General features: G+C 41.4%; 8 protein-coding genes across 9 annotated transcripts; 4 read left to right on the top strand and 4 right to left on the bottom strand.

The window, feature by feature from the left end:
- Positions 1-56,029: 56,029 nt before the first annotated feature.
- On the bottom strand, positions 56,030-155,087 carry uvrag (UV radiation resistance associated gene). The gene is made up of 15 exons (XM_083926634.1): positions 154,850-155,087; positions 149,759-149,876; positions 149,109-149,143; positions 146,878-147,039; positions 142,421-142,495; positions 142,213-142,298; positions 132,738-132,843; positions 129,530-129,656; positions 119,049-119,133; positions 115,376-115,463; positions 114,066-114,126; positions 109,650-109,815; positions 97,228-97,303; positions 68,954-69,045; positions 56,030-58,416 (listed from the first exon to the last, which is right to left on the bottom strand). Exons 1-15 carry the CDS (start codon positions 154,952-154,954, stop codon positions 57,621-57,623), a joined length of 2,178 nt encoding a protein of 725 aa, XP_083782760.1. The 5' UTR covers positions 154,955-155,087; the 3' UTR covers positions 56,030-57,620.
- A 3,797-nt stretch (positions 155,088-158,884) lies between these two features.
- LOC310956340 (diacylglycerol O-acyltransferase 2-like) lies at positions 158,885-190,089 on the bottom strand. Its single transcript, XM_083926537.1, has 14 exons — positions 189,222-190,089; positions 188,012-188,190; positions 180,748-180,952; positions 179,842-180,016; positions 179,342-179,541; positions 178,250-178,398; positions 170,169-170,217; positions 168,169-168,297; positions 167,806-167,913; positions 167,233-167,303; positions 163,479-163,683; positions 162,844-163,018; positions 159,442-159,644; positions 158,885-159,219 (listed from the first exon to the last, which is right to left on the bottom strand). Exons 1-14 carry the CDS (start codon positions 189,313-189,315, stop codon positions 159,065-159,067), a joined length of 2,097 nt encoding a protein of 698 aa, XP_083782663.1. The 5' UTR covers positions 189,316-190,089; the 3' UTR covers positions 158,885-159,064.
- A 2,249-nt stretch (positions 190,090-192,338) lies between these two features.
- map6a (microtubule-associated protein 6a) lies at positions 192,339-213,304 on the top strand (the record flags this gene model as incomplete). Its single annotated transcript, XM_083927445.1, has 5 exons — positions 192,339-193,024; positions 206,905-207,118; positions 207,232-207,443; positions 210,568-210,678; positions 213,160-213,304. The coding sequence occupies 5 exons, from the start codon at positions 192,339-192,341 to the stop codon at positions 213,302-213,304; spliced, it is 1,368 nt and encodes a 455-aa protein (XP_083783571.1).
- A 6,089-nt stretch (positions 213,305-219,393) lies between these two features.
- Positions 219,394-230,730, bottom strand: umodl1 (uromodulin-like 1; the record flags this gene model as incomplete). Its single annotated transcript, XM_083926536.1, has 17 exons — positions 230,640-230,730; positions 230,145-230,387; positions 229,717-229,872; positions 229,242-229,369; positions 228,908-229,091; positions 227,870-228,010; positions 226,253-226,525; positions 225,571-225,828; positions 225,200-225,312; positions 224,821-225,040; positions 223,886-224,023; positions 222,684-223,786; positions 222,373-222,533; positions 221,686-221,922; positions 220,328-220,484; positions 220,143-220,227; positions 219,394-219,581 (listed from the first exon to the last, which is right to left on the bottom strand). Exons 1-17 carry the CDS (start codon positions 230,713-230,715, stop codon positions 219,394-219,396), a joined length of 3,861 nt encoding a protein of 1,286 aa, XP_083782662.1. The 5' UTR covers positions 230,716-230,730.
- Positions 230,731-232,922: 2,192 nt separating this feature from the next.
- zbtb21 (zinc finger and BTB domain containing 21) lies at positions 232,923-242,954 on the top strand. The gene is made up of 2 exons (XM_083926933.1): positions 232,923-233,023; positions 236,936-242,954. Exon 2 carries the CDS (start codon positions 236,938-236,940, stop codon positions 239,986-239,988), a length of 3,051 nt encoding a protein of 1,016 aa, XP_083783059.1. The 5' UTR covers positions 232,923-233,023; positions 236,936-236,937; the 3' UTR covers positions 239,989-242,954.
- Positions 242,955-244,447: 1,493 nt separating this feature from the next.
- On the bottom strand, positions 244,448-245,802 carry atg101 (autophagy related 101). The gene is made up of 2 exons (XM_083927390.1): positions 245,294-245,802; positions 244,448-245,205 (listed from the first exon to the last, which is right to left on the bottom strand). The coding sequence occupies exons 1-2, from the start codon at positions 245,543-245,545 to the stop codon at positions 244,801-244,803; spliced, it is 657 nt and encodes a 218-aa protein (XP_083783516.1). The 5' UTR covers positions 245,546-245,802; the 3' UTR covers positions 244,448-244,800.
- Positions 245,803-246,125: 323 nt separating this feature from the next.
- c2cd2 (C2 calcium dependent domain containing 2) lies at positions 246,126-265,529 on the top strand. Of its 2 annotated transcripts, none has more exons than XM_083927088.1 (13): positions 246,126-246,954; positions 247,278-247,373; positions 249,287-249,406; positions 251,978-252,079; positions 252,316-252,432; positions 255,178-255,286; positions 257,887-257,995; positions 258,111-258,175; positions 258,274-258,389; positions 258,503-258,665; positions 259,665-259,906; positions 260,841-261,108; positions 263,231-265,529. In XM_083927088.1, exons 1-13 carry the CDS (start codon positions 246,673-246,675, stop codon positions 263,446-263,448), a joined length of 2,007 nt encoding a protein of 668 aa, XP_083783214.1. In that variant the 5' UTR covers positions 246,126-246,672; the 3' UTR covers positions 263,449-265,529. The 2 variants fall into 2 exon arrangements, with proteins under 2 accessions (XP_083783214.1, XP_083783215.1); XM_083927089.1 differs by having other exon boundaries at positions 260,841-261,184; positions 263,231-263,320.
- Positions 265,530-266,574: 1,045 nt separating this feature from the next.
- Positions 266,575-285,894, top strand: prdm15 (PR domain containing 15; the record flags this gene model as incomplete). Its single annotated transcript, XM_083926535.1, has 24 exons — positions 266,575-266,673; positions 267,572-267,611; positions 267,703-267,796; positions 268,194-268,347; positions 268,436-268,588; positions 268,700-268,805; positions 268,901-268,957; positions 270,245-270,448; positions 272,147-272,347; positions 272,487-272,581; positions 272,680-272,767; positions 272,865-273,032; positions 273,847-273,941; positions 274,079-274,210; positions 277,333-277,473; positions 277,720-277,883; positions 278,792-278,871; positions 280,846-280,965; positions 281,067-281,198; positions 281,392-281,475; positions 283,498-283,673; positions 283,959-284,039; positions 284,362-284,583; positions 285,376-285,894. The coding sequence occupies 24 exons, from the start codon at positions 266,575-266,577 to the stop codon at positions 285,892-285,894; spliced, it is 3,405 nt and encodes a 1,134-aa protein (XP_083782661.1).
- Positions 285,895-288,358: the final 2,464 nt, after the last annotated feature.

Raw genomic sequence — 288,358 nt, 5'->3', positions numbered from 1 at the left:
TCCAGTAAGTGAGAACGCATCTGACACGTTCTATCTCTTGTTGTGCGTGTGAAAGGATAACTCGTCCGAACCTGATTTTCCTGTTGTCATCGCGAGTTCATACAGCTTCAAACGAATTTAGAGTCGGTAAAGTTCGAACTCAACTGTCCTCCTTTACTCTTTCAGCGGTTGCTCTGTCAGTGGGCATTTGTAAAACTCTGATTCAAACATCTGCGCCTGAATACTTGGCAAAGGAAATCATTCTCCTTCAGCTGCAAGTTAGTGTTCTCTGACGAAGGTAAATAGATCATGAGAAGGATGAGGTCGGAAATCTTCCCTGGGCTTTCTTTCGTTAAAGTGCCAAGCCCTCAATTGTTCTCAGACTCAGTCCTTCTCTCTGCCAAACAGTACCAGGGTTACTGAGGTATGTTAGTTGGGCAGCACAGAGACAAATTATTTGCAGTGGCAATTTTAGTCCCAAGCTGAACTGTTGGTCCGGGGTGTAGAGGAAGGAATTATATGCCTGTGACGCAGCCAGTCAGAGGAAAGAGATGTTTCGGCCTTGAAGCTTAGAGGGGCAGAGGAGATGGTCCCCACATGAAAGACCCTGCCCGGCTTTTTCCTTTAATCACTTCTGGCCCTGGCTGGGAGGAACAATTTCATGTCTGTACTTTTGGAATCTCAAACGGCATCTTTGTTTATTTATCTTCAGCTTTTGTTTTGATAGATGATAGTACGCCTGCCTGCGGCTGTTTTCAGCTCTGCTCTCTTTACATCTGACGTGGTGGACGTGCTCATACGGGAGAGTTGAAACTGAACCGACTGAGTGGAAGATAACTGATGGTATTGCAGTGGCACTGACCCTTTTTACGGCCGACAGAGCTGTGGCCGCTGCCAATAAAAGCTCAATGAGTCGGAATACACCTTGGTTCTACATGAAGTGACGTGCCGGGGAATCAAACTAGCGTACTTCCTCCTCCTCCACATGCCTGAGCAATGTGTCTGAGGGGCAGCCATTGCAGGCACATATGATTTATGAGCACCTATGCACTGATCTCCCCTGCCTAACCATGTGAAGCCAAGAGGACAAGGTTACTTAACAAATTGAATTTAGTCACCGTGACACTCTTGTGTGTTTCAGCAGGTTTTGTGTTTTTGCATTGGTGTTTTTCTTTTTTTCACTTCTTTCCTCTCTCCTCTCTGACTGTTTCTTTTGTGGCTCTTTGTGCTCAGCCTCTCTCTACTGACCTTGCACTTTCCTTGTTTCCCTCAGTACTGGGTTTCAGCAGCTGGACCGGCGGCACTGGCCTCTGACTTGCCTCCATGGGGCCATGATCATTTCCTGTGCGCCCCTCTGCCCTTTCTCTTGCTGACAGTGGCTCTAATCCTCCTGGCTGCAGTCGACCTGCTTGTTGCCTGCCAACAGTGGGAAACATTACTTTTAAAATGGAAATTATTATTATTATTATTATTATTATTATTATTAATGATAATAATAATATTTTTTTCACCACAAATTAAATAAAAACCTTGCAAAATGAGGAGGTTGTTTTGGCCCACGTTCTGTAAAATGAAATGCAATGAAGTAAAATTATGAAGTGAATAAAATTGACAAACACAGTGAAATAACAGCAGTCTAAATCATTTGTTTGAGTTTCTTGGCTTTAAAACATGCAGAAACTGGCATAAAACAAGTGGTTACATAATGCCCAGTAGAGAGTGATTTGGAAATCTTATGACAAAGGATGAGAAGGTGAAATACAATAGAAATACAAATACAATACTATAGTCATGGAATAGAATACTATTCTCGTACTGAGGAGGGAGATACTGTACTTTTCACCTCATTACATTAGCATAATTGGCAAATTAGGGTTTTACATACAAATCAGAGAAATGATTGTCCAACATTTGATATATTTATAAGTAGGGTAGGGTATAAGTTTCATCACAATACGATATTAAATTGATTATCTGGAGAATGATACAGTGTTGATATCCCAAAGTCTGCCACAATACAATATTTTGATTCAGTAAAATTCAGGGGCCTGTGGTTGCTATGAAACGATATCATATGTCTGTTTAACACAATCAGTGATATTTGTATCAACTCATAAAAAGTAACTCAATATGACAATGTTATTACTGAACTCTTCTATTCTTCTGAATAAAAAGAAGAAATATAAAGTGGGAATGTGAAAATTAAAAAAACTATTGACTGTTACTGTATGTAGTGAAGACTTTGAGGGAATTTAATTTAACCGTATGAAATCTATTTTTTGGCAAAACGTAGATGATTCACACACATCTTCAACCCAGCAGGACAAAAGAGCTAAGATCTGTTTCAAGATAGCGTCACCACTTTAGTATCGGACAGCAGGTCTCCCCTTCTGTTCCTGAGTTAGGGTGTTAAATGATGAAAAGAAACATTATGATGTCACAGTGGAGTTGACTTTTGACCTTTTGAATAGAAATATCTCATCACTTTATCATTTTATACTATGAGACATTTGTGCAAAATGTCTAAATGTCCAAAAATGTGTTGACCTTGATTTTTGAACTCTAAAACCCGTCAACATCCTTGAGTCCAAGTGGACGCTTGATGAAAATCCCTCAAGGTGTTCCTGAGATATCGCGTTCACAATAATGGGACCGATGTGAGGTCACAGTGACATCTGACCTCCATAATGGAACCAGTTCATCCTTGAGCCCAGGTAGACATTTGGGCCAAATTTGAATAAATCCCTCCAGGGGTTGTTGAGATATTATGTTCTCAAGAATGGGACAGATGGACATCCTCAAAACAAAATGCCTCTAGCCATGGCTGAGTACACTACACTTTGCTGACAATGTATTATTAGTATTCTTTAAATTGCAGGGTTCTTGCTTGGTAAACCAGAGTACTTGTATTAAGTGTGTCCCAGTGAGCCATGCCACACTGGGACATTTCCAACAAAATCAATACAGTAATATAATATAAAATGACTTGTAATATTGTATTTCTATACTTTATATCAGTTTAGTTCATGTTATAGTAACAAACATGGAAAGCATTTTTTGGATTCAGCAGGTGTGTAGGGCGTCAGGAAAGGCATGCTGTCTCGCACACTCATCTCTATACCAATTAGAATACATTAGCTCGTCCACTTTTTACTGTTAGCCTGAAAAGCTAGCTTGTTATGTCGCATCTGAGGAGTTAAACTGTGTGACTGTTTGTTCGAGACACAATATGTCACTTTAATTTAATTCAAAATTAATTCAGTTACTCATTTCATCACAAAGGGACTGTAACTAGCTCGCTCAAACACCAGGGATGCTAGCTAATGTTAGGCTGAAGAAAGCAGGCTAACTGAGGGACGATAGAAACAGTGTTTGCTACTAACCTATAGGCTTCTTAAAATAGACTAATAGCATTCACACTCCTCTCACTCAGCGTACACACGGCTGGTAAGGCAAAATAAACAGCTCAGCATGGAGCAGCAGCTTCCCTGTACAACTGCTCTGCCCAAAATGTGGAAATCAGGAGTAAATGGATCAGTCTTCACCTGGGGCAGCCTGGACCGTAGGGTGGTTGGTTGTTTGAAATAATGATTGGTTACAATATGTTACTTTTTATACAACATAGAGTCCGGGTCAGTAAAAATACAGTGATAAAAAAATACAACATGGAAGTTTTGATCATATTTATAAGACATTTGAACTGTGCAGCATGATTCTACAGAAAAGCTGTTTTCAAAGCCTGAGACCGGGCCTCCCCCTCAGACAAAGCTCATTTCTTGGATGCTTATGGGAACATGCTTATGTTATTATATTATGCTATTTAGACATTCAACAACTGACTCAAGATAGCCTCATAGTGTTGTTTCAGACTATGCCAAATCCCTTAAAAAAAAATAAATAATAATAATAAAGTCTTTTTTATAGCATTTATTAGCCCATGACTTTTGGAAAAGTGGGAAAACAGTATAAAAAAATCCCCAACATTTTTTATTTGCATTTTAAAGAAATTATACTAGTAATCCTGGAGTATATCGAAAAATTAAAGTAAAAGAACATAAACAGTAAATAAAATAGCTTATTACATACATAGATAGGCCATTCTATGTGACCTTCTTTAGACTGAAAACCCCTGCTGTAGAGGTAAGGCCATCTCTCAATTATGAGCTGGAATCTGATAATTAAAAACTCATACGGCAGGAATAATCTGTCTGCACATATATTCAGACAACCATGGCAATTTATAACACAAGTTGTTTCTTTCATGCCGTTTTTTACCCTGTAATATTAAAACACGTAAGAAATTAAGACGTTATTACTGTCAGTAATCGGAGCACTTTTGTGGCTGCTTGCATCCCCATATGCTCATGGAAATAACTCCACACTTCTGGGAACATAAAACCTTGGTGGATGCCAGAAACTGCAAATGCATATGCAAAGAGGATGCTTGGGATAAATCTGGCTGTAGTGTCAGTGTGTGATTGTGTGGGAAAAGAGGCCAGCCTAGGACACAACTCTAAGCGTGTTCACCTCTATCAGCTGTAATTCAGTTTTACATATGTGTTGTGAAATAACACGTCAAACATGAGGAAACAGCCTTCAGTGTGTCCATGCAGTACGTCCTCACTGATCAGACTTACAGGGTATTTAGATATAGACAGCACACACAATTTTTATACTACTTTCTAACTAACGGAGGACAAAAGCCCCCTTCCACAATAGTTACAGGCCTGCTTCAGACATGGAACTAGTCTACATAACTCTAAAGCCAATTTATAACTGGAGCATTCACTAATCTGGCATGAGATTGTAGGAAAATATGTCTATCTGGTCTTTTTTGTTTGCTGCGTAAAAGCTTGATAGCAGTCATTCTGAATCAATGATTTGTGCAAAGTATTTGCTCCATCATACAGACCGCTGCTCTGTATTTCTTTGTTTGGCCTTGTTGAACTGTTCTTTACTCAGCTTTTATTGGTGCCCATGCATGTTTTAATTGTTGCTCGTGTCTGTGCTTTACATCATGACTATTGTTACAATATATAGTAAACATTTCTTGATTTTAGTCCTCCAACTTCACATCTGGCCAGGGACTACAGATGAAAACCAGCCTCCTGGCTAATTCTGGCATATTTACAGTAAGGTTTATTAATATGCTGTCCCAGAGAAAATAAAGGGCCTGAACAAAAAGATTGAATGTGATCAGAACAAAACCGTCTTTTTAACATTCTGGTGAATCTGTTGTGTGATTTTATTTCTTGCATTAAGTGTTTTAAGTAACATGTTCTAGTTTTTGTATTTGTGCCATTTAGCTGTAAAATGGGAAAGTCAAGCCAAAACCAAGAGCCGCCCGGTCAAACGTTGTTATTTCTCAGCTAAACGGTACACTGAAATATGTCTCTGAAAACACTTTGTGTGAGAAATGGGCAATACAGTAACAGAATATGGATTCATAATTGAACTGTGCTACCTACTTTCACAGTTTGATCAGAGTTCATGAGCAGTCATCGACACTGTCAGAGACTGCTCGGCTCTGATTGGTTGTCAGTAAGGGACTTTTTCACACATCGTCTGTCTCATTGTGTCAAGACATGGTGACAGTTTCAGCAAATATGAAAGAAGTATTTTGACAGAAAGTAACCAACTTCAGCTTTAAGGGTATCACCAATAGCAGACAGATAGGGTCAAACATTACAGTGAATTAATAGGAAAAATACCTTTTCAGTGAAGGGGAACTTTATATTTGGAAAAGGTTTCATAAGCAAATGCAGAACAATTATTCCAAATCAGAGGCGCATGAGCAGTGAGCTTTATTAGAGGTGATTAAAAGATTGGAATATTTAGATTCATGCATATACACTAAGTAGAAAAGAGGGGATTATTTTGGATACCGGGTATTTTGTTCATTCAGTTTTGGTGCAAACCTTTAGTGACCATCTTGGATTCTGTAATTGTGCTTCATTTGAATGGAAACTGGCCTGAATAATGAGAAGTGGATGTTAAGACACTCCTCACTGACAGACAACCATTCAAATAGATGTGTTTGTTTGCTTGAAAAATGCAACAATGAAAATTTGGTCATCAACTCGGATAAACATTATTAGCAGTCCCTGATATCAGCCACTGCTATATACAGAGTTTCAGTCGTGGCTTTGATATTTCTTCTACTGTTGTAAACATTTGGACTTCAATTAAAATCATAGTTCATTCCTCACACAAGCTGTTTATGAGTCATTATACTCTCGAGCCACGCAATCGTTTGCATCTCACCCTCTATTTGTAATGACAGCTAGACGGAGCAGAGAAGAAAGATGGATCAAATATTTACTCTCCCCATTGTTCTCTCGATGGCCTGTCCTCTCTCACATGCTGAGGTATCCAATAGACGTAAACATATTCATGTGAAGAATCATTAACAAATGGGGTTTGGCAGTGTGCGAGACTGTTTTCACTGCGTTCAGTCCTCCCTGTCATAATAGGGCGAAGAGAGCCGTCACTCTGAAATAAGTTTCCATGGAAATGATACAGATGCAATGGTTCTTTCACAGCTGATTTAGAGGTCTGACATCCATAGGATCATTACAGGATAGCACGCAGTACTTAGCAGCAGAACAAATATTATCATAATTCATGGTGTCAAATCAAATTCCTCTTGGGCTTTTAACGTGTTTCCAAAAGGCGGAAGTGCTAATTAGAAGGGCATGCCGTCTCAAATTACTAAACCACAAAACTACTATTAATCTATAAAGACTTTCTTTTTTATGTCCCTAGCAACAGGAACAAACAAACATCACTTGAAAATCACCCGTCAGACAGAGAAGTCACGTTTCTCTATAATCACACACTGCCTGCATATAGTGTGATGATAGCGTGTCATTAACTGCGAAGAATTATTTCTAAATAGCTGTGCAAAATTCGCCTAGTATCGACCATGAGTCAGAATAAGCAGCAGAGACTTGTTTTACAGCTTTAGTCAAATTTCACTTGCATGAGAAGTATTACATCAGCAAATATGCATCTCTTTGTATGACCTCTGAGTCAGGGTCAGTCATAATGACCCTTGACTTTTCCTAACTCTAACCAAGTTGTACCATTGCCTAAATCTAACCACATAGTTTTCTTTGAGTTTACAACATTAATAACACGTTCCCTGTGTTTCGTCATAGTTTGATGTGCAAGGCTACCCACCGTGTTGACAAGGTGTCCATATTTGACAAGCTGGGATCATTCAAATCTGAACTTTTTAGGACATGTACACTTTTTGTAGTCCTTGACATTTTTATAGAAAAATGTAAACCTTGAGGGAATACTTCTCCCTCAAAATGTGCTGCCTTGAACTCACAAATATAACATTGTTATTGCCACGGTAAACAGAGAATCCAAACAAGGAGTAAACCTTGATGCAACTGTATTAAAGTATCTATTTACAAACTCACACACCTCTTGCAGCCAGTAATCTGATTATGTTACATTGGGCTCTGGGAACAACTAATCGATTAATAAAGAAAAGGTAGATTAATTGATAATTAAAACGATTGGTTGCATCCCTAAGTTCCTTAGAGTGCAAAATAACTATTATATGGCAAACACAAGCACAGCAACAAGCAAAAAAATCATTATAATCATAATAAGGTAATAAACTAAGTGTGAAAAGACAATCCCTCAGCTCTGCTTTAATAAACTCACTCACAGCTCTGTAAGCAGCCTAATAAATCTGCTAGTCTCACTCGTCCACTAACAAAGAGTGTGAAGTGAAAGCAGCCACAGGGTATTTTGTTTCTCTTGAAACCCCAAACCGCAGCATTGATGAGGACCTGAGATGTAGCACTCACTGGGGAACAAAGAGATTTTATTGGACTCGGACCCTGCAGGGAGTTTCTGGCCTTTACAGAGGCTGAGCTGCCTGAGCTGTCCCTTTTGCTCCCTGTTGTGGTGGGATTACGGGGTGAAGGCCCATCTGCCCTACTGGAGTGATCGGTGGAGGTCAGGCAGACCCAGGCTTTCGGCCCCTGCCCCCCATGACATTCCTCTGCAACAGTGTGTCTTTCAGATGATTGGGTCTCTTCAAGCAACACTGTCACTGAAAGATACCCAGCCACGCATGTCACAGGTGTGATTCCTAGACAAACTGGCATGCTTGACTTCCTGAACCTCTATGTCAATGAATTCTTTTTTTATCACTAAGGCCATTTAGAGCTGATTCAACCTGCATCCTGTGCATGAAACCTTTTACACTTGCTCTGTTGAACATGCCTGAACAGTCTTCCCTGGGAAAAGTCCTGTGGTTCACAGGAAGTGATGTGTTTTTACTTTTCCAGTAACAGCTGCAACAGTGGTTTCTTTGTAATAAATCTGAGAGGAAATGTGCAGTTAGCATGAGCAGTAATAACCACGGCTGAAAGGACAAAGAAAAGAGCACCACCTGTAGAAAACAGAAACTCCCTAAGATTTCATTTTGTCACCTTCAGTGGGTGGAGTGTCCATTCCTGACAGCATTATATCATGTATCCGGTCTGCAGCATCCCACTGCATGAAGCTGTTTCATTCTTATAGACAGACGTGTTTCTTCAGTGAAATATTTTGTCTGTGCAGCTTTAAAACCTCACTGATTGGCTTTTACTTTAAGCCTTCGTGTCTCTCCATCTGTTGCATGATTTATTAGCAGAGAACTGTTGGTCCTTGTGAGCCAGAACACCCAGAACTGACATAGAGAAGATTTGTTTAGCTTGCTGTGATCAGAAGAAAGGGTCACATGCCGGCGATCCTTCACTCACAGACGCAGCAAAACTGTAATCATCTGCCACAGGACTGAATCCAGCAGGTGTTTAACTACGTCAGAGAGAATGCTCAAACATTTCACTGATCACTAATCTTCTATTGTTCCTAGTGTGTGTGTGTGTGTGTCTGTGTGTGTGTGTGTGTGTGTGTGTGTGTGTGTGTGTGTGTGTGTGTGTGTCTGTGTGTGCGTGTGTGCGTGTGTGTGTGTGTGTGTGTGTGTGTGTGTGTGTGTGTGTGTGTGTGTGTGTGTGTGTGTGTGTGTGTGTGTGTGTGTGTGTGTTTGTGTGTGTGTGTGTGTGTCAGTGTGTGTTTCTTTTCTCTTGAACACAGTCCAAAGCTGTGAGTTAGCCAAACTGGCAAGTCAAAATCCACCCGATCCAATCTGGACCCAGCCTGTGTGTCTGTGTTTGTAAGCTACGGCTCAGCTCTGCTATCTGTACAAGATTAGATCAATCCCTTGTTTCTTTGTCTTCTTCCTCTCCTTTATTTCTCCCTAAATAAGGTCTGAGAAGAACAGACGAAGAGGCCTTGCTGGTCAGGAGAGGCCACTAAAATTTAGCTTCTATAAACTGAGGGAGTTTTTACAAAGAGCTTTACTGGTCCCTTGTGAAGGAATGTGAAGGAACATCAACCAACATAAACTCAAATCATAAAATCCAACATGGTTACGTATGAGTGAATGGTTTCCCATGATTACAAAATCCAAAATGTGCGAGTTCCGCTTGTTTGGCGTACTCTGCCCACCGTGGCAGACATTCCCTCCATCTCCAAGTGTGACTCCCCGGAGCTGTTGATGCTCCTGATAGGCAAGGCAGGAGGTCGTTGTGCTGTTGTGGTGTGTGTTGTGTACTATCCAGTGTCTCTGTGGGGGAGCTGCTGCTGTCAGTATTTAGATCCACCGCCTGAGGGTCACTGTGTGCCGCTGAACAGTGCAGACATACAAGCATTGAAGCAAATTTACGGGTCCTAATTGTACGCTCTAAATGAAGTGTCATAAATCACGTGGCAGGGGAATGTTGGTCTGTGCATGATACAGCAGTCTGTCAGAGCAGGAGGCTGTGAGAGGACCCCAGGCTCCCTGGCATCATTCGCCTGTGAACATTTAAAGAACTGGGTTTTTTCCTCTGTTTATTTTTCAGAGCAATACTATATTATAATTTCATTGTGTTATTGCCATGTAGCCACAGTGTTGATGGAGAAATAGTTTTTTTCTTCTGTGAATTGAAAAGCTGGCTGCATACCAAACTGAGAGCAATTAGAATATAGAATGCCTCTGTCTTCATGTTTTGTGTTTTATTTTGCAGAACAAAATTCCAAGATTTACTATAATAATGTAATGTACAGCACTAAACACAAAGTTCAGCTGGGGCTGATGGGAGTGTCTTCAGCTTTGTATGTATTTGGTCATAAAAGAAAGAATTTTGACCTGATGATGGCCCTAGATGAAAAGTCAGAGGATCACCAAAGTCATTACAATTCAAGCTCAGGTTAACATGAATGGCAGTACAAATATCCATTTCAATCCCTCAGATAGCTTTTGATAAAAGGCAAAAATGTCAGCCTCATGATGGCGCTAGAGGGAAAGTCAGGGGATCAACAAATTCATTATAATGCATCATCTGGGAACCATAAATGTGTGTATTACCTTTGGTGCCAATCCATTTGGTAGATGTGGAGATATTTGCTGACTAAGTAAAAGGTTTGGTCTGTTGCTGGTGTTCGGTGAAAAGTCAAGGGATCAACAAAGTCTAAAAAATGTATCCACAAGGGAACTTCTGTAGCAAATGTCAATTCAATCCATCCAATTGTTGTTGAGATAATTGACTATCTACTTGTATTTATCTACCACTATCTGGACAGAAGTAGCAGGCTAACAGGCAGACTGACCAACGTTGCCATCCTCAGAACCAAGCTGCAACCAAAAAGAAAAAATCTTGGATCTGCAAAACCAAGTTTAATCATGAGTACATTAGCCCATGGCCCTTTCACACATACACTAAAATATATCTAGACATTATCTGAAGGAGCTGTATGTGAGAACGCAAAATCAGTTTGACCCGACATTTATCGGCCTTTACCCTGCCAGTTACCTTATATAAAGTCTCACCCATATGTGAGTAGAGCAGCTCATTGTGCGGAGAATTCAAAGTGAGTGAGTGGGTGCGTTAATGACAGTTCTATCATGCAGCTCACAGGAAACTGGAGGGAAACAAAGATCTGTGGGTGAAGAAGAATGGTGATTTACACGAAGACGTCAATGAAAATATTGGAGAGACGCTGAGATTCAGGAACTTCTGTCGATAAGGACTGATGCCGAAAAATTAAAGGAATGGCAAGATACGTGTTTTATTGTGACCAGATGGTGGACTGGCTACGTGACCGCAATGTAATCCGTACCATGTCCTGCCTCCTGCTCGCTCTATCAGACGCCATCCCTCGCCTAAATCAAACATAAGTTTGCATGGCAGCTCACCGCGAGCTGCACTTCGCTGCTAGGCGTGTTTTCAGCATTATACCTTTATTTTGCCTAAGGGGACAGTACGTGTTACATACTAAAAACCACATCTGTTATTTTTCATGTAAGTCTTCAGTGTTGACTTTACAAAGAGCAAAATGATTCACCTAGTTACGTTTTTTTTTTATGTAAAGACAATGCTGACTTTTCCCGTCTACCATGGAACCCATCTAACATCCTGAAGGATCACTGCCACTTCATCAGTTTATGGTATTTCCTCTCTGGTTGGTCAAAGTCATAAACTGAACACTTTTGTTGTCTCTCAGATGCCCTCCCTTCCCTCTGTAAAAATCAAGTGTTTACTTTGTTTCACAGGAGAAAGGTGCTAAAGGAGAGCTGTATGTCATGTCCTGAGTGGAGTCAGAGATGAGGAGGTGCCTGATGAAGACCTTAGGCCACTGCAGGACTTCGGTTTCAGGTCAGGCTGTGGACACATGCTGCCAGGAGCTGAATGGCACCCCGCCCTCCTCTAGAGACATGAGGTCAGGGGGCAGCTACATCAATACAGCCTCCTGACCTCCCTTCTTGACCCCTGGAGCGGCTCATGTCTCCTCTGTGCCTTGGCCATCAGGGCTACAACACTTGGCTGAGCTGCATACGTTACAGGTGTCATTTACAGAGAAATAGATAGATGACCAGACAAACAGGCAGTCAAATGTCTTCCAAGGTTTGCAACTATGTTTCATCTCAGTGGCAGTGACCCTCAGCAGGGTTTGCCTAGCTTAGGCTGACTCTTTCTTTGAAGCCTCAGGGGACTGGGCTGTAAGTTAGGCTTTATTGCTGGGAAATAGATGGGTCAGGTACCTGCTGTGGCCTGTCGTTAGCCCTAAGACAGTTTTATCAGCTTAGACTAAATCTGGGCTCTCTGCTACTGAGGATTACATTTGCAGCCACTCCTGTCTGCCTCTGTGCTCCTGCTACAGCAAAACGTCCCCTGCTGTGGGATGCCAGAGTGCAAAGAAGCATCTTCACAATGGATCCCAGTCAAGCAAAGTGAGAGAGCTGCATGGGATTATCTGGTCCTATTCAGGAGTTGTTTGTAAGCTCTAAATAAGACATGCCTCCCTTAAGTGTTATTCATCCCCATTCTTTAGCCTGACTTTACAGGAAGCAGATTGCTGCGGTAATTGAGGCTTTGATTCTATGTTCTGTGAAAGTGGGCAAAGCAAAGCACTCTTACTGCTTCTCATCGTGCGCTTTGAAGATACCGAGACACATTGAAATGTGTAACTCATATCATTGGAAAACTGATGAGTCTGACTCATGCACTGAGTCGTCACAGGAGTATACAAATCTGCTAACAAGCCCACTCCATCCCATCTGAATTCTGCTTTTATAACGTCTACAAAGCTGCTTTGAAGAGCTACATCTCAGTTTCTCAAAGGTTCAAAGTACTAAAACAGAGCAAAACTTTTTTTTAAAAACGGGGTAAAATAATGAAGACTGAATTATTTTGGAGGGGTGTTGGTGGACTCTATTGTCCTGCAATGCAATGCACAACCGAAATGAAGAGGCCACTCACAGCTGGAAAACATTGAAACAAACGGCGGACAATGGTGGGACAGCTCCAGGAACATCTCATAGTTTTGCATTCTGCTTTCTCTTTGCTATGTTTCCAAATTTAAAACTGTTGCGGTTTGATTGATTGGCACGCCTCACGTATCATTTCCTGTAAGTATAAAACAGTAAAGTAAATGTCACAGCATGAATAATTCTTATATATTAACAGCTAGAATAGTAGACTATGAACATTAGCACATGCTTCATACTTTACAGCATTAGTACAAAAGTGTACAATTGGATCATGGCTCTGGCGTTTCACCCAAAATGGCTGCCAGCACATGGTGAACATGCAGCTTCTCTCTGGCCTTGATTCTGACAGGTCTGCTGTCCACACACATACTTTTTTCTGACAGCTTCTTTGGGGCCCGAAAGAACTAAAACAGAATCTGTTAATCATTTACAGAATGAAATACACTACTAATGACAATAAAACACTATCCTAAGAATTTAAAATCACAGAAGCGTGGAACTGGGGTGCCTGCTCTTTGAATGATGACTAAGTATCAAACATTTATTTTTGCCTTTGAAGACATTTAACAGCTCCAAAAATTCCATTTGGTGTCAACTTTCAACCAGTTCCCATGGAACAAAGACAAATTGGACAAACACAATAGTGAACCATGTCTACTAAAAAATGGTGCTCCAATGCAACAAAACGGCATTCTCAATTACATTTGGAGGGAAAATGTTTTCTCCCGGATTACACATCTTTAAAAGATTACTTGGTTAGGTTTAGGAAAAGATCATGATTTGGATTAAATTAAGTTAAAGACCGTCGACTCCGTATGTCGAAGTGTCCTGGGGCAAGACACTGGACCTTGCTCCTGAAGGCTGTGCCACTGGTGTGTGTGTGTGTGTGTGTGTGTGTGTGTGTGTGTGTGTGTGTGTGTGTGTGTGTGTGTGTGTGTGTGTGTGTGTGTGTGTGTGTGTGTGTGTGTGTGTGTGTGTATGAATGGGTGAATGTGACACTGGGTGCAAAGTGCCTGGAGTGGTCAGAAGACTAGAATGACGCTATGTAAATGCACATCAATTTACCATTTGAGCATTTAGCAGCTAAAGGTGGCGCCAGCCTCCATTTTAGCTCTGCATGATCTCTCTCTCTCTCTCTCTCTCTCTCTCTCTCACTCACTCTCCCTCTCCAACTCAACTCATCACTACTGACTCATGTATTGTAATGGGACATTAAAGGAAAATTACATTTGTTATGTAACTTAAGTTACGTACATAAGTTAAGTACGTAAATTGTGTTACACATGCGACACTAACAGCAGTCTATTGGGTGACAGTTCCATGTTTATTTGAACCATCCATCCACTCCAACGTCCTCTCTACACAGACTTTTAACACAGACTTTTATTAGAAACTGATGGATGATACGTCCAAAACAATATAATCCGAGACATTATCTGTTTCCCGCGAAACATTATTGAGAATGCAGTTTAGTCAACCTGTTCTCATCCCAACTCATCAGGAGCCTTTGGCGTTAGGTTAGCAAAAGGTTGTGGGTGGAGTTAAAATAAGTGGGTTTGTAACATAACTACAGTGATGCACGAGACATGGCTGAAAGGGGAGTATGTGTTTGACCCATCCACCACCCCAACCTGCCTCCTTACGCAGAGTTTGGCACTCTTAATCCTTGCTCAGAGCATCATCAGACCAGGGACAGGTTTATGGTTGAAAGCCCGGTGCGCTTGGTCAAAACTAGTGTCAGCAATTTCTGGTGTGACCTTGTGTTGTCCAATCAACCTGCAGCCCAAATCAAAAGAAGAGAACTGATATTTTCTCAACAGTTGTTCCCGTTTATTTGGAGAAGCTTTGGCTGTTTTCCATTTTTCTTCTCTTTTTCCACGGTTGTAATTTTCACATAAAGCGGAGGTGCATTCCTCTGACTAACATTGGGTAAACAGCCTGTCAGTGACCGGTGTTGAGCTGTTGGCTAATAGCCACTGGGGTTATGTATTTCTTGTCTGCTCATCATCTTTTCCTCCCAACTATTCGTCTGAGCAGCCAAACTGCTGAAGACAACAGTGAGCGGATGAAGACAAAACTCAAGTAGAAGAAAGACTGAATAATAGAAAACAACAGGCATACACAATAAACATACATAATAAGAAATGAGACACAGTTATTGGATCATTAGGACAAAAATGGCCAGCTTTGTTTATACAGTGTGTTCTTGGTCTCAAAGGTTTTGAGTTGTCTCAGTGCAGCCTGTTATGGTTATTTAGAAAAGGCAATTTCTGAGAATGTTTTATTAGATCTTGAAGAATGATGATCCATGAATGAAATTTATTGCTCAAACACACAGAATGAAAACAATTCCAAAATCTTGTATTCATTTACAAGCAATTAAGCTGCCAACTCTACTCGCATCGGCCCCACATGCCCGGGCTGTCAGCACACTGATGGATAGCTGTTTAAACGCCATCTTCCATAATGAGCGCAATCCAACCCACAAAAGAATTGCTGTGAAACACACTTCACACTCAGCTGAAAACTGATCTTCTCATTTGGTTACAGTTTGCATGCTGTAAACAGCTGTCAATCAATTGTGCAACAAAAGGCATTTGAGATAGTCCGTGCTAAACATTTTCAGCTCATCTCACTCGGGACATAAACAGAAAAATAGCAGTCCAAGTACTGATTGCTTGACTTCACAGGAATGTGGACATCATTTAAGCGTGTGGTTCAGGCTGTCCCAAACAATCTTTCCTCCCCTATCACAGACTGATTATTGTCACACACATCAAAGACAGAAAGACAGAGATACAGTAGGAATCAGCGGATCATTGACACTGCTTGAACAAATCAAGACATCAAACAACAAAAAAATGCCAGTGTGAACAACACTGCAAGGCACTTCATCTATTTACATTCAGCCAGTAGGGGGACAAAATCCCACTAGCTCCCAGAATGCTTTAGTGCTTTAAAAGAATTGTATTGAAATGACAGTCCCCATCCGAAACAAGACACTTCAAAGTACCAGTATCAAACAAATGAGTGAATTAAATAAAAACCCTTGAATTAACTTGGGCTAATTTAAAAAAGAAATGTCTTATGACTCAATTAAAACAGCTGTTTTCAGTGAAAATGCACTAGAAAACCACTTCTCAAAAAATACTTAGTGAGTGGGTTGTCCACTAATCAGAAGATTGGGTGGTTCAATCCTCGACCCCTCCACTCAGCATGTCAAAGTGTCCTCGGGCAAGACACTGAACCTCAAATTGCTCCTGAAGGCTGTGCATTTGACTAGTTAGATCCTGATGAGCAGGTCAGGTGTCACCAGCCTCTGTCATCAGTGTATGTGTGTGTGTGTGTGTGTGTGTGTGTGTGTGTGTGTGTGTGTGTGTGTGTGTGTGTGTGTGTGTGTGTGAATGGGTGAATGTGACACTGAGTGTAAAGTGCCTGGAGTGGTCGTAAGACTAGAATGACACCCATTTACCATTTGAGCATTTAGCAGCTAAAGGTGGCGCCAGCCTCCATTTTAGCTCTCCATGCTCTCTTTACCTCTCTCTCTCACTCCCTCTCTCTCTCTCCCCCTCTTTCTCTCTCTCCCTCTCCAACTCAACTCGTCACAACCGACTCACAGGACATAATGTTCTTTAATGGGACATTAAAGGAAATATTGTGGACATTATCATGAGCACTCTGCAGTAACCATGCACTCTTAAACTTTGACATTAACCATCTCAGACCTGACACTATACAATTATATATTCATTCATCATCCACATACTAGTAACCTCTTGTGGGCATTATTTATATGTAATATATCATTAGATCACACCTTATTTGCACCTTCTGTTATATTATCATAGTTTTTTGTATATTTGGATTCTTTGTAACCGCAGTCTCCAGACTTTTTTTCACCCTGAGGCACAGTAATTTCCATCAGAATAAATAAAGTTTTATCTCGTCTTATCTTATCTTAAAGAGACAGGTATTTCCCTCAGGAGTTAGAGAATATGTACTTAAATTACACAGTTGTTCAGAAACGTCTAAATGACTGATAATGCTGCTCTGTGTCTGCTGGGCGTGTGAATAAGCAACTGTTTGCAAACAAGTTCACCATCAAGGATATTCATATTTATATTTTATATTTTACTTAAGTAAATTGCCCCGCATGGTGAATTCAGCTGTCAGCGAGCAAGATGGCACAAGGATGACTTTGTGCAGGTGTTTCATCTTCTCTCCTCCCGAGCATGAATCATCCCACCACACACACATGCAAGCAGACGGGTGACTGAGCCGTGCGTCTCTTCTGTTAAATGCTCCCACTGTCCTGCTCTGGAAGGAGTGAGGCAGTGTGGCTGAGGATTAAAATAAAAGTCACCTCTTTCTCCCCTGACTGCCGGTCAAACCGCAGGCCCTTTTGCATGCTGTATAAATGTTTTGACAAGGGGAGGCCAACAGGCTTTCTCTTCTTACGCTTATTAAAATTGTAATCTCCCGTCACTAAATATGTATAACGATGAGCACCTTGAGGCAAAAAGGATGACTTGATGACTTGATTTGACTCATAGCTCCGAATGTGCAGCGGAAAGCCCCATTACAGCACAGGGGCTGTTAAAATGGAGGTTGGAGATTGAAAATATACTGACCTCATATTTGACTTGTGCTGACCATAAGCAGGCATACAAATCATGGCCTGGAGTAAGTCAACAAACAGATATCTGGGTTTATTTACATCTCGCTGTGCAGTGCACTCAGAGCTGATACCTTTGTTGCTCTATGGATATATTAACCTCACATTTATCAATACTTTTTTTGTGAAAATGAATGACAGCTAGGATGGAGAAAGCTAAGATGGATATAAAGAGGAGGTGATTTGTATAGGTGAAATGTGGTCCGAACTCAGATATGCTCTGGCCCCTGGGTGCCCTGAGGGCATCTTGGCTCTTTGATGTCCCACATGCCTTCTGTTTGCCTTGGTGGGTGGGAAAAACAAAACCAGAGCGAGCCCAGGGGTGGCTTGGAGCAACAACACTAAGACGTTGTTTGTGTTCAAATTTCATGGTAGTTTTTTTCTGAAGCATACCTTTAAAATCACAGGATTCTGTATTATCACAGTGGCTGCCCCCAAATTCCAGCTAGAAATTCAAAACAAGCAAGTCCTTCATTAATGTATAATAACCTTTAAATGGTGTGGTTAGATATATTTGACCTAATATGCTACAGTAGGAGAGCTGTATCTGTTGTACTCTGTCACCCCGTCTGAGAAAACGAAGGTTTTGAATTCAATAAAAAGTTCAGTATAAAAAGACTTCAATATGAGTAGTGCAATATATTTTTGAAAATAATATGTCCCCATTCTCTGGTGTAAGAATTTTGGATCTGGTTTTGAACATAGTGAAGAAATCACAGGTTCAATTCCAGGGTAAAATGCTACGTTTAACGTCTCTTATTCTCAACATTCTTCACTGATTATAGTCGAAGCAGGAATCATCAAATACTGTAGTAAAATCCTTATAATCCACATTTCTTAGAGTTCACCACGTACCCTCTAGTCCCCCCAAAACCCTGCCTGTTTTTCTGGTTAAAATCTGTCTGTCAGTCGATGGTTATTTATGGCGCCGCCGACCTGTGTGCTGGATAATTAATAATAGTCTGATTCATCCCCGTCCAAATGTACACGGTCTGCTCTGAAGGAGGACACAGCACAGCTCTGCACAGAACCCCCCCTTGAGATTTGGAGCTCCCTGACTCTCAGTGCAGCCTGCAGGAACACAGCAGCCTACAGTGCTCCTCCTGGAGTAATTACCCCCTCGCATTTCTGTCAAAGGCAGTCAGAGCGGGTCACAGGACATATGTGACATGTTTCTGTCGTTATTTGTGATAATAGAAGGCTGAAGGTATCATGTGCAGAGTAATTTCTTTGATATAGCCATACTGTATTTCTGGACCAATACAATTTCAAAGCTACAAATATATGTGTCTATTTTCAATGACAGGACAGTGGTGACAGGAATCCTTCCATGTCTTTAATCCACTGTGCAATCAAGAAGGGGTTTGATGTCACTCCTAAATGTCTGGACTGGAACCAACTCATAGGACATGAGGACAGACTTCATTGCCATCCTGAAAAAGACCAAAACTGCTTCTCCCTGACCAGAAGTCACTAGAGGGTTGAGGGAGGGACACCACATCCCTCTTTGAGTACTCAATGGCAGATCTGGTCTATATCTCCAGCACTGCTGCAGGTCATATCCAGACATGACCTCTTCTCTTTCCTGTTGCTGGTCCCCCAAACGCCATGCCAGGCGTTAGGCGATACCCCTTTCTGTTGAAGAGAAAAAATACAAATGGAAGAAAAGAATCTCAGAGAACAGCTTCAGAGGGACCGTATTAAAAAGGAGAGATGCTGAAGAGTGGAAAATGTCTGGCTCTGAGGTAGGCTAGAGGTGAAGTGTTTTTACAGATTGTAAAAGTTTTGCTCCCCATAATGTTTTTTTAGAGGGGTGCTCATGTATCTCAGTTATTAGGACTAATAATGCTGCAGCCTGTGTCGAACTCTCAACAATGGTGTTGGGGGATGGTTTTGTATATTCTTTGGACTCCTCACTGTTTTCCTAAAAGATTGATCATGATGATTTTAACCTTTTTTTCTCCCGGTTGCTATTTTCTCAGCACTGTACTGCATCAGCTTCACACAGCTGCACATGGTCACACAGTAGTTGGAGGACATAAACTACTGTATATTCAGTTCTTGCTGTGGAAGGAAAGACTTCCTCAGACTGACTAAGACATTTGAGGGCTCTGAACCCTTCCTGTCAAAACCCACTTGTCCAACCCTAAACTAATACCTTCATAGGAACTGGGTTTTTTTCAATAAAAAATTGCCACAATTCATCACAAAATCTGAGCTCCCACCATAAAATCTAATATTTTGAAATGACTATCACCCTTAAACTGACTGCAGCTCCAAAAAACGCATATGGTACCAATAGCTATCATTTTTCTGGTTCCAACTCCAATCTGAGTTGGCTGTATTTCTAGGTGAGAAAAAAAAAGGCCAGAATTGTGCCTAAAATATCCCCAAAGGTTTCCAAGACATTCAGTGCTCATGATCCCTTGGAATTGCAGTGCAAATCTGATGTTAACACTGACTGAGCGGACAATTTGACAAAAATTTGAGATGTGGTTGAATCAGAGTTCACACTTAAAAAACCCTTCAAACTTTTTTTAAGATGTATATAAAAAATAGTCTGTTTGGAACGGATATGTTTTTTCTGCAAGAAAGTAGATTTTCCACATTAAAGTCTTTAAAAAAAGGCATTTACATTATTTTTTATATTTTTAAGGTTTTCCTTTTTAGACACAAAATGTCTACTACTTCACTGCAAGGCAAGCCCACTCTCAGTATATGTGCCCTGGTGGCTTCAAGTTTTTACATCCCACTTTTACAAGTTGCAAATTGGACCAGGATGTAACTGGTTGTGAGGTCACAAATCATGCTCTTAGTCCCGCCCCATCAAATGGGATTATCAATCCAAGCACATGCACATAAAAGTTCCACTTTCAGCAGCTAAATGTGAAACATGTCAAACTACATACATCATTCTGCAGAGTGAAGCTCAAAAATCCAACTATAGGAACAAGAAAGAAAACATATCTTTTGATTAGAGGGAGACATTAAATATATTTGAATACCTTTCTCCATAAAAGCAGTCAATTACTTAGAAATTGCTCTTAAAATGCAGACACGTTTTAAGGCTGCTGCTCTCCGTAAAACACAGAGGCATCATGAATCTCTAAAAACCAGATGTATGCAACGTACCCAGCTCCACAAACAGAGTAGACAGTCAAAGGCCACGTTTCCATCAAACACTTTTATGGACATGTACCTAAAATAGATCTGTTTTGTGTCTCCTGCACAGACAGTATTCTTTGATATAGGTGGGGTTCTTACCAGATGGTTTACCACAAGAGTAGCATGTTGTTTTTAGTTTTTACATTTCCTCCTAGAGGTGCGATGGAAGCTGTGGACAGCCATGCACTGTGAAATGAGCTGAATAACCTTTTTTATTCCAAGCGGCTCCTCTTCACTGACGAAGCACTGGAACGTCTGCACCAATCAATGGACTGCAATGTTTAGAATAGAATAGAATAGAATATAAATACTTGATTGATCCCAAGCTGGGAAATTGCAGTAACCCCGCCTTTTAGCATGGGTCAGTGGTACCTCAAAAGAGGGGTAATGAAAAGACGGAAAGGAAAGAAATGGTTCCATTCACAGCTTTTGACAAACAAAACGGCAACATAACCGTTCTAATGTGTAACAAACTGAACTGAACTAAACTGAACCTAACTGCTTGGGGGAAACGAGGCTAAAGTTAGCTAGTGAGTGAACATGGAGCATCTAAGCAGTTGGTGGAGAACAAAAACAGAGCTAAACAGAAAGTGAATATTGAATTTACATTGACCAGGCAGCAAGAGACACTCCCAAAAGGAATGCTAATGTTCCTCTGTGTGTATCTTGGTGCTAGCAAGTTAGCCATATTAGCTTTATGAGGCAATAATTTGTCAGTGCTGTGTTCACAGCTTGTTTCCACTGCCCCCAAGTGACCAAAAAATCTGTTAATAAAGGTTTACAATATGTCAAGTCTTTAATATTACATTTTGAAAGCTTAATTTGCAACCAGTGGCCAGTCATGGCGAGTCCAGTTTCACACAGATGGCTGGATATTCTCTTTGGAACAATACAATTTTTTCTCACTTACACATAAAAGTATCTATATATTGCTAATCTTAGCATAGGACATAAATGCTGCACAGGCCTCGTTTTCTCACTGTAAGGCTTAATACAAGGGAGCACAATGGGGGAGTAATGAAGCTGACAGGAATTGGCTGTGAAAATGTGAAACAGGAAGAAGACTATAAAACGTAGTGCCAATGGATGACCTGTTGAAAAGGCATTCACATTTTACAGGCTTTGACACTCCACTTAGAAGGCCATTGTTTGTCTGTGAGAGAAATTTATACTTTAATGGGTTGCAAAAACTGTTGCTTCTGCTTAGAGACCAGATGTGATTAATGTTTATTCACTTCAAGCTTTAAATAACCAAACGGCCGTGTCTGTTAGAGGTGATTTCTATAGGTAGAATGTCCTGAGTTTGAACCCAGACAGGGTGCTAAAACTAACTACAAGATAGCCATCAGGGCATTTTCTCCCCCCCCCCCCACTTTGCCCTTTCATGCAAGGGAGCAAATGAAGCTAGATTGTTGACAAGAGATTTTACAGCTTACCACACTTGTTTCACTGAAGATCCTGTTATGATCCATTCGTTATGGCGTGAGCTGCTTACTGACTTTCAGCATTCTCCACATTCAGAGAGCAATGGCTGCTTTATGTAGGATCAATCTTCTCTATAGCGGCAGCCCTGTGGTATGCCCGGTGCCAGTTGTCAATCACTGGAATGACCTCTAATTATCACTGAGCTGCAGGCTTTAATGTGCTTTTGAGTGGGTGTGTGTTTATGTGTGTGTTCCAACTCTCTCCATAACCAAATAAATACCCTCCAGCACGTAGTAGCGATTCTGATCAAGGAACACTGCTGTTGGCTGCTTGTCTGTGTTTGTATGTGTGTGGGAATGCCTATGTGTATACATTATTTGCATGCCTTTGTGCCTGTTTGTGTGTACGTGGGGCACATAAAAGTAAAAGGCTGCTTTATTGGTGTTTACAACAGTGCGGAAAGTAAAAAAAGGTGCAACATTTTCCCACCTGTAACCAAGGAGGCGATGCTGTTTTAATTAAGGATGGGATGTTCCGCCCTCCCACACACTGGCTGTAGGCGGACAAACATACACACACACACACACACACACACACACACACACACACACACACACGCACACACTCCCACACATGCCTTCCACTTGTTGACCTGCGGTGCCAGCCTGATCTCGTCTTTCTAGCAGCCCATAAAGGCAGCCTGCAGTGTGGACAGCCCCTTCACACTCAAGGGTCCTTCTCAGATCTCATTACACTGTATTATAGCTCGACCCACCATGTGTTCCAACAGTGGAAAATCCTACTGTTCTCAAGGTATGGCTGAAAACTATTAATTCCACCTCCAACATCTTAACTTCATACAATCTCCCTTTTCCTGCTCATAAAACCTGTGAGAGGGATGGTGAGATACCAGCTGCATAGATGGTGTTTCTTCAATCAATGAGGGGTGCCACAGGCCTGGAGGGCCTCATCTCTTTGCTCACAGCGGGAGCAGCTCAGCTCTTAATGTTGAGACATGGTAGGAGAAAAAAAGAATGTGAGATATTCTCTGAATGAAATCTCACAGGATGTAAAAACTGCCAGCACTAAATCAAGACAGAGGAGGCTTCATTAATTAGCTTTTTTTGTTTTTCTGCTTGAGTCAACACTGATATTTTTAGAGCAAACAGTTCATTCAACAGCTGCGACCCACCTAGAAGGAGTGTGCGCATGTATGTTTGTACTGTGTGAGGATGAATGTTGTTATAAGTTCATGGTCACCTTCCCGGCTTAGCAACCAGTGGCGGCCGGGTGGGGTGTGAAAGTGAGCCAGGCCACACACACACCTCACACGTGGCTTCAATGTTTATGTGCCACAGTTTCATCCTCAGCTGTATGGATTACAGTCACAGAAACCTCCTGCTTGAGATAGAGTGTTAGCAGTCAGATATATTGGCGTGTACGACACCACCTGGGAGAGCTAAAGAGCTCAGATTGCTGATCCTCCTCATGCTGTTACTGATGTATGATCAGACACTGTGTTCTTTCACTCTCTGAGTGATTCGACACTGAGGTGCATGAGGAAAAAACGTTTCAAAATATTGTGTGTACAACATTAACCCGCTGCACAGAGGGATCTGGGATGGGGAGGCCCCAAACTCTGTGTCTACAAAAATAATAATAACATGCTTGGTTGTAGCTCCCTCCTTGTCAAACTCCCATCCTGCTGCGATCACAGGGGCAAGAATGAATTCCTGTCTGGAGATGCCAGAAGCTGTTAGTCTGAGCAGCGGTGTTCACTCCTGATCAAACAGGAGGGAGGGAAGATTAAGGTTCTTCTATACAAGGAACCACACGAACACACAGAGGGGAGATGGACGCGTTTGCAGGTTTTTATTCCAACTGTAGGCGAATAAATCAGTGAAGGTAAATTCAGCTCGGGTTCATAATGCAACAATATATGCACACGGAAAGGGTATTTTCTTCCCCTTTTTTGCCTCCCACTTTTTTCCTCCCTTTGTTTCTCATACCTTTTTTCCCTCTCATTCTTTCTTTTTTTCATTTGTCCAGCTTCTTTTACCTTCTCCACCTCTTTCCTCTATATTATGCTTCTTGCTTACTTTTTCCAATTTTCGTGCAATATTCCCCAATTCCTTCCCACCTTTCCCCCCATTTTAACCCTTTCTCTAATCGCTTTTCTGTCCTCTCATTCCTTCTCTGTGCCATTTTCCCCTTATTTCTTCTCTTCTCCCCCATCTGTTCCCATCTCTATCTTACTACCACCACTTTTCCTCTGGCCACCCTTCGCTTCCTTCCAACTCTTCTTTTTTCTCTTGGTATCTATGTAGCCCCTTTTTTGCATGCACGACAAACCTGAACCTGCAGAGCTGTATATGAGAAAGCAAATGTTAGAATCAGTTGGATCAGACATCAGTTTACCCTGCAGGCTCTAGCACAAAATGTAATGTTTGATTGAGCCCATGTGTGAATAGAGCAGCTCATTCACAGTGAGTGAGGGGGTGTGTTGATGTTTCTATCATGCGGCTCACACGAAATCAGAGGAAAACAAACATCTGAGCGTAAGAAGACAGATAATTTACACGAAGACTTCAACAAAAATGTCTAATTAGAGAGACGACCAGATTCAGGAACATCAGACAAACTCAAGAAACGGAGACTTGGTGATTTCTGACTAAATACAGTGTAATCCACATCATGTCCTGCATCCTGAACACTTCGCCCAGGCAACACCCGTAACCTAAACCAACCAGAGTATTTCCAGTAAGTGAGAATGTGTCTGACACGGAGAATCTCCTGTGGTGTGCTACATGTGTGAAAGGGAAACTTCAGTCAATGGCCGGACCTGATTCATTAGACATTGTCTGGAATTTGAATGAGAAAACAGCCAAAAATCCATTTATACTTTCTTTCTTTCCCCTTTCTCATCATTTTTCCTTATCTACCTATAAAAATCTTTCCTTTCCCCCTCACACCTTCCTCTCTTCTGGCTTCATCCACTCATTCTTCCCTTCTACTTTTGTTTATCCCTTTAGACCTTGCACCTTCTGCCCTATCTTGCTTTATTCCCTGCTTGCCTTTATTGCAGAGCACCACAGACATTTGAACTCCAGCTGTATACTTGTACCTGTCTGATAAAGTGACAGGCAGACCCTGAGTGGAGGCCGTTACAGTTGCACATTGAGCTCCATGTGTACATTGTGACAGCTCTTACTGCCTCTGTAGTGACAGGCTGCTGAGCGCTGTGGTTGATGGGACACAGTTAAAGTTACAGCAGCAGATGGAAAAGTATTACAGAGAGGCATTCAGAGCTACTTCACATGCCCTCTGCCTTTGTGCAGCAACATATATATGGTGAGGTATTAAATGCAGAGGGTCACATATATCTTCTGCTCAAACACATCCTGGGCAACCAGGAAAGGGAGGCTCATAGCTTTCCCACATTGCACCTGGGTGAATTTTGAACCATCCACACTCTCTTACTCCCTTTCCTTCTTCATTTGTCTTTTACTTTTGTTTTTTCTTTCACAGCCCATATCTGACACCTCTGTGCCGCCACCCTGACAGCTAATTTATTTCCCTTAGTTGCAAAAAGGAAGTCCCATCTTGAAGGATGTGCGGCACTGGAGGGGTGGCAGGTAGCTTGGTGTTACACCGCAGGCGCTTGCGGTTTGCATTGTTGTCCTGCTGCGCTGACGTCATTTGACATTCATACCTGGTTCATACCCTGCAAACCGACTGATCTCATTACCATTCAGCAGGCGGAATTCAAGAAGAATAAATCCTCGGCTGTGTAAGAGTTTATAGGGCTCCCTGGATGTTATTTATCCCTGTAGCCAGAGGGAGATCCCATGTGAGTACAAGGCATTCAGGGGTTAATGTGAAATCCTCCTTATTCCCCTCATACAGCATGATTTATTCTTCCGACTTAAGTTGTAGCACATGTGTCTCACATGGACAGAGCAGCACATCGGATATGACTGTTGCCCCTGATGCCTTGGGAGTCATTTGTAAAGGGTCCAAAGGGGTCAGAAATATTTTTGACCCTACAATCAGCCAAGTCTGTCGGCCATGGCGTACGTATCAGTTGTTGTACATGTTGAAGCTTAAAGGTTCTTTGTGTTGCTTAACAAGCAGAAGGCTTCAACTCAAGTACCAACAGCTGGTGAGCTGTCACGCTAACAACCATCCCAATATACACACAGGCAGAATACCAGTGCCAACAACTGACAAACTGTTACCTTAACACTGAGAACAGGCAGCAACGAGCCATTGTTCAGTCATCAGATCTGTTATATATCCACGAGAGAGCCTGAATGTGACTGGAGGCTACAAACTTGTAAGAGTCATTAAGGTGAACAGCAAAGGTTAGCAATCAGGATGTCAAAGCCTTGTCGAGACTTAAAATACACCATTGTCCATATTGAAGGTGTATTTTCACCGTTGTTCATCCCCATCTCTAGTTTCCACTTGGCATCTATTTTTAGCTCTATTGTAGCTGGGATTATGGTGACATGTTGTCTATTGTGGCTCTTACAGCAGCTACAGCATCCGCCGCCGCAGGACAGCCACAGGTCAGTCAGTGCAAGTTACAGGTGTCTTTACACGCACTGAAGCACCAGGATCCTGTTACATGTTGGTTTGATGAAGCTTGCTCACAATGGTGGATTGTGTTTGAAGGGAAGTTACTTTAATCAGCTAGGAAGACACTTTCAAATAAAGGACGGGCCTTTTTACTTTAGAAGTTTATAAGTTCACTTAGAATCATGGTTAAAACATAGTTATTAATAACATTAATAACATTTTGGAAAATATGCGTATTACTTTCATGGTGAGAGTTAGATGAGAAGATAGATACCACTTTCATGTTTGTCCATTAAATAAGGAGCTACAGCCAGCAGCTGGTAAGCTTAGCGTAGCATAGCATAAAAACTTGAAACAGCTAGCCTGGCTCTGTCTGAAGGTTAAAAAAATCCCACCTACCAGCACCTACCGCAAAAAAGGGACAGATTAAACAAACAAGACGTAATAAGTGAGCTTCCTTTGCAGAGACAGTTTCCAGTCCTTATGTTAAACTCTGGCTCAAGTAAGCTAATAGCCTGCTGGTTGTAGCTTCATATTTAGCACACAGATATGAGATCTATTTTATCATCCAACTCTGCAAATAATTTTCCCAAAATGTCAAACTATTTCTTCAAATGCATTATATCTTTATGTATTTAACTTTACAATTAGCCATGAGTCTGTTGTTAGTTGGTAAGTAATAGGTATTTTGGCCTCAGATGTTCTGCAGATGGTTTCAGGTCAAACAGTCAGTCAGGCTGTTTCTTGTTAAATTAAACAGCTTTTTAAAACAAGTCATATTTGGATCCCTCAGTTGAATATAAGCTGGCTTTATTTGTGCATTGTAATAGTGTAGCAATGCTTTTCAAAGAATAATAACTTATATATATGCTGTTAGGTGATTCAAGTAGCCATCCAAAAGTCATATCAGTGACATATCGCCAAATCTTGAGAACACAGCTGCAAAAAGCGATGTGGCTGCTTGTTTTAGGAAGAGCCTACAACGTTTTAGTACTGATTCAATATCTTGTTAAGGATGGACACATGCACGGCTGATTGAACCAGTGACATGTATGCCTACATTGTAAGCTTAGAGAAAACAACACTAAGAATTAAATATTGGTGTATGTACATAATTTTTTTTCAATTGTAGAAAGAATGTATACAGAAGAAATCAGGAGAAACGTGAACACTGAATGTGCGATTAACCTGTCTTTAAGACGGAAAGTTACAATTTCCCACTGTGCAAACCTTATCAGAGGAAAAATCCTTTGCTGATTCTTTGCTAATTTTCTTTTCCATGTGTATTTATTAAATTGCACTATACCTTCTCTAAAACAAGCTAAATTAAACTAAACTATCAGGAGCCAAAGATGACATCAGTCAGTCAAACAACGTTGCCTCACTGCAGTAATTCTCACAGGGGTGATCAGGTGGAATATGTACAGACTGCAGAGTTGACCCCTTGTCCCCTACTGCACACCATCTGGACTGTCTGTGTATTTGTTCACCTGTAATATAATACTGCCCTGTAACAAACAATTGAGGCATTCCTCATCCTGTTTTGGTTAAAGATCGATCGACTGTGCAATAAGTCAGGCATGCACAACAAAGCATAGTAACTCCGGTTACTATGTGCAGGTTTTTGAGTAATTCTTTAAAGAAGTGTAAATCTGTTAAAACACATCAAAAGAAGACAGATACCATGGAGAAAAATGCTTCCTGACATTCTCTATTGTCACTTGCCATTGTCTTGCTTGACAAAAGTATGATTTTAAAGCTAAAGGCTATAGACTTATAACCTGACGCACCAGGTGGTTTGTTACACAGAACCATCTGAGAACCCAATTGGAAACTGTTTGGAAAAGAGCAGACACTTTCATAACATACCTCCTCACAGGACACCGTTTGGCTGGGCCATGGTAACTCAGACACAAATGCATTACTTGAAGCTCAGGGCGCACTTACACTGTCCTTCCGCATTGCGCCAAAACCGTTTTTTCGGGTCAAGCCTAGTGCGTTTGACCAGTGTGAGTGCAACCGCTCCGCGCATAACTGCGGCCAGCGGGCCATCCACGGCCCGCCTCAGAGAGGTGGGCTTTTGTAGAGTGCGTTTGCACATGTACGAGCACAAGCGTGCGCACGTGTACGAGCACAAGTAGGATGCCTACGGCGTTTCTGATGTCATTTATGTGCGCCTGTTCGGACATAGAAAATAGAAGGACGGACCATGCGCAGACATTTAACAACAACAACAATGGGAAAGGTTCACGTTGGTGTGATGCGGAGGTGGAGTGTTTACTGCAGATTTGGTCGATGAAAATATTCAAAAACAGTCGGCAAGACGCACAAAAACTCTGAGGTCTATGGAAAGATAAAACAAAGCGACGCATCGCGATGACGTCAATCAATACGTGTGACATGTTACGGCGTGATGACGTATGGACAGCAAGAAGCATTTGCGCGAGGCCAAGGCAGTGTGAGTACAAACTGGCCTGGGGCACGGGGGGAGAGGGAGGGGGGACAAGTACCCTAAAGACCGGGGCGCGGTGCGGAAGGACAGTGTGAGTGCGCCCTCAGTCTTGAAACCCACTGGCAATCTATCTGACAACAATAGCCCCTGGCATCAAAGGCTAATATTTCAAGCTTTCCGGTGTAGCCAGCGTATACCTGTGCAAAGCCATGGTCACTATCATTTTTTACGGTCCAGTGAGCAACTTCAGATGCAATAATGGAGTTGTAGTTGAGAAACGGAGTCTCTATAAACAGATATTTGCATATGAATGCAGATAAATCAAAACAAAAATCTAATGACAAACTTAATTCTCATCAGACATTAGCCGATGGGTTCTGTGATTACATGACAGTCAAAACTTTCCCCCCCGTTTCTTCTCCACGTTGACTGTTTACCTGCATGCAACCAAAGCATGCTCAAACGTGATTGGTGAATACTACTTAGACTACAAACAGTAACCAGATCACTTCCTTTTCACAAAGCTTGTCCTGTTGCTTGTGTTTATAGAGATTAATTGAAGCTTGACAAGATGGGTTTTCATGTGATATGTGATCCCCTGACTCTCACATGATTTCATGAGAATCCAACTGCCATTCAAGGTAAATAATCTTCCATAAAAATGACTGTTAAAATGTGACCATGTATTTTATATTCCTGTGCATCACATGGTCACTAAGTTTTTAAAATATGCTAATTTCATGTGGAGTACAGTTTTGTTGTTTTTTTTTTGTTTTTTTTTGCTTTTATATTGCGCTGACATTGTAATGTATGTAATGGTCTGTCCATCCACTCCACCACCCCTGTGTAACGAATTATGTCTACTCAGATGTGGCTTATGTTGTGGCTACATGATAAACATGCAGGTAAAAAAATTGCCCCATTTGACAGCCATCTTGAACAATGTCCTGATGCTAATCCAGTTAGCCTTGAACTAGCAAAGAATCTGCATTGTTTCCTATGAGGAAGGACAACCAATTTTGATAATGTAGCCACATATGCCTCCAATAAAAAGCGTCGGGAAATGGGGTCAAAGTTGACATTGCTAAGGCCGACAACATCAGAAGATGGAGATATAAATCTGGCAAAGTCAATATTAGCCAGATAGGAGATATGCAGGCTTTGAAGGAGATGTCTCTAGATCCATGCACAGGCCCTTGGGACTTTTAAAGTGGACCCCTTCATTGTGCCCCACCCTCATGCGTCCCCTCTTTAACTCTACCTGCACTCCAGCCTCTATCTCATCCATCTCATCTGCACCAGTGCTGTTGGGCTGCTCCTGCTCGCCCAGCTGCCTGCTCAGGAATCCACATTCCACGTTTTCTCTATGCTCCCCCACCTCCGCCGAGCCCCATTCAGTCAACAAACAACAAATAACTTACCTCATCTGATGGATGAGTCACTGTGAAACCTGAGATGGAAGCTTTCATCTTGTCTGCAGAGCTACTGACAGCTTAACATCACTGAAGGTACAACAAAGTTTGGATCATGATGGAAAAAAATGGCACAGTTGATTCAGGACAATATGAATATGTTTTCAGTGCTGCAGATACTGGCTGACAATACAGGCGTTCTTCATAAAATCTACATTACATAACACTTTGGATTTGGAATGCACACGCATATTGATCCTGTTTAAGATATTGGTTATAAGAGCATGTCTGTATCATTATAAATGAATCAGACAGCTGATTTTCACAGTATGGTCTTCTTATTTCTTTGAAGTCTGAAAATATTTCCTTTAGTTATTAGTCCAACTCTCAGCGTTCCAAGCTCCCCATGAGCCCTAAGTTTGATAGCTAAGTTTACAGACAGAGCGTGCCTGTATTCAGACCTCAGATACATCTTGGATAAAGTACATCCCCAAAAGTTCCACAGAAGGAAGATCTTCCATAGAGAGATACAGCACACAGCAGTTATTTGTCCTGAATGGCTGATTAAGACCAGAAATTACATTTATATTGCACAGTATACCACATGATTTAGAAAATACATTAGTTCATTTAAATATAAGCATTTGAAGTATCTTCTGTTACATTTTTCAAACCAAAAGGGACAAGTCTTTCTCTCTCTTGAGAGAATCAAGATACAAGGAGGTCCACCTGACAGTGTTCCCTAATTAGCTTTACCATGATCATCTGCTAAAATGTTCGTTCAACTGCATCCCTGCCTGTATTTGATAGCAACAGTAGAGAGGTGAAAAGAAATAAAGGGATAGAGGGCGCATGACATGTACCAAAGGTCAGACTCAAACTGAGGACACTGCAGTTACATGGTCCACATCGTAGACATCTTTTTGGGCAATAACAGCATTCACAGGACAGTTTTGTAGCTGAGAATACGATATCCAGTCTTTGGAACCCATTAAAACCACAGTCTCACCAACACCAAATTCACTGACAGAGACATTGCTGTCCTGCCACCTCACAGTGCTTACAACTGTCAGAAGGAATCATGTGTGAGGTGTGTATTGCACAAGTTTCTGCTTGACTGACAAAACAATTAGACCTGCCTGTACGGTGGTGTGGTGGTTAGCACTGTCACCTCACAGCAAGGTTCTCCGGCTTCCTCCCACAGGCCAAAGACGTGCACATGTTAATTGAGGATTCTATATTGCCCGTAGGTGTGACTGTGAGTGTGAATGGTTGTCTGTCTCTGTAGTTCTCTATGTGCCCTGTGAAAGACTGGCGTCCCCACGTCACGCCCGATGTCAGCTGGAATCGGCTCCAGTGACAAACTATCGATACTAATGAAACTGACTGAGCCAACTCAAAGGGTGTTTTTTTTATTATTTACTTTTGTCAGTTGCTGAAAATAGTACAATGATCATTGATATAATCTGCTTAAATATAATAACCAGTTTGTGACATTGTATGATGACAAGTTTATTCTTAAAAAGACAAAAAGTTTTTGTTAGTCTCCCCCTAATTGAACAATGGGGAGGCATTCGCTCTAGCAGGTACACAAGTGATCATGTCACCAATCTTAACACCAGCAAATGACTCATGACATATAACACTTTGACGTTGAAACATGTGTCATGAGAGGTACAGTGACAAAACTATATTCTCCAATGACACAGCTGGTATGTTTCTCATCTTAACAACAGTATCAGGCCTCCATTGTCCCTAAGCATGCACTCATAATCCTTCTGTTCTGATGAGGGAAGCCAGACCAGCCCTCCTCATACATACTTTGAGCTTATCAGCTAGTATAGAAAAAGAGTAAAGGATGTGTATTATCTTCTCCAGGGGCCGTATTCACAGAAAATCTTAAGGCTAAAAGTAGGTCCTAACTTGTAAAAAAATAAGGCACATTTCACTCCTAATTTTGTGTGTAGTGTAATTCACATAGCATTTTAGCACTAAAAGTAGTTTCTAAATCTATAAAAAACAAAGGAGTTTTCAGGAACGATCTTATGTGGCTGCTGCAGTCAACATTTTGGAGAGATTTAATGACAGTGAGCTTTAATCGAGATGAACATGGTATCACATCACCAACGAATAAAAACCACCCACTATCACCGGAAATTAAAGCCGTTACAGCTCTCCGCTATTTGGCCACTGGAAAAATGCATCTGTGCAACACAGACGATCCTGGCGTCTCTCTGCTGTTGGTCAGGAGGATTAGGCACCAGGTGATCAATGCCAAATCAAGACCCCACATAGTGCAGCAGTTCATTCACTTCCCCATTGAAGTGTTTCTATCATAAATTCACACTTAGAGACTCATTCCCTCTCAGCCAATCACTGTGGGTATAGAAGGTACGATCATGATGTCATCCATAGCAACAAGGTCAACCTCGCCCTCTAGTCTTAGCACAGGAGTCCCTCCCACTCCTTAAGAAAAGTTGGTCTCAGAGGCTTTGGGAATAGGTTTGAAGAAATGACTCTTAACTAAGAACTTTTAGTGCTCCTTAGGAGAACTCTTAGTGCTTAGATAAAAAGTTCTGTGAACATGGCCCCTGGTTAGGAAGCAGTCAGCTCCTGCTGGCTCAGTCTTTATCGTTCTACATTGCTGCTGCACAGTCAGAGCAGCAACCTGAGCCTCTTTGATGCATTTCCTAGTAGCTCATACAAGTGCATTAAAGTTAAGTACATTTACTCTAATTACTCTGCCATCCACTGATGTAAGAATATGTCAGTGGACGTTGGAAGTGAACCAGTCACAGCTGGCAACAGCGATACAGAGAACATGATACGTCTCTACTGTATCCTTGACATATGGAAATAGAGTTGAAAATGAGCAAAGCGTTGCTTTAATCTAAAATGAGTTACCTTCTGCAGCATGAAAATAAGCACATTTGCCGATGTTTCTGCAGCCTGGGTCTACAGTTCATTTGTCATGCAGCTACTAAAGCATGAACACTCAGTGTACTGTGCAGTAGACTAATGGACAAGCAATCTGCACTCGGACCACTTGAATCGCTCTCCTCATTAGACTCTAATCAGACTTTAATATGGCTCAGTGTTGTTTTACAGTGCATGTGTGACTTATGTGTGACTAGTCAGTTACTCAGTGTACACTTACTTTAATTTACTCTTGATAGATTGAAACGATTTCGCCCCTTGCTCCACCGCTTGCCATCGCAACATCATTAGATATTATTGTTATGATAACCAGGACAAAATTTTTGGAATGGCAAAGGCCGAGGGAACATTTGATTAAATGCATCAATCTCTATTAGGAGTCCATACATGTAGTCTATGCTTAATACATACAGACGATGAAACCTGCTGCACTGCTGGTACAAATTAAAGTGACGTTTATCCAACTTATCACTGAAACAGTCCTCCTTGTCACTGAAATAAGAAGCTAAGAATATTTATGCGGAATACGAGTAAATTTCAAGCTTTAAAAAATGTTATTCCTCTGCCAGGTACGTGTTACATGAACTTTGGTTTATCATGCCTGAATAAGAGCTTTGTGGCACACTGTGCACTATTTCTGATTCGGCCATTTATAACTGAAAAGTATACCTTTGGGTTGGCCACAGGCAACCCATGTTTTCTCTGTGCACTTTTTGACGTTGCATGCTGTCTGTTATATGTACCACTCACTGACATATGTGTGCTTTTCATCCTCACTCTTCTGGTTAAAGCGTGGCTTCATCCAGCCTGCTTTTCTTTGGCTAAACCTAATATTATGTAGGAAATTCCTGATACAGTATTCAGCCCACCCATTGTTATACACAGTGTGTAATATCTTGACTGTTGGAGTAGCCTTACAAAGCTTATCTCATCCCTCCCCTCCCTGCTGCTGGTGATAGGCAACTTACCAGTCTATGTTGGGCCCTGTCCAGTTGGACAACAGCAAAGCAGGAAGCAATCCTATTTTCTGAAAGTACACAATACGTAAGTCACATTTGTTCACATCTGTAGATGGTTCTGCATCATTTTTTTTCTGTAAGATATGTCATCCTATCCTGTCTTACAGTTGCCAGAGAATAATTGTTGTACGCTTAAAGAAGCATGCATGCTAGGCAGATTGATCTAGCCCTATGGACACTCCAGGCTCCAAATCCAAGTTTACACATTACATTCAAGCACACTTTTGAATTTCTTTTTATTCTTTTGTCTTTTTTACTGTGAACATTTGCACGTTCTTTAGTCTATATTTCACACATTCAATCCTCTTCATTTTAAACACTGTAAAGCTGTTTATGTCTTTGACTTGACTTGTACTTTTTTTTTCTTTTTTTACTTCGTTTATTTTGAAAGATATCAATGTCTGAGGCCGTATAGGTTTTAAGGTGTAAAGCAGCAGTAGGCTAGGCTGTAGGTGATTTCAACAGACTGACCCGTGGAAACATACATTGAACATTGAACGGGACAGTCTCCGTTTTCAGTGACCTTTCTGTGGCTATAGTTGCGCACCCTATGACTTGCACATGCTAAAGCCAGCCAGAACAAGCACCTCCAGCCCAGAGCTTAGAGCATAATGCCCATATTTGTGGTATTTTGATTGGTGAAATAGCTGCGTGGTAGAATATTATTTTCTCTTCGCAATAGGCAGCTACAGGTAAGAGATTCTTTCATGGAATTCCTGCATCCATTCAGCCAGCTATAGTACACATAGCAGAAATATCATTGATTGGATAGGCGAACCAAAGGTGTTACCGTTTATCATATATGGTATATGTTTTTTAACGTTTGATTTATATGTGTATTTAATATGTACAATGCATGTGATAAAATAGATCTGATTGTCTGTCAGCCACAGCTATTGCTAATATTATTAGCAGTGATGCAACTAACAACTGTTTAGCGCTACTCTACAGCACAGTTGGTAACTTCTTATTAAATAAAACCACCAGAAACTATTCAGCAGGAACTTATGGCAGCCTGTCAGTGTCAGTGACGACCAGTAATGCCACTAACACGTTAGCCTACTTACGCTAGTAACGCTACCCTAATCTGACTACTTTGTTGCAGTAACCAGTGGGCCAGTCTCATGTGTAACTATTTCCAAATCAGTAGTCAGATAAAAGTTACTTATCTAAGTCACTGTGCGTTACTGTGTGACAGACCCACATCTTCATTGTGTATATTCTTGAGCTCAGTTGTATCTGCTCTGACAAGACGTCTTCCCCCAGTCGCATTAGCATGGTTCAAATGCTTTGACCTAGGGACCATTCACAATAAGACATTAATATTGCACAACAAGAGGAGATATACAGTATCATGTCAGGTTTTAGCTGTTTGCTATTTTCCACCCACAATAGGAAAACTGATTCAACCACCTTAAAACCATATCTTTTCTAAAACCATATACCCCAGGTTGTTATTCAACATTAACTGTGACATTTTCCATTTTGAACTCCTCCCCAAATCTTGTGAAAATAATCTGGTGTAAGGAGGAGGCCTTGGTTTGGGTGGAGTGTCTGGCTGAGACCTGTTTATCACAGCTCATTTTAAGGATGTTCTTGAGCTCAGCTACTTTGATCAGAGCAAAAAAATCATTGTTAGTCAATTCCTTTGCAATTTTGGAGAAATAGGGTGAGGGAAACTGCTTTATGAATGGTAGGGGCAGTGTACCCGTTTTAGTTTCTCAAAGACAAAAACACTACATGTTTTGGAGGTTTTTATGCCTCTGAACCAAAAATGGCCCCGGACTTTGTCTTAGAAATCTGGTCACCTTACCCTGGGAACATAGATGTGCTCCCTCAGCATGCTAACATACTACCAGAATGTTAACATGCTGATGTTTAGCTTGAAATGTTCACCACGTTTCCCATGCTAACATTGGCACACAACACAAGGTGGATGGGAATGTCAATGAAAAAAAACTTCATAAATCCAAGTACTGGACCGAACTTGATGATTGCATTAGACAAAAAGTTAGGGGATCACCAAAGGAGGATTCATCCTCTGGAGACCATTAATGTCTACCGTACAAAAGTTCATGGCAAGCCATTTGTAGTTCCCTAGAGCCGCCAGCATGACTCAAAACGTGATGAGGATTATGTCGTAGAATATGAACATAATATGAATAAGTGTCCCAACAGACTCCTGAAAACAGGGAGTATCAAAGATTGGATGTGCTGCATACTTTATGTTGTCAAGTAAATTTACACATGGACAGAGCCAACCATAACAAACACCAAAGGGCAAAATATTTCCAGAGAGCAAAGCAATCTCCAAAAAATACAGTCATTTTCTCCTCGAGGGTTGTATCATTACACAGATTGGAGCAACGGTATCAGACATCTTTAACGAGAACTGCAATAACATAATAATACCTTAAAAGGACTTGTTGTGTGCTTTCTTAAGCCTAGTCAATATGATATTGAAAATATGTCATTCTTCAAATTACAAAGACTTTGATACTGTGTCTGATTTCAGTGTTAAACCGGTAATAAGAATAAAGTTAATGGCGTAATACCACCATTTTATGATAGAGGGGCTGAGTATCCATTTCAAGGGCCACTAATGGACTACTGGTGTGACAGAAGAAGCTGAGGAATGTTCCGGGTCTCCTTTTACAAACATGAGACTGAAATATGCAACCACTGAACAATAGATACGCTGACAGCTGTGGTCTTTATGGTTGTGGAAAATAAAAACACGATATAAAAGAATACACATCCCAAAATGATCCTGTCAGAATCGACAATGGTTTGAAAGCAGCTGCTGTCTGTTATTTTGCTGTCAGGAACAGAGGTTTGCACTTCATTCTGTCCTGTTCGAATCTCACATTCAGCTGTACCTTATTTTTATAACACAGTTATAACACTTACAGCCTGTATGGGCAGACTTGTATGTAGCATGCCTCAGAAATGTTTCAAATGTCATATTACATTTGGCTCACCAAGAGCAACTTATGAAAGTTCTTTGGCAATCTCTAAGGCTACAGCCACACTACATTTCCTTTAAGAAAATGCATATATTTTGCTACATGTATGCCTACTCCCCACTGCTCTGGTGTTTCCTAACCAAAAAACAGAAATGTTGACTTTGCAGAGCCCATTTTAGTTTGGAAACTTTGGGGTTGCACTTTAGCCTGGACGGGGAAAACAGAGACGTTTGGAAACGAGGACGCAGACACCCACATCAGACAGTCTTATCAGTTAGGTAGGCTGACATACCTTTGACATTTCATCCTTTCTGTGTGGGTGCTCCTTTCTCTTTGCTATGGCTTCCTATGGTGATGGGTAAAGCTCCTTCTATGCAAATATGTTGCCGTATTTGTTTTGCTTTGCTTTGCAATGACTCCAAAACTATGTTTTCCACCACCTTATACCCATGTGTTCTTTTCAGGACCAGATCCACCTCATCATCGGTCCAAGCTAAGAATCCCCTTGTCTTTCTGTACTGTTCTACATGTCCAGTATACGTTAATTGTCATGTGATATGTCCATTAATATGGACGCAGATTATTTCTGATATGGATCTTGACTTGTGCAAACTGAAATTGTTCTCATTTTGGAAGAAAAAAGGACAGGCTGCCAAAAATTAGGTAAGTATTGGGATTCTTGTCTCGATTAAATGTATTTTTGGACACAGGGTATAATATACATGGTGTATGCAGTATTTATTGCGTTTTTAAATTGTCATTTCTAGGACAAAAAATGAGGGAAGCTTTGAAATAGCACGTAGGCATTCATCTTGGAATAAAACAATTTACAAGGCTGCAATTCCTTGATGATTGAAATTTACTGGAAAAAAGCTCTGGTATGGTAGTGTATAGGGGACATGGAGACAAAGCTCTGTTACAGTTAAAATTAATTGACTTAATGCCTTCAAAGAAATGTTTAATGTAAATATAACTAGCAAAAACAGCTTTCACTTTTTCCGGTTTAGACGATAGACTGTATAAAAAATTAATGTAGCATACCCGTCAAGGTCCGTTCTCTCAATTTGATCCAATCGTACTCACCTCTGGGAGTCGCCATATTGTCAGACTTTGACTCCTCCTCATTTCCTCTTACCAAAAAAGGGCATGTATGTGACGTTGGGGGGAGGGAAATACGTCCATCTGGCTGACGTTTACCTCCGAGGAGAAGTGAGGGCCAGAGGCTAGCTGTCACTCAAGAGACCACGCCCCTAATTATTCATAAACTTTAACCTCCAATAAAATAAAAACTAGCCTGGTACAAGAAAATTAAGCCCTCTCAGTGTTGTCATGGAGATATGATCTAAATATACAGACTAGAATGTTTTTTTGTACCAGGCCTTAAACAGGTGTAATTATGCTTTGAAAACGGCCTGTTTAAAATGGGGGTCAATGAGAAACTGCTTTATAATGCAAACTACTCCAGTGTGTGGAGTGGCCACTCGAAGAACTGCAGTTTTTGGCACTTCCTTATTGAATCAACCAGGAAGTTGCTGTGGTGGGGGCTTGGTTTAGACCTGATTCTTGTTTCAACCAGTTGAGAAATAACTTTAAAGATACAGTAGCAGTCTATCTCTGTCTTTCATGTTAGCTGGTGCTCACAAAAACCTTCGGAGCCCTGTCATACCAGACCTGCTTCTCCCTATTTACCCCGGATTATTATTAGACGTTTTATAACTACATTTGTTTGGCTTCCTCTGCAGAGGAAGTTGGTTAAGGAAGGTAGAGGTGGTTATGGCTGCCTGTCAGTGCTGCTGCAGAGACCTGGAACAGATTTCTGGAAGAGTCTTCAAAACAGAGGCCTGCCATGTTTCTTCCCCCTGCTGAAAAACTAGACCATGAGGCCCTCTAGAATAACACGGAATGCCTGGAGCAAAAATAATCCTTCCCATATCACACAATAGGGGAGTATGTGGATTTTGTCTCCAGCGCAGCTCTGAAAAATGTGCAGATTGATAAGACCACTGCCCTCTTTATCATAAAAAACAAGGATACAGGCTTTACTGAGCAGGCTTACCAAGCTATCCATCTGATTTCCTGGCAGTCAGGTCTCCTGTTGCATTCATCATACACATGAGGTAACTGAAACCATACAACTGTGATTATACACACAGAGCACGAGAGACATGTTGTCCTGGCAGCTAATAATTCTAATTGTAACAATGTATAACAATGTATAGCAGTAAAATGATACCAATGTGTTAGTATCATAAAAACATGTGTTCAGTTGCACAAGACTGATTCTGATGGTTATTTTATATCAAAATGACCATTTGTTTATTAATTATTGATTGAGTGTTGCCTTGAACTCTTGAAGGAAACTTTATTTTTGTTGCATGTGTTGACGGTGAACGGAGACTCAAAAATTGGAGAAAAGTTTTGATGCATTGAAGAGATAGCACTTCGGCATTAACAGCGTCAAGCTTCCCAGACAGTAGTGGATGAGCAGCCTGTCCTCATTCATGGTAAGTGCATGTAATATGTGGGGGTGTAGAACTAATCAAGATATAACATGTTATTTAGAGAGCTTCAGATGATCTTGCAGGTGCATTTTTATCTTTGAGACAGGCTTACTGTATCCTCTGCTTACGTAGATCTGTAATTTCATACAGGTTTTATTTTATTTGTTGAAGGTTATGCAACAGTGATTCAAATAACGATGGAGCACAGTAAGTCAGTAGACGTCTCATGACCAGCTGTCTTAATAACACCGAGCAGACAAACCACAAAGCTGCAGCGGCTGTCTTATTTTTAGGAAAAGGACACTTGAAACACTGTAACCAAATTTCAATGGCGTCCTGTCCAGGGTGTACCCCGCCTCACGCCCGATGTCAGCTGGGATCGGCTCCAGCCCGCCGCGACAAGCGGTTGAAGATGAATGAATGAATGAATGTTAAAAGTGTAATTGATCCAATTTGTCCTGTATCTCGTCTTCCTCGAAGTTATTTAAACAATTTAGACCATAAGCGACAGCTCGCTCCGTCTCAATCTGTGTCCCTCAGGTGCTTGTGGTTCCTCAGTGATGATCAAATCCACTGAATGTGAATGTGGATCAAACTCTCCAAAAGCTGCCAACTAAAGAAAAACTAGAACTACACCACTGACAATGGGAGAACAGCATCGTGATAAGGGGATTTTACAGATACAGGGGCACATATTGGACTTCATTAATAGGACAACACTTTATAAAGTATCATGATACAGGCACACAAATGAAAGTGTAAAATGACAAAAGCAATTGAGGAAAAGTAGCTGCATAATTTTGGAAGGTCCTCAAACTCTGGATTCTTTTTTTCAAGACTTTCATGAAAGTCAGCCCAGAGAGAAAATTGACAGTCCCAGCAGCTCTGACTTCAGTAAGACTGCTGCTAAATGAGAAAAGAGTATTTCATTGATACAAAATGTATGAGGAGTGTTAGAGGTATTAACCTGACTCATCTGAGAAGGTGCCATTAGAAACTGATTAGATAGGGCAGACGCTTTCAACACATACCTGAGAGGTGATTGGATGAACAATCTGTCAATCAGTGTTCTGCCATGTTAGTACATCCTCACAGAGGTGCTACCATGCCTGTAGACTCTCATGTTTACCTCTTTAGGTCTCTAAAAATGGTTTAAATAATAAAGAAAGAGACGTAGGTTTTGGTGATGCCGTGCACAATAGACACCTACAAACTCCTGATGAGGGGTTACAAGCAGACATCAGTGTGTGGCATAGACCTGCTCTTTATGATAATAAGTGTCCTGAGATAACTTCTGTCATGATTTGACACTAAAAATGTTTTAATTGAAATGTAATTGGTTTTAGGCTAACAGAATGTGTTGCTGTCTCTGAAAGTACAACAAATGTTTCATTTCAGTGTCGTTTTCTTTTTCTTTATTATTTTTTATTACCTCACCCACCTAAAGCAACATATCTGTTCTATGTAGCCTCTGGGGAAGACGCTAAGTTAGCAACATACATTAATGACTGATGCAGATGGAGAGAGAGAGGAAAAGAAGCTCAGAGTGTCACAGGAAGTCCCCTGGCAGACTAGGCCTACAAAAGCATAAGTAAGGTCTGATCCAAGGCTAACCTGAGCAAGTTTCATGAGAGGAAAGTTTCAGGTCCACTCTTAAATGTGGAGACAGTGGCTTCAGCCTGAACCCAAACTGGGAGCAGCTTCTACAGGAAGCTTTGCAGCTGAAGACTGGTATTTCTGTTCCTGACAGTGCATTTGAGCTTGACTGAAGCCTCTGCTCAGCGAAACAAAGATAGAAACTATTAGTCTCTAATTATTCACTTTTGCTGCTGCTGATTTAGCCTACTGGATATTTAGCTATTAAACAAAGTCCAAATCCACATGTTTATTTCAACTGATTCTCTCCGTGTGTATTACAACGTGTATTCTTGTGTGAGGAGAAGGGTCCTGTTTCATTTTAACATGCCCTATAGTAATATACAACACATGTGGGTAGGTGACCACTTAGAGCGCAGAACATTTGGACACAGCTTAACGCCAAAGTCACGGAATTATGAAAAGTATTGATCAAAATCCCATTAGTTTAATATCTGGAAAACACATATGTTAGGTGAACATGCATTTCACTGGAGTTTTTTTTAACTCCTGACTCTGGGAAAATACCAGTACAGATGTGTTCTTGAAGTCAACAGATGTAGGGTTGATTTCCAAAATCTCATTGAACAACACTTGGCAGCAGATAGAGCACATTTTAATTCACTGGAACTGATGGAGTCATAAAAGTGTGAAAAAAAGGAGTGATTTTTGTTTGGGATAAACTGATGTGAAAGCAATGAGAGAGTAATGACAGATATCCCTGTTCGACTAAGTAGACCTGAGCGGTCATGAAACATGGCATCCTGTTTTGCAAATCCACCTTGTGATTTATTGTTATGAATTTTCATTCAAAGCCAAGTGATTCATCTGGCAGGGTGTGTGTGACATCCTCCTGTATCTGTATCCTCTTCTCTACATGTTTAAATGGATAGTCTTTGGAGAGTTAAGTGGCATTTTTATAGAATCCAAAATGGTTCCAAGATTTTTATGTATTCATTAAAAGTGAAGCTAAATGTTTAAAGGGAGAAAACAAGGAGTCCATCTCTGAAATGAAAAATGGGGAGGGAGGACAGGAAAGAAGAGGCTGTGCACAACAGGAGTCGTCAACATGTTTCTCTGAGCCGGACAAAGTGTTGTTGCTGGAGAAGGTTGCATGTTAGGAATTATGGTATTAACAGATATCTCTCTCCTTAAAACTAGGGTTTGAGTCAAAAAAGGTCACGATGGTTTAATAAGAGCTGGGAAATTCGTAAAGGTTTAAGCAATGTTTTTCCCTTGTTCCTATTTGTAATAATAGTATAATATAAAGTTAGCAGCCAGACAAACCTTCAGGTTAGTCAGACATATCTGTTAGGGCGCACTCACACTGTCCGTCCGTACCATGCCCCGTGCTTTAGGGTACTTGCCCCCCCTCCCGCGGCCCAGGCCCGCACTCACACTACCTGGGCCTCGGCGAATGCTTCTTGCTGCCTATACGTCATCACGCCGTAACACGTCACACGCATTGACTGACTTCATCGCGATGCGTCTCTTTTTTTACAAATCTTTCCATAGACCTCAGAGTTTTTGTGCGTCTTGTCGACTGTTTTTGAATCTTTTCATCGACCAAATCTGCAGTAAACACTCGACTTCCGCATCACACCAATGTGAACCTTTGTTTAAAATGTCCATGCATGGTTTGTCATTCTTTTTTTCTATGTCCGAACAGGCGCAGATAAAATGACGTCAGAACCGCTGTAGGCCTCGTGCTTGTAAACGTGCGCACACTCGTGCTCGTACATGTGCAAACGTGCTTTACAAAAGTCCACATCTCCCAAACGGGTCGTGGTCGGCAAGCGTACTGCTCCTAGGTGCAGTACGGTTGCACTCACACCTGTCAAAGGAACTAGACTTTAGCCGTGAAACGTCCTGGGGCACGGTACGGATGGACAGTGGGAGTGCACAATAAGTAGTGGCAGTTCAATTCTCAATTCATTTATTTGTGTGTTGTTGACAGAACTCATCACTGTTGGCTGCCTTGTGCTACAAAAGCACCGTTGCTGATATCATTAGCTAATGCCATTAGCTACACTGGAAAACTCTAGCTGATGTTAACTTTCTATTGTTTGTTGTGAGGCCATGGTATGACTGCAGTGATTTTTGCCCATAATAATGGCCACAAATGATAGAATGTGTCATTTAATTTCATTACAAATGATATTTATATTTCTTTTAGATAGAGAAGATTGAGGTTCTGTCCACAGAAACAGAAACTGAAAGTGTTTAGAGTGTTAAATATCTATCTAGAGATCTGCACAGGCCTAAAGGTTTGACAGACTTCGCGTTCACCATCTGTGGATGTCTGTAAACTCCCACATGTGCATTCCCTGATCCACACTAGTGCTGTGTCCCAAATCGCGCACTTCCACCCTCTAACCGACTTTTTTGAGGGTGAAGGTGGTTTTCGCCGGAAGTCGGTAAAATGCAGTGTACTGGTAGGGGAAGAGGCAGGTCTTTATTCAAACTGGAAAATGGTGGAACAACAGATTCACGTTATAAATGTAAAAAAAGAGGATATTTGGCGTTGCTGAGTCAGAAGAGTTGCTGGAAAAGTTTTTTGAAAAATAAACAGATGAAGAAATACAATATTCATTTCCGGTAAGTGCTCGGCGGCAGTGTGTGATTTCAGACAGAACTTACTGGGGAAATTGAGTGTACTGATCGTGTCAGTACACAGGACACACAGTACACTCACTGCAGTGCGCAATTTGGGACACAGCGTACAGGTGTATTCCAGTTGGTGACGTTGGTGCTCTTGTATTCCTTTAAAGACGAATTATATAAATGTGGTAAATATTTATATTTATATATTTTTTTTATATTTTTATATTTATGAGAAGCCTCATACAACCTCTCTCAAAGCAAGCATCCATTTTGTCTTCTTCTTCTTCTTCTTCTACTACTACTTCTTTCCCCGCATACCGGTGTGTACAGCACCAACAGGCTATCTTCTTCAAGGATAAAGATATATGCTTGATTATAAAAAAGGCTTAATCAAATAAGAAATAAAAAAACATAGTTACGCATTAGCCATTGTATCTATGAGGTAATGAACAATGAAGCTCTTGAATGTGTTTATTCCGTGTAGCACTCTCAAAATGTCAATGAGGGTGTTAAGCGTTCAGCCCTGTTGATAAAGTTTCATCAGCAGCACGTTTTAGTGGTCCCCACTGGCCCCCTGAACTCTTGGAGGAGTTTTCAGGCCGAGGTGAAATACTGGGAGCTCTCCCAGAATCGCTGAAAGGTGTTTCCACACAGAGCTTTGTTTGAGAGACAGACGAGAGACAATGTGTCAGAAATTAACTTGACATGTTGATGAATGGTTTTGCTGAAAATTTGACCGCCAGATACATATCTTAAACCAGCTCTCAGTTTTGGGAAGTGAAGGCGGTCGGATAACAATAATAATATTTGAGAGGTGAGAATGTGGGCAGGTTAGCGTAGAGCAGGCTGGAAGAGAAGATTTCCGAGGCTGTGTTCGGGGCGAATCGGTCACTGTTTCCAGGCGTATCAAAGCTGTCTGTGCAGCCAGGAGGACATTCTTCCTTTTTCACACAAGAGGCTTTTATTCTGCAATGCAGCCAGAAGGCTTTAGTAAATCTTCAGGCAAGAGTGTCCCACCTGCTTGGTGGATTTCTAGAAAAGGGTGCTTGGCCCCTCCCTGGAAATCTCACCTCCACTACATAGCCCTCAAGTGGCTCTCCTTCACACACACATGCACACCACACTTTAAATCCCTCTCCCCTCTTTTCACTTCCTCTCGCTCCTTTGTGTAACGGGTCTTTCTGAGAGACAATGAGCATCAGATGTGTGTAATTGCTGCTGGGATCTAAAGGCCTGGAAACACCTGTGATGTGCGAGATGAGACAATTACACACATGACAAGGTAATTAGCAAAGAGGGCATCAAGTCAATTTAACAACCTTGAAGATTTCCTCATTAAATGCTGGTGTTTCAGCGATTATCAGTGACAGTGGCCATGTGTGTCCCATTATCAGATGACTGAGTTTGCCCAGCTAAGATGTGGCTTTGTTCTGAGTCCAAACAGAATCTTCTTTCCCATGCCAGACGTTTCAGAAGAGCACACTTTGAACAGGACAAACTCAAATAAAGGTTAATTTCCTTAATAAGTTAGTAAATACAAAAGCTCTAACTTAAACCTGTATAATTGTACACAAAAGTATATCTTACAATTACATTCTGAATACTTCAGATTGTTCTAATATGTTTTTCATTTAAAAATCTGTGAAATTCTTACTTGTTTGATCCAGTGTCATGAAGAAGCTCATCTAACACAACAGTATTGTCCTTAGAAGTACAACGATATATCTTTATTTGTGGCAGACAACACATTTATGTTACTTTTCAACAACATATGTTACTCGTACATTTCCACACGACATATGTTGTTAATACAGCTTCTATTGAAAAGTAGCACAAATGTTGACTATCCCGAAGAAGACACACAGATGTGGTAAAAAAGAAATGACACTGTGACCTGTGTGTAACTTGTGTTTGTGATGGAAGTTAAATAAGTGTCTGTCCTGTAATAGCTGACCTTTAGTGGTCCATTTTGGGTTTGACAATAAACCAAACATTAATAAACCAAAACAACCTATACCTAAAATTCAAAGTGTCACTGCCTATTAGTAAAAGTAAACATTGTACACCCTAGAGTAGTGGCTGCCAACTTTTTTTTTTTTGCTTGTGACTTTTTAAACTGAGCTGATCACTTTCAATTACGCTTTGTTTATAGTCTCAAATCCTAACATAAGTTATCTCAGGATACCTATTATCATAAAGAGCAGGTCTATACCACACACTGATGTCTGCTTGTTACCCCTCATCAGGAGTCTATTATTTATCTATCATGTAGGTGTCTATTGTGGGCAGCATCAACATAAAATTCCGTCTCTTTTTCTATCATTTAAACTATTGTAAGAGGCCTAAAGAGGTAAAAGCAAAGAGAAATTGGCTATTAGCAAGAGACTCTACAGTCATGTTAGCTCTGCGAGGCTGTACTTACACAGGGGGGGTTGAACTTAATGTTTATTTTTACATGCTCACAGTGACAGTGCTTACTGCTAAGCATGGTATAATGTTTACCATGTTTGCCATCTTAGTTTAGCATGTTAGCATGCTAGTATTTGCTAATTAGCACCAAACATAAGTACAGCTGGGTTGTATTTAAAATTTGACCTGATGATGGAGTGAAATGTGATTGCGAAACGAAAAGGCTGAGGATCACCAAAGTGGTTAAAGTTCATTCTGAGGAGAACTTGAATGTGTGTAACACATTTAATGGCAATGCATCCAATAGTTATTGAGACATTATGCTCAACCTCACTGGGGCTGTAGGGAAAGTCAGAGGATCACCAAAGTCAATCTAGTGCTGCAGGAATAAGTCCTAAAAGCTGGAAATGAGTCTTCATTTTTGGACTTCTGGTTCCCCCTCTAGAAGGTTTTTTGAATGTGTTTTTGTTTATATGCCTTAAATAAGTCTGTGGTTAACGCAAGCAACATAAAATACATCAGTTAATACCCCACTTGTGAATTTAGAAGCTTGTACGTGTCTTTTAAAAAGGTAAGTAACTAACTACGTGGCTAAATGGACCACAAACCCCATCCCATCAAATCAGTTGGAAGCTACTGGGTGGTCAAGTTCATTTATAGCCTAGCATTAGCGTCTTACTTCTGGTGATTGCGGTTTAAAAATCATAAAAGTGGTGTTAATTTGCTATGATTAGATTATCTCATCTATCATTTTTTGTATTACCCTTTATTTAACCAGGAATATTCCCATTGAGATATAAAATCTCTTTTCCAAGGGAGTCCTGGCCAAAACAGCAGCATAAACACACACGTTTCACATTTTAAACCAAAACAACACACAACTAAACACGACACACAACCAAACATGATAAATCAACAAAATAAAACAGCATTACAAATACGAAATCCTGCTTTTGAATTGTCCATGCTGATGAGGGATTCCAGTTTGAAATGATCCTGTAGTTTATTCCAAGATAGGGGTAAGGGCTAAATATTTAAAAGCATCATAAACTTTTATTTGCCACCAAACCTATTTTCCACGATAATCCAAAAACCAACGTAAAAAAAAAATCCCATTGGCATTTCGTCGAGGGAACCAGGGCGATCCTAACTTCCAGGTGGAGCTACAAAAATAGGCCAGGCACTCAATAGGCTTCATCCTCTGGGGACCACAAGTGTCTCTACAAAATTTCATGGCAACCCATCAATAGTATTTCACTCTGGTTCACCACAATATTTTTTATTGTGCAGCAAACATGGCCAGCAATTTGGTCAACTCTGGTTTTTAAACATGATATATAAATAAACTTGACTTCAATGTAACACTCTGCTAAAACATGAGAGGCACAAACTGGGGCTACAGTCAGTGGTGGTCCAAAGTGGTGGACCGACAAACTAACAGATTGGGATAAAGTCATGCTACTAGCATGGCTACAATGCAAGGATTAGAAAAAGATAAGAAATTTTTTTTTTGTCAGAAATATGTTTTGTCTCCATTATATCCTTTCTTTTTGATCGTCTCATGACCCCAACGATTAATCAGGGAATCACTGCCTTCAAATATGTTCTATTCACAACCTGTATAACCCTAATTGTGTTTCATTAAAATAAATGAATGAATTGACATCATCACCAAAACTTCGCAAATAAAATTTGATTCTGAGGCTGCTCTCTATGTACAAGCACGAGCATAGAAGGCAGTCCTGATGTCATTTATATGTGACTGTTTGTCCTGTCCAGGGTGTACCCCGCCTCACGCCCAAGTCAGCTGGGATCGGCTCCAGCCCCCTGTGTGAGAAACTAGTGATGTCCTGTGGGTGCAGATGTGCTGAAGTCATTCAAAGCTGTGGCCTCTACACTTCCTGTTCATTTTTCAATCCTATAGAAGAAAACTTGGTTGAAATCTTCTCTCCTGACACAAAAAACATTAAAGGTTTTTGTTGAAGTGTTGGTTTGTTATTTTAAAAAAACAACATGCTAGTAGAGCAGTGGTATAGACACAGTGGATATTCTTTCAAATTCTGAACAGTAAAAAAGTATTTTAGAATAAATAAAGGATTAATACTTTGTTTTGATCTCCAGTGTGTGTGTGTGTGTGTGTGTGTGTGTGTGATATGCTGTATCTATCTATCTATATATATATGTATATATATACACATATATATTAATGGGTGTGGTGGGACTTGGAGAAAAATCATGTTGAAACGATCTACCAATAATGGTTCAATATGTGCAAATAACAAGCAGACCCCAGTGGTATGTCTCTTTAATCTCCTCAGTTTCTTCTCATCAGCTGCCATACAGTGGTATGTAATCCAAGCAGCTCAGCAGGACACCGTTGCTGTTTGTGAAGACTGATGCCCAGCCCGTGTTTCAGACACGAGATCAGGACCATGAATGTTAGTGCACGGCTGTACCAAAGGCACACCGGGCAACAGAATCATTCCCAGAAATAAGAGAAGAGAAAACATGATGTTATCCACAAAAGTACATCTACTTCAAAACATGTGGACCACGTACAGCACAATGGCTACTGCACAAAAGAAAAAATGATCATCCGGCAAAAATCTAATCTTTCCCACTGTGCCGTGATATGCCGTTTCATATTGTTTCCCATTGTTAGCAGTGGGGGGGCTGTTGTTAAGGCCCTTTGTGTGTTTGGGGAGTATGTCAGGTGTCAATTACATCATTCAAACTTTCTAAAGGTAATTATAGAAAGCCACGATGTCTTCAAGCAAAAATTTACCCTGAAATCATCGTATGAGCATGATGACATCAGTCCTCAGCAATTGGTTTTAATTTCACAAGGTCCATAATAAAACCGTCACGGTCATTGTGATGTTATTTTTTTTACCCAGAATTGTGCGCTCACAGCACTCAAAGCCCAATATTGATATTACTGCTATGAAATCAGCTGGACACCATTGTATTTCATTAGGCTGTGCAACTGGAGCATGTGGGGAGAATAAGCCCCATAAAAGTCTGAGCTCGCTGAATGGGCTGAGAAGTATTTAAAAAAAGAAAACACTGGGAGTGAGAGAGAGGAGTGAGGTTTTACTGCTTAAAAATTGGAGAGGTGACTGGGATTTCATCCAGGCAGATAGTCTGGTTTCAGAGATGGTTTAAACAGCTGAGGCAGGTCGCAGCACAATGCTGACCAGCCAAGTCCAGGACCAGGACAGGTCAAGGTGAGCAGATCCACCAGGGCCTGGTCTGAGGCTGTCAGACAGGACACCAGAGCTGCTGCATCGCCCTCTGCACTTGTAACATAGTCCCCCGCTCCCTGTATTATGACTATAATCCAGCTATAAAGAGTTATAGTCATAGTATGAGGTCTCAACTCGCTAATGAATGAAAAAGTACTTGACGTCTTTGTGTTGACTTTAAACCACAGAGCTGAACGCCTGCCAAGACTGATACCTGACTCCTGAACTCCTCGTGTCCTGTGGTGAGATGTAAAAGTGGGACATTCACATAGGAACCAGGGTGTGTAGTGATACATGCAACCCAAAGTCAACTCATATCCCGTATACTGTATGCAAAGTCAGATTAGTTTAGAATAGTTTAAGAAATCTGGATGAGAAGATTGATACCACTCTCATTTCAGTGCATCAAATATGAGGCTATAGCAAGGAGATGCTTAGCTTAGCTTAGCATAGAGAGTGGAAACAGGGGAAAGCAGTTTGCCTGGGTCTGTCCAAAGGTGAAACATGTCTTTTTTTAATCCGTAACAAAACCCACAGTGAATACGACAACTGGCAACATCACGGTAAGAGCAAGACTCCAGGAAATCACTGTGCCCTGTGAAGAAATAGTCCATAACCTCCAGTAAAACCACAAATTTAGTTTTTACTCTTTGGTTTTTGTAAGGGTTATACAAGTTAATTAGTGAGCTTAAGAAGTGCTGGGAGGCACTTTTGGACAGGGCCAGGCTGTTCCTCTGCTTCCAGCCTTTGTGCTAAGCTGAACTAACTGTCTCCTGGCTCCAGCTTTATATTTAAAGCAAGCCTACTGTATGTTACTTTTGCTCTGGCCACAAGTGACAATTAGAGTGCAATGGTTCATGCTATAACTTAAGCCACTTTAATACATGCACAGCAACCCTAAAATTATCTAGACATTACCCAGAAGAGCTGTATGTAAGAACACAAATGTCTGAATCAGTTGAAACAGATGTTTAACCTGCCAGCTCCATAGTACAGAGGCCATTTAATCTCTGAGCGAGCCCATGTGTGAACTGAGCAGTTCATTGTGCGAAGAATTCACAGCTAGTAAGTTGGCGTGTTGATGCCGTTTCTATCACGGGCTCACTGATACCGAACGAAAACAAACCTCAAGGGTGAAGAAGAATGGGGATTTAAACAAAGACTCCCACGAAAATATCTAAGTGGAGAAACGAGAAGATCCGGTAACTGACGAGGACGGACGGCAAAATCATCAGACAAATTCAAAGAACCACAAGAAACTGTTGTTTATGACCAAATTCCAAACCAGCTCCGTCACCGTGATGTAATCTGTGTCATGTCCTGGCTCCTGCCACTCTACCCAGGCACCACTCCTCGCCTAAACCAAACAGAGTGTTTCTAGTGAAGTGAAGTGAAGTGAGAACGCGTCTGACACAGAGAATCTCCTGTTGTGTGCTACATGTGTGAAAGGGAAACCCTGGACAATGTCTGGACCTGGTTCTCCTGGCACTGTCCGAAGTTCATATGTGAAAAGGGCAATAGTGTAACAGTAGCACAAGTAGAGAAGGGTCATAACTCAGTCTCCTACAGCAACATCAGCGTTACCTATCATTAGTCAGCATAAGCTACTTGTCATACTAGACAAGTCAGACTGTATACTGGTAAACCCCCTGTGTGTTTTAAACTGAGCAAGGGTACGTTTTATTGCCCATGAATTTGCGATTTCATTTGTAGGATGAGGAATGTGTTATTTTTTCTTCCAAACGTTACATGGTCTCACCCCCATAGTGGTGTGGATCTCATCTTTGTTGCAAAATAACCAGGTTAAAACTGACTTAAAGGAAAGATTTGCACTCTGGTGTTTTGCCCAACAGAAGCATGACGGTGGTAATTAATTCACACAATATACTGTAATGCAGACATCAGATGCTCTTGACCTTTTTCTCTCCCATTTGATCACATATTTCCAAAAATAAATGTACAGTGCCTGACGTGTAGCAATGACAGGATTACAGTTCATGAGTGACACCCACAGTAATAATGACAAGGGATCTACTATGTGACGGAGAGCAGGTAATGACAAGGGTATCGAGTTTCACTGAGACCTAAGAATGACAGAGGTACGGTGAATGACTTTGACCTGGGACTGATGGTGTCAGACGATATGGCTGCTGTATAAATGAGGTGCTGATGGATTCTCCTCCCTGAGCTCACTGTTAATCCTACTTATGATACATGCTGACATGGATTCTACTCTATCAAAGGGCAGCCATCACAATCAGATGGATTGTACAATTCGGTGAATATAACAATCAATAATCAGAGGAGGACACTGCTAAGGAGGTAAAGACAGAGAGAAAGGGTTCATTTATTACTGTCGCACACATACACATACACATATACATACATCCATCGTGGTGTAAAGCCCCGAGACCCGGGCTTAGACAGCCAGCAGTGCTGGTTTGGCCAGTGTGTATTTTGTGAGGTGCCTGTGATGATGAACAGTACAGCAGACTATACAGTACATCGCAGCAGTGCTGAACTCTAAACGGAGTACTCAAAAATACGAAGATGGCTTTGAGTAAGGAAACAAGGCCTGCTTACTCTCACTCTCAATGCACAGTTCTTGTTCTCATAAATTTTAAACTGCAATAATAACCTGCAAGCAATCAACGTTTTAAGCCGTGCACCTGTGAAAAGCACAAGCACTCACATGCTACGCTGAGAGCAGGCCTGCCTTCCACGATGGCACAAATGTCCTGTCTCCTGGCTCGGATGAAATGTGATTCCCAGAAGGCTGAGAGTTGAGGCCTTCAGACACCTGTAGGGGCTTAGCTGTGAGCGCAGACAGTCTCCAGAGTGACACAAGGAGCTTATGGGAGCAGGAAACTGCTTTATGTGAATCTGGAAACAGAGAGCGCTAAAGGACAGAGTCAGCAATCATCTGCATTATTGAAATTCCTAATGGGGAGGACTGAAAAGTCCAACAGGTGATTCTTTAAGAGGAAGCTTTATAGCCATGAGGAATGGGCTAAAATACATTGATAGAAGCAAACCATGAAGTGCCTGAAACAACCAGGGGCAGATTTAAATTACAAGCACACTGTATACTTCAAATGCTTTAAGTTACTGTTTTCCGGTGCTTAATGTGAACAAATTGATACATTACCTGGAGCCCTGACAACACAGTGACACGGTAATACCACCATAAAGGTTGGATTTTACTCCGACAAGTGCGTAATGAGGTAAAGGAATGCAGAGGGCTTATTTCATTAGAAGAGGGCTTACTTGAACTGAAGGCACTGTAAGGTTTGTCACATGTACAACCACATGTGTACAGTCTATCGCGGGGTGGGAACCGGGGGGGCTCAGTGACATTTGTCCAACTTTACAGGGGAGTCAAAACAAAAAGTGACCATAGTTTGTAGTCTGTGATTATTAAATTCAATCTTTAATATTATAAGCTCATAAACATGTGGTTTACGATAGACGGAATAAACACCATTTTGAAGTGCACTTTGGACCCAAATAGTTCAGTGTGTTCGGGGTCAGGTCTTTTGGTGTTTGCTTAATAACTCTGTATTGGTTCAGAATTCACATTAACCAGTTTTGGCAGTAGAAATTTGATATAAAGGACTCATTTTCGTCCATCTCACTTACACCCCTCGTTATATAAGGTCTGTGGTGCGAACCAGGGAAAAAGCTATAACACCTCAGCTGACTGCCTCACTCAATGTTGTGAATCTGAAATAGTGAGGCTCATTAAAGTTTCATCTAGTAAAGTGAATAAAACTAATATGATATAACTCGCCACAATCCAGAAAACACTACAGTTACTCCTCTTTGATGCTGGCTGCAGTACACATAATTACTTACAGACAGAAGTGCTTTGTCTGAAATCAGTACAATATTTCACAACTTTTCCATTTTACTCCCCACAATAATAATAATAATATACGAGGTGCAGCATGTCTCTGAAAGCTAAATATACCAAAATTAACCTGAGCTACATGTGAAATATTTCAGATGGGACAAATAAACACATATAAATGTGGTAAAGATTAAAAGCTGTACCGGCCTGATTATTGGGCTTCAGGCAGTTCTCAGTGGGATGCACCTGGAGTCCATGACTGATGAAATAGTGTTGTAATAACCCATAAAGATATCAGCTGTGGCAAAGATGGACATCTGCTGTGTATATACCATCACAAGAACATGAAATGCAGAAGGCCCTTGTTCTAACCACGCAGGTGTTTGCACTAATAACAGACCTTTTGTCAGAACTGTGCGGTGTTCAGGACGACTTACACGTTTAAAGGCATTTTAAACTAACAGGAAAATCACAGGTGCAATCAATGAGAAATTCATTAACAAACATGCATAGTGGCTGCTTTGGATTCAGGTGTGCAGGGTCCAGGGCCCATGTATTATAGTTACTGCGACACCAACATGGAATAGAGCAATCAACAGTTGTTAGTTACACCTGCTGTTCCTGCTATGACGCGTCAGTTTGACTGCCATGAAAAAGCTTTGTTTTTATTAGTAAAGCTGAAAGATTTGGTATAAATTGAATAGCCGGTTGACAGGAAATTAATCTATTGTGATATTTTAATAATTGTTTAATTTATTTAAAGCAAAAATACCATATCAGCTTGTTTTCTTGATTCTCTGCTACCTTTTGGCTAATGTAATAGTAAAATGGATATCCTTCGGTTTTGGAGTGCCGATCAGAGAAAACAAGATATGACATCTCTAGGTGGATTTTAAGAATAATATGAATAATTGTTTGAGAAACAGCCATATTAATCTATAATCTAATCTCTATATTTCCTGTTGCAGTGAATGTGAATGACAGGAGGTTAGCAAGGACCTAGGTTGTTACCTAGTATTGGAATTCCATTGAAAAGCTCCATAATCAACATTTTTAATTACAAAACTAACATGGTTCTGAAACACACCTGTACTGAACCTGAGCACAGGTGTAATCACGATACCGCACACACCTGTGTGGGTGCGCACAGGTGGCATCTCATTACTTCTATTATTAGGTGATACAAAAGACGAGCCACATTTAGTTCATCCCTCCTGCAATGTTACCCATTTGGTAATGCCGCAACTTGTATTATGATGTCCATGGTGATCAGGTGCCTCGCACAGCAGTTGAAGAAATGGAAATTAATCTGAAAAGAAGTGAATCTGATAACTCTTTTTTAAAATATCGTTATTGTTGTCTTCCTTTATGTCATTATGATGTTCTTCAATGAATCTGTAAGTATATATGTACTATATGGATGTACAGTATATGCATTTTTAGCCATGCTAGTGGCATAGCTCTTTGGATAGCTTTAAGTTGGTCAGGATTGAAATAAAAAAAACCTTAACTATGAGGTGTTTCAACAAGTATTAGTTCGACTGCCATGAAATTTGTTTTTAAAAACTTTGGTGACCTCTGACTTCGTCTAGCACCATGACAAAATACCTGCAAAACCTGCCATCAGCCTTAGCTACACTTTGTGTTTAGTGCTAAATAGCAATGGTTAGCAGGGTAACACACTGCACTACGATGCAGAACATGGTAAACATAACTTCTTAGCATTAGCATGTTAGCATTGTAGTTGTGAGCAGGAACGTACCTATGTTCCCCACTTTGTATGTGACTGGGGAAAAGTGGACCCTTTTAAAAAAAACAAAACAAGGTCAGATGTTCCCTGCTGTCCACACACGGTCTGTTATTTTTTTTTCAACATTCAGTGCTGATTTGCCCGGCAAATAGGCCTCCGTAGACCCTGACTCTCACCCTGACCCTAACCGTTGTCTCTAGCCCTCACAAAATGATGAATTAATTCCGCAAAGGCAGAGGTTTATGTGACCGGGGAACATAGAACCCTTTTGGGGAAAAAAGTCTGATGCTCCCCTAGCGGGGGACATAGGGATGACCCCTTGTGAGCATGTTAGCATGGTAATGTTAGAATTGAGCTCAAAGCACAGCCTCAGAATGTTGCAAGCGTGGCTGTATTCTTTTCTAGGAGATATTGGAATTTTGTCCATTTTGAAACCATCATATCCACGTTTCATACAGTTATTTCATTGCTGTGAAAACCTCACGCCTGAGCACACGATACAAATGTAGGCCGAGCACTCTTAAAGGGAGCTACGTACATCCATGCTATAGGACTGCAAGTCTTTAATAACAAAAACAAACCCTCCATACAAAAGTATCTGTACATGGTATCTTACTGAACTGTATAGCATTTTATGGAAATGATTTAACATGGTTCATTTTTTAGTTTTAAATACAATATTTCTCAACAGTCAGCAACCACAGTACTGGGATCTGAAACACAAAGTGGGCTGCCAGTGGAGAGTCCATCTTTGACATCTTGTCCTGGCGGGCAATGCCAAGCAGCGGTCCACGTCAGGACTCAGACACTGGTTATATCAGTCTAACATTTGAAAATATTAATGACATCCCATGTGATTGGGCAACGGGAAACTAAATATTGATTTCCTTTGAAACAAAGCACATACAATTTGTCAAGAGACATAAATAATGCAATAATTGAATACCAGTGCAAGAAAGCATTTAGAACATGGAGACACGAGACAAAATAAGTCACAGGATCGAGACACTTCCTATTAAAACGTACAGTAGAGCCTGAGTGAGACATTCCAACAGAACACAGACACAGAATTTAAATTTTGGTCTACTGAAAGTGAGAATCAGTGGATGTAACATTAACATTCATGTTAACATAGATGGATACATTAAAACTGAAAAAGGAAAAGAGAAAAATAGAAGACATGGAGATGGACAGAAAAACAATTGCACTGTATCCCTGCCATGTGCTGTCAGCTCCAACCTGCCACCTGATCCTCATCGAAAGACCTGAAGGAGAAACTCGACACTGTGACGACGGGTGGTTTGAGCTGTCCTGGGGGATGCCACATGTCACAGTCTCTAATTGGGCTACTGGTTCCAGCTCCCACCTTACTCTGTGGAGGCAAGATCCTGCCCTGTTCAAAGGTCATTGGTAGAATAACTTGGAACCTAACTGTGATTGTGTGACTGTGGATGGATGCTAAGGTGCAGCCCAGACACACGCATATACATCACAACATCCCTCCTGCACACACCCACTGTCATGCACCCTGAATGAAGGCTCGGGAAGGGTCTAAACATTTGCCTGTACAGTCAAAAGTGAAAGAACTGGGGCAGCAGGCTTAGCCAAGATGATTCACTTTGATAAAACTTGTATAACTGAAAAAATTACAAAATCTGCTGCATTGAATTATCTCTATACACTCAGTGATGCACTGAGGCTCCACCGAGTGTGGGTGAGTGTGGATGTGAATCTTAAATGCTGTTTTGTAGAATATAGAAGAAATAGTTTTTGCAGTAAAGAAAACAAAATGCATGTGATGCACATCATCATTTCACATTAACGGTCCTGTCATGGAACAACAGGTCACAATAACAGACTAGTTAATGAGGGAGGCCAAATTATTTTGTGAATAAAATAGTCTACATAATGATTCATTTTTCCATCCATTGTTAAAACATATTAATGCTGGCATCAAAAAAAGTAAAGCTTACTGTCCCAAAACTTGCACTTTTAACTGCATTTCATTTAATAGATTAGAATGTAAATGTTTATAAGTGCAAATTGGTCGTTATTTCCAGAATAGCTCATATGATTTTTGATGCTGCAATAAGGGAGTGGGGACCCCACCCTTGTCCTCATGTCCCTGCCTTGCATTTGTCCAGACTCCCTGTGCAAGTTTTTTCATACCTCCCTCTCTCCTTAGGGCCTCCGTCTCACTTATCAGAGTTCTTGCGTGGTCTGCGGAAGCTGGACATGTTCTCATTTAGTGCATAGATGCGCCTGGAGAACTCCTCAAAGCCAGCGACGTCCAGCTCTCCCAGCACCTGTTCATCGCACTCCACAGCTACTGCGTGGTCCACAGGAATGCAGCGGTAGTCTTCCATCCGTGCCTCATCTGCTAGCCCTAACCCCAACCCCAGGCCTAAGCCAGTGGCCTCTGTGCCCATGATCTCCTCAGCTTGCTCCACAGAGCAGTGCAGCTCTGGGACCAGGCTAATGGGTGCCTGTCCTGGTACCAAAGAGCCGTTCATGGCACCTGTGTGCTGACTAGTTGAAATTGTTTCCTCACCAGTGTCATGCACTGTAGAAGAGTTGGGTGCAACAGTGCTACTGGGCAGCTCCTGAGCCTCTTCTTTATCTATTTCAATCGCTCTGTCAATGCTTCCGCGACTCACCACATCCTCCTCTTTCTCTTCCTTCTGCTCCCCCTCCTCATTAGACTCCGTAGTCTTGGCCAGGTTGAGTGTGGCCATGCCAGCATCAAGGGAGGAGGATAGTTGTTTGGGTGAAGGCGGTGCCAGGCCAGCCAGGGTCTGCTCTTCACCCATGGCTGTGTTGTAGCTGGGTGGAGGAGTTGGCTTGTACTTATCCGCCTCCGAGCTCGCCCTTTTTCTCAGGCCTCGGTCTGGGGAGCTGGTGTGGCAGGGGTAGCCTATCTCTGAGGCAGCAGACACACCAAGCTGAGACTTGGTCGGCACAGGGATGGAGCTAGAGACCTGGTGTCTGTCACTGTGAGGAACGAAGAGAAAAAGAAAGGCAATAAACAACTTAACAACAACATAAATGAAAGCACTGAGTTATTACTTCTATGCGTGCTATCCAATTCAAGATAAGACTTGGACAGTATTGGATTTAATTACAGCCAACATTAGAGCCTGGTTAATCCTGAGGGGTCAGTAAGACACACAGGCTCTATTTGGACCTTGTTCTCCACTGATCTCATTCCCACCCCTCCACCTAAAGTACCCTGGTCCAGGAGAAAGACAGCTGCAGTTCTTTGTAAATCACTCTAACTTACAACATTCAGAAAACATTTGCACATCCTGTGAGACTACATTCTGCTGAGTGGACGTGCACAGTAGGCGTCCACCCAAATATGTCAGACATTTTCCTTTGTAACAGATAACAGACTCAGGATCTGGGGACACCTCGCCTGGCCCCAGTACTGGAGTCTTAAATTTACTTGAATTGGGGCCCTACTGCCTCTTCTGATAGCCAAGGCCAAAACCACTGGACTGCTAAGTGCTCTGCCTAACGTGACCATACCGCTACGGTACTGTACCGTTGGGATCAAAGGTGAAGCAGGGCCTCCCGCTGCTATCTAGGGATTCACATATGGTGGTTAAAGAGCTGAGGAGAAATCTCTGCTTTTCAGTTGGACATGTATTCAAAATAATATCCTTGTAAATTTTCTCCTGTTGCTTTGTACTTAACAAGCAAGTTTTCTTTATAACAGTGGCACCTGAAGTACAGGTTTATTGTGTACTCGCTGAGCTCGCTGTCTGATGGACAGTTCCAACACCAAACACATGACAGCTTATAAATAGGGGCCTGACCTTGACCCATGCCAGCACCCTGTCGAGGTGGTCATGACAGGGTTCACAGGCAGGTCACTCGGCTGGGAAGAGTGGAGAAGCCTGTGTAGTTTTAAGAGAAACTTGTCAAACTTCAAAGCGTCAGTGATACAGTAAATGACAACCATCCGCGGTCTGAAGGTACAGTGTGTAAACGCGTATGGGAAAAACCTGCAAATACTGGAAGGATAGCATTTAAGCTGATTGTAGGCATGCAGATGTAAATGCTGGATGGTTAATGAAATAGGGTAATGGCCTGATCATGTGAGGGGGTTCCTATTAAATGGGAAGAACAGGAGATAGACTGTTTTGGTTGGCAGCGCCTAATGAACATATGGTTCATTATGCAGCAAAGCATTTTGGGGCAAAATGGAAACAATGTGCACTTTAACACCTAATCTTCCTGGGAGATGAATGAAAAAGAATGATTTGCCATCTCAAACACTTATCTGTGACTTTCCAAATGAAACCATCATGGGCTCTTTGGAAGCCAGTCCAAAAATTCAAAACTTGGTTCGGTAGAAAAGAAGAAAGACAGATGTCATGAGAAGTCAATTATCATTTAAGTAAGTGGAAAATGTGATTCAGACTCTTTGAAACACAATACAGGTTCGGAAACCGGAGACAACCGGTACTGAGCAAAAAGTTCAAGTTTCCATGCATCATTTATAAGAAGCTAATAAGTGACTACTAGGCTTTCTTAGCTTGACCGACTGATGTCCTTACGGCAATGGCTGATTGGATGGCTTTAATTTGAAACATTATCAGCCAATTTTTTCCACTCCCCCCTCCAGCTGGCTCTCTAATATAAGCCGTTCGGTAGGATTTTAGCTGGCCATCTACGCCACAAGCAAATGTATTATTGACACTGGCATAAAATCACATGGTCATCACACCAAGTCTTTTATATAATGAGGAATTTTGTATTTGGACCGTGTTATTTTGTTCCACTCAGTTTATATGTTTGGCCTACATTTGTCCTATTATTTGTGTCAAATTGTGCAGTGGTGTATGAGTAACAGAGGAGACTGGGTGTGTCTATGAGGACTTCAGCCAAGCAGACCTCTGGGCAGTCATAACAGTTTTTCTCAAAACATTTTAACTATTATATCGATGACATGTTTTTTTAATGTGGGCAATTAGACTACACATGTATGGCCACTGTGAGCATGTGTGCCGATTAAGGTTGCTGGGAAGACAGAACTGCTGAAACACACTTCCTAAAGTTGTTTGGGAAAGCTGGAACTCATAAAGCCAAATACTTAAATTGCATGAGCTAGCTGTCTCTTGGTGACATTCTAGGTACACTGCGTGAGATTTTTCGTATTCTTAATAAACATTTATTCTGTTCCCATTCGGAAATTTCGTTCTCATGCATAAATCATTCTTACAAGTCGTTCTTGAAAAGAGGTGGAAGGAAATTCTAGGGATGACTTTGTCTTTATGTTGGCCCACCAATTTGGTCCAGACTGAAATATCTCAACAACTATTGGATAGACTGTGATTAGATTTAGTATATCCATGGTCCTCACAGGATGAACCTTGCTTCTTTAGTGATGCCCTGACTTTTCCTCTTGCGCCACCAGCCGATCAAAGTTTTCACTTATCCAGTTACACCTGAACATCTACTAGACAGATTGGAGGAGACTTTTTTGATCCCTTGACTTTGCCTTGAGGGGCCACCATGAGGTTAACATTTAAGTGCTGCCCAATATGATTGTGATAAGTTTAAAGTAATACAAACGGCTCAGTAATTTTTCACCTTATACATCAACGATAACTGGGGCAGCCAGACCATACTGAAGCACTGGAGTATGGTCTGGCAATGCGAGACTTTGACTTTGGTGATCCCTTAACTTTTCATCTAGTGCCACTATCACTTAGCATGTAAAAAAAAAAGTCCAATACTTGGCTTCATACCTTCAAAACCAATAATATCCCCATCTACCTCAGCTGTACATAGTAAAATGCTACACTAAGGCAGTGAACATAGTAAACATTATACCTGCTTAGCACATTAACATTGTTATCTTGATCATTTTGTTAGATTTTAGCTCCACTTTGCCAAAGTACAGCCTTACTGCGTCAGAGTGATATGACACATACATAAATTTATGTCTGTCATACGCTGCAGCCCACTAGAAGTTATTATCGTACATTTAATGATGTTATTGTGTACGTCTTTAGCATTCCTCATCTAATGATTATGTTTACTTTAATGTTTTAAACTTTCTGCTGCAATGGCTTGACCTTTGGCATTCATATACTACCTATAGCATCACCAACTGCAATAACTTTATCAATAACAATAATAATGAAGAAAATAACCTATTCTATCCATATTAGGAAATGTCCCCTCGGATGCACACGATTAATAAGGATGGCACTTTACAATAAAGAGCTCAGATTTAAAACTTTCTGTGCAGCTTGGACTTTATCTCAGGATTCATGATGAGCAAAGTGAATTCATGACAGCAACTTGATATACCATACTGACGGGAAAAAGATCTGTTGCTCACCCCAAATGTATGACACGCAGCTGTATAGTGATATGTTCCCTCCACTGGCAGCTACCACCTACAATAAGTCTGTAAATGTCACTGGACCCCAATCTGCTACATCACCCTGACAACTACTTCACTGCACACTGTATGCTGCTAAGAGGTTCTGCCTAAATCATCAAGGAGCAAACTTGACATGCCAAGCCAGAAATAGCCCTAACTCCTTTTTGTGCACGCTCTTCCTTTCCACTGCTGATGTCAAACCTGGCATATTTCAGACTGACTCAGGAATTCAGTAAGTCAGACCTTTCCACTGTCCATTCCCCCCGACAGGTTTCACAACATGCCCCGCTCATGTCCAGATCCTGCTAAGGAGCCACGATTTTGGGCCAAAACCAACAATGGCAGATAAGATTTGGCCGTTTGATGTGGTTTAGGGAAATCCCTGTGAAACTACAAGCAAACATTACTAAGAATTTGATATGCGCTGTGGTGGAAGCTAAGTTTTCTTTTTGCTTTAACAGACCAGGACTTATTGACTGTCCGGCCTTTGAAGACAGGGATTCACCACAGCGCAGCATGTGCGACACCATCAACAAGCTGACAATGTCAACACCCCATAATACTCAATGGTGCATTAGCTGACATATTACATCTTTTGCAAAGCTAATGCTGTTTTAACAACACAAATACAACACTGATATGAAAAGTAAATGTTAATTGTTTAGAACTTTAATGTGAATTTAGTTATTTAATCCTATATCCTTTTTAAGTATGGCTTTGTAACACTGTCCACTACAGATGGAAAACAGCATTTTGGCTGCTTTGGTGCTTTTATTAATGTGTATTAAAACGAAATACATGTGTGTGCACTGTACATGAAAATATAGCTCTACAGTTAGTTGAAAGAGAATGGAAACAAAAGAGAAAGCCTGGCTCTGTCCAAAGGTAACGGAATGTCTCTATCAGCACCTCACTGATTAACACATCATATCTTGTTTGTTTAATATGTAAAAAAGAAAACAATTTATAGATTTTCTGTGCACAGTGACTTGCTGTCAGTGTGTATGCTAAGCTGTCCTAAACACCGAGTTAGGATTTTGTCTGAACAAACTTGGTTCACCCTAACCCTTTGAAAAGAAAACAACTAGTGATTATTATTTTACACATTTTAGAGAATTTTAAAGCTGAATTTCAAGAATAAAAATCTATCATGCTATAGTAACTTCCTCTAAAAAACGAAACGTATGGAAATGGCATTATGGATGTTCCCATTGGATAATGAGGAAGTACTGTTTGGAGAACCAGTGCACTTTTACAGAATATCACATAAACATGGAAAATGTCCTAGATTTATCCTCCCAAATAATCATCCACTACCATAAATACAGTAAATCCATTGGGCACCTGTCAGACTTAATCTACCTTGCAAATGCTTATTTATGGTATATAAATTGTAGATTATATCCTTTTATCTTTCATTGACCAGACTGCAGCTGTCTCAATATATTTGTGTACACCATGTAAAACCGGGGGACTACTGTGGCTTTGCTAACTTTTCACTCACTATGGGGTCTTTGGAGGGTTCACGTCCCCCCCCAGCTACAGCGTTGAATCTGTCTGGCCGGGAGCTCCGTCACACCTTGCCTCCCCCCATGTGTATAGCCCTGCTCCCAGGCACCGGAGCGGGATTAGGGCCCTGTGAACTTCTGCCAGGCCCTCAGCGGATGTGGAGCGGCAAATGGCAGCATGTTGAATGTGTTTGCTTTGATCTCTGCAGACTGTACAGTTTACAAAGAGTTGGTTTCTGGTACTGTCTCTGTCTGCCTCTGGGTAATAGATTCACCATTTTCCACTGTTTCTTATCCTTCAGCAAGATTTAAAAAAAACAAAACAACCTATACTGCCCATTTTTCCCCAGAGTTGGACTGTATATATTATGACATGTTATGATGTGTTTCTGAGACAGTACTGTTTAGAAATGTATAAAGATATGATCAGCAGCTCATCAGACAAGCATCATATAGCCCAATGTACAAAAATTACATACTTTTATTCCTACATGCACTCAGCTCTTTCTCAGCTTTTCTTTCAGGTCTGTATAAAAAGTTTCAGATGAACCAGCTATACTCCCGTGGTGTGGGTCGTGGTGCTTTGGGGAAAGGCTCTCCCGGCAGAATGGATGCATGCTGAATTAGTTCTATATGTAGGGAGGAACCATTTCCAAATGTGTTCTGGAAACCTTGCCCTTGGTCATATCCTTCATCACATCATCCTCGTTTGGATGCGTGGAAGGAAGAAAGAGGTGGCAAGGAGGGATAGAGGAAGCAGATTAGTCTTTCTCTCACAGTCTATAAGATAATTATCTGCAGCTGCCATGCAGCATTTTCTATACATCCATATTTCATGAGCTGGGTCCCAGAGCATGAAATTGTATCTGAATGTAGGCTTTTTCAAAGTAAACTGGAACTGATATAGGAAGGAAACAATGCAACAATGTGTAAAGAAAAATCCATGCATACCTTCCTTAATACAGGGCATTGTGAAACATTCACCTCCTCAACCTCACTGGAGGCATTAAGTTAGGCTGAAGGTGCAACATGTATGGTCTTGTAATGACAGGAAGGCAAATTTAAAGCTTACATTTACATAGATATCTTTATCTTTATCTTTTATCTTACAAAGTTTAACATTATTATCCCATCATGCTTTGTTTGGGTCTAAATTATACCATTTTGCAAATAGATCCTGATTTTGATCTGATCTATTGCTTCATTATGTAGCTACTTAAGGTACAGCATCTCTTGCTTGTCGAGTGTGGGGGGACTATTGATCGCTCTGAGGAATTCTGTGTGAATGCATACAACTTACTTATATCACGTGTTGTACTGCCCAGTATTGAGCGGTGGCAAGATAGTTCAAAGCAGTTAAATAGCTATTTGTTAATAACATGTCATTTTTCACATTAACAAAAGTTTAGGTCACATTTTGTACCTTTGAGCCAGTAATGTCCTCTACTCGACTGCAGGCAGATACATCACCAGTCCCCTCAACTGAGGATTCCAAAGTCATATGCTAATCGTGCTAACCTTCCAAACTCGGGCCTTCTCGGATCAATGCTCGCTTCCATGAAAGTTGATATTTGTGCAGAATTGATTCACTGGCTTCTGACCTTTGCTTGGGGATTACTTTGATAAAGAAAGAACTGGAATCACTACGACAGCGGCTCAACTCCCATGACCAGAGCATACATGAGCTGGAGTGTGTGCACTGACAACTGCAGCCAGCTGTTGGAGTTGGACTCACTGAGCTACTGAGTGACAAATGTGAGGACTGTAAAGCTTTGGAGCTTCGGTACTGATCAGGAGCAAATATTCGGATATTTGTTGGCAGCGGCAGCAAGCGGGGACCAATCAGCCAGCGCCACACCAGAGCACATTGGAATTACACTCGGCCGGTCACTTTGTTCATCTTCGTTGAATTGCCTGAAAACGACAGCTGGCTTCTACAGTATAACCACAGACCTCTACACGCGTTAGAGTCCTAGCTATTCTGCTTTTCTTTTTTATTATTTTTTTTTTTTTCCTGGCTTTTTATGCTTTTATTTCGACTGTACAGTTGAAGATTGACAGGAAATTGGGGAGAGAGGAGAATGTGCAGCAAAGGCAAAACGTGAACCCGGCCTGCTGCAGTGACTCAGCCGTGGAATATGGAGTGCCCGCTCTACCGGGTGAGCTAGTGGGCGCCCCACTACTCTGTGACCGGTTGCCAGGGCTCATTGTAACATAACTCAACAAGACATTTCTCCGTTCTCAGCTGAGATGGATGGCACAGCTCTGCAGTATATTGGTGTTTATACTGTATAACCCAACAAACGAATATCTGACTTCAGATATAACCAGGCAAACTGTTTCCCCTGCTTACAGTATTTCTGGTAACCTGCCTGTGAATGTTCTTATTTGTCCAGGTCATCGTTATCCCCAAAGCAATTTCAGTCAAAAGCAGCTGGACTTGGTTATTTGTCTAGGAAGACGTTTCACCTCTCATCCAAGAGGCTTCATCAGTTCTGGTCAGCTGCATACATGAACTGATGAAGCCTCTTGGATGAGAGGTGAAACGTCTTCCTAGACAAATAACCAAGTCCAGTTGCTTTTGACTGAAATTGCTTTGATGATATTTCTGGTAACATAAGCTAATTGACTGCTGGCTGCTTCATATTTACCATACAGGAATGAGAAGGCTATCAATCTTCTAATCTAACTCTCAGCAATAAAGCAAATACACATTATACCTATATTGTACTTTTCCTATAGCGTTTTGCTATCTCTGTCCTCTTATTAGCAGAGCTGTATATTTTATGACAGTGTAAATGACTGATCTCAGTGCTGCTAAAGCTGATAAGAAAGACAGTTTCTTGATTCTCAGCTGATGACTTCTGAGTCATTACAGGACTGCTTTTGTTCCTGTCCCTGTGGTCTCGTTGTCATACAAGCAGTGTGGTTGTGGCAAGCCACTGTAGAACACTTCTACCTCCACGTCTCTGAAAACACACACACACACACACACACACACGCGCGCGCGCACACACGCACACACGCACACACACGCACACACGCCTTCAGGCTTAGCAGGCATGCTTTCATCTCATCTATCTTTGGGCCCTTCCACTTCTCATTAAGGAGGGGGGCGGTGCAGGGCTGATTTGAGAGCTCAGGCTTTTCATGACTTCTTTCCTTTCAAAACAAAAGATTATTCAATTAATGTGTGTAATACACATTTTCCCCTTTGCTGACCCTGGGAGAGGATTGGAGATCAAAGACAGCTTTCTCTTTTATAGGGCAGTGGAGCTGCGGTCTCAGACCAACTCAAGTTTTAGTGAAGGGTTACTTACAGGCCATACGCCTGTAGGAGAGAGTCAGAGATCTGAGCATTCCACTTCATGGGGACAAAGTGGCTGCTGCAAATCTCATCAAGCACTGCTTTTTTTATGCACAGGTACTGGTGGTGTGCAGAGGTGCTACATCATTACAAAGGTGAAGCATTCTTAACATTTATCCAAGACATTCATATGATTTCAGATGATACTGTGCTGTGTCAGACCAAACTTCTTCTTTTTTTTTTTTTAACTAAATTTGAGTGTCAACTCTGGTAGTTATGGGAAACCTCAAGGAATCTGTTGAGGACCATTATTATTTACAATACATTACAATTCAACCACATATACTGTACATACACTACTGTGCAAAAGTTTTAGACTAGTGTGGAAAAAATGCTGTAAACTAAGTATGCATTCAAAAATGGAAAGCGTTCATAGTTTATTTTCATCAGTCATCAAAATGCAGTGAATGAACAGAAGAGAAATCTAAATCAACTCAATATTTGGTGTGACCACCCTTTGCCTTCTAAACAGCAACAATCATTCTCGGCTGGTAGGTTGTTCCAAACATCTCAGACAACTAACCCCAGATCTTCTGTGGATGTAGGCTTCCTCAAATCTTTCTGTCTCTTCATGGAATCCCAGACAGACTGGATGATGTTGAGGTCAGGGCTCTGTTATGGACGGACCAGTTTTAAGCCTCCTACTCAGTTGTTTCTGTTTCATTTAATGACTGTTTAAACCTACATGTGAAATTGATGATCATTAGCACCTGTATAACTGGTTGATCATACACCTGAATTTGTGCAGGTTTAGCTATAAGAATTGATGCTGGTTTGAAGGCAAAGGTAGTATCACCAAATATCGATTTGATTTAGATTTTTTTTCTTTTGTTCGCTCATTTTGCATTTTGTAAACTGGTAAAAAAAAGAAACTTTTATTATTTCGATTTTTGAAAGCTATTTTAGTTTACAGCATTTTTTCACACCTGCCTAAAACTTTTGCACAGTAGTGAATATATACCATATATATATAAACACACACATATAGCAAAATAGGTGTTTTTAGCCGTGATATTGCTAGGCTGGTGAGTTTTTTCAAGTCGGTTTATATTGAGTCTAGAGTAACTTAATCACAGTTGAAGAAAGAGGAGTTTCCAACAGCATGTGTAAAGTTGGAGTTTAATGTGTCTCCCAACACCTTTACCGCAGAAACAGACTAAGGACAGAATCATCTGTCAAACTTCCAAGAAAGAGAAAATCATTCTAACTGCTTCCAAGAACCTGACAGGAGAATGTGTGAGGATATGACTGATAGGCAATGTAGATAAATGTGGGATTTATGTTATGCTTTAAGAAGTATTTCATGTCTCGGATTACAACAGAAAAAAGCTACAAGATGTGGACTCTTTTCTTCTTGGACTAACAGTATCTTGGGGGAAAACTGCAAATAAGTCTGAAAGTGGATCGTTTTATAATCAGGCAAATACACACAGTTCCCACACATTTTGATGGACAAGATCTCCAAACTTTTGCATAACTTTTTAAGGACATTCATAACATTTAACACAAACAGAACTGTATAGTATACTTTACTCCAGGTGTTAATTATTATATAAATAAACCTAAATCAGTCTGGCACTGGCTTTCCTCCATGAGGGGAAACGGAACTGATTGTTCTGTCAGCAACACAGCAACATAAGTATGTCGCCTACATACTACATAATATGTGCATATATGTGCACTTGCCTGACATTATTCAAGCATCAGATTTAGGTTCTATTCAAGCATAATTTCAGCTAGCTGACCAACATGGAGGGAGAGATTGAACGCAAGGAGAAAATCAAGAAACGAATGTGGTAGCAAACAAAACGGACCAACAGCTACAGAAAATTGAATTTGGTGTTACATCACACTACGTGGAAGGTTATCCATGGAGATAACTGAAACAATTAAAACAACAAAATTCAACTTTTCAAAACTTTCAAGGATTTTACTATTGTTTTTCCATGACTGTGGGAACCCTGAATGCAGTACAGTGCCAAAACTCCAAACAAGTGCAATGAAAAATACTATAATGTATAGAGCCATGGTTTAAGCTATTTGGATGAAGGTGATGTGGATCGTAATAAATGATGCAATGTAAGAAAAATGGTTGATTGGTAAAAAAAAATGAAACTATTCCGAATATTTTAAAGAGTGCGTGATCCTTATGTTCGATTGAAGCAGACTCACTTTCACTTCACTCTCACTTTTATGAAACATTCTTCTGGCTTCAGTGACCTGACATGTTTGAGGTGTCTTTCTGATTCTTACCATCGGACCAGCAGACCATGCTCCAGAAAGTTCTTCAGGTTGGGTAGAGTCTGCTGCAGGTCTGGGGTGGTCAGGCCATGTTGATATCTCAGCTGCAAGAAAAGGGAGCACACACTGTATCATTAACCTTGAGAGACCTACCACATTGTCCATTCTACATGCGTGCAAAACGTGTATGGCCAGCTAGCACTACTGCAAATCACTTAGACACGTATGCACATTCTCCATGTTTGGATGTCATTAGGAGAAGAAATACCACCTACAGGAGAGGTCTGAAGTCTACATTCTTTCACCATGACACATTCTTCTCTTCCCATCAGACCATTAATTATCTGGACACACAATGGGCATCCTTCCCTGATAACAGGCATGTGCGGTAATATGTAAGGTGTGTGGAAAGACAGGGGGGTGAGATGTGGGTGGCAGGAAAAAACAAACTTGCTGTTAAAACATCTGGACGAAATGGGGCAAAGAGAGCACATCAGAAGCCCTGTTACATTCTCCCATGATCTCTCCCTCTCTCTTCGGTAGATCCACTTCTAAATTTGGCCTTGAATGTTCCCTCCCTTGTACCACAGTGCTTAATTTCATGATGATAGAATCAAATCCAATGGAAAAAAAAAAATCAACAAGGCCACCTTGAAACTTCAGCTCTGGTGCCAGAAATATCTCCTCTAACAGTTGAGCGATGTCACAGCGAGCCAACTCCTGTCCCAGAGAGTTTATTTAACCTATATGACTGAACAGCAGAGGAGCATCATGCCGCACGTCCTGCGTATATCTCTGAGGCCCCTCTGTCACACACACTGCGTGCACCAGCTGACATCTGTTTTGTTTCCACTTGGGTGCCGCGGCAACCACTCTGCTTCTCTCTCACACACCACACACACACACACACACACACACACACACACACACACACACACACACACACACACACACACACACACACACACACACACACACACACACACACACACACACACACACACACACACACACACACACACACACACACACACACACACACACACACACACACACACACACACACACACACTCACACACACCCACACTCACACAACCAGGGTAATTGTTTCTTTATGAGCACATAATTGATGAGTGACATGACAATAAAGGAATTACAGAGAAGTACATCTTTGAACCTCACAGGGCAAAGATCAGAATTCCTTGTTTTTCATCGAGACAAGTGGTTTTCAGGGTATCAGCAGCCCCCACAGCATATAAATACCTGTTACAATGAGGTAATTGGTGTAAGATTTGTTCAGAAAGCTGCTTTATTACATAGCGGCCCTTTTAAAACTAAACCAATGTAAAGAGGAGTGGCATAGAAGTATGCACAGGCCACATGTGCTTGTGTGTCAAATTTCCCCTCAACATAAAACTGCCATTCTGTCTGAACAGAATAATGTGAGAACTGTTTATCAACGGCACAGTATTTGTTGGACACATACTAAAGTCTGTATCAAGGTTCCAGTATGTTTGTGCATTTGTGTTCTGCCTAAGACGGTCTGTGTCTGTTAGGGGAGCCATAGAAACAACAGTCATGATAGTATCAGGGGAGGACTTCTCAAAAGAAGCTCAGATTGAGGGAGTGACACAAGGGGTGTCGCCTCAAAACCCAGATGGTGATGGAATGGTCCAAAACCTATGAGCACAACATAGAGATCCATTCATGGCTCAGTGTTAACCTCAGGGTCTGACCAAATGACGGCGATGCACCGTCCACAGGGCCAACCGAACGGAATTGGGTTTGCAGCAGTAGGCCAAGATCAATAACGCCACCAGTTTAGAAACAGAACGCATAGCAACACTGGGCAGGGGGGCTTGCTTGTTCTGTGGCCAGATGCTAAAAAAAGGAAAATCCCAATCTCATGGAAATCTCAAGGTTACGGTCTAGAAAGTATGAATCAGAAATCGTGAATCAGATATGAGCAAAGGATAAATATTATGGCTTCAGCAAAGGTAAACAGCGCTTGTTGGATATACTCTATGCTTTCTTTGATTCTCAGTCAGAAGGCGCAACAAAATGCTATCTTTAAATTCCATTACTTGGCTTGAGCTCTGAAGTGTGTGTAATAACCACGCTGCGTGTCTGACAGGAGCCCTACGTCCAATTACATGGCTGTATGTCTGAGAGTCTGTGGGAGAGAGAGCATGAGTATGCATTTGAATATGTGCCTCCTATTGTTTTCCTGATGTGTAGAGATCTTGCCAAGCATGCAGAATACAGAAACGGGAAACGTGATATGGGTGAAGACAGGAGAGCGATCGGAGAAATCACTGGCTTCCATTGCTATTGTACTCGCTGTGGGGGATTAAAAAATAGGAGGATGTTACTGTCTGGACCAAGAACATTATAATGTATGCCTCCAACAAGCGAACGCAGAAGAATTCAAAACTCTACCTGCATGAATGTTTTCTCGTGCTTATGCCAAATCTCTGCCAGTGGGCACCAACAACACTTTAGCTAAGTGTTTGGTTGGCAGCAGTGCAGAGCCAGCAGCACTGGGCAACTGCCGCTTCACACTGTCTCTGTAATGATGTGTTAAACACATTCAGACAGTTTGGAAGACTGAATACTGCAGCCCTACAGCCGACCCAGCGCTCAGCCAGCCAGACCCTATCAATATTCATAAACTGGTCTGGCCCTCCCTAGTGGAAGCTGCATTAAGTTTCTCCTCAGAGTGCACCTTATGTGTATATATGTAAGTTGCTCATGGCCTTCGTCCTGGGAAGGCATATATCCTGGAAGCTGGCTGTCCAATATGCAAACATCAACCTCCTCCCTTCTTTTCTGCTCACTTGAGACCAGCAGAAAAAACACATTATTGACCTAGCTGTGTTGTCTGGGGAGAGAACAGAGAATGTTGTAAAAGAGGAAGAAATGTGTGAGGCAGCCTAACGTCATGAAGCCGGGTGTCATTTCCAACTGTCGGCGCCATGAAGGCTTTTGACTCTAAGATGGAAACAAACAGCTGAGCGGGAAGGTTTAGATTCTAGTCTGAGAACCCAAACTGGTCTTTGGGAGTGTGTTGTAACTGATATGGGGCAATGTTGTAATTTACATGTGGTAAAAGCACAACAAATTGATTTCTGTCACACGCAACAGGGATGGAAATGTATAAAGTCCACAATCCAGTAAATGTGAGTATCTCAGAGAGTTTTTGTGCAAACACGGCAACGAGAAAAACCTCTGAGTGTTCCTATGTCAACAGCTCCAGACCAAATCATACAAATTGCTCAGAATCAGTCCACTTGAGACAGCTTGTCATTTCTAGTTTCCCTTTCATACATCATTACAATGAATGCTGGAGGAGTCCTTTGCATGCTCGTGCTTATGTGTATGGAAGAGTGCTTTCGAGCTGCTGGCCACGGGGTTCTTTGTAATGGGGCTAACCAGATCGTGGTGAGAAATTCCCAGGGCCCATTGAGGATGGCTGAAAGGTGAGAGGAGTTGTTGGGTGGGGGGTGGGCTTTCACATGATGACATAGTGAAACAGATCCAGCCAGGTCTCCCCGTTGCTGCTCACACCTTTGTGTCTGAACACTCCCTTCACTGTTTAGCTATTCCACAAAACCCACCCATAGGAGACACTGCATGATTAGTGGATAATCAGTTGGTATGACTGCAAGGTATGAGTCTGTGTGAGGCAGCATCCACACTATTATGTTTCCCTTTAAAAAATGCATATCTTCTGCAAAGTTTACATCTTACATCTGCACTATTCTGGCATTTCCACGCTCCTACAACAGAGATGTTTCCTTCTTGGGGAGGGGGTGGGGGCTCCATTCCCTTTGCCATGGCTTCCTCTGGCAATGAATAACGCTCCGGGTGTGGACGGAGATGGTTTTTGTTTTAAAACGCTGTTTTAGAATGAAAAATAGCAGTGTGGATATAGCCTGAGAGTATAGAGAGTGAGCGCAACTGACCTGCCCCATCTGAGATTTGGGGACTCATCCTCATCCATCCCAAAGATAAAGTAACAGCCTCAAGAATGCTTCGGTATATACAGTCCCAGCCTGCCAATCCACTGGAGCCATGACCACACATAAACACTCTCAAACTAACTAGAGCAGGCAGGAACCAGTCAGTTTACAGTACATGCCACCCATCATTTGGCAAAACCTGCTTGTTTGCCCTGAGCTCTGTACAGAGGCTAAACAAACCGCCTGGCTCAGGCCACGTATTACTGTTTCCCCAGGTTTGTCAGTACTAATCAGCCTCACGTCAGACCGCAAATGTGGGCGGGCTGCAGCGACTTTTGAGGTTGATTGCTGCTGATGGGGTGTAAGAGGGTGGCCCAGGTAACAAAGCACACCTCCCCCCTTCCCGCCCTTTATGCTATTAGGTCACTGTGGGAGCCACTTGTCAGCGCAGACATCCCAACAGTTCAAGTTGTGCATGTTATTAGCATCGTTTGACAAGCGGTCTTCCATGGTCACTGGAGATGGGCAGTGGAAGGAATCTGGGAGGCAGGATATTTTCATCAAGAGCGCTGCCTTTCATGTGTCAAGGGGTTAGAAGTCTCCAAATCAAACTCTGGAGTATCCTGTGCATGTCTGACCTGCATCATGGAAAAATTACCCAGTGATTTATAATCAGCAGGCTTTTGTCCACTGGGGTAAAAATAGAAATGGTTATTTTACAGGGTATATACAGGTTTTACAAAGTCCCTGGGGGAGATAATCAGGCAGCTCATTAGGTCCTATGACAGCTTGTTATAGAGGGGCTAACCAGGTGTTCCTCCCTCCACCATCCCTCTGGTCAAACTGGGGACTGGATACTAGAGCGGAAACTGTGAGGTTGACACAGACTGTAGTCTCCATACATAGACCTCATATGTAGACAACTGGTGCTATGGGAGATAACCTGCCACTGACAATATTTCAGGGCTGTGCCTCTTCTGGTTAAGATCACTGATAAATGAAAAGCTTACATACCAGTGAATAAAAAAACAAGCTGTAAAAACAAATAATACTGTTAGAGCTGAATGGCATAATAAAATATCCTGCAACAAATTATGAATATTAGTGTTGAGTCATTTGTTACAGTGTAATGGAACAGATCCTGTTGCTTTGACCATCATTTCTTCTGATCCTGCCAGGAAATGCTATAAAGTCTGCATGCTGGGCTGTTAATTATTAAGCCAAAGCTAACAGTGTTTCAGTGACCTGTACGCCAAACAAAGTGGTCAGTCAAACTGCAAAATCAACTGGCTTGTTTGCGGAAGTTAAATCGCACACTTACTGTACTCTAGTTAAAACTTTCTCAAATACTATTAAAATCTGACACATTTTGTTGAGTTCAATTAAATAGTGAAAACTGTATTAGATACTGATAAACTACACTATTAGCCAACGTTGCATTTGCTTCTATTTGGACTGATACGGGTGGTAATGTTTATGGGCCATTCCTCGAAGATTTTAATAATGTAATTTCAAGTGAGAGCTGCAAATAAAATGGTTAAAAAGCAATAGTTTCTTGGCTTGGGAGAGCGGCTTTTGGGCATCTATAGTGTCCTCTGGAGCCATTTGGCTGGCTCATGAAAACCACAAACCCCACACAAAGTTCATGTTTTTTTCTTAATTAACTCGAGCCAAGAATTTCGATGATTCCTTCACACAAGATGGCAAGCGCCAATTTTCCTGATGGCAACAGGTGAAGTTTTACTCCTCTCATTATTGTGGTAATTAAATTTGTGTGTGCATTCCTGTTTTAATCTTCTTATTATGACCTTTTGTTTTCATACAGTCAGCTCACACAGTGGCACTCACATCAATCTAATTATCTTTAATTTTTGTTTACAGCTCTGTGAGCCACATAAGCTCAGCATCTTTTATCCTATTTGCCAACAGATCTGTTTTCGTCAACTTTTTCAGTCTGGCTATGAAGAAATAAACAATTCATTCAACTCAGTGAGCTGATATGGTTAGTAAGAACGTACATTACAACACTTTATTTACATATGCAGAGAGTTTCTGTCTGATCCCTTGTTTTGACGTTTCAATAAACACTTTGACTGCTCCAGAAGAATGGCGTTATCTTTTGTGCCAAGCTGTGAAGCCAGACCTCACCAGTTTTTCATTTACAAAGTATTTACTTTAATCCAAAACATACAATATAACAGAGCTTTGCTTGACCCTTACTTGGAACATGAGGAATAAACATATATTTTTTAATTTTTCAACTTACAGATGAATCAGAAAGTGAAAACGCGGTAGCAACCATAGCAACTACTCTTTACCAAATAACAAAAAAGATTTGTGTCACACAATTTCTCCACAGGTCCTACATTCAAACTGGGAAGGAATATTAAGATGTGCCATTGTAGGTAAGCTGTGCACCTAGTCTGTCAATAATTTAGTTGTGTTGCTATATGCAGGGCTGCAGTAGTCGAGACTGGTCTCGGTCTGGAGACCCATTTTTTTTTTTTTAAGTTTTGCACTTGTCTTTGTCTAGTCAAGTTGTTCCTGACTGCTGATTTGGGATCAGTTGCATATCGTTTCCGAAATTCTATGTATTGATCAGTTTGACGACGGAAACGGAAGAAGAAAAGAAGAAAATGCAGCCATCAGTTTGGACCATGTCTGATCTCTGGCAGCTACAAAAGAAATGCCAGGAAACAATTACAAAAACATTAATTCTTAACACGAAGGTTGAAAACGTACACACTGAAATAGTTACGGAGGCACATGTAGCCAAAACAGCAATGTTTGGGGGTGGAAATGTTAAGTTAAAAGCACTAATGTTATCCATAGTTCTTATATAACAAATAATCTATGGAAATAATGGGTAAGGTTGTACTTTCTGGTCTTATCAGCATTTTCTTCAATGTATTTTGCCCTCTGTTTTTTCCACAACTTCATTTGATTTATATTACACAGGATCCCCCCTCTAAGAAGCTCTTTCTAGCTCACTGGTGGATTTGAAATGGTTGATTATGTTGGCTACAGTGCGGTGCTCCAATGATTCCGCCCATCTGGCTTATCATGGGCACATAATGAAACTCGCTCTGTACAGCCTTCACTCATCCACAAAATAAGTTGCAGTGAAATGTTGACCAGGATGAATATAAAATGGCCGAGACAAAGCGACTACAGATGGAAGCTGTGACGTGAAGGTGAAAGAATGATTGTAAAAATGTTTTACAGGAGAACTGGAATATCAGTACAATGTTAATCGCTCTTTACTGTTTTCATATGATGTGTATTTATAGCTATCCTCTGTTGGTACTCGCTGACTGGCTGTTTTTGGATTTTACATTTGCAGCTTTCTATCGACAACTGTAGGTAAAACCTCCCATGTTGCAATGGAGGCTCAAAACCTCAACAATCATGTGGTACAGCGTTGAATATGAAATCCAACTTGATTAATCACTGCAGGCTTTCATGTGTCTCAATAAATATACAGAGCAGGGCTGAAGAGTTGTTTGAGTCTGGCTAGAGTCATATAATTCATTCACAACAGAAATTCACTTCCCTTAAACTCACAGCAGTTTTCTGGCCTTGAATTCGTGCCACGGTCATCATCATCCAGTTTTTAATCCAAACTGGGAATCTGGATTCATAAACACCACAGGCGTTTGCTTACCACAGAAAATGTCTTCCCACATATTCATAGTGTGAAGAATCCCCGCCGTCTCATACATGACTTGCGACAGGTATTTCTTTATTTTCCATGCAAACTTTTGCGTTTAGATTACAATTATTATTATTATTTTTTTTTTTTAACACCTCACTTAATTACATCGGATGTAGTCTGGGAAGAAAATGCCTTATTGAATTTTTGACGCTTCACCATAATGACTAGGGCAGTGGCCTAATGGTTGAAATCATCGTTCATCCAAATGGCCTGGCTTCAAGTGTTCCAAAGGGCAAACATAAAGAGAAAATTAGGATCAACAAAGTATCTCATCATTACTTGTCTTCGTTGTGGAGTTAATTTTCATTTGAATGTTCAGAGGAAGTAAACCAACCGTACTGTATAAGAAGTCTTAAACTCTAGGGATTGTACGATAAATTCTTTTCTAATTAGACAAAAAGAATAGAGCTAAAGCTGTGAGTCCACTCATGACACAAGACTTCCATTGCCAGAACCATGTGTATCTTGCACTGATCAGATTCTTTCAAGTCATTATCAGATTTTATGTAAATATTAAATGTTGACTGGTTGATAAAGTGATCCCCTCAATTTGAGAAATGTGTCATCACAAGAGATAAAAAGGAATAATTGATGTCAGCAGTCCCGGGTTTTAAAAATAACTACAGCTACATTCACACTCATTTAAATCAACTATTTTGACAATATACCAAGCACCCGCTCCAGTTCGTTTATGATGCTTTTTAATTCATACAGAACTAGTTTATATATGAGTTTTTAGTGGTTGTTGGAAACTAATAACGGTTGTTCTTCTCTGAAGTGTATGAGCAACAGTAAGAACTTTTAAAGCATGACTGAAATGCAGCTAACAGCAATCTGAAGAGATGCAACAGTACGGTTTCTATGTTGAATGGAAGTCATGGGTTACTAATTTATGAATTTTATCGGTCTCTATCCTCTAAAGGCCTGTAGATCAGCTTATGGAGGCCTGTGACTGATCTACAGCACAAAAATCGAATATCCACGATTATCGTGCTCAAGCATGTGAGCAAGATAATCAGAGCAGAGCTTAAACTTAATGTTGATTTGTTTACTTTCCTCACTCCTGTTTCTCTTCTGATCAGCTGATAAGCCAATTGAGTGATTTTCTCTTTTTCAGCCGATTCAACGTGCTGAATTGTCCGAAAAGCCACTGGCAAGGGCCGGCTAGTGCTAATGTCAAGGGTGCGGGACACACTCAAAAACTAGGGTGACGGAAACTCACCTCCAGCCCAACTTTGACCAATGGCTGACCGTCGTCCTGGTGAGTCAGGGCTCTAAAATCTTCAAGATAATTTTGTGCCAAACTCTCCCAAATCCAAAAACTAGAGTAGTACAACTCAAATTAGTTACATCATGAACTGGGAAAGATGTTCTAGATGACACTGAAAGCAGCCAGGGAAATGCCCTGAGTATATGGGCACGTTTTCTGTGTCACAACTTACAACACTATAATAGAATAAAGCTCATTTGGTTATAAACAAAAAAAAAAGAAAATTGTCATTGTGTATGGAGCTGCTCTTCACTTTATACCTTATGACAATACATGTTTGAGACGTAGCTCTCTGGTTTCTGGCTTTCAGAGAGAGTACCTCATGATCACAAATAATGATTGAACTAACCTTGGCCATGGAAATAGCATATTGGAATTCTTAATTTGGGTGGTGTTTCCTTTTAATTGCCTTTCAGAGACTTCTCAAGATGTTCATGGCCTAAAGCTTTTCACTTTCATAAACATATCCACACCTCTATATGATTAGATAGCAGAAAGTGGAGCAGTATGTTAAAGATTATGGTGTTTGACTAAGTTATTGACTTTAGCAGCGGCCTTATCACTGTAAGATGTTTAAGAACCAAAGCAAACTCAACACTCGTGTCCATGGGAACTGCATGACTGCATAGTTCATACTATATGTTTAAGCACTTCCTTAGCAGCTGAAATGTAATATTCTTTTGTACTTCCTGTCTCTGTTGCCATTTCAAATAAGCGTGTAATAAAACTGTTTTTTAATATTGCATACTCTGAGTTCTTCCACTTCATTTAACATCTTTTAACTCTGCTCCTTTTACTCTCTCCACTCTCCCCTCCATTCTGTCTCCTCCACACTGTGGTAATGTAATACAGGTGTGGTGCACTCACTGTGCTTGAGTTCGACTCAAACGCAGCCCTAATTCAAACCAGATTCTTTCGTCGCATTTCTTGTTGTTACACTTTGCTGAGTATCGTATTCCCGCCAAATTCAGTCAACAGATTTACATAATTACGGGAAAGGCTGTGTGAGATGAATAGGAAATTCAGTTAAGGAGACCACCGGTGACAAGAGACCAATGTTAGTCTCCTCTGACCCCAATCACTGCAGGGTGGGTGGAAGGTGGGTACTGCCATGCCTTCAGTCTTAATGAGATCCCTTCATGATGTGGTTACTTAGTTTATTTGTGCATGGGCTGGTCAGCAGAGGAGGCCAATGAGTGCTGTGTGCTACAGTGACACCTATTGGACAAGCCACCATCCTTGAGGGTGGCTCTGGTCCTCAGGGCTAATGACCCCACTGCTGTCACACTGGAGCAGAGATATTGCTGCGAAGGAACCCAACACCAACAGAGGATGACCTGTTTGTGAAGTCACAACACTGGGGTCAACTTCCTGTTAGCCATATTAGCATGCTGGACCATCATCAATCCTCCATGGCAGCTCTCATAAGGGCTGTGGGTGCCTGGATGAGGCACACCTAGGAGAATATGCTAATTCACTGCTTTGTAGATTCAAATTCAAAGCATACGGAGCTTGTTCTTGAAGGAAGCCACAATTTTCCGTGGCCTCAGTGGCAATTGGTGCCAAAACAGTGAAGGGCACAAAATATGTGATGGGTGACTGGAGGGAAATGGAGGATAGCCTGGACTCAGCAAGGGTCTGATTTATTCTCCTTAGCATGGAAAGACACATTAATGGAGGAAAAGTGTTCCTGAACAAACACAACAAACGTTGACCTAGTTGTACAACCTCTTGTAAATAAAGTTGCCCAATATAGTCATAAAACCATTATTTGAATTTTACCAGAATCTGATCACACTCATTTTATTATTTGGAATAAAAGTCTTGTGGTATTTTACAAGGGAAATCTTGTTTTATATGTGTGTTGTGTTTCCACAGGGCCCCTAGGAAAATAGCAGGCCAGAGAAGAGGATGAATATATGGTTTGTGGGCAGGTGCCTATCCTGGCTTCGTGCTCACCACAATTCCTCTCCCTTCCACCCCTTGTGAATGAGCGTATTATTTTCATTTTCGTTTCCTCTTTATTTTGTGGATGGTTTTACGACTGATATTTTCTATTAGTAATACCACTGGATTGGAGGTCACAGGGAGAACCTGGGCTGGCCTACTGTGTACATTCTTCATCATCTCTTCCTCATCTGTTTCACTTACTAACCTTCAAGTGTATTGTTTTCAAAGTGAGGGTTGACGAGATCTCCTTCCCCAAATGTCTGCAGTTATTTTAACAAGTCAAAAAGTGTGAGTGAGGCATAACAAGACATGAAGAATGAATAACAACTGATCTGGGATTCAGTTTGGTTGTTTCTCACTAGTCCTCACTACATAAAAATCTGCCAAATAACATTACAAACCTCTTTCAGCTTACCTCAGAAAAAGCATTAGTCAACTATGAATACAACCTCGATGACAGTAAAATGACCATGTCTGTTCTGCAGTACAACTGACTGGCCGACTACATGCCCTATCAAAACAGTAAGCAGAGAGCCCCAGATTAAAGCTCAGACTTCCAATATTTCACTGAGTTCAAAGGGATTTCAAGCCAGATCCCGCTGCTATTCTACTGGATAAAATATGCTGCATCAAACTGCTCTGTGGAGGAATTTAGGTCGCTGAGGATAAAAGTATAAATTGGAAAATGAGAGGTCTTTCATATATCAACATGATGAAGGATCTAGCTATGTATCACATGCAATATACGATACGTTTGTTTATTGACTGTACAATTGTGCACACCGGACGTACTTCAGATTTGTACGATTCTTGTTTTTGTGTGTATCTCGGTACATGTGTGTTTGTGTGGGAGCCAGACAGAGCCATCAGGATAAGGTTATGAACATATTAAGTATTAGCAGGCATCCTAGTTGTAAGCTATGCCTGAGCTCTTGTAGAACAGATCTGAGATTGTGGTCTGCTTTCCAAGAGCCGCTGGCAAAGTCCCCATTATGCTTCAGAGAGAACTCTCACATGAAAATATTAGAGAAAACTACAGATTGTGCGAAATATGGTACAAAAGGTAAGCACATTGCTTTGAGTCACACTTGACAGTATTAAGGAGCAAATTGTGTTAAACTAAACTGGGATTTCAGTATGGATCGGAATTGAGAACCGGTTCCAGTTAAGAGCCAGTACCGTGACAAATTGAATTTGGAAACAGCGGCCTCTCCAAAATAATAAATGATTTTTATAGATGGTGGCATGTTTTTCGGACAGTTGTGCATTGCAAAACAATGACATCAAACAAATGAGTTTATGCTGCTGGAAAATTACAACAAGGAGTCATGACAACAGCACATCTTCTGTTATGTCGTTAACATGATTATTTTGAAACACCAGCATTATGTTGTAACATATTTCTAAGCAACATGGGGTAAAATAAGAGTGCCACTGCTTCCCAGCCGAGCAGCATGTCTGTTATCTGTAGCCTGTTAAAGCACAATTAGCTCCACGCAGGCAGGCTGAGCAGGTATTTTCTTTTTACTATAAAAACCTAAATGAAAACGGATGCTGTACAAACATTCTCTCATTTCTTCTACACCGTGTTCAGACTCAGATGATACAATGTTGTGTCGATGATGACAGACGGTGTAGGCAGTTCCACTAGGAAACTTGATCAGGAATCAATAAGGAAATCAAAAAAAGAATTGGACCAATAAGCAGGATCGATACCGGCATTGATATCAATAAAATCTTGTCAATTCCCATCCCTAGATTTCAGAGATAAAAAAAAAATGCTTAAGTGCTACTCTGCTGGCAAAAAGGAAATAACAGCAATGACTCAGCTAGTAAACTCACTATTTTCAGTCATAGACCCTGAGTCACAAATTTGACTGTAAACAAATAAAATCCGCTGTGTATGTTGAGCAAACAGTAGAAAGTAGATAAAAAGGTGCATAACTGTGGAATAAACAAAAAAAAGAAGAAGCCTTTACTTTCTTTTATTGGCCCCAAGTATCAAATTGAAACCGGCCATGGTATGGGAGGAGTATAGGCCGTGTCCGGTTTACTTTGGAGAGCCTGAAGCATTCTCTGCTCATCTGGGTTTGTTCAACTGTGACTCTGCAGAGTGTTAAAGATGTTAAACCTTTTCGTTTTTTTGCATTGCGAGTACGCGGCAGTGCTTGGAATTGAAACAGTCATAGTCCAATACAGGAAGATTTTGTCATAATGAATAGCTGATTAAAATCTGGGACAATTTACTGTACACAATATTTGATCTCACCAGAAAGCAATGCAATACTTGTGGCAAGAAAAAATAACATGTGGAGCATTGGCTGCATTGTTTTAAATCAGATAAAGAGGTGTAATCTGTGATTAGACTGGCAGATCCCAGCTCACAACTGAGTGCTGTCCAGAGTTCAACCCGCTCAACTTTATGCTGAATAATAACAGCTCACAGCTCTTAATTTGTTTGCCTATGATACAATGATTAGATTCATTTGCTGCACTTCCTCTCCAGCTGCAGCCAGTCTCCGCGTGCTACAGACAGACAAAAGATATACTGTATTTTTTAAGGTAACATAATAAATAAAATTATCATTTTATTTAAATGTGCACAAAATCCCTTTTTGTCGGTCAGATACGGTTAGATAAAAGCAGCCCATGATACTGCTTTCTCCTGACCCAGATGCATGTGAGGTGTCATTATGACTCTACTCCTCTCCAAAAAAACAGCTGCAGGTTTTTTTGGTAATAAACACATGAATAAATAAATAAATGGCTGGACTTTTGACCAATGTGACCTAATTCTCAAGGAACCAAATACCATTACAGACTGATGAATCAGAAACAAATAGCTATTGTGTGGTCAACTTCCCCCCCCCCCACACACACTTTTGGTAGCCAACTTTGTGGATTGTTCCATTAATTCAGCATGAGGGAAAGAGTGTGAGGCGTAATGTGTGGTTTCTAACTCTCTAATGAGCTGGAAGAATGCCACTGCTGAATTCAATTAAAGTTTAAAGTGAAATACGGGTCAATGTGACTCTCCTACAACAGCCAGTTCATATAAACACCTGCAGCTTCAGAAAGATTAGCTGTAGTAGCATCTGTCATCTCATCAGTAACATTAGAAAGCATAATTGATAAAAAAATATTTTAGATGATGAAATTTGAGACAATAAAAAGGTAAAAGGTAAGTGAAATTACATAACCAATTCACAAGAATATCCAAAAAACTGTTCAGACAGCTCCTCTCATCAGATTTGGATTTATTGATCGTAGCTCTGTGGTTTACACGCTGGCCAACAGTGTAGACCAGCTGAGGCTGTCAGGTGGAGAAAGCCTCGTCAACAGGAATGGAGGAGATGAACTATGACACTGCTGCTGACAGGTGAACTTTGACTGTTTGGTTCTCACAGCCAAACTCTCCTCCTCCTCAAGAATAACTCCAAAATGCTTTATCGTAACTGTTGTGAGGCTACGGTTCCAAACACATAAAAAGCCAAACACATGAGCTGACATAATATAATTACAGCATGTGCATGTGTGTTTATATTTGTAGTTGGATGCATACTTAAGTAAGGGTGCAGTTTCTGCGGACAGCGTCCTAATTGCTCTGAAAAGCAAAAGCCAACGAATTGGCTGAGACATGTTTTAGCCTAAAACAGGCTCTGTTTCCATGGGGACAAAAACAGTATTGGCAATAATTTGTCCACTGAAAGCTTAAGAGATGCCTGCTTGGCGTCGTAATGTGAGTAACAATCTGGAGCCTCACAACAAACAAAACAGTTGAGATGCAATCAAACTGAATCACTGAATCTAAATATATGATATAAGCTCATATGTAACTGGAAGAAACCTCTTAGCAGTGACTTTGACTTTCCAAGTACGGTAAATACTATAAAAACGAATTCAAATTATTTTATAAATACCCACAATTCCTGAGGCTTATTTTTTACACTTGTTAATACTGGATATAATATCAGCAATTAAATGCATTTTGTTACTTGTCTCAAGATCTCATTAACCAAATAAAAGTTATTTGGATTCAGAGAAAAAGGCTAAGGGCGCACTCACACTGTCCTTCCGCACTGGGCCAAAACCGTTTTTTCGGGTCAAGCCTAGTGCTTTTGACCGGTGTGAGTGCACCTGCTCCGTGCATAACTGCTGCCAGCTGGCTGTCCACGGCCCGTCTGAGAGAGGTGGGCTTTTGTAGAGCGCGTTTGCACATGTACGAGCGCGCGTGTACGAGCATGAGCACGACGCCTACAGCGGTTCTGATGTCATTTATGTCCGCCTGTTCGGACATAGAAAATAGATGGATGGACCATGCGCGCACATTTAACAACAACAACAATGGCGGCTAAAGGTTCATGTTGGTGTGATGCGGAGGTGGAGTGTTTACTGCAGATTTGGGTCGGATGAAAATATTCAAAAACAGTCGACAAGACGCACAAAAACTCAGAGGTCTATGGAAAGATTTGTAAACAAAGCGACACATCGCCATGACGTCATCAATGCGTGTGACGTGTGATGTGTTACGACGTGATGACGTATGGACAGCAAGAAGCATTTGCGTGAGGCCCAGGCAGTGTGAGTACAAATGGGCCTGGGGCGTGGGGGGAGAGGGAGGGGGGACAAGTACCCTAAAGCCCGGGGCGCGGTGCCGATGGACAGTGTGAGTGCGCCCTAACACTAATCATTCTCAAAGGAAAAGAAAAAACTCTTTCACAGCCACTTTTTTTTTTTAACTTGAGCTGGTGTTTATTTAACAGCTGCTTTCATGAGCCACTTAGCCCCCTTTCTCCAATAACTGTAAAATGATTATTTTGCCTCTGGGAAAACAGGCCTGGGCTCATCACAGACGCTTCATTAATAAAGAGAAAGCTGTGGCTGGATGGCATGGATGAAGACAGCGACGACACCTCACCCATATCCTCTCCTCCTGGCAGAGTAATGGAGGCTGACATCAAGGGTGATAGAGAGACGTTTGCCTAATGAGGTGAAACTGTATTTGATGGAGAGGAGTGTTGGAGCCACTGCCATTCACAGAAAGAGACCAATGCTGACATTAACTTGATAAAACCAAATTAGGGGAAAGAGACAGTGACTCTGTTAACTCGATGATGAATGCCACTAAAAGAACTCTGGATGAAATGCTGGCGATCGTCCAGAGTCAAAGGGCTGTAATGACATCCACATGGAAGCAGGAACGGCACTGGATATAAGGAGTAACACAGAGCCAGGATGGCTGAACTTTTTCAAATACTGACCAGATGAGGCCAGCATTGTTTTATTCTAAGAGCTGTTTAATGTCATTGAGGCTTGTGCTCATAAGTCCCAAACACCCATATGACAGCACACAGGGTTTGATGAATTAACAAGAAAAACAAGTTTTTCTAAACTTGCTGACATAAAATTTACTCAGTCTCTGCCGTCTTTAGCCTTGTCACAAGTTGGTGGGGGCCCCAGGAGCTAAGCATTGGCAGCCAGAAACAGCCCACAAGCAGAGAAAATTATTTGTTTGTGGACCTTGGTCCAGTTTCCATTTTCTTCAGCAAGAGAAAAACCGGGTGATCCAAAAAACTGCAGATATTCTAGCACACAATGACATTACTATGATGAAAGGAAGAGATATAACCTCGAGCAAAAAGACAAAAGTACTTAACTCGCAATGGCCTGTCTGATGGGGTTTTCTCTTTCCTTTTATCTACTGAGCAGTTAACCTAGAATTGAAGCCAATACTTTTGAAATCAATACGGAAACATGAAGTGGAGTAGAGACAGGAGAGCTATCTGGAAGTGAAGGGACTTCAGAGAGACCTTGGTGCTGAAGTAGAGTCGTATAGCATGTAGTGAGACCTCCAAACAAACAGGCTTCAGCTATAAATTCAAACCAGCTGGAAACTGCAGACACACTATTTAGTAAATGATGGAGCAGAGCAGCCAACACTTTCCAAACATCCAGAATCACCCCTCGTTTTCAGAACAATTTGCCAAGAAAGGCCACAGTCTGACCTGCGGGGAGAAGATATTCTCAGATGATGATAACATGACTGCACTGATTGATTAGAAAAGACGATAAAAGCTAATTTAACATGCCACTTAATGTATCCACTCTGGATCTTGACCTATTTATTCTGACGTTATGAGATATAGTCTATGACTACGGGTCCCTCTCCATCCTATGACGTCTTCACCCTCATCAATCTCTGCAAATAACATAACATTGTGGTTTGACTGGACTACCTAGAGACACTTAACATCAGTCAAGGCTTAAATGACCAACGAAAACTGAATACTTAAGCACACATATGAAGCACACACACACACACACACACACACACACACACACACACACACACACACACACACACACACACACACACACACACACACACACACACACACACACACACACACACACACACACACACACACACACACACACACACACACACACACACACACACACACACACACACACACACACCATTTACTTTTATCCTTATATTTAGTGGAACTCTGGTACCTCTTTGTGGTGATGGACAAACCTGGAACTACCAACCACAAAATGTGGAAATTCAATTAGACGAATTTAAGTGTTTCATAAAGTCATAGGTGGCTGTCCAGAGGAATTCCCATAAAATCCTGGAGCTCAAGCATAATCGTAGTGCACTGACGGCCTCGCTACACACACATGCCCAAAACTAAAAACCACAGAACGGTGACATACCCTTACAACTGCGGCCCGAGAGCTGCATATAAATCGCAAGTGCTGGCCCACGTCAAGCTGACACACTACAATGACTGCTCTCTCCATTGCACTGGTCAAGACTGGAGCATTATAAGCGTTACTTCCACTCGTATCAAACACAGGACCTGCAGGACAGCACGTCACTGCCTTTCCACAATCTCCCTGATCCAGCAGTATATGGAAAATATCTGTTTATAGAGAAGGGTTCTCCTTCTTCTTCTTCTTGTAAAAAGGGTTCCACCAACAACGGGCTCTGGCCAATGAGTGGCACTAGATCTAAGCTGTAGCTAACAACAAACGTTTGTGATGGAAAACAGGGACCACACAGTCAGGCTATGAAAACCCATGGGCAGAAGTATAGGTTAAGGCCTGGGTTTGGTTAATAGGTAGCTTGAAAAAGGAGTAAGAGAGAACAACAGGGCGACTAAACCTCAGGGGGCTTTTTGGTTTTCCTGGAGTAGAAAAACAGTTCTTATCTACATGTAACTTCTCAGTTGTGAGCAGTGCAGGGAGCTAGTCAAGCTTCTCCCCACACATCTCTTGCTCAGCCTGGGCCAAGACACACAAACCACCGGTTGATTCTAATTCATGTTTCAAAATATGTTCAGTCTGGGATGGTGATAATTGCTGCCTCTTGCTTATTATGAAAATCTGAACATACAGTATATTCAAACATATACTGCAGTTATAGGGCAAATAAAACACACACCGTTAGATATGAGGATAATTCACCTGTAATCTGTATTATTTAATGCAAGCACACACCCCTATTATCATAAAAATAGAGTCATAATAGATCCGATAGTGTCTGTGTAATGCATACAATATACCATCCAGATGAGATAACAGTGAGTACAACCTTTTAAAAGATCTGATCTTAGGTCCAGCATCATGTAAACAGTGACCCGCTCCTTCTATCTTTACATCAATCACCAGAGGGAGAGAGCAGACAGCCATCAGCCTACTGTCTCTGCTCATGTCAGGCTGTTAACAATCTCACAATACAAACCACAGCGCTCTCAATTTAACCCACTTATAACCTGCCAAAATTCATTTCTTGCTTGAAATGTGATAAATACAGTACGCTAATGAAGTGCTTTTTACTGTCAACAGAGTACAGAGGTTTTGTTAAAAGTGGCACCTTAATGGCGTTCAAATGCAAAACACATTGTCAGACTCAGGGGCCTAACTTATCCTCTATTAGAGTAGTAAGGGGATGATTATCCAGCATTTGTACAGCATGTGGCCATGTGGGAAATGCATACAGATTCAGGTTATTCTTCACCGGGTTAGAGCAAAAACATACATGTTTATGGCTTGGCCTAAAAGAGAACTTCACTTGGTGCCTCATGCCTTCTTTCCTCCTGTGAGTGTGTCGTGAAATATATTACGTAGACTTGGCAGTACATTTTCTGGGGCCTGTCCTGCCAGTTATGTGCTTTATCATATCAATCCCTGTAAAATGGAAAACGGATGTGGCTGTTATGGAAGGATGAAGACAATGAGTGGCAGCAGGCAGTATAATGGCTTGATTGCTTCCAGCATGCGCTGTCTGGAAGAGATGGTGGCAGAGTCTGCGGAACCATGGTACAGGACTCAGGTAAACAAACAGCATTCAGTACAGTGGGCTGAATTAGCATTTCTGAACAGAGAGGAGTCTGTTTGGACAGTGGAGATGTAATCGTCTGTTTTTCTTTCTTTTTATTTTTTTCTGGAACACACCGAGAAGTGAGTCACAAACCGCAAGCCTCAGTTGGACAAGGAGAGAAAGAGCAACAGACTTTTGAGGGAAACCTGGAATAGTTCTGTCTAAAAATGCTCCAATTCTCAGAAAGATCGTGCTGAGAAACAGGCTGAAACTCCTGCTCATTCAAAGGAATTTAAGCAATGGAGGAGTGAATAACTGGTGATAAATATAAAAAATATGACCAGATAGAGACAAGCTTTTCTCCTGGGAGCAATGCCTTGGACATCAAATAATGGATCAACCCCCCTCCTCCCCCTCTCCCTCCCATGTAGGACACTTGCAGTTAGCTGGTTCAGGATATGGCACATTGTAGCTATCACAGCTATCTCAATAAATCCTCTTTCGGTGTAATACTGTAAAAATGGTATATACTATAATTAAAGTAAAGTTTGCAGAACATCACAAGAAATGGAGATTCGAGTCCTGTTAATTTACAATGTGCATACTGTATATCACACTAAGAAAATATCCAACATCTGACTATTACACAATCCCTTACTATGCACAGCTATTTCTGATTCACAGTCTTGTGGATCGACAAAGAGTAAACACACAATTGCTTACAGGAATGTCAATGTGGAAAACCTGCGTTCATGTACAAATACGGTACACCCATTGTTTCCCTATAAGAAGTCAACTATATACACATCCTAGTAGTGGACTGTACCACCACCACTAATATTCACATTACAGAAGAAAGGAAATAAGGTCATCGGTTGAGATAGTTTTCATTGGGAAATGTTAACAGTCTTGACAACTTGGTCCGAGGTGGAGGGGAGCTGTGTAATGTTCTCTTATAGCATGGCTTTGCTTGGATCATATGGTTTTCATCGAAGCACAATCATATGAGCTAATGGATGCAAAGGACTTTGCCAAAACTATGTTGTATCTCTTTTATGAGCTTTGTCACAGAGGTGAAGAGCTGGAGGAACTACCTCAACTTTGGAATATGTCTAATGAACAGATGGCATGGGTGAGAAAAAAGGCAAAGTGCAAAGAAGAGAAGGTGAGTGGGTTTACTTACAGTCACCCCACCAAACCTAACGACACATACAGTATATTTCCATATAATATATCTTTTTTTAAAGAGCATAGCGAGACTGTTCTCCCGTCAGCTCATTTTTCACCTCCAGATCAGTCAGACTTATGTTTTAACGTCGTTTTCAGTGGTGTCAGTGGGGGAAAAGAGCAGTTGCTCTTGTTATATTATACCCACAGCAGGTCTCCTTGTAAGGCTGAGATTAGTGCCTGTGGATCAGACCATGGAACCGCAACATTCTGAGTCAGCCCTTTTGCTGCATGTGACCTCGCTTTTTTATTATTAATTTGAGATGTTTAACACAGATAAAGAGGAATATAATGCTAAACTGCTTGTTTACAACAGACTTACTGCATTAATGAACTCACTGTAGGTAAGAATGTGTTAATAATGCATAATGCACAACTTGCTGTGATATAATGAAATGAATTAACAGTATTTATTTAGTAGTCTGGATTTATCGACCTAATACATGTCACCACTTAGTAATGGATAAAATAAAGGTGAAACACTACTCCCTATCCACCACTTCAATTAATAAATTGAAAACTAATTGAAAAGCGCATTATTTTTGTCATTCTTACGCCAATGTTACTCTTGCTGGAGCACACACAACATTTCCAAATAGCTTCAAAATGAATACCTCCAGCCAACCAGCTCCTGTTCCGCTTGCTGCCACCTCCACTAACCACTAAACACAGTAGGCTCCCCCATGAGTCATAGCTGTGTTTTATGGAGCCACAGTTGCCACTCTTAATGGCAACAGGCGCTCTGACGTATGCCTCAGACCACCAGAATGGCACTCTGCCTGCAGGTCATGGTGTGAAATTGCCCAGAGACTTGGAAGGTTGGAAACTGCAGTAGACAAAAAATAAAGGTGAACCCAGAGGCGACCTGGCTGAGCCACAACATAGTTGCTGTGTTTTAATTCCCAATACTAAGTTTCCTGTGCCTGAGGCTCAAAACATATGATACGCCTAGCTTAGTGACTGAGAACTAATTGCTGTGCCCACCCCTCCTCCTAAAAAGCTACGGATTTTGTGTAGCATCAGTTATCATCTAATCAGCCCCACATGCTTGTTTCACAACAACGTGGCCTCATGGCTAACACAGAGAGTAAGTAAACGCAACACATGGCGTGCCTCCAAAAGAAAAAAGGCTGCTGCTTTTCCTTTGGGGTCAGTCACACTAACTTCCCTAATTTGGCTCTGTGAATGGAAGAATGGCAGGTTTGACATTGGTGCGTCCCTGTGGATGGTACTTCAGGCCCAGTTACATACCTGTGGCCAACTTCTTCAAGGAAAAGCAGTGGCCAGATGCCATTCATGTAACAGCTTGGTAACACTTTATATTAGGTTCCTTGTAATAAGCGTTGGTTAAAGCCCGGGTTCAATACCAGCCATTTGCTACAAGTCAAATAGTCTAATCTGATCTTTACACATCTTTGAAATAAATGCTATTAAGTGTATAATATATATATATATATCAACTAAAAAGGCATTGTTTTCCCCTAAATTCCGGCAGCTGCCTATAGCATAATTAGATCCTAATAAATGTATAATAATGTGTTTCTTATATATGCTTATAAATGTCTTATAAGCTAACAATAAACATGATTACTATGCTATTATTAACACTTATTTTTATTTGGGGCATGTCAGTTAGATCAATCATCATCAAACTAGTTTAAATCATGGCCGAAAGGGATATAGCAGCAGAAGCAAAAGCTTATGCAGTCCCGCCCCAGTTACCCACAGAATATATTATCTTCACCGTACTTTTTTTCTTATGACATTTGACATAACATGTTTCAGCAGCAGGTAGTAGTCAGAGCTGCAGTCCAGCTTTAGACAGTCAAACAGACTACGAGTGTGTCTGCGCAAGTGTCCATATTAGTCCGTCATGAGTGAGCTTACGCACAAGTTGACATTTGCCTCGTACTGTGCTTTTCAGTCTCAGCTATTGTTTGGGTGCAAGTGGGTTTTTTTTTTACTCCCATACTGTCTCAACACAGTGTCTGTTGACTCCTGCCTTTGACCTTTATCAGCCCTCATCCTGGGTCATTCTGTAACGATTAATAGTCATATTTACATACTTCTTTTTGAAGACACTCAGTTTTGCAGATTGTTTTGACCGCCTCATGTAGATCATTCCACTGTCTGATGCCCTGACATGACATGGTAAAGGATTTTAACATAGTTCGCACCTTTCTCTGCCTGAAAATCATGTTCCCTCTCAGATTGTGCCCCTCGTCTCTGTCTAGGAATAGTATTTGCAGGTTGTAAGGGAGGCTTTTGTTGGTAGCCTTGTACATCATCTGCACTGTGCAATAATATAATGAATTAAATCTCATAATTTGAGTATTTTGGATTTGATAAATAATTGATTTGTATGTGCCCTATAATTGGCACAATAGGAGAAGAATTCTCAAAGCTCTTTTTTTGGGGGGTATTAGCAGTTTGTTTTGCCTTTATAAGTATGTCCCCACACCTCTGCACAGTATTGCAGGTGTGAAAAGACTAGTACACAATACAACAGATAAAGTGCTCAGTCTTATTAACACAAAAATGTTAATAAGCATATTATAACTAACTATAAAGCCCTAATTACCAATTAACATTTTTTCTTCCACTATATTATTAATTAGAGAACAGCGTGGTTTAAGCTTGGAGGGTTCTTCCTTTTTTTTATTATTTTAAATATTATAAAATAATAGATATTTAAATTAAGTTGTTTAAAAAGGGGCATATTACTTTATACATCAGTGCACATGTGTGTGTGTAATGAGTGAAAACTATGCTGAGATACATTTTGCTGTTATTTCTGCTGGTGCAGCCGAACTCTCCTCTCTGTTTGTGTTTCACACAGACACATGCAAACTCACAGTCAGGACCACTGACTGAGACTTTGAAGTTAGCAGTAAGGTTGTGAATGCAGCAGAACAGTGTCTGTGTAGTTTCTTTGTGGGTGAATGGAGGAATGGCAGGTTTGACATTTGCTTCTATTACAGCCCTTTGCTACATGTCAAATAGTCTCTCTTTTCTCATCCTTGAAATAAATGGTTTTAAGTGCATAATAAAGGATTCATTAACTCTAACAAAGCATTGGTCTCAATTTAGAGCTGGAAGCTGCAGAAAGCATAATTAGCTGCTAATAAGTGCATAGTTAACTGTTTTTGGGCAGTACAGCAACCATTTCCTAAAAAAAAATAAAAAAAATAAACAAGAAACATGCTACAACTCCTCAACACCTAGGCCAAGTCCCTGTGTCTTGCTACCACTGGATTGAAAAGAAGAGAGTTAGCTGGCAACACCTTCAGGCTAACTGGACCAATTTTTAAGGTGGACCAGCAATTTTAGTGTCATTGCTCTGACTATTGCTCAACACCATCTTTGTCCACCAACAACTAACTAACAACTAAAAACCTTTCTGGGGGAAACCCTGTATTTTACTGCTTATTACACGCTTATTTATATGGAGCGTTACCAACAACATAGCTAAGAGGAAATTACATTAACTTTAATTCACATTCTGGTAACTGTTCAACTGGCGGGGAACATTAAGTTAACATTAGTCACTCGGGCAACGCCGATTTTGCAATATTTACTGACTGCACAAGGAATGAGAAGGAGCTGGGGAGAGTTACTGAGTTTCTATGAAGCCTTTTTTAACTTCTCTTTGTCAAACAAATTAACCCGAGGTGGCAACATGGAAGTGTGTTACCACCTGACATGCAGGCTGCTCCAAAGAGCAACCCCAGCCTTGCCCCTGGCCTCATGACATGAGGCATAATAAAAGTAAACTTCTCCCTTTACCACATCAAAGCAGCGTCGACCTGCTGTGGCCCTGATCCTTTGCCAGCGTCCCTGTATCACTTTCAAACGCAGCCACACAGGGCAATTTAATAAGAGATGGACAGCTAATGTCTACCACCCAGGCTCTAGTCAGTCAGCAAACCAGCCAATCAGCCAGTCAGTTAGGTTTACTGTGAAACCAGACCTCTGCTTGGTATCACAGAGCCAGACATCGAACAAGCTGTTCAATGGCTGCACAGCACGCCTGGCTCAACGAAAGGCCACCATTAAACTAATAAAGACAAGAACAAAAACACAAACTTAATAATAACTGTCTGCTGCAACTAAACCACTGTCTGTTGCTAAATCATAACAGCAGATGAAGATCCAGGCTCAATGTTTAGGGGTCAGTACATTATCCGTGTCCCAATAAAAGTAAATAAATAAATTAATTAACAAGAAACATACGCGGAGAAGTGAAACAAAGTCTCACTGAAAGTGGTTGAGAATGCCAAGGTTAAGGAATCCTTATTAGATTTATAAGGAGAAATTACACGTAGCATGAAATAATAATGTTACGTCATACCTTTCCCAGCCTTACATGTGTGATGATGTGAGAGCCAAGACACTGTAAGAGAAGACTCACAGGAGTACACAGTTTAATGTGATATGCAACCAAACCGAGAGGTGGGTATCTCTGTTTGCACTGGGTCCTATTTTATAGACTGTGACAAGTTTACGACTGCTTCACATTTGAAACAATGGTCTATTATCACTATCATATGGAGCCGGGGTACTCATGTGGCACAGTTATATTGTTTTGGAGTCAGCCTGATAATTCCTCCTTAGCGCGGCAGTGGTCAGAAACACAAGGAGTGAATGAGACAGGACTGCTAAATATCTACTGAGCTGTTAAAAGCAGAGCACAGCAGCTTTAGTGACAATAACAAAAACTTACATCAAAGGCCGTCATAACGTTTAATACAATGAGCAATTTTAGCTTTTGCCGTGCAGCCTTTAAGTCGCTAAGGTTGACCAAAGTAAGCCACGGACGTCATGCTGTCATTCATTCTTCTAGTTATATATGTATTTATTCTACCCACTATTCCACACATCGCTCTTACAAAGTCATCATGCACTCCTCACATGTGCCCACCTGTTAGAGCTGATGGTTGACATCTGGTTTCAAAACCTTAAATCTCTCTGCATTGATTTATGGACACGGGTGAAAACATTCTGCTGTCTGGATCTCATTTTTCATCTGCAGTGGACTACACTCCTTTGAAGCTTTTATATATATATATATATATATATATATATATATATATATATATATATAATGCCCTTTTCACAAAATAAAGGTTTTTGTTAAAGTGCCTTGGTTATATAAAATAACATGTTAGTACACCAGATATTATATCAAATTCTGAACATTAAAAAATAACTGTATTTTTTAATAAATCAAGAATTAATGACTTGTTCTCTAATTTGGATCTCTAGTGTATATATTTATATGTTCCATTCATCGCTCCATCACTGCATCGATACACTTGAGTGTCAGGATATAACAGTTTGTTAAGTATCAATTCTCAAAAACACTATGGATTTTGAAGCAACTATAAGTAACCTGTAGGGGTGCAGGCAATCTCAGCCTGTCTTCAAGAGGCTACAGTGGACCCCTTTTTAAAGCTAGAGTTATTGTATTTTATAATAACTAAACAAGCAAAGGAAACAATTGGTACCAATTATGGCATGTTATCTTGGCGGGAGGTTCACAAAATAACAAAATTTAGGCTAAATTTTGGCAAGGGAAAAAGTGGGATGGCCATATTTAAAGAGGTCCCTTGACCTCTAACCTCAAGATATCTGAATGAGAATGGGTTCTGTGGGTACCCATGAGTCTCCCCTTTACAGACATGCACTTTAGGATAATCCCATGCAGGTTTTGGCAGTATGAATGTGTTGGAATGCATCTTCTTCAGCCATTTGACTCTTCCACTCCAATATAACAACATATGCATATGGTGGTGAGTTCTTTCCACTATGACAGTTTTCCTAATATTAGATTTGAGAAATCCCAGCATATCTTGCCTTGCTTACAGTATCACAATATATTGAATAACAACCCCCATATCATGATAAATATTGTTTCGTCAGATTTATGCGAGATCACAGCCCTGTTCAGAAATATTATTTTAGATATAATTGCTGATAAACTGACTCAGAATAAGAACATTTATTCTCAGGCTACGCCTTCTATCAGTAGTCAAATTAAACTTTTAGCCAGGGTGAGCATGCAGTGCTGCATCAGATGGCACCACATGGTTAAAATTCATGAGAACGAAGCATCCAACGCTTAGTGCTCTCGCTCTCGCACTCGATCTCTCTCTCTCTGGGTAAATTATAAAAAAAATTCACCCCTTACAGTTGTAGTGAATGGGGAAATAATTTATTAGCTATAGACGAGGCTATGAACATGTTTATGTCAGCTGTAAAGTTGGGCCTTTTAACACAGGGGTTTATGGGGATTGACTCACTTTTGGAGCTAGGCTCAAGTGGCCATTTGAGGAACTGCAGTTTTTGGAACTTCAGTGTTGGCCTCTTCATGGGCTTCTAACGTTTCTTTTCTATGGTAAAGGACAACAGGCCACTTTTTCGTTCCCTTTGTTGGTTTCACACAGCACTTATTTTCATTTGCTGTCTAAAATGTTTTCTTATCTGGCTTTTTTTCTCCCTTATTCTTGGATTCTTGGTGGGAAGATGGCAGACTTGGATATTGGCTAGCAGCTTGTGGTCTGGCATTGGAACGAAAACCTCCCAAAGAGCAGTGGTTTGAAGTCAGCCACCTGCTAGCGCTAATTGCCCAGTCTAATTCGGTATAGAGGCCCTTCATTCCCGTCCGTATGAGAAGGAAAACGGGGAATGGAATGCAAATTGTTATAAGCCAGTGGTAAATGTCTGAGGGATGAATTGAGGGAGTAACCCAGGTCAACACATTAGCTGCACTTTAATAAGCAGGGATAGGTCAGGAGTTCAACCCTCCCATGAGATGTTTGTGTTTATGAGAGATGGGGAGAGAAAGCGACACCAATCTAGAGCATTAATTCAACTTGTTTACCAAATGTCACCCGCATACAGACACGTCTCATTTTGTCACTATCTGCCCTTCAAAAGGCACCTTAAAGGACAAGTCTGGTGATATTACATATTCTTCTTCCAAAACCAACAATGATTTGAATCTACAAGAAGTGCTGCCTGTGTATCAAAGACTGATACATCTGACTCACCTGTGCCATAGAGCTCTATTATTGTCCCAATACGATTAACAACAACCTAGAGCCATGCTAGCGACTCTGTGAGGCTGTATTAAGTACAGTGGCGCTTTGAGCTACAAAATGTCATGGAAAGATTTTATGTCAGTCAAGCAAAGTGGTGAACCATACAACTATGACGCTAACATGGCTAAAAACACATCAGTGACACCTTCCTTCACTACGATAAACGTGGGCCCTGTAATAGTATTTTGAGTCTGTCCTACACTGTCCCACTGTAAATGCTTACAAGTGTATCAAATCTATGCTGAAAAAAGTCCCCAACACATGCACATACAGCACTCCTGTAAATCTTGTGTCCAGCAGTATTAAGAAATCATTTAGCCTTTTTTTTACATGAAACTATATATTTGTGACCCATTTCTAATGGCTTATGTCTTCAATAGGAAGTTGGCCTTTTCATTATTGCCAGCCTTTAAAGTGACACCTTTACTAATGCAAGAAGCAGGAGGAGCACTTAAGAATGACAGGTGTGCAGTGTAATAACTTTATACCATTAGCTGTGGTTTCACCACCACAGTGCCTTTTTCAGAGAATGTATTGTTTGTAAAACAAATCTCAGTTTTTAGACACTGTAGATAACCCTTTGGAATAATCTTTGACTATAGGGTAACAGGATAAAATGTTATATTAGATTTCAGTATTATTATTTTATTTTCTTTAAAAAGGTCTTAATATATTGCCTTTTACACATCAGAAGCAAACATTTGTGCACCATATGTCTGTTCATACCTGGGCAATGTTCTTGTTGAGTAAGTAGACGCCGTATTCAAAATGAAAGCGCTCTCCTCTGGGATACAAAGGGAATCTGTTAAAAACAGGAGAAAAAGAAAAACATGCTGTTACTCAGCAGCAGGTGATTTATTCCACTTGATCCATTACCAAGACACTCTGAAAGCTTACAAAAGCATCATGTCCATGCTGCATATCATTTTATAGGTCTATTTGTGTGAAAATATTAGCAAAGGGCGGTGGGATTAAAAGGGAATCCAGTGGTTATTAGTTTTACTTGAGAGATTCAAACAAGTGTAAAAGTGGCCGTTCATATAGCCAGCAGCGTTTATAGTCATCCCATCCCACAGATGCCACCTGAGTCCCTTGTTAAACTGAAAAATCAAACAGGAGCAGAGGCGTCCAAACAGCCTTCCATCTGCCTCTGAGTAGGAACAAAGAGAACGTTTCCTTTCAGTGTAGCGGGAAAGTCCCAATGGTGCCAGTCAGATGTCTTGGTCAGAACTGCATAGGGAATGTTCATTAAGGATGGGAAGATATTCACAGGCGTTGGGGTAGAGTAGAGAGGGGGATATCCTGACGTTTCGAGAGGAAGAATTCTCTCTCTTTGCTATCAAGGACTTAAGGCTGGACTCACCTAATGAGCTTGTGTCTGCTGACCTCCCACTGAGGAGGATACCGTATTTTTTTTAAACTAGCTCCATGAAGTGAGCAGGGCTTTGGCCTAACAAAGCACACACACACGCACATGTTTGCATCAACATACTTGTGATGACCCTTGTTATCTATATCTTAGCCCTATCTAAAGCCCATCTCTAAATGCTTCACCTTAACCTTCGGAGTAACCTAAACCTAATCCCACTCTTAACCTCTCACCCAAACACTGAAAAAGTGCTTTTTAAGAAGTGGGAGAAAAATGTCTTCATTTTAGAGGATTTGCACTGCTCCTTTCAGCACATGAAATCTACATCTGGTGTTTGTAAGAACAAAAATCTAACAACACACGTGAGATGTTACCAAGGTCAGGTACCGCCATAAGCACACATACACATGCAGCATCCATGCAGTTGGTCACATAAACAGCTGTTGTTTGTTGTTGCAACAGTTGTTGCTCCCAAAAGACCATGTCAATATGGAACGAGCAGAGGAATTATCGTTGTAAAGATAAGCCTTTACATCTGAAAACTAACTAATAAAGCTTGTGTTATTGTCTGATGCCATGGAAGAGAAGCACACATCAAAACAACAGCGCAGAATTGTGTTTGAAGCAGCACCATGATGCGTCTCCTTTACAGTAACTTCCACAATGTAACATCTCACTTAAATGAGCCGTCTGTATTCATTTGATTGGCTACTACCATAAAGACATTATTGTTATTAATAACAACTAAAGGGGGGATTGAGGCTCTTCAAAGGGAGTCTCAAAACAAATTCTAAAACATGACACATTGGTACTATTTTTAAAAAGCTATAGCTTTGGTGGCCAATATACCATACGAGTCTGACCAATTCTATAAGACATGTGCCTCTGTTACCCGGTTCAAGAGTAGGGCCTAGACCTGCTCTATATGCCAAGTTTCATAAGATAACTTCTGTTGTGATTTGGCTCTATATCAATACAAATGAGTTGTTATTACAGTATATGACAGTGCTGCCAGAAGCAGCAGATGTGTTCTGTACAGTATGTGCAGACATGTGTTGAATGCTTTGCATGTGTGTGTGTGTGTGTGTGTGTGTGTGTGTGTGTGTGTGTGTGTGTGTGTGTGTGTGTGTGTGTGTGTGTGTGTGTGTGTGTGTGTGTGTGTGTGTGTGTGTGTGTGTGTGTGTGTGTGTGTGTGTGTGTGTGTGTGTGTGTGTGTGTGTGTGTGTGTATGCGTGTGTGTGCATGCGTCTGTGAGTGTGTATAAGTCTGTACTGGTGAATATGTCCATCCGGCATGCCTCCTCCCTGCATGTGTGTGTGCCCCCAGGGACCGGGTCATGGTCTTTGGTTAATCCTGTGTGGGAGCAGATTTGGGGTTCTCCACCCACCCCCCCTCTAACTATGACCTACAAGTGCCTGAGGCAATGTCAGAATACAGAAGAAAATACACCGGACATCATGCTAACAGCTCTGTAACCTGCAGGTTCATGTATTGATTCAAGTGTGATTGTGACATTTTGAAGGTCAGATTTCACTTGAATCTTTGTTCTGTGAAATCTTTGATAACACCCACGTTTCAGCATTTCAGCTGTAAAAGCATTTGCCTTTGATAACGTGAACTTACCCAAGGATTTTGTTTTACTTCATTCGTTTTTCTCCTTCTCATTTCTGGAGATGTCAGACAATATTCGGACCTGGTGCTCACTGTAAACACCTCCTCACTCACACATTACACTGCAACTCTGGGAAGGTAAAGAAGTAAACCCTGAACAGATGGAGGTCATTCTAGCCTTAGAGTGACTTCTAACAGGATGTTGCTTCTAAAGGCAAGTAAAGAGTGAGACGCTGTAGCCTCAGGGCCACACAGCCAGCCACTTTTTGGCCCTCCATATCCCCGACATGCAGCCAGGGCCCCATGGAGAAAGCGACATGCCAGAGGTCATATCTCAGCACTAGGAAATAACTAACAGAGAGAGGAAGAACAACAAAACAGGCATTCCCCTTGCACCGCTGGAATTGCCAATATCACTTACCCACCAACAGATAGGATTTGTTTGCTGATGAACACTCACCAAAAGGAAAACAGAACCACTTCCAACACACACACCCAAACACATGAACACACACCGCCACATCGTCACAGCGAAGTGATTAATGACCGCTGTCCACTGTGTCTGAAATCACACTGGAGAGACTCCGGTTCACCAAACACCAGGAATTCCTCCCGGGGACGTCCAGTAAAGTCAAATATATTATTACACACCAGTGAGGAGGATCGAGGGAGGAAGTCTGAGCACAGAGGGAAGAAGGAGGAGGCGCCAAAGCAGAATGTGATTCAGTTAGCCAGCGTGTTATATTATTTTATAAATTATCTAATCTGACCAGGTTTGTCCCACTGAGATTAAAACACCTTTTGAAGGAGACCTTGCCAAGAAAGCGCTCCAAATAAGCAGAAAAGATATAGCTCAAGCATGCAATAATATAAAAAGATAGAATACAATGCCACAAGAATAAACAGAAAGCACTTACAATTATTTTAAATAGAAATCCGTTTTTTTCTCTTTCAGTATTCATCCGACTCAGATGTGACTTTGGGGATAGTTCCCCCTTTCTTTCATTTCAATAACAACCCTAAAAATGTAAGTAATATGTGTCTTGCAGAGGAATAAGGAATAGCAGAGTAAGAGGAGACAGAACACCTTTTTTATTCACTCTGCCAGCGGCAGCAGCGTAAACTGTAAACTACAGTCCTGAAGGAATATGCCAAACTCAGTACCCTGTCTGTCACTCAGAATGGAGGGTCCAGAATAAACAAACACAAACGGGAACTATTCACACAAAGGCTGGAGAAGTACTGTTTGTGGCACTAATTCTGCTTTCCCACTGGCTTGTAACAATTTGTTTTTGTGTTGTTTTTAAATGAGCTCATATTTACTCCGCCTCTTGCACCTTGTTGTGCACAATGTCGCCGGTTCTTTTGTTTAATTTGTTGTACATATAAATCAAATTTAATCATCTCTATCTCAGCGGTCATCTTCATATTTCTTCACTTTCCTCAATCAAGGCCTTTCTTCCGTCAGCACATCCCTCTCCTGCTCCCCTCAGTGGCAGCTCTGTTGAAGGGTCATGTCCGTGAAACTAACACAGCAAACAGAATATGACAGGCGCCATATTTCAACTCACCCACTCACTTTAACATCCGTTTAAATGACTGATTATCGAACCATGAAATCTGCTTTCATTTAGCTAATTTTCAACTCTGTCTACACTGGACAAAAAGATGAAAAAGAAATGACGGTGAGTTGAGAGCATCTAACTATCCCTCCAGGATAGTTACCGTGTGAGTGCTGGCTCTGTATGTAGACACACAAATATGTAATTAATAAGTGTGGAGCCTTGACATAGTCAAAAGACAAGAGCTGCTTCTCACAGGAAAGTCCCATCTTTATGAGAGAGAATTTGTGCGCCCCGGCCTGCCAGCTCTTTAACTGCAGGGTCTAGACACAGACAACTTCAAAATATAAAGAAAGGACTCTTGTTAAAAGGAGGAAACAACCAATAAACATATAGCTACAATGATGAGATGAAGTAATAGGAAGTTCTTTGCTCTTTCTTCCTGTCCATTTCTTTTTTAAAACACTCCTTGCCCTTTCTTTTATTTCTGTTGAGGGCTGACTTATCCTTCTTTCATCTTTGAGCGATCCACCACCAGTGTCTGCACGGCTCCCTGGACTGAACCCCAGAGGCTTCTTAGCAGGTGTCAGCAGCACATGACATCTTTTATACCCTCCAGTTAAATGGCCACATTTGTGGCTATTTGTGCAAAGAGAAAAGGTGAAGTTACTACAAACCAAAGACTCTCGTTAAAGCTTTGTATATGCATTTTTCTTTGTACATACAGCCTGCTTAAAACTGAGGTTTTTGGAGTTTTATCACAATGACGAAGCTTACCCTTTTTTTTAGGTAAAATCTTTTTAGAAGCAGCCTATTAGAGAAGGCCACAAGGTCAGTGGGTGTTCTTGTGAAAACTATAGACAGCATGTATACTCAAGCATCTTATAGTTTACTGGACTTTCTTACCTCATTGTATTAAACGTAGGAGTATAAAGGAGGACACAGCAGGACATGTAGGTGGGTGGTCGTGCTTAGCTTTACTTCGGTTCATGAAATACAGTGGGAAGACTCCTAGTTACTGGCTGACCTGCTGTAATGTATACACAGGCTGAGGTCTCCATATGTGTTGGCTTGCCTGTTTAGACATCCTAATTAATACTCCAAATGTGCAAAACAACAGTTCTGGCTCACATGTTGGAGACGAGGCTTGGCCAGGACGTACACCCGTTTTAATGGTGCTGGTGGGGGATGCTTGTGAGTTTCACAATGTCTTTAATGTGCAATTTCAAACAGCATGGGACCATAAATCATCTGGGCCTGCTTTTTAAAAAAACACCTGCATTGAAACTGTCAAGGCTCTAATGGCAGTGGTTACTATATAAATCACAGTGAGCTGTAATTTTCAATATCTGAGAAATGATTACACTGAGCATCTGTCAGTGAATGCTATTTTAATGACTGCTGCTGCACTTAAGACCCCAGTATAACCGTTTCGCCATCTTGGTGTATGCCGCTAAAGCGTCTCCTGAGCGATGTGGCGGTCGCTCGCTCTGTCATAATGTGTTTTCATCACAGCTCTTAAGAATATCCAGGGATCTGCCGACCCCAGCTCCCAACCCCTGCACTCTCTTTTCCCCCCCTTTCCTTTTGTTTTCTTCCATTGTTTTAATCATAAGCAGGGATGGAAAAGAGGAGCTCAATCTGACCAGCACCCTACTGTAAAAAGTATTTACTAGCCACAAACTGAAGCCAGACCAGACCATCACTTCATCCAAAACGCAGTCTTTGAAAACTGACATGCTCTCTGACCTTAAATCAAAAGATTATAACACTCATATAGGATTAATATTCCAACCTCATGGCAGTTTCTGGTCAACAGCAATTTTCCTGATCACAGCTGTACTAACAAGCAAAGAGTCTACATCCATGCAAGCAGCTCTGTGGGACTGCACTCAAGCACAGTGGTGCTTTGAGGTTAATGGTACCACAGACATGCTCATGATGACAATGCTAACATTCTGGTGCTAAGATGGTATAATATTTAGCATATTCATGATGTGATGCTGATGTGAACGTCATTAGTTTTGTAGATATTGGGTCGTAAACCAAATTATTTGAGACATTTTATATTTGACCTACTGATGATGGTGTTAGATACAAAGCCAGAGGATGATTTAATCATTACAATTCATCCTGAGGAGGTACATTAATGTGTACAAAATTAGATGGCAATCTATCCGGTAGCTGTTGCGACATTTCACTGAAAACCGCAAAGATCCATCTCATAGTGGTGCTCAAGGAAAAAGACTCACAAAGTCAGTAGGATTCATCCTCTGGGCACAATGAATGTACAACATTCTGTGCCAATCCATCTATTAGCTGTTTAATTATCTGGATAAACAGACGGAACAAACCAATGACCAAGGGCAAGAGCTAAGACTGATGCAAAACTACTTATATAATACTTTATTTTACCCCTGAAACTAGGAACAAGAACGCAATAATATTAAAAGTTCTCAGCTGGCTGGGTCATCCCCTTCAACTTACAACATCCTTCAGAAAGCCATTCAGCAGAGATGCTTCTTGTTATCTTTTTTAATAAAGTATGGAAAAAAGACTGTTCAAATAGGCTGCAAAACAGCGGGGCTCCAAGATGAAGGGCTGCTTATGCAACTAGCCTGTCAACCTAGAAGAGACTCCTCGACTTCTTCAGAGCTATTATAAACACAGCATTCCTGCCATTGTCCTTGAGTGATTTAGAATAAAACCTCTAAAGACAACTACACATTCAGTTCAGTCCAGGGTTGCCTTTGGTGTTGACATACAGACCCACATAATGAGTTTTTAGTTGGAATTTAAATTTGCATAGCACTCTGCTTAAACAATGATTTATTCTATAATGCCAGACAATGTGAAGACTCTTATAGAACTCAACTCAAGTAATATATACTGTATATATACACTATAAATATCTTCATCTACAGATGAAGTTTAAATCAGTATTTAAAATGACATTTCAGTGCGGCGAAACAATAAAGAAGGAGATTGTTGATCAGTTAAAATGAAATCCCATTGCCCCACACTGTACAATAATGGCTTGGTATCAGGAATGCCAGACATATCTTACATGGAGATAAAGTCACATCATCAGCATAGCTAGACAACTACTAAGAGGAAGATAGAAAGTGTGTCTAAGCATTTACTAATAGATACTTAATGACTTTCAAGACTTTGAGTCTTTCAGCTGCTTTTTTCCGTCATTGCTGTGCAGGACAGGGTAGTTTGAGTGCAGTCTCCCCTCTCCTCCTGTGCACATGGTCCATGTTAAGAGACATGAAACTGCTGAAGCCCTGGAACAATAACCTCTTTTCTTGGAGCTCACAGGTTCCTCTCATCTTAAGCTGGCCTCCCTCCCCCTGGTACTCACATTCACTACCTCCAACAACAGTTTATTTTGCGTTTGAAGCAAGCAGTGATGTGCAAATCCCACTTACTTCCTTTTTTTCCTTTACCCGTGATAAAGAAAAAAAAAAAAATTATATATACTGTATATATATATATATATATATATATATATATATATATATATATTGTATATGCCTCAATACTTTGGACGAACAACTATATCAGGCCATGCTTGCATTTAATGGCTGGGCTCTGGTCTCAATCAGACACTGGACATCTGGATCACATCTCCCGAGTTCTCCCCCTTGCAATCAGAAACACTGGAACTGGGCTCTCCACAGGACAAAATGTGGGCGCAACATGTCGTTAGAGTCCACTGATTTCAGAGAACGTCTCTGACAGGGAGCGGGGGGATTCTGTGATCCCAAAAAGGGCCAAATAATACAGAGCGCCAAACAGAACAGTCATATTCCACACCTTACCTTCAAACATTATTACAGGGCCAGTTTCGAAATCTGCAGGGTAACACGGTTCACATCAACACATGCTCTATTTTCTGTAGCAACTTATCTGACTATATGAAAAAAGGCAGCCATTACTATCCCAAGCAGACGCAAAGGAATAAAGTGATATTAGCCAAACTCAAGAGGCGAAATATATTCATATTCTCCACACCACACTGAAGGTCCAATGCGTGTAACACTTCAATTAGCAGGTTAGGCCCAACTATAAACAGGGCTTTGAGAAATAAACATGAGGGATTTGATGTTGGATAATAGCAGGGATGAATATTTCAGCTACCGAAATCCCGATCCACACTTGGTACTGCAGTGGAGGCACAGAAAGGGAATGCTGAGCGTTATGGAGTAATCTAAAAACAGCACAAAGATTAATCACATTGCAAAAAAAATAAGTTTGGACAATTACCATTTAGCAGGGGGCCTACAGTGCAATATGCAACTAAAACAACATGAGGTTCCTATGTGCATGCCATTATAATTGACTGACTTCTTGCTAATCCTACCACGCTCTTAGAAACTGATCCCATGCCACCTCACTTATCACCACTGGCTGCCTCTTTCCGACACTTTAATCACCCCTTTTTTGTACACATTTAGAGCTCGGCTGGTTGCTTTCCGTCTCCCCACACATCATTTTGCTGTGTGTCTGCAGCCCGCTAGGACCTCAGGGGTCATAAACATGTGGAGGAGGGGGGTGAAGTTTGTTGGAGCGTTTGGCCCCTCTCAGGGACACCTCAGGGCAAAGCTGGATTGCCGTGTCTGCAGCCGCACAGCCCACAAGTTTATTTTTTGTTGCTGGACACTGGTGTAAATATCCTGCATGGTAGGACTGGAAATGTGTAAAGGGACTCCCAGTGAGCCTCTCCAGCTGTTGTCATGACATAATCACCGACACAGAGAAATGCGTTGTCTGATAATGTCTCTTTTTCTTCTCATACACTTTCTCCCAGTCATTTGTCTTCTTAAGTATGACACACGTGGATGTGAAAGTGTCAGAGCGGATTTACACATCATTCCCATGTGCTTCAACCGAGGATAAGCAGTCACTTGTTTTGGACTCAGAGTAAAGCACAAAGAGATCCATGATTGGTATACATCCGCCAGCTAAATATAGAACATAAAAAAAAAAAGTGAGAATAAAAACAAGGGAATGGTGAGGCTTGCAGGTCTGCAGTTCTGTTATAATGACCTGATTTAACATCACCATGTGGCCTGCGTCTCTTCTCCTACCAATCTAAATCATTTACTATAAAGAGTCTACTCAAGGTTAAAAAAAAAAAACAACAACAACTTGCTGCTTTACAGCCACACGAAAAACCATCTGCTCAGCACAATTCAAAGGTCTACAAGTGCCCCCAAAGTGCCTATTTGTTCAGATTCCCAGCATTAAACCCTCCGTATAGAATGTGTGAAATTTCTCTACATGAAACAGGACTGAAATATTCTGCTTATATCAGACAAGGCTCTGCACAGCAACTGTGAGCAGAATGTAAGAGCTGACAAGTGCAAGCATGACTCTGAACTTTCATCTTTATCCTCCTCTTCCAGTGGCTTTGAACCGACCCACACTGCTCACTCTAACACTAAGGGGGCAATCATATTCACCGACATCCATGGCTATTAGTAGCAGGGCTGATTATAGCATAATCTTACTCACCACTCCCCCTCTCACACGTATTGAATGCATGGAATGTAAATATGCATGTGAGGTGCATACCTGAGCCTGTGTGTCCCAAGAGTGCAATTACCATACCATTTTTTATTCTGCCTTGATGCATAGTTACAAGACCATAACACAATACAAATAATAATTTCATTATATTGGCCCTCGCTGTAATTACAGTGCCGGTGCAATTCATGACAAACAACCATGAAAAAGCCCCAGGTGATGCCAGATTTTCAGTTTCTCATTTGCTTATCTCTATGTCGACATAGTGTTTTCAGCCATGAATAGCTCTTCCTTCAACAAAAATGATATAATGCTGTGAGGATAGGAAGCAAAGTGGTTACAGCCCCAGGGTGTGACAGAGACACTGGCACTGACTGGGCACTGTGATTAACAGGCTCAGCAGAGCATCATTAGAGATTCTCTGAATACCTGAGTAAGTTGGGGAAAAAAGGAGAACTTGTTACCATGGGCGAAACAAAACAGTCTTAAGGGATAGTTTGGATCCTTTGGTGTGGGGTTGTATGAGGTACTCATCCCCTGAGTAGATGACGGTCAGCACGTCGCCAGTTTGGAAGCTGAGTAATGGGGCAGCAGCCAAAATGAATTACAGTCACCAAAAGAAAACAATATCTGTTTTTAAATATCCCTTAAACAGTATTTAGAATATTCACTGCTTTACCTAGCCTTCAGACAGCTCTTGCCTTTTGTACTACATTTTCTAAACTGTAAAATTTCCGTATTTCTACGCATAAGTGCAACTGTGCTGCAGGCTGAAAACTGCATTGATAGAGGGACAGGGATAGTTCCACGTCATTCATTTCTCTACTAACATATGAACAAACCAGTCTCCTCTGAGGCATTCTTAAGGTACATTCATATTTTCTTTACTTAGCACATGGTGAGGTCAATCAGTGCAGTTCAAATATGCACAATTATTGAGAAAGCTTCATTATTAGATTAGAGGGACAGAGACGGATTCATTAAAAAAAGAGACAATTCCACTCAACTGAAACATGCTGTTTAAAAAGCTGCCAGTTATTTACTTCTGGACAACTTCTGATTACAGTTTTGTCAATCTGAAGATTTACATATTTACATCCTGCCTAAAACTAGATGTCACTGCTGATGATTGGACTAAAACGGCTTAGTTACACAGTATTAGCCTCTCTAGGACTCAGTTTCATACATGCATTGTACTGCTCTGTATTAAATATCTGAATTTATGATCTGCTGAAAACTTAAATATCGGGCCTCAAAGACAATGACAGTAGAACAAGGCTGATTTATTGACGACATTATCCCAGGTCTTTGAAATCTGGCAGCACTGAGTTATTTTGATGTGGCTGTTATGGTTTGATAGATTACTAAAAGTGCGATAAACTTGGTGGGAACAAAAGACGATCCTGATCTTTTGGCGGTGATAATGTACTTTCTTGTTAACAGTGTTAAGAATGTAACAATTGTTAAACGCTTGTTGAATCTTGACTGTCGCAGTTGGAAATGAGCACCAGCTGAGACGTCTGATTAATGCTCCCTTCATCTCACAGCCATTCTGTTCCAGTGAGTATTCAAATAAACAGGAAGCAGACTTCTCTGTGAGAACAATAATGTCTTTTCAAAAGATACAACGATGCAAATGTTTCAAATCGTCAATAATGGGCAGTGGTTAGCAAAACTGAAAGAGTTGCAGTGAAAAATATTTACCATGCGTAGCACACACACAAAAAGAGCCAACGAGACAGACAAGACAGGAACACACTAGCATAGTCAGATGCATTAACTACAAACTACGATTTTTTTAAAGATAAAACGACCGTTTTCTTCATTATTTAAGTAAAAATTTGAAAAGCATGCAGGGGAAGATTTGTAAAAACAGAACAAGTTTTGGGAGATCTTTTCTTGATTCTACAAACCAGACAACGGAAACAGAGCACATTATCCACACAAGTTATGGCACAGAGGTTAACACAATTTCACAGATACAAAAATCTCTTTATTTCTTCAACATTTCAACAGATTATATTTTTATGATAACTTGTGATTTCACACAACAGCCATACTGTGTGTGCACTAAATAACAGTGTTGTACAAACAATGTGTACATTAAAAGCACACAGTGGGAAAACGCTTACAGTGACCACGGTTCCTGTGATCAACTGATTATATGGATCAAAACGTTTGGGACAGAATCATCAAACCGATATAAATGCTGTTTATTGTGAACAACTAGTAAACATATAAAAAGTTAAAACTACTGTCATTCTATTTTTTTTTTACTTTACTCCCATGATATGTTTTTGTTTTTTGACTAAGATCAGAATGTTTTATGAACACACTTCAGAAATCATAGGCTGTGGTTTATTTTCAGGTCTTTAGAAATGCACTGTACGTAATGTTGTTTTAGGCCAAAGTCTGATTATAATTTGAAATACAGTACACTATATTCAATATTCAGTACTGTATGATAGTGCAGTCATTTAATTTGAACAGTCATTTGAAACAGCTGTACTGTATTTTGAAACAGTCAATACATTTCAGTAAAAAGCAAAACTGCCCTTTTCATTACTTTATTTTCATGTAATAAATATACAAATGATAATTGGATGCTAATTTGCAAAAGAAAAAGAAAAATAATCATCATCTGCTTTGTGATCAATTCGACACAGACAGATATAAGTGTTCTCCACTGTATAAAAAAATACTGTCTGCTGATTTGTCAGCATCAGTAAACATTGTTTGAAAACTGTTTTTTGCCCACAATAAATAGTGCTGGGGGGGGGGGGGGTGGTTTCACAAATAAATGTTAGACTGGTCTTTAGTGTTAAACCAGGGTGAAAGTAATTTTGCTGCTAGATTAGTCTACACATTTTAGACAATTTTAAACCAAAAAAAGTTAGCCACCCTGTCTCTTGGCTTACTAAGATCCATGGTATTCAGGTGAATTTAGACTTTTTATTTTTTTTAGAATTGATCTAAAGTCTGACTAGCAGTTAGATCTAAAGTCAAAGTCTATCTTTGGGAAAGCAGCCCCTGGAGTTTTGTTCTCCAAGTCAAGTATTGAGCCTACTTACTCTCTCTCCTTCTCAGTGAGCCTGTCAGTGATGGTGTCCTTGATGGAGGAGCGTGAACCCTTGTGGATCACAGGATACCGAAGTGGGATCTGCAGGAAGCACGAGATCATCAGGACCAGGTGCGACGTGTATCCCAGGGCGACTGCCACACTCCCATCATCCTTTGCTGCAGGACACAAAGTAAAAAAAAAAGTTCCGGTAACTACAAATTAGATAAGTGTTGTTGAGCAGAGCAGAAATGGTCTACGTGTTATTCCATCAATTACCTTTTTAGGTAATCTACATCAACACACCAACCAAAGCCTCTAATCTAATGCAAAATAAATTCAAAACAATAGCATTTTAATCACCCAAAAGTCAGAATTTTATTATACCAAGAACTTCAAAGCACAGTCAGCAAAGTCTGTTTTGTTTGGACTTTCACTTTCATTACATGGAAAAAGAAATTGTGTTGACATACACCATGTCCACATCTTGTGAAACCAAACAAAAATGTATAAACACCAAACTGAAGATAGTTTAGTAACAAAGTATCCACAGGAAGAGGAAGAGCAGTTTCTATTCATGTGGGATGGGGTTTTTGACAGCGATACAAAATGTGGCACAGCACACAATGTACCAAAAAACATTGGTTGCAGTGGGATACCGAGTCTCTTTCAGATATGAGCTTGAGAAGCAAAAGCATCACGTCTAACTATTCCCTCAGAGTCCAAATAACTCTTAGGGTCGAAAACTGGATGCCTTTGTGAACATTTCGACAGCAAACCATCTCCCTTTAAATACGAGGAATGGTTTCAAGACAACACACTAAGTGGTTTCACATTCTCAAACAGGACACTGCTTCAGGCGAAGACTAAAAATCACCATGGTTTTTATCTTAATGTGCTGAAATAACAGACTATGGCAACAGTGAATGGTATAGTCCTCGGCTCACATTGTGTTGTTTAACAGAGAAAACCTGCTTTGTATTACTATTTTTACTGCATTTTCTAGTCCATACTGTAGCGACACAAGCACCTGGAGTAAACAGCTTGCTGGTCTCTGGTGCATTTGGAATGCTACATGCTAACAGGAATATGAGGTCAGCTAAAGGACCCCTTAGGGTGCAGGTGAAGACTGATGATATCTTCTTGTCAGGCTGAGTTGACAAGGTAAGCTTTGTGAAATGAAGGGCCCTAGCAGAGCGCCACTCTGCTCCACTCTGCTCCATTCTGAACCACAGTAGGATTAGGACTCCAACTAACCCTGACCCTGGTCTCTAATGTTGAACATCCTCCCCTGTAGGCCTTTTTAAACTGACCTCGACGCCCCATTTGAGACTTGATTAGGATTTTTCTAGGGCAGACCTCACACGAGTGGGAGCAGGGGTGAGCAATGGGGTAAAATTGAGGCACAAAACTAGAGCTGGGATCTTCAAGGAATGGTCCATTATTAATTCATAAAAAGAAAATATTTTCTCTAAATCATATGAAGCTAAAAGACCTAAGGAATCCATTGCTCCCAAGCAGGTCACGCGCTCCAAAGTTAGGTGACATTTTGTCGAGGAAAATGGCGTGGCCATTGTTAAAGGGGTCCCTTAGATGCTGACCTCAACATATCTGAAAGAAAATGCAACTCAATACTCACTGAATGTAGATTCTTAATAGCTGCACTCTGTTGTTAACTGCTGTAGTGTGTTCGTGCTAAATAAAAAGAACATAAATACAACTGATGTGGGGTCAAATTGATATTGAATCAAATTGATTCAAATCAAGACCTTGTGAGTTGGAATCGAGTGATACCCCGTCCTGGGGTGAACGCATGCTTCTCCATCCTTTTCTTTCTAAGGTCCCTGGGTGTCGTACTGTCCTTTGAAAGATACCTTATGGTCTCAGAGGTGGTGTTAGAGGGTGAATATTAATGGCTACTGGGATTGCATGACAGTTGTTCTATATTTCAGGAGGACAAATGTAGTTAGCAGCAAATGCACGAGGATGATCTCTGTTAGGCCTTTTATCTTCTGCCACGGCACATGCTCAGTTGTTTACTCACTGCTAGGTGTCCACCTATGCAGGACAGGGAAGCAGAAGCAGACACAGGCCGCCACCTTATGGGAACAAGTGATTGCTGCAAACACAGATTGGCTGGCTGTCACTACTGTGCACTCCACTGTGCTTTTAAAAGATGTTAACAGGTGGAGTGTGACAGCAGGGAGCGGAGGAGATTGGGAGCGGTATTTTTGAATGATGGCTTCAGAGGCCTGCTGGGTCTCACCAGCTGTGAGGAAGGGGAGCTGGAGAATGTTGAGTGGACAGTGGCGAGTGTGTTCCCAGTATTAGACAAATGCTGCAGACCAAAGCTAACCAGTCATCTGAGCTATTGAGAGGTCATGAAGTCATCAAGTTTCCCCTCGCTGTGACAGCAAACCCCATCTATCACGACACATACAGCTTGACCCTTATTCTAACCCGCCACACCAACATGATAACAAGGGCTTTGTGGCTGAAACTGCCTGCTGACAAAACATGTGTTAGTCTTCTGTGGCCTAATACTGTGTCCTTGATATTAAACCCTGTGGTTATTGTGGCTGTGTCTCATTGAGGTGGTGGAGCCAGTTACAAAAGCATCTTGTGACGAGACCTTATAAGATTGTGGTAGACTGAATAACTCCTCCATCAGCATCCAATAAGAGATCAGAAAGGCAAAGTGTTCAAAAAACAGAAGAATGCAAACCAACCTATTTCCTAGTCTGTCTGCCTGCTGTGCCCAGCCCACATGACTGGCTCCAAACTCCTAACCTCTTCTTTATTTAACGTTTCCAAGGGCCCTATTTAAAAGATCAATAACGTGGGGTCTAAAGTGCATGGTGCAAGTGCTTTTAGGACACTTTCCGTTGCACTTTGCTAGTTAAACGGTTCATTATATTGGCGCAATGTAAGGTGTACAGGGAAAAGGGATTGTACACCCATCAGCTCGCAGATGCGCGCAAGGTAATTTGCTACTTACCCAATGTGGGCGCTGGGAATAAATTGACAACTGCGTCAATCTAAAGCTAGCAATGACAGCTGCTCCGTGTGCCAGGTGTAATAAAGATCTCTAAGAGTCCAAATTCTTTTTTTTTTTTTCTTATGTTCCAGTTTTTTGGTCATTATGGCGCTTTCTCCCTCCTCTTTGTTAGCACTATGCATATGCAATATGACCAAAATCTCATATCATGATAAGGGTCATTTCCTATCCTGATAATGATACATATCACTATATAGCACATTTTCAATTATTATTGAATTGAATTATTGAATTATATATATATATATATATATATATTCATTCGTTTGGATTAATGTAGGCTATCAATACAGGTGAACTGCAAACTACATTTCCTCATGCATTCCTGGACTATTTATTATTTTTAATTTCCCTACGAACGTGTTGAGATAAATAATAAATCAATGTATTTTGTTTGTATCTTTCTTTGACAACAGCTCACGGTATATTTAAAACTATAGTTTCACGTTCACTGTCCTGTTAGACTGTCAGACTAATGACACAGCTGCAATTTATTAATTCTACTTGGTCACTGCAGCCTGTGTAGGAGTCACACACAGAGCGTGTTTGTTGTGCGCCTGGTGTGTGTAGACTGGTCTGTGTGTGTGTTACAGTTGTTTCCTGCCGATTTAATGAGAGAGAGACACAGTCTATGACCCCCTGTAATAACGCGCTGAGAGACCCCTTCGGCTCACTTTATCTTCACACACCCCTCAGCCTGTAAAGTGATGATTCATAACACTGTGAGATAAAGGATAGAGTAAAATATGAAACAATAAACATTTTTCTATCATCATACGATACATCATATCGCACAGTCCTACTTTGAATTACAGAAACACTTGCTCAAAATGTATAAATTAATATTTTCTGTTTTATCTACTGAGCAGAAAGTAGAGGAATACAAACAAAAACACTCCCAGGAAGGTTTGCGCGGGTGCATGGTGGAAAATGATTACGTTGGTGCTCAATCATTGCCAACTCATCTCACACACAATGTCGTAGGCAAGACATGTTGCTATGTTGGGATTGTTATTGTATGGAACTGGCCAGAGTTAAGAGGAATGACAACCTTTCCCAGCTAGTAAAACTATCGATGATACAATTATGTCATTATGTCTTTTATGCATGAAAATGACATACCGGTAATTATATAATTATGTCATTTATGCACGTTAAAGACTGTAATACCTAATTACCTAATTGCCATGTAAAGTCATGCATAGATACTGTATCTATGAGAGCATAAGCCCTCAAATTGGTTGCTATTCACTTAACATTTACATATAAGCAAAGGCATTAAAGCAAAGGCAAAACAATTGTTCAGCATGCCCTACCACAAACTATCCTCCTGTTACCATGAAACACACAAGCAGGCACAGAAAAAATTACCTTGAAAGTCTTCAGAGTTTGGCAGCTTCACTCCGCAGATGACATAATCGGACTGATTAGCCTGTGAATTTAAATAAGAAGTTTCATATTAAAGACAATGATCAGACGAAGAAACGGACCCAGACAAGACAAAACTGTGTAGAGCGAAACAGGCAGAGGCACTTGCTCTAATCATTCCATCGTTGTCTAGATGTGTCAGCATTATAAATATTTTGTTTGTATGCCAACATATTATAGAAAATAGATGAAGTGTAATATTACTAGCAGAGAGGGTTGCCATGATTAGTCCTCATTATCAATGGCGTTGAAAATTTTTCAATATTTTGAACAAATGCATCCTTTTTTAAATTGTCTAAACGCTTTAATTCATTTTTATTAGTTTCCTCTTTATTCATTCCGTACAGAAATGGTGGTGTTGATGAGCGTTGTGGTTAATATTTCACACACCAATGAATATCCTCTGCTGTCGTGTTTCACCAAGTGCCAAAATACAAGGGCAAAGATGTCTGCCACTGCATGCCCACAGCAGTGTGTGTCTTATAATAAACAGCTGCTACATGGACCAGTGACGCTGCTGCTCTCTGTGTGGGCATCAACTGAGCAGAGGAGACACAGGTGGAGTGAACATAGCACTGTCAGCACCAGTTAAAAGGCTCGGTATTGAATGACACGAGTACCGACGGGTTGTTTTGGAAGAAGGAAACGGGGAACAAGGCAACAAGCAAGCCAGCTTTAAAAGTGTTGCATTTAATTTTGAAATAAGTGCTGTGTTGGATATAAGTTATGCTGATGTGATCAGTGGAAACTTCTTTTATTTGAGAAGGAGTGGTGGTAGAATGGGCTAGGCCTGGTTCACCAAAAACTGAATAACAAGACCTCTTTTGTCATTTTAGTCTTTTTTATTTTTTATCATCTTGCAGTTGTCACTTTGAACCCACAGTTTTGCATTTGAATGTAAACATTTGTTTACATTTTGTTTTGTGCTGCAACATACAATGACATACAGTTGGTGCAAATAAAATGAGCTTTAATTAAAGGGTCAATTCAATCTTTTGGAGGAAAAATAAGATTAATTGATCAAATTTAGATCAATCGACTAATCAATAGCATTGTTTATAGTTTAGTTGACAGATTAATAGTAGTTAGTGATCTCATGATCTCATGGGCCATTCCTTCATAGTAACCACATAACACAAACTATCTGCACCCTTTGTGCTTGATCAAAGCCTTGGTTCTGTAACCAGATAATTCTTTGCAGTTGCCTGGTCAACAATGCACCGTGCAGCAGTGTACCATCAGGTTCAACTCACCACATCAATGGGGTAGATGTAGGAGAGCTCTGAGAGGAGCTGACGACAGCGGAAGGTGAGCTGGGCGTTGGACTTGAGGAACTGCTCTCTGGTGGGACAAAACCAAAGACAAGGACGACACAGTGAGTAGCCAGCTGGCAGAAGGAGACAGAAGCTGTAGATATGAGTGGGGGACAGTGGGAGTGGTACGGCAAAGGATCGACTGGAGAAAGAGCAGAGATGATATTGTAGGGCAGTGCAGTTGAAAGTGATGGGAGGAAGTGGAAATGAGTAATAGAAATCATCCAGGCTAGTTACTGCTCCACAGGGACCCACTGTGAGGTGTAAAGGTAATTAAAGTTGATGGACATAGAGAGTTTATATATGCAGCATAATGATGTGTGAAAGCGGCTTAATGTTGGGCCTTGTATAGATCAGTGAGCCGGTTTAGTGCAATGTAACTTGAACAAAAATCATTTTGTATTCATATCAGGACAGTCATTTCTAGTTGTGCAGGTCATCTGTGCAGGCTGGGGGACATGTGGCAATTAGGACCTGTGAAAAGTGGTGAAGTCAGAATGTTTGGCTAACAATGACAAGTACTGGGCTCTGACCTCAGGAAGTGTGTGTGTATAGTTTATTGTTTTTAGGGGTGATGTTTGCTTTGACACTTCTTGTTGCTTTAACAAATGTAACCTACTATGTGAAACAAGGGCCGGGTTCTGCTCGAAAAGTAGAGGTTTCAGGGTTCCCACACCTTCTTAAATATCAAATTCAAGGACTTTTCAAGGACTTTTCAGGCCCAATTCCCTTAAAATCAAGGATCAAACATGGCATAGTTTGAGTCATGGATCAAGGTTAATTACTGTTACATCACCAAGAATTTTTATATTGACAGCAAGCAGACTGTGGAAGACACATGCAGACAGGAGAACTTAAGTTTGAAAAAATAAGATAAGAACGTTCAATGACTCATGTCAACTTATGTCAACTTATGTCGATTTTTAAAAACTTTCAAGGCCTTTTTCCCCCCTCAACTTCACCAATGCGTTTATACGCTACGTTCTCCGACCACAAATGTGTTCATTCCTGATCCAAAACAAAAAAAGTGGACCATCATAGAGATGTACTCAAATACTGATATCTAATACCTGATCACTTCAGACTTCAGGAGAAAAAAAATAATTGGCCTGATTTCCCCCGTTTCTACAACTCCAGGGTGTTCTAGAAATAGAATGACTAGTGGAAACCCAATGTGCTCGTTTACAGGGATTCCTGTTCATGGGAGTGGATGTTGAAATTGTGTCAAATAATGTATAGGTGCTGCAGAAAAACAAATTCCCTGTTAAGGTTGATTTATAGTGGAACGTGAGCTCTACGCAGAGCCTACGCCCATCGTGAACATTCAAACTTGTATAATGGTGTGTCTGCATCGCTCTGCAATAACACTGCTGGCTGGGGGATTTTTAATACGAAGTTCCTTTGTGTAATTCCGAAGCAACTTCTTAAGAAGTACCATACTTAAACTGAATGGAAAATGTTTGGGTTACTTTTACTGAATTCTCTGAGCTTGTCCGGCAACTGAGAGATACGGACGAGGGAATGCATTTAAAATACTTTCCAATGGGGCAGGTAAATTTGACGATTTGGTTTCGTACGCTGCAGCTATTTATCTCACATCAGTGTACGCACAATAGGCCTATACTGTATACGTCTCTACTCATCCAACAGTAACATAATATCACAGAGGAAGCTGTGCAGTGAGTGCAGGGAATTTAAAGGCTACGGATGTAAAGGCGCCTTTATGGAAAACAAGACAATGTATGCAATCTAGTTATTGAGTTGTGTGAAACCCACTCCAAATGTAAAACATCTTTTACATCGGCTAAAAAGAGTAAATGTAATGTGGCTCTTCCAGGAAGTGTGCACAGCTATTCCTGTGACTGCTTATGTCTGAGTAACAGACGATCGGCTGCTTTGTAGGACTGCTGTGTGGGTGCTCCACAATACTTACAGCACTACTTGTGGGTAATAGCCCATCATTTCATGCAGATAAAAGGGGATTTTCGGGGGTAAATGGTTATTGAATGTGATGTACCCTCCCATCCATGATCCTCGCCTTACACATGAATTTCCTATTTGGCTTTGCCTGTGGTTAGCAGTCTCTTATCATTTCCCTTTCCCAGTGGTCCTCTGCTTCATGAAAGAGGACAGATATTGTTGTGTAAAGATCATTTGATCTGAAACTCATTCATACAGCAGGTCTTGCCTCATCTGAGTGGTTAAGGTGCAAGCCCTTCACAAATTTCTACACATGCAAATATACTTTGTGTTAATGTACATGTCTTCACCTAAGTGAAATTATCAATACAACAATCTTAAAATATTCCATTATAACTAAAAGGCCTGCTCTCAAAATCTGTTTGCAGACATTACATTAATATTGGGGGGTGGGGGGGGGGGGGTGGAGAGATGACAAATGGAAAGGAAAGAAAAAAAACTATCTACCCAAATTTGTGTACAGTTTTTTTTTTTTTTACTTTTTCCGGGTTTTATTTTATTTATATTAGATGTTTGATCATTTTTCTTTCCTCAGACAGTCCTCTAAATGAAACCATCTGGAAAATTTAGAGGGGAAATCCATGGTGTCGAGGGACCCAACACTGCTTTATTAAAAGTGTTCATAAGCTAGAAAGATTGGTAACCACTGGTTCAACCTTTAACAAGGCACTGTATTTCAGAAGCTTAGCATGTGTTTTTGTTCATCATAATTTCCCTCTGAAATGTACTGAATAGAAGTATAAAGGAGCGTAATAGAAATAGTGAGAATATAAAGATTGTACTGTAAAGAAAGTACAGTACTTGAGTAGTACTTTGTTACTTTCAACCACTGGGGACCAAAGTTGAGTTGATTTAACAACTCAGGTAGGCTACTGGGATTTAGAGAGGCCAAATAAAGTCCTTATACGTTTTCAAAAAGCACCCTCAACTCAACAACTACAGCTAAAACAACTTAAAATACTATAACTAACGGATGATTTTGAGTCCAATTTAGTGATGTCAGCTGTTAAACAGCAGCCGTGAAATATTAAACAGGAATGTGGAAAGGCTGAAAAAAGTGTGCATGGTCATCCTCAGCATAACTTTTCCCTAGCTGAAAGTTTAAAAAAAGAAGTTCAATAAAAAAGAAACATTTCCATGAAAAAACATCAACAACACAGATATTTCCAAAGAATGGATGTTAGGCAGATGTGCAAGTGTCAGGGTTAATTTCCTGTTTGCTCGGTCTCTTGGCCCCTGCTGGCCTTCCTGGGGCTCTGGTTTACCCTCTCTGGCTGCCAGGTACTTCTCAGACAAACAAAGCTGTATCCAGGGTCGGCACCCGTCGAACACATCTGCCCGCAGGCCAAGGCAAACACAGGGCACTAGGCTTTTTAGCACAATGTGCAAACTCTCCGCTGAGAACACATAAATAGGCCGCGCCAGCCATAAAAACATCACCTTGTTTTTGAAAGAGCAAGGTGGGAGGCAGGGAGCAGGGTGTAGTCCCATTACAATTCAACGTGATTGAGCAACAGGTTGTGTCACATCATTTAGCGGGCTCTGGGTAATGTCTGACGGGGATAAATGCAGTTAAAAAGTGTGTTTGCTATGCAGACATAAAGCAATAGCCAAATTACAGGTTCACACATACCTCTTGGCAGTGCATTCCTTCTGCAACTTGGTTAAGGATTCTTTCTCCTCCTTCAGACCCTCGTGCTGAGTGGAGAACGCTTCCTCTGAAAGACAGAAAGAAAAAAAGTAAATTATCAGGTGTGTGTGCAAGTGTGTGTGTGTGTTCTGTTCTGCGACATCTGAACAGCCAGGTGGGCCTGTGTTTGGTTGGCTGCCATCCACTGTTAAAGTTATGCAAGATCAAACAGTTTTTTTGATCGGGGCAAAACCATTTCCTTTTGACATCACATAAACCAGACAACATATGTATGCAAATTACAGGATTTGTCAGACACTGTAAATACAGAGCTGGGCAAATAAATATAAATCTTACAGATAAGGGGGACAGTGATGATACAGCCTGTGGAAGTTGTGTAACTGCAGTATTGGCAACCTCACAATACCTCAGTGTAGCACAACCGGAAAGAAGCAAAGTATAATTTCAGGTTGTAACAGAATATTTCTGTAATCTGTGTTCGTACAGCCTCACATGTGGTGGGATGGTAGACAAATGCAACGGAGACATGACTTATGGTTCCACTTGGTTTAAATAAACAAGAGGTTTGACTATCTGACACACATGAACACAGAAAAGTATATTAAATACCGTGTTATTTCATTATACGTTTTTCTATTTAAATGTCTAATTGGTTCTGTTTTGCTGCATTGTTGCATACAATCCCCACTGTAAGTAAGTAGGTAGACAGCACAGTGATTCAGAATAACCACACCACATGTTTGCTCCAGAATTTTCCCCTCACTCCAGAATAAATAGAAGAAGGTTAATTTAGCTTCCTGTCTTTGTTTGAAGCTGAAAATGGAAAATGCATATGGACAACTGTACAGTATGTGCTTTGTGATAATAATGAAAACACTTTGGATTGCTGTCCAAATTAAAAACTCAAGAGTCTCAAAGGATCGCGAGACTGACCATCAGGTGCAACAACTAAAGGACTGTTGTACCACGCCATGGTGGTGAAGAGAGAGCAGAGCCACAAAGCAAAGCTCTTAATGCCAAAAATCACATGTGCTTTATGCTCAGACTGTGAATATAAACATCAGTAATGAGGTTTCTCCCTGAGGTGGCTGGCCTCACTCTTAATGACAAAGGAAAGAGCTGTAGGAGCCATGTAGGAGGACCTTGTCAAGTCACTGCTCCTCCACAGTACGGTGAACCAAAAGAGGTGGCATGGCTAAAGATAAGAATACTTTAATAGTGCCTGTACATAGTGTTCAGAGTTAAATGATAGGGCTTCATGATCCCTCAGGAAGAACAGGAGTAGGTTATTGAGGACAGGAACACATCAGGTCTTGGGGAGTACTACTACTGTCAAAAATCAGATGATGAAGCCTTGCGTGGCTCCAGAGGGAGCTGCACAAAGTCAGATAAATTGCAAAACAATGAGGCCAAACTCGTACGCTGCTGAAAACTTGTAACAAGGAGTCATGGTGGAGATAAAGAAACGATCCAAAGCCTGGTGTTATAATAACATTAGAGTTTTCCTTTGAAAAGCCTGAAAATCTAAACAAAAAGAAAGCTGTACAAATATTCTTTAATTTCTTCATTCTGTGATGTGCTCTACTTCAAATCATGCATCTTCTCTTACAGTATGAAGGTATGTGTTTGAAAACACCATCAGCACTGACAGACTGAAAATGCAAAAGTTAAATAAAAAGTCCAGGGTAAATTAAGATAATGATAACTGCAAAATGATATGGGGCGTGTGCATCATTTGACTCCGTCGTAGTTTTCTTTTGTGCCCAGAGTGTTGTGCTGTGAATAAATCTGTAATTAATGCCAACATGAGACTTTTGTTTTCTGTAGCCTTATATTTTTTTTTACCTCCTACACTACTTTGGTAGCGTGTTGCTGCTGTCAGCTTCACTGTGTGCCATTGAGGTTTAACGCAGTTGGTTCTGCCCATTTGGAAGCTGTACTGCCTCCCGTTGCCCTCGGGTACAATGAGCTCTGTGCCTTAATCATTTTAAACAGATTGTACAATTTTTTTGCCCAGTTCTCTGTAGTTTTTACCTGTTGGCGGGACGCATAGCTGCACAGAGAGAGAGAGAGGCGTCTAAAAATAGACCTGAGCTGAGCACTTCAATAGGATATAATGGTTGGACTCTGACGCAGGGATCCCATGACAGTTGTGTCACACCTATGTAGTTTAGCCAATGTTGTTTTTTTATTGTCAGTGGATGATTTTTAAATACTGCAGAGAGGAACCATAGAAGAAGAAGAGCTTTATGATTTCTGTGGCATAGATGACGTTTTCTTGTGTTTTCAAACACGGCATCGACAGAAGTAGAAGGATGCATAAGAGAGAGAGGAATAGATAAGAGGAACCACACGGAACAGTGCCTGATGATTCCCGCTTTTTCCAATTTTGCAGAATTTTCGGTTCTGATACCTGTCCTACATCTTGATAAGCTACCCTTGTGTTTACCTGCATTATTCACAAGAAATTATTTGACAATGTATGAAGTCTGTATGAAAAAAAAAAGTCAGCAGAAAAGGTGGCGGAAAAGTGAGTTTTGAGCACAATAATCACATTTTTAATCACATACTTCCACTCACATCCACGCTGCTCAAACTGACACCATGAGGGTGGAAAAAGAGATGCCTTGACGGAGACAGAGGGAGGGGGAAATAGAGGTACTCAGAGGCATCTCCATCAGATTAGCAAGAAAGACGGATAGTGTCAGACAGAGATCAGCCTGGCCATCTCTCTGTTGTGAGGCCTGTGTTGCGCTCTTGCTTTCATGTAAAGCCCAGCTTTGTCCTATCTACAGTGGGTACGGAAAGTATTCAGACCCCCTTAAATTTTTTACTCTTTGTTAAATTGCAGCCATGTGCTAAAATCATTTAAGTTCATTTTTTTCCTCATTAATGTACACACAGCACCCCATATTGACAGAAAAACACAGAATTGTAGACATTTTTACAGATTTATTAAAAAAGAAAAACTGAAATATCACATGGACATAAGTATTCAGACCCTTTGCTCAGTATTGAGTGGAAGCACCCTTTTGAGCTAATACAGCCGTGAGTCTTCTTGGGAATGATGCAACTAGTTTTTCACACCTGGATTTGGGGATCCTCTGCCATTCCTCCTTGCAGATCCTCTCCAGTTCTGTCAGGTTGGATGGTGAACGTTGGTGGACAGCCATTTTGAGGTCTCTCCAGAGATGCTCAATTGGGTTCAAGTCAGGGCTCTGGCTGGGCCATTCAAGAACAGTCACAGAGTAGTTCCGAAGCCACTCCTTCGTCATTTTAGCTGTGTGCTTAGGGTCATTGTCTTGTTGGAAGGTGAACCGTCGACCCAGTCTGAGGTCCATGGCACTCTGGAAAAGGTTTTCGTCCAGGATATCTCTGTACTTGGCCGCATTCATCTTTCCTTCAATTGCAACCAGTCGTCCTGTCCCTGCAGCTGCAAAACACCCCCACAGCATGATGCTCCCACCACCACACTTGACTGTAGGGATGGTGTTGGGCAGGTGATGAGCGGTGCCTGGTTTTCTCCACACATACCGCTTAGAATTAAGGCCAAAAAGTTCTATCTTTGTCTCATCAGACCAGAGAATCTTATTTATCATAGTCTGGGAGTCCTTCATGTGTTTTTTGGCAAATTCTATGCGGGCTTTCATGTGTCTTACTCTGAGGAGAGGCTTCCGTCGGGCCACTCTGCCATAAAGCCCTGACTGGTGGAGGGCTGCAGTGATGGTTGACTTTCTTGAACTTTCTCCCATCTCCTCACTGCATCTCTGGAGTTCAGCCACTGTGATCTTTGGGTTCTTCTTTACCTCTCTCACCAAGGCTCTTCTCCCCCGATTGCTCAGTTTGGTTGGACGGCCAGCTCTTGGAAGAGTTCTTGTCATCCCATACGTCTTCCATTTAAGGATTATGGAGGCCACTGTGCTCTTGGGAACTTTAAGTGCAGCAGAAATTTTTTTGTATCCATGGCCAGATCTGTGCCTTGCCACAATTCTGTCTCTGAGCTCTTCAGGCAGTTCCTTCGACCTCATGATTCTCATCTGCTCTGACATGCACTGTGAGCTGTAAGGTCTTATATAGACAGGTGTGTGGCTTCCTTAATCAAGTCCAATCATTAGAATTAAACACAGCTGGACTCCAATGAAGGTGTAGAACCATCTCATGGATGATCAGAAGAAATGGACAGTACCTGAGGTAAATATACAAGTGTCACAGCAAAGGGTCTGAATACTTATGTCCATGTGATATTTCAGTTTTTCTTTTTTAATAAATCTGTAAAAATGTCTACAATTCTGTGTTTTTCTGTCAATATGGGGTGCTGTGTGTACATTAAAAGGAAAAAAAATGAACTTAAATGATTTTAGCACATGGCTGCAATTTAACAAAGAGTAAAAAATTTAAGGGGGTCTGAATACTTTCCGTACCCACTGTATATAACCTTTTTTAATCAGTTTGTGCAATTTTGCCAATGTTGCGGTGTGGCTGGTCTTCTCGCCGTTTTACTCTCAGCAGACTGTTTAGGATGTTGTCTCTTGGGGGGGTTGAAAAGGTTCGTTGTGTTATCATCCGATGTGCGCACCTTGTGTGACTGTGTGGCAGCTTTGGGCATAAGGCAAAGGCCTCTGTGATGAAGGCGCTGCCTCCTTGTTAAACACATTAGGAGTCCGCTGGTGCAGGGGAAATATTCCTTTTTCTAGGGGCATATTTTACAGTTTATTCCACACATTCTGTGAATAAGTGTGGACAGACAGCGTCCATGCAACGTGGTAGTCTGACACCGTGGTTTCGTTTTCATTTTCTGATGAGAAATCCTTGTCACTGCCTGTTGTTCGCTATGATTGGTTGATTTGCCGTGTTTTTAGGTCGGGCATGAGACTTGGCTAATGGGAAAAAAACCTGAGCAGAACGTAGAGCAGCAGTGGATAGAATTTGCCCTGTAGACGATACTACGATCTCTCTGCTTTGGCAGAACATCAACACGTTCTAAACCTAATATCGTAAGTCGCCCAACCCTACTGCAACACCGCAGATGGTTTAAGGCAGGAGTGCCCAAATTCGGTCCTGGAGGGCCACTGTCCCACATGTTTCAGGTTTCTCTCTGCTCCAACACACCTGATTCTAACGATGTGCTCATTATCAAGCAGCTGAAGCTTGTCAAAGGTTTGGAAATCATTAGAGTCAGGTGTGTTAGAGCAGAGAGAAATCTAAAACATGCAGGGCAGTGGCCTTCCAGGACCGGAATGGGGCACCCCTGGGTTTAAGGGTTTGTTCAGGCTGGCCTGACCTTAGTCTCTGTGGAAGAATTGGAGTGTTCTTGGACTGGGCGAGGTGTTCCTAAAGACATTAAAAGTTACACTGATCCTTGAGAGCATCAGTGTCACTCACATGACACTCAACGGCACAGAGACTCCAAGTGGATTCATGACATAAACAGCTCCAACACTGGACACCTGTTCTGTGTGTCATTTTATAAAGGTGTGAAAGTTTAAGCTAAAGCTTTCTTGTAACAATTCTTTTTTTAATCAGTAACTTGTGAGTTTACACTTAAAAGAAAAGAGTTTTGTATACAAATTACACAAAATACAATACTGAAGCTATTGAGAAACAGTTTTCATGAATTACACAGCAAAATGTTCATAAGAAAATCCCACACACGGACACAATAAAACGGTGCCTATAGTCTGGTTCACATTAAAAACTGTAAATGATCTTACAGTTTAATAGAAAGCATTGTGGTGTTTAGTTTTAATTTACAACATCATTACCCAGGGACCTTCAATCCATGCAGCAGCCAATGCAGCTGTATAAAATGATGAAAATGTTTTAAAAATGGCATATAGAGTAACACTAGCAACTCAAACCAGAACCACAAAGTCCCATAACCCATGAAATGAGCTGAAGAGCCCAGTTGAAGGGTTTCAAAGGAGTTCAGTAACAATGAAGATGTTAAGGAGACCACATTGAATGCTGCATGTTGGAAAACAACTGGAAAGAACATGCCTTTGTTTCCAACCAGTGTCAGAAATGCACAAATGCCCCAAGAAATCTCACAATTCCCCATAAAACGTGATAATGTGGCAAAAATAATAATTATAATATTTATTGAACAGTTTAGGCCAATATGCTAATCATACATTAAAGGAATATTTTCACATTTTAAACCAGCCCTGTGTCATGGCAGTGTGGGCATGTGTGCAGATGAAGAGTGTTCGGCTTTCCTCCATCTGCCAGGCAATGCAAAACGTATCATTCGGAGGAATTCTGTGGATGCACCAATGCTCCGATTCTCCAGACACCATTCAACTACACGTATGCCAACATTCCCATGGCACAGAGCTAGATTTAAATCAGCAAAATATCTCTTATGGCCATCTTTCTCATTTTCATTAAATTCCTTTAATTGCCATTCCCATCTTTAACACACACTCACACAAACAAAGCTATTCTTGGAAATGTCTTCTTAACCATAGATCATTTTCACATTGCCTAAGGTCCCAACAGACTATTTAATCCTTGAAAATCATGCTTGCTCTCAATGGCCTTCCTGTTAAATAAAGGTTTCATGACAAACAGAATTTCAATGTACTGATTTAATAGTATACTTTTTCTTTACTCATGCTGGCACAAGGTGGTGTTTACTGTCTGCATTTTTTTCATTATGTCTTTCATAATCTGGGCTCATTTCACATTAAACAGCAACTTTATGCACTAAATACTATTTTTTGAATTGCCCAAGAAATGTTGAAAAGGCCCAGATTATGTAGAGAGTGAGGGTAAAGCTGCCCCCCAAATGCTTTCAAATGTCCTACACAGTTTCATACCAAAACAAGCCATCAGAACAGACTTGTAAGGCTCATTGTGCTATATGAGGGAAAGTTTGGGCTGCAACATTAGGGGGGGGGGGGGGGGGGGGGGGTTAACAAAAAAGTAAGAAAAATATATAAAGACATCCTAGTAAGTCATTACACAGTGTTGGACTGCAGTAGCCGCCAACCCTTATCCTCAGTCAAGATGGCAGCAAGCTGAAGGATGTAAATGTGTAAAGCTGCTGCTAAAGGAGCCCTAATGATGATAGCTTCAATATGAGACCCTTTCTCTGAGGTGACAAATACCTTCTCACACCATACCTTCACAAAACTGTGTTCCTGAAACCCAACTACTGACATTTATTGGTCAGGAGCCCTGGCTGTGTTACAGAGCGTGAGAATAACTACTGTTACTAAGTACAATAAACGCCGTTCACAGACCTGATTTATATCATCTGCTCAAGGTGGAAGGAGGAAAATTAGACTGGAGGAAATTGTGACAAGAGTGTGACCCCACCAAAACCAAACCCATTAATTCTGGGAGGAGGAAAGAAAGACTTTTATTTTAAATTCACAGCCGTTACGAAGGAAAAAAAAAAAATGGTCATGCCCATATGTTATGGATCGTGTGAAAGACATGCAGTGAACTCAACCTTAGTATGCGTGCATTTGCAGGAGCAGTGAAAAACAACAGCTTTTCTCAAGCCTACACTCCTGCTATGATTTCCCTGCCATTACTGTAAATCAGCGGGCATTGAACAGCTAGTCGTTAACCTGTCAACAGGATGATACCGATTGCTGATGTTTTTTATTGCTTATTATGCCAACGCCGTCCACTATGGCAAAGGGAGAGCACATACACATGAACAGGCAACAGCAAGTCTGAAACAACATTCTAATAGTTACACAGACACCCTTTCATATCATCTTTATCTGCTATCTCACATGTAGATGCACACACCTGCAAAACCCCAACTGTATGTTTAGGTTTTCTGGGCCAATTGTTTTGAGAGAGGGCAGGTTGATAAAAGTCACTTGCTAATGGGCCCTAGGACTGTGTGAGAGATGGGAAGACCACACATCCAGGTACAGATGAGATCCTAAAGAACGTGACCAAGAATGGAGATAAACAGTCCAAGTCGGGATACCCTCTGGGGATGTATAACATAGCAATGTACTTACACACACCGTAAAAGTGTCAATAAAACGTACAAAGAAACCTGTATCTAATAAACAGAGGAATGTGTGAAAATTCAACAAATGAAACACTTGCTTCTAATTGAATCAACATTCGCTTAGCCACCGGCTTCTATGATGAGCAATATTGAATGGGACTTAATGTGATTCTTCAAGTTTGAAGCCAATAGAGTCCCGAGAGGAAAGTTCCAAAATTAAATTTAAGCTACAATTGATAAAATCATATGCGTCTCGAGAATGAAAGATGAGATCAGATGAAACAAACACGTTGCGGTGCCAATCTAAATACAATCAGACACAAAATCAGCTGCTGTATGAAATAGTGTAAACACCTGTCTCCGAGAGCATCCTGTCTGTAATTAATGCAGGGCTTTTTCCGATTGGGAAACAAATGAATACGTGCAGGCTGATTAGAAGAGCTAAACAACAAGCTGGATGTACAGCATAGCGCTGCAGCATATGGCTTTTAGCTTTTGAGTTATGAGTCTGGAGGAAAAAAACGACAAGATTTTTTTAGAAAGCCCAATTCAGCTACAGCATTTCAATCTATCCTAAAATACCGTTTCCGTCTTTAACCAGCTGAAGGGATTTTTTTCTTCTGTTTCTTAATAAGCACTTGTCCTGTCTGGAAAAAAGCCATCAATGAGCTGCCGAGAAGGAGAGCAGTGAGTTCTTTTGGCTGTAGACGAAGTGGTGACAGGTAAATAGGCAGAGGATTAACGGCCTTTTTTCTTTTTTCTTTAAAGAATCGCAACACAAAGGAAACTTCTCCCCGAGCCCCTCTCTCTTTGTGTGAGTCTGTTTGTAATGTCTGGATGCATGTGCATCATACTCATCATCATTACTGATCCTCTCCTCAGGTTGGTGGCTCAGTGAGGTGCCCCTGCTGAGAGGGAAGAGCAAGCTGACACAAGGCTCCAATAGAAAGCACCAGTGCTGATGACACAGGAGCCGATATATATATATGGCCTTTTTCCATACAACGGTCAGCTAAGCTCGGCTCGGCTCGAGCCCAGTGCATTAAGGGGTTTGCATTCCCAATACAAGAAGGCTATCGAGGTGTTTCTTCAGTGGCTATGGCTTTATAGTAGTTCTGTGTATTTTGACCGTCTTTGTATTTTAGTTTCATAAAATGTACCTGAATTCACATGTAGGACTAAAGACGTTCCTGTTCTGATATTGCAGTGTCTGCTGTTTCTTTGTGGTCAAAGAGTGGCTGCCAAACGCTGGATTTCCTTCCCCATACATTTTTCACAATAAAAGTCTTCATGATATATTTTTAAAGTTTTTATAGTGAAGCAGCAAGATCAGGAAATGTTGGGTTTCCATCTGCAGTAAAACAACTCCGATAGGGGTGAACGTGCGGGGAGGGCACACAATGCCAAAGCAGTGCTGCTTTCCCCCTATCCCAGTATGATGAGCCTGTGTAGCCAGACCTTTAAAGTCCACTGTGCTGTGAAGATAGCTCTGTTAATGCAAGACTAGAAGAATCATGACACCACTAGTATGCATACCTTTGTAGCATGTGTGTTTACATGTGTCAACCCAAGCTTCACTAACACTGCCTTTTTATTTCCCTATGAAAAGTACCAGGCAGCAATAAAACTGGCCTCAGCTCTTTGACATCAGAGTCAGGAGCTACAGACTTCACAGGGTTAAATAAATGACACCACTGCACAAACACTGTTGCTTTATTGGCCTGGCACAGGCTGCAGAAACCACAGGAATGGCTCTATACACTGTACATTATGGGTACATATACGCGTGTGTTGAGTGACTCCAATCCTGGAGCTGGGAGCGTGACACAAGTTTCCTGTATGTGACAACACTCTGCTGCTGTTGTAAGACAGCACTGAAACCTTCACCAATGTGATTCAAATTGCAGTTTTCCATTCAATAAAATCACAAGTTGAAAGTCACAGTTAGGACATATTATGAACAGTATTTCAATAACTGAATTTGATATGTGCTGTCAGAATCCATCATCCAATGAAGTCTTTAACTTGCCTTTTCCATAACTGCTGACAAAATAAGAAGTCAAACATGGAAAAATTAACCAAATAATTATTTTAATTAACTGATGATATTCATTTTAGGTAAGGGTACTTGAATTAACTGTAGAGAGATGGAACTGAAAATATTACAAAGGGTATAATAAAGAAATCAGTTGAATTTATTTATTTCAATAAGCTGAATTGAAAGGAATTTGCCGTATCTTTCTAACTAAAACTTAAATCGAAAACTATCCCGGCAAGGCCTGTGCTTTTTGTAGACAACATGAAAGTCAATCTGTGTCATAACAACATCCTCTATTCTCTATTAGACAGGGACACTGGTTTGGCATTTGGTGGCTGGTGTGATCCCTTTACACATGGTAAATGGACTTGTACAAGAATAAAACTTGTAGTTTGGTGCTAAACAGGCACATCGATCACGTGTTGTATGGGCAGTCATTTGCTTTACCTTTCTTCTGAAGCTGTGCCCTCTCTTTCTGCCGCACGTCTATCTCTCTGCCAAGAGCCTTCCTCTGCCGCTGCAGTTCACTTCGCAGCACGGCTATACGCAGCTGCATACACTCTCGCTCTTTTTTCTGCAAACAGAAGAGAATGATCAGGAGAGAAGGTTAATATGGGTCACAGAAATGTTAAATGGTTATTACTAATGAATTCTTATTCTAAGGACCCCTAATTTCCTACTAGCTCCCCGAAAAACAAGCTATGTTCCCATGTCACATTATTTTAATGCACATCTACTGAGCTAATTCTCACCGTCAATAATCCAGAATCCACTGTCAACTAATAACAAGAAAATTTAAGGACTTGGCTATTCAGAACATCTCACTGAGCCCTGAGACCAGTGTTACAAGTGAAAAGGTTCAGTAACGAGGCACAGTGACTAGCACAAGCAGAAGCGCGACTATTTGGTATTTTCATTTTCCTATGTGGTATTTTGGTGGCCAGCACGGAGCCTGCAGTCCACAAATGGAAGGAGAGGAACATACACATTCAACTGTGCAAAGCCAGTTGGTATTTTCGTGGAAATGAGGTCTTAGATGTTGCGATGAGAACAGGTGTCTCAGTACATAACTTCACTGACAGCCACACTGGTTTATCAAAAAGAGCCAACATGTATGAGAATATGATAGTCCAAGTAAATACACACAAACTCTCTCCAGTCTTCAACTAGTAGATTCAATAAAGTCAGCATCGAAAATGTTACATTTACTGCGGTTAAGGTAGGAACAGTGGTTAAGCAGTCTGAATGTATCATCATGTACAAATCTCATTAGAAGTAATTCTCACAAAAATGTCTCTTATCCATATCGGATTCCTACTACTAAGACTAACGCCCCACACACAGAGAAACAGTGCATAGGCAAATGTGTGGAAGCACATAAACCCGAGTGAGAGACCGCGATAAAATCCATCAACTCCAGATGAGTGTCTGTCTTTATCTCTGTACCCACAACTCTCGGCTGGCGTCTCTCTCACCACATGCTCCCTGACCAGCATCAGCATCAGAGTGTAGTCATTAGTCAACATTTGCCCTCTCTATAGGGTGTCCCTTCATCGAGCTTCATGTCTCTATCTGGTAGAGAGGGGGAGCCTGCAGTGGGCTAACCATCTAACGAGGAACAGCACGAGGGATTCATGGACTGATGGATGTGGAGTTGGAGGTTAACAGAAATATACAATGAAAAATGATAACTTGGAAAGTACAGATAGGGCAAATTCAAAACACGCAAAGAGCGATTTAAGAGGTGGCGTCTGGGGACTATGTGGATAATGACAAAGAATTGCACATGGGGATTGAACAGAGAATGACACAGATAATGATGAGTTGAGAGGGAGAGAGCTTTCTGGCAGGATAACAGAGATCAGCCCTGTTATTCATTCTGTAGTTTGCAAGCAGGGACTGATGTATCACACACACACACATACACTTAGATAGTCATCATGAACTGGATCAGAGGAAACACAGATACGCTTCATGTTGAAGACTTCTGAGGGCTTTGTAGCGAAAACAGAGAGGGCTATCAGTCGCAGCGAGAGAGAAGACTGATAGAACCTCCATCCCTTCAATGTGTCGCTCCCTGATGCTTGCATGTTAACCACCACTGGCTTTGGCACGAACCATGAGCCTCCTACACTTTCACTGGGCGACATAGTTGACAAGTGGGTCAGAGCCATGTCAGTGTGTGTGTGTGTGTGTGTGTGTGTGTGTGTGTGTGTGTGTGTGTGTGTGTATGTGTGTGTGTGTGTGTGTGTGTGTGTGAGAGAGAGACTGTAACCGACCACCAGGGCTCGTCTGACTCCTACTGAACATCAAACAGCAGTGCGTCAGCTGAGTAAATAAGCAGAAGGCATGGGGGTGGGGGGCATGTTATAACCATGCAGATTAATGGCAGAGTGTGGGTGAGAGGGTGAAAGGGCCATGCGCTGGGGTTGGTGGCCTCCACTGTGTCCCCCTTTGATCCACGCTCACTGTGAAGCGCACAGAAGGATAGTACTGAGCTCTCCAAAGGCAAAGAGGGAAACCCTTAGAACAGCCACACAATGCTCCACTCACTCTTGTTGGGGTTTTTGAACTGAAAAGGTGGAGGACGAGGATTATGTGATTTATTAGCTGATGTGAGCTCTGAAAAGGGTTTCAAGGAATGTTTCACTGAGGGGGAAATATCAGAGACAAGATTTTGAAAGGGATCCTTTGTGGCAAAAGAATGGAGCCTCAATGTTTTTGCAGGAAGGCTTGAAAAGGCTATAGTAGAGCTACTTTAATAGGTAGGGTGAAGGTCTTGGGAAAGGAACAAAAAAATGAGCCATATCAAAAGCCGATGAAAGCATGATGGAAAGCAACAGCTGTAACAGCTGTCTAAAGAGGCACTCTAAAGAGACACTAAAAACCTTTAAATCTGGTATGTACATACACAACACACACTCTCCCATAGGTTTGAAACAGTGGGTGGATGCAAAAATATCCCAGCTGGTTTTTTTTCAAAGGGCAAACCTACCTGGAGGATAAAAACACCAAAGTGTCACTGCAGAAGAAACGGGTGCTTTTGAAGTGAATGTTTACAATAAACACAATGTCAGACCTGAGATCAGGGCAACGTTTTCACAGCTGTGTGGCTGCCAATTCCAAAAATGTGAAATACGCTTTCTTGCTTTTGCTGTGGATCCTCCTAGTTGAGGATATGACAGGAGGTGGAAACATAAACAGTGGATTTTGGTCACAGCGTTATCATTTAGGCAGCTAGGATATTGCTCTCCCCACTTTTCAGTTGAGCCTTCAAAGTAAAATATACAATAGCTGCCCAAAGGGTATAATTCAATCTTACACTACGTTACATTAAAATTACACCTGGGGATTTGGTTGCTATAAGCTCTTAAATCTCATTGCTAACACTAGTCTGCTGATGATTGTTATGAGTGTAGAAGCCAATAGGCCTGTTATTGCTGATCGCAGCAATTACTGCTCCCTGCTGAACAATCTTTAATCTCAAACTGCACCTCATCTGTACACGTCTTCTCAAAATGTGTATTTCTACAATCACATTAGCTGATGATACAACAATGCCGACTGCTAATGAAAACAAGCAATAAGGGGCCTAAATACTGCCCCTGATTTAAAGGTGAGTTGCTGAGGAGTTGGAATGTGTGACTACGCTCACCCGCTCTGTGCAGGTTGCTGTCGTCCTCAGCTTTTCCTCGATCTCCTTCCCAATCTTCTGCACAGTCACTTGGGTCTGCTTGATGGCTCTCTGGGCTGTGTGAAGCCTGCAGGAAGAGGAGAACACAGAGTCACCATCCAGATCATTGTCTGGAACCACACACTGGACCACAAGAACAACCGCATGTTGAAACTGTCATTCCAAGAGGCCACAAAATCAGCTGGCTGTGTCAGTGTTATGACTACGACAGAAATCCATTTCATTTAGATTTGATGTCTACAGTGACAATGTAAGAGTCATGATTGTCCCCATGTGAAAGGTTCATTGTGCAGCTTGTTTGTTATCCCTCCTCGTTTATTTTTCTGATTTACTGGGGTTGATCGTCAATGTTCTGGCCCCACTGCTCAGTCTCTTGGAACATAAAAGTTAATGATGAGTTTTGACATTAAACAACAGACAAAGGCAATATAAATTCCAAATAATAAAAGTCTACAGTTCATTTTACCAGACTGATCAATTTCTCAGAAACCACAAACCACAGATATCTAAGCAAAATCACTAGTGTTCTCTAATAATCTGACCGCAATATGAGTTTAAAAGTTGTCCGATAGACCTGAACCCATCAGTCCTGGGAAGCGAAGGCAACCATCAAAAAGCAAAATAATTAATTGAACCCACAAAGATGGAGGCCTATTTCCAAATTCCACGTCACTGTCATCACTGAAATAGGCAACGGCAACTTCAGTACACAAATGACAAGCCAGTGCATCATTTAGACTATCAATCACAGGGGAAACTAACTTCCAAATGTTTTCTTCAAGTTCAGAGAACAACCCAAGGGACAGCTACAGACAACAATCCCACATGGTGAGAATGAGTTACAGAGGACAGACAAAGGGGGAAACTGGCAGTTAAATATACTGTCAGAGAAGTGTTAGATCATGCACTTCTTGCTAAATGTCTCAATGACATTTATGTGCCATAGAGCTGGATTCCTAAGTAATGTTAATACATACTGGCTCAACTATCTGGAACCCAAATAGCTCTTGTTAGCAAGTTTCTCTCTCTCTCTGCTAGCCCTAACCCTGCTGTTTGGGTCATGAGGGTGATGTGAATAGGGTTTTCCTTAGCTATGCACTTTCTTTGAGTCTTAAAGAAATTGCCTCGAGTGGGTTTAGTGTAAGAGGTTCTTTTAAACAGGCTTCCAGCCTGGTGGGGTCATTTTCCAAATCCTATGGGGCTTTTTTGTTAGGAAACTCACACAGTCACCTCTGATTATTATTGTGTCTTACTGGCAACCAACGCAGGAAAAAATGTTTTCATGATGTAAATAGAGTTTTGGGGAGGAGTCCTACAGGAAAATTACTGCATATTTTCTTTTTTAATCTGTCTCAGGTGATGGAGATAGCAGTTGGAGATAGTCCTTTGGGACATCAGGGCTAATCTGTTTTGACAGCTTCATCTGTTTAGTTGATTACTGATATGGTCTTTTCCCCCGGGTCAGAACAGTTATCTCCTCTCTCCTTTTCACGCATGTCTGCCCCCTTATCATTCACTGAGTCTTGGCTTAACACCTGCCCATCAGGCTCTATCACACTATGAACCAGCAGAGGACAGGGAGGTTCCCACCCTACACCCGCATTGGGGCAACAGTTTAATTGCTGGGCAACTGTCCAGAAAACGCCTTCTCACGAGGTGTGACAACTTTCCTTTTCCGAGGCATTCAAGGTAACTTACAACTGCCACGGGGGATTTGCAGGAAGTTATGGCTGAGCCTGTGCACTCAACCCTTGATGCAGATAATCATCAGAAAAACAATAACATGTTCTCCTTTGACTGTGGCACTAGATCCTGCAGGGGTGTCAGATGAAACTTGTGCTTTTGAAACCACCAGATCATTTGATAAACAGAAGGCATCTTGTAGATTTCTTTAATAGGGGCTTTTAGGTTTAGCAAAAATACAAAGCTAAAATGTTAAATCCAGTCAATGTAAATGGTTTAAGCTGTCTTTTCTTAAAAGTCTGTCCAGTGCAGTTGGAGGGCAGAACGCCTGGCAGCCTCTCAGACCCAGGTCTCCTGTTTTATGTTCATTTACCTTTACTGATTATCTTGAAATAAATATTTGCCACAGTTTACACGCTGTGTTGTGGTCCAGCATCTGCAATTTTGCAATCACGGCTGAGAAAGAATCAGCAAATGCAGATGTGTCATCTGGCTCACAAAGACAAACCAGAGAAAGGCCTGGCATCTGAGGAAGACACCAGAGATTACGCTCTTGTTCCGCTGAAAGAAGCTAAGGGGGAAACATCAACTAGGCCTTATGAAGTACTGTTTCCTGAACTGGAAGGTTTCAGTGTTGAGATGCTGACATCACGATGCAACAGAGAAAAGTTGGTCAAACCTTTCAGTCTTTCTTCTTTGTGGGCAGTTTGTGTGTGAAAGAGGAAGGAGGCAACAGATAGGATCAAGCAAACCAGCCAGGCAATAGTGCACACATTGTGCCCTCATATCAAAAATCAGGGGAATTAATCAACTGGTTCAAACTCAGACAAATACAATGGCTGCTTCCCCTTACCAAAGCAGTATTTTATATGTATTGAATATCGTGTGGCCTGGCCAGTCTTCATGCTCTTAATCATATGCAAGTGTGTCCAATGCACTTGTCAAACAAACCTGGTTGAGAAGAAACTAGCCCAAGAACCAATGACTGTACTGAATTCATTTCTAGCAACCATTTTTTAAACACCACAGGGTGAACAGACTCGCCGATTAAGAGATGCATATTTTGTGACAACAAATTGAGCATAATGTTCCTCTATCACACCTCCGCCACGGGCAAAACAAACTGTGCCAGAATAGGAAAATCACAACAAACAAAACTTCTAAATTCTACCTGTATCTCATTTCCAAAGAATGTCAACACATTTAACCACTTGTTATTCCCCTCACTTCACTATTGTCTCCTTTTTCACGGAATGGAAGATAAGAGAGTTTCTTTAGCCAGCCTGCATATGCTGGCTCTATTCCTTCAGGCTGATGTTTTTGTGGGGATGTGTGGAGTTGCTATAAGCCATGTTTACATGACAACTAGTACAGAGATGCAAGGAAGCCAAAGAGATCTTAAGAAAAGATATTTTTGGTCCCAAAAGGGTGAAAAATGGGTCACACATTGCGTAAAATAATAGAAGTTTGGATACAGAGTCCTGAGAATAAGCTCCTTGTCCTTGTCTTACACTAAAAATCTCAAAATGTTAGTCACGGTTACTTAAGCTGTCTGGTGGAATAATACATATAATACACAATGAAAAAGCTAGATACAAATTGGGTTTTATGAACAAAAATCTAATTTAAATTTCCATTGGTCAAAGCCTACTTTTGTTTGGGTAGCCAGAAAACACAAATACCCTTCCTGCCCAGAGGGCTGAACCAGGGCTGAACCAGGGTTTATTTTCTGTTTGAAATGGTTAACCCACGTTGACCAATTGGGCTTCGCAACCCAAGTCAAGAAGTGGATCGGACAATGGTCAATTTTAATGTGAATGGCACACTACCAGGGTCAAGTACTAGGTGTTATGTTAAACCATGTTGACTTGCCTGGTTTGACAACAGAAGGGTGGAACCTGGGTCAGATAACCCTGGTCCAATCCTGGTCATTGGTGCGAAAAAGGTAAAAGACAGTTTTCAGTTTGGGTATACACATTTTCGAGGTGGCAGTAATGAAGAGTTTATTGGAGAGAACAAGAGAAAAATAACTGGAGTAGAAAGACATGATAGTACAAGTTTCGCACATTGATACAGACAAGCTGGAAAAAATGTCTGAGGTCTAAACCTTGAGAGAATGTACTGTAATCTCCTTTTGAAAAAATGTGGGCAGTTGGGCAAATACTAGATGTTGCAGGCCCACTGCCTAAACTAAAGAAAAACAACCTTAAACCTCCTCTTAACTCGTGTATATGGGGTTGGATTTGAAGTCTGACTCCAGAGGTGTGAAATGAAAACAAGAGCATCCACGTCCATATATCCAAACGGTGATTAAAGGCTCAGGAGGTTGGTTGGTTTGTTTCTGTAGTCTGGTTGCTGCTGGGTGAGACCCCAGGGTCAACCGCAGACTCAGATCCAGCTGCCTGGTTAACGCAGGATGATAACAACATCCAATAGCTGAGGTCTTTGAGATCTGTGGCAACAGTCTCCAACCACCAGGCGAGTGGACCTGATGGGCTGTCTGCAGGAAAGCATTAGCACCTCAGCAGCTTCGGGGCAAGAGGGACCCCCAACAGAGCTTCACTATCACTGTGCACTCCTTCTGTTGACACATACGTACAGTATGCATGCATACTCCACATAGGAGCATACAAAAGTAAATCAGGAAACACATGGCTCTGATCATGGGGGCTTCGGGAGTTTGAGACAGGTTTAATCTGCAATGTCACAGTGTTGAAATGTGAATGTTGTGTCCCAAGAATGATGTTTACCATGTGACACATGGGCCACTGTTACAATAGACATGAAACTTCAACTTTCTGCATCAACAGTGGTTTTGTTGTCATTATAAACACCATTTAACATCTTAAAGTGCATTCAGGGCGCACTCACACTGTCCATCCGTACCGTGCCCCATGCTTTAGGTTACTTGTCACCCCCTCCCTCTCCCCCCGCGGGCCAGGCCCATTTGTACTCACACTACCTGAGCCTTGGCGGAATGCTTCTTGCGGCCTATACGTCATCACGCCGTAACACGTCACACGCATTGATTGACGTCATCGCAATGCGTTGCTTTGTTTACAAATCTTTCCATAAACTTCAGAGTTTTTGTGCATCTTATCCAACTGTTTTTGAATATTTTTATCTGACCATATCTGCAGTAAACACTCCAGACCTCGTGCTCGTGTGCACGCTCGTGCTCGTACATTGGCAAACGTACTTTACAAAAGCCTATCTCTCCCAAACGGTCCGTGGCCGGCAAGCATGCCGCTCCTAGGCACGGTACGGTTGCACTTACACTGGTCAAACAAATTAGACTTTAGCCGTGAAAGGTGCTTGGGCACGGTGCGGATGGACAGTGTGAGTGCGCCCTCAGACAGCTGTGACAGCTGTAAGAACTGAGGGACCACTCAAGTGCATCCTCTTACATATCACTTCAATGTGACTTTCAAGAGCATATAAGGCAATAAAAGATGGCCTATAAGCATTTTATATTTTAAACCAGATGAGTAAACAACTCTATCACTCTTTCTGCCTCTCTTCTATGTTAATATTCAACTAGTTAAATATGCAGCTCAGTGAAGGCACTGAGAGCGTGATCACACTGTCCTTTTGGCCGCGGCCAAAACCGGTTTTTCAGCTAAAGCCTAGTACCTTTAAGTAGTGTGAGCGCACCCGCTCCGCGCTCAACGGGGGCCAGCTGGGCCGCCAAGGCCCGCTTGAAAGAGGTGGGCTTTAGCGGAGCCGTTTGCACATGTACGAGCATGAGTGTGCGCACGTGTACGAGCGCGAGCACGAGCCCTACGGCAGTAGCGTTATGTCCGCCTGTTCGGACATGTAAATAGAAGGACGGACCATGCGCGGACATTTAACAACAACAACAATGGCGGTGAAAGGTTCACGTTGGTGTGGTGCGGAGGTGGAGTGTTTACTGCAGATTTGGTCGGATGAAAATATTCAAAAACAGTCGACAAGACGCACAAAAACGCCGAGGTCTATGGAAAGATTTGTAAACAAAGCCACACACACGCGATCCATGCGTGTGACGTGTTACGGCGTGATGGCGTATGGACAGCAAGAAGCATTGGCCGAGGCCCAGGCAGTGTGAGTACAAACGGGGCTGGGGCGCTGGGGGGAGAGGGAGGGGGGACAAGTACCCTAAAGTCCGGGTCTCGGTCCGGGAGGACAGTGTGAGTGCGCCCTGAGTCTAAGTATTCGACCATCAGTGCTATCAGGTCTTCCTCTCCAGCTGCGTTTTCATTATGAAGTACGGGTTAATTATCATCCTAGGACTACTTTTTCAGCCCTCTGTTGTCTGTGTCTGAAGACCCATTAAGAATATGTAAATAAGTCCGCTGACCAATGAAAAAGCAACATGACAGGGTGAGGTCTGCTCGTTGTCTCAGGTAAACAAGCTCCGGATTCTGCTGTTTAGTGTTTGTGTGCCTGCCTGTTTCATCTAAAAAAACACTGGAAAAAAATAAATCTTAGTTTTTATCTCACTGCGACACAGTATTTACTGCTGCACCTCAGATGTAAAGACTGAATAATGCAGAGGGGGGAAATGAAACTTAAAGCGTCTATCTCCACAATAAATTATCTGTTGAGTGTTTGATGGTAATTTATGGTTTAAAAAGATAAAAGATAGCTATAAAACAATCAGAAAATTAAACTTTATTTCTCTCAGTCACAGCTCTGTTCCCTGCCATTTCTCTTGCTCGCTCGAGCTCAACACACAAGTCTCTGCTGCCAGTAGATCTCTCTCCTTGTTTCTTTGTTGTTTTATTTAAAAATGAGGAAGTCGACAGCAAAGCCTAACTTTAGAGAAATGTTCTTCACTTGTCCCTAATCGCTACTTGAGTACTTCATCATTATATGAATGAAGCTCACCTGAGCTGGAGCAGCCCTGCTGTGGGTTTGACCAATCAGCGAAGGTCATCCCTGCTTACCCCACCCTAAAAGTTCCTGTACTTTCAGAAAGTACTAGCCCCTGAACAAGAACTTTATGTGAGGTAAAATGGCCATAGAACTTAATTTAAACCCGCTCCCCTGCTGTCAAAACACAGTGAGTTTCTCTGGGGGAAGTTCCCCAAGTTCCTGTCAAAAGAGGCCTGCTCGAACATCAAACCTTTCTCTGTTATGACAGTGGAGGGTACTTGAGAGGTTGAGGAACATCTGAACCTGTATTCATAGTTTCTACTAAAAAACACTTTGTTGAACAGCCAGACTATCTTCGTCACTGTGTCCTTGACTTTCTTTATATCTTGACATGGGCCCAGCACATTATGTAGGATGTGGCTCAGCCACTAACTCAGTCAGGAAGGCAAGAGACAAGACTTTGCTGATTGATGACCTGTACTCTACCTCTTCATCTCTCCCTCTGAGAAGTGTTGTGTTTGATAGCCCACATCACCATGTTACTCACACAGACGATGGGTCTTGTCAACCGGAGCAAGGCTGAAAAGCAGACTGTGAATCTGCTGACAAATTGCCATCATTAATCAAGAACAGTGTGTTCTTAGCGAAGCAGCTTTCATCCTTTTCCTTTAAGGGAACTGCTCTGAGAAAGACAATTTGCACTGAGAAACACACTTTGCACTGGATCATGGCAGAGTGGGGAAGAGATGGGGGTGAGTACTGGCACTGTGGGTGTCCCCTGTGGACATGCATCAAGAAAAGATATTGACTCAGTATCCTCTGAAGGAGGCACAATAAAAAGTAGATGACAAAAAGAGAACACTACTTTTCAACTGATTACATGGTATAAAAGTCAATGCATGGTGCAACATCAGCTGTACATAAACTTGGCTGCTATATATTATTACTCCAACTATATATCGAAACCTACATAGGTGAGCCGATGTCACTAGCAGAAATTTCAACACGAAGCACGGCTCCATGAGCAGACTCCACCTAAATGCTTCAGAAAGTTAATGCACTTTGAAATAGGCAGACCTGTGCGGGTCAGAAACTGAGTGGTATATGTGCTTATATACCATGGGGGGTGGGAGGATAATCCCTGTTGGAGTGTACAGTATCTGATGAATCATTCTACGGTACATAATCATAAACTATGTGCATATGAGTGCACCGAGCCGAAGAAAAACTCTGACAGGGGTGAGGAGCTGCAGGCAGGCCAGTGTGTGGGAAGGGGGGGATCAATGTAACTGTGTTAAACTCCGCAGAGTCCCACTGGGTACGAATAGAAGAAGAGGATGTGGGAGAAAGCTGCAATAATAAAAGAAGCAAGAGCAGAGGTCATAAAAGTTATGATTCAAACGCGTTTTTTCTTTTCTCCTGCATGCTGCTGGGGAGGCAATGGTACCCTCTCGTATAAACATAAACCACTTGGAGGTGAGGGAGCACTTTTTAGGCTCTGCCAGCTTTGCCATAGCTCTTTTTTTGTGATAGTGCAAAGCCTTGTGACACATCTATTTAATTCTTAGAATTGGATAGTATAAGTGGAAGCCTTCATAATGCTCATAATGACAGTATCATTATCTTATTTTAGAAACGTCAAAGTCCAGCTTTCCACTTCTGCATGTACTTAGTTAAAACTGGGTGTAACTAGGTTGTTAAGTGACAGGACCATGATCACAGTGTTTCCCTCTGGGGAAGCCCTACAGATGCTGAAAAATAGTGTTTACGTTCTACCACATTTAAATGGAAATGTGGAACAACAAGGCCATGTTTGTCAACAGATGTCAGCAGTGCCTTGTGTCGTCTGATCTTAATTACTCCACCAGGGCTCTCCTTCTAACAAGCAGCTTTCTCAGCAAATCTCTGTCTCCTTCTCGTGGTGCACATTTGTATTTTTTTTTACACTCAACAGTCACTTTAATTTTAATCGCAATCCCAAGTCTGACTCTGGCCTAACGACACGGTGCCTTCATTAGGATAGGCTGCTTCAAATATTCTATACATTTGTCCCATCATGTCAAATAAATAAGAGTGGAGACAACAGGCTTTGTGTCTTGAAATCACTTTGGAGGCCAGAGGAGCAGCCCTGATAATGGTTCAAAATGTCACCTTTCCTGTAGCACCATCTGCTGGAATACAAATGGCAAAAAACAAATATGCGACAGTAAATGTAACTAAGTGGATAAAGTAGTGTACTTATGAACAAATTCAAGCTACTTGCATTTTACTGAAGTATTTCCATTTAATGCTACCTTTATCTACATTTATCTGACATGTTTTAGCTGCTTTTCAGATGTTGTCCCTCCCCTTCCTGTCCAGTGAAAACCATGTATCTCCAAATGTACTGGTGTTGAATGCTTTTGATAAACTGAGGGATAAAGTGTTCCTTCATGTGTTGAGAAAATTCTGCTTTTTTTTAGCAAAATAAAGTCTTTAACAGCCCTCTTGGATCTGATGGAATATGAAACCAGAAACATCAGATATAATAGGAAAACATTTTACAGCACTACACATACTTTTACTTTGAGTACTTTAAAATACATTTTGCTGAAAATAATTTGACTTAAGTAAGGTTTTGAATGAAGGCATTTTACTTGTAGTGGAGTATTTTCAAAGTGTGGTATTTATAATTTTACTTAAGCAAAGGATCTGAACACACTCTAGTCACATGAGGTAAAAAAATAAAGATCTATTTGAGGGTTCAAATAAATCAAATATACTTTTCAAGCATTCTTTGTTGATAGTTGTAATCAACTGCACAGGAGAGAAAAGGTTGCTGTATCATAATAATACAATACATTAGATGAAAGATGAAATGTGTCACAATGAAATGAATACATGGCATGAATCTTACCTGAGCAAAGAGAAAACACTGTAGGAGTTCCTGACTGAACTCTGGTCGACCTGAAGCAAACTGTTTTTCTTCCGCTCCGACTGATCCTGCAATAGCCACACATTAGTGTTTCAGTGCAGAGGGCAAACAGTGTCTGAAGCTAATGAGGTTAGGGCTGAGTATGCCATTGTGTTGCAGAAGCTCTAAAAAAAACGACTAAAGGTCGTACCTTATGATCAAAGTCAGCAGCATAGTAGCCATCATTCAATCCAAATATGATCTCATTCGGATTCCTGGATCGAATCTGTGGACAAAGCGAAGAAGCAGAGGCTCACTGTTTGCACTGGGATGGAGAGAACAAAGGACAGCGGGCAGCTGGCCATACATGAGACTGTGCTGTCTGTTTACGAGATTTGAAAATTGTCTCGCTGTGAAATGGCACTGGGTTCTTTTGCAATATTTTGCAAATGCTTTGGCTCAATTCTCCAAACAGATTTTCTCTTTGTCAATTTAGTGTCCTTGGGCAAGACACTGAACCCCAGATTGCTCCCTGTGCTGTGCATGTGGTTTGAATGATTAGTTTAGAAGAAGGGTAGGTGGCATCAGTGTATGAATGTCTGTGTGGAAAAAAAGTAAGTGAAAAGTAAAAACTAAAAGTGGAAATGCGCCTTTAGTGGACAGAAGACTAGAAAGGTGCTGTATAAGTACTAGTTCATTTACCAACTTAACATAATAAGTATTTAGATCACTGAATCAATGCAATATGTATGCAAAACCCCACTGCCATACATTTTAAATGATAGCTAGACGCCTGTAAATGTTCTTATTTGTCCAGGTCAGCGTTATCCCCAAAGCACTTTCAGTCAAAAGCAACTGGACTTGGTTATTTGTCTAGGAAGACGTTTCACCTCTCATCCAAGAGGCTTCATCAGTTCATGTACACATCTGACCAGGCTGGGACTGGTCCAACTAACTGTTGTGGAGATCCAGGTATTTAACCCCTCACAAGGTCGATGATGTCACTAGAACCCTTTTTCCTCCAAGTGCCAACGACCGTTGTTAGAATGAAAGTCGTTGGTGGGAAGTGGGTTTCGACTTCGTTATTGCTCTATTGAGTCTTCACGACAGTCCTTGGAGTCACAGGAGGCCATTCGTGAACAGTTGAATCTCCTGGGAAGGGATGAAAAGGCAGCATTGTAAATTGGAGATAAGTGGTGTCTCAGACCTCCTCCTCTGTTTAGCGATGGTTTCTCTACTTCTGCATAGACGGCTTCTTTTACTCCTATTTCAAACCATCTGTCCTCTCTGTCCAGGATGTGGACACTGTTGTCATCAAAGGAGTGGGCTTTCTCCTTGAGATGTAAGTGGACAGCGGAGTCCAGGCCGGAGGAGTTAGCTCTCCTGTGTTGGGCCATGCGTTTATGCAGTGGTTGTTTTGTTTCTCCAATGTAGAGATCTTTGCATTCCTCGTTGCATTGGACAGCATAAACCAGGTTGCTTTTGTGGGTGTGTGGTGTTCTGTCCTTGGGATGTATTAGCCTCTGCCTGAGTGTGTTGCTGTGTTGGAAATACACAGGGATGCAGTGTTGAAGATCCTCCAGAGTTTTTCTGATACCCCAATGTGGAGGCTCCTGTCATTCTCCATATGGACGTCACAGTCTAAGAAAGGCAAACTATTGTCGTTGACTTCTCTGGTGAACTTGATGTTTCTGTCCACTGAGTTTATATGTTCGGTAAAAGTTTCTACCTCTTTGGATTTGATTTTAACCCATGTGTCGTCCACATATCTGAACCAATGGCTCAGGGTTACTCCTTTGAAGGAGTTCAAAGCCTTGTCTTCTACCTCCTCCATGTATAGATTTGCCACAATAGGGGATACTGGGGAAGCCATGGCACAGCCGTGTTACTGTCTGTAAAAAGTGCCATTGAACTGGGAATATGTGGTGTTCAGGCACAAATCCAGAAGTTGGCAAATGTGGTCTGGTTTGAGAGTTGTCCTGTGTGAGTAGCCCTCTTACTGTGGCCAAAGCCTCCATGGTTGGAATACAGGTGAACAAGGTAGTCACGTCGTAGGATACCATGGTTTCATCTGGATCCATGGAGTTTTGGATGTGGTGTGGGGTGTTGCCCACCAGTGGTGCCAGGATATTGGCAACGCGCTTGGCAATGTTTATGCTGCTGACAATGGGCCTGAGCGGGGCCCCTTCTTAATGGATTTTTGGGAGTCCATATAAGCAGGGGGTGGAGTCCCGGGGAAAGTGCCTGTAATATTGTGATTTGCCAATGACCCCTTCTTTTTGTAGTTGCTTTAGACACTTTATAACCTTCTTTTTGTAACCGCTGGTAGGGTCTTGTTTCAGAGTTTCATAAGTGTTAGAGTCACTGAGTAGTGCAGTTTTATTGAGAACCACTGTGCATCTACCCTTTTCTGCTGGAAGGATTGTGATGGTGTAGTCTTTGCTCAGTGCTGTTACTGCTTTTCTCTCCTCAATGGTGAGGTTTGATGGGGGGACCTTAGCTTGGTACAACGCTGCTGACACTTTTAACCTTAGCTGTTCAGCCTCAGTTCCATTAAGGTTGTTTTTCTTTATAGCAGATTTTGTAGCTGTAATCAACTCCACTATGAGGAACTCTTTTGGTGTCATGGCAAAGTTCAAGCCCTTGGCTAAGATCTCCTTCTCTGGGTGGGTAAGATCTCTGTTCGACAAATTCTTAACCCATCTGTTATGATTTTCTTTCTGTGCTGGAAAGTCAGTTATTTGCCTCCAAGTGAGTATTTCAGTTTTTTTGCCAATATTCCGGGATTGAAAATTGTGAAATTTCTTTGTTTGTCTTTCTTTCCTCTTGTTGTGTTGAGATAGAGAGCACAAACAAAGTCGAAACCTACTACCCACCAACGACTGTCACTCTAACGACGGTCTTTGGCACAAAGGGTTCTAGTGACATCCTCGGCCTTGTGAGAGGTTAAATACCTGGATCTCCACACCAGTTAGTTGGACCAGTCCCAGCCTGGTCAGATGCGTACATGAACTGATGAAGCCTCTTGTATGAGAGGTGAAACGTCTTCCTAGACAAATAACCAAGTCCAGTTGCTTTTGACTGAAAGTGCTTTGGGGATAAACGATAGCTAGAATAAAAATATGCAATTTCTTACCTATTAAATTACTGTCAAAATATTGCAATGTATGTAGTATGTTTGAAATTATGATGTTATACATTTACCTGCATATCATATTAAAATTAAGCGATTGAAATAAGGTATGTGGTCTATACAGAACAGAATAAGGTTGTCACAAAACCAGAATTTTAAACTTTAAAAAATTCAACAGCACACAAAATGCGACAATTTTTTCCCCCATTTCATCCTGCAAACAGTGCTGGTATAATAATAATAATTAATGTTATCCTGTACACAGTGCTGGTTCAGAAAAAGTCACTGAACACATACCAAAACACAGATTTATTTTTCTTTCCCATTATTTCATCTGTGCAGCCTTGGGTTAAAAATCTGATTGTAGATCTGCTTTTTGTATAGCTTCTGTACTCTAGATACTATGGATTGGTGACATTGTATTGTTTTGAAACATGTGGTATTGAAAAGTATTGAAGTATCAATACTACCTTAAAACAGAAACAGTGACCGGATGCAGTGCATTGAAGACATTATCATGATTAGAATCAAGACTGCATCACATTACAGAAAAACATTATATTCCATCAATAGAATTCATGTTTTCAAAAGTCACTCTTAAGCTTCATTATTTCAAATGTTTTTTTCTAATTGCCATTTTGTATGATAATCAGTAAAAAATACAATGGGAAGCACCTTGTGTTTTTTTTCATAATCGGTCCACTGCACCTTATATTATTATATGTTTACATTTGCACTACAATTAGTCGGCTTATTTATACATTTTATTTTTTAGGAATCTTTTATATTGTATTTCTATATTACTGTTTTGATGTGTCTGTGTGTAATGCTGCTGTTACACTGCAATTTCCAAGCTTGGGCTTAACAAACTATTTCTATTCTATTCTATTCTATAATTTAATTGCTGGTCTGTTTTAGTTCATGTTTGAATTGAATGCCATTTTGTGTTAAGTGTTTTGCAATCAATCAGCTGCAATTGTTTATACAAAACAATGTCCCTGTCACACTGCAAAAACAGGGGGATCAGTTCTTTGAAGCTCAGAATACTGAAACAATGAAATGTCCAGCCCCGAGTCCAGATCTAAACCCCATAGAGAATCTCTGGAAAATCCTTAGCAACAAAGTAATGTCTCAGAAACCCACTCCAGTTAGTGAGCTGTGAAAGAGACTGAGTCAGAATTAACCAAGATCAAACCAGAGCAGTGTGAGAAACTAGTGATGTCCTCAGGGTGCAGATGTGCTGAAGTCATTCAAAGCTGTGGCCTCTACACATCTTCTCTTCTGACACAATAGTTGCTGTTCTCTAATTTTACTTTCACAAAATAAAGGTTTTTGTTGAAGTGCCTTGGTTGTTTAAAAACAAAAATCATACTAGTACAGCAGTGGTATAGCTACAGAGGATGTTCTATCAAATAAGGAACAAAAATAATTATCACAATATTTCAGACTAAATCAAGTATTCATACTTTGTTTTCAAATTTTGATCTCCAGTGTACAAATTAAGTTTATTATCATTTGTATGTGTGGTTGCTGACCTGCTGTCCTGTGTATCTAAGGCCATCCAGATTGACCTTCCATTCTATGAGGAGCTGGTACTCTTCCTCCTGTCCTCCCCAGATCCTCACCACGAAGCAAGACACTGAGGTGTCTAGAAGGTCCGGTAGCATGCCAAAGTCCAGGCTCCGCCAAGTTGGATTCTGTCAAACACACACATACACATGTAGACTTGCAGTCACTAGATGAGGATAACCAGCATACTGTGGTAAGAGTACATTAATACCCAACTTAACAGTTAATCGCCACAGTAACTGATTTATTCAATTGAGTTAAGGTGAAATTAAACCTTAAAGTGAAGCTATATGAGACAAAACAAGCATGGGAGTGAGTTTTTTATGATCATATTAATTTGGAATCTGAAATCAAAAATGTGTGGTACCTCTACAGTTGTTGAGACTCCCAGAGAGGAACTGTCCACTGGGGAGCTCCCCTGAGAACAACATAACTTCAAGGGCTTTTTTGCTGTTTGCATTTGCACCACAAATAGGAACGCTGTAGTTGCATAAGATGGACAATTCTGATATTTGCTTTGACGAGTCAAAATTGTCACATTTTCCCCGTCGCATAGACACTTAATAAAGCACTGATTGTCCATTTGTCAATGTTTTCTTCGTCTGTTGTTTACAGGACTAACAGGTTTTCAAAATGGGTCTGCGCTGCATTGGCTCGTGTATTTGACCAATCACCGTACACTTATGTCACTCAAAGCACCTCTTGTGCTTAGAGAGTACCTGATGAGTACCTGAGAGTATCTGAAATAGGAGGTAAAAAAGTCCCTCAAAGCTGTGTTCTAAGAACTTTGAAAATTCTGGGAAACTGAAAAAGTTTGTCCGGTCCAAAAATGCCTAATGTCATAATTTGATCCCTATACACTGTAAAGTAATTGAATCCTCCTGTTCTCCATTAACTCTAAAGTCTGGTCCCTGCTACAGTTTGTTACCTGTCCTTGAACTTCCAGACTGACAGCACTGAGTACTGGTAGCCATTTACATCATTCAATTATGTACCATTTCCCTACATCAGAGAGAAAATATCTGGCTCTTCAGGTCACTTTCAAGGACAGGCAGGAGAGGAATGTCAAAAGCAGAAGTACAATCTACAGGGTGGGGGGAACAGAACTAGTAAGAGTCGGTAGCGGAAGCAAAGGGGCACAGCAGTTAGAAAGAAAACAGGAAGACCAACAGGAAATGTTTCACATGACGAACAACGACGGTTAGAAGACAGAAGAGTAGAGAACGAATATCAGTACGGATGTTAAATTCAACAGGAGGAAATTGGGAGATGACAGGAGTCATGACTCCTGCAGTCTGTCTGCTGATGTAGTATGCCTGGAAAGCAGCTTAGGTCAGCTCATGACTCGGCAGCAAGCCCGACAGTAATGGCTTGCTCTCCTTGCCTGCTTCTATAGCTTTCCGCAGAGCTTGCATCTGCCATGCACATAAGTGTAGGGAGAGCCAAAGAATGGGTCATTTACACAACTGACTGATGCTTACAGACTAAGGGCGCACTCACACTGTCCTTCCGCACCGCGACCCAGACTTTAGGGTACTTGTCCCCCCTCCCTCTCCCCCCCGCGCCCTCGGCCAATGCTTCTTGCTTTCCATACGACATCACGCCGTAACACGTCACACGCATTGATCGCGTGTGTGTGGCTTTGTTTACAAATCTTTCTGAGACCTCAGAGTTTTTGTGCGTCTTGTTGACTGTTTTTGAGGGCTCGTGCTCGTGCTTGTACATGTGCGCACGCTCATGCTCGTACATGTGCAAACGGCTCTGCTAACGTGGACGGCCCGCTGTCCGCAGTTATGCGCGGAACGGGTGCACTCACACTGCTTAAAGGTACTAGGCTTCAGCTGAAAAAACGGTTTTGGCCCGGGACAGAAGGACAGTGTGAGTGCGCCCTAAGAGAGAAAATTGCAGAGGGGAACACCAATACTGACATTTCATTCAACAAAGCATGTTTCACAGAATGTTGCTGTACTGTGATGTTATAGTGAAACAACAAGTCCAGAGAGGGCTAAACGTGAGACTGACAGACGGACGGCAGGTATAAATGCCATCCTTGGCATCAATACGATACAGGAAACCCCTGCCTTCAACGACCAGTGAACTAACACACTGCAGCAGGGTGTTGCAGGTATTGACAAAACCCTGGTCGTATCCCAGGAGGCAGATATGTAGAGTTTAAGGTTTACGTAAGTATACTCACCAGCGAGTCTCGTATGACTTCACTCTTGTAAAAGTCTAAAAAGAAATCAAAGAATGCTGATTAAAAGAAGGTAGAAAACTCTCATGCACAACCAACGGGGTTACATCTATCCTAAAATACAATTTATAGTAGCTGAGCTTAGCTTAAATTTGTGAATTTTAACCAGTTTCTGATTTTAGTGATAATGTCATCTAGAGTAAACACGCAGCAAGGACACCCTGGTGACTTTACTGGATTACAGCAATGTTCTGATTCATATCTGGGAGATGTACATTTAGAAAAAGCATCTGAACTGATAAGCTTTAAATACATACTCTAACCCTACCCAGGTCGCTCACTGGTTCACTGTCCATGCTGCGGTTCTATAAAGTAATAACTGATGATATTATGAGCTCAGGGAGACAAATTCTGTGTTTGTAGATGCTAAATAACTCACGCATCACAAACCATGTAATGACAATTAAAGCAATTCAGATTTTCAGACTTGTCATGACCACCTGAGCAATTTTGACCATGGGGTAGCTACATACGTTCATATCGGGCAGAAAGTGAGCTTGTAGAAAACCGACCGAGCAATGTTACCCACTGTCAGCTCTCAAATGACAAGGAGTGACGTGGCTGGTGTGTGTTTGAGGGGTGTTAACACTGACCTCTTGAGATGCGGTCTCCTATACAGAGGTGGAGGGTGAAATAAGTGTCCAGCAGTGGGGAACCATTCTTGTTGACAATGTTTCTGGCCGCAATGCTCCGGAGATGACGCAATCGTCTCTGTTTGGCAGGGGAACATAAGAAGGAGATGGAGGGACAGAGTGGGGACAAATTAAGAACAAATAACAGATTTCAGGGCTGTTGTATTCAGTTTCATTCTGATCATGTGATGGTGGTTGGCAAATACTATCTAGGCTGTTCTGAAGACAGAATCCTGACTGCAAATAAAAAATATCCACGGAGCATTGTTTTATTAAATCCAGTTAAAACAGCAATAGCGTCACTCAAGTGAGCCGATCAAATCAATTGTCTACCCTGTGTTAGTCTCACATAGCAAGAGCTCCACAGCACAGTGCTGGAGTATGGTCTGAGTATAACGCTTATCATTCTGGGATAGGGGGAAAAACGCTCTGGCTTGTTACTATTTCTTTAAACCAATTGCAGTCATTTTGGGCAGCACCAAGCTCTAGATGGAGTGACGGTGCCCTTGCAAATTAGATAGCGGAGGCAGGGGAGGAGACATTCGGCCCTCTACGTCCAGTAAGAAACATTGACTGTGCATAGACAGTTCAGGCTAGTCCAGTTAATATAGCAATAACTTGTTCAACACATTCATTAGTCATATGGACCCGGTGTGTCACTACCTTCCAGTTTTACCGTTATTCATTTATTACTTACCTATTGATTGATTGATTGATTGATTGAGAGGGTATTTTTCATTAATAGCAGCCTAAACTAATAATAGATACTCAATAGGTTTGTGCCGATTGGCAATGGAATGCTGACAGCACAATTAACATGTGTCTTGCTCATTGTGTGAAGTTGCACTTGTAAATAAAAATGTAGGCCATACATGGAACGATTCGTCGACTAATGGACCTGAATGGTTACTACTGGTCAACTAGGAAAACTCTCAGTCGTGGACAGCCCTAGTGTTTTCTCATTTTATCAAGAACTCCAGTGCAAAATGAGTAGAACATGCAAGGATCAGAATGTAAAGCATCGTCTAAGTTATGTAAATATTACCATAATGCATTTTGGCCTCTGGCTTTTCAACACTGCATAGACACAATACAAAACAAATATGTTGAAATGCCATGGGTATGTTCATGTTGATTGTATCTGATAGACAGGGGTAGGCGATAGCATGCAATTTAGACATTATGCTGGGAGGAAATTTTAGTGATTGGACCTTTTTCAAAAATAATTGAAAACCTATATATAACTAGTCTAAAAATAGCAGTTTTTCCTCTAACACAGAGGCCCCATCAGCTGTGACTGTCTGCTAGATATCAGCAATTAAAATAATAGAAGCATGACAGTTAACTCGGAAGGCATGGTCAATCATGACAGTCACATGAGATGTCTAACAACTTTTTGAGCTCTAAAATCATATATTACAAAATCTACACATAACATTGAGCCAACACACAAAACCACAGTCAGTATATCAGTTCATCTTAAAGCCTGAATACCAGTGATGCACGTTTAAGGAAGTAAAGAAGAATGTAAAAGATATCTACCTACATGACTCATGAATCTCTACACCAATCCAACAGTTAACATCTGCATTGTTTGAATATTAATTCAAAGACCTTCTCTGTGTGTGTGGAAACATAAGAGGCACAGAGATGCCATTTGGCGAGTTCCCACTTCAGACAAACACATCACCACAGCACAACTTCTCTCTTGACCAGCAGGCCAGGCCTCTCTCCTGCAGCCATACTGAGACTAAATCCAAGTCATGGGATTCCCTATACGATTAAGGGCCTCACACACAAAAACACTTATTGTTCCACAAGCGACTTTTAACCCCCCCACCACTAGCGCCTTCAAAATGTGAGTGCACAGTTCTGAAGGGGCTAATGGACCACAGGCAAAGGGAACTGGTTGTGAGTACACTTTATACAGTATGAAGCTACTCTTGTGTGTCGGGCTCTCCACAGTAAAGACTACACTCATATCAAAACCCTTATTATAGACTAAAATCTCAGACAAAGTTAGGATCAAAAAGAGTTCACCACAATAAGTGATCAAAAAGTGTGGTGGTTCATTTTATTTGATTTGGTTATTATCGTTTGTTTTTGTGCAGTTTTCATTGAAACTATTTTAGAGAGGCGTTGATTGGGCCGTACTAGGTCTTTCAAATATTTAGTCTTGCTACATCATGGTTTCAGCTAGTTGTACCGAATGCACTGGGAACTGAGTGTATGATATTGCTGTCACCGTGTATAGAATTACGTGCACAGTCAAGCCTCTCCAACAGCTAGAAAGAGAGTGGTCAAGTTTAGTCTCAAAAAAGCGTCTGCGGGGAAAAGTGAAACATGAAAATAATAGTTTACATGCTAACTGACCTGGCGAGCTTTTTGCAACTCTGGACGTAACAATTTGCTGCCTTATGCAATAAAATAGTCAGTCATGAAAAAGACGTTATCCACATGGTCTTTTCGAGAGATAGATAATGTTATAGATTATATTAGGAGCAGCAGTGAAATACTGAAATATATGGGTATGTAATTCCTCCATTATTTCAGAGACAAGGGGGAACCAAATGATGGCTAACTCGAACATGACTATATAATCACTATTAAACTCTTTAATGGCATGTGTCAATTTAACTAGGCCATAAATGCATCTTTTGGAAAGGAAATATAAACTACCTTCATTTGCACAATTGTATATTAAGCTTTACAGTAGACCTACGTAAACATTTTAAAATCTAAAAATGAAGATGAACACAACGTAACAAGATTATTAATTCATCTCTATATAGAATGCATTTCACTTACAATGTCTCCTAAGCAAGCTCAAAACCAACACTTCGGTCAGAAAGTTTACCTCTCTTAAATGACTACTACAGCAAAGCAAAATTGGGCAATATATAATGATATATTATTGAAACTTCTTTTTAAAAACAAAGGATTTGGGTTTGGTTAAAATTTGCTGTGACATCTTCTGTCTTCTAAAAGCACAAACACTTATCCCCAAATATTGTACAATGACAGTACATCTATATTTCTTTGATATATATATATATATATATATATATATATATATATACACACATAGAAGTGTTTTTTTTTGTCAAGAATCAGTGCTGTGATATTTGATTTTCTGCATATCCCACAGCTCTGCACCAAATAAAGTACTCTAAATGTACAATGTTTTAATGTGTCTGAGCCTTGCGTCAAGTTGTTTTAATGAACACTCATAGTTTTCATACCCGGTTTATGAACAGAAGTCACAAGTCCTCCAAAACACTCCCACATTAACCATCTCTCCTGGGTTTGACTCAGTCTATCTGCTGGTGCTGTGAGCATGTGAGCCAGTTGCTGGGACAATGTTTTATTATGGGGTTAGAAATAAGGGTGTGGGAAGAAAAACACTCCAATCGATGAACTGTGGAAAGACAGTTTTACATCCATATTTAAACATTGAGGTGATGTGTGTATCCATGGAAATGTCAGATTAGTGAAGCTGTTACATACGATGTAGTGTTACAACCAGTCATAATAAGTGCATTGGTCACAGACTCGTGCCCTTATAATATCCATATGGTCACAGATCAATAATGTGAGAGAACACACGAAAATGTACAAAAAACATGGCTAAAGATGAATATGCAGATGCATCAAAGGGTCAGTTCACCAAAATACATAGGGACATGTTTTTTGCTTAGCTATAGTAATAGTATCTAGTATAGTAGGTTTTTTTTGCTGATGTTTTAAGATCTATTTCTCTGAGCAGTAGTGGAATTTCACTTCTGATAAATCTTACAAAATGTCAGTTTTCAATGCTTTGAGGATCACAAACAAAGCCCATCCATCTCTATTATGGTCGGGTGGCTGTAGAAAACTCAGAGGAAGAGATTTTCAAACCATGACACTGAAACTATTTACACGGCCAGCACCATGAATCTGGTAAACTGATTAGATTATTGTAGTGGGGTTGAAGTGTTAGCAGAAATAACAAGCATTTTCTCAGTGAATGCTACGAGCATGTCCCCACGCTAAATGTAGCACGTCAGATATTCAGGCATGACCCGTGAAAAATAGCAGTATATAAAACTATTTTTGATCTCAGTAACAATGGAATGTGTTAAGTCTGTTTACTGAACTGGACTGTTGACATGCTTTAAATGAACATCCCCACTAACCATATTTTCTAATGACCATCTAATACAAACTTAAACAAGGGACAAGGGTCAAAGTGCCCAATATAAAATGTCTTGTTCTACCTATCACTGTGTGCAGATTAGGTGTTGGTTCCAAAAGCTGCAAAGTATGCATATGGTTCTCAGTGTAATAAAGATACACAACAACGTGGATACCCTGTGTTTGACAACAATCAACATCTTTCTACAACTCAAAGAGCCAGGGATGGGAATGTGTGTCTGTGAGGGCCCAGTCTGAGGCCGGTGGCCCTAATGAATGAATTGTCAACTGCAAACTTTTTACATGTCGTTTCCAAATGAATGAATGGATAAATGAATGGATGACTGGGGTAGTGTTTTCAAAGGATACCAGGAAGCAAACTCATAAATTCATGTTCAAGTTCATGTTCTAGATATCTTTCAAATCCCAATAAAATAACTGTATGAGAAAATGTAACATCACAGTAACGACATGCCCCCGTGTCCCTGTAACTAAGCTGTCACCTGCGTGCTGACATAACGCCAAGTTAAGTTGCCATTAGCAGCAGCACACTGTCTGCCTACATGGTTAAACGTACAGAAATGTATATACTCTCAAACAGGACAAATCACTGGAAGAACCGGGCTCAAAAATGCCCAACACCGGTCCACCTGGTGTTGGTGTGGCTGGGGTGTCAGTCAAGTTCATGAATTTACAGTGAGCTAGCAAACTGCTAGCTAGGAAACTGCTAGCTGACTAGCTAGCCTGACAGGCCTGCCGTGTTCCTGCGGGCAGCAGCTGTAACTGACGTTGTAAACTAGCATACATCACATCGAGACGACCCGGACACAGTGTCCCTGTGTCCGTTGAAAGCAGTGGGCTCGGAGGCTGTGTTTTTACCTGCTGGGACGTGAGCTCCACATGTAAGGCTCGAGAGGATGAAGCTCCAGAGTTGGTGACAGAGGCGGCGGGGATGGCGAGGACCCGACCGGTGATGGAGTTCATCCTCCTGTCGGCATCTAACGGGTTCCCCTCATTCAACAAAACATCCCATCCACGACCTCCGGAACACTCGGTTCAAAGTTTACAAAGCTCCAGGCAAGCCCCAGAGATGCGCGCACACGGCTGTTTGTGTGGCTAAAGCACCACCGCAGCTGTCAGCTAACCAATGGGACGTAAACAAAGTACAGGGTATTTTGCTACACTTGGTTCGGAAATCCGTCTCCGGCAGGGAGGCGCAACACCGAGGCCGCTGATTCGCTCAAACTAACGTCCGTCATGTAAAGGCGGTGCCTGGTGATGACGTATCTTATTACTATTGGTTGTATTACCTGTTAATCTTCCAGGACGGGGCGGGTATCCGTTGGAATCTGTCAAAGCTGCAAAATACAAGGAAATTGCGAAGCACAGCGTGACATGCAGGTGACAGTTGAAAGGTTCCACCCTGACAGATTTCTCACTTCTAATCTCCATTAAGGATGAAACATTAAAGTACAAAAGTGACGAAAACAATCAAATGTATACCGCGCTGGTCATAACAGGGATTCCGGTCCACTTTATGGCACTAATCTCTAAGTACACAAACATTAGGCCATGAACCAACAGCGCACACAAGGGGCAGCTCCAGTGACACTGAGAGATATCTGATCCCTTCTGTCCGATGTGTGTTCTTTATTCGGAATACATAATGTGCACTACACCACGGAATCATTCAATTATTCCTCATGTGGCAGCTGCTGACAGAAAAACACCGGAAGGCCCCTGGATCTCAGGGATAGAGGAAGTACTGACACTCTCAAGTCAATAGAAAAGTCTTGCATTCAAAATGATAGGCTGCTCAAGTAAAAGCATCTCAGGTATCTCAGAGCTAAATGACACTTTTCATAGTGTATATACATTAGGTGTCATTATTAGCCTATATTATTTGGATTGTTATTATTGATGCATTGTAATGTTGTAGCTAATTGTGCAGTCGATGTGGAATTAATGAACTAGGTATAGGTAAAATATGAAACAATGTTGTGTATTTTATAAACTGCACTTATGTAGCAAAGTTACATGAACTGAAATTCAAACTTTATTGATTAGTCGTCAACCATTAGATTTATCACCAACTATTTAGTTATTGGATTTATCGGTTTAAGTCAGGTTTTAGGAAATGAAAGTCGAATTCTCTGATTTCAGCTTCTTAAATGTAAATATGTTCTGGTTTCTTTACTCCTCTGTGACAGTAAACTGAGTAATTTTGAGTTCTGGACAAACCATGACATTTTAGGATGTCATATTAGGCTTTGGAAAACACTGATCGACATTTTTCACCATTTCCTGACATTTTATAAACCAAACAACTAATAAATTAATCGAGAGAATAAACAAAAGATTAATCGACAAGGAAAACGATCATTAGTTGCAGCCCTAAATGTATGTAAAATGTGAAGCAGGGTAACACCAAACTACAGATGTCAAATAAATGTAGTGTCGTAAAAGTATAATCTCTCCATCTGAAATGCAGTTGGGCGGTATTAAATAGTATATGTTTGTACCTCAGAATTGTACTTAAAGACAGTACTTGAATGAAGGCTATTTTACGTTCGACCACTGCAGATCCCCAACTTCTACTGCTCATCTGCTGTTCACCGTAGGCATGATTTGTAGAAGCCCTGATCACTGACTTCAGAATCTCGAGCAACCATCAGGGGGCAGCATCAGCCACACAGAGGAGTTGTGTTTCCACAGTGTCATTGGACTTTACAAAAAGTATTGATCGCTTTCCGCTTTAGGAATAGCCTGTCTTGTGTATTTGAAACAGACCCTGTATGGTTTGGTAAATGGATTGTTAGTTTGCAAAATAAGCAAACGATGTTTAAAGGGTGTCCACTGTATATACACTGGAGATCAAAATTAGAGAACAAACTAAAAACACTTGGTTTATTCTGAAATACTTTTTTATTGTTCAGAATTTGATAGAATAACCACTGTGGTTATACCACTGCTGTACTAGCTTTTTTTTTTAATAACCAAGGCACTTGGATGGCCTTAGAAACACAGAACAACAGGTTGGCAACCGCATCATACAAATGCTAATAAACTTAATTTTACAGTTGAGATCAAAAATAGAGGACAAGTTATTAATACTTACATCAATTAGAGAACAGTAACCTTTGTTTCAGAAAAGAAGATTTTCTTCGGGCTCTAAGATTAAAAAGTGAACAGGAAGTGTAGAGGCCACAGCTTTGAATGACTTCAGCACATCTGCGCCCACAGGACATCACTAGTTTCTCACACTGCTCTGGTTTGATCTTGGTCCATTCTGACTCAGTCTCTTTTACAGTTCAATAACTGGAGTGGGTTTCTTAGACATTACTTTGTTGCAAAGGATTTTCCAGAGATTCTCTATGGGGTTTGATCTATCCCAGATCCTGTAGCCCTAAGAAAACATTGTTTAAATCTTCTCTTCTGGCACAGTGGTTACTGTTCTCTAAGTTTGCCTTGGTTATTTACAGCAGTGGTAAAGCCACAGCAGATATTCTATCACATTATGAACAATAAAAAATAACAGTATTACAGAATAAATCAAGAATTAATACTTTGTTCTCTAATTTTGATCGCCACTGTATGTGAGCTGATGAGGGACATGTGTCCAAAAGCAAAACACAACAACGCACACGTCTCCTTCTGAAAACATACAAAAGTTTAATTTAAATATCGGTAGATAGATGATGGTGATGATATAAACAGGTGTCGTTGTTGGTTTCATGCAAATGTATTGCACATGGATACACTGTTCTTAAGAAGGCACAATGGTGAAACCAGAGGAAACTGCTCTTCTAATTTATCATGACAATCTCATCATTTATGGCCCATCTTCATGCCCACCAACCTGACACACACTTACTTCCTTTGATCATTTCCAGGATATATTCTATACTCACATACTCTTATTTTACAAAAGTACTAGTGACACCCTCGGACATTACATAATACCAGAAATAAGGCCGGTACAATCCCTTCCTTTTCAATTATCACCCATGGCACGGTTACAGAAAGATCCACTGTACACTTGAATCATCAAAACCAGGATTTTCACCCACAAAGCTTCATCTCCTTCTACTGCAGCTCCAAACCTCCACTTGAACATACACCACTGTAGTTTTTGTTGCATTTTCAAAAACCCACCCATCCAGACCTGACCACCAGTAGACAAAGACTGTCTTAGAACATTCTTATATCAAAAAGGCACTAAAACCTCAGAAGGCAATCAGCAATACAAAAAGTGCATCAGAAATATCCATTGAGGGACGAGCAATAAAATCGGATCGTTCCTCTCTACAGAATACAATTAATACTTTATGGCATTATACAATCACACATGTGCTGTGCATTTACATTATAGATCCATCCTGTAGAACTTCACTTTGGGCTTTCATACAGTAGACATACATGCACGTGTGGGGACAACATAGGTCTTTGGCTCAATTAAACTTTGGGCTTATTATCCCAATAACGAAGTGGTATCTTCCATTTGCATTGTTTGTGCGTTTAGCATATAATAGGATCTTAGAGAGCTTAGGGAGAATTACATGGCTGCATGAGGGAAAGACAGCAAAAGCATTGGCACTTCTCTTAAGTTCTGCATGTTACCTTCCAGCTCCATCTAGTGGAACTCACCCCCCTCTGCACTGATAAGACAGCCCAAACTTGATGCCTTCATTGGAATGTGTGTGTGTGTGTGTGTGTGTGTGTGTGTGTGTGTGTGTGTGTGTGTGTGTGTGTGTGTGTGTGTGTGTGTGTGTGTGTGTGTGTGTGTGTGTGTGTGTGTGTGTGTGTGTGTGTGTGTGTGTGTGTGTGTGTGTGTGTGTGTGTGTGTGTGTGTGTGTGTGTGTGTGTGTGTGTGTGTGTGTGTGTGTGTGTGTGTGTGTGTGTGTGTGTGAGAGAGAGACACAAATGATGAGAGTAAAGGTTTCTTTAGCAAACGTGCTCTCATGTGTAGAGTTTGTAGTCCCGAGATAATCCAAACCAGGCACCAAGATCGGACAGAGACAGGGTGGTGAAGGAGGCGGAGGGGTCTGAAGATGCTGTCACAGTTCAGAGCTTCAACAGGGTCCCCTTGTCCTTTCACTGGATGTACAGGACGTCACTCTCTTTCAGGCCAAAGCGGGTCTTGTACTTTTCAAAAAGGCACTGGAGGGACCTGATGTACATTGCATGGTATATATCCACCATCTCCTCAGTTGGATCCTCAATTTTTGGCACTGTGATTGGCTCCCCAACTGTAACAGAACGAGAGAGGACTAAAATCAGACACACTTGAGGTGAAATTCAGTGTTAACCATTAATATACCCTCGAAGCTGAACAAAAGTTGTCCGTTTTCTTATTCTGTTCTACTGTCATGAACTGTACAAAAGTAGCAGAGTGTTGATGGCATTTTTAAAATAACCCTAATCTGTACCTCTCCAAAACACTCTAACCAAACATGAGCAGACAAACTTGCCTATGGTGGTGATAGGGTTGCAATAAGGCACGATGCCCCAGGAGTTGCCAAAGAAGAGGCCACATCCATGGAAAAGGCACGGAGCAAAGCCTAAGATCTTCTGCAACCTCTTTTGGATAGATCTCCAGTAGGTCCCCTCCTCGAAGATCACCTGCTTGTAGGCATCGTTCTCTCCGAAGGAATACACTGGAACCAGGTCCGACCTGAGGAAACACAGAATAGGACTCAACAATTGTCCCCTAAATACAGACCTACACTTACACAATCAATATTATTATTACTATGAAAGTGGATCATGGAAAACAACAAAATAAGTTACCATAATTATGCAGACGACTAAGCGCATCGAACAAATTAGTGATTGGATATGCCAAAACTTTCTTTAAAGCTGCAGTCGGCAAGTGTGGCGGATCGAGTTGACTCAGTCAAATTTCGAATGTTTACAACTATCACGCCCCTCCCCCTCTACCACCGAGCTCCTAAGCTCCCTCCCATTGAGTGCTCGTCAGTGCGTGTGCCCCAGAGTCCTGTGAACGCGCTCTTGTCTTATATCATCAATAAACGACAGAGTACACTCTACATGGAGGTAGGCTGGCTAACTTACTCATAGATAGCAGCTGCTAACGTCATTTAGCGTATGCCTAGCTTGAGGTGTGTGCCTGTGATATAACGTGCACAAGCGGGGAGGAGGGGGGAACTGTGGTGTGTGCACAAACTTTGAACTGCACTGAGTGGACAGGATGGTACGGGCGCGGTGGATTTTTGCAAAACAAATAACAGGCTCTATGTGCACGTAGAGGCGCGTTTTTTTCTAAAACCGGAGGATTTATGTTGTTCCATCGGAGCAGAGTGTCGGCTTCAGTGAATATGAAATGTAATATAAATTTTTGCCGACTGCACGTTTAATCAAACAAAGACAAAACTGAGGTAGCTGTTCTTTAGGCCAAAGAGGAACAATCAAAAGTCAGTGCTCAGCTTCAGTCAGCAATGTCAAAAACCACGAACAAAGCCAGAAATCATTGTGTAGTCATTGACTCAGAGCTGAATTTCAACAGCCACATTAAAACTATTACAAAGTCAGCCTACTATTACCTTAAGAATATATCAAGGGTTAAAGGACTCAAGTCTTAGCAGGATTTGGAAAACCTGGTGCGTGCATTTATCTTGAGTAGAATTGACAACTGTAACGGAGTCCATAAAACGCTGCAGCTGGAGTCCTCACTGAATCACAAAGTGGATCACATCACCCCAGTTCTGAGATCTTTACACTGACTTCCAAATAATTCTTTTCTCAATACTTGTGGGTTTAGAAAAGCTCTGAATGCTTTGGAGCCAAAATACATTTCTGATTTTCTGTGACCTTATAAACCATCCAGACGTCTCAGGTGGTCTGGGACAGGTCTGCTTTCTGTCCCAGGAGTCAGAACTGAACATGGAGAAGCAGCATTGAGTTTTTATGCAACGCATACGTGGAACAAACGTCCAGAGAGCTGCAGGTTCGCTGCGACCTTCTGTTTGATGCCGTCTTTCATTAAATAAAATAACTACTTTACTTACACTGCAACTGAATTTTTATTCTTGTATTTTATACCCGTCTTATTATATTCCAGGCTGTTTTTAATCTTCCTTAATGACCATTTTAACGGGTTTTGATTGATCTTTAATGTTTTATGTGAAGCACTTTGCCTTTTTGCTGAAATGTGCTATATAAATACACTTGCCTTGCGTGATATGGGACAATGCCAAGAAGTATGTTTCTAGATTTTAGACATCAGCAACAACATAAAGGAAACCCTTCAAATATATATAAAATGTCTAGTGGTAGAGACATGGTAAATGGAAAACAAAAAAAGGTTGGAAAGCACATTAAACTAAAATTTTTAAAACACTTTCCCCTGGCTGAAACAACACACCTGTTATGCCATTGTTTATATAACCTAAATGCTATGCCCTGATACCCTGATACTTTTATTGTTATATTACCTTCATACCTGATCCACCGGCTTAACACTCACTTTAATGCATGGCACATCTGTGATAGCCTTCACACACAACTGAATGATTTTAATGTCACTTCACTTCAGTTGCCATACAAGAAGAAAAACATCAGACGTTTTGGCTTTATGTATGTAATGTGATTATTATCATGAATCCGAAGGTCATGATCAACAGCACGTAGGCAGACTGTTGTAGTTTACAGTTGTGAAATCACAGAATTTTTTTTGTGTGGGTCCTTATGTAGCGTTGTTGTTGGTGAACAGCCAAGCTTTTGTCTTGGTAAGTGGTAGAACAGTTATGGAAGGGTTTATGTAAAGGGAACTTTCTGTAATGATATTAAAGCTGCCTAGATCTGTAGCAGAGCCTGACATGTAACATTTGAGCAGTGCTCCCAACCGTTAGGACTTACAGCAGCAGAAAACGTGGAAATTTCCATTTCATTTCTGCTCAATATCAATATCTGTGGATGGTTTTGTATACTTTTTCATCAGCCAATCATTGCATTGCTATAGTTCCCAAACCGTTTGGTTTCACAACCCCTTATCAAAGGTCACATATTTCTGTGAGCCATGTGCAATTCACAGAGTGATTTTTACCTCCTCACAATCTTTTTATACATTACATTAACATTTTGTGGAGCAGAAAATAGATCTATAGAAACCAGAAAATACTAATTCCCCGCCCGTTATCAAGCAGCTGAAGCTTGTCACAGGTTTGAGCACCCCTACTATAGACAAATCTACTTTTGGACAAGGTGCGAGCAATTAAGACCTTTTTGATATATGTGTGATTGTAAACCTTGCACTTTTTACTCAAAAATCAACTTGAGTATTGTTATTCAACTGGTTTAAGATTATCTATTTTATAAGTTTCAAAACCCAAAGTGACCTCATTTCACAGCCCGGGCTTATTTCAGCTGGAATGCAAACTTAGCTGCATAACTGCATGTCTCCCCTAGCAAGCTCTAAGCTTATTTTGGACAAGGTGTACCCTGCGTTAAGCCACAGCTAAATTTGAGAAGGAATCAGGCTTCTTTGGGTTAATGAGACAAACCGGGTCCACTTGCCTTTATAGTACAGTTTGTTATAGTGATTAATGCATGGCTGAGCGCAGCCCAATGCCAGCTCACACAGTCTGACCCTTCTAAAAGGCTACTGCATTCCACGAGCAGCGCCTAGATTTATAAGGGACAACACTGCTGCACACTCATTGAAGATTTGGCAACGCTCTCCATGAGGTCATTTTTACCTTTTAGTGAGAAATAATCTAGGGTTTATTCATTCCAAATAGTCACTACAGCCCTGAGAATGACATTTTCATGTACAAATCAGATTTAGTCATGGCTGTGTTTGGCCTCTGTCACTGCACGTGTCCTTGTCTGTGAGTGTTGTGTAGCCCGCTCACCCTTTCTGCAGGGCCAGCCTCACAAAGCCTTTGCGGTTCTTCAGGGTGACAGAATTCATGCCTGGTGCACACTGCAGAGACTCCGCTGCTCCTCCAACAACAATGACCACAGCATTTCCCGTCCCGTTACATGACAGAAGGTAGTCGATGGAGTTCTTGTTCACCGGACAGATACCTGAGAGAGGAAAAAAGATGAGTCAGATTGCAGTAAAGAAGCAGCGCTCGAGGGGCAAATACATAGACACTTTAAGTATGTTTACATCTTCCCATTAGATCTGTTCATATACTGGCTGCAAATGATACAATTCTCGATCTTTTTAAACTCTGCTGTATTGTGTATAGTGTACAATGACCTATGGTAACCTAAGAGAGGACTCTGCTGTATTATGTATAATGTACAATAACCTATGGTAACCTGAGAGAGAATGTACAGTATCTATGGGTGAAATTGAACAGCAAACAAGCCTGCAGAACAGAACAGTTAACGCTCTATCAATCAGTGGAATCAGCAGATCCAAGTAAACAGAAGCTATTTCAGTTGTGCAACAGGACAAAGGTCCGCTCTCCTACAGATACAGTTATCAGACTTTGCAAGAACTCTCAACGAGACTCCGAGGCTTCTCAAATCACCTCACCTCCAGACATCAGGTAGTCTCGAAGGACAGGCAAGCGGAAGTTTCCCGCCAGGGTTGCCAGGGAGGGCTTGATGCCTGGGAATTTCTTGGAGAAGCCCGTAGCCTCTGTCCCAAAGTTGCAGAAAGCACCAAAACAGAAGATGCCGTGGGGATGGTAGCCAAAGATGTAGTTCCGGCTGGGCAGCAGGTTGTGGGTTTTAATGAGCTGGAGCACAAAAGCACAAAGGGGACCAGTGTGAGGCTGATATTCATACGAGGGGGCACTGGGAGACTGGGAACATGTGATGGGAGTAATGTCACGTTAGGGGCCAATATGGCTAACAGGCTAGAGGACAGAAGCTTTTCCATACTAAAATACTTATTACACACAATATACAATTATTTTAAAAGCTCTTTGTAACATCATTTTGGAGATATGTCTTCTAAGTTAACTTTATTATTGTCATTTTAATCTTTATAGCATACTATGTTTTGCAGTAAGTATACATACTTAACTGTTATATAGCTTCAGCAAATGTTGCTGTGACAAACATTTATTTTCACCACTGATTAAGCTGCGGCTTGTTTTCTCGCTTGGTCTACAAAATGTAAGACAATGGTGAATGGTTTCCTGAGCCCCAGGATGATGCATTTCATTCACTCGCTTGGTCGGGCCAAAAATATTCAATTTACGTTTTAAAAACAGAAAAGTAGCAAATCTTCATATTCCGGGAGCTGGAACCGGCTTGTGTCGTTTATTTTTGATTGAAAAATGACAAATGTTAAATCAGTCTTCTTTTGATGGTCTAAATGATCATTCTACCAATTAGTTCAGCTTTAAAACACAATACACAAACTGTGGGAATGCAATCAAACTGAGAGCTTTAACTGGCACTGAAAGTCACAAAGAGTCCATGGAGAATCCACAGAAATGCACACAGCCCATATTCAGAAACTGTGCCTGCGTACCCATCAGCTGCTTTAACCCACAATTATTTATTCACCATTTAGATTTGCAACTGATATTATTGAGTGCAATAATAATGCAACTATGCTGTTCTCCAGTTTACCTACATTATACACCAGGTAATTATATTAATACATGCCCTGTGATAGACAACCTGTCCAAGGTGTACCCCGCCTCACAGCTGATGTCAGCTGGGATCGGCTCTAGCCCCGTATAAATTGTAGTATAAATATTTGACATATTGCTACTATAGGAATTTTATTTAAGTTCATATTTACTGCAGCCGAATACACATAATATTATTTTTCTATTTATTATTTCTATTCAGTGGTATTGTTCATTGTTAGAATTTGCCTTTTTATTTTTTTTATTAAAAAAAAGAATCATAGCGGACCAAATTACCAACAACAAGGACTAACAATCATTCCCCAGCTGCAATGCTGGTGCATAACATAACATAACATAACATAACATAACATAACATAACATACAGTATATGTGATACTTTCATTATGAAGTGTTCAATCTATACATGCATAATGTAGCTATATCTTTAACTGTTAATGTGGATATGGATATGTGCTTTGAGTAAGAATATATTATAATTAATTGTCACTTTGAGTGTGAATACACACTACACACACACTACACACTCAAGACCCGTTTAGGTATGTAGTATGAATTTGGGTTCCAGCTCATTTTTTTAATAGAACTAGGACAGCCTTATCAGCTTGAACCCATCATGACTCTCCTCTGTCTGCTCCAGTGCACCGTCACACTGTCATAAAACAATGACCCAGGATAAACGCTGTGCATGTCTATCGTATTGCCAGCAATAAAGCACAACTTTAAACCTTACAGCATTATTTTAACCTCTCGGTTTCATGTTAAACTTGTAAAATTGCAGAATTTCATAAGAACCTTTAACTGTGCTCACAGACTTACAGTAGCTCCGTCACCATGTGTACACAGAGCTCCCTTCGTAGCTACTAGTCAAACAACCGTTGCATAACCAAATTAGCAAAGGAGATCACATTCAAGATCTCCCTAGCACCACAGGACTCCACCTGGCTGGCACGGCAGATGTAAAGGGACTGCAGTGGGACAGAGGGAGACGTGCACAGCATTTAACACCTCACATACAGTTTGAGTTGGAGGAGAGGGTAAAGAGATGGAGGATTCACTGGTTACTGTGTAAAAGGATTAATATTACAGAAGCGTCTTTGTTTCTAGCATTGAGGCATACTTGTTCAGCCTTCAAACTTCTTACAGTCCTCACTTTGATTTTAAAGCCGGTCCAGACTTTGACCACCTTCAAACTCATATCAATAATAGTCATAGGTTCATGATGGATAGAGAACACTTGCCCTACAATCAATCGATGCCCCTGCTGATATATTCTGGTGATGTTGAGCTATGAGGAAATACATAAATATCACTTAATGCATCTTTAAATGACTTATTCAGCTCTGTTTCAGGAGATAAACGTTCAACTACAGGCTCAGCCTATGTCAGTAACCAATATTTCAACATTGGACAGAAAACTAAAACTTTACACATAATCAAAAAAAAATGGCCAACTTGTGTCTTGCGGCAATATTGAGATTAAACAAGAGAAATGTAAAAGTCAAGGCATCAAGATTCAGGATGAAAAAAAGAATGATTTCATCAACCCACGGAGACAAACAGCTGCAAAAACTCCCTGTACAGATCAATGAGATGAACAAAGTTCAGCAACAAAAAGCAGGACTTCAAATCCCCCCGGGGACAGCCCTCTTTCTCTCTTTATGCTCTTAACAGCAGATAACATCATCACCACTCACTGAAGTGATTTGACACACTGAAACCAAATCAGTAGGTAATCGTTTTACAGATTTTTTTTTTTATATCGGAAGTAACACATGAAGTAAGGAGATTATGGAATCAAACAGACTGCGTTAAAGCCTCATCAGCATTCTGAAGAGTGAGGAGCAAACAAAAGCAAACATGAGATCCAAAAACACTCAATCCTGTCTCTTTTTTACATGGATCACCTTACAGAGGAGAGAGGAGAATATCTGTCCGCACTAGGGCTGCAGCCAACACTGAATCAATCAATCAATCAATCAATCAATCAATCCTGTAGCCAGTTAGCGATTATTTTTGTGGCGATCCACTAATCAATGAATCAACTAACGACTGCAGTCTGTACAAGCGCGATGAGTCAAAAGAACTGAATGTAGAGTGTGGGACACATCCTCCCATAAACACAGTCCACCCTTGACATCTGGCTTCTTCAGTGACAACTTATGCACAGCCACTGTACAGGGCCTCTCCCCGCATGCATTGGGTGTGTGTGACTGTTGATAAGCAGGGTTGTCCTCTCATCTACAGATGTAATGGGGAACCATGCAGAGCAAAACAAGCTGAGCACTGCTGCTTGGCCTATCAGGTAGGACAAAGTCTAAAACTCCCAACTAACATCAAGCACTCATCATAATCACCACGGGACAAGGGACAGCATGGAGCCAACAGCTGATACCCGATCCACTCCTGATAAGCTTATCTCTAAATGTCCAACCTGTGCATGAGTGGAAATTGATAAACTGGTTAAAATCACATAATACTGACTGATAAGCAAGATGTATAAGTGTGTTTTTGTGTGACAATAACATACATAAAGCCACATGTTTTTATGGTTAATTCCCCTACTGGTTTCAATCCAGTCTCCATATCTCTACTGTTCTCTTGAGGTTTATAAGGTGGGATTGGATAATATTATTATGAATATTAGCAATGGTCAACCAAGAAAGTGGCAAAGTTACCTACCCTGACTGGAAAGTAGTCTCGGAAATATGTCCACACTGTCCAGTTTCTCACCCAAGAGGACCTCCTGCCACCTGAGGAGAGCATTACAGATTAGAAAACATCAAATCTACAGCTGCTTACAATGATTTTCATTAGAAATTAGTCCGTTTGTTGTTGTTGTTTTTTTACTATTCAAGCAATAAATGAATCATTTCATTTACAAGATGTCACAAGAAAGTAAACTGTCCAGAGCCTGAGGCTGTAGGCCTCTACAGATGCTTGCTAACATGCTAATGTTTGACAGCAATGTTTATCCAATCACCATCTTTGTTTGGCTTGTTAGCATTTGCTAATAAGCACTAAAATAGATTGCAGTACATCCATGTGTTGTCACACTGTTTGAACATTTTAACCATTCTAACATTTTTAAACTCAAAACACATCTTCCAGCCATTTCTTTTCACAATCAGAACAGGGAACAGGGATTTTGAAATGTCATCATCTTCATCATCAGACCAGTGATTTGGTTTTTCACATGGAGCCAAAATATGACTATGTAGCAGTAATTTTAGGTTGACATCTTTAATGTCTTGCCTTGTTTGGGGGTGTTCCAGTCAACGATGAGCCAGGCGGTGTACATGGCAGCAATGAGCCAGCAGTCAGTGCAGAACATGTAGATGAGTAGCACAGTGCAGGCAGCACCTGGAGGAGAGAGGAGACATATAGAAATATAGAAATGACTGTCATTCTAAAGACAAACTAAATCAATAACAGTCTAAAATATAGCCTACTGTAAATGGCTCACAGGGGAATCAAGAGTCAAACGAGGAGCCTATGTGTGCAGCTTTAAGATCAGTAATGACTAACGAGATTACAAGCTAAATCTTCTACGTTTCTTCTTTCTTAAGCCTTAAGTGAAATGCACAGCGACACCCACACCATATCACTCTCGCTCACCCATGGCTAAGAAGCTGATGACCCACTGCAGCACAGAGAAAACCTGCAGATGTTTCTCCATCTTGGATCTGCAGGGCAAAAAAGCCACGGACAAGTCCTGCAGGGCAGAGAGGATGCTGGTGCCAGTGCCTGGAGACAAAAGACGAGACAATAAAAAGGAGAGTTGATTTTAAACTCTCAAACAGCCATGTGGATGACTTACTGAAGACACGGTTACAGAAGCTTAGATGAGACAGAGAAGCATTGAAGAGATAGAGTTAACGCAGTGTCAGTAGTGATACATTACTAGTCACAGTTTGAGTTCAACAAACCCAAAAGATGGACATCAAACAAAACAAGGACATTAATGATTTCCTAGAACGCGACCAAGCAGCCATTAATCAGTATGCATTAAAGCCAAGCTACAGCCGCACAGCCTCAACTACTCACCAGCTCTTTTCAGTCACCGGCCCATGAGAGTGAAGCCATGCAGCTACATGCCAGGAGGCCGTGTGCGCCGGAGAGAGCATAAAGTAACAGACACATTAAGAATGTCTGAAGCTAGTCGAGCTTGTGCCGCTGAGAGCCAATAAGAAGAAGATCCACCCTCGTCTAATCCCATCTGCGCACACTGAAAATAACCCAGCACTGGGCTTCTGGGGGTAATACCTGTAAACTATGATCCTATGGTGGCTCAGAGGCCGTCACTGCTTGAACCAGTGCAAGCGGCTGATGGAGAGAGAGGGAGACTTGGTCATACAATTGGTGACCAGAGCACGATTGATTCTGCACACTTACAACTTGTGCTCTCTGAGACAGATCAAACTTATCACCACACAAAGAGGTACACACACGGGGTAGAGCATGTTCCTCAAAATGATAAGCTTTAGTAAATATGCTCCCAAAAAGCACAAGTTCTTCCACTGGCTCAATATCAGGGCTGGCATCGATTAAAGACATTTGTTGTCAACGAACATACGTTTTTGTCTAATGATTGAATAGTTGATTTAATCGACAGATCTTTAAAAAGGGAATTATGCCACAAAGAGTCATGTAAAGGTTCACTTTTAATCTTGACATGCTCAGATGTGTCTTGGACAGAAGTGATTTAGCATGAAAAGTATAAAAAAAATGACTAATCAACTAAATAAATTATAGTCAACAAAAAACAAAACAACTGAGCCAATCCACAGAGGGGGCAGCCCCAGTAGACCTGCCTTGATGATTCTGTAACTACACTGCACAAAGGATACGTTCACATTTAGCAAAAGTCTGTTTTAAAACAATACTGACATGCTCATACGTCCAGTTATTGGTTGCAATTGTAAACTTCCCATACTGGCTGTGAAGACATCCATTCCAAAGGCATTTTCATTATCAATGTGAGCAATCAGCAACAAAAGCCAGTGTCTCTGAACCAACTTCTCCAAAACAACAACAAACAAATCATCATTTTCACAAGGGAAATCACTTTTTCACATCTTGGAAATTCACAAAAGACTTTTTCATTTAAGTAAAAAATATTAACGTTTCAAGTGCAGAAAAATAAGCACATATATCCACACATAAGTGGGTATTCATCAGTAGCAGACTTGGAAGCAGTGAGCACAAACATGGTGATATACTCAGCTGTGAATCTACCCTTTTTATCTCCTTTATGATCCCCTATACATGCAGTGTTTAACACTGAGTTATCATGTGTGGTTTTGCTTTAATCATCCCTGCTTTCTAAACAGACTTTGTGAAAAGTTTTTTTTTAAAAATACATCTTTTTAAAGTTTTCCCACTGCCTTTCTACAGTATCCCCCTAGAATAATAACAATAATAATGATGATGCTGCTATTTGTAAACGGAAGTTTTGTTTTTGGACACATGTTACAAAAGGCTTCACGGACACAAGAACCCCAGCTTGACACCTTCACAGTGGGGTGGTGTGTTGCGTGTCGCCCTGACCCCTTGCTCCGGATTTGTTTGCCGAACCTCGGGCTGTTTGCCCGCCCTACCCCGGAGCCCGTCTTTACCTTTGAGGACGCCAGAGTATGCAGCAAGGATGGTCTTCATGTCTGACGCCTGTTGGGTGGAGAGGGTGCCCGACAGAGAACCTCAGATGTTGGCTTGCTGTGAGGATGATAAAAGTCCAACCCTACAGCTCCTCTGACACGGCCGCGTTCAACTGCAGCCCACTGAAGCGCCGGGCCGGCATTTAATCAGTGCGGGGAGGAGCCACGGAGACGGAGACCAGAGACAAAACTCAAGTGACAATGCGCCAGGGAGCGTGGACGTGGGGCGTCCTGCGTGTGTGTGCGCGTGTGTGTGTGTGTGTGCAGCAGGTGGGAGACGGAGCAGAGTCGCTGCTGCTGCTGCGCCTCTCTCTCTATTTATCGGTGCAGGCACGTGGGTCAGCTGTGGACAACAAGCGTGTGTTGACCGTTGATCTGCCTCCTCTCTGGAGGTCTCTGGGCTTGGACACATACCAAAGGATGTTTTTACTACATTTATTATTTCGTTTCCCTGATTTGCTGTGTTTAACATTAAGAATACTGTGTCCTATTCTGCGGGACTTTATTTGCTATGAGATCGATAAAAAAAAAACATACGGACATGGTTGTTGGGAATGCCACAAGTGTTATCTATTTCTTCAGGGGATTAATCATTTAGTGTTCAGTTTGAAACGCCCTAGGACAGAGGTGTTCAGAGAGTGACGGGGGTCCAAACTGTTCCACTGGAGGCCCGCTGAATGGAAGGGGCAAACTATTGCATTAGTTATCAAAAGAAGAACATATAGAAGTCTTTATGTGTGTGGTTTCAGAAACTAATAAATGCCCATAGACTTTTTTTTGTAATGTATTTATATTGATGATGCTGCTCTTGTAATGTCCCAGAAGTCAGCACTTATATTATTGAATGAACTTCTTTGATGAGAGATGGTGAATCATACTTTTGTATTTTAATATTTTGTATGTTTTGTCTTGCTGCAAAACCAGATGCCCCTCAGGGACAAAATAAAGTGGGTGTAGTCTGAAGCTATGTTAAACAGCGTGTGCAGTGGAAAATCAGCTTGCGGCTCACCAAGTCACTGGACTAATATAGCACGACTGTCTGCGGACCTGGCTCCCAAGTGGTGGAATGAGCTCCCCATAGACATCCAGACAGCAGAAAGTCTGCACATCTTCCGCCACGGGCTAAGAATGCATCTTGATGATTTATTTGAACTAAAAAAATAAAATAATTTGCACTTATATGTAGCACTCTGTAGTTGGGCTTATTGGATGCTTACGCACTTACTCAATAGCCCCTCTGGTTTGTACCCTAATAGTTAAATCACTTACTGAAAGTCGCTTTGGATGAAAGAGTCAGCTAAATGTAATGTAATGTAAGTCTGTGTTATGACCAACAGTGTGAGTGTCTATAGGATCAAATAAAACAATCATAGTCAAGGAATTGAGTGAGACTAAAACCCCTGTCCTATGATATTTGAACTCTGGAATAGATGGCAGCATTTGTAGCCTTACACAATTCGCACCACAGCTGCCCAGCTGATGGGCTCATGAAGCCTTTTTGCACATGTTCAGTGCCCATGCAACAAATCGATTGATGCAAAAAGAATATCTTGTAGAAAAAACTTTGCAGTGGCCTCAAAACATTTGAGATATGTAGTGTTTGTTGTACTGGCAGTGAACGTGTCAGGCCTGACTTCAGAGCAGCTGAGGGAGGCATTGTGAAAGTCTAAAGAGGATGCCATCTGTCTGTTGAGGCTGCCAGGTAAGTCCTGCTCTCTGTGGCTTCTGACATTAACTGAGCCTGCCAGCTGGCACTGTACAGAACTCACCAAACCTGCTGACGGGGGACACCAAACTAATGTACAACTGCCTCAAAATGGCAAAAAAATGTCTTCAGAAAGTATTGTCACAGGTGGACGAAGTACTGAGACCTTTTACTTAAATAAAAGTACTAATAGCAAAAAGTAAAAAGTTCTACATTTCAAATCCTACTTAGTAAAAGTAGAAGCATTATCAGTAAAAGGCCACGAGCCAAAAAGGGTGGGGACCACTGATTTATTTATTTATTTAAGAATTAATCTAAAAAGTAATGAACTATAGTTGTCAAATATAAGTGTAGGGGGGACTATTTCTCTCTTACATGTAGTGATAAGAAGAAGAATTCCTTTATTAGTCCCGCGAATGGGTAAATTCCATTTTCATGTTACACACACACAGGCCCGAAATACACATCCATGCACAGACAGGACCTATATACATGCAATTAATGGAGAGATGTTAGAGCGAGGGGGCAGCCGGTGATCGGCGCCCCGGGCAGTTGGGGGTTCGGTGCCTTGCTCAACAGCACCTCGGCAGTGCTACTACCGCCCGATAAGAGGGAAATGAAAATACTCAAGTACACATACGTACACACACCTTAAAACTGTACTGCAGCACTTGTGGAAAGTTGCTTTCTGCCCAATATGTATTAACTCGAGCCTCAAGTCTCAGTTCTAAATGTCACATCAGCTCACAAGTCAAGTTTCAATCTATAAGCAGAAGACATTGCAATTAAAGATACATTTCCCAGTCCATGTCCTCGGCCCGTATCACTTCATCAAATTCAATATTATAACCAGTCTCTACTGGAAAAATCTTTGCACTTTGTATCGAATGCAGTTTGTCCCAAAAAGTTGAGCTGATAGCGCATATCTAATGGACCAGACCCAAGAATCATAACTGCTTTTGGCTGAAATCACTCATACAGTCCTTGACATGCTGTTGAGAAATGTTACCTTCTAACAATTTGGGACGTCAGTGCTAGTATGTCAGCAGTCTGCCTCTAACATCATTTATGCTTTCTTTCTGTTGTTTCTGGTCCAATGGATGGGATTGTTCTTCATAGTTGATATTAATTCAAGTGCTTCATTCAAATCTAGTTTTGTCTCACTCGTTCTTAAATGGTTTGTTTGTGTTGGTGTTGGTGTTGTGTGCAATACCTCAATCACCTCTATCCTGTTTCCACGTGTTGTTGAAGTGTTGCATATTCTTATATAATTCATGCTGCATACAGCATACTGTATCTGCAGACCAGATACCAAATCACTTATAGATAGGACTTTATTATCATGAAAACTTCCTTTCTGTATTTGTTTGACGTAAAGACTCTAGAAGCAGTCTTTTCTACAACTTTTCATTTATTTAACCTCTGTGATTCTTAAAAATTAAATAAAGGAGCAGGCCACTGTTGTTTATATATTCTGACGGGTGGAGGGACTTCATTTATGTTTTGTTTTTCTTTAAGGAAAAGCCCAGATAAGATATGACCCAAAGGACGAGCTCTGATTGTTTTGTACCTTGACCGCTGTCTTCAAAAATAAGTCAATAATGTTGTTGACCTCACTCCGTCTGAGAGGAAACAATAATCAGCTGTGGATCAGCTTTGTTCAAACAACAGCTCCCAGTGTGACTTATGAATAGACCCCCCTCCCCATCACCATGACACTCTTGATACCAGTGACCATCTCTAAACAGCCAGGAAAAATGTTGGCGTCTTACCTTTCTGCAAATGGTTTTGGCACCCTTTTACTGTATGTGCAACGTACCAGGCTTTCAACTGGCTCCAATGTAAAATTATTGCCTTTAATATTACACGTGCAGAGCAAGTGCTCTGGACGCCAAGCACACTCCAGACTTTAACCCAGGAGACCCCGGTGTGTGTCCTGTCCCATGTCTAAGTGAATGTAAATTATACAAAACAGACATACCCAAACTACAACCTTTCCCAAACCTAACCATGTCATTTTGATGCCTAAACCTGAATAACATGAATAGTTTTGTTTGAATTCACAACATTAATCATGTGTTTCAAACTTTGAAGTATCAAAAAGTGTTGGTAAAACATTGATATTCAACATATCTGTTTTTTGCAGAAACATGCAATGCCAGCGTTTTACACAAAGCCTGGTCCCTGCATGCACGGCAACAGACCTTTACTTCATTTTATATAGAGATAAACACTGCAGATCAAAATTAGACAACAAATTATGAAGACGGGATTTGTACTGAAATATATTTTTTGATTGTTCCCTATTTGATAGAATGTCCTCTGTGGCTACACCTCTGCTGTACTATCATGTTTTTTAAATAACCAAGGCACTATTAATAACTTGATCTCCTCCTGCGTTGTTTTTTCCACATTTTCTCACGTTGAAAATTGTGAGTTGTGTTTGCACAGGAGTTGCAATTTGGCTATCTGAATTAAACTGTGTGAAATACATTCCTGACTGTATATACTGTTTATGGTATCTATCCATTGGTATTTGTCTCTGACATCCTGTTCATTCGATATAGTTTCTAAGTAGAGACAGAGATAGTTGAACTCAACATCATATCATATTATACTCTTAATGAAGACTTGGCTGTCTGGAGGGACGAGACCAAAATGTGTGTGTGAGATCTGTTTTGAATGCCACCTTCAAGAATGTGAAAAACCCCACACAGTTCTTCCAACACAAGTCTCTGCAGCATTGGGTGTTTTGTGTCCAAGTGTAGGACCAACAGGTTCGGAGCTTCTTTGTCCCTCAGGCCGTCACACTCTCCAACTCCTCACTCAGGGGAGGGAGGAAATAAAGAGGACAGAAGGAGTGGGAGCCACTCACTGTGACATTAATGATCTACTCTTACACACCTGGACACTTATCTTCTTCTTTTCTTTGTGCAGTAACTTTATCCACCACTTCAGTGCATTCATTTAATCTGACTGCTCTTTTCTGTCATTTACAGTCAAACATATTTTATCTTTTACATTTCCTGTACATTTAACTTATCTGATTTAACTTTCTGTGGATTTTATTTGACCTGTACTCGTACATCTACCAGAGTTTATTGTTTACTGTTAATTGTTTTTTTTACTTTCTGTATTTATTTTTATTTATTAAGTTTATTAGTTTGTTGTAGTTTTTTATACCTCCCTTGTGTTTTTGTAAGCTGCTGGAAACTCAATTTCCTAGCAGGAGTCATCCCAAAGGATCAATAAAGAGAAGTCTAAGTCTAAGTGTAGTAGCGATGTGAGTGTGGACGATGAGAGGCCAAACCTCTGGAGGGATTTCAGTGTCCAGTTCTCTGTCCTACTTTTGCTTTATATAGTCTGTGGAGTTGTTTTAAACCACTATAAGCATGTATGTCTCCAATGATCCGTTTGGTGGGCTCTGAGTTGTATGCTTCAATAAACATCAGTTTGATATATCAGAGAGTTCTTCCTCCCTGTGTCCCTTCACCTCTTTGACATTATAGCCCAGTGCTGCATTTATTTGTCTAGGTAGACATTTCACCTCTCACCCAAGAGGCTTCATCACTTCATGGATACAGCTGACCAGGCTAGGACTGGTCCAGTGCTGCATTCGCAAGTATCATGTAAAAAAAAGAAAATGTCACTCTCTAAACCATATTTTTGGTCCACCGACTCACCCTTCTTCACTAAATGAGAATATGGTGTGCTGCCATGCCTTATCCATCGTCTGTACCTTGAATCCTGAGATGTTAGTTTACAATCTGCACTTTTCCTGGCTCTGAAATTGCTGCACACAATCGGACCATGACACCAAAGAAGGAGTTAGATTCTGGATATCAGGCAAGTGTTTGATAACTGGACAGCCCGACAGAGATTGTACAGGTCTACGTAGTATTGATAATTAGATATTTTCCCAGCTGGCTTCATATTCAAGATTACACCAGATAATCAATGCCTTTAGTTGTGCTGCAAAACAACTTGTCCTAATGGTGTGAGTTGATGCTTTGATAGATTTATTCCTCTGTATATAATATTACGTTCTTTTAATAAAAGATCACTAGATTTTATTGAGGTCATAATTATTATCATACAGTATATTGCTGGCTGTAAATGAAGGCTTTTTATCTTGGCATGACCCTGTTTTATTGAGCAGAAGCAAAGCAGAGTACCTTACCTTCTGAAAAAGGGCCAAAGGTCAATTCTGAGTTTAACATTTATATAAATATGAATAAATTTTTTAAAATAAAAATCAGCCACAATTCTTATTTTGAAAACAAATAATGACTCATTCTCTAAAAGAATCTGCTCATCGTTTGATACAGACTTTGGTTCATTTACAGGTTTTACAGTATTGTCCTCACACACCACCACACACTTTACACTGGTTTACTGGTAACTGATTTTCATTCTTAAATATAACCTTTTCATAATTATTTGTTTCTTTTGCATGGCAGTATTGCATTTTTATTTTTTTTTCTTAGTCAGCATTTTACCACACACACACGCACACACAGTCTGGTCCAGGCTGTGTTGAAAGGGTGAGGGCATTGTCCAGTGTGTCAGTCATTTCATTTGGAAATCTAAGAACCATGCCACCTCATCTAAAAAGTGTCTGCCAAAGTTCACAGACAGTCTTATCATTTGGCAACATGATCCAAAACCAGACACTCAACCTTTAATGGGGTTAACAGAGCCCACATTTGAGAAGTGAAAAATCATTCATTCATTATTGAAGTGTTTTTTTATTTTATGGTCAGTTTTAAGACTGATATTAAACGAGTCGTTCGACATTTTGGAAAATGCACTTGTTTGATTTCTTGCAGAGCTGAAAGAGAGAATCAGTGATACCGTGCCTCTCGTGTATGTAGGTTACATATGAAGCTAGGGACAGGAGATGGTTAGCTTAGCATTAAAAGTGGGAAATAGGTAGCATGGCCTCCAGACATTAATCAGCTTACCAGTGCCTCTTAAGCTCACACATTAGCAAGTTATGTCATGTTTGTTTAATCTGTACCAACACTGAAAACTAATAGGTCTAATAGTGGCTTTACAGAATCTCTCCCTCCCCCCCATTTTAGTCTTGATGCCAAGCTCCAGAATCGAGTTTCATAAGTAACAGATATGAGATATGGAAGATTTCTTTCTAGCAACATTTCATTCCAACATTTAGTTTTAACAACTAGTCCAGTGGTTCCCTCAAATGATCGTGGGATGAATATTGCAAGAGGAAAAAAAACTGTTTTCTCTGATCTTTGTGGTTTTTATGAAATATTGGATATTATGACCTTGGGCCCCAAACAGTTACTGAAATGAAAGAATGGGAGAGGTTTTAGAGAGGAAATATCTCTTTGATGGAACCGTTAACATGACATGTGCAGCGTGAAAAAGGGCCGCAGCTTTTTGGGGGGGCACTAGCCATAAATGTTGGGCAGTTAGATTTTTAAATCTAAATCTGAAAAGTAACTAATAACTGTAGCTGTGAAATAAATGTAGTGCTATAAGAAGTTCAATACAGCCCTCAGAAATGTAGAATAAAGCATGTATATAAAGTAGCAGAAAAGGAAATACTCAAAGAAAGTAAAAGTATCCCAGAATTGTATTCAAGAGGGCCTCCAGTACTTGAGAAAATGTTTATTTAATGTTTTTAGGGTCATATAATAGAAACCAAAGCAGATGCAGTTGAGATGTGTATAAAAGAGTTTTTAATTTCACTGTTTATAGCATTTTGATAGATACCAAATCCTGAATTATTAGTGGATTATAACAGTGTCTTCTAATGATGTAAACCAAATTCAACCTATGATTCTGTTTGAGTAAGTGTCAGGTCTTGCTCAAAACCCAAAAGCCCAGACAGAGTCCCCCACAGGGAAATGGTGAAATGGTGGTGAGGAAAACTTGTGTTCCCTCTGACCGTTTGGACAAGCGACAGCACTTGAATGAACAGCCAGGTCTCAGTCATGGATACATAAGCATTTCTATGGTCTGTTTCTTTCTCGGGGGGAAACTGTGGAGCAGGAGGTAGAATGGTTGTGCTTTGGACCACAAGGTCGCAGGTTTGATCCTTGGCTACTCCTGTCTACATGTTGAAGTGTCTCCTTAGGATGGGTTAAAAGCAGAGGGATTAGGGTTAACAACTGTATGTGACATCAATAAAGTTAAAAAAAAAAGATTCTTGTTGCTCTTCTGTCATAGGGCCGATCCATCCTCCCTTATATAAACGGATACAGCAGCGTTTTGTTGCAGGTCAGCTAATCAATGACCCGAGCCTGCAGAAACAGTGCTTTACCAAATAAATATGCATTCAAATCCACTCCATCAGTCCAATTTAGACAAAGTTCAGGTGTGTGTCCTTGTCCACTCCGTAGTTTCCTTTGTGCTCGTCAAACAGATTGCTGAGTTCATCCATATACAGCTGGTGGAGGGCATCGAGTTCCTCGGCCGTTGGCTTTTCATTTTTCTCCACCTTAATTGGCCTTCCAACTGCAGAGAGGTGACGAGGTGAAGGACAACACACTCACAGTCAGTGTACTTTACAATTGGCAGTATGTCAGGTTGATGCTATGTTTATCTAAAACATACAGTAGTTGCATTAGGGCTGCATGCCAATCAGTTGGATCTGACTAATATTTACTCATGCTCACTCAAATTCTCTTTGGCACAATCAACATCTGGTTGGGAAATACATGATAGCTCAGGTGTTTGCCTGACAGACAAAGTCTAAGTGCATTCTTTTCTTAAAGGTTCTCTGTGTAGCATTCAGGCCATTAAGTGAATTGCAGTCAGTATACACTTGTGAGCATCAGTCAGTAACCGCCAAAACTGTGAGACTGAACGTGACTGGCTGGCATCATGTTAACAGAATGCTGTAAAATGAATTCCAATTATATTAAGAATAATTGTAATTGGCAAAATCAGCCAGAACAACAAAACAGTCAACGCCAGATTCATGCCACGCAGTTAAGCCACAACCAGCTGCCCAACCTTAGCTTAGGTTACAATGAGCTAATGTTAGCGCGCAAGCAAGCTAAGGTTAGCCAGCTAGCCATAACTTAGCTACGCTGCATGAATCTGGCATTCCTTCCTTCATAATGTCAACTGATAGAGGAATTTGCAAACGACAGGCCAGCCAGACCAGCCCCTGGAGTCTGGATGAATAGGCTGACATTATCCACTCAATCAGTCCGTCAGTCAGGCTGTCGTGGCAACAGAGAAAGTCGGGGTAGCTCTCGTTTTTTAGGTTATGTTACAACCTGTTCACCCATTGGCAATAAAAATGAATAATACATGTAAAAGGTTACACACAGAATCTTGAACATACTGCAGGTGATGTTGCACAGAATCCATGGATTTAAGTGATCCTTGCAGAAACTGCATTACCTGCCGCACACTTTACCACCCCGATCAGTGAGCAAAGGCTACTCACCTACTGTACTGATGGGTTTTCTGTAGGGCATGAGACCAAAGGAGTACTGGAAAATGCCACGTGCATGGAAGAGAGGCAGGGAGATACCCATGATGCTCTGCAGCCGCTCTTGTGTCCATCGAAGCCACGTTCCTTTTTGGTTTTTCACTTGATCAAACACTTCATTTTCTCCAAAGGAGAAGACTGGCACCAGATGAGCCCTAAAAAAAGATTTGAATGAAAAAGCTGTTTGAAACAAATGATTAACGGATAAACTACTGTAGTTGTGTTGTTACTTCCTTTCCTAGTTTTAGATTGATCTCATAACTATCTGTGTGCTTTCCCAGGAAATTCCATGTAAAGGGATTGAATGAGCCTCTGTTTCAAGAGGCCACGCTCAAGCTGCAAGAAACCTTAAATGAATAGTTGGACACAATCCTTTCACGAGCCACAAGACCTCGGAAAATCAGCATTATTTAACAGAAGACTTTCCTCATTCCCCCAGAGCTCTCTGCCCTTACCCATGCTCCATCGCCATTTTGATGAAGCCTTTCTTCTTAGCCAGTAGTACGTTGTAGGTCCCAGGGTGAGCATCGAGGGCCTCAGGGGCCCCACCAACTGCTATTACAACAGCGTTACCAACCCCTCTTTTGCATAGCGGATATTTTGAACTCTCTTTGTCCGAAGGAATCAGACCTGTAGTGTTGTAACAGAAAATAAGAATTGATTGCTCGTATAATTAAGTATAAAATCTGTCTGTATACTCAGTCGAAGGGCGCACTCACACTGTCCATCCGTACTGTGCCCAAGCACGTTTCAAGGCTAAAGTCTTGTTCGTTTGACCAGTGTGAGTGCAAGCGTACTGTGTCTAGGAGCGGTACGCTTGCCGTCCACGGCCCGTTTGGGAGAGGTGAGCTTGTGTAAAGCACGTTTGCACGTGTACGAGCACGAGCGTCGCATGTGTACGAGCACGAGGCCTACAGCGGTTCTGACGTCATTTTATGGGCGGAAGGACGAACCATGTGCGGACATTTAAAACAATGGCGGCGAAAGGTTCACGTTTGTGTGATGCAGAGGTGGAGTGTTTACTGCAGATTTGGTCGATGAAAATATTCAAAAACAGTCGACAACACGCACAAAAACTCAGAGATCTATGGAAAGATTTGTAAACAAAGCGACGCATCGCGATGGCGTCAATCAATGCGTGTGACGTGTTACGTGTTACGTGTTACGGCGTGATGATGTATAGGCAGCAAGAAGCATCTGCCGAAGCCCAGGTAGTGTGAGTACAAACGGGCCGGGGGCGCGGGGGGAGAGGGAGGGGGGGACAAGTACCCTAAAGCACGGGGCACGGTACGGACGGACAGTGTGAGTGCGCCCGAAGAGACAATCTGACTGAGTGGGATTCAAATGTTTCTTGCCCTCACCTGCAGACATGATGTAGTCTCTGAAGAATGGTGCTCTGAACCAAAGGGGCAACATGAGCAGATAGCTGGTGAGGCCAGGAAACAGCTGTCTGAAGCCTGTAGCATAAGTGCAGAAGTTGGTAAAGGCTCCAGCCACCAGCACACCATGGGGGTGGAAGCCCAGGACGTAGTTTTGCCTGGGATCCAGGTCTGCTGTCTTCACCAGCTGGGCGACAAAGAAACGGATGTTGAAAGCATTAATGTCAGTCCATCTCTGCTCCCAGTAGACCACACACACCAAAAAGAATACTTGTAAATAATGACAATCTCAATCATAATGTGCAATACCTCTTATTTTTCCTCCGTGCCTCAGTGTAAATTTGTAAATTTAAAATACTTAAAAACTCTGTATATATTGTTCCTGTTCTTCTTATATTTTTATATTCCCCTGTGTTTATATTGGTCATATTTCTTCTACAATTTATTGTTTCTTATTGATGCTTCTTCTATTCTTCTATCCACTTTGCTGCTGTGAATTTCTTAAAATGTCTTATCTTATCCGAATATTGACCTATAATCAGATTAAACATGTAGAAGATTTTATTTCACAACATCTGATTGATCCTAAAATCCTAAAAGAGCTGACAGTGTTGCGTCATGTTGGTCTGACTGAACCATGTGGCTCTCTATCCCAGTGTCAGGCCTCTCTGTCCCTCCTGGCGGTGTGCGAAAACATTGAGAACCAACCCCGCTGTGAGACACACTTTCCCTCACACCCCTACAATGCCTTCAGTTGTGGAGAATAACTAAGTACATTTACTCAAGTACTGCATTAAAGTGCAATTTTGAGAAATTTCAAATTTCTATTTTGAGTTACTTAACTCTATATACGATATTTCAGAGGGAAATATTATTATTAGAATCTCCAAAACAATGGATCAATACAGTACGGGTGACTTGACCTCTACTGAAAAAAGCGCACCTCATTTTAAGAGGGGTATAACAAAACATTTATCTGGAGCGATGAATTGATTCAGTGGTCAACGATCCAATATCATCAGCGCAAAGTGTAAATATCTATAAGTGTTGTCATCTTAAAGATGTTCCTTTATTTTGACATTCCGACTATTTATAGTTTATTTTATATTTATACTTTTTTATTAAATGAAATAGCTTGTTTTTGATCGAAATTTCTGGAAGAGCTCAGTTGTAAAATAAAATGGAATTGAAGTAGCAGACTTTCTGATATCAGCGGAAATCATACCGTTACACCTCTACTATATTATACCCCAACTATATAAGTCCATCCAAAACCTGGAAACAAATGTCTAGTGCCCCCTTGGATACTTAATATGTAATTTTTTATAGTATTCTGATGAAGTTTTGATTGTAGAGTAATTTGTTTTGTGGTAGACGGACACTTATGACCTCATAAATTCCCATCAAATTCTCATCAAAGCCCCGTCCACCGAGCAGAGGTCTAATCAGCCAGAATAACTGAAAACACCTGTGTGGGTGTTCAGGGGCTTTAACATGGAGAATAAATCTATTCAGAAGTCATTCTGTTGTATCATTAGACAAATGTTCAATTCAATTCAATTCAATTCAGTTTTATTTATAGTGCACAATCATAACAAAAGTTATCTCAGGTCACTTTACAGAGTAGGTAAAGACCACACTCTATGACTTATTTATGATTTACATAGACCCAACAATTCCCCTGTAGAGTACGGTGGCAACGAAAACCTTCCCTTTAACAGACAGGAACGTCAGACAGACCCAGCTCTGTGGAGGACGGACATCTGTCTGCACCGGTTGGGGAGGAAGAAAAGGAGAGAGAAAGAGAGAAAAGACGGACAGATGGACAGGGAGAGACAAAGACAGACACAAAGACAGAGACAGACACACTTCCAGTAACTATAATAATATGTTCGGGCGAGGGATCAATCTTTGAAAACTGAGTAATATTTCTCTGCATTGTCAGAAATGACTCTTTATCATCGACTGTAAAAGAGTAGTACAGTAGATTAGATACCTTAGATACCTGTGGAGCTGTGTTTGCCTGCCTCCACTTGTCCAGAGCGGATAGGGAGGAGATAGTGAGAGGCACTAGAGGTCACTGTCAAGAGTCAACAGTCAAAAGTCGCATGCCATGTGCTGTCGAAGTATTGTGTTCACTTGTGGGAAAAACAAAACAAATCTGCTTCCCTCATTTTCCATATCTGTGTGTGAGATTAGATGTCAGGGCCACACTGTTATTATGGCAACATTCACAGTTATCATCAGGGAGCCATGTTATCTCGTGTTTCTCTTTATTTTCTTGTTCTTTTTGCTCCTTTAATTGAAAAAATACAAAAGGCTCATTCCTGTTATGGAGAAATATTTAGCCTCAAACCTTTTGAAAAATGTTTTGCCCTTTTGTTTTGCATTATATTAGAATAGTGGCATGTTTAACTATTAGAAAACCATACTGGTTTATCGCAGGCACTCAAATAATAATCGTTATGAGTGGACTGGTTCATAAGGGTCTATAGAAATAACAGGGTGGAAATGTTTGTGTTAACTAAGAGATAGATCTGTGATTGATCCAGAGCAACTGATGGCTATATCTTTTTTTTTAAGTGGACCAACTTTCTTCATACTTTACATCATGAAACCTGGGGGGAAAGACACCAGTCACCTTACTTTGTTCCTATTCTCTACCACCTGTTCTCAATGGACCTGAAGTGTGTTTTGTTACTTTTCAAAGGCTAACTGACCCGAGGGGCACACAGTAAATGAACTATATATACACCAATTAACTAAACTATGGTTCATCTGAATACACATAATCAAAGAGTAAATCAAGTATTTTATAAATGTATGATGGCTTCTAGTTCTTGTAGATGTGAATTCCTTTGCACTGGGGACATGCTAAAAGTTTTTCTTAATGTGCATTATTGTGCATTATGATTTAGAAGACATATATTTATAACTCAAGACATTTGTTGTCAAAATTTGACACATTTTAAAGTAATTCATGGGGACGGATATATTTTGCATAACGGGAATGACCCAAATTCCCCCAGCACTGATACACCTCTCTAAAAAACTTGTTAAGTCAGTCAAAGACCAGACTAAGCAGGTTCGTACTGTAGGGGCAGGTCATGATACTGGACCCTCACAAAGCCAGTGTGTTGTTTTGTGTCCACTGTTTGTATTGTGGGTACCTGCTGTGGCCGGCCCCCAGATCACAAAGTTAATTATTACTGGAGCTCCTTTAATGAGGACAGTATAGTTGTTTATCAACAAAAGAGCTGGGACCAATCACAGAGTGCTCCTACGAGGCTGTCATCACGATCCCTGCCAAGGACTTTAGGTTTCTAGTTTTTGTCAGTCAGACTTGGTGGGGCTAAACGCCCAAGGAATAAGGCCTTACTTTTGGGTGAATATTTGGACCCAACCCTCAGCTCTAAAAGAAAGAAAAGTCAAACATTTTGAAGAAAAAATAATCCAATTTTGTCTTTCTTGCAGTAAGAAGAGAACATTGATGCCACTCTCACACGGCAGACATACGTGCTCTCTTAGCCCTTTAGTTTGAATCCTGAATGCAGTTTCTTTAAAAGTGTCGTGTCATTCTGAAAACCAAGTGAACACACGTCAGCTGGTGAGGTTTGAGCCTGAGCTGATGATGGTGTCATTAGAAACGGTGGGTAAGGACACACCAATGAAACTAATTAAGGTCTCTAAAGGACAGTGCTTCTCTTCACTCCTGCTTTCAGATGTAATGTGGCATACAGTCAGATGATACTGGAGATGATTCCTTTTGAACAGGATTCTGTATGCGATGGGCTGAACCAGAAAAACGTATGAGTTCCCATGCTTGGAAATTCCTTTTAAGAGTGGAAACAGTATTCTTTTATCTGAGCGTTAAAGTGTCCTTGAGCAAGACGCTGAACCACTAATTGCACCTTGTGTATGAATATGTGTGTGAACGGGACAGTGTTGGCATATGTTGTAATTGTATCATAGGAAATAGGAAAGATATGATGTACATATTAAACAAACTGATCATTGACTTGAACGTCAAAGGCACCATGTTTAAAAGTATAATATCCCTGATTGCAATAGTTAATAGATTGCAATCTTTCGTAGTGAGGTTATCGTGCAAGTTGAAACCATGATGACGATAAAAAACAATATATTGTGCAGGTGGTCGGTAGAGTAGATGTGCAGTACATAAATGCAGTTCATTCCCCGTTGGTTTACATACACATACATTTAGAAAAGAGCTCTAACAACAGACGGACGCAATAACTCTCACTGAGTTGTCATAAAACACAGACCCTGATAAGTGTCTCCTTTTACAGCGTTATAAACCGCGTAAACAGAGACTTTCCCCTCGCTCTCTCCTCAAAATGTTTTCTGTCAACTATCTTAGGAAGACAACAATATGAACTGTTCAGAATCATATCATCCAAACAGACTAAGTCATCAAAATGGCTGTCTGCAGACTTCTGACATCATGGGTCTGCTTCAGAGCACAGTCTGACTCTAACGTCTGTCATTTCTATATCTGTATCATCTTTTTTAGTAGTTGTTGAAATGCTTTGTATTGTTTTATTATCATTTAAGTCGGGATGATTATTATAAATTTGACTCAATTTATTGTTCCTGTTATTATGGTATAATCAGGTCTGTACCAGTCTTCTCCTGACTTTTATTATTATATGGTTCTGTGTGTATTGTGCTTTAATTCCCTTATCATACCATGACTTTAAAAAAAGAAAAAAACCTTATTGCTCATGTATTTCACCCCTTATTCTCATTTCTTCCAATTAATATGCAATAGTTGGCTAGAAAGCCTTTTCTTTTCAAATGTATATAAATATAAATAAGTATGACAATGACATATAGGACACATTTTTCTGTAATTAAACTTGATTAAATGTCTGTATCATTTATACTTCTTCTAGTCTTTACCTGAATTTACTCTCTGCCGTAAAATGATATAGATGAACAAGATTGTTTCATATAGTTCACCTCAACAGGCCAATATAGCTGTAAAGGCTCTTTTGTGCAAATAGAGACATGGCCCACTTTATACTCAGAGATAATAATAAAAAAATAATTAAAAATGAATATCATGTAGCAGGTTGCTTTGAAGATTCTGACCTCATTTTCTTTTTAAAAGCAAATCATAAAAATCGCTTTCCCTCCCCTTCAATAAATACAATGCTGTTGAACATGCTGTGTAGTTGCTGGTGTTGCACTGTGTCTTATCAGCACAGTCCAAAGTATATAAAGGTGATGCCTAGGGGGTAGATGCAGAGCCATGCACTGTGGTGGATGTTATCAACGGGGTTCTGCTCTCTGCGGATTCCACAGATGAGACATGGCATCAAACACTACAGCTTTGATGTGAAATACTGAGCTGTTTTCATGATCAAAAGCCAGTGGTGAAATGCATCTCCAATCCTGTGTATGCACCACTCCTGCATGACCACAAGAGGGACACAACAGGCTGCAAGAGAGAGGAGCGGCTACAGCCTGGTGGGGTCAGGGCCAGTTGAAAATGTTTGTAATGACAAATGAAAACCACTGTTTAGTTCTCTGAAACTGCCAATTTGTCTCTCCTTGCAAATACATTTCAATACCAATCCTACAAAGTAAGTACATTTTCAACTATTAGTTACCTTAGTTACCATCAGTGTCTGTAACCAGTAGTTTTATGTTCAAAATATTTACATGGTTTCTTTTCATTCTCATGGCTGCTGTGGATGTTTTTCAATGTGGAGGTGTGTTCAGGGTTTACACTGTAAGAAATGACTGTATGAGACTCATTATCCATTTGCAGTTTGGGTAACAGCCTTCTGCATTTCAACTGTCACTGCCTCTGAACACTGACATCTTCTTTCTGGTTTACAGTAGCGTTTGATGAGCAGTCGGACTGAAAGAGCATTAGAAGGGCACTGATCTCATACAAGATTAAAGGAATTGTTATTCTGGGAAAGACCTGACATGGGAAAACCTGTCTCTGCCAGCATCTCTAAAGCTCACTAATGAACATGTAATATCTTGTTTGTCTAGTACAAAAACCAAAGTGGAAAACAACAGGATGGGGTTTTGCAGTAGCCAGTTATTTGCTGCATTAGTTCTTTACCATGAGCAGTGACTTCTCAGGGTTGTCTCTGTCTCTGAGTTGAGGCAACTCTAGGAAGTTACTGCATGGCCAAAACACCTTCCAGCATGCAGGGTCATAGCGCAACATCCTGGCTCGTGTACATACACATTCTCTATGGACCCCTCGCTACACACACTGCTTTTCAAGTTAGCATCTGTGTGGGCCATCCTCACAGGGCTCTACTCAGTCCCATTTACCCCCTTATTCCGACACCTTTGCCAGCATGTAACCCCCATAAAACTGTATCTATTGTAACGAAACCAGTGTTGTGTGGCTCTCAAATGTAAACGAAAGAAAACACACATCCAAGGTGGAAGAAGAAGGGTGACTGACACGAACAAACCAACAAATATGTCTAACTGGAGAGACAATGAGATTTAGGAACTTCTGTCGGGCCAACACTGAAATCATCAGAAGAATTCAAGAGACAGCAAGAGACTTGTCTTTTTTATGACCAAAAATTATGAACCTGCTACGTCACCGTGGTGCAATCTGCATCATGTCGGAGTAATTCCAGTAAGTGACACTGAGACTTACATTCTCCTCTTAATGCTATATGCGTGAGAGGGGAACTTCGGATGTGAGAATGAATATGGGAATATGAGAAAATCCAAAATGTCTCCCGGCTACAGCACCACATTTAACAAATATGAGAGGGGTATCGATCTACTCTTCTAACTATTGGCAAAAAAACAAAGAAGATGTCAAATTATGCCTTCAAGTGAGCAGCAGAGCATGTTGGGGTTTTTTTTAGTCTAATAAGTATTGACGGATATGTTTCTTTCAGGAATACAAACATGGCCTGTAGTACTGTTTAATAAGACAAGAAAAAAGGTTATTTCTAGGATTTAGGAAGCGTGCACATAAAGAGTACATAGGGAACACAGGGGCCTCATCCATCAGTGGTTCACTTACTGCCAAGGACAGAGATAAGGGCCACAGCTCGTATTTAGCCTGAGATCAGAGATTAGATAAAGTGAACTGGCTGAGCAAGATGTTCTGATGTCCTATTCTCTGACCTGCAGAGGGAAAGCCAACCCACCTTACACGGTCAGGGAAGTGCACATTCTGTGTATACATAGTGATATAAAAGTAGTTCCCGGTCTAAAAGCTGACTCTCACCTTAATGGGGAAGTAATCCCTCATGTATTTCCAAAGTTTGAGGTCACACAAGAAGGGCACCCTGCGGCCTCCACGTGCGGGAGTGTCATAGTCAAAGAACCACCAGACGGAGTAGAGCACGCTGATGAGCCAGAAGCGGGTGAACAGCAGGTAAAAGAAGAGGAAGATGCAGGTGGGTGCTGGGGAGAGAGGAGGGGAGGGTCATAAGCAGCAGGCGCATTGCTGTAGCATTTAACTACTGTAAATGTGCGTTCTGATCCGCCATGACAAGTGCACAACACAGTCAGTTCTGCTGGAGATGTTTATGAACATGAAATGTTGTGATGCTATGATTCTTGTCACCGTTTCTGATTCATTGTTATCCTATAGTTGTGTTAAGCCTGTGAATGTCCTCATGTGCCCAGGTCATCGTTATCCCCAGAGAAATTTCAGTCAAAAGCAACTGGACTTGGTTGTTTGGGTTGTCGTGCTGTGTCTGTTTTCTTGATTTTGCGAATGTTCCTTGTTCTCAGTTCTCTCTTGAAGAATTGAGTGTAACTGATTTTTAGTGCTGTCTATCTTGGCCAGGACACAGCTGGTATTATTTTTATGGTGAAACTGGTGTGATCTGTAGTATATTTATTGTCACAATAATCAATAAACTATGACAGGCTGACTACACAGGACACACCTCCCACCAGCTGGAGTCAGTTTGAACACCTGAATACCACCTGCTTCATCGCAATGTCTGGTAAGAAAATACATATTATCCAATCTAATGTCTAACAGTGTTAAACGACATCCATTTTACAACGAATTCAAATGAAAACACCTGGAACAGGGCTGTCAGACAAAAAGTGATAGATATACGGCATCTGTTTTCAGAGTTCAACAAAAACGCCTACAGATACAGACCCCTACATATAAAAAAGCAACAGTTTTGAAAATGATACAATGTGATCTTAGGTCAGCTGAGACTGCAAACTCATTCCAAGGTGTGGACTGCACTCTGCTCAGGTCCTGTCCTGCTTAGCTTACTCTTCTGCCTATCTAGCAGTTTGTGGCACCACTCATATTCACTTACACTTTACCCAAGAGCAGCTAGGCCAGCGTGTTTGAACACCTACTCTGAAGAGACGTGGACTAACTGTAGACTTCATGAACAGTACCATCCCATCAGTGTCATTTCCAGATGTTTCCAGTGAATATGCATAGAAGCATGCACACTCACCCAGGCCAAGGAAGGAGTAGACCCACTGCAGCACCGCAGCCGTCTGCAGTCTCCTGTGCAAGGGCACTTCCAAGGGGGCAAAATTTAACTTCATGTTTTCGACGACAGAAGAGAGACAAACTGAGGCGCTGCTGCAGCCGGTGGCACAAAAGACGAGCGAGTGGAGTGGGTCCAAAGTCTGCCCTCCTCACCATCACCTCATATTGACAGTCTTATCTCAGACACTCAAATGAAGGCTTGATTGGTCAATCCATATCTGCATATGACTTTTGACCCCGCAAGGAAGGAGCTGCTAAAACACAGGATGCATCCAAACAACAACAATCATAACTCAGTGGTGGAAGAAGAAGAAGAATTATTACTTTTATTTATCCCGCAAGGGGAAATTCAATTCTCTGTTATTATACAGGTCACACACACACACATGCACAAACAGGACCTATATACAAGCAATTAATGGAGAGATGTCAGAGCGAGGGGGGTGTCAATGGATCGGTGCCCTTAGCAGTTGGGGGTTCGGTGACTTGCTCAACAGCACCTTGGCAGTGCCCAGGAGATGAACTGGCACCTCTCCAGACACCAGTCCACACTCCATTCATGGTCCACACAGGGACTCGAACCGTCGAGCCTCCGGTTCCCAGCCGAGTCACCTATGGACTTCCGGGATTTCAAAGACCTTTTTTATGCTTCTACTTATTTATTCTTTTTTTAACTTCCTGCTCTGGATGGGAGGCAGTCAGTGGTTGAGTGTGTAATAGTATACTGGTCTATGGTTGTAAAGGCAGCCCCATCCGGTTGAGCAATCATGTAACTGCATCTCAGGGTCATTTGTGGAGGTACAGGCCATTTCTTATCATAACACCATTATGAGCACTGTATGAAATATAAACCAAGAACATAAGCTGTGTGTATAACACACCATGGCTACAAGCTAACAGGAAATATGGAGTGGCTAACTACTAGGCAGACTTTAGATAGAGATCTAAATCCATCTGAATAGAATGGTTCTTAGTTTGCAGCTGGCTAAGGGGCAGAGCGGCTCACCTTTGAGGCTTAAATAGTCTCCAAATGTTTAGACTAATCCAGCAGCAAAATGACTGTAAGACTGGCCTAACACTAAAGACCAATCTAAGATTGATTTGTTTCCCTCATTAGCTCCTGTTAATTAGCATTTGCCAGGGCCAATAGGTCTGACTGTCACTCTATTTAATTCTGCACTTGATTGCATCTTCATAAATAATTGATTCATTCAGGGTCTTATCGCCATCACCTCATTAACACTTTGATCATGAATACTCAGTAACCTGCACCCATGGACAAAGAAGAGAAAGCATTCCAATGAAAGGAAAACATTGAAGCGCAAGAGTGATTATTGCTTCTAAAACCTTCATTATATAAAACTTCTATCTAGATAACATGTTTGTCCGACAGATGTCCCAGGAACAGGCCCTCAGGGTGTGTAATGAGGTGGCATTATTCATATTACCATTGTGTCTTGTCTTTGTCTTGTCTAGTCTAAGCGTGGGATAGTGAGAAATGAATTTTTGATTCCTTGTATGTCTTGTTCATGTGAAGAATTGACAATAAAGCTGACTTTGACTTTGAAACAGTCTGCCAGCCATGTCTTTGTCACAAAGGCAGTTTTACATCAATCAGCAGCTTACATTTTACAGTGTGGGCCTTTTTAAGGCTTTGATAAGCTATTTTTGAATTGAAATAAGATTGCTACTATACTGCGTGACTTTGTTTTATACAAACAAACTTTATAGTAGGTATATTAAGTCTAATAGGTAATGCCAGTGTGTCTTAACTTTAACCTATTCATCTGTTATCAGAATATTTCTTCATTATTAAATTGCTCCTAAATATATTCATGTTACTTATATTTAGGTCACATCAGTCAAGAATGCTTCTCTTCTCATTTGTGAAAGGTTCAAAATCTCCTCAATACGTTTCATTTATGTATTTTTAAATACTCGGTTTTAAGTAATAACGTGTGTCTGGTACAAAGAAAAACAACTATGGCATTAAAGGTTAAAATAGCATTTACTCCTTTCACCCTCATTAAAAATCCAGAGTCTTTAAATGTGCAAAAGTTGTCCGTTTCAGAGGTAGAAGAGTTGGGGCAAAGCTGTCTCTTACTTCGCTGTAAAGTCTGTTCTCGGTGTATGTGCACTCAACACTTCCAAGTTGAATACTGATCGGGATTGGCTTCCAAACTATTTGTCACAAATCACGCACAGTACCTCTTACAAATGATATTTTCAATTAGCACGTGACACTTGACTTTCAATAGATAAATGTGAAAACCTCCTTGTTTGAGTGTGAAACATGCATCCTTCTGCCAACATGTAGAAACAGCCCACACATGTTTAAGTGGAGGGGACTTTAACAACACTCACAACACTGAGAGAAACAGGAGCGAAGTCATGGCTGGACCAAGCGTCGCTCCTCCTGTGCCACAGCGCTGCAGTGCGTATAACACGCCGAGGTGACCGTGTTCATCAGGTTTATATCGGAAATGAATGTTCACGTTTCAAAACAAAGCAGCACACCTGCGTGTTGATGGCTACTGCAGATGGGACTCTGCTTAAGATAATAGCTTGTTGTGCTTACGTCTCTTTGCTATGCTTTAATTGTTTTCATTCGTTTGTGTTTTTTAATGACACTCTTTCAAAGGAACGACATTTCGTCTTTTAAGCTGCAGGTTAAGCCGGAAGTTCGTTGGTATTCTCTCCGACTTGATTCCTTCTGCTCCTCGGCGGCTCCAGCGCTGTGTCTCCGGGATGCTGAGCGGGCGGGCGGGGCTGTTTTTCGTTGCAGTGCCCTGCGGTGGGGTGATGTAGCAAGAAGTACGGGGCAGAGCACACACAGAGGACGCACAGCAAACGTCGCTACGGTTATTGTTTTTGAATACAAACGTAAAAATCGGTTAATTTTAAAGCACAATGAATTTAGTGAGTAACCTCATCTAACGTCAGCCGTGTTGGAGCCCTGGTGCTGTCTGAGACACGGACATCTTGTTTCTCTCATACCAGATACCGGAGCGTAGAGACGTCTTTTTGTGCCTTTGGACCCGGTTTAATTGTTTTGTAGTGGAGCTCTCTCCGGCCCACCATGGCGTGGCCCTGTATCAGCAGGGCGTGCTGCATGGCCCGCTTCTGGAACCAGCTGGACAAGGCTGACATTGCGGTGCCTTTGGTCTTCACCAAGTACACGGACGTCTCTGAGATGCAGCACATCCAGCTGCAGCCGCCGCAGGCCCGGGTCACCATAGAAACGCAGCCGTCTCGCGCAGAAACCCGCACCACGACAGCTGCACGGCCGCCGCGAAGGTGCGTGTCCGAGGAGCGCGTGTGCAGCTCGGTGATGCGCGAGGACTTTAAGCACTGGAAAGTGCGACCAGAACCGAGCTGTAAGCCCAAGAACGAGTACCACGAACCGGAAACACCGTTCAACAGCGAAACCCAGTACCAGAAGGACTTCAAACCCTGGCCCATCCCGAAAAGGTACGACCATCCCTGGATACCTAAACAGCCCCCGGCCTGCGATGGCCGGGCTCAGGGCAGGTCCAGGTACGCGAAAAAGCAGGCGGATGCGGACAGCGGCGTGGAGAAGAGCGCTATTGCCGACAAGGTGCAGGAGAAAGACCTGCTGCAGGGACAGGAGAGGAAAAAGAAGTCCATTAAGCAGGATGGCCAGAACAAAGTTGTCCCGGCGGAAGGAGAGGGTAAAGGGAGGGCGGCGGCGGACGCCGTGAACAGGCAGATCAAAGAGGAGATTACCGCCGACAGCTCCTACAAGTGAGTGTTTACCCATGTGGGGCCTGACAAAGTGGGAGGCCATGAGGGGTCATAAGGGTCAACGGTTGTGATATTATAGCCTACTGTATGAGTCAAACATGTTTTCATTTACGTGAAGTGTAGTGCAAAATCATCCCATGGTCTTTTAAAGCACTACATACATCAAATAAGCCATGGTGACGTAGCTAACACTGATTAGCTCGGGGCAGTACGGTGGAGGCACTAAAACAGCTTTTTTAATAACACCAAACCTCTATGTGTGCTATCCACTTTCCCCTCTGTAGGACTAATAAAGGAATATCTTATCTTAAACCTCTGCAGCAGCATGAGAAGAGTCGGTACACAGAAAACGAAGCACCAACAACGTAGTTAGTGAACCCAGAGTTTATTAAAAGAGTGTTTCAAAGACTTACCTACTGGCCCCTGTACCAGCTCCTCTCATAGTAAAGTCCATTCAAGTGGATTATCAAAGTCAATCCCAAAGGAAGGAGCCCATTGGTGCTTTGTTTTCTGTGTAGGGACTCTTCTCATGCTGCTGCAGAGGTTTGCTGTCATTTTGAGCAGAATCAGTGGTTAAAAAATATGTTTTAATGCCTTCACCGTACCGCCCCGAGCTAATCAGTGTTAGCCACGTCCGGCTGTTGGGGATTCTCCGGGATTTCTCTGTTAATGGTTGTTACACGAAACAAAAACTCTTGATGGCTTATTTGATGTATGTAAGTGCCGAAAAACACCATGGGATGATTTTATGCCAGAATTAGACTTTAATTAGCCTATCAGAAAGTTTTTACACACTGACATATTGTCTAAGACGCAGCAAATATGTCTAGGTAAAATGTTTAGAGAATGTGATAAAAAAAAAATCTTGATTTTGGGTCCAATCACTACAAAAACAGAAGAACAAAACTAAAGCATTAGTAATATTTTCTGTCGACCCTCCCCTTAACTAAGAGAAAAACTACAACACCCTCCCCACAACATTTTAAAGTAAAGCCACAAAAAAGGCAACAAAAATGTAATTGTCATCATCACATTTACATTTTTTTTAAATTCATTTTACTTAACTGTAGTTCTGAGATGCAAAACTACCAAGAGCGAACAGCCTTTCTAAAGCAAACACAAAAATATCTATTCCTCCCACTTTTCTAAACTCCCTTTGGAACAAATCATTTTTATACCCTCCCTTATTAATTGGGAGCCTGGAAACCAGACGAATCTGCCAAACTCATTTGTTCTGGCAGATAGGTCTGGCCCCTCTCCCATACAGACGGATTCCCAGACCAATAACAACCATTTATCGGCAGGTTTAAGATGATGTCTGACAGCGTCACCGTTTAGTCTGCAGGTCAGACAGCGTTGCTCAAATTTGATTCGATGTGCTGTTACTGTATTGCCTATTTCTAGCATAAAATTATTTTATAAATACATTTTAGGTGTACTGTTTAGCTGTTATTATTATTATTTTCCACGGAGCAAGCCCTGCCATTCCATTGCTGTGTTTGTTTGTAGGTCACGTTTCATCGCTCTCATTGGTTGTAGGTCCATCTGGTTGCGTCCAGAAGCATATATGATTCATACGGGCTATTTCATTGGAGGTCTCTGGTCAAACCTTTAATAAATGCAAGTCAGTGGTACACAGCAGGTGAAAACAATACAGACTGTTAATTTCCCCACAGGACGTAATTCAATTGAATGGAAAGGTCAAGGTGGAGCTGACTGTTCACGTTTAGGCCCACAGGGTTAATCTCAGTGCTATTATGCAATGTACCACAGGATGATGGGGACTGGTGGACTGATGAGCATCGAGTCACGCACGTCGCTGTACGCATGTCTCTTAAGGATGTGCATCGACGTTATCGGTTGTTTACGTTCTGGGAAAGTTGCTGGTGGTAAGAGTGTGAGATGATGTGATATATGAGATCCATTTCACATTTGGAGTGTTTGTTACTGCTGCTGTAATCGGCTTTTTAAGGTTTTCACGGCAGTCTAGGATTTTTGTCTTTGTCCCTCAGCAATCATATCTCAGCATACTGGATACTATAATCCGTAAAAATGTTAGTGACGTGCATTTTATGATACGTTGACTCAGTGTTATCACAGAGTGCAGATTGGGGTGGATACAGAGGCCCTGGGCTGGCAGAGGTGAACGATGCTTTGTGAGATCAGTGAGTCAGTCTCACAGCTGTTTGGTGCCTACTGCTGCTGTGCCTGTGTTGTTGAGCAGTCAGCAGGGTACAGCCCAGGGCACCTTCTCCCCACATGGCATCAAATGGTTGCACCGTGACAAGCAGAAGCTCAGTCAGCTCTCAGTCTTACTCTGCCAGCAGAGACTCGAAGCAGGTCAACTATGGGTTAATATCATGGATAATGTACACAGCACGCACACACACACACACACACACACTCTATATACACACAACACATGCTCTGAAAAGTATTGATATCACTTTTTGTTATTGAATTATTATTATCATGCATAATCACGCACGACCATCACAACAGTTTAAAAACAACAAAGGCTTAAAAATTGTTAAACAGGGCATAAAGGAAATTCACCTTTACCACACTAAGGGCACACTCACACTGTCCATTCGTACCGTGCCCAGGCACGTTTCACAGCTAAAGTCTAGTTCGTTTGACCAGTGTGAGTGCAACCGTACGCTTGCTGTCCATGACCCGTTTGGGAGAGGTGGACTTTTGTAAAGCACGTTTGCACATGTACGAGCACGAGCATGCACGCATTTACGAGCACGATGTCTAAGGCGGTTCTGACGTCATTTTATGTGCGCCTGTTGGGACATAGAAAAAAGAAGGAGGGTCCATGCGCGGACATTTAAAATAAGTTGGTGTGATGCGGAGGTTGAGTGTTTACTGCAGATTTGGTCGAAGAAAATATTCAAAAACAGTCGGCAAGACGCAAAAGGTCTACGGAAAGATTTGTAAACAAAGCCACGCATCGCCATGACGTCAATCAATGCGTGTGACGTGTTACGGCGTGATGACGTATAGGCAGCAAGAAGCATTCGCACGAGGCCCAGGTACTGTGAGTACAAACGGGCCTGGGGCGCTGGAGGAGAGGGAAGGGGGCACAACTACCCTAAAGCACGGGGCATGGTACGGACGGACAGTGTGAGTGCGCCCTAAGGATCACCTTACCTGCTGCATTTGTTATCCTGTGTAAAGATGACCTATGCTGGGGCCAGTCTGGGGTCCTCATTTGTGTAGTTGGTTGAGTCAGACGATATTAGGGCTGCACGATATGAGGGAAATATGCGATAACGTCGTTGACAATTATTTTTAATATTATTTCCATCATTTGAACACTAAACACCAAAGGAACCATTTTTTAAAAAAGGGGATTGTTACAGTTTTCCCCTGATACTCTGTCTTTCGCAATGTGTTGCAGTCTGATGCAATGTCTTTTATTGGTATGTCTATGCAGCCCTGGCTGATATATTGTTTTTGCAAATATATCTGATATCAGAAAAACAAGTAACAAATTGCATTACAGAAATGCCAAAGACATGTTTAAGGTACTTGAGAACATTGATACTATTACATAGTTTGTGCACCAGAGAGCATGCTTATTTTTCAGTTATAAAATGTCCCACTCACATTTAAAGGCAGCCATCAGAGCCTCAGTGAGAGAAACAGAAGTGAGGAAAGTAAAGATGGTATGGTATGATATGATTTGGGTGATAGTTTGTAAGATCTTGATCTCCTGTAATGAAATGCAAAGCACGATGACGGACTGCATCGAGTTGTTTTAAGGAAGAAGGAGCAGCGTGAGGAAACCTCCATAGTCAAGCACGTACACAGTTTACTGTACAATCATATTCCTCCTGTCCTCAAGACAGAAACTTGCTTTATTCCAACATTCGTTTCTGGGCAAGTTGCTCCACGTGAGGTTAAAAAGTGAGCCACACCCCACACCCCCATCAGTACTAGACTGCCTATATTTCTCAGACCTTATCCTTATCAGACAAATGTGCATAAAAGCAAGACCATCTCAACCAAAGACTATGTCGTCTGTTAGTAAAATGCTTTGGTCAACAGTAAAAAAAAAGAAAAAGAAAAGAAATTGAAAACAGAATATCAGCTGATATATAATTCCCATATTTCCTAAACTTAAATATCGATATTAAACACCCTGTGTCAGTTGGGCTATGGTTGTAGTGATGTGTCAGTGCATATACAGACTCTGTAGCAGGAAGCAGGGACCCACATTCACTGTCTTTTCAAAGCCAGCTCTCCATTGTGCTGGATTGCACCGGGCCAATTACACATGAAGTCCTGTTCCACTCTGCTCTGTTTTCTTCTGTTTTTGTAAACTTTTATCTGCAGAGAGCCAAAAAAGGCTCTTTTTCTGCAGTGCACCAACCAAATGCTAAACCACTGTTAGTTCTTTTCTTGCCTAAATAAATGCATCATTTTCTACTCAAGCATGTTTTTTTGAATTTTCAATAACAAGTGAATAAATAAGTGAATAAAATATACAGAGGAATATGTAGAGTGTGCAGCACTTAAACATACACATCCATTTGTTTTTTGATGTTTTTAATATTAAATTATTTCTGCACTTTAAGGGATTGTACTATAAATTTTGTTGTACTGGTACAATGACAATAAAGGCAATTCATTCATTCATTCAATTCATTCATTTGTTAATTTGTTAAAGAAGCACAACATGGAATGTTTCCCAATCCACAAGCTGTAATTCTATGTAGATGCAACATTTTCAACCAACAACCCACCAGTCACAGGCCCATCCATTCTTTATCTGGCCACCAACTCAATGCATTATGTTTAAAATGTCATTTTTTGCATGACAATAAGTAGAGAGCAGCTGCTGGAGTCTTTGTTAGTGTTTTCTTTTTGCTACCAGCACTGCTGTAAAAGACAAAGGCTATTCTTCATCTTGTCAGCCTCATGGGTTCCATTTTGAGATGCAACTAATAAAAAAATACAATGAGAATATTGCATAAAGAATTATCAAGAAAATGAGAGCGAATGACAAATGAGGGTTTCATCGTTGACATTAAGACAGGCAATGCAGATTCACTGAGTTCAAGAAGACTGTGGCATGAATTTTTATTTTAATTCTTGTTATCACAACGCAATTTTTTTTTACTGCAGCACAATCTCAGGAGGTTCTTCTTTTGACTTCTTCTCATGCTTCTTGATCTCTCCTCCCTCAGACAAGGACGTTCCATCAACTCAAAATGAGTTTGCCTTCCATGTCACGTTTACAGAACCTACATAGCACTCATGATACCAGACAGTACACAGTAAAGAGGCCAATGGATTCTGGTGGATTTAAAAATGATCCTCTTAGAGAGCCAGCAAAGCCTCATGTTTCCACTGACAAGCAATGAATGCAGAAACGCTCATTTTGACAGAAAAACTCCGGTTCTTATCTCACATGTCCCAAGCTAACTCTTTGGAGTAAAACGGTGCTCCATGGAAATAAAACCAGTGTGGTTTAGTTGTGTGATATTGTTATCACAATGTAATCCTTAAATGTCTGCAGATCTCCAGTATTCATTTGTTGCATCAATTCCGAGCTCTGCCAGCTAAAGCGATCTGCCTTATATAACTGATGTATCATATTTGATTACAGTTCATTTAATAGGAAATGTCTTCAGATTTGATTCTGGTTATGAATGAATTATGTAAGATACTGTAACCCTGTTAAACCGGCAGTTCTAGCTAAACTCTGGCCATTGTTAAAACCTGTGAAAACATGCACTTTGCTTTATCATTATGATAAAACATGCACCAGATAATGCGCAAATCAACATTTTTGTCATATTTATAGATTTTTTTTTTACCGATTTTTTTATAGTAATTAGATTTACTGTAATTACTGACAATACTAAGATTAATGCATGGGAGCCACCCTTTGTGAGCCAGTGAGAATCCCCTGTAATAATGTAACTATACGGTTCCATCTCTCAGCATGGCTGTTTCCATTGAGCCGATGCCTGAGAAGCTACAGAGAGGCTGTGAGTTAGAGATGGGGCCAAATGTTGCCAGAGGAAGGAGGAAGTATCGACCAGAAGCCAGGCTCTTACCCGCTGACACACCACGAAACACTGCTACAATAGGAAGTGAAGCTACAGAACTGTGTGTGGGCAAATTGATTCCCTGGAATACTGTGAGAGAAGCCGGCCAGCCCTTCATGTCAGGCCAGCATTTGTAGGATAAGAGCCAGAGTCACTGTGGTCCCCATCACTGATAACTGCATTCTAACAGTCAAAGACAAAATCCATCTTACACACCATCCATATAGAGACGTAAGAGGTCTAACTATTTTCTTCTTACTGCTTATAATGAAGTTATGACAATTGATTCTTCAAAAAAATGTGGGAAAATTGTCAGTTTCTCAGAGCCTGCACTGACATCTTTAAACTGCTTGCTCTGTCTAACCAAAATGATCCAAAGTCCTACAGTATTCCATTTATCAGGATGTTGTAAAAATACATAGTGCACACATAATGGACAGATTTTTGGGGTTGGGATTTGCATAGATAGAAGGACGTGGTTCAGTGAGCACACTGTCCAGAGCATATCTGCACTACTACTGGATGGATTGCCAAGAAACTGTGTACAGACATTCATGATTCCCACAGGATTAATCGTACCGCTTTGTTGATCCCCTGACTTCTCCTCTAGCGCCACCAGCATGTTGACAGATGGATTGCCAGGAATTTTGTGACAGATATTCTGGATGAACTTTGATGATTCCTTAACGTTTCATGATATCATTAGGTCAGAACACTTTGTCTGTTTATCGGCAGGATAACAGCAAAACTACTGAACCTATATTCATGAAACTTGGTGTAAGGATGTAGCATGGGCCAAGGAAGAGCCGATTCAATTTTGAAAGGAATCAAAATGAAGTGTTTTTTTTTTACTTTCATTAACTTTAAAGATGGACTTTTGTGCTGCATTCACGTGGTGTCTGAATAATCAGAAAAATGAGTTCACACGCATTAACATTGTGAGATACAGGATGCCTTGGTTGAGGTCTAGGCTCTCCCAGTGCTCTTCTCGTTAGCAAATGGCATCATCTTAATGAGGATCCTTTACTGGAGTGAATTGGATTTGACTTATTTTTTCTGACTTAAATGTGTCAAGACTAGGTCTGCATATTCCGGGAATTTTCAAAGATAGAAACTTTCCATGGGAATTGATAGGAATTTATTTGAATAAACCCAGAATTTACAAAATTGAACGTTGGCCCTTAACATGGATTTTAGAAATAGTGCAGGAAAATATATTTTGACCTAATCTTGACTAAAACAACCTGATTTCATGCAAGTACACTAGAGAATATCTATGCTTTTCCTTAATCACATGCACAAAGCACATCCAGGTCGTACACCCTACATGCACTGTGTATTCCTCCATCAATGCACTTTTGAATTATGTTGAATTTTATTTTATTTTTCAATGGTTGGGGTCAGGAGGATGAGTAATATATTACTCAACATGTTTTTGTTGTTAAATGAAAGAATAATAATTAAATTAATAAATTAAAACTCGATAAAGTTCAACTTGCAAATAAATCTGTTGAAAGTTAATGTTTTTTAATTGTATCATTTTGCATGGATTGTCTGCCTATGACAAAATGTTTATATTATATTTATCTTTTGGATATTATAGTTCACCCCCAGTTCCCAGGTCATTTCCATAAAGTCCCATAAATTCCCATGGAAAGTTTCCAATTTGGAATATTTCCCCAGCTTAATTTCCCAGGGAAGAATCTTTTTTGCCATTTTGCAACCCTAGTCAAGAGCAACTAGTGCAGCTTGACACTGTTTGATTCCTCAGTGCAGAAATCTGCAGGCCTGTTTTTATGCTTTCCTCTCCTAACTCTCCTGGTGAGTGCTCCAGATTGTGCCATGTTAGAGCAGGGTTGCATGAAGCTCAGCAGTGCTGTACCCTGGCTCGGTTCCACCCCTGTCAGTTGCCAGTGTTTGGTTGTAGTGACGGTGCCTTTCTCTGCACATCCCCTCCACCACAGCAGGTCAGCAGGGTCAGCTGTCCAAAGCTGCTTTAGTCACAAAACAAGAAATATCAGGCAGTATCATCGCAGTGACTCACAGATCTGAACATCTAACTACATAACAAAGAAGGAAATGGAGCAGAAATAAAAGATAGCAATAGTGAGAGATGACAAACATTTAAGCTGCTATGGTTTTGAATGTTTAAAATTGTTTTGTGATAATAAAATAACCTCATGTATCATCATTATGTATTTTTAAAAGTCAGTTAGATATTAAAGTAATCATGAAGAGGTCGTGGGATGCAGTAGATGCTATCTGACAACTCAAACAGGATGGTTTTTTTAAGTATGAAGTAGGACTATTCGGATTTGTACCATCTTAGTGGATGAACTGATCGGTTGATCAACTACTTTGATAATCATTTTAATCATTGCTGTCTTTTTTCAAGCAACAATGCCAAAAACTCTCCAATTCCTGCCTCTCTAAAATTAGGATTTGCTGCTTTTCTCTCTCTAGTTTGAAGTACATTAAAAACAAGTGTCACAACGCTTCTAAAGAGCATCACGATTTAGTCACCAAACATTTACAGCTTTGCCTTCATCAGGGTAGAATCTGAGTTTGTTTCTTTAGGTAGCCCTAGATGCAGCACACAGCACTTGGAATTTAGTTAGTAATGTCCTTTAATGTGCACCACAGAAAAAAGCGCAGGTAGGCAGGAAACAATGACAAAAAGCTAGCACGGGCAAAAACAGTTACAGGCAAGTTGTTTGCTGGGGAACCGGCAATGAAGGAGAACCAGAGTCAGGCAGAGTCGGCAAAGATAAGAGCTGGAGAGTCTTGCATGGAAAGAGAAGGGACATCCTGGCAGTGACTGGCTGGAATTCTGGAGTCTAAAAAGAGGCTGAGTAATGAGAGTCAGGTGTGTGCAGGTAAGTGAATAGGCCAGTGTGATTGTCTTGGGTGCAGCAGAGTGGAGTAAGGGTTTGGCAGTGCCTCAAGAGAAGACAAGAAAAGAGTGGAGGAACAGTCATGCAGAACTGACATAGAGTTATACATGCAGTATGTTTTTTAATGTATATTTCTCTTGTAAACGTCTATTGTACTTTGTAAATAGCTGAAAACATGAACTAGAAGCTAGAAAGGCACTTAGAGGGCACAGACCTCTGTCAAGGCCAACCCACTCCACAATTTAATGGGTTCTTCCTGTGCCCATGCTACAACATCCCCACCCAGTTTCATTGAAATCAGCCAGCCTTTATTTCGTAATCCTGCGGACAGACAGACAAACAAACCGACCTGAACACACAACCTCTTTGGCAGGTAAAAAAGTTGTGTACTGGAGGAGAGCACTGTGAGGTGTTTAAAGGTGAATTGAAAGATGTATTTTAAATGACAAGCTCTTGGTACAACTTGGTTTTAAAAACCTCTGGATGTCAACTGCCTGACACTGGCAAATGCAGTTGAACAAAAAGGTAGGCTTAGTGCCTCTGTGTCACTTAGTGCTTTGCAGTGTCAGTGAACTGCTTGTTTCAGTGTTGCACAGTAATATGCCTGTTACAATGGCTGTGACGTGGCGCCCACTGAGCCAGGGGTATTTTTGAGCACTCATTTTAAACGAGAACCAAGTACAAACTGATCTCAGAGACACAGGCTTTATTGTTAAACAGTCATATGTCCATGAATAGCAGCAATGTTACAGCACAGACCGGTGTTTCACACTTGGAAACCTGTCTACACTCACAATCTGTCTCTATCTCTGTCTTTCACACACACACACACACACACACACACACACACACACACACACACACACACACACACACACACACCCTGTACTGTCACATGAGTGCTTAAGAACATTGGCCTTGGACGTTGTATAACCTGTCTTTGCATTGTGGCTTCTTGGTCCAGTCGGGCATTGAAAATGGACTTCAGTCCACTTATGTAATGGCTCTCTGTGTGATTTCCACGTCTCTTCTGTATTCCATGTCACTGTCACCAGCCTTTGTATTGTGAATCGTTTGCTTTTCATTTTATGGTATAAATATTTTACCCCTCAGTTTAGTTTAATATATCAACATCTTACATGTTAACGCCTGACGGATAATTTAAGTTTAGATTAATGGTAACTAATCATATAGTCACGTGGCATTTTGATTTGTAATTGAACTTCTGTTTGTCAATGTCAGTTGTCTTCGTTGACATTGTGCTGACACCGTTTCACAGAGGTTAGATGATTCAGTGATAAGAGTTGAGTAACTTCTACAACGTATATTTTTAGTCATGCTAGCAGCATCATGGCTGGGAACGTACCTATGTTCCCAAGGTCCTATGTTCCCATCAGACCCTTTTTTTATCAGTGCAGAATTCCCTGGCAAATAGGCTTACGTATAGACCCTAACACTACCCCCTAACCCTGACCCCAGCTCTGACCCTAACCATAACCCCTAACCCTAACAAAATGCTGAATTAAATCAGCGAAGTCATAGGCTTATGCAAGTGGGGAATATAGGACCCTTTTGGGGGAGCGGGTCCTTTATTCTGCGAGCAGGGAACATAGGACCCAGGGAACATAGGGATGACCCCTCATGGCTCTAGTGACGTTGTTTGTTAACTTCTGCCCTTACACCATCATCAGGGCAATATTCTGTCCAACGCTTTATGAATAACTCCTCAAATAATGACACTCCCATCAGCCTCAGCTGTAGCCTACATTGTTTCGTGCTAATTAGCAACATGTTCGTGTGCTAGCATGCTAAACTGAGATTGTGAACATACCCGTTTAGCAGGAACATATTAGCATTGTAATAGTATAGCATTGTTACTGTGAGCTTGTACACATGCTGATTTAGCCTTTAGCTCAAAGCTCAGATGCACAGCCTCACAGAGCTACTATGGCTGGGGGTCAACCTTACGATCCCAGGCTCCTCAATTGTCTGAGCCATCTTTACAGTTCAAATAATATAATCAAAAAGAAAGTGAGAAGGATTTTTAAAAATGCATTTTGGATGGTAAAAATCCATCCGGCCCCTGTGGAGGTATCAATGTCTAAAGTCTTGCCTGTAAATTTGAGGGCGTAGGTTTCAAGGAGTAAAACAGCTGTAGGCTATAGATTGTTGGTGATTTCAACAAAATGACCTGAGGAAACATGCAGAGAATATTTGACCTAGAGATAACAGCATTGCTGAGAAGATAAAACCTTTGAAAGGTATCCTTAATGTTCATATTATGAGGATATTGAGCTGGGGAACATAGAACGCTAGATTCATACATATGATCCCAACCAGGCGCGTCGTTAAAAAAGCCCCGGACCTTTCTGCCATCATCAAAAAAAACATAATGATGATGAAAATAGCCAAGTATAGTAGACTTTTATGTGGCTGCAGCCACAGATGCAACATTGTAGCAGAAAAAACTGCAACATTCTGACGCGTCCACACACTGACAAGTGATAACTTCACAATCAAACTTAGAGCAGACTGAGTGACGGTGTTTGGGTTTAACAGTGACCTGTTAACTGGAGACTTTCAGCTGAGTGCCTCTGCGGTTGCAGATGATGAAAACAGGATTATGTTTTTAAGAGTTACTCATAGACTGTATACAAAGGAGATCTGTTTTACTCCGACAGGGTGACGGGGCTGGGGGCGCACCGAGTTAATCTCTTAACTTTCCTTTATTTTCCTTTATTTTCCTAGAAAAGTTTTGTTTTTTGAAGTGGTGAATAAAATTCTACGCACACGTGTTTACACAGGCAGGCTCCAAAGACAAATACATTTGTTTATAAAATTAATTAGACATAGATGTTATTAGGAAGAACAACTCGCTCTCCTCCTGATTAATGTAACAACAAGCAACATATAAACGCCACTGACACATTTACTCAAACAAAACTATAAAGACTGATCAGGGAGCTGAGGTTATGTTTAAAAGTGTCATGAAAAGGAAACATAGAGGCATTCACAAGGACAGCTACGCATATGCCGTCACTATGGCAACCGCGGACGCTTTCAGCTGAACGTTAGTTCTTCATGCTGTTCTCGTGTCTCATTCTGCTGCTGGGGTCTGTATTCACCAGTGGTGCCATCGATTAGGACAGCCACACAATTATAAACCAATGAGAAAATGATGAAGCTCATAAATCTGCTGATGTTTATTTCTGCCACATGCTATCCCATGACAATCTACCAAAGAACACTTGAGGTCAGAGCCCCAGCATTCACACTGTGATGCAAAGTCAGACAAATCAGTTACAATATTATGACCCCCTTCTCAATAAAATATATTTAAAGGTGCTAAATCAATATGCCTGTCCTTAAAACAGGCTACACAGTTAACAAGATCACATGGTCTCCAAGGCACTTTTCCGTAGCTGCGAGTTATTGATGTGATGTTTTTGCATATGACTTGAGCTTACAGATCGTCCTAATGAGGCTCTGCTGCAGCAGCCTGGCCTTGTCTGCTCTTCTGGTGTTACCACAGGGAACAGGGACTGTGTTGGGGAAAAGAATTTAGCTCCATCTGTTTTCCACAACAATAATGGATGTTTGTTCACCAAAGCTTTAGTGTCCTCTGTAAGCACAACTACAGTGGGTTTCTTCAGTTGACTAGTAGTCAGCAACTATTGTGATAATTGATCCCTTATTTGGGCTTCTCCATTGTGATGCATTTTTACTATTTTTCTACATTTTATGGAACAAACAATCAATCAGTTAATTTAGAAAATAATCAACATATTAATTAATAATGAAAATGAATGTGGAAATACTTGACACAATTTCTGTTTCTGTAACATATGTTAGTTTGCTTCAAATGAATAGACACAGTGCAGAATACTGCAAATAATAAATAAATAATGTGTTAGAGAGAGAGAGATGCAGTGTGATGTACTAAAGTAAATTTGCACATGGTTGCCCTCTGTGGTACATTTATCTATAAGTCTAAACATGTGGGGAGGGAGTGTGCAATAGAAGGCATGCTGCAGGCAGCCTGCTCTGTGTGCATGCCGTACTGCTGACCTTCTTCAGAAGTGCTGTGTGTGGACTATCACACCATCAGGCTGTGGTGCAGACCTCCTCCTACCAACAGTACCTCTGACATATGCTGCTCTACAGTAGTAATGCACCACTCCACTTCACATATTTTTCTCCAGACAGGGATAAAAAAACCGGTGTAATACCATCTCCAATAAAAGTAACATCTATTTTTATAAAGATTTTCTGTTATGGTGTTCCAACAAAGTAGGTTTTTATCAGAGACACCAGAGACACTGTAGAGCCCTAACAGAATCACTGATTTGCATTGGGATAATTGTATATAAAAAAAAATATTGAAATGGTATACCGCTAACGCTGATGTGTGGTATAAGTAGACCATACAAGTTGCAGTTTACATCCAAACTGTCCAGACCTACATAATATATGTAGTGACCTTTAAGAATTTAATAAAAATGTATCAGAGATGTAGATGAGAAGATTGATAATACTTTAATGTCTGAGCCAGCAGCTGGTTAGCTTAGCTGAGCATAAACACTGGAGGTACTGAATAGGGAAACATGATAGCCTGGCTAACAAAGGTAACAACATCCAACTCGCTGAAAACACACCAAGCAGCATCAAAATGGGGTTCACTAAAATAACAACGTGAGTTGTTGTTTTATGCCTGGTTATGTGATGGACTGGGGGGGGATCTCTTGGAATCTTGTGTCTCTTTATGCTAAGCTAAGGTATCCTAGTTATAGGTCTGAAACTGTTTATGTTTGTCAGGAGCATTTACAGAAATGAATGACCCTGTGCAGTGTCATGACCCTGGTTCTAAAGCGCTACGACACCCATCATTTTCTTATGACCTGACTTCCTTCTTTCCACACAGCACTGAGTACAAGGCTTACAGAGATGTGAAGCCCACAAAGATGATCCGGGCCAGGTCCCAGTACCTGCCTCCAGATGGGAAGTCCAGTCAAGAGACCAGCTACAATGCAACCTACAAGGGGCAAGCCCCGCTGCGGCCCACCGACAACAAGGCCCTTGATAGGAGGAGGATACGCAGTTTGTACAGCGAGCCTTACATAGATCCCATCAACCAGGTGAGAACACACCTTTTCAACATCATGGTTTTAAATGAATTTAGGGAGGGGAAATAAAGGGGAGCAAAGCATTTCAGCTGAGGAATCTCATTTCCGCTGTCCACCATCCTTAGGTTGACAGGTATAGTGCCCGCTCTAAACCCAAAAAGCCTGGAGCCACAGGGACAGGCCAGGGCAAGCCAGCGAAGAAAGCCAAAGATAAGCAGAGCGCCGCGCTGAGGGGCTCCAAGAAGACGACCTCGGAGAACCAGCCTGAGAACCGGCCAGCAGTGGTGGACAAGGAGAAAAGTAAAGAGATGAACAACAAACTGGCTGAGGCAAAAGAGTAAAAATCATTTAGCACTACTTCTCCTTTTCCTTTCTTATTTTTTGGGGGAAACGAACATAGAGGCTGCAAAATGAATTAAGGTTCTTATCTTTGTTCTCATCTTTCCTTCTTTCCCTCTATTTCCCCCTTTATCATCTCTTCTTTGTGCAGTCTCTCAGTATCCACTTATTCTTCTTCTCTGTCCTCTTACACTACCTCTTGGCTACGTTTGTACAATAATAATAAGATAAGATATTTGGGTTTAGACATGACATGTCATTGCTCCTCCCACCTCATGCTATATAGATCGCTAAAGTAACGAGTAGGCGGGAGCATCCTCTTCCTCCGCCATTTGATGCCACCCACCACCTCCACTCCGCTCGCCTCCATCTCCAAGTTGCCATGGCTACAACCCGCCTGGCTAGGCAATGGATGGCTCTCGTTGCATGTGCTCACTGACAAGCAAGTCTGAAGGGTTGGCTTTGATCAACTGAGCAGATTGCTTTGTTGAGTTTATCAAAGATTTTTGGGGGGGAGAAAAAAATAATCAAATTGGCTCTTTGGATATAGTTTCTGCACTTGCTACATTAAAAACAAATGTAAAAATCTTTGATAAATGTGCCGCTTGGTTAGCCATGAGTGTCTGATCCACGGCTTGTTTTGTACCTACTGTCACCTTTGCTTCGGTTCTCTGTTCATAGTAGAGCTCACAAGGCTCAAAGTCTGTGTTGGGCAATATCACAACGCTTTGTTTAATGTGGTTTTGTAATCCAATGTCTCATTTTGAAGTGTACTCTGTAGCAGGCTACATACAATTCTTTTCAATTCATCTCAAGACAAAACACCCTGTTCTCCCATTCAGCATTAGCCCATTCATAGAATTGTATGTTAGTTCTCTCAAGGTTATTTTGTAGCACCCAATTTGTTTCCAACGAGCCATCTGGGTCATGCTAAACTGATTATGCATTAATCACCAGTCATTTGCATCGCAGATGAGCCGCCCCACTGAATTAGATAACACTGTTGTGCAGTCACAATGACATTTAACATTAGAGTAACAACATTTCTCAGCATCAGTGAGGGCTGAGTTCAGTGGAGCTGGAGAACATTGGGTTGAGTGTTGTATCCTGTCTGCCAAGCGCACGCCGTGCAGAGCTGTCAATCTCAATAGCCATAACTCAGTGGAATCACACCAGTGAAGTCTTTATTTACACAACTGATCCCTCTGCAAAGCTCCACAGCAGTGAAGCAAATACAGGAGCATGCACACAAACACACACCTCTTGGCTTTTTTTGAAATGCAATCTGCCGCGGTTGACCGTAACCAATATGATAAGACTGCCATAGGATAGCAGCGCACAGCTCATATTGCTGCTTAATAGCACTTTTCACATAACCTTTAAAGAGGGAGCTGTCTGGATGAAGCACTGATAAAAATTCCTAATAACTCACAAACACTTCACTGCCATTGGTTACATTTGTTTACTAGGATAAGGAGTTTTATCTCATGTTCTTAATGAGTTCTAAGTTGTATGTAAATATCATGTTTGATTTCGATGCACCCCATTAAGGGCACAGTGATGTGATGATGAGTGTAACCGCTTCTGTTTCGGACTCCCAATGTTCATCACTCTCTATTTCTGAATCCATGTTTTTCTACTTGTTTTGCCCAAATACCAAAAGTATGTTGGTTTGATGAGGTTTAGTTTATTCTAAACAAAAAAAAGTGGATTCAACACTGGAGTGACTTTTGCTTTGTCTGGCAAGTTCAGTATGGTGGCGCCGTATTTGTATGTTTGAGGTATCAAGCAAAACATACCAAAACAAGCTGTAAAGCCTTGATTTATAAATTCTGGTTTAATCCAAATTTTCTCAGTGAGATGTGTTGAAGAGGAGAGGAACATGAAGTAAGTTGTATTGTAACTGTTGATCTGTTAAGACTAGTTATAACCTCTACTCCGATATAGATCCATATATAAATATATATGGATCTATATATTATAGCAGAGTTACATGTTGGCTGAGTCTGCACTCGGTCCAAAGCATCCAGCTGCTTTCACTAAGTCTAAGCCTAATCATAGAGAGAGATCATTTTTTCTTTGTTTTTGGATTAGAAGAGTACTGTACAGTCTTGTCAAGGGTCAACCCATCATTGTGCTCCACCCCCCACACACACCTCACTGTTCTCATTAGCTCTGCTTCTCAGCATCCCTCCTCCATGCTGGGTGGACGACTGCACCATCTCTATATTCTGTAGTGCCGTGAGACAGCAACCATCAACACTACCACCATGTCTATCCAGGCTGAGCACGGGCCTCATCAGGGATGAGGGCCTGACTCATTAGCATTTTGCAGCCTTTGGTTGGGGGATGCTTGGTCACGTAACACAAGGGAGGGGGCTTGTAGGTGCAGTAAATGTGAACAGTTGTTAGCACACCACACACCCTGTGCTTTAGTTGTGATTATTAGGCAAATAAGGATAGAAAGTATGGTAAAGAAAGTTATGTTTTGGGCAAAAAAAAATGACTGTGACGTGCTTGTGTTTCTATCTGCTTGCTCATATTTAATGAAACATTACAAATAAATTCAAAAAGCAGAAAAAGCAGTGTCTTCTTGCTTTTGTTTTTTGTTTTTTTAAAGAAGAATGTTGAAAGATTAGGGGCTGCAGGTATCCGTTAGAATTTCTCCTGTCCCAGTCTTTGTCTTTGTGAGACAGACAACATTGAACACATCCACATGGAAGAGAATTTTTGCTCTCACAACTTCTTTCTATGCTTATGTAAGATTGCGCCACATTCTGGCATGAGCTCTGACATCCTGTCCAGGCCCTGCATGTTGTCCTCATGTGAGAACTGAAGAATATATTATTTTTTGCATCATGTCTCTAATATATTCCAAGAACTCATCCGATTTATAGAGCAACATGCATGTCAAAGGATGTCCAGAAACTTATTCCAGAATAAGATGTCATGTGCTTCTTAGGTTCCAGTAAATGTACAAACCATGCCCTTTTATGCAAAAAAAAAAACAACAACCACAAATGTGTGATATTAAATTTGCTGAGATCATATTGTCCTTTCTCATACATATGCTGTGTCCAGTATGTCTTGTGCTAATGAGTGACATTCTGATTCATTTGAAGGGTTGTGCTAAAACAGTACCACTACATACAACTCTGCCAGCCAATCCGAGATATTGGCTGGGTGCAGACTCTAAAGCAACACCTGTGGGGCTGTGCACTACCCAATCCAAGGTAATTGATCACAAGAGCAATTAAAGGAAATAGACCACGAGCCACAAATGCCACTCATTCCCATTCATACATGCTCATGGAGTTGCGATTTACTTTTGTTTTCTATTACAGTGGCACAGTTTTGTTTCACCACATTTTCTCTGGTCTACTCCTCAGGAAATAGTCCTTCTGTATATTTCTCTTCCATATGGACAGTAGAGTGGGGGAGGGGGAATGGGGCTGTCTGACTGCTTGCTGTCACATCCTACATGTAAGGTTCCTTAAGGTGCCTATTCTTAAGGAGGCCCCAGGTTTAGTTCGGACATCTCCACCCATCCTTGAAGCGCTGTCAGCTGCTGTAATGCACCCACTCTACGTGGTTAAAACAAACTGCATGACTGTGGAATGACCCACCCAGGCAGGAGAGTGAAGGTCACTCTTTCATTCATTTATGAGGGAGATCACTCGCATGTTTGAAACTGTAGCACTTTGCATCTTAGCTTGCCGTCACTTCGTAGGGTTTCATGCTGTTCGACATTATAGGGCTGGGCAATATGGACAAAATCTTCTATACTGATAGGTCGTCTCATATCTCAATAATGATCACAATATAACATGTTTTTTGATAATTCAATAAGTAAATAGTCTACATGAAATAACCACATGGTAAAGCCTATTTTTGTATACTCTTGTGTAAATGAAATACTTGACAAATGTAAAGTATTTTCTCATTTTATTGATAACTTTAGTCCAAAATGAACCTAATGGCGCACTCACACTGTCCATCCGTACCGTGCCCCCGTGTTTTAGGGTACTTGTCCCCCCCGTCCCAGGCCCGTTTGTACTCACACTGCCTGGGATTCGGCAAATGCTTCTTGCTGCCTATACGTCATCACGCCGTAACACGTCTCATGCATTGATTGACTTCATCGCGATGCGTCGCTTTGTTTACAAATCTTTCCATAGACCTCTGAGTTTTTGTGCATCTTGTCGACTGTTTTTGAATAATTTAATTTTACCAAATCTGCAGTAAACAGTCCACCTCCGCATCACACCAACGTGAACCTTTTGCCGCCATTGTTTTAAATGTGACGCATGATCCGTCCTTCTTTTTTTCTATGTCCCAACAGGCGCACACTTTCATGCTCGTACATGTGCAAAAGTGCCTACAAAGGCCCACCTCTCCCAATCGGGCCGTGACCGGCAAGCACTCACACTGGTCAAACGAACTAGACTTTACCCGTGAAACGTGCTTGGGCACGGTACAGATGGACAGTGTGAGTGCGCCCTAAGGTGCAAGGATCAGGACACAGGTGTCGTTCAAATGACATAAACATTGCTGCAATGCAGTTTGGCAACTGGTTTTTCTACAAAAAAAACATCAAACATCACACAATAGAAAAGATATATAATTGACATTTAAATCATTTTGACATTTGATATATATCTTCTTTCTTCTATGGCTTTTTTCCATGTAGCCCGGAAGAAGACCTTTGTGTCAGTCATATATCACGATATCTGCTCACATATGTGAACGTGTGTTATGTAATCCAGTTGATGTTAATCTCATTTAACTGATTCAGTTTCTGAGTTTAAAGTTAATGTGCTTGTTATTGTTATTGTTATTGTTATTATTGTGTTTCACAAAATCTCAATATGATTCTTTCACAATATGGATGCCATTGAAAGACGATAAATCATATTGAATTATCGCCCAGCCCTATTCCATTACAATGATTGTTTTTCTTTATTCCAAATCTGTCTCCAAAGCATGCTGTCCCTGTCTTGTGTTGGACCTAAAATCTGATGTTGTCTTTAATAGTTTGGTCTAGACTGTGAGTGTTAGCTTGGATATAAGATGAAGGGTAAGTATGAATGGAATGAGGGAGGCGGCTCTGCTTTGGAAAGACACAGTGCAAAGGAAATTGTAAGTGCATGTTAATGATTTTCACTCTTATTTATACTGCTTATTTATTTACATTTAAATGTGATTTCTCTATATGTTGTAGCTATTCTTTCACAGAACACCCCGAGACCCTCATTGTACTATTGACACCCTGTAGTTCATAATGTCACTGTGGCTAATTGAATGGGTCAAAGTGCAGATTTAAAGCGATGGCCTGCATTGATCTAAATGCAAAGCAGCCCGGTGCATCATTAGAAGCTTCAACTGAAAGCTTTACTTTACATGTGTAATCCTACAACACAATGGCTTTTATAGTCAAGTTCTCAAAGTCATAGTACGAGTCACTTGATTCTGTCTAGATTGCCTTGAGGCATTTTTATGTAATACTGTTGAAAAGAAAACAGGCCCCATAGTGATGTTGCAGATTTGTCTTTGAGCCCTAAAACAGAATCCTGACATTCTCTTCTGAAATGAGCGGTCACAGGGTGCTCAGCCCAACTCAACACAATGACTTGTTCGCCTGAGAGAAATGCCTCATCCTGTGTCTCTTTCTGTCTCCTTCTTCTCTGGTACCTTAATCATGTGCTGCCTCCTAGAGATGCTAAGGACGAGGTCCGACCCGGTCATCATCATTCCCAGGGTGCTTCTGGAGGAGAATCACCACCACCGCTGGAAAGACCCGAACCTCGGAGGAGCAGCGGAGTCGTACGCTTTGCCCTAGACGTGAACCAGACTGAGTAGTTCTGCCTATCAGGATGGAGGCAGATACACCTCATACAGACTCAAGCTCTGTACTGTAAATATCTAGTATTTGCAACTAAGTGGGATTAGGAAAGTAGGTGAATCCCACAACAACGTCAAAACACATTCAGCTATCCAAGAGGCAGCCCACACATTTAAAACATGCATGTTTGAGACAGCTTTAGGCTCTAAGGTCACAGCTGTTTGACCCATGGCGTTATTGCAAAGGTGCTATATCATTTTCTGGTTTCATGCAATTTATTTTAAAAGAATATGTCAATATCATTAGAAATACCACACCATAAAGTGCTTATACAACAATTACAAAAGAAACTGTACTGTACATTGATCGGTTTTAGTGTAAATAAATAATCATAACCTGCAGATTACCATACTCTATTGTAGTTTTTGGCGTATGGTCAGTGACTTTCAAACAGGGTTTGTATGGTGTGAAATGATGACGAGTGTAGCATGTAGCAAAGCTATAACATATAATGATGACAAACCGAGGGCTTCGCATTTGTAAACATTCAATACCATTGCTAATTAGCTAACCGAGTTTTTGGTATCTTCTTTTTCTTTCAATTTCTGCAAAACCCCAAAAAAATTTTACCTTAAAAAGGTAAAGGTAAAGTTGTACTCCATAAGATTTGAGATATGTTGTTTCTAGCAGTCTCTGCGGCCGTAAGATGTAACTGCAGGCGAGCCTGTTCTTTCAGAGCCTTCATCTTGTCATGTTCACATTCACTGTGTGATGACTTCTTTTTTTTCTTCTCTACTTCCTGTCCATCACTTATTATGTTACCCTCTTAAATCCATACACACACACACACACACAATCATGTTCCTATTACACTTCTGCCCTTACTACAAGCCTGACTCAGAAGTTGGAAGTTCCGATTTCCTATTACAATGAAATGCAGCATAACCTTTAGTGACAAGCTCCAACCGCTGTCAGCAGCGTCACTAACATGGCGCCCTATAAACGTCTAGCACGGGAACGTCGCCACAGACACTCTGATTGGAATACTCAGCAAAAAGGAAAGTAGAAGCACTTTCATTAGTGGGTCATATGATCAATCACCATTGCTTTAACTCACTCTTTGACAGCGAGTAACTTAGAAGACAATTAAATAGATGTAAATCTTATGGAATACAAAACAAAAATGTGTTTTGCTTGTTGTTCCTTTATTTGGATGTTTGAGCCCCGCTGTGTCTCTGTGCTTACCTTAAATCTGCATTTAAGAGTTACTTTACCCATTTTAATCCAGGTCTGTGTCATGGCAATGTGGGCATTGTGTTCAAATGAACGCTGTTTGGCCTGTCTCCAAGGTGGAAGTCCCGGTGATCTGCCAAATCTGCCCAGCGTGATGACACAAAATGAAACACTATGTATCCATCCAGCCGATTTGGACAGAGAGTGATGATGCAAAACAAATTTCAGCAGACCTCTGATGCTCCTTCACGTGGGAACTTCACCACGAAGACGTTGTCAGAACCAGTTTGGAAGCCAATTGTTGAGTGACGACTTGCGATAGGATCTCACTTTTCCACTATATGCAAATAAACACCTACATCTTTTCCGTTGCAAAGACAAAATGGATTGTACGTTTTTTTTTCATTATTTTGTTTTCAAGATTATTTTTTGGCCTTTGCCGTTTATGTGAGAGTACAGTTAAAGATTGAAAGGAAATGGGGGGGGGGGGGGGCATGCAGCAATTGGGGTGTTTTGGCAAACAGCATCACCCAAGATCTTTGAGTCATCAGATCTCAATGTGTCTGGGTGCATTCACATCTGTACTGCACTTAGGGCTGTCCACTTGCGATCGGCTCACCCAGGACGCATGTAACTACCAGGTCTGATTGGGGCCTAAAATTGTCCCTCATGAGTGTTATTTGTACACCTTTAAAACACATCTGGAGAAATGTAAATCTGAATGAAATTGTCCAGAATTGCCAATATTTTGATTTAAATCAGAAATTATCTGATCAAAGAATATTATATTATAATATGCAGACCCAATTATAAATCTTCCAGTACTTGACAGTTTTCAGTAGTGTGCTACAGACACATTTTGTTCAGCTTCAAAAAAAGTATTGCAGTTTGTTACCAGGCCCTCTTAAAAACAGTGAAACAACCTTTGGACTATTAGAGCTGCTACACTGTCAAACAGCTTGTTCAACCATGTGTATCCTGCTGGACAAAAACTAGGTCAGAACCTGTGACCATGCACTCCTGTGTGCACTCCACGTCCAAAACAAAAAGTAAAGAGCAATGGATTACCTACTTTCCTTAAAAAGAACAAGCAGCATTTTTGGAAGGGATTTTTGGCAAGCTTTTAAAGTGCTTCATTAAGACAGGTCCTCATAATTCACTTACAGATCACAGTCCAGCATGACGGGGCAAAGAGAGATTAAGAAACAGGACAGGAAACAAACATTGTTCCTCATTAGACCTTCATTACCGCTGTTAGCGTCACAGCAAACTGTAAATGACAGTTTATATGATAATGTTCACGTGTACACAGACATGACACTATGTGCACATACAGCATAGTGTCTCACTGCTTCTTACATTGGGTTTGAAGATTTCTGGGATTTGTGTAATTGTAATTGGAGAGACTGTTGTCTTTAACAAGTACTGGTGGAGGGGAAGTCACACTCGATCTGTTGGCCTTAAGCAGCAAGTCAGCCATCTTGATTAGAGATGCACCGATCCAGTTTTTTTTCCATCCAATCTGATACCGATACCTGGGCTGAGCGGTCGATACCTGATACCGATCCAAAACTACTGTTGAATGAATGAACCTCGCCATGTGAGTGAAGGCATCAGGCCTGACATACACATTTTCTCTTGTTAAAAAAATCTATATATTAAGCTCAATATTTTTATTAACAAATAAAGTGTACATTAGCAGCACGAATAAATAAATAACACTTCCATGTTAAGTGGACTGCAAACAGCTATTTTTAAATGTAATATTAAACCCTAACCTGTGTTGCAAACATAGCATTGAAGTGATCAGATCGCTGTGACTGTATTGCTGTGTATGTTCTTAATAAAAATGAAATAGTATCGAATCGGTGCATCTCTAATCTGATGTAACTCCCACAAATAGTTGTAAACCCAAAGAAGACTACGCGGAGAGAGTGGACCGCCATTGATTGTGTTGTCTTACACGGTTTATACTTGTTGGTAGTAAGAGAGAGACTGGTGAAAGGTCTATTCCAAAAGCTCCGTCTTGCATTTCTATCACTATTGATGCAGTTTTCAGATGTAAGAGCATCAGTGCTGCCTGAAAGCAGTCCGAACTCAGATCTTATCAGCAAATACATCTGTGGTGGAGGAAGCATTCAGATTCTTCACTTACGTAAAACAAGCAATACACACTGTCAATAAACTCCATTCAATTCAATTCGATTTTTTTTTCAGAACCAAATCATAACAAAAGTTATCTCAGGACACTTTACAGAGTGGGTAAAGGCCACACTCTATGACTTATTTATGATTTACATAGACCCAACAATTCCCCCGTAGAGTACGGTGGCAACGAAAACCTTCCCTATAACAGACAGGAACGTCAGACAGACCCAGCTCTGTGGAGGACGGACATCTGTCTGCACCGGTTAGGGAGGAAGAAAAGGAGTAAATGTCCTGCATTGTCAAATTGACCCAATGACTGTAACCCTGTTATATACTAATAGATTTTTACTGAAGAGGCATTCATGTGTAAGAAGTGTTAAACAGTTGTAGTTGCTTTCAGGTTGATCCCATTTGCTAACAACATTTACATATCCCAACGTTTTACATAAAGGTGGTCCAAGTATAGGGAAAACTGACACAATGTTCATTTTGTACACTTTCTGTGAAATAGAGTGAAGCCTTTGGAGATCCCTGCCTATCCTCGACGCACGCACGCACACGCACACGCACGCACATGCACGCACACAAACACACACACACACACACACACATTCTCGCACGTACCTCTTTGTGAGGACACTCATTGACATTATGCATTCCCTGGACCCTAGCCTAAACCTAATTCAAACCTGAGCCTTAAAACCAAGTCTTAACCCCCAAACAGGCCTTTGAACAAGGTGTCCTTGAATTCCAGAAATGTCCTCACTGTTGGGAAAATTCTAAAATTGGTCCTCACAAAGACAGCTGTACAAATACACAAACACACACAGAGCATAAAGCATGATGAATGACTGTGTCCCAGAGTCGCCCTGACCTGGATGACCAGAGAGAAACAGATGAGAGGAAGAGAGGGAGGAAAGAGGAAGGACTGTGGAGACACAGATCCTGCTGCTGCTCTCCAGAATATAGACGGGCGGAGTGGAAAAACTCTCTTCTTCTCCAGAGCACCCTCTAAACAACAGGACCTCATTTAGGATTTATGGGAATCACTCCCTGGACACTTGTTTTGTGCATTTAACAAGATGATCACAGACCTGTACATTGCTGTTTTTACAATGCAAGGCCAAAGTAGATTAACAGTATCAAAAACACTCATTAAAAGAGGTAGAGTAAATCTGAAGATGAAGCCCAGAAATATGCAACAACATTTGAATCCAGTGTGTTTTGAATCCGTAATGAAGTCCCATTTCATCGGGTTCCATGCTTTTAAACTGAAATTATTCAGCGCTCTTTCCTTTCCCATTGATCGTTGTTGCTCTCCCTCCCTCCCTCCCTCCCTCCCTCACTCCATCCATTATTCCCTCCATCCCTGCACTGGGTTGTTGCTATAGAGACGGGTTGCCAGGTCTTAGATGGTGAGGCTGAATGGGTTAATTAGGAGGCGGAGCATTTGCAGATGGTAGTAAGGCCTCCTTCGCCACAGGTCTCCGGGGACCTCCTCTCAAAGAGAAAGCCTCTCCTGTTTAATATTCAGTCCCTCACTGTCGATCCAGGAGCTGCATTTTTGACCCTGCTGTAGTCAACAATGTGGGATTATGGGATGTGTGGGGAAAGAACTGGACCCTCCTCTTCAGCTCCGTTCAACTGAGAGAGGCTTACTAAAGATCTTTTCCTAAAGCCCTGATCAGATTAAAGGAGGAGCACCACACCCTCCATCGCCCCTATCTAATACTAGATGAAAAATGTTGGCTAATAATGTTTTTCTACGTTATATTGTAGCATACCTTTTGTTGTCCTCTGTAAACAGTGTGTACATGGTATCTCTATGAAGGCAGGAAGCCATCTTGCCTTGTTTTTATAGAGCTGAAGAACTGTGACAGCAGCACCCCCAAGTGTCTACATTCATACAGGACATGTTTATTGTCACACCACTTAGAGCTCGAGAACAGTTTGTAGAAGTGAGTACAAAATGAATATTTCACAGGTGTAACAAAGAGTACAAATACAAAACATGTAGAAAAATAGCAGCTAAAAGAAAATAAAGTGATAGCTGTGCTTGACCAGTTTGCAGATGTTGTATTTGTAAGTATATTGGACTGTTCATGATCCTTTGTACAAAGGTATGTAATCTAGATACGTGCAAACTCATTACATTACTACATTGCATTACATGTAGCAAAATATCCTCCGTACACAATATCTTTAATGATCTGAAATCACATTTTCTTTCCAGTATCAGCTGAAGGCATAATGCAGCTTTAAACTGAAGCTTTTTCACGCCATAAACACACAGAGCAGCAGCGGACTGCCTCTCGCCGCAATAATACGCCGTAAACACACCCTACATCGCCATGTCTTCCACCGTCTGCGGCCAAGTGCTGCCAAACTCAAAGTTGGGGATAGTTTAACTTTTAGCAGCAAAGTGTGCCGAGATAATGCCTTTTAAAATGTGTAACAAGTTACACCTATTTATTCTGAATGTTAAATATGTATAGTCTCTGTTATTTAGCATCTTAAAAATATGTTGAGGGCATGTAATATATAGACATAAACAATCTGTACTCCATTCATTGTTTAATGTGCAAAGACTTGCAATGTTTGCTGAGAACTAACATGATAATGGTGCAACAGTGCCACTAAGTGGCTGCTGGGCTGTACTAAATGTATCTGCAACTTCTAGTTACTGGAAATCTTTTCCAGTTGTATGACTTTGTTTGTGGGTGCTCTAAGTGTTAAAGACAAGGTAGGTGAAGTTCTCCTGCTTGGGTTTGGTGCTGAAGTTGTAGTGGCCAATGCGGTTCCTCTGGTAGTAGAAGAGACTGATGAAACCAATGATGAAGAAGAGCGACAGGCCGATCCCTAGGCAGGAGAGTCCAACTATATTAAGAGTGGTATATTCCTCTTCCAAGGACTCTGCAAAAATATGTGTCGAAGCGTTTACAAAATGGAATTAAAATCACAATCACAAAGTGGTGAAGAGCTGATTTGAAATACTGTGACTTTTATAAGTACTGGCTCTTACAAAAAACTCTCAACCGCACACTTCCAATAAGCTGGCATTTTCAGTTCAACTCAGTCCATCAGGAAAATAAATAATTCACTTAAAATGAAGATACCTCTCAATATATGCTATCAGCTTTTGATATGTGTTTTCCACCAAGCTACTTAAACTTGCCCCTCCACCAGACTGATAGAGCCAGCAGCACTGCTGCCATAATTCAACAGCTAGATGGGCTATTCAAATTTTTTGAAATTAGGGACACTCCAGTTTATAATGGAAAGTGAAGACCTCCATAGCTGCTCTAGTTTAAAAACACATTGACAGAAGAGTAGAAGTTAAAGTGCCATTGCTACTTTAGATGGAATTTAATTCCATGTTTCACTTAAATTTAAACTCAGCAGAGGCATGCAGCTGAAAAAAGATCTCATATACAGAAAAGTAAAAGGTAGATTATTCTGTGTAACAGTGCTCACCTTCATCTGACCTCAGCAGGGGCCCCAATGAACCCAAAGCTGTCCCAACTGTGTTTGAAGACCGAGCTGTTCTTTGTAGACAGTCCTGCAGGGAAACCCAAGCAAAGATGACAAAGGAGAAAATTCAATTCCACTGTGTAGAAGCTGCGTGGTTGCATCTGATTTGGTAAATAGGAAATACTCACAGGCACACAGGTATCTGATCCGATCTGCACACAGATCTGGACCTGGCAGTGCAGATAGATCACATCCAGGTTGACGATGGAGAATATCTGTACAGACACACGTGATGTGCTGGAGTTCCCGTTCATCAACACTATGGTGTATGAGTTCAGGGAGCAGCTATGGAGACAGGGATAGCAATTTCCTTTATCATTATTTGTGTGAGTATGAAATCACAATCCGAAACACTGTAATAGTAATGAAACAGAATTGTCTTTTCATGGCTACAAACATCTGTCAGCTGTCTCACTAAGATACCATCAGATGACACTGGAATCACACACATTGAGTTATTGTATGATGAATTCACTGTTCATTAATTGTTGTCACTATTATTTTGTTTGGTTTGAGATATTGCATTGAAACAAGTTCAATTTGAATTTGGGGGAACCAGAAAATGTCTCCCTATCATGGGAGCAGAGTTTCAGTGACCACATCATCAGCACATCTCTTCTCTCTGCTGTTCATCTCCTCAATATGTAGAACTGTAGATTACAATAGTCTACAAGAGGTTATTAGTTTAACATTGAACTAGGGTGGGTGGTTTTTCTTTGAAGAAAGTGTCAAACATAGGTATTTTATTTTGAAAAGCATGCAAGAAGTGTCCACACCCAATAGATTTTATGAAAAAAATCTAACATTCCTGTATTTAAAAGCTGTGGAAGCTGAGAACAGCCGTGGTATAGATCATTTTATTTGATCCCATTAACTGGAGATTAGCCTACGTGTTAATTTATTCATTATCTATGGTTAATAGAGTTGTTTCTTGTTTCTTTCTTTTTTTGTACATATTGTTCCTGTTATTCTTATATTTTAGATTTCCCTGTGTTTATATTGTTCATATTTTTCTATATTTTTCTACAGTTTATTGTTTTTTACTGATGCTTATTCTATGTTTGCTGTCCACTTTGCTGCTGTAATAAGGTATTCTCGCCTTTATGGGACTAATAAAGGAATATCTTATCTTATCGTATATCCCATTATCATGAGAAAACAAATTCTTGCATAAAATAATTAACTCATCTCTCGATACAATTTAAAAAAAAAAACCTACCACGGCTGTTCTTGGCTCGAACTTATTGAATTTTGACAGTTTATATATAAGGTTAGAAATTTGCCAGCTCCCTGTATACTCATCAGGTGACCCCATATGGGGTCCAGACCCCAAGGTTGGGAAACTCTGAAGTAGTGCTGATAGTAATGATAATAGTAATAGTAGGCTGTTAGAAAAATAATAAGTAGCTGAGAAAAAGAGTACATGTATTTGTCATAGCTCATACTAACAGACTAATAGTGTGTAGTGCTGCAGGTAGAAGCAGACCTGTTCTCCAGGAAGGTGTGGCCGTAGGTGTCCACAGGGTTTTGGGTGGGAGTGGCCCAGCATTTGTTGATGACTACTTTAATCTGCTCTGAGGAGGTGTTGAGGCTGACCTCCATCACCACAGCCTCCTCAGAGGACAAGCTGTAGTTGTTGGGTAGAGGCATTGTACCGTTCATCAGCTGCACTGTCACCTGGAACGACCCCAGGCCCATGATGACATCTTTGATCATGTCATACCTGGAGACAGGACAGGAAAAAACAAAAACAACTATAAATACAACAGGAACACACTACAAAAAAGGCTTACTAATATATTTCTGTTTTGTACAAAAACCCAAGTGTGAAAACGAAAAGTTGTTGTTTTACAGGGAGTTATGTACCATCCCATTTCTTGGCTGGGACCAGTTGCCAGGCAACTAGCAGAGACTCAGTGATGTTACTGGTGAATTACTGTTTACTTAGCGAGCTTTAGAGGTGCAGAATTTGTTTCCTTCGGATAGAGCCAGGCTAGCTGTTTTCCCCTGTTCCCAGTCATTAGTCTAAGCTAAGATAACGACTGCTGGCTCCAGTTACTGTACCGACGTAGAGTGGTATCAATCTTCTCATCTAACTCTCTGCACAAAAAAGCAAATAAGCATCAACTGTTCAGTTGCTCTGAGAATAATAATGACAGCAAGTGAAGCGTACCCCATGGAGCCGAAGTCAGCAGAGATCAGCATGTTCTTCATGTAGGTACACATGATGGGAATCTCCAGCCGTATTCTAGGTACCTCCACTGACCCACTGGGTGATGTGTACATTCCCATGGTGTTGAACAGAGTTACAGATGTTGTGTAGTGAGTTTCATTCTAAAATACAAGATGTAGCAAGCAGTTTGGATTAATGCACTCCAGTTTTACAGATAATATACTGTATATACAAACATAGTGTCTACGAAACATGTAAGAGCATTGGAAAATGCAAAGGTTTTCAAATACAACACTTTTTTCAAAGCTCACGTGCACAAGACTTGTGAGACACTCATTCCAGGCCACGGTCAGCTGGGCATGGGTGGCATTGCCTCCATTGACGCCACATTCCGGCAAGCCCAGGTATAGGGTGTGCTCCCTGATCTTGTTGCTCTGAAGAAAATCCTTGGCAACTGTCACAGTGATGGCAGCAACCCTGCACTGGACAGATATGGCCCCTACCATAGAGACACTGGTGGCAGTTCTCAGGGAAGTGGCAATGGTTGATGTAGGTTCTGCAATGGTGGTGGTGGGGTTGGCAACAGTGGTTGTAGGGGTAGAAGTCATGGATATTATTGCAGTTGTAATGTTTTTTGAGGCACTAGTTATTGTTGGAGCAGTAGTGGTCGTTGTTGGGGCAACAGTGGTAGTTGTTGGGGCAGCAGTGGTAGTTGTTGGGGCAGCAGTGGTTATTGCAGGGGCAACAATGATTGTTGTTTGGGCAACAGTGGTAGTTGCAGGGGTAGTGGGGATGGTTGTTGGGGCAGCGGTGGTGATTGTAGGAGCAGTTATGGAGGTTGTTTGAGCGGTAGTGGTGGTTGTAGGGGCAGTAATGGTGGTTGTTGGAGCAGTAATGGTGGTTGTAAGGGCAGTTATGGGGGTTGTTGGAGCAGTAGTGGTGGTTGTTGTAGCAGTAATGGTGGTTGTAGGGGCAGTAATGGTGGTTGTTGGAGCAGTAATGGTGGTTGTAAGGGCAGTTATGGGGGTTGTTGGAGCAGTAGTGGTGGTTGTTGTAGCAGTAATGGTGGTTGTTGGAGCAGTAATGGTGGTTGTTGGAGCAGTAATGGTGGTTGTAAGGGCAGTTATGGTGGTTGTTGGAGCAGTAATGGTGGTTGTAGGGGCAGTAATGGTGGTTGTAGGGGCAGTAATGGTGGTTGTTGGGGCAGTAATGGTGGTTGTAAGGGCAGTAATGGTGGTTGTAGGGGCAGTAATGGTGGTTGTAGGGGCAGTAATGGTGGTTGTTGGGGCAGTAATGGTGGTTGTAAGGGCAGTAATGGTGGTTGTAGGGGCAGTAATGGTGGTTGTTGGGGCAGTAATGGTGGTTGTTGGGGTGGTAATCGTGGTTGTTGGAGCAGTTGTGGTTGTTGTGATTTCTGCACAAGACAAAACACTGTGGTTACAAAATACACAGAGATTCTGTCATTATTTAGTTTATCAAATTAATCTTTCCCGCTTACACAGTGAGACCATACCTTGACAGGTTCGCCCAGGCCTTTCTGAATCATTGTTTTTGAATCCATCCATGCAAACACATGTGTAGGAGGCCCAGGTGTTGTTACATGTAGCCCACTGGGAACAGTCATTTTCCCCTGAAGCACATTCATCAAAATCTACAAAAAGCAAAATATTTGGCTCAGTAACTTAACAGTAACAGTAACTCAGGCTTGGTGTTGTTCTCTAGTATTGTACTGTATGACCCTGGCAGATTGTTTGTACTTGATAATCAGACAGTGCATTACATTTTAGTTTGTCTAAGAAATCTTAAATCTCTTGAGTGCCTTTTGATACAGCCATGAAAAGAATAGGATTAATCTTGACACAGGTTCATAAGGAGAAGTATGCAGTCTATGTTATACAGTTGATATGTTCTTCAAAGGAAAGATATGGATCAAATAGGACACCAAGATTTCTAATACAAGGGCTTTGTGAAATAGTGGAACAAGTTTTGTTCAGGGTGACATCATAAAATGTATTAATAAAGTGCTTTGGAGAATCCGTACTTCAGTTTTCCTAGAATATAAAAGTATTTCTGATGCATTCTTCCACTTTCACCAGCTGTGGCAGGCGTCCGGCTTAATGGAGATAAAGTTAATTATCATCTGCATAGAAATGAGAACCTTGTTTGTAACTATTAATGTACCAAGGGGCAACATGTAGATCGAGAAAAGGAAAAAGACCAAGCACAGATGCCTGTGGCACACTATAACTGACCTTTTTGTGATATGATGAAACAGTACTAACCTAGAGTAAGTAATCTAAACTAATTTCCATGTGTAAAATAAAACTTAGACTTTATTGTAAGTTACTTTTAATATAGTTAGACTATTCTTTGAAGCACTTCCTAGTCTTATACAGTACCTACCGGCCCTGGTCTGATTTTTAGACAACAAAATATAAAGAGACATACCAATTGTGCTGGTGTTGTTTTTATCCACGCTGAATTTGGTGCTGTTCATCAACGAATGCAGCAGAGCTGTGGAGACATTTCTGATGTCCTGGCTTTGACTGCTGTCGAAAATGATGATGAAGTTGACCACCACACTCCCTGAGGAAAAGCTTGTGATCTCGATTCTCACCTGGCCTGATTCCACCATGGCCTTCATCTCTGGAGACAGAGACTGGTAGATCTGTTGTAGTGGAAGTAAACAGCTCCACAGTAAGAATAATGATGGATAAGTGGGTGAAACAATATAACTTAATTAATTCAACTTTGGTAATTCATTGAAATAGACATGTTTACAGTGAGATCCCATTCTGTCACTGGGTTATCTTTGTAACACACCTACCTCCTCTGTAACACTGTCAGTGAGATTTTTGTAGGCCTGGCTGCTGGTGTTCTGCAGATCAGCAGTGAACTGGATGTTTGTAAGTCGGGCTGTAGCGTCAAGAGTCTGAGCATCTTCAAAGAAAAGTACACAAACATTTTCCACAATTAAATGTCAGCCCTCTCTTACCAGCCCAGGGCCAAAGCCTTCAATTGACTTCTCTTTTCTACATCTCTTTTCTCTTTTTAGCCATTAAGGTCAATTTTATCGCTTTACTTACTGTGAATAGTCATCAGTGGTTGCATCTAGGTTGTGAACTCCCACCACACAACTAAACTGCACAAAATGTATATTATAAAAAAGTCAACTTCATTTTTGTGCACAGATCTTACCAGTTTTGACTAACATATGAAGGGCGACTCCTTGGCTTCCACAGGAACAAGGCGTCACAGTAACATTGTAGAGCACCCCAGGCTGCAGTTCCCTCACCTCCATCATGGTCTGATTGGTGACCCAAGAATGAATGACCTCTGACCTTTTGCTTAGAACAACCTGGTAGGTCTGGTTTGTCTGAAACTGGCTGGACCAGTAGACACAGAAGGAGGTTCCAGTGACGTTAGCTGACCATACGCTGCTGATGCTGGGAGGAGCTGGAAGGTGGTGGTGGTAGCGGGGGAGAGACATTCAGGGTTATCAAATATTCATTCATCTTGGTTAAAGTATTAATTTGAAGTTAATTGGGAAATATGCATATTTCCTTTTATGCTGAGAGTTAAATGTTACTTTTCATTTAACTCTCAGCAAGAAAGCAAATAAGCATATTCTCCAAAATATCAAACCTTTAAAGATATCTACATCGGCCAATAATGTGATCAAAAAAGGTAAAGTAACGACATACACTATATTCCAATGCTCACCAGCACCTTTGAACTTAAATTATTTTGACTAAATCAATCGTTTCCTCTCAAAAAGGGACAATTTTGATTTGGACACAACGCCCACTACTTTGGCTGGTCAGTCAAGATGTGGGGATTTTAAGCCGCCTTGAGATAAATAAATAAAAATATTTCTTACAGCATGTGGTTGTTGGCAGAGTCGACTCTACAGTTGAGCTCATGCTGCTAGAAGGTGCAGAACTCATCCACTGAGCATGTGATGAATTATAAGGGACGGAGCTTGTATTACTCAGAGCTGTAGTCATGCTGGGCTCAGTAGAGTTGAAGATGCCCATGCTGCTATTACCCATGGGGTTATGTGTGCTGTTGGAAGCTGGGGTGCAGGTCGTGTTCGTGGGTGGAAGGCTGGTAAATGCTGGGGGCTCTGTTGTGGTCAACAGACTGACATCAGCTGGGAAGAGAGAACACAAGTTGCTGTTGGAAGCTTCTGACACAAAACGATGTGCGTGTGTGTCAGAGGAATATCGATTAGAAACTCTGCAGAACATACATCTTGCTTGTCTAGAGTGGCTGATAAAAGGAGTCAGGTTTTAACATCCCTTTGCTAAGTGTTCACCCAGGTTGTCACATTAAGTCCTGGTTCAAGCAGCTTCCATTGGCCTGAGGAACTACACATGTTGTGGCCTCTTGTGCATCTACATGGTTTCAAGTCAGTGATTTCTTCCTACAGGTTTGTTTGTGACAAAGACAAGGTTTTCATATTTTTATGTTTGTGTTTGATGAAACATTTCCTGTGGTTTTTTTTTACACATCTGTCAGTGTGGGTGACGACCTTTTCCCGGCTGTGTTTTTAGCATCGTTTCCTGAATTTCACCTTTTAGCAAGATAATGAGAATCTACGGTAATTCCCCCACGGTGTGACCCTGATACAAACATATGAGGATACACCCACGTAAACATCATTTACCCACAAAACAACATATAATATTCATGCCCACTCAGAACTAAAAATACCTAAGAGACAAATTGTTAACAAATATCCATGGCTTTATTATACAGACACTGACTAAAGATCAGAGACTTCAGTTCACAGCTTTGAGGCTTTACAAACAGATGTGCTTGTGTGATGTGCCGTTGTTCTTGTCTCTCAGCAACAGACACGCTGCCCTACACTGTTGGTGAAGGTTGCTAGGGCTCTAGCTCTAAGTCCTCTGCATTTTTGTGTTTTAATGACAGATGACAGATTAAAACTGATCATCAATCAGACATCATACAGTATAAGACAATGCTCTTTGTAGTATTTATTAAGTTTAAATATTCATTGTCGACTTTGAAAATTGTATTATGTTTATACTTATATATATTTTTATTTTCATAACAATATTTATCAAAAAGTATTAGGTCTCTTTAACAAGAAAATAGTGGGTGATAATTGCATTATAATGCACCAAATTATGTGGCTTTTCCATTAATCATTGCTAGATGATGTGAATTTATATAAATTTAAAAAATAACATTTTTATTAAATTTCTTTCTTTAAAAAAATATATTTGTTATTGATTGATCTCTGTATATCATTCTCAACTTATTTGGTTATACTATGAATTTTACTCCACACACAGAATAAGACAGCATGAAATGAAAAAAAACATCTTTAGGGCTTTGGTATAATATAGTATATAATTACTGCATATATCATAGTAAGTGGTATCAACCTGACGGTAGATGCATGGTACAAGGGGAGGTTATGTGACGTGATTACTGTCTGTAGTGGGTACACTACTTTGAAGTTTACCAGTGCAAGTGGCTCCAGGGTTGCTGGGGTCCACATCAATATATCCTTGGTGGCAGGCACAACGGTAGGAGCCCACCGTGTTGTTACAGTCTGCCTCAGGGGAACACTGACGAAGAACAGACTGTGCACACTCATCTACATCTGCGTTGCAAAAACAGACGGATGAAGAGGTTACACTGGACACACAATCACATGTTTATATGTTTATGCTTCAATTGTGAAAATTATTATTATTATTATTACATTTATTCTTTTTACAATAATAACAATTGCTTTTCTGATGATGAATGATAACCTAAAATATATGTATTCATTTATTTTTATTGTAATTTATAAGGAAATACAATTGCAATTACAGTACAAATACAATTGTGAAATTATAGACAAAACTTTTTACAAAATGTATTGTAAAGGTTTCACGCAAGAATTCACTCGTCTTCTTGTATCTTTGATTTAAAACGCTAAGAAATTCAGAAGTGGCTTAAAATAATTTAAAAGTACAATATCATGCTCTCAAAAAGCCATGAATTAAACGTGTGCTTATAGTGTAGACAAGGAAATGAATTATCTGTAAAAGGACGGCGATGTGAGCTTGTTACTGTGTCCTTGATGCAAATGTGAAAGTGTGTGTGTGTGTGTGTGTGTGTGTGTGTGCGTGTGTGTGCGTGCGTGTGTGTGCGTGCGTGTGTGTGCGTGTGAGTGTGCATGTGCGTGTGTGTATGTGTGTGCGTGTGTGTGCGTGTGTGCGTGTGTGTGCATGTGCGTGTGTGTGTGTGTGTGTGTGTGTGTGGCGCACTCGCTCTAGTGTTATTTTCCGCCATTGCAGGAAACATCCCACAGATGACTGTCACTCAAACACAAGTGGTGGGAGAAGGAAACTGTGGTGTGACTGAGTCATTCTTTCCTGAACACTGTGTTCTCTGCAACGTGAATCATTCTCAAAACTCTATAAGAATGGCATTTCTCTAAAGGGAAAAAAAGCCCACATAGCTTCACTGACATGTGAGTGCTGCTGTACAGTCGAGCGTGTTTCCTCACCTTCCACAGTTACGGATGACACCTCCTGTATGTGTTTGAGAAGGAGGTGCAGCTCTGATGTGACATTGGACAATGAAAGAGTAAAGTTGAAGTCGATCAGAAGCGAGGTGGCAGTTCTGTAGGGATGCACAGGCTGTGAGCTGAGGTAATAAACTGAAACATCGGACTGCAGAGCTCCAGTCACCTAGCATTAGAGATACAAAATGAATAAAAAAAACAAGATTAAAAAAAAAAAAATCTGGCTAGTGGTCTTGGCAGCAGAGTCTTCTTATATAAGCAGCAGAAGTCTTAATATCTGAAGTAGAAGCAGCATTAGTATTAGCAGTAGTGTTACCATCGCTTGAAGCAATCGTATGTGATTCAGATGGCCTCTATCACTGGACGTCAGTTGCTGGTAATCTGTCTTCACTGTCACCGTAGCATTAAAACGGTATCCTCCATTCTCAGAGTGATTTGCCGAGCCTGAAAGTTAAGTTAAAAGAACAAATTATAAGGAAAACACATAATTTCTCACTTAGTGGGATCTAGGGGGCTGTATGAAAATGATTGGTTCACCTTTAAAAAAGCAACGCCTTCCCCATCTAAAAGGCTACTGGCTAACATTAGCAAACTTTAGATAGATATAGCTGTGTAACCGGCATTACGAGTCAGAGCTTGGACCATGACAAACAACATTCTTTGCACTTCTTTGGTGAGGAGATAAAAAACAGGATGATTTCAGGGTTGGGGTGAAAAGACCCATCAATACGAATATACTTAGATGCATACTTTAAAATGAAATTTAAAAACAAACAATCAGCTCAACTAACTTGGATCACTGCAGAGAAAGCGACCAGATCTCTGGCAGCATTTTTGCCAGTCTGGGCAGTCCGTGTCCCACTCACAGCCCCCAGATCTGGAATCCAACCCTTCTGCAGTTGGACAGGATCCGGGCTTGGCAGTGAACTCAACACTCCTGTTTACCGCTTCATTCAAAGGAAATAACATGTTACAGGCCATATATTAGCGGCAAGATATTTGTAGCGGCACAGTTACTGTGCTTCCATCTGGTGTCTTGTACACAGTAGCGCACACTAAAAGGTCATGCTGATTACGTGTCTTTCTACAGCGTGTGATGTTATATCACATTTTATAACACTTGAACAAAGACACTTAAAATCTAAGCACAGACTGAATAATTGGTGCTATTTATTATCTTTGAACCCATTGATGGATATATGATGTGCAGTACACTCACGCAGCGCACAGTAACGACCAACTTGTACATAGCCATGGCAGCATCTGGTCACCTGCTCCATCACTGCCTTGTACTCAGTCTGATGGGTCATCCTGTAAAGTGTGACTGTGCATGTCTGCAAGGGTACCCAGCCACCACAAAGCTTTGTCACAGTAAAGGGGACCGTATGCATCACCAGGAAGCTCACATTTCTCGTCTCATTGTGAAGACATAGATGGTAGCCAGCAGCAGACAGGCTGTTTCCTAGAATCAAATATACCTTGTCAATATTAGTGTTTGTTAAGTTTCTGTAGTAGTTAGTCTCCGGCTGCATTACATCAGATTGTACATTTTGAATTCTTGATTTTGACTTACTCATAAAGTAACCTATAACACAACACATGCATGCATAATAAAAGCAGAGAAAGGAAAAAAATGTAAATCCTTACAAATTGCGTATTCTGTTGTGGCAATATATCAATTTCATGTTAATCCGTCATCTGCGTAGAGGCCTACCTTCATGCACAGTGTTTTGTCCCCTACAGAGAGCCAGCAGGGCCGTCGCCACCCAGATGGAGAGCATCCAACTCATTTTTCACAGATCAAAATCCCAACCACATATTTAACGATCACATTGTACGTGCATGTTTCTCTTTGAGATGATGCTAACTCACTGTTCAAGGCGTACTCAAAGACTAAATCCTCTGTGGCTCTGTCTTTCTCCTCCCCTCATTGCACCATCAGTCCCTAATGGATCACACAATCCCAGCAGCCAGCAGGTAAGTGTTAGGTTTTGACAATATTTGGAGTTGCATTTGTCAGTGTAGTAAAATTACATTAATCTTTGCAAAAATATTACAATATTCAGACAAGTTGATGCCTTGCATTGTGATGGCATAAGCTCATGACAAGCTAGTGAATCACTATACAACAAAGAGAAAAAACCTTTAGTTTTCACAAGGGAAGCTCCGGCCTCGCTTTTATTTTTGTATAATAAATAGGTCGTCATTTCACTCATTCTTTGGTGGTGTCAGTAAACATGTTTATGATGCCAGGGTTAGATATGTGGGATGGGAGGAGTCAACGTCCCTAATGACTTGGTTTCCACACAGGTAACCATGGCACTGGCAGCTATGTTGCTGGCATTAACAGCCTGTGTCAGCCATTAATGTCAGGTGAGAAGGAGTGAGAACTTCCCTACCATTTTCCCACATGTCTTCTTTCTCATTATATGAAGGAACAGCGGGGTGCTTTGGCTGTCAAAGAAAAGTTCTAAAGAAAGACATTCATGTTTAATGAAAGACAATTCTACAGGTATTCTTTTGAATCTAGTGTCCTTCTTCATTTTTGTAAATGTAGTGATTAATGTAATGGTGATGTTAATGAGGTGTAAAAATGTGCCTGATTAAACTTCCTTCAGTCATTAAGAGATAATGACTGAGTGCATGCTGACGCGCTGGACCGTGTGGATGGGGGGAGGTTTACAGGCTGAGTCAACTAAGGTCACTACGGATTAAAGGTTCTCTGTGTAACTTTCAGAAAACCTTTGTTTTTAGCGACACCTGTGGCTGTAAGGGAACTGCAGTCAGCATCAGCATCCGGCATGCTCGCACATAGCCATGAAGTTCTGGTCAGAACAGTGAGACTGAACATAATTGACTGGCATCATGTTGGTATAATGCTGTAAAATTAATTACAATCATATTTACAATAATACTAGCTTGCTGTTTGCAAATCGCTCCCTCAGTCAGCACGACGAAGCCACCGACGGCAGATTCATGCCGCGCAGCCTAGCCACAGCCAGCTTAGGTTTCTAACATTAGCTGGACCAGGGCAGCGGCCAACCTTAGGTCCATCTCCGGGCCGCTGCTGCAGACGTTAGCTGACTCCTTTTAACTATCACAGTTGGCTCTATAATAAGAGGAGAGGTGAGGGACTCAGGAGCACGTTAAACGTCAAAACCTTTGAATTTTCACAGAAAATCCTTCCCCAACCTTTAGATACAGTAGCAGTCAGTCCACAGGCTGTTCAGGGAACAAATCAGGGAAGGTCTCCATTTTGAAGTGCTGTCCCACTCTTGCCTGAATATTATTACCCATATTAAGGATCCAGTACCCAGTCTTCACAGTCGAACTGTGACTTGAGTGCATTGTGTCTTATTTTTGATTTGTCATGAGACTGTTGCCAGGTACTGCAGCTGACGAGGCTTACGGGGAACGGGCCTGTAGGCCAAATAAACAGCAACAAGTCCCCACTGGATGCCAGTAATGACACACACCTACTGCTATGACTTCCATTCAATCACAGACCTAATTGGTTTCACTGGGGCTGGGGGAGAGTTCAGTTACAGTACATGCATATTATATCTGCATGTCACAGTGAGTTTCAACGTGAAAATGTGTGGTTCTTCTCCATCAAACTAAATAAATAATAGATAGAAAATCACTAGTCTCAACTCGTGCCCTGTTTACTTTAATATATGTGACCCTACAACAAGCTAATAAGAGCTACAAACTAATTTAAACTATACTTAAATAATTCCAGAACAATGCTCTAGTACACTGTCAATCACAATATGGTGTGTACCTTTAATTAGCTACCTTTGACCATAATAAAAAAAAATGCGAGAAACAGCAAATTCACAGCTAATAAGAAAAATATGACCTATCCCTTTAAATTAGCTTCAGCGCCATGTCTCCCGTAAGCCCCGCCTCCTGGTCCTTCACCAGCCTATCAGAACGCAGTGCACGTGACGAGCGTTCTTTGCGATGACCTCATCCCTGGTGTGGGATGACGTCAAATTCAAGATGGATGGAATCACGACCAGCGCGCAGAAACCTACACAACAGTGAATAAAGTCCCGGCTGTGCGGAGGAAAGACCGTATTTACGACGGGCAGGGTAAGTGTAGACACACTACCAAAGTTACCGTTAAGCAACATTAGCGGGGAGGGTGGAACAGAGTTGGTAGAGTGCTGTTAAGGACACGTTTTTTCCTTTTCCTCCCTGACGTAACTCGAAAGGGGGCTTGTGCTGCTGTAAAAACCCTGACCAGCTACAAGCTATGTCGCTGCCAACAAGTACGCCGTGTCAGGCTGGGTCGAACCGTTTTTTGAGGTGGGAAAAACCTCCTTCCACATGGGAAGCGGGTATAATTTACTCCCTCCACTCTAACCGCGTCTGTCTGCACCGACTGTGTTTTTATTCCGGGATTACCGCGGGGGAGTACACTGAAACGCGCTCAACTTTCCCCCTCTTGGTGTGATGGAGCCGTTAAAACCAAACGAGTGCAGCCTCGCTTCTGTCGCCATTTACCCTCAGAAAATGAGAAACTCGTGACTGTTTTTCTAAACTGAAAGTGTTTTTTTGGGTTGGAGAAGTTATGTGTCATGAGACGTTGAGCCACGTCGCATGTAAAATCTAACGCTCAAAGCCTCACTCGGCTTCCTCCCAGAAAACTGACACGGCCGAAGATCCGCCGTTCGCTTAACGTGGACCGCGAGTTCGGATGACAACCGGGCTCGTTTTTGATGAATGAATAACGCTTCTGCCCATGAGATGAGCCTAATTTAACAAGTGTCTACACAAGCAACACGATTTCCGGTCACCATTTTCAAAATAAACGCCCAAAGGAGCAACGTGCGTGGTTTAGGAGAAAGCTAGGTCTGTGAAAACCCTATAAATCTAAAAATCACCTGTAGCAGGAGCAGATGCAGTTGTTCTTATTATATGTATTTGGAAAAGGTGACTCAAATGCACCTAATTGAGGATTTTCACTTAATGCTCTGTAATACCTGTTTTACGCAGCAATAGCTATGTGCCAGACAGTGATTAATACAAACCCCACTGAATGAATTGTTGTGTTACTGGATAATGTAAACACATGCACACAGAGTTAAAATTCATTCGGTCTCTTACAACAACCCTACCTTCATAAAGGGTCGACAGCACCCCAAACTACAACCTCCAATATAATTGGAGGGAAAATTGGGGAATTTGACTCACACAGCTCTAAATAAGCTGGTGTATTACACTGCATTAAGATTTAGCTAGGTATACCACCGTTAATTATATTACTAAACAAATAATGCTTTGCCCTCTAACTGTCCAGTCATCATTTGTTTTGCCTACACACAGGCTACCCTGACTTGTCGGTGTATGTCAGCGGTGTATGTCTCCAACCGTTACTATCAAAGAGCAAAACTATAGTTTCTTGTGGTAATGAAATTATAGAATGACAATAAAGAACATTTTATTCCTATTATAACCTGTTATACTTTTTTTTTTTTTGTTCACTAATTTCTCACCACATAACAAGCATACATGTAAGCCATCCACCTTGGCAGTGAAAGCAAAATAAATGAGCCGTAAACGCAGGATGTGGCGCATATTTAATTTTCACACAAATAAAAATAATAATAACTTGGACTCCAATATAACAGGTGTTCCCTACGTACGACTGTCCACTGTGCAAAAAAAACACGTTACGTATTTGCATGTTATTTTTTTGGCAAGGCTACAGGGGGCCACTGAAAAGGGGCAGAGGAGCCGCATGCGGCCCAAGAGCCGCAGGTTGCAGACCCCTGGTGTAGGTAGACTATATGGTTAGGTTGTTAGGGTTATATGAGAACTGCAGACATGTTTTTCAGCTGAAAACAAATCATGTTATCTAATGTTAATCGACAGTTGATATTCTAATGAAAAACGTGCTTGAATTAAAATAAGACGGTAAAGGGTTGCTTGTGAAGATGCCAATACAATATTATCTATCATTTCTATCAAGGTAACTATACGTGGTTTTAAGTTACCGCCTTAACAATACAGCAGAGGTTTACATATACTTGCTGTTTTTCTTATCTTTCTATAAAAAATATTATAGAAATCCCAAAACCGTGTGCACAATTATTTCTTAAGTGCTGTAGTGATTTAAGTGTACCTGAAACTAAAACAGACACCCTTGTGTATCTAATAAACTGGTAATCTATTGTGCATTGCAGTGTAACAACAATATTCTCAATGTCTACATTACCACTACACAGGAGGAGACTGTTTTATGTGAAAACGGTCCCCAACACAGGGTTTTTCCCAAGAGAATAGTTGAGGCTAGGTAGTCAACCAGCCAGATCCTGATGCATCTCGTCTCACACTTGGCTTAATTAGCAGTGACAGCCTCAACAATAGTCACATGGGTTACATAAATGGGCTTTGCTACATGGCATACCACCTCTGCTCTTTTCTTTCACGCTAATGTTTTATTTCATGAAAGCGTATCAAACATGTTATGCTGTATAAGATGTGGAGGGGATATTTGTGAGCCGGCCCACATCTGAATCCTTTCATTTAAAAACTAACTTTAAACTTCCTGCATCTGTCTGTCATTGAGGGTGACTTGACAGAACTGCATTTCTACCTTCTGTCTGCTAACATGATGTCATGTCCATACACTCGCTGCATTTGTCTTTCTGTGTACTGATGTAATCTAACACTACTGTACATTACCATGAGTATGATTACTTCAAACAGTTTTCAACTGTTTTCACATAGACCACACACTTAGTAAGATGCATAGTCATTTCTCAAATTAAGTAATCCTAAATTAAGAAATCTATCCAAATACCATTTTGCTGCTTCTTGTTGGCTTTACTTATTATCAGGTGGCAGGTGATATCTTATAATTTATATCAAAATATAGTAAAACGCTATAGTGGGTTGTTCTGTCAAGAGTTGTTCTATTAGAATTAGAACTGTTACCTTTCTACATATTACAACATTTTTTATATTCTGTTTCGAGGCTTTAAATGTGTACTGATTTTATAATAGATGTTAATTATTGTTTGACGTTATATTTAACCCATCATTACCTATTTATTTTTTAACGTGTTAGCACAATTGGTATGTTTGGCTGGATTAACTATAATAAAAGGCTACTATCATATACTGATATAATGTAAATTCACAGAGCACAAACCTCTGATACTGATGGTGTTGTTACATGATAAATGATAAGACTAATAGACGCAGGCATAGGTTATTAAAATGTAAATCCGGTGCGAAATAATCTCATGGTCTTTTTCGGCACTTGCACACATCAAATAAGCCATCAAGAGTTGCTAACAGTCGGGCGTTGCTAACAGTGGTTAGCTCGGGGCAGTACAGTGAAGGCATTAAAACGTCTTTATTTAACCACTAATACTGCTCAAAATAACAGCAAACCTCTGCAGCAGCATGAGAAGAGTCCCTACACAGAAAACAAAGCACCAACAACATAGTTCGAGAACCTGGAGTTTATTAAAAGAGTGTTTTAATGACTTACCCACTGGCCCCTGTACCAGCTCCTCTCATAGTAAAGTCCATTCAAGTGGATTACCAAAGTAAATCCCAAAGGAAGAAGCCCATTGGTGCTTTGTTTTCTGTGTAGGGACTCTTCTCATGCTGCTGCAGAGGTTTGGTGTTTTTTGGAGCAGTATTAGTGGTTAAAAAAGCAGTTTTAATGCCTTCATCGTACTGCCCCGAGCTAATCAGTGTTAGCCACATCCGGCTGTTAGCGACTCTACCGGATTTCTCTGTTAATAGTTCATACATGAAATAAACTGTCTCGACGGCTTATGCGATGTGTGCACGTGTTGAAAAAGACCATGGGATGCGCCGGAATTACATTTTAAGAAAGCAACAGGGCAGGTACATGATCTCCAGTTGACTATTATTATATGTATGCATGTGCCTGTTCATGCACATCTCTACACTTAATATTTACATTCCTTTTTGTATTTACAATCCTGAGTTTAAATGTCATCCTGTCATCTTGTCTTTCAGCGATGGAGAGCCTAGTGCATTACAGCAATCCCTCCCATGCCCTCTCAGTGTTAGGGGCTCTGAACGAGCAGCGCCTGCGGGGCCAGATGTGTGATGTAGTTCTGGTTGTAGCGGACCAGAGGTACCAGGCCCATAAGAGTGTTCTGGCTGCCACCAGTGAGTATTTCCAGTCTCTGTTCACACGGATGGACGCAGAGTTACTAAAAGTTGTAAACCTGGACTTCTGTGAGCCTGACGCCTTTGAGATAGTGTTGAATTACATTTACTCCTCCTCACTTTTTGTGGACAAAGATAGCCTGGCAGCCATTCAAGAGCTAGGCTACAGTCTTGGAATCCCTTTCCTCACCAACATTGTGTCAGCAAGGCCCCATGCATCCTACTGTGTGTCCAGAAAAAGGCTTTCGTTTTCAGAAGGGGATGAGAATGATTTCCAGACAAGGAGCGTCATTGTACGTCGGGTCCGGAATGACACAACCCATCCCTCTCGCTCGAGTTATCAGAGGAAAACATCAGAGAGAACATCATCATCTCCCCACTCTATAAGAGAGTCAGCTCAGCCTCCATCAGAACACAACTCGCATGAATCAGTCAGAAACTCTGAATCCATCAGCAGGAAATCATCTGAACAGAGTGAAGTTGCTGAAAGGAAGTCGATCTATCCATACAGCTCTATATTAAAAGGGAATTCATCACGCGTCACATCTGTAAGGCCCCAGCTGACATCATCAGTGTCTTTCAGTGATGCTGAAGTGCAGCACATCCGGCTGCAGTCCGACACTGACCAGGACACTCAAGAGGAGAATGAGGAGCTGGGGCCCCGCTATCACACCAAAGTGCCCTTTCAGGGACAGGCCACCGAGCCTAGCCAGACCATTGACAGGAGCGGGCCACTCATAAAAAGCCTACTCCGAAGATCGTTATCCATGGACAGCCCTGTTCCGGTCTTCTCACCCACACTGGAGCTCAAGGAGCTGCAAAATCGTGAGCAGTCAGTTGTTAAAATGGCGTCAAAAGCATCCGGGACACAAACATCTGCTCACAACGGCAAGTCTCCCCTGGTTCTCAGGTCAAAGTACCCCAGCAGGTATGATGAAAAAACTCAGGTAGAACGGGAGGTCAGTGTGAAAGATGAGCCCAGCAGTCCACTCGCTGACCCCATGGACATTGTTCGAATCACAGTTGGAGATGCATTGCCAGTCAATCTTAAAAACTTTCAAACAAATTTTGACCAAGGTTCCAGGCCAGACTTCAATCCTTTTGGGAAAAGAAAGGACAGGCCAGACAATAGAAGGTACCCGTTTAAGAAGAGCAAAATATTTAAAGAACATAGCCTCTTCCCTCTCGATGGGAACATGTCAGAAACAGTACCTCAGATTGCCAGCAGCGACTCCAATGAAAACTGCGAGGAGCCACCTCACAACAAGATTTTCAAATGCTGGAACTGTTTAAAGGTTTTCAGGTCAAGCGCTGGACTACATCGCCATGTAAATATGTATCACAACCCTGAAAAGCCGTATGCTTGTGACATCTGCCACAAGCGTTTCCATACCAACTTTAAAGTGTGGACTCACTGCCAAACTCAGCACGGAGTTGTACAAAACCCAGCTTCATCCTCCAGCTCCTCTGTACTGGATGATAAATTTCAGAAGAAGTTGATAGATATTGTGCGAGAGAGGGAAATAAAGAAAGCCTTACTTTGGAAGTTAAAGAGGAATAAGCAGGGTTTGCAGTCTCCTGCGCTCACCAAAAAGAGATCAAGGCCTAGCTTCATATGTCCTTACTGTGGGAAAGTATTTGTGTTCCAGTCTCAGTACAGACAGCATTTAAGGACACACCCTGCTGAAAAAGATGACCAGGACACAGCGAACGAGAGCATCTGCTACCAGGAGCAGGATGAGAACATTCAACAGAAGAACACAGACACTGGTGTTTACTCCTGTAGACTTTGTAATATAAAGCTGTCTTCACTCTTTGAGCAGGGCGACCACGAGAGGGGATGTCGACATGCAACCGTATGCCCCTACTGTGGCCTGCGATTTTCAAGTCCAATGGTCAAGAAGGACCACGAGGCACATTGTAAGTACAAGAAACTGACGTGCCTGGAATGCATGCGGACCTTCAAATCCTCCTTCAGCATATGGCGCCACCAGGTGGAAGTCCACAACCACAACATGATGACAGTTAAAGACCAGATTCACCTGAACCAACAAGAGAACAATGAAGAGGCATCTGAAATGCTCGGAGAGGAGCATTACAGTGATGAGCCTCTAGCACCGGGGAGCTCAAGAGAGATCATGAGTTACAGTGACTCCTCAGGTCCACCCATGTACGACTCAGAAGACTCCTCATCCTATGTGCCTGAGGACCTGAGCATGGGCCATCATGGCAAGCTGGTGGTGAAAGAAGAGCCATTAGAGGAGGCAGTGAGTGAGATGGAAAATATAGAGACTGCCAAATTAGGGCCCGAAGAACCTGGTGTGTGGCCATGCGAGAAATGCGGAAATCTTTTCAGCTCTCGCAAAGACCTGGAACGACACCAGGAGCTGCTATGTCACATCAAACCGTTCATTTGTCACATCTGCAACAAAGCCTTCAGGACCAACTTCCGCCTTTGGAGCCACTTCCAGTCCCACATGCCGACTGCTAACGAACCTGGAGCCAAAGAGATCGACAGAGACCCCTCACCTCTGTCTCCCTCCCCTCCCACGACCCCTCAGAGCTCTGAACGTCCCCCCCCACAAGCCTCCATGCTCAAATCTACCCAGGCGGCGCCAGTTGCCGAGGAGTCCAGCAGCCCAGAGCCGTGTGGCTCATCAGTAAGCAAGACGATGAGGCCTGATTTAGAACGGCAACCCAGCAGCCACAGCCCTCTGTCAAGGTCAAACAGCATGGAGAATGCAGGTGGCCCTCAGGAATCCGACACACTCTTTTACCATGCACCGTCTCTCTCTGCCCTGACGTTTAAGAGGCAGTACATGTGCAAACTCTGTCACAGGACCTTCAAGTCGGCCTTTAGTCTCTGGAGCCATGAGCAGAGTCATAGCCACGTGTAAGCATCAGACAAGTATAGTGCATTTCTCTTGAGAGACAATACTTAATATTAGAATAATCACACCTCAGCCTACAAAAGGAAGACTTTGAATGTATAGCTTATGTGCTTGCCTCCAATGTCATATATATTGAAGTGGCCATGTTCATTAGAGGTGTAAACGTGAATGTGCAATCAAGTACTAGATTCCTGTGAGACGAGATGATTATAACTGGCTTTGTTTCCTTTTTAAAATGAGCTGTAAGCATTTATCTATTTTAAACCTATTTTAGTTGTCTACTTGTATCTACCTATCCAAGTGTTTTGGGAAAACAAGGTACAGAGTTGAACCCTTTACTTGTACCACTTTTGACTCGAAGGTACAGTAACAACTAGGGCTGTACCAAATAGTTCGAAGCTTCATTCATAACATTGGCATTTAAATTCTAAATCAACAATTAAATATTGTGCTTTGTTTGCATGTCCACTCTGTTCCTGCACAGTTTCAGATAAACATTAGGCTGTACTAGTATAGTATTATACTATTTAGGACTGGGTGATAATTCAATATCATTTATCATCTTTCAATGCAATCAATGTCATTAAAATATCTTATGGAGATTTTGTGAGAAATAATAATATAATACTTCTCAGAAAATGTTATGTGCAGTACCAGAGGAAGTATCTTTTAAGAATAGCAGTTTTGATTTTATAATCAAACTTTACAGTTGAGTGTGATTAACAGCAACCGAACTGCATTACAGCAATATTTTAATCATTTGGATGACACTTGTTGTTCATTATGTTCTGATCGTTGCACGTTATGTACGTTTTGCACTAAAGTTCTTAATAAAATGAGAAAATAATTCACACGGGGGTACACAAAACATAGGCTGTATCACATTTTTATTTCATAAAGACTATTTATTTCTTAAATTATATTTGAAATTGCCTTTATTAGGATAGAAGATTTTGGCCATATCACCCAGCTCCGATACTATTACTGTTTTTAGAATCTAATACAGTGGTGGCTGCGTAGGCTTCTTACATTCGTAAAATCGTAGTATAATGGTGCTATAAGCCTTAGGGCGCAGTTGTTATTTTAATATTATTTTATGCTCTTATTGGATTAGTATGCTGTCTGCATATATTCATGTTGATGGAGTTATATTCATTAAAGAAAGCCGATTTAATAAACACCAAATAAAAGAGTGACTCATTCGAGCCAATAAAGCACTTTATTCAATTTGTGGATTTAGTCTGAAGATGATTCATTTTTAAACGTTATGGGTGATGACATTGTAAAATATGACAATGGACATTCAGAGCTTCGTTTAAAAACCTCAATTAGATTTTATTTTTCCAAGAGACTCGGTACAGCCCTATCGACTTTATACATTGTTTTCTCAGTGTGGAAAAAGTGTGTGACATTTTTAGAGGCTAAAGTCGAATTAAAGAGTAGTGCTTTTTGCTGTTGTATCAGATCTATCTCTTGGTGTGATAGACATCCCTTTGGACAATATTGGTGGCCTCAACAATGTTTTCAATATGCACTTTGTTACACAGTTTGATTCTGTTAGAGAGGGACGTGGTCCGAAGTGTTTGCTTGGACCCTTTTACTGACCAAGGTTTTAGGCTGCAGAATGAAAAAGGATAAATAGGTCCAGCAGTTCCTGTTTTATTGCTTTATACTTAGCATTACTTTGCATTAGTTTTCTCATATTTCAGTGTCTTATTGCCTTTGCACCATTTTGGGTCTATTGAAGAAGACTGTGAGTATACTACAGTTCTATCACAAACTGTACATCACACACACACCTCAGATACCTGTTGTTTTAGGCCCAGCATTTCATTTATGTAATTTATCTTCCTCTATACTAGCCTGGTGACTATTCTTTATGTATATACGAATGAATCAGACCGTGCAATCATCAGTTATAAGATTTGAGAGCGTTTTTTTAACAGGTAAATTACTAAAAAGCATTCTTAATGTTGCTGAGCTCATTTGTAAAAGGTGCTCACACCAGCTTACCAGTGCAAATGGGGACATGGACAGGGAACATAACATGCTGCGCTGATTTGATAGTATCCTTTACTAGATAAAATCATTCAAGTATATTTGGCTCTTTTCCTCAGCTGCTAGAAATTGATCTAAAATATTTACAGCAAGAATGTATATTAAAAAAAAGCACACTGCAGTATAGTAATGCAATGTATGGCTATTCTCAAATATAAAACAATAAATATGACAAGTGTAATGTTCATTTGTTGAACATTAGACACAAAGATCACCACCCCAGCGCAACGCCAGTGTGGTAATTAACTGAGCTTTACAATGCTTTAATGGCCTTATGCAATATTTTCTCAATATTATTTTACACAAAAGCACAATAGTTTCAGATGATGTATGACTCAGGCTTTTCAAGATGAGTGAAGCATGAGAAAGCAAATCTTTTATTCTATGAATGGTGAGAAAGTGTCCCTGCTTCCTAGAGATTTCTTCAAAAGATTGTGTTGATTGTAATCCAATTGTATTCTTGTACAAGTATATAGTTCTGCTTTGGCTCGGTGGATTAGACCTCCGTCATAAATTATTACCATTGCTACAATTTTGGGAAATGTTGCATTCAAAGAGTGCTCAACACAAACTGGGAATTTGTTTTCCTGTCAATGAGCAACAGGAGCTGCATAGTGATGTTCAGTTCTCTGGAGAAGTTCTGTATTGATACTAGTGCTCTTAATTTCTTGTGGTAAGAACATTCTGAAAGTCTCACAGAGATGATTGGAGTTGTGTATATGGAAGTGTTTGTATCCTCGATTTTGTACCAATTTTGTTAGTAAAAACAGAAGTTTGATCTTTTTAGTATTCCTGTGCTCTCACTGCAATAACGAATATTTGTATCCGCATTGGTTGCATTATTGTTGCTTTTGAAAATTTGCAGCTGTTTTGTGTTAGATTTTTCTACTGTTTTTGTGCTTCGATTCTGTAATAAAGAGTAACAATGGAGTAAATATACATCCCTTTGTGGAATTGAAATCATTTTGGTGAATTATATTGTGCCCTGCAGCTCATTTAAAGCAAACATTTCCGTACATTTACAGTAGAGATACACCGATCGATACCCGGGTCGAATATCTGCTCCGATACTGACTAATCAACAGTCATTTGTGTTTTATTAAGATCAGACACAGCAAGTGAATTAAGCCATTGTTTGTCAGATTTCAGGCAGCTGCTATATTTTATATTTCAAAATATCTGTGTGCAATGCACTTCACAGGGAAGTGTTATTTATTTATTTTTGATGCTAGTGTGTTATTTATTAATAAATAATATTAAGTACATTTATATCTGTGCTAATTTGTTACACAAGGCTCAATGTTTATGTCAAGCCTGATGCCTTCACTCACATGGCAAAGTATACGGTTCATTCATTCAACAGTAATATCGGATCGGTATCGGCTGTTCCGCTCAGCCCGGGTATCGGAATCAGATTGGATCGGTGCATCTCTGATTTACAGGACTTTCCGTAACGCTCAGTGAGCTTGTTTGATGTCCCGTAACTTACTCTTATTTGAAATTGACGCACTGGAGCTCTGAAATGCCTCTTTACACCAATACACTATTATTTAAACCAGGGATACTCAACTTGCTTTGCCTGGGGGCCAGTTTGCTTGGGGGGGTCCCTTTTCTGTTTTTAGGCACTATGGCACTTTATTTACATTCAAAGAACAAAAACAAATCTCAGTCTAAATCAATTTATTTTCATCAAAATTAGGAAATGGTCAGAGGTCCACCTATTACAGGCCACATTTGGGCCATGGGCCGTAATTTGAGTGTCCAAACCATATTCACTTTATGAATTTGTTGCGACTTCTCGTCCCCAACTCTTTCAACTTTTGCATACTGCCTCAGTACGTCAAATCAGACACAAGGACGACAGTGTGCAGTATTAACATGATCAGAAATATATAGGCCTTGGATAAATATATATATATATATATTTTTTTTTTAAGTCATTCTATGTGGCTGGTGAGGCAGAGATAAGTTTGACTACTATCTGCGTAACTACGGTATGTGACACACAGGTTATCCTGTTGGCAGACAACCCTGAGCCGGCGGGATGTTTTTCAAGCTGTGGGCCACTGTGACAATTTCTGGCTGGAAATTGGGGAGTGAACTTAGGAGGTGCTTGCTTTAATTTGGAAAAATGGCCAACTGGAAATCCTGTCCTGCCCATGTGTAAGGTCACATTCTCCGTGAAATGTAGTGCAGAGAGGAAGTTTTCACATAGATGAGGAAATCTGCTCACAAACTCAGCCATATGTTTTGCATAAAGAGAGAAAAAAAAAAATTGGTTTTATCATACGACCCAGTCTTGTGAGTTTCTCTTTGCCAGCAGCTGTTTTATCATCTCAAACATTGGTATAGGTTTACAGAATATTTCATTTGGAAGAGTTACTGATAGCCGATTATGTGTACCATCAGTTACAATGAACATTTATTGTCAAATATTAACAATAATTTACAGATTTACATCATCCGCAACACAACTTTTGAAAGAATTGAACTGATAAAGTGTTGTTTTCTACTTTGTACATTGAAGATGGTGGAAGGAAAAGATCATTTGGAAAGAGACAGTTTGTAAAAACACAATATCATAATAAAGATTCTTAAGATACAAGCAAAATGAAACCACAGCAGAGACATCCAAAAGAAACAAATTAGGTGCTTACACTGACACTGCTTCATTGTAGCAGTAGTAGAGTCAGGCATGACTATAAATACAGTTATGGATAAAATCATCCGTATCTTTCTTCTCTCTGTCTTGGAGCGTCCTCACAGTGCCAGGGTGTCTTTAATCAGCCGTCTCATTGTCGTGCTGACAGAGGTGCCCAGAGAGTCTGTGATCTGGTATGTGATTTTGTAAAGGTAGGGCTGTACATCTTTGAGACTGGTGTCGAAAACATTGTCCACTTCAGACTGGGTGGGCATCTTTGGCAGGTATTCGTGGCGGTTTATGACCTCAACCACATTGATCACCTTTTCGCCCAGCTTCTCGCCCACTTTCTCCCTGCAGATCTGTCTCTCCTGCTCATTGGCCAGGTTGACAACGTTGACCTTGATGCTCCACACTTCCCAGGGAATACACTCGTCGGAAAAGGGCCAGCGAGACTTCTTCTTCTGGTAAAACTCCAGGGAGATTTGCCCCATGCCATCGCTGCCAGAGTTGCTCAAACCATCCTGCAACCAAAGCATATGATAAAATCGTCAAATTATAGGCCTGCCTAAGCCTTACAGTCAACAATCACACGCTGAAACCACCAATTACCTTGAATTCAGACACAGCTTTCCTGATCACTCTGTCCAGCTCCTCCGAGGACACCCGCACGAAGGTGAAATCGATGAAGTCACAGTCGATGTCTAGTGTGCCCACGGTACCTATGGAGTAGGTGCCCTCCTTTTTGTAGTGAAATTTCCCGGAGCTGCGATGCAGTAAAATTGTGTGCAGCAACGCCAGCATAGCTTCTTCCACCTGCCTCGCCTCCACTGTTACTTCAAGAACTTCGGAGCGGCAATTCATGATGAACTGATCGTTGTGTCCAAGTACGGAACACGACCCGAGGAGGATGATGGTGGCCGTTGAGTCCCAGCTCGAGCCTCGATCACGTTAGGTGACGAAGCTATACTTTGTTTACCTCCACGAATGGGCGTGGCCTATCCCCCACAGTGTATTACGGTATATGAAAATGCAAAATAGTATTTTTGATAAAGGCTAACCTACCTCCAAATGTAATGTGTGTGAACTAAGCACAGGGACATTGTGGCAAACGCTAGCTAAGTGTTCGCTACAAATGGGACAGGAAGTAAATGCAGAAATGATGACAACAAGGCATTCTACGGCAAGTCGCGAGGTTCAGGTCACTGTTTTGGAGTCGTTTTTTCTTAAAGGCGTCATTTTTATTGGGGCTTACTTAATCTAATATAGAACTAAACCGCACTCCTGTTTGAAACAAACTTTACAGATACAACACTTTGGTCTCGGTTGGGAAATACGTCGCTGGCGAATTTTGGCACGAGCGCCTGACAACGAACTCTCGCAAACTGTCGCGGTGCATTCTGGGACTTATAGTTTGTGCCACATATCCGTTTAGGAACGACAACTTTGTACAGTCAGACGGAGCTGCAGAGAGGCTCCAGCTGTGGCGACAACAGCGCTCTTCGCTTTCAGGATGTTTCTCCCGGGACTCGTGTTCAGTATCTGGATATCTTAACAGACTCTGGATATAAGTTATATGTGGGAAACTTTGGCGACTCCATAGCTAATGAAGAACAGCTAGTTAAGCGAACCGTGGCGAAGATTAGCTAACTGAGCTAACAGCCAATGAGAGGAGGAGAGTGCGCTTTTCTGCAGGTTTACTTGAAGCCAGAGAACACATTCAGCTCTTTAACACTGCTCTAGGTCTCTGTCACCAGCTTGCGTAGTTTGAGACATCTCCATGGCTCTTTAAAGCTACTGTGGAGTGTACTGCAGCATGGATCACAGTAAGCAGAATGTGTTTTGGGGGTTGAGATCTGTGCTGTTGTCAGCTATGGGAAATTGCTTCCATTGATTTGGACGTTCCCCGATCAAATACCTACTATGAGGTCGCCAGGATCTTTCTCTGAGGAGGCGTGTTAAGCTGTGATCACCGTTTTCGTTCGCAAAGAATGTCCGACTTTGAAAGTTCCGGTTCATATTTTGGTTTGGGGGATCCGCAGTGGCTATGCATGGTCACACTTTTCTTCGCGTCCCTGGTTACTCTCGTACTGTATTTCGTACAGTATTATCAACAATGGGGCGTAGGGAGTAAGCAGACCGCAGCAGAGGACAATGCGGCGAAGGAGGAAGCCGCGGCTCTGCTGGGATGGGCGCTGTCACTGAAAAGCTGGAAAAGTCAGTGGAGAGGAGCTTGGTGCAGGGCTTTGAATGAGCAAGCAAGGAAGCGTGGGGTAAGTCTCATGACCACCGAGCCACCCCTGTACTCCGTGGCAGGCAGGTGACTCCAATAAAAGTGCCTGTTGAAATGACCTGGATCATCTCACGTGTCCTTTGTCAGGTCTTTCTACATCAACAGTCTCACTCTACTCTGGCTTGTTTTTAATATGCACCTTCCTTTTTCCATCACCCTTGAACCATCAGCGTTGTCTTCTATTCCTAGGCATTATCAAGTCACAACAGTCCAGACCATTGCTCATTTATTGCCAACAACTTGCTCTGTGAGATGTGTAATAGACGTTTGCTGTTTGAATGTGTCCATCCTCTTCCTCCTCAGAGTCCTGTTCTGCTGACATTTGAAGAGGACGATCTCGAGGCATCAGAGCTCACGGTCAGCCGAGTGTCCAGCTTTCAGAAGTCTGCCAGAAACAAGGTACCCTGATCATAAAGTCTTTTAGTACTGGAGAACAGAGGGGCTTTTTTCTGGGAGAAATCTGGATGAATGAGACTATTGTTGAGTGCCGGTGCTGTGTGGTTTTTATCCGGGTTATTGCAACAGACACTTATAGATTCGGAACTTCCTTGTTTATGTACATTATTGACAAATTTGCCCTTCAAATCAATCTCCCCTTCTCTAATTCAGTGGAGAAGGAGCTACTCTATGACCAGTGCTGCAGTAGACAAGCACTGACTCATCAACTCCCCAGCTTTGGTACAGACATTTCCCCCATTCATTTCAATTTGGCAAATGAATCTACCTGGCATTTTCATGTGTCCACATGTTCATTACGTAAATGAACACTTGAAACAATTGTATGAGGCTTCTTTTATCATACTGTTTGTAAACAGCCCCCAGAGGACTTTTATTTTTTCAGAGGGGGTCAGATAGGGACAGATTGCTTGTTGTGTTGCTGGTCTGGTCCGTTTTGCGGTTCTCCCAATGCAAACTCAGCCCTTTCTTTGTGACCGTCGTGATATGGAGCAAAATACCAGGTGCTCTGTTGTTGAACGCGGGGAGTTTAATGAACAGAGGCTTATTTTGACCCACACACTGCGTATGTGTGTGTGCGTGCGTGCATGTGCTCTAAGAAGCTTACATAGCTGTCGAGCTCAGCACTGAGGAGGAGCAGGCAGACAGGAATGCACCAGCACCTATGTTTATGCTAAGGTTTCCCCTGACAGTGATCTAATACCCGACTGGACGCAAACACACCCACCCTCTACGAAAATCAGGATGAATGCAATGAATACATGTGTTTCAAAGAAGAGGACATGCATAATTATGCGGTTATTTACTATTTACAGATGGATTCCATTGCAGTGAAAGCGATTTATTGTACACAAGATGATTGAATTTGCTGATAATGCATTTGAAAGCTGGTACAGATGTTCTTTTTTCACAGTGTGAACTTTATCAAAGGCAGATGTGTTGCTTCTTTTATTTCAGTCTGTTTGTGCTGTATGTTTCTTGCGTAACACTTCACAGACGCAGTAACAAGAATGTATTAGCAATGAATCCTTCTAGTTCCTTTTACACAAGGAAAGACATCCAACACCTTACAGTTAGGGCTGAGCAATAATGATAATTCATCATCTTTCAATGGAATTGTATTGTGACAAAATCATATATCAAGGCATCGTACAGTTACAGTTATCGTACAGTCAGCACATTAAGACAAATCTTTCAGAAAGTGTAAAAAATTTAAATTCCTGAGGGAATATCATTTGAAAATTGCAGCTTTGTATTTATAATCAAAGTTGTCGTTTTGCCCAGTACGGCGCCCATATATATATATATCTATATCTATCTATATCTCATCAAAACGATATAAAATTGTCTGTTGTGTATAGATTTTTCTATATTGTTTCTATTTTGATAAACAGCTGAACCATGTTACAGCAATATTAACATCATTTGGACGACAGGTTATGTTGTAACCTTTCCATATGATGTTAATTTTGCACTAAAGTTCCTAATAAAATGAGAAAAGGCTTATTACTTTTCATTTGTCAACTTTTATATTCACATGGGAGCATACAACAATAGGCTTTACTATGTGGTTAATACATATACCGTAGACTACTTATTTATTGAATTGCCAGGAACCATGCTAAATCGTGATTAATATCATTATCAAGATATAAAATTACCAATATGAGATTTTGGCCATATTACCCACCTCGACCTTACGATTTAGAACAAATTCTAGTTTCCCTTTCCATTTGAGTTGGTTTCATTTGACATGTTACTCCATGTGAGTCAAAGGTAAATGCTGTCACTGCTTTAGCTCCAGCATTCTCAGTATATTTATAATACGCTAATGCCTCACTCTGTCTTCCCAACAGGCCGCTTCCTGCAGTGTGGTTGGGGAGAAGCTCCAGTTCTGTCTCAGTGCAGCACAGACAGCCATGGCCACAGCAGATCCTTGTAAATACACAGTGTGTGTAGCTCCACTGGAGCTGCAGGTAAGTGCTCTTTAGTTGGCCTTAAGGCCTCTATTAAAGTCGCGAGGTTCATGAAAGTAAACAATACTCATTCTTTTTTTTGTGAATGTCCCTTTAACACTGAGGCGTCTGAAGATAGAGTTACATCCTTTGGAAGATTTGTTTTTGGTGAATGGGAGAGTTTATTGGACAGGATGTGCTGCCCAGCTTTGGCTCACTTCTGGCAGGAGTCTTAGATTAAATGGTTTGGGTATCATTGTGTGCTTGGCAAATGTCCCGAAGACCTCATTAAAATCACCGTCAGGCCCATTTCCAGTAAGGCTGGCCCAGGCCCAAGTTACAAAACAAATTACCAATGACTACCTTGTTCGTACCTGGAAAATGCAGTAATTTCTCTTGCGTATCATTCCAGAATCTGACTGGGCTAAGCTCTCTGTAGAATATTCCTATGACTGTATCAGCCTGTCCTAACACTCAGATGAAGTATTCAAAGTGAGTCAAAGGCGATGTGTTGGGATATGTACTGTTATGGGTAGTGTGCTAAGCTTTCATCCTGTTCTTAGTTTCAGTGTTAAATCTTCCCCAAAGTATGGATACAAGCTGCTATAAGCCAACCCAATTGTATTAAGGCTATTTTTAAACCAATAAGGTGCTTGTCACCCCTGCTGAACTCATTGTGCCATAAGTACAACCTGAGTGAGAGACTGGAAAGCTAAAGTCAGGATTAGAGTGGGAGCACTTTTGTTTTGGTTGTGGATCAGTTGTTGTGGCAGGAACATAAAGGAAGCCTCTCGTCTCCTTTTCACTGGGATTGTTTCAGCTTAGCCTGGAAAAGTCAGAGAGCCCTTTCAAAAGTCTCCATCCATCCGCTGGAACGCTTGTTGGCGTTTGACTGAGATCCATGCTAGAATGGTCCTGGCCCGTCATGTAGTGCTGGGATATGTGGACCAGAAGTCCCGGGCATTTACAGTCCGTGGACATAATGATACACCCAGTTCACTGTGGTGGGCTGCTGAGTTTTCTTTGTCTGTTAACACACTAACTGCACCACATGGCCTGTTGCATGTGATGTAACATGCAGTAACTCCACAATCACATTAGAGCCAGACCGACGTATCGGTATTGGCGTATATGTTGTCCGATATACGGCAATAAAAAATATTTTTTACTGAACATATAATGCTGAAACGAGTGCTTTAGAAAGTGTGTCATGTAGCTTTTTATTTTATGCTTATTTATTCTTTATTGAGATTGTCAGCAATTGACCAAATCGAACATGATGTTTATTTACAGATTTATTTTAATGTTATTTCTTCTTTATTCTCAGTGTTCTTTTCTAGGATTGGTTGATATCGTAATAACGTTTAATAATGTTGAAAATTTTAATAAAGTCATTTGATTATGAAAGCAACCTTCTGATGATCAGTCGCACAGTACACAAAGAAATGGTCTGTTTTTATTCCAGCTCAAAAATTCAATGTATCAACTTTTCCTGGTAATCAATCGGTGTAGGCCTCAAAAATCCCATTTTGGTCAGGTCATAATTTTTACATATCTGTCGTATAACAGGCACTTCTCTCTTGTCAGTGTTAGTCAGGTGATGGTTATGGTACATTTATAATATTTAGTTAGCTACATCTTGACAAACTATTTCAGTTCATGTGGACTTGTGGATGGAGTTTGGAGTATTATGCTAACAGCTTTCCTGTCCCTGCTGTTTGTCTGAACTGATCCGAGTCTTATCAATGCAGGCTGTGATCTTGTCCTTCTGGATCCATCGAAGCATTCTCATTGCGGTCTGATGAGGCCTTTGTTTGGTGTCACAGAGGCGGTTGTTCAGTCTTACACTGGAATCCAGGCATGCTGGGACAGGATGGCCCCGTCTGTTTTCTGTCTCTCTCTTCTTCTTCTTTCACTTTCTCTCTCTTGGATAAACTTGGACTTGAAGTGGTAGAGGCATTCCAGCTTCCTTAAAAGAAAATTAACAAAATGTTCATGTAATTAGTGGTATCCAAGATAATAACCACCAAGAACACCAACTCCAACACTAATTATTTAGTACAAAAATTCTCACATCAGACCGTACAAATGAATCCCATTGCAGATTAGTTTCTAGAATAGATAGGCAGAATAATTTATCCAAGATATGACAGTGTCTTCAGTGTTAGAACCTAACAAATCTGGCTGCTACTGAGTCAACAAATTGATGCATAATGTCTCATGTTGTGAAAACGGGTCCAATGGTGACAATTTTACGCTTTCTCAGTGGTTTGATATTTTGACATTTGAGTCATTAGACAACATAACCACAGCAACAGACTGATTTATTTCTAAATGAGGGGCCAATAGTTCACTTGAACGTAATTATGAAGCAGTTAGAGTTGCAGAACAAGAATCCTCTGATTTAATTCCCCTCAATTCATTTACTACTAACTCGTGCTCCATACGTATGTTGCTTGATATCCCGAGAACAAGTGTTGCTGTTGTAAATGCCACTTGTATGTAATCTGTTTTTAAATATAACTGTAGGTTTACTATAAGTGAAGCTGATGAGCTCCGTATGACCTGTGTTCAACATGATTTTCTCTCCAGCTTGACCTGCAGATGCAGGAAGCAGACGATAAGGTCAAGGTGAGCTGGGGAGTATCTCACCTGGAGACAGGGGAGCTGCAGGTGACGCCCACTTTCACCCAGGTAATTTAACACACTGACATAAAGGGAAATGTTCCACTGTACCAAAACAAAAAAAAATTGACTGTCCAATATGTTCTAAAACCAGACTGTGGGTCATCCAAATACTAAACCTATCCAGTGATAGTCCAGATCATCTCACTGATCTCCATTGCTAAGGCATGCTCAATTACAATTAGAAACTATATTATTTTACTATATTATCTTTTTCTGAATCTGAAATCCCCTCTTTTTGTCAGGACAATGCCAACACTTCCAGTGTAGCAGCCGTAAAGCATCAGTTGAGGCAGCTGTTGTGTGCGACACGTCCCTCTGTGTTGCTGAGCTGCAGGCCTGCGCAGGCCTCAGAGGTCAAGGTGAGTCCTGCATTGATGCATTACATCTTAAGAGCTACCACAAAGCCATGCCATGCAGGCAAGAGTGTGCAAGTTTGTCATACCATTGTTTGCCGTATGCTGACTTAGCAACCATAATCAATATTGTTCTAGCGGCAGTGGATCAAATGGCAGTGTGAGAATACTGTGAAAGGGCTCGCTCGTAGTGATGAACCTATAAAGAAACATAAACCTAAATCCACATCTCCCCTCTGCTTTACAGAGCTTTATAGTGAGTTTCAGCTCATTGTTTAGCTGTCCGACACACAACTTTACTGTTTTGGTTCACTCTCACCGCTCTCATAGCGCTGCTTTCAGCCATATCAGGCAGCTGGTTTCAGTGGAAAAGACCCAGGCTCTAATATCTGTACCCCACCTGCTCAGCAGCAAACAGCAGACAGACACAGTTAGAGACTAGCTGGTAAACACAGTGGAGCATTTTGCTGCTAAGGAGACAGATATTCTGTCTTTGCTGTGTTGTGTGTGTTTGCAACTTTTTTCTGCAGCCAAGTGTTTTAATCTGTACTTTTATATTAAAGTCTCACAGGGCAGCTAATCAGGACGGGCATCATACTGAGCTATTTTGGTGGCACATACTTCTCAAGGGTTGTTGCTAGGGATGCACCGATCCGATATTAAGATCAGATAACGGTCCTTAAATCGGTCCAAATGAGTTGGATCGGGTATCGGATAATTAACCAGATCCATGGAGCGATCGGTTAAATTGTCATGAGCGGCGGGTTTGCAGCATGCCGGCTGACTCACAGCTAACACCAGCAACAACAAGGAGCGAGCAAAGACTCTGCTGTATGCAGGTATTTCAGCATCGTGTGAACATACAAACGTACACAAAGTCCGTGCTATGATTTTCTTTTATTAATAGTTTGGAAAAATTACAATCAGCATGAATGCTAAAATTTAAAATGCTGTAGACGTGCTAGCACAGTTCCTGTTTTTTTCACATGAACCAACAGCAGTTTTAATGAAGTTTCACCTGTCCAAATGTTACATATTCAAATCAACATATAGACATGAATCCTTTAGGTAGAGCAGAGAAAAATAAGAGCTAAAGGACAAACCTGTGCTTTTCCTTAACATCATCACAACTACGGCAAGTCTGAGTGGACAAACGGCGCTGCACCGTCAAAACTCTGCCAACTCTCTTAGAGGGGCAGCACATTGTTATTTTTGTTACTTTGGTATCAGGTTCACCTGCCTGTCCACCTTTTGAATTCCTGTTTGCACGTAATATTCACAAATAGTTCCATTACTGTTTGTTATTTAAGTTACTTTATTCTCAGGTTCAGTCACATTTGATTATAATTCATTTTCTTCTTAATTTTAAGAAGTTTAAGCCGGTGCACAATTGTTTATTTTAATAACAAATGACTAAATAAATAACAATTCAGCGCATTCTTACTTATGTGTTAATTTGTTACATTTTGTTTTACAAAGTTAGGGAAGTAATGTCTAAGTCAAGCCTGATGCCGTTAGTCTCTTCCACGAGGTGAGGTGTACAGTTTATTCATTCAACAACAGTATCGGGTCGGTATCAGGTATCGACCGATATGCAAAGCCCAGGTATCGTATCAAGACTGAAAAAGTTGGATCGGTGCATCCCTAGTTATTGCAGTAATGTTAAACCTAATAAGCTACTGTGTCTCCACGATCATGTAAAAGATTCATAATCGAGCATGTGATCAAGGTCAAATTAAAGCCTGCACTGATGTGTAAAGAGTTTGTTATGCTGACATGCATTTGGAAAGCTTTTTACTGATGTGCTCTTTGCCCACCCATCACATGATGTCATGCATTCCTGCTTTTATCATTTGTCATAAATATTGACAGATGCAAGACATCACAGTCCAAAGTGTTTTTCCCTGATATGAAATGAAGAAAAGCAGGAAAATTGTCCACTTGAGAAGAACCAACCAGGGATTGTTTGAAAAGTTATCAAATCAGATTCCTTTGTGTAGTTATAAACATGTATGATCTTTTTGGTCTTTCAAGGTTATAATGAAAATCCTCTGTAAATCATACACAGTGATCACTTCCTGTCAGCAAAGCTGTTAACGTACTCGGTCATCCCCAGAATTAGGGATGCACCCATTTATCAGCTGATTAGTAACGTGACGGCCGATATTCATCTAGTTGACTATGATTGGCCTTTCTGCAAATAAGATGACAGTTCATCTGCTCTGTTGCATCAGTTATGCAGCTTAAAGGTGCTCAAACTACTGGAAAAGAGCAGTCTTTTCACAGCCACTTGCATTGTGCTTATTCAAAGACATTGTAATGAAATGCTGAGGGACTCTTTTTATATTGAAGATATATTTGTTTCCCTGGCACAAAAGCAAGAGTACATAACAATAAAAACAAATTGGCTATCGGCCAAATTGTTATTTTAAACATTGATATCAATATCGGCCCAGAATTCAACAATCGGTGCATCTCTACACAAAATATTATGAATATGTCCGGGATCCTAAGACAAGCTAGCAGAAATTTCATTCTCCCATAAATGTTTTTTATTTTGATACTTCACCATTTACATAGTGTAGGTAGCCTCTGAGACTCCAGATTAGATTTATACCAATCAATATTTTAAAAATATGATCTGTTTTTATTGTAAAAAGGGTACTTTTTTTTTTACATGGTTGTCTTTAATGTTCCGGCCAGTCAGATCAACATTGTTGAGTTATTTACCTGCTATGGTTTCTCCAATAGGAGGCACACCACAATGTGGTTTCACCCCCAAAACCCCCCCGAGCCCATGACTGGAAGCTGCTGGTTAAGAACATCCGGGTGACGCTGACTCAGGAGGAGGATGCTGCAGGTTGGTATAGTCTCCTTAGAAAGTTAGGGCTACCCCAGTTTGATGAAACAGCTGCAGCTTGTGTCTTCTGTCCTGAGCTCATAAACTACCCTCAGCCCTCTGTACCTTATGGCCACAGTGGTCTGCTCACACCTGCATCGTACTCATAACTCTGGTTTTAATTTGTTTTAAAGGGATGCAAACCTTTTACGGTTCTGTAAATGATGTGTTTGATATGTTTTTCGAGCCTCTGTCAAAAGCGTAAGCCTAAATACACTGTATAAATGTATGCACCTGCAAGTCTAAAGCAAAAAGGCAAGGACCTCCGATTGGCTGTTGGTGTTGTCAGCATTATTGACGAGCAACAGCAGCAACCAGCATTAACTGACTCTGCTGATTCAAGATTAATGAGCTCCATTCATCAGCCTTCTTCGCACTAATCATATTTACCTGAGGTCCTGCACAGCAACCTGAGACCAAACACAAAGTCCAGTCCGCCTTACAAATAAAGAAACCCCTACATTCTCAAATCAGTATTTTTAAGGCACTTATTTAACAACTTCCATCTCCTTGGGCATATGAAACTGTTAGCAAGTACATTGGTTATATATTATGCCTATGCTCTGTCAAGAAAGTGGCAGGAGATGTGTTTTTATTCAGTAAGACGCCATGGAAACAATATTACCCAACAGTCACACAAGCTCAGATGAATAGTTTTGAGAAATGCACTTTGCTCTCTTGTTGAGAGTCATATCCAATATCGGTCTGTTCAATAAGAAGCTCAACTCATATATATTGTCTGTTTAATCTGTACATAAACCCTTTTGTAAAAATGACATGTTGTGGTTTTATGATAATGGTTATGTGCCGGACTATTTCCTGGCAGGGCACAGCGGCTTCCTGTCCAGTGACTTTGTAAACTCCAATAATAACATTTAATTACATAATCAGTCCAGGATATAGAAAAGGGTTTTACAGAAGTAAACAAAAGAGGCTGCGTTTGGTAAATGAGCTTAATAGCCTGCTGGTTCTATTTGTGTCAGAGGCAACTGTTACACTGGTGGGACATTTTCCAGGTCACTTATTTCATCAATTCAAGCCAATAATATTCCTTACATATCAGGACTTTAAAAGCTCAGATCAGGGTAGGGTTTAGTCCTATTCATAGCTCATATTTCTCATTCTTTCTGGATGTAATCCAGCAATGTCAACTTTATTTAAAACAAGACATATAATGGAGTAACATACATTCTGTTATAGTTGATCATATTCTCCTCACATGGGATAAGTGTGACTAATTTTATACACTGAGAGCCCAACCACACAGAGACGCGTTTTCCTGTAACTGCACAACTTTTGTATCGTTTTGGCCGACCATCCACAAGGGGTCTGCGTTATCGGAGCCTCAAGACGGTGAAACCTCATACTTTGATGCCGTCATCGCCCCACCTCCCACCTCCAACCTCTAACCTCGCGGCGTCACATAACAACAACAGTGCTGCTGCGTTCGAGGAGAGAGACGTACCCACAGACTGTTTACTGAACTGGACTCTGAGTCACATGCAAGGGAATGAATTAGTCCGACCCAATATTTGTCTCTTTTTCCTGATGGTCTGAATGAGTCGCTAAATTTGTAGCTTGTCACTTTTTTATAAATAAAGTTGCTAAGAAGGTGTAAAGAAATGTGACAGTAACTGCAGAGTGATACAAGCTTTAACATCAGTGTCCAAAACACCACAAAAGTCTCCAATAACACCAGAATATGGCGCTAGATTTGTTTCTTGTCGCTTTTGACGAGAAAAAAAAGCCAGTGTTTGTACACAGCACTTCTCCGTCTCTTCTTCTCCGTTGGTGTATTTCTGTGGCAGAGTCACAGTCCACATACAGGTCTGGCATGTGTACTACAGCGTCTTGAGTCAGTTTCAACAGTTTTGTGTGGACGCAGCTATTTCTTGAGCCGAGGCCTTGTGGAGAAAAAAACTTGGCTGTATATTATAAATACACTCACATTATTATCACTGCACCCTGTGTGGTGTCAGCCATGAAACTAGAGGACAAGATTTTATGAGAGGCTAATAAAATGCCCAGTTTTACACCGTAACATCATGCAAAACAACTTTGTTTTGGTAGTGTCTGTGCTGAGTCATTCTCTGATTGTCAGTCAGTGGTTCTCAGAACTCCAGACATCCTCTTTCAGTATTCTGTCCCACGCTTGATATTTTACTGCAGAGACATGATGCAGCGTTCAACACTTCATTATCACTTCTCTATTCTTTAAGTGAAAAACTGTTAAACTTAGCTTAATTTGTGAGACTTCCTGTGGGCCAGAAGCCAGATCCAGAGCTGCTGCAGTGGATGTTCTGTCTTTAAGGCTTTTGCTGATGTCGTGTTCACTAAGATACAGCGCTAACACAATTTTGGAGCCAGGCCCATGGCTAATAAAGTTAAGTTTAAGTGCTCCATGAAATAAGCTTCACAGGATGTGTCCAAAGCAAATCTTGCAGCAGCACATTTGATGTGATCAGTCAATAGATATTAGAATTAATTTGTGGTTGGATCTTGAATCACACAGTTTGGGTTTGATCTCCTGTGATGCTTACTGTTTTCTGCTGTGTTTGTAGGCGGCATGAATCCTCTGTGTGTAATGCACTTAGACGATCCTCCACAGAAGTTCAACACCTCTGTTTTGAAGAACACAGCCAATCCTGCCTGGGACCAGCCGTTCATCTTGTAAGTTTTACCACAGAGCACTGCAAACAGGCACTGCCTTTCTGTTTATTCATCAACATCTCTAATGCATTTTCTTTCTTTCTCTGAATATCCCTTTGTTCTGCTATGTCATCAGTGAATTGAATGGACGATCAAAAGAGCTCAATATTCAGTTAATGAATGATGGGCAACCTCAAGAGAGTAAGGAAATGACTTTTTCCACCTTTTGATATTTCTCCTTCTTTAATTCACATGTTTTGGTGTAACCAGACTAAAGTCAGTGTGTTTGTCTTTCCTAGGTTCATTACTTGGTCAGGTTTCAGTGCCTTTTGATCTTGTAAAAAAGCAGCCCAAAGGACAGCAAACATTTGCACTTGTGACCAAAGACGTAGTGACTGGATCCATTACTACTGATGTAAGACCCCAATGTTGTCTCAATATCAACAGATAGTTTAGTCCTTTTCACCTGTCAGATTTTTTTACTTACACAATACCAGAATATTGACTATGCGGAATTGTGTGCTTCAGTTTACCTACCTGGAGCCCAGTGAGGTGAGGTCCTGGCACCCTCCCACCCCAGCCTCCAATAAGAGAGTGGAGATGGACCGTACAGTCATGCCATGTGGCACGGTGGTCACCACCATCACCGCGGTGAAGAGCAAGCCGGGTCGACCACTCCCTCTTAACTTAGGTACAGCACCGCAAACTGAGAAGACATACCCCATAATTCATATACCCACAAGATGTAGTACAGGGAGGCCCGTGGAGACGTATTGATGTTGAGATAATACTGTAATATTGACATCTATTTACAAATCCCTGAATATGGCATCACCATAAAAAAGCTGTACAATCATTCTGAAAGATCCTGCTAGAACATATTAAACATAAGCATATTTAGCGATGCTAGCAGCATATGTATGGGTGTCGCTGTACGTATTATACCTACCATCGCATGTTAACATTGTCACAGTTGTCATGGTACCATGCAGATGTTAGCATTTAGCCTCAGTTCAGCCTCACAGAGCAGCTAGCGTAAGTATTCTTGTTGGGTCCTAACACTTTGGAAACCAAAACAATGCAAACCATAAATGGAGTAATTCAAGGTTTCTGTATGATACCTGTAAAACGTGATTATACGTACAGTTCAATCTCTAGAGATGAAAATGCTTGAAACGTCTAATTTAGCATGCCATTCCAAGAGTTTACAGGAGTACAAGTGGCAAATGTGTCCATTAGCTCTAAAATCATAGAAACACTACATCACCATATATGCCAGCAGACTGAGTAAGAAAGCCAGCAACATACTCCGGGATTACACACACCTGGAAACACTGGTGTTGGATCTAAGTGCCCTGAACACTAAACGGTTCAGGGCACTTAGATCCAACACCAGCAGGATGAGTTTTTACCCCATAGCTGTCCAGGTATTGTGCATGCCGGCCCATCGTCATGTTGTAATGGCCTATTGGGACAATGAATATAGAACACAGCCATCAGTAAAGTTGTTTATTCCTAGTATGACAAGTCAAAAAGTCTGCAGAGAAGAAGGCCTGTTAGTGGGCCGCAGCTAAAATTTCAGTATTTTTTTCCAAATTTATAATGCACATGGTCAAATCCTAAACATTTATGTTTTGAACTTCCATCATACCCATGAAGCAGTGGATAAAGCTAACTTTGTGCTCCACAGATCCTGCCCAGAAAGCAGTGGTCAGCAGGCCCAAGCTGTCGGAGCGGCGTGTGTCAGAACAGCCGTCCATGATGGGGGCCACAGTCAGCAAGGCCTTGTCCTCTTCTGATACCGAGCTGCTGATGCTCAATGGCACGGACCCGGTGGCCGAGGCCGCCATCAGACAACTTCACCAGTCTGCCAAACAGAAGCTCAAGTCCCCAGTGAAGAAGAGTACCATCATCATCTCTGGCATCGCCAAAGTAAGGATGAGTTCAAACACCAGAGAATTATACTGCTTCATCTAAATCCTATGCAGGTTACAGGGCTGGACCGGGGGGAAAAAATCGTCTGGCATTTTGGCCTAGACTGACTGACCACAATTGATCACACAAGTCTGAGGGCGCACTCACACTGTCCATTTGTACCAGGCCCAAGCACACTTCACGGCTAAAGTCTAGTTGGTTTGATCAGTGTGAGTACCACTGTACACACTTGCCGGCCGCGGACATGTTGAGAGAGGTGGGCTTTTGAAAAGCACAGATGCACATGTACGGGCACAAGCCAGTTTATATATATTTATATGCATTCGTTCACCGTGACGGACATTTAAAAAGATGCACCAAATGGTTCGTCAGATGAAAACAGTCTGGGGGGGGGGGGGGGGGGTCACCCTAAAGCACGGGGCACACCCTAAAGCACGGGGCACAGTACAAATGGACAGTGTGAGTGCGCCATAAGTCACCTAACCATCAGATGCACACATACAAACACACACAAATGACAGTTGTGTCAGCCTGAAAAGGTAAGTTCGGCCCCCGAGAAAGGGCCAATTTTGCCCTGTAGGGTGACGACGACTGGCTGGTCCTTTTTTTTAACGAAATCAATTTCCACCAACACCTTTTCAGCGTTTGTGTTCCCTAACCTGTTGATTTTGACAGATCTTAAAGGAAACATTGCGTCACTCATTTCTTCATTAAAACTGGGCCTTCCACTAGAAAAAACCACCACTGCCGTCCTCCCGCCTGACATTAAAAGACAGGTGAACACGGGTCCTCTGAGCTGCAAATGCAAATAGTTGGTCATTTATGATGCCAGAGGAAGTATTTGCATGAAAAAAATGCAAATGTTAAACCAAAGGAAATCTGACTTAACTAGGAACTGATTTTAAAGATGAAAATTTGCTTAATTTCCCAGACGCCCTTGTCTCAGGATGATGAGCTAGCTCTGATGGCTGGCTACGCTGCAGCAATGGACGCCTCGATGTCAGAGGGCAGCTCTACTCAGGATGTGACCACGGCGATTGCATCAGGGGCCAGTAGCCCTCCAGACATGTCTGAGCCCCAGGAAGGCCCCAGTGGAATAGGCCGGCCTCCAGAGGACTGGGAGAGCCAAACCGGAGAGGAACTAGACCATACGTCGCTATCCATGTGTGTGTCTGAGGCAAGCTGCAAGAAGAGAAGAGGTAAGGGGTCACAGAGGGACTCACTGACCACCTGACGCCATGAGTAACCGTGAACATGGTGACCTAGCTGGTCTTTGTAAGTGTGTTGTTCTGTAAAACGCTATACATGGTTATATAAATGTTCTTCGTTGGTGCTGTTTCATGGCCGTTTGTTGCATTGGTGATGGAGCCTGTTTTTATCTTCTTTCCTCTCTTTCCCTCCAACTGTCTCAACCTTTCCTTTTTGAACTATCACCACTGCCATCTTAGAGGAAAGCAGTGCTAAGCACACATTAAGTCCAGATGAGTAAGTTGTTTCATGAGTTACTTGTAGTATCCTTGGTAGTCTAGTATGTGTAGTTTCTGCTAGATATCAGTAGAGTAGATATATTTTTCTGCAATGTCAAATTCATTTATTTTCAGTTCATGTAAAATAGATAAAAGCCGATCATAAAGTTCCTCTGTTTTTCAGCTTTAGAACTAGAAGACGTGTTATGGGGCTGCACAATATCGACAAAGTCCTGTGAATATTTCTCCGGGGGGGGGGGGGGGGGGCTGGAGGGGGCTGGAGGGGGCTGGAGGGGGCTGGAGGGGGCTGGAGCCGATCCCAGCTGACATTGCGCGTGCCGCCCACTTTCAGAAAATCAGAAAATATCATTTTATTTTAAGGTCACAAATGAATCCAAATGAAATCAATTACATTTTACATTCAGGGTGCTTAGAAAAGGACAAATGAAATGTAAACAAAAGGGATGTGGGACCTTCCTGTCATCCTTACAAAAATACATAACAAATACCATAAAATATGCAGTATTAAATGTTTCTATTATTCCTGCCTCATCTGCAGACTGAACCGTTGCATCTTGCCGATGAGAGGCTGTGGGTAGGGGCGGTGCGCTTTGGTTGGTAACGGTCTCTGGATATTTTGTGTTTTAAACTGGTGCTGTGTTTAAGCAACGTATCGTGTTTGAATTGCTGTTGCTGTTTCCTTTGTCATTAATGATGTTATTTATAGTCCATAGTGTTTTTATTGTTTTATATCAACCTAATCTAATTAGGGCCGGGGGATAATTCAGTAAGCTCATTTATAAAGTTTGAATTAATCAATATGAAAAAATCAAAGACATTTCGTGAAAAACTATTACGTTGTCTAAATCGACACTAACAAGCACATTTACTCGAACCTCTCAGAAAATGTCATCCATAATATCTGAGGGAACATCGCTTGAAAATAGTTTTGTTTTTTTAATTAAACTTCATTAGATCACAGGTCAATGTGACTTACATCGACTGGATTACTTAACCCACGGTTTACTTAGGTGAGCACATATCGTGAGATAAAGTCCTTCTTCATATGAAAGAAGGAAATAGAATAAGGAAGATTTACTGCCAAAGCAATAGAAAAATGTCAGATTTTTATATGTGATTTCTATCGCAAAGACAAAAAAAAACAACAGGCATAGCACATTCAGGCAACATTTACATCATTTGGACAATGCTTTACGCTCTGATCCTTGCGTGTCATTTTCGTTTGGCGCAACAATTCTTAATTAAATGAGAAAATTCTCAGTACTATTCATTTGTCATGTATTTAATTCACACTGGAGTTTACAACAATAGGCTTTATCATGTGTTTATTTCATGCAGACTACTTGTTTATACAGAAAACATGCTATGTCCTGACAAATAGTTAACGGGATAGATGATTTTGGCTGAATGTCCCAGTCCATAATCTAATCCATAGTTCTTTGCAGATCCCAGAAATGTGCTGAAGGGTAAGGTTGGACTCATCCTCTGCTCTCTTCTGGTACAGTTCAGTCCATCAGCTGGTGATTTAAAGTGATGACCGTTTTTGTTTCAGTGTTTCCCACTGTGATTGTCACTATCCAAAGCTTGACAGAGCTCTTTTACAAAGGAAAGACTGGAAGTCAAAGTTAGAATATATTTTTCCAACCGGTCCTGTTCGTGCCAGATTTAATCCCCATCAGTAATCAACAATTTCCGACTAACACAAATTCTGTGCCACTGCTGCTTCAAATACTTCACATGAAAATTGTACATGCCTAATGTTTCTATTTGGCCTTCAGTTGTGTCATCCTGACATCACAATGAATATTTCCTGTGCTTTGCTTCCCCACTACAGGCAGCTTCCTTCAGAAGAGTGCCAAGCTCTTCTTCCGGCGCCGTCACCAGCGCAAGGACCCGGGGATGAGCCAGTCACACAATGACCTGGTTTACCTGGAGTCCCCAGCCGCAGTGGAGCGGGCCAGCCGAACAGCCACACTTAGCCGCATGCTCAACCGCAAGAGTAAGAAGAGCAAAGCCAACGGCTCTACCTCCATGGGGGAGCCACATGCGTGACGCCCCTCTTCCCCCTCTCACCTCAGTCCCTTCTACAACAACCACCATCACCACCTCAAACTTGCACTGGCAAACTTCCTGGCTAACCTACTCCCCCTAATGCCCAACCTGCATACTGGGGCTCCTGCATTGTGAATGGGAAAGCAATGCAGATGGAAAAATATCCTCTTAAACGGCCATTTCCTGCTTCCTATAAGAAGCAGATATTCCACCAAAAGCAAGTGTGTGTGTGTGTGTGTGTGTGTGTGCGTGTGTTAATTGAAGGTCTCCTGTCTTGGATTAATGAGTTTTAAGAGGATATTATTTTGCATGTTCGTTTTATCTAATTTTATGCAGCATTTTGAAATCTTTTAAGTGCTTTTGTGGCCTTGTTACAGACAGAAGGGACTGACGTGAGCTGTCACTCTTTACCTCACTGACACTGAGGGTGAGGAGCAAACTCTCCCTGCTGTAATCCGTAAATTTCCTACGGTGGACCGACAGGACCAAAGATGAAGAGCAGAGTGGTGTTTGTATGATTTGCACAATTGTAGTATCTTTATTTAAAGTGCAATGACAGGAGCTACTCTTGTGATAGAGATTCATGTTAAAAGCATTCACAAAGGGAGACGGTCATTTCACTGCACGACCGGTGCAAGTGGGATATAGTAAAACGACTACTTTAACACTAATACTATGAAATATGGTGTTTATAGCAATTCATTTGAAATCATTGTAATTGTATCCCACATAGGAAAAGATCAGAACTACAGCTATATGTAATGTGCATATGAAAGCTGTAAAACAAAGCTATCTGCAGAAATGCCAGCCATATGTCTAACAAAGATATCAGAAGCAGTCATGTGACTGGCATCTACAGAGGTCGTGTTATCTCACAGCACACCATTATCATAAGTTACCACCCTTCCAAAAGGAAAAAACAAAAAAGAAGCAGTGACACTGTGGCTAACAAGAGACTTGAGCTACGTATACAGTGTATGTTTGTTTGAAATAATATGCAACTTTCTTCTCTGTCTTCCTAAAGATTGTTCCTGTACACTACTGTTCTCAGCAGGGTTGTTAATGTGTCAAAAGGGAACTGAGGGGACCTTTATCCAGGGACTGTGACGTCACACTCGGCCATACTTGTTGATGAAACGTGTTCAACGCAGATTTTATCCGAATGAAATCCTCCTTCTTGCGTTGGACGTTCTATGTTTTTAAGAGATGTAGCTTTGTTTGAACACATGAACAAGAAAACGTGTGGGAAACCCATTTGGGAGCAACCAAATAGTTTGGCTGCTTTTTCTTTTTTTTTATCCAGCTAATGATTGTATTTTCTTTGTGTGAGCAGCTTGTTGAAAGCATTTCTGTCCGCCACGTTAACTACTGTTTCTTCAAGAAGTGTATCTGCTCAGAGGACGGATGCAGCAGCGACGGACACAACTAACGGGTTGCCTTACAGTTATTCTGAGGATGAAGTCACGGGTTGCCCCCCCCCCCCAAGGCTGCGTCCACCGTCACACCGGAGGACCGATGGACTGTAGCAAACGGTTCTAAAAGAGACAAGGGCACCACCGAGTCTCTGCCCCATCAGCAACGTCTATAATCATGAAGCCTATGCACATAACATATCTGTTACCGGGGTGTTTACATTAGTAGATTATCTGAGAATTAAAACACTCGCTGTTCATGACACTGTCCTGCAGACACAGTGTGGGTCGTCTCTGTGTACATGACCAGCGTCTTTGGCTCCAGTCTGTTTTTAAAATATTCAAAAAGCCCAGATTCAGGCTGAAGGAGAATACTTTTCAGACAGAATCACCTTTGAAACTGAGGGAGGGAGTGGGAAATGTGTCCAGCTTCAGAGCCTTTGCTTATGGCAGCCTGCAAGCATCGGCTACTGTCCTACATTAAGTAAGCAGTTGGGCTGTATGTGATTAATAAACTGTTTCATGTTTTGTTTTTTTGTTGGCATCTGCTCTGTGCAAAGAAACTGGCTGACTTAGCAGTTGTTGCAGATTGTCAGTCATTTCCCTGCAGGGATTGTAACTAATAGACATATGGAGTTATTTCATTTTCAGCAATAAATATTGATTGAATAAGTGAGAATGTGGTGCCACTTCGGATGTCCAGGGTGTAGTGAAATGTCGCCAGTGCTCCTGTAACTCCTGTACACGTTGATATGCTGTTCCTCTTCTTGACTATTCAAAGGCTCATTTTTCTGTTGCACATTCTTTTCAATCCAAAACCAAGCAAGTTCTCACACATGTGTTTTCTCATGAAACCAAGTCTCCAGAGATGGGAATTGTGGCTTCAACAAGTCATCTCCATGCCATGTGTTTGTTCTGCTCAGTCACTGAAGCAGCTGACTGCAATCAGCACAGCTCTACAGCCGGAGAGAGGAGCCAATTATAAAGGCACCTGGTTCAGTGACTGAGCAGAACACAATTCCCTTTTCTGCAGATCTCCCTCTTATCAAGTCATTTTAGTTGGGTGGGAATTGAGTCCTCAGAGCTATATTTTCTTATTAATAAAAATAGAAATATAATAATATGGGACGTAGGTATAGTTCAACCTGTTTACAATAGAAATTTAGAAATAGAATTTTCCACTTTTTCATAATTCTCGTGGTGCGACCTGGGTTGTTTTCCCGTTTCATGATGCGGAAACTCATTTCTAAATGCAGAAAAAGATGACATTTATATTTAGATGAAAACCGCTGGAGAATGTTTCACCTCACTGGAAAATCTGATTTTTATGATGAATTAGGGACATAAATGGCTTTGTAAGAATGAAGGCTTATATTCGACCAGCTGCAACAGAAATGCTGCTCACGCATCAGATTCAGAGACAATAACCCTATTAAAGTATATGACCATAAAAGGAGCCGGTCAGCATTATGACTATTTTTACTCTTGCTACTTTATAAACATTTCACCGATAATACTTCAGTAAGAGTTTCAAAACAGGAGTTTTTTTTGGATTATTTGAGTCAATTGTTAGATATTATAAAGGTTTTTGTGTTAATTGATGAGACTTTTCCATATATCTCTGTTAAGTAAACTACAACACAACCTCTAATACAGTAATTAATGCTCCAATGAGTTGCTCTATATAAACTCTGACGAGCCTACATTTCCCATGATGCACTCCGCACAGTTGGTTTCCGGTCCTGCGCCGTTTCTGGAGCGGATTGGAACCCGGAGTCAGGATTCACTAAATGAAGGGTCTTCTGCAGAAAAGGTAACGTGTTTCTCTATAAATGTGCGTCGACTCGACACCAAACGGAGACGCAGTTGTGTAGTAAAGGTGCAGCTGCTCCGTCCGGTGCGCTCCGCGTCTCCCTGCGCCGCCTCCACTGCTCTCTGCCTGGCGTTGAAGAGCATCGACTCCGGTTTGGTGGTTTGCGTCTCCGGTCCATCCGCCATGCCGACTGTTCTTTGTTACATTCTCCTGGAGAGGAGACGCTCAGATCGGAGTTAAAACCCGGCAAGAGTTTGGGAACGACTCAAATCCCGGATCCCATCTCCTGGCCGGACTGCACACGTTAACATGCGCGCTCTAAGTGCACAGCTTATGCCAAGAAAATGTTGTCTCTGTTTATCCAGGAGGTGTGATGATTCAGCTCAAGTGTCCCGGGTTAAATGTGTCTACACGCAGGCTTGGAAGTCCACTTCCAGTCTAACGTAACTCTTAAAAGTATAGCCCGTATACCATAGTTCCTTTATATCAGTGCTCGTTTTTCTGAGACGCTCTGTAGATCCCTCCTAACAATAACAAGATATAGTATTCTATGATCGGCTCAGACCATAGGTGACTCGGCTGGGAACCGGCGGGTCGCCAGTTCGAGTCCCTGTGTGGACCATGAATGAAGCGAGGACTGGTGGCTGGAGAGGTGCCAGTTCATCTCCGGGGCACTGCCGAGGTGCTGTTGAGCAAGGCACTGAACCCCCAACTGCTCAGGCGCTGAGCTATAGGCAGCCCCCTTGCTCTGACATCTCTCCATTAATTGCATGGATTGTGTGTGTGTGTGTGTGTGTGTGTGTGTGTGCGCTGAATAATACCGGTAACAGTTAAAAAAAAAATGTAATTTCCCTTTTGGGATAAATAAAAGGAATTCATCTTCTTCTTCTATCTGTAGTCTGGAATAATGGCTGAGCAAGCGCCGGATGAGTTCATCTGTGAGTATGAATCCATACAGCATACAGCACTGACAGTGTGACAGCACTACTCTGGGCTGTGGTGACAGGTGTCTGTGTGTGTGTGTGGCAGGGTGTGACGACTGTGGCCAGTACCATGACTCTGAGTGTCCCGAGCTGGGACCTCTGGTGACCGTCCAGGACTCCTTCGTCCTGAGCCGGGCCCGGTGAGTGACTCAAAGTGTGTGAACTCCACTGACAGCAATCCGACCAGTTCGTCCATCCATTTAATTTAAGATTCAATCTGAATTCAGACTAGCTGCACAGGTGGGAACTGACTCTGACCTCTGTCCTCCTCGTGGCCATGGGGATCAAATACAAAGCCATTACAAGTGTCATGTTAACAATGTTTTAGAACTTTGTGTGAGTAAAGAGCAGCTGGTTGACTTTCTGCCACTTGAAGTTCACTCCCACGTGCTAAATGTGGATCTTCAGGCAAATCCACATTGTATTTCTAAATGCTAAAATACTCAGAAGTAGCAGGGGAATAATATAAATGACTATGATGTTTGTGTTACAGCCATTTCATAACAATCACACTAAGTAGTTCTTGTCCTGGATCAGGTCATCTTTACCAAACAGCCTGGAGATCAGACAGGTGGCTGACGGGGAGGAGGGGGTGTTTGTGCTGCGCCGTCTGGTAAAAAGGACCCGGTTTGGGCCCTTTGAGGCTAAGAGGGTCCAACACCTGGATAAGGAAGGAGCGTTCCCTCTTAAGGTGCAGCCCGATGACTCCTTGAGTTTCTGTGTTCTATTATAAATGGATGGGATGGCTGGTATTTAATCCTCAATCCTGTAATGGGCAGATCTTCCAGAAGGATGCCATGGTGGTGTGTTTTGACTCCAGCAGTGAAGAGGACTGCAACTGGATGATGCTGGTGCGACCCGCCGTCAACCACAAACACCAGAATCTGACGGCTTACCAGCAGGACGATGACGTGTACTTCAACACCTCCCAGGTGCGTGTGTCTGTCCTGAACCTGCTCCAAGCTGACGGGGATTCAACCAATTGGTCTCTAATAGCAGACTGGTGTATTCTAATGTTAAGGCACCTGCTCTTTGTTTCCCAGGATGTGCTCCCAGGGACGGAGCTGAGGGTCTGGTACGGAGCTTTCTATGCCAAGAAGATGGAGAAACCCATGCTTAAGCCTCCGCTACAGCCAGCACCTCCAACAGGTACATCAGAATCAGAAATACTTTAATTATCCTGATGCTGTTGCAAAGTGTCATGGCAACAGTTGTGTCTTATAGTTTTACCCTCTTTTACTCAGAGGTGACAGAGATAAGTGGAGCCCTCGAGCCTCCAGTGGCTGAAGAGAACAATGCAGGTGAGATCATTCAAAGCATCCATCACCAACACATCCGTCAGCGCAGCTTAGAAATGTCCTCACTTAAGGGGCCTTCACGTGCTAAGCTTTTTGCGCTGTGCTCACGGCGAGGCCGTACTCATGTTTTTTTTCCTCTCCTCCTCCTTCAGCACCCCTCTTCTTCTCATTCTGTACTCTCTTCCACCGAGTCTCTGCCCCATCAGCAACGTCTATAATCATGAAGCCTATGCACATAACATATCTGTTACTGGAGTGTTTACATTAGTAGATTATCGGAGAATTAAAACACTCACTCGCTGTTCATGACACTTTCCTGCAGACACAGTGTGGGTCGTCTCTGTGTACATGACCAGCATCTTTGACTCCAGTCTGTTTTTCAAATATTCAAAAAGCCCAGATTCAGGCTGAAGGAGAATACTTTTCAGACAGAATCACCTTTGAAACTTTGAGGGAGGGAGTGGGAAGTGTGTCCAGCTTCAGAGCCTTTGCTTATGGCAGCCTGCAAGCTACGGCTACTGTCCTACATTAAGTAAGCAGTTGGGCTGTATGTGATTAATAAACTGTTTCATGTTTGTTTTTTTTGTTGGCATCTGCTCTGTGCTATAATACTCAGAAGTAGCAGGGGAATAATATAAATGACTATGATGTTTGTGTTACAGCCATTTCATAACAATCACACTAAGTAGATCTTGTCCTGTACTCTCTTCTCTTTCCTGCATGTATCCTCAAATTCTTCAACCATTTCTCATTTTCTGTACAAAAAAATATAATAATATGTAACGTTGCTGAGCTCATCATCTGGTATATTGTCGAAAGGCCTGGCATAGCGAACGCACACAAACGGCTAAATCAACGTCAATATTGTAACAACCATACGCTCGTAAACTGCCTGTTCACAAACCTGGTGAGCCGATGTGACTGCTTAAAAACCTCCAAGCATTACTTTTTCTTCCCTTAAATAGTTTGAGAAAGTTTTTCCTCCATCTCCCTAGCCGGCTTGATGTCGCTCTCTGGTTGCCCCGGAAACGGAAACGTCACACTCGAAGCTTCTATCTCATTGGTTGCGCTTTCAAAAGGTCGTGCGCATATAGAGCGCAGTGACGGAGAGGCAAATTTAAGCGGTGGGCGCCAAGCGTTTTTACCGCCTATCATGTGTAGGGGCCTTTAGAAGAACGTTAAGGGTCATGTCTGGGTCAGCGGTTTCTCTCCACAGTGAGTCCATTTCAGAGGAAATGCAGTGTCATGGTTAGGCGGTCTGATTCCCCTACTTCCTTCTGTTGATTACAGGCAACATGCTGAGTCATCTTGATGAGGTGAAGACAGCAGCAGGGCTTCCAGCCGACCCGCTCATGCCCCAAGAGGAGAGCCTGGTTGGCCCTGATGAGGAGGAGGGAGACCCCCCCGCAGCTCGACCGGGCCCCAAGAGAGGGCAGGGCCGAGGCAGGAGAGCTAAGGGACGCAGACCTGGAGCTGCATCAAGCAGAAACAAAGGTGAGGAAGAAAAGACAGTAAGGCTGGAGCAGAGAAATCCAGGCTAAAACACATCGACGTTTAGAAGTGCTTCTGTGAGATGTGCTTTTTAACATTTATAAGGATCTAACACATCATGCATAAACATCAGGATTTGTGTCAGTCCATGAAAGAGAAAAAGCTTCTTAGGAGACTCGCTATCCTGTGCTGACATCAACAGTAATACAGTGAGCACTTCATTCAGTTATTCCTCTGTGGTTGCTGTACAGCTCTCACTTCCCCCTCTGTACACCGGCACTGTCACTCTGTCTTCCTACACGTGTGACATAACTGGACTGAACAAGTTGCAACAAGTTCAGGCACATTCTGCAGAGGTTGTCGGATGGCATTCTGGGAAAATGTTGCAAATATCTGATCGCTGGGGCAGCTGTATGGAAAGTTCATTCATTCATCTTCAACCACTTGTCCCTATCGGGGTCGCGGGGGGCGCTGAAGTCGATCTCAGCTGACATCGGGTGTGAGGCGGGGTGCATCCAGGACAGGACACCAGTCTATCACAGAGCACATAGAGACAAACAGAGACAGACAACCATTCACACACACATTCACACATACGAGCAATTTAGAGTCATCAGTTAACACGTGCATGTCTTTGGACTGAGGGAGGAAGCCAGAGAACCTGGAGAAAACCCACGCAGACACAGGGAGAGCCGTGCTCGCTGTGTGGCCCTAGGGGTGACATTGTCTCCACTGGATGAATAAAATGTTGTACAGACATTCATGGTCCCCACAGGTTGAATCCCGCTGACTTTGGGGATTCTAGTCAAATTTGACTTTGTTGCTCATGACCAAACACCTGCATAAGTAATAGGTCTGCCACGTCTTAGTCCATTAGTTGACTTATCGGTTGTTTTGGTCTCAGTTGACTAAAGGGGCTTTCACACTGCCATGCAAGGGTGCAGATCCCGGGAGGATGCAGGGGACACGTCCCCCTCAACATTTAGAGCGTTTACATTTGTCCCTCCCAATAAAAACATGAAAGTAGCAGAGGACCTTTATTTTGACGTGTCCCCGTGTCCCCTTTTGACGAAGTGCCAGAAAGCCATTCCTAGATGTAACAATGGGTGCAGTATGTATGTGCCTATTATTCTATTCTAAATTGTCGACTTGTGTTTTCCTTTACATGAATACATGAATATAATCTCCTGCATAAAATTCACTTAAATGCAGGAAATGAAGTGTTCGATGCTCTGAATTATTGGAGTGAGGCCCCCAGACCCCTGCTTCATATATGTGTATATATGTACTTTGTGTTGGTTGTGTTTGTCTTTGTGTTAGATATATATACATATACCCGCTAAACATCAGCGTGTTGGCGTCATCATACTATAGTTAGCATTTAGCTCAAAAGCACTTTTGTGCCTCAGTACAACCTCACACAACTGCTGTTTGCTATATATATGTTTTTTTGATTTATGTTGTTTGTTTAAAGTTATTGTGGTGAGATGCATGGCTCAGTTACTCTCATTAAATTGCAATTTATGGTTCAACTATAAAATATTGCCTCTATGAAATAAAGTATCTTCAGTAACCAGTTTAAGATTCCATGGCAAAAATGTTTATGTTTAAATAAGAGAAGAGTAGAGTAGTATATCTGCTATTATGTGACGTTATTGTTCTCATTAGATGTGTCTGACATTGGATTCCTGATGTGTGCAGATGTGAAGCCCTCGGTGGAGAGCTCCCAGCCCGTGGCCTCAGAGGCGGCAGCAGAGAGCAGCAGCCGGCTGGGCTCTGCAGACAGCGGGGCGGTCCTGAAGAGACACAAAACCAGAGAGCACAAGAGGGTGTACCGCTGCTCCCTCTGCAACAAGGTCTTCCAGAACAGCAGCAACCTCAACAGACACGTCCGCTCTCATGGTACGTGGAGATCAGTGAGTCGAGGAGCTCATTTTGGCTTTCGAGGCAGTGTTGAGTTCATCACACGATTCAAACACTGTAACACTGGAAATGAGCGGATGCATGGTATGAAGGAGTCCCTTCTTGTATGTTCTCCCAGGTGATAAGCTGTTTAAATGTGATGAATGTGACAAGTTGTTCAGCCGCAAGGAGAGTCTAAAGCAGCACATCTCTTACAAGCACAGCAAAAACCTGGTGAGTAACACTCCAAGCTGTTATTTCACAGGTTTTTAATCACCCTGCTAGATCATGTGTTTGTGTGTGTGTATGGTGTGTGTGTCTTCTCCTGACAGCCTGACCAGGATTACAAATATAAATGCAACACCTGTGAGAAATCCTTTCGCCTGGAAAATGCCTTAAAGTTCCACAACTGTCGGACAGGTAGGATACGTTTGCTTAATATGACGTTGTCTCCCAGCTTTGGAACAATGTTTCCCATCACATCGGATTGAACGGATTCCATCTTTCTTCTCTCCAGACGACAAGACTTTCCAGTGCGATATCTGCTCGCGCTTCTTCTCCACCAACAGTAACCTTTCCAAGCACAAGAAGAAGCACGGCGAGAAGCTCTACTCCTGTGAAATCTGCAACAAGATGTTTTACCGCAAAGACGTGATGCAGGAGCACCACCGGAGGCACGGCGTGGGTGAGTCCCACAGGAGCAGAGAGCAAGGCGTCGTTTAGTTTTCCCACAGGGCCCCACAGGAGAGAATCGCCACTTTGTGTGGAATATTAACCTTGCGTTCAGGTGCATCATTCACAAGATAGATACATGTCTGTTAGGATTGATTTTGATTGAGATGGGCAGGCAGAGTAATATTTACGCCGCTTCAGGGCTTCGGTCAGGAAGGACAGAGTCACCAGTGAGAGTTGACTGTATTACATTGAACACAAGTGGTAGTGTACAATGGTGGAAGTTTCGGTAATTAAATAAAGAAAAGGGAAAGTGGTACATGCCTCTCCACATGCATATAAAGTACACATGCAGGTTTTAACCCACTAAGATAGTTGCTAGTGTTACCACATGAACACAGTTAGCTAGTTACACACGGTATACATTAGCCTCATAAACCTAACGCTGATTTAATTATCAATTATCCCAGTTAACACACATACAGCTATCCAAGGTAGTGCATATTAAGAGATAAACATCAGATAAATAACTCACATCGTCATGACTTCCGACATCACCGGAGAATGAACAGAACTGGTGGTGCGGGGATTTACGCTAGTTACGTAACTACGTACTACGCTGAGCAAATAACTGACGTAACACTAACGCTAAATAAACAGGCGGTACTTGGAGAATTCCCACCAGTGTCCTTAAGAAACACGGGGACTGGGTCAACAACTGCAGAGAGCTCCAACTTGCATCAAACTACAGCTTTAGTCGCATGTCACCATATTTCACCTGTTGTGCCTTTGAAACTCTGAACTAAAAGCACAATGCGTCTGGACAGGACCAAAGCACATGAAGAGAGAGGAGCTGGAGGCCAATGGAGAAGAAGGGACCAGGTACAGGAAGGAGCCGTCCCCCTGTCCCATCTGTGGCAAGGTGAGCACTCTGCACAGCAGCACAGATTAATGGCACTTATGGCAGCAGGTCAGAGAACTGCACATGGATCCTGTCAGAAATCAAATACACTGGCTGCTCAGAAGCACTTTATCTGTGACACATGTTTGCGTGTACAGGTGTTCTCCTGCAGGAGCAACATGAACAAGCATCTGTTGACGCACGGGGATAAGAAGTACACCTGTGAGATCTGCGCTCGCAAGTTCTTCCGCGTGGACGTCCTTCGAGATCACATTCACGTTCACTTCAAGGTGAGACAGTTGAGTTTCACTAATGCCGAACACACCACACACTCATTTCTCTATTGCTCACATTCAACAGCCTCATTTCTTGTGGTTTATTTTCTTGCTGATGTAGGAGGGTCATCATCAAGTCATAAAGCACAGGTGTGGGGATCACAAAGAAACATATTTGAGGGGTCTTCTTTTTTTCTTTTTTTTAATCCTAAAATGGGGTTGTGTCTAGATGGTAATCCAAGATTTTCAAAAACTCACAAAAACTCTCGAGACTCGCTTCCCAACCATCGATACTTACTGACAGCAACCATTAGATTTTGATGCCCATAACCATCTAACCATAACTATCCGAGGTCAGTGCCGAACCTTAAAGTGTAATTCCAGCGCAAAATCATCTTATGGTCTTTTTCGGCAGTTACATACATCAAATTAGCCTTTGAGGCAGTTTTTTTCTATGCATGAACTATAAACGGAGAAATCCAAGAGAGTGTCATCAACAGTCAGACATAGCTAACACTGATTAGCTCGGGGCAGCACGGTGAACGCGTTAAAACGGCTTTTTAACCACTAATACTGCTCAAAATAACAGCAAACCTCTGCAGTAGCATGATAAGAGTCCCTACACAGAAAACAAAGCACCAACAAAGTAGTTAGTGACCCCAGAGTTTATTAAAAGAGTGTTTTAAAGATTTACCTTCTGGCCCCTGTACCAGCTCCTCTCATAGTAAAGTCCATTCAAGTGGATTACCAAAGTCAATCCCAAAGGAAGGAGCCCATTGGTGCTTTGTTTTCTGTGTAGGGACTCTTCTCATGCTGCTGCAGAGGTTTGGTGTTATTTAGAGCAGTATTAGTGGTTAAAAAAGACCTTTGAATGCCTTCACCGTATTGCCCCGAGCTAATCAGTGTTAGCCACGTCTCCAGGGTTTCTCCGTTAATAGTTCATACACAAAAAGAACCGTCTCGATGGCTTACTCGATGTATGTGCCGAAAAAGACCATGGGATGATTTTGCGCTGGAATTACACTTGCGAGACTTTCGCAAGAGCGGCTCACCTACAGTTTTTGTACTTATTTGTACAAACAAAGTAGAAATCTGGGGCAACTACATATTGACGCTTTGCATTCTGTGTAGTTTCCACCACGTGTCCAGGTACTCTTTGTTTGTTCATTCATTCATTCTTAGCACAAAGCCACACCAATCAACAGAGAGAAAAAAGTAACAAATCATAAAACATTATCTGCCTAGTGAAGCGTCTCCGTCGTAAAGGCTAACGGTGCTCAGTCAGCACACTGACACCACGTTTGAACGCACAGCCAGAACGATTGTCATGCCGGAGGAAGGTGGTAATCCACCAGGCTAACAGCCTTACAAACGGTGCTGCCACGACTTGTTTATCAGTTTTTTTAGCAAACTGTTTCTTGCAGATGGTCCCATTAATGAAAATGCAGCTATCAGAAGTCTGTATGTCAAGTTTAAGATGACCGTGGGGCAGCTGAAGGAGAGCTCACGTTAACACTTACGTTAGCTGTCTCCATAAAGCACCAGCCGAGCTCCTATAACAAAATGAAAAAGATGATTTCTAGTCCTGGTTGAGTCAGCCAGCCAACTTGAGTCAAGTTCGCTTTGTAGAGCTTGTGGGCTTTCCCAAATGAATAAATAGCACTCATATAAAAAAGAACTTCCTCGCTCAGTCTAGTTGCAACTAAGATATCTGCTGAAGAAATGGACAGATTTCAGCTCTGAGTCAGAGAAGCACCTCAGGTCATGGCCGCATCACTGTCGTGCAAATAATACCAGTAAAGCTCTCCCTCTCTTGTAATGATGCTTACACGAGCTAACGCTAACCAATGATAACATACAGACTTTGACTCGGCAGATGTCATATCTTATTTATTATTTCCCACCCTTCTTTTGATTCACAGCTGCTAATCCCAGAATGCATTGCGTTGCTCACTCACGTTCACATCGCGGTCCCTCTCTCTATTAGAAAACCTTTTCTGGAATGTTGCATGATGTCAGGTATGTTGCATATTTCCTGTGGTGGAGAGTTACTTAGTACATTTACTCAAGCACTGTTTGTTTGTACTTTATTTAAGTATTTCCATTTTATGCGACTTCCTACCTAAAATTCAGAGAGAAAGATTGTGCTTTTGACTCAACCATGTTTATTTAATACTTTTAAGCTAAAATGAAACTTTCCGCGAGGGTCTGAATGGACGGTCCGTGTGCTGCCCACATTGACTGCTAAGTGAAGTATAACCAACGCCATGATGTATAATAATAAATCATGAAAAGTTATGGATCCTAGGCTACCCAGCACTATAACAAGTGATTAAAATGAGCTCCATCTTTACCAGCTGGTACATTAAAGTGATGAACACATAAATGCATCAGTAATTATAATCCGATAATATTATACATATAATTCTGAAATGATCTTTTCTACACAAAGATAACTTCTACTTTTGGTACATTAAGTGTATTTTAATGCTAATACTTTTGTAGGTTGACTTAAGTAAAGTTTTGAATTTTTCGACATGGTTTCATTGCTACTTTTAATGATAAACTGGATCTGTGTATTCCTTCCGCCACTGTATATTTTATATTTGACTACAAATTCAAATGTTTAAAAAAAAGGAATTCTTAAATAAAAGCCAATAGTTTTCACCTTTTTATTCAGTCCATGCAGCCTTTAATGACAGCAGTGTATCTACGCTTCTGACTCTGGGAGTTCTCTTTGATGCAACAGGTGATCTCAGGCCAAGTCCAAATCTCTAGTATGTCGTCAGTCATCATTGTGTTTCCAACATGTTTCCCCTCAGCCAGCAAATATGGCTTTAAAAAAGTACTTCTGCAATACCCTCTTTTGCACAACCTTGTTACAAGCCTGGGCCCTCCTGGGGTCCATCCAGAGTGTAAAGGGTTCAGGCAGCCAATGAAAATGCAATGGAACGGGTGAACGTGAGGAAGGGAGGAAGGTAGTGATGTATTTCTGGGATAAGACTAAAACCGCCAACAGTGGTAGATGTTAGTGGTTATTAAATAGCACCTTGGATCAGTCAGTTTGATTTTGAGCCCCGCTTTAGCTCTCAGCTGTCACTGAGCTGAATCGTTTCAAAGAGCTGCGTTTGTTCCAGGATATAGCCTTGATGGACGAGCAGGAGAGAGAGGGCTTCATCAAGAAGATCGGCATTTCAGCAGGCGACAGCGACGAAACGGGCGACGACGAAGAGGAAGAAGATCCCGAGCACCACAAGTACAACTGCAAGAAATGCCAAGTAAGCTCTGCTCAGACGGCAATCACGTGTTATTACTTATGATAATATCCAAACAATTCAGGGACACATTTTAGATGATAAAGTCTTCCCTAAGTTATCTCAAGCAGAGTGTTCATGAACAAGCTCAAGGCTGTTCAAGGCCCTCTGATTCATACAGCCAAGAGCAGATAGAGCAATATAAACGTACAACATGTAACCTGCGTCAAAGAGACAGACATCTTCAGCTGCTTACTTCTGTGTCTCCAGCTGTCATTTGCAAAGGGCAAAGAGTACCTGAGGCACATCATGGAGCAGCACAAGGAGAGAGGCTACGGCTGCGGCATCTGTAACCGACGCTTCGCACTCAAGGCCACGTACAATGCTCACCTGGTGATCCACAGAGAGCAGCTGCCTGACCCCGCAGTGCAGAAGTAAGCACCAAAAACATGTCCCACTTATCGTTTTTGGGTGCAGTCTTGTTTGTCTGTGTTTGTTTAGCCTTGTCTGGTCAAGGCTGAGTGGATATGGACGGAGACTGTCAGCTCAGCTCTGTTGTATACTGATAATGTGACAAAATGCTACAGACAGTATTTCAAAGTGTGCTGAGGAGAGTCTATGTGACAGCCTTCTTTATTCTCTTAAATATATACTGATCACAAAAGAGGAGATGGAGATGAAGAGAAGATGTATATGCTTTTTAATCTTGCAGCTGCTACAAAATATGAGGAAGGCTTCTTTAAATCATTTTTCATCTGTAATCTCTAACTGTGACGTCGCACTAACAACGACATCCTGGTGGTGGGTCTGAACCGCCAGCAGACTTGTTGATTTCTGTTCTTATTTTGAGCCGTAACTGTACCATTTTAAAGGCATACCGTTAAACATGGCTGTTCCACCTCTCTGATGTTTCTGCTGTGCTTATTTTATCTACTGTGTTGTTTTGCTAGCGTCTTTGATTAACCAAATCTAGCATTACAAACAGCAAAATCTCATCACCAGTTGAACTAACTGCTAGTCTGGGGCGGTGTCATTTCCTTTAGTCTGTGAGCCAACAGGTAAATCGGGGTCTCCAACCTAAAAGTGTTGTTATTAATGAAATATGAGAGCATCCCACTTGCATTTTAGATAAATGAAATCAGAGCATATTCAGTTGATATATGTACGGAACTCAGGGGTTTACTATCCATAAGTTTTTATAAACAAACGTTGTGATTGGGTCTCTAAGAGCTCATGAGGCTGATTTGAATCGAAAAAGGGCATTTTAAGGTGAAACATCACATTAACGAGCTGCAGTAGCAAATCACTGTAATCATTTCAAATCTGCTCCTCTGTCCGAAAGGTACATCCATCCATGTGAAATATGTGGCCGCATCTTCAACAGTATTGGTAACCTGGAAAGACACAAGATCATCCACACTGGTGAGCAACAGCCTGGGATCAAGTGTTCTCTCACCTGGCCCATAATGTGTGTGTATGTGTGTATGTGTGAGTGATACGGAACCATTTAAAGTTTCCGGAGGTAGATGTTTAGACAAGGACGCCCTAATCTCTATAAACACATTCTGCATGTGAAAGCAGCAATCTGCAGGCAACAGGACATTGACCAATCACGTTTGAGCAGGCGAGCAAACGAGTCGGAAACGCATTTGCTTCCATGCAATCACAGAACCCACTGGATATTGTCTGACGAGGATTTAGCTTTTCATTAGATTTCTGTTATTTGTCCGCGTTCATACACAGAAACCGGTAATAGAGACTTCTTCTCCCTACTATACTATACTATACATCTCAAGTTGCTAATTGAACTATTAACAATGCTTGTCTTGGCCCGGATTTCAGCCGGCTACACCAGAAAGCCTGAAACATTAGCCGTTCAGGCTTATCTGCTGTCAGACAGGTAGCCACTGGGTTCAAAGATTGAGGACAAATCCTGTGTTGATTCTCTCATCATGATAAATAGTGAAATAATGCCATTAAAACACACTCTGGTGGCTCAGTGGTTAGAACAGGCGCTCATATACGGAGGCTGTAAGTCCTCGCCACAGCGGCCCAAGTTTTATTCCGACTTGCGGCCCTTTAGTGCATGTCAACCCCTCTCTCTCCCCCATTTCCTGTCCACTTTCAAAAATAAAGGGGAAAAATTGGAAGGTGGTTGGCTTCCATAAGTGTTGTATTACCACCATCTGCTGGACTGCCTCATCTATTGAAAGTGAGAATGAAAAGGCACAAGATGGAAACGTTCTGAACGTAGTGCATGTGTGAAAACTGAAAATCATAGTCTAAAAGGTTATTGCAGTAATTTACAAACAACTATGTGTGAAAGAGGCTTTAAGTTGTTTGGATTTTCTTGTTTGGTTGTAAGTGAAACAGTGTTGTGCCGTGTCTTTACTGCAAACGAGCGTCCGACTATCACACAAACACTCTCTGTACACGCTGAATCCATTAAAGGTGTTCTACTCAAATTACCAAAGAAGAAAGTGGGATTGCCTCCACGCAGCTCTCCCAGATTAACGTGATATACCGATGTTTTTTCTAAGTCACGTGCACTAACATGCACGCACGGCCTGCCATCACAATAAACAAGAGACGACAACACACAAAGGGAGAGTGACGGCGTTAGTGATCTTTACACAGCAAATATTTGTTTATGTGTTTTAGTACAAAACCTTTAAAGATGCGTGTTTAACAAGCCGTAGAATATGCTCTTAAAAAAAGCTTTATTTCCTGTGCACCAGCTGACTCCATATGTTGAACAAATATGCCGGCGCTTCACATAGGTCTTCTCAAAGCTCTGCCACTCACACACACACACACACGCAGTGCACCAGACACACACACTACCTCCAAGACACCTCCGTTTTTACCTAATCTGGCCCTGTTTGGCTTCAACAACACATTTCTTAAGGGTTTTTTTGTAATGAATTGAGGAGGTATCATACAGATAACTCCTCCTTTCACCTTTACTAATCAGCTGTTCCTCGTCCGTTGCGTGGCTTTATTTATGTGAGAAAAGGGTATAAGTAGAAACAGGGCCGTTGCAGCAGGTCGGAACATTCCAATAGAAAACAATGATTTTGTCACTTGCTTTGGTTTCACAGGACACAGTGATGTCAGACTAATATGTATTGCTTTAGATTTCATGCGTCTCAAGATTGTGTACGCCTCTTGTATGCATTACAAGGGGCAGATACCAGAGAGAAAACGTAATTAGATTTAAATTTAATTCTTAGGGGGAGGAGGTATTTTGACATTAAAAGGCCATTTTGATATATTTGGCATAACAACATGTTACAGAAACATAAGTTAACCCCAGTGACCCAAGGAAACCACACAGATGAGCATGTTTTCATTTGGTAATTTTGTGTCTGTGTGTGTATCCGTTTGGTCATTCAGGGGTGAAGAGCCACGGCTGCGATAAGTGCGGCAAATCATTCGCAAGGAAGGACATGCTGAAGGAGCACCTCAGGGTTCACGATGACATCCGGGACTTCCTGTGTGCAGAGTGCGGGAAAGGTCGTGTCCTTGCTGCTGCGTCACACACATTATCACCTTTTCTCACCGTGTAGGAATACAACAACATCAGTGCCACATTGAAACAAGCTTTTCTCGTGCAGGTATGAAGACCAAGCACGCCCTGAGGCACCACATGAAGCTTCACAAGGGCATCAAAGAGTACGAGTGTAAGGAGTGCAACCGCAAGTTTGCCCAAAAGGTCAACATGCTGAAACACTACAAGAGACATACAGGTGAGTCAAAATGTCCTACTGATTTACAAAAATGTGTAAGATGATTAAAGAAAACAGTACATTCCATCTAAATAGAACATTAAATAGACCGAGACATGTGATTGCTACACGTTTTTCCACGTGATGTTTACAGTGCAAACTTGACATCACGCACAACATGTCACTGTTTGTTTTTGCTTTACTTTGCTCGCAGGTATAAAGGACTTCATGTGTGAGCTGTGTGGAAAGACGTTCAGTGAGAGGACGACTCTAGAAACACACAAGCTCATCCACACAGGCAAGTGTTTTTATGTCAGGTCCTGATAAAACACTTTTCGGTCTGTTACACTGACAACGTTACACGACTGTCACAAGCTGAACACGGGAGGCTGTCGTTTCCTCTCTGTTCAGAGCCAGAAAAATGGAGAGGTTTGTGGTTAAACAAGCACCGATTCTGCAGCCTCATTTATGCTGCCAGAATTCAAATAACCAGAATATCCCTTGAAAACTAACTCATTTACTGTATAACACTAAAAGTTGAAGGGGTAGATGATAGTTGGGAAGTATGAAGCAGAAAGTGACAAGATAATAGTAAAAAGTTCCGCGCTAAGTGTAGAGAATTACAGTGTTATGCATGAACGCACCAAAAGATTGCCGCTCATTGGACCTGCTCATGTTTTTGAACAGTGAACTGAGGGATTCCGTTTGCACCTAATGAACATAAACATTTACCCTTGTGAGAGTGAACGATGCTCACACAATGTGCCCACGCCACCTCTGCTTACACCTGAACCAAACCATATCCCTAACCCTAACCACGGAGGGGGCACTACGCTCCTTTACAGGAGAGAAACCATTTATGACACGGGATCAGACTTTGACCCAACACCAGTGTTGCTAGTCCAACTAGCAATTGAGCAGCTGCTGCCTGTACTTCTAAAGCCAGTTCATATAAATATTTGAAGGACACTACAGATTTTTTTTTTATTGATTGTTTTTTTTTAGATAATTTGGGGCTTTTTATAGGAAATGGAGGGGGGGGCATGCAGCAAAGGACCATGGGTTAGAGTCCCACCCAGGCTGCTGCGGTGAGGACTTAGCCTCTGTATATGGTTGGCCTTCTCTACCAGGTGAGCTACTGGGCACCAAGGTTGCAACATTTCCGTGAACTTTCAAAGTTGGAAACTTTCCATGTGAATTAACAGGAATTGATGGAAATAACTGGGAATAGAAGGTTGGTCCATCCATCCATCCATCTTCAACCGCTTGTCCCTCGGGGGGGGGGGGGGGGTCGCGGGGGGGGCTGGAGCCGATCCCAGCTGACATCGGACGTGAGGCGGAGTACACCCTGGACAGGACACCAGTCTATCACAGGGCACATAGAGACAAACAGAGACAGACAACCATTCACACTCAGTCATCAATTTACCGGTGCACGTTCATGTCTTTGGACTGTGGGAGGAAGGCGGAGAACCCGGGGAGAACATGCAAAATATATTTGAGCATAATCTAGACTAAAACAAACCATTTCTCAGTCACATGCACATAGCACACTGCTGGCTGCAGGAGTACTGAGGCCACGCCCCCTACACTGAAGCCACACATTTGAGCCTGAGGACTACATAAAGTGGAGTCAATTTTGATGATATTATAGGGTTAATATGTTCGATGTATGGTATTAAACTTAAACTTGCAAATACCACATGATGGATGTCTGCCTATGACAAAACAAAAAGTTTATTTTCATGTTTGGGTACGACCCGGTTTGTTTAAGTCACCCCCAATTCCCAAATTTTGAATATTTACAACATTCCCCAGCTTAACTTCCCATGGAAAGATGCTGGAACATCTTTGGAAATTTCCCAGCCCTGTGCAACCCTACCGGGCACCCCAACAGGTTTTAAAGGGGAAAAAATCTCACATTTTCATGCAAATTGTTCCTGCTGTGTCTGGAAAATCTGGATGTCAGCCACAGCGGATTTGTAACTAAAGCATCCATCAGTGTGAAAGAATGTCCTGGGTGTTGCCTCATATTTACAACACAGACATGAGTGGTCTCAATCTCCAAAAACGTATTTTCCAAAATGTCAAACTATAAGGTAAAGTATTAAGCTCTATATTTGTATTGAATTAATTACCTGACGATGTCATTTATTTTATTGATGTGCCATTTGTCAGTTTTTGGGCTCAAAGCAAAAAAGTCTAGAGTAACATTTTAAGCTCAAAACTAAATGTGATAAACTCCTAGCAGTAAGTGCAAAGTGTTTCCATCAGTGCGCTCAGCATGCTGGACTAACCCAGTGTCCCTCTCTCACTGCAGTGGGTAAGACTTGGACATGTGTGACGTGTGATAAGAAGTACCTGACGGAGTACATGCTGCAGAAGCACGTCCATCTCACTCATGAGAAGGTGGAGGCTCAGTCGTGTGACCTCTGCGGGACCAAGGTGTCCACCCGCGCCTCCATGAACCGACATCTGCGACGCAAGCACCCAGAGGTGAGTCATGCTTTGATTTGTTTACAAAATACAAATACAAAATATTAACAAATATATATAATATATAATATATATAATAATATAAACAAAAGATTTAAAGCAGTGCTCTTGCATGATTCTTTTTGGAACAACTTGGTTTTTACAGATTTGCCGATTAATCGATTGGTCGTCAAATACACGAGTGTTAGCCGACTAAGAATTTCAGCCCTAAAACAACCAATGTAGCACCCAGGCTAGTTGCTATTATTGGATCTTTAATCACATGGTTCTCCTGTGTGCCTCCAGATGGTGTCTGTAAGGATGGATGAGTTTGATGACCTTCAGGAAACATCTACAATCAATGATTCTTCTATCAGTATTGTGCAGGTCAGATTACAGTTCTTTCATACACACACACTGTTTGCATGATGTACAACTCCAATCAGTGAATCAGATGGTACAATGATGTCGACACTAGTGTATACTCATCACTTCCTTTTGGTGCACATTAGTGCGTTTGATTGCACACTAAATACAGAACTGTTCCTGTTTCTGACCCATACACTTAGTGCAGAGTGTTCCTATCATAGCGTTACTCTGACTCCCTTTGCACCTGGTGTTACATGTTTTTTGTATGCAGAAAGACCAAATTAATCAAATCCCGTCCGTCACCGTCTGTATGTTCTCACGGAATGTTTCGCCTCCCCAGCCCACTCTGACCCTGGAGAAAGACGGCCTGTCTCAGGAGAGGCCCAGCCGACCTTCACGACACCCCAAAAAGAAACCGAGAGTTCAAGCCGAGCCGGAGCTTTCTGAGTCCGACGAATACGTGGATTTCACCGAGCCGAGGCACGAGCCCATGGCAGAATTCAACACCGTCATTGTTGGCGACGAGACCGAGACGAGCTCTGCTGTGCAGAGTATCCAGCAGGTAGACATGAAGATTTTCACAAAAGCTTTTTGTTTGTCATGATAACATGTCTAATCTTTGTTTTTTTCAAAGACCACAAGGGGTGGGCTGAAGTTATGTTTCCTGCAGTGCCAAATGCCCAGAGACAGCAGCTGGTCACGTCCTGCTGATGGCCTACAATAAATAGAAACAGAAGCAGTGATGATTATAGTGATGATGCATTTGTTGTCAAATGAGTCTCCCACCGTTACGGCTCTGTGTTACTGGGAGCTCGTTTTTCTTTTTGTTGTTTTGTTCAGTAGTAAAGAGCTATAAGATGATGTGACAACTGATAACAATATCAACAGTCATCAATAAAATGTAAAAAATTAAATGTCCCTCTAAAAGGGTAATAATAAAATAAAACCTGAATGGGTTTGAAATGTAATAAAACGTGTATTTTGACAGATAATGTCAGATCATCACATTTAATTCTGACTTTATATACATGTTTATATTTACATATTTAAGAGACACACACTATGTAGCACCTTTCCTGCAGAAAAACAAGAAATTCACATATAAAGTTAAACTGCTGAAAGATAAAGGGAATAAATCATTGTTAAATTAACAAAACAATTGTAATTATTGTAATATCTGGAATGAGCGATGCAATTATTCAAGTATTTTAGATAATAATAATCAAGTAAGGGGTTACATCCCATATTAAGTCATAAAAAAAGACATTTTCATGTCTTTCATAAGTATTCTCCTCATGCTTACAAACTGAAAGTGACATGGCAAATAAATCAAATACATGACCTGCTGTTTCAGGTGGTGGTCCTGGCCGACCCCAATGTTCCATCAGCCTCCTCCCCCAACAGCTCTGTGGGGCTGACCAACATCACCGTCACGCCCATCACCAGCCACGCCCCCGCCCAGTTCACCAGCTTGCAGCCCGTGGCTGTGGGCCACCTGACAGGCAACGACCGGCCCCTCACCCTGGACAACTCCATCCTCACAGTCACCTTTGACACCGTCAGTGGCTCCGCCATGCTCCACAACCGGCCAGCCGAACTCGTCCCAGAGACGGTGGGTCCCGGAGGAACGGCGCCCCAGTCAGTCGCCCACTTCATCAACGTCACCACCCTGGTCAACCCTATGGGCCACCAGCTGGAGGCTCCGACTCTGGCCTGGAGGCCTGTACCAGCAGGTGAAGGCGGCCAGGTCACCCCCGTGGTGGAGGGTGCTCAGGGGGAGAGTCAGGGCCCGGAGCCAGGCCGCTCCATCCAGAGCCAGCCGCCCACCCCGCAGCAGCAAAGTGGCTCTGCTCAGCAGATGTTCAGCTACTAGAGCAGAGCCTGGAGGTGCTGGTCACCTCACACTCACAGACAGTGTAACATAGTAGAGTAGATTTAATCACTGTACAAAGCTTTGATCACTGTCACCCTGATGCCTCTCCAGCCCCATGGAAGTGAATGAAATTGTAATGGGTTTTCCCCCCTATTTTTAATACTGACAAAACACAGTGGCTGTTAACATCATATTTTAAAAAAGAGAGAAATGGTACATTCAGCCCAAATCACTGACACTCCTCTGGAAGATTTAAATCTCAAACCAAAGCAACTTGTTGAATATTGAAATACCTTACCAGCCTTTTAAAAGCCTGCATGTTTTCAAGCTAAATCTGCTGCTCGACATATGAACTCTGAAACTGCACCAACCTGAACAAGAAGACACGTTTGCAGTGGACAGTTTGAGTGGAAAACACTTCAGAGGTTTATGTGATAAGCAATTGTTGGCATATTCATAAAAGTGGTCAATCATGAAATGTTATTTTTGAATGCTGTAAGTATTGTCGAAGTGTCCTGAAAAATACTGGAAGAGTTTTTGTACTGCTATTTTTTAAACATAATACCTCTTTGAAATGGTTGTCGTTTTTGTCTGCCTTCATATAGATGTAGTTTGTGTGGTCAACGGTGATGACATGTCAGCAGCAGATCTCAGACCAGCTGTTTGTCCTCCAGTCAGTCAGCAGCTGGTGCTTTTTCTACAATCAGCCTCACGAGTGTAACACACGTGATCTTGTGTGGGTGCAGTGTGTGTCTGATTCCACAGAGTGATTGTTTCAAAACGTTTTAATCAAACAATGAATCATGAGCGAAAAACTAATTAAACAATCAGCTGAATTTTTGAGAGCTTTTTACCTTTGCCAGGTGTGCATTTATAAAATATGAACAGACGTATAAAATCAAAACAACATTGACACATGAATCAAAAATTCCATTCCAGTCCGTACACATGCAGATAATGAGCAGAAAACAAATGAATACTAATCAGCAACAATGTTGAAGAAATGTTCTACTAGGTTGTCACATGTTTAAATGTTTTAAAATATTAAAAAGAAAATAACTTTTCTGTGCAAGAAAAAAGGATGAAATATTGGATATCATATGTTCCCTCCAAGATCACAACTTACAAAATTAGAAATCATAATTAATATTATTATGTTCTGTTATCTAGAATTCTAACACTGATTTTGTGAAAACATAGATTTTCCCAAAAAAGTTTTGTCTTTGCTGGTACATGTGAAGCAATATGGGACCATAGGCTAATAATAATAATAATGGGAACTATACTTATCTAACAAGACCTTCTGCATCAAAGCTGAATTCCCTTATGGGACAAACAGCCTCAGGCTCCGAGCTGTCCACTCACACAAACTGGCCCTATTTCTTATCTACTGCCCTGTTTTGATGTTGGTTCTGGGCATGTGTAATATGAATACCACAAACACTAACCCTGGCCTGAACAAGGTCTATTTTCCAAATTTGGATGTGGGTGACCTGTGTTTAGGAGTCGGGGACTTTCCAGTAACTTTCTGTACAATTTGTTTTGGTGTAAAGTATAACTTCACTGCATTCAGCGTCACTCTTCATCGCATGGAGCCTTGTTCCCAGTGCTGCAACACTACTGCACAGTCTGAGCCAAAGGACTGCATGCTTTCAGGGACGTTTTCATTATATTGCTGTAGTGCATATAGTTGATGTTTTTTTATGATATTTCAGTTTAAGTGTAACTTAACCACCAGGTCTGAGCCTATTTTGAGAAATGCAACAACAAAGTGTGCCGAGGGCTCAGAGAGGGCGCGTGAGTCAGCCCCTCTGGCTGTCCACCTCAGGTGAGAGGGCGTTAACACTTTGAACGTCCCAGACAGTCGACTCTACCTCAGCAGTGGAAATATATAGTTAGGCTGATTTCAAACACTAGGGGGCGTGTTGAACCATTTCAACCGTTTTTTTATACAGTCTATGATTTCATCCCATGAAATGTTTACTTTCATAAATTTGCTGAAATGTCAATATTAGTAGCTCAGTCCATAGGTGACTCGGCTGGGATCCGGAGGGTTGCTGGTTCGAGTCCCTGTGTGGACCATGAATGGAGGGTGGACTGGTGGCTGGAGAGGTGCCAGTTCATCTACTAGGCACTGCCGAGGTGCTGTTGAGCAAGGCACCGATCCCCCGACTGCTCGGGGCGTTGATCCGTTGGCAGCCCCCTCACTCTGACATCTCTCCATTAATTGCATGGATATAGGTCCTGTTTGTGCATTTGTGTGTGTATTTCGGGCCTGTGTGTGTGTGTGTAACCTGTATGATAATAACAAAATCATTATATATGATAATAATGTATGATAATAATTCAAAAATTGTATATCCCCTTGCAGGATGAATAAAGGAATTCTTCTTCTTCTTCAGTGATGTATGTGGTTCATCAAGTACAGTCCTATCATTTAGCTAACCGCTCAGAAACACGTGTA

The sequence above is a fragment of the Echiichthys vipera genome (genome assembly GCF_963691815.1).
Source record: "Echiichthys vipera genome assembly, chromosome: 14".
In the NCBI taxonomy this organism is placed as follows: Eukaryota; Metazoa; Chordata; class Actinopteri; order Perciformes; family Trachinidae; genus Echiichthys; species Echiichthys vipera.
This window is presented reverse-complemented; position numbering and strand designations above follow the sequence as displayed.

Bases quoted from the DNA above. Each gene is read 5' to 3' on its own strand.
- uvrag (XM_083926634.1), bottom strand. From the start codon at position 154,954: ATGAACTCCATCACCGGTCGGGTCCTCGCCATCCCCGCCGCCTCTGTC. The intron at 119,134-129,529 runs GTAAAGCAAATG...TCTGTCTTTCAG, and splicing joins GGCACAGCTTCAGAAGAAAG to AGGAAGCGTTCTCCACTCAG. The intron at 109,816-114,065 runs GTAATTTTTTCT...TGTGTCCTGCAG, and splicing joins AAACTCTGAAGACTTTCAAG to CAAAGGATGATGGGAGTGTG.
- LOC310956340 (XM_083926537.1), bottom strand. From the start codon at position 189,315: ATGAAGTTAAATTTTGCCCCCTTGGAAGTGCCCTTGCACAGGAGACTG. The intron at 180,017-180,747 runs GTGAGGGCAAGA...ACAACACTACAG, and splicing joins AGACTACATCATGTCTGCAG to GTCTGATTCCTTCGGACAAA. The intron at 178,399-179,341 runs GTGAGTAGCCTT...ACCTCTCTGCAG, and splicing joins AAAACCCATCAGTACAGTAG to TTGGAAGGCCAATTAAGGTG.
- zbtb21 (XM_083926933.1), top strand. From the start codon at position 236,938: ATGGAGAGCCTAGTGCATTACAGCAATCCCTCCCATGCCCTCTCAGTG.
- atg101 (XM_083927390.1), bottom strand. From the start codon at position 245,545: ATGAATTGCCGCTCCGAAGTTCTTGAAGTAACAGTGGAGGCGAGGCAG. The intron at 245,206-245,293 runs GTAATTGGTGGT...CTTTGGTTGCAG, and splicing joins AAGCTGTGTCTGAATTCAAG to GATGGTTTGAGCAACTCTGG.
- c2cd2 (XM_083927088.1), top strand. From the start codon at position 246,673: ATGTCCGACTTTGAAAGTTCCGGTTCATATTTTGGTTTGGGGGATCCG. The intron at 252,433-255,177 runs GTGAGTCCTGCA...TTTCTCCAATAG, and splicing joins CGCAGGCCTCAGAGGTCAAG to GAGGCACACCACAATGTGGT. The intron at 261,109-263,230 runs GTAAGGGGTCAC...TCCCCACTACAG, and splicing joins AAGCTGCAAGAAGAGAAGAG to GCAGCTTCCTTCAGAAGAGT.